At 44.7% G+C, this 287,188-nt stretch overlaps 1 protein-coding gene across 1 annotated transcript; it reads right to left on the bottom strand.

Annotated features, from left to right (window-relative positions):
- Positions 1 to 45,233: 45,233 nt before the first annotated feature.
- ARL13A (ADP ribosylation factor like GTPase 13A) lies at positions 45,234 to 232,784 on the bottom strand. The gene is made up of 9 exons (XM_044268697.1): positions 232,726 to 232,784; positions 200,240 to 200,310; positions 191,538 to 191,787; positions 188,410 to 188,515; positions 183,929 to 184,113; positions 180,005 to 180,119; positions 161,482 to 161,704; positions 119,451 to 119,549; positions 45,234 to 45,581 (listed from the first exon to the last, which is right to left on the bottom strand). The coding sequence occupies exons 1-9, from the start codon at positions 232,782 to 232,784 to the stop codon at positions 45,484 to 45,486; spliced, it is 1,206 nt and encodes a 401-aa protein (XP_044124632.1). The 3' UTR covers positions 45,234 to 45,483.
- Positions 232,785 to 287,188: the final 54,404 nt, after the last annotated feature.

The raw sequence follows: 287,188 nt of genomic DNA, 5'->3' as shown, positions 1-287,188 counted from the left end.
CCTGAGAACCTTAAAGCTCTACAACGGTTTTTGGGTTTCGCAAATTTCTATAGAAAGTTCATTAAAAATTATTCAGTGATCGTTAAACCCCTTACTGACATGACTAGGAAGGGGACTGATTTTTCTAAATGGTCTGACGCCGCTAAAATTGCATTTTCCTCTCTAAAAGAGAGATTTACCTCGGCACCTGTTCTAATTCAACCTGATGTCTCCCAGCCTTTTATTGTTGAAGTAGATGCGTCAGAGGTGGGAGTTGGGGCTGTATTGTCTCAGGGTCCGTCTCCTGGCAAATGGCGTCCTTGCGCTTTCTTTTCCAAAAAGTTATCTACAGCAGAAAAGAACTATGATATTGGAAATAGGGAACTGTTGGCGATTAAACTGGCGTTTGAAGAGTGGCGTCACTTCTTAGAGGGAGCAATCCACCCCGTCACGGTGATTACGGATCACAAAAACCTTCTGTACCTAGAATCGGCTAAGCGTCTCACCCCTAGACAAGCTAGGTGGTCGCTATTCTTTACCAGATTTAACTTTGTAATCACCTATCGTCCTGGGGCAAAAAATACCAAGGCAGACGCATTATCTCGTAGTTTCCCTGGAGGGGGTAATGTTAGTGATCCGGTACCTATTTTACAAAGAGGAGTGGTTGTCTCTGCTGTACACTCTGTTCTAGAGGGAAAGGTGTTAGAGGCCCAGGGGGACGCCCCGGCCTCTTGCCCCTCAGAGAAATTGTTTGTACCGTTAAACCTGCGTCTTGAACTATTAAAGGAACATCATAATTCGGCACTTGCTGGGCACCCGGGTAGTAAAGCAACCTTGGAGCTATTGTCTCGTCGTTTTTGGTAGCCAAGGTTGCGTCAGGATGTAATGGATTTCGTGTCTACTTGTTCTACTTGTGCACGCGCGAAAGTCTCTCATACACGTCCAGCAGGGTCTTTATTGCCACTTTTCATCCCCAATAGGCCATGGACACATCTATCAATGGATTTCATCACTGACTTACCTTTGTCTGCGGGTAAAACAGTTATCTTGGTAGTAGTAGTAGACAGGTTTAGCAAAATGGTACACTTTATTGCGCTACCCGCACTTCCTAATGCTAAGACTCTTGCTCAGGTGTTTATCAGTGAAATCGTGAAGCTTCACGGGGTCCCTTCCGATGTGGTTTCGGATCGGGGAACCCAGTTTATTTCCAAGTTTTGGAAAGCTTTTTGTTCCCGTTTGGGGGTACACTTGTCCTTTTCCTCAGCTTTCCATCCTCAGTCGAATGGACAGACTGAGCGTACCAACCAAATCCTAGAAACATATTTAAGGTGTTTTGTGTCTGAAAACCAAGAGGTGTGGTCATCATATTTACCGTTAGCCGAGTTTGCCATAAATAATCGCTGTCAGGAATCCACTGGCAAGTCACCATTTCTTGGTGCATACGGTTTTCATCCCCAATTTTGTACTTTCAAAGAGGGGGGGTCTTCTGGGGTTCCCGAAGAGGAACGGTTTTCTTCATCTCTTTCATCGGTATGGCAGAAGGTGCAAGCTAACTTGAAAAATATGAGTGGTAAATATAAATGCATGGCCGATAAGAAACGGTCGCCAGGTCCGGACCTAGGAGTGAATGACTATGTGTGGTTGTCTACTAGGAATATTAAGTTGAAGGTTCCCTCTTGGAAACTGGGTCCTAGGTTCATTGGTCCTTATAAAATAGTAGCCGTCATTAACCCTGTGGCTTTTCGCCTGGAGCTACCTCAGACTTTTAAGATCCATAACGTCTTCCATAAGTCGTTACTCAAGAAGTATGTTCCACCTCTAGAACCATCACCGCTCCACCTCCTCCTGTTATTGTGGATGGTAATCTGGAGTTTCAAATATCCAGAATTGTTGATTCTCGTCGGGTCCGCCGCTCTCTTCAGTATCTGGTGCATTGGAGGGGTTACGGTCCCGAGGAAAGAATGTGGGTTCCAGCGTCAGAGGTAAACGCCAACAGGTTAATTCAGGCTTTCCATGCCTCTCATCCTGAGAGACCTGGTCCTGAGTGTCCGGAGGCCCCTCGTGAAAGGGGGGGTACTGTCACGAGGGTGTCAAGAGCCACGTCTGACTCCGTTATACCCGGGGTCAGGAAGTCGCAGCGGGTGGCTGCGCGCTCTATGTCTAAAGATCACGTTGTTTCTTAGTGATTGTTTTCTGTGTTTGCCTTGCAATCCTTTTTGTCTCACTCAGGGATCCGTAGCTTCTCCTCCTCAGCTGTTTCTTGTCTGCCACTCCCAACCTCCTTATATTCTCCTCTCACACTTCTCTAGTTGCCAGTTATAGAGCTTCCTGCCTGGACATCTATACTGACCCACTGGAGCTGTGAATCCTGGTTGTTGTTCCTGAGTGCTACCCTTCGGATCCCTGTTGGGCTTTTTGTTGTCTCCTGTTGTCGCCCACCTGGGATTATATGTTTAGTCTGTATTGTCTGTCCTCCCCGATCGTGATAGTATCATGGCAAGAAAAAAGCAGCTAAGTAAAGAAAAACGAGTGGCCATCATTACTTTAAGAAATGAAGGTCAGTCAGTCCGAAAAATTGGGAAAACTTTGAAAGTAAGGGCTATTTGACCATGAAGGAGAGTGATGGGGTGCTGCGCCAGATGACCTAGCCTCCACAGTCACCGGACCTGAACCCAATCGAGATGGTTTGGGGTGAGCTGGACCGCAGAGTGAAGGCTAAGGGGCCAACAAGTGCTAAGCATCTCTGGGAACTACTTCAAGACTGTTGGAAGACAATTTCAGGTGACTACCTCTTGAAGCTCATCAAGAGAATTCCAAGTGTGCAAAGCAGTAATCAAAGCAAAAGGTGGCTACTTTGAAGAACATAGAATATGACATATTTTCAGTTGTTTCACACTTTTCTGTTATGTATATAATTCCACATGTGTTAATTCATAGTTTTGATGCCTTCATAGTCATGAAAATAAAGAAAACTATTTGAATGAGAAGGTGTGTCCAAACTTTTGGTCTGTACTGTATATATATATATATATATATATATATTAAAGCAGATTTTTTTTCCACATCACTAACACTTCTAAATTCCATGCTGCCATCTAGTGGTGAAGCGTGTATTTGCATTTACTTTTCAACTGCTCTGCCTTTCTATAAGGGACTGTCCTATAAGCATTGTCCTATAACACGCTCCACCATTGCCATAGTCTATAGAAATCCACTTTTATCTATACTTATGAACTCCTCCTCCGCAGGGGTCATGTAACTTCTGTTTTCTAAATCCTACCGCTATTTTATATAGCTACTTGATCCACAATTGTTAAAACAAAAGGGGATAAACATAGATACATCTTAGATACTTCAAAACCTAGTAAACAGAATGGAGAAATAGAGAAATTTTAAAAAAAATGTGTGGCAAACTTCTCTGGAAACAAGTATAAATTAACTGCAACCCAGCCTGATACTGCGCTGTTAGCTATTGAAGATCATGAGGATCGCAGTCACCGGAAAAATATCCATATCTGGGGTATCCCTGAGTAAACTTTAGATTTTTGCTATGTTACTGAGGGATGATGGAGTAAAGAAAGTGGTCATCAAATGTATAGATCGAGCTTTATGTCCTAAATAGGCTCCAGGATATTTTCTAAGGGATGTGATTTGCGGCCTTCTGCGCTATGTGGATACTGCAGCTATTCTCTCCAAAGCTAGAGACACCTCAGAGCTATATATATATACTCTATATAAAATATGCCTCATAAAACTGCTGTTAGACACCCTTGTAAACTTCCATTCCATTGGTTGTATCCTTTTGGTGCCGCCATCATGAAAAATGGTTGACAGCTAGTGATACGCTCACTGGATGATGTGTCAGCCTGGACAAAATTATAGATGGACCCCCTAGAGATTCCCTCTTAGATGTCCTTGATACCTTTCCTTCCCTTCCAGTCTTGGAAGAATGGCGATCTCCGGGAAAACCCAAATCTCCTGCACATTGGAGAAACGTGGATAAAGCCGCCATACCTTGAATTCTTTGCTTGTCTCCTTCAGTTCAGGTCACTTCTATTTGATTCACAAACATCAATAATAGCCTAATTTGGAGCACAAAGTCCTCAATACTTGACAGATGAAGTCTATTTAAATATTGATATTAAAATAGGCGCAGGAACTGTCCAGATCTCACCAAATCGGGTGCTGTAGTAATTTTTCCAGTAAGCCATGGACAGTCCAAGCAGCCAGCTATACAATACAGGATTGTTCCTCCATTATTCTTCAAATGCCCTTGAGAAAGCCGCAAGGCGAAACTGGTCAGGCACTATGGGGGACATTTATCAATAATGGCATAATGTGCTCCAAAAAATACTAACATTACAAATCAAAAGTAGTGATTTGTTTCACCTCATATATGAAAAGGCGGACGCCACTTGTAAAATGTGACTTTTTTAAACTTGATTAGTCGCCTACTTCTCTCAATTTGCAACATTTTAACACCAATAGAACTAAAATGCCACTTTTTTAAACTGAAATGCGCCATTTCAACCAACCCCTGCCAGACTGCACTTGCGAATTTTGAAACATATTTGCGACTTTTGAAGCATATGTGCGACATTTCCAGTGGCAAATTGCGACTTTTGTCTCAGACTCGGGACGTTTTTGTGGAATGACAATTTACTGACAGAACCCTGCTGTTTAGCTCATTTCCGTCATCCTGCTTTATTACTTACCTGTCACTTGTTCCCACTACAAATTGTTTTTTCTTTTTCATAAATGCGACCTTTTGACAAGAAGTCTCATCTTTCTGCCATGAATGCGACTTTTTACACCAGACAATACCACATAAGCTGCCATAATTGTCCGCAACAATTGGAGCCATTTCTGCTGATAACAGGATGATAAATGAGGCGTAATATGCACCGATTTTATAGCCCCGCCCACTTTGACATTTCTGACTCATTTCTGGCTTGATTATGGTGAAAATTCTGGAGAAAACAGTTGCTATATTTTGTGCAAATCAAAACACCATTCTTTTTGGTGCATTTTGCAACATAATTCTGGCGCAGCATGCTTCATAAATCTATGAGTTTTATATGCTGAATACCAAGTCTTAATCTTGTGAGTAATCGGATCCTACCCAGGGTGCGTGTCTTCTGCGTCCAGTCTATATACAGGGTTTTCCTGCTTCCCACAAAGGAACTGGTACAGTATCTGCGGTGGTGTTTCTTTGCAGCGCTTGCAACAAACCAGCCAGGAGGAATAATAGAGTAACCATCTGGTATTGTATAGCTGGCTGCTTGGACTGCGCGTGGCTTACAGGAAACGTACTACAGCACCCGATTTGGTGAGATCTTGACATTTCATACGCCTATTTTATTATCAATATTTAAATAGACTTCCCCTGTCAAGTAATCAGGACTTCTTGCTCCAAATCTGGCTATTATTGATACTTGTTGTTCTTTGGTCCATTTCACAAGGAATTACTGGGACTTGTTTAAGAGCGCCATTTATGATTCTATGCATATTATTTTTGCTCTTCTGAATTTATTTTGATTCATATGGTACTTCTCTTGGGTGCTGTCTCATTGAGGGGATCCGTGTTGGAGGTATTATCAGTGCTGTAGCAGAGTGACCACACATTGTGTAATATTGGACAAGCAGTAAATGGACAAGACAAATGACAACATGCAAAACAGCTGAGAGCTATGGACGATAATGGCCCTGCCGGACCCAGGGTCTGCACAATTACCCCTACAAATTCACTTTGTTTACATCTATGGGCAATAATACAGTGAGATATTTATCCAGATAAAAATTTCATTGAAGACTTCACTTGGCACTATGCCTTATAAGTATGACTATCATGGCCAGATCCCAACACATGGCTTAAATCTAGGGTAAAAACACCTTTTGCAAATAAGGCTACTTTTACACAGGCGTTTCTGGGTCCGCTTGTGAGATCCATTTCGGGAAACCCAAAACGGATCAGTTCAGCCCCAATGCATTCTAAATTGATAAGGATCTGTTCAGAATTCATCAATTTGACTGCGTTTGGCATCCGTTGCATTTTTTAGACTGTCACTAAAACGCAGCTTGCAGCGTTTTTGTGACCGTCTGACTATGCAAAGCCTAACGGATCCGTCTAGACTTAAGTCAATGGGAACGGATCAGTTTTTCACTGACACAATATGGTGCAATTGAAAACGGATCCGTCCCCCATTGACTTTCTACAAACCGGATTCCAAAAAAGTTGGGACACTAAACAAATTGTGAATAAAAACTGAATGCAATGATGTGGAGATGGCAAATGTCAATATTTTATTTGTAATAGAACATAGATGACAGATCAAACGTTTAATCCGAGTAAATGTATCATTTTAAAGGAAAAATACGTTGATTCAAATTTTCACGGTGTCAACAAATCCCAAAAAAGTTGGGATAAGTAGCAATAAGAGGCTGGAAAAAGTAAATTTGAGCATAACGAAGAGCTGGAAGACCAATTAACACTAATTAGGTCAATTGGCAACATGATTGGGTATAAAAAGAGCTTCTCAGAGTGGCAGTGTCTCTCAGAAGCCAAGATGGGTAGAGGATTACCAATTCCCACAATGTTGCGCAGAAAGATAGTGGAGCAATATCAGAAAGGTGTTACCCAGCGAAAAATTGCAAAGACTTTGCATCTATCATCATCAACTGTGCATAACATCATCCGAAGATTCAGAGAATCTGGAACAATCTCTGTGCGTAAGGGTCAAGGCCGTAAAACCATACTGGACGCCTGTGATCTCCGGGCCCTTAAACGACACTGCACCACAAACAGGAATGCTACTGTAAAGGAAATCACAGAATGGGCTCAGGAATACTTCCAGAAACCATTGTCAGTGAACACAATCCACCGTGCCATCCGCCGTTGCCAGCTGAAACTCTACAGTGCAAAGATGAAGCCATTTCTAAGCAAGATCCACAAGCTCAGGCGTTTTTACTGGGCCAGGGATCATTTAAAATGGAGTGTGGCAAAATGGAAGACTGTTCTGTGGTCACGATTTGAAGTTCTTTTTGGAAATCTGGGACGCCATGTCATCCGGACCAAAGAGGACAAGGACAACCCAAGTTGTTATCAATGCTCAGTTCAGAAGCCTGCATCTCTGATGGTATGGGGTTGCATGAGTGCGTGTGGCATGGGCAGCTTGCATGTCTGGAAAGGCACCATCAATGCAGAAAAATATATTCAAGTTCTAGAACAACATATGCTCCCATCCAGACGTCATCTCTTTCAAGACCCTGCATTTTTCAACAAGATAATGCCAGACTACATTCTGCATCAATCACAACATCATGGCTGCGTAGGAGAAGGATCCGGGGACTGAAATGGCCAGTCTGCAGTCCAGATCTTTCACCTATAGAGAACATTTGGCGCATCATAAAGAGGAAGGTGCAACAAAGAAGGCCCAAGACGATTGAACAGTTAGAGGCCTGTATTAGACAAGAATGGGAGAGCATTCCTATTTCTAAACTTGAGAAACTGGTCTCCTCGGTCCCCAGACGTCTGTGTGTTGTAAGAAGAAGGGGAGATGCCACACAGTGGTGAAAATGGCCTTGTCCCAACTTTTTGGGGATTTGTTGACACCATGAAATTCTGATTCAACATATTTTTCCCTTTAAAATGGTCCATTTTCTCAGTTTAAACTTTTGTTCCATGATTTATGTTCTATTCTGAATAAAATATTAGAAGTTGGCACCTCCACATCATTGCATTCAGTTTTTATTCACGATTTGTATAGTGTCCCAACTTTTTTGGAATCCGGTTTGTAAGTCAAGACGGATCAGTTTTGACTTAGACTTTTTTTATGAATAATGCAAACGGATCCGTTATTAACGGATACAAGTGTTTGCACTATTCGTGCGGATACGTCTGTGCAGATACAAGACGGAACCGTACAAAAAGCGAGTGTGAAAGTAGCCTAATTCAGCATCGAGATGTGACCAGGCAGAAACAAAAGAAATAAATAAACAAAGAATCAAAATAGTGCAAAGAGAGTCAGATACATAAGTAAAAACTGGACATATAGCATACAGACCCAGAGCCCGGGGGAGCCAAAAACCCTGACGTATGTTTAGCCTCGCTTCTTCCTGGAGGCGTGTTAAAGTGTAACAACCATTTCACTACCAAAAATGAAATTCCTAACATATGTGATGCTGAAGGGAAGATATTCATGAAGCTTTATTATTCAGTTAATTTTACCTTTCTGATGTCTGTATTCAGCCCTTAGCAACCCTATTTCTCTGTGCCTCTATTTTAGCATCTTCCTAAGATGGCCTCTGCTGCACTTCCTGTGGAGATCTTTGCCATGTCCTTAAGGTCATCCTGTATTTCCCTCACTTGCTTCTCTTCATATGTACTATGAGAACCCATCAGAATGCAGATAACTTCCACCACTACCCCAGATCAGTGTGTATCCACTCCCATATAGCTAACCAGAGACAGACAAGACCAATCAGAATGCAGATACCTTCCTCCACTACCCCAGAGCAGTGTGTATCCTCTCACATATAGCTAACTAAAGACAGACAAGACTAATCAGAATGCAGATAACTTCCCCCACTATCCCAGAGCAGTGTGTATCCTCTCACATACAGCTAACCAGAGACAGACAAGACCAATAAGAATGCAGATAACTTCCCCCACTACCCCAGAGTAGTGTGTATCCTCTCACATACAGCTAACCAGAGACAAGCTCTGCAATTACATGAAATCAGTAAGCATTTGTTTTAGCCTCTTAATAGTCACATTAATTTTTTTTTTTTTAGGAACCATTCTGGGACATATATAGTGTATTAAATAACTTTTCCTTTTATATTGTTAGGGGGGAAGATAAAAAAAACAAACTATTTTTACATTATTTTGTGGATTTTATTACGGTGTTCACTGTGTTGTAAAAATAATGTAATTTTATTATTTGGGTCGCTACACTGATGATAATGTCACATTTCTATATATTTTTCCTATTTTTTTTTCTCTGTCAGCTCTGCAGCTACAAACATCATTCTTCTCTACATTGACAGGGAGGGAGGGGAGAGGCTGCTTTAGCTGATTATATCTCAGGTTTGGTACGAGCTAGAGATATGGGCTTTATATTGTTTGAAATCTGACATTACCAGACAATATGTTCAGTACAAGGGAAGATATCACTGATAGAAATCGGGATGCTGTGAATGCAACTGAAAGCGAAAGTAAAAGAAGGTTGTACCGATTATTCCCGACTAAATGTCTAACAGTGATTTCTCCTCTGTTGCTTGGACTTTAGCTGTCATTCTGTTCTTGACAGCCTGAAATGTCAGCTTTCAAACAAGACCAGTTACATGTTCTTAGCTGCTACCATTCAGGAGAAAGTAGCATCTAAAGCAGCCCTCCCCTCTCCACTTTCTTGAGCACATGCACCCAGGTCTGTGCTCCTCCTCCCAGTGCTCTCCCATTCCTTGTTTATATCAGAGAGGAGATGGCCTGCACATGACAACATTGTGTGAAGAGGCCTGCTCAATGTGAAAGTGACACGCATTTCTGGGTGTTATTATGAGGTTAAACTGAAAAAGATTAAATTATAAAGCACAAAAGCATTTATACAGCATGGTGTACTATACCATTAGGGTATAAAAAAATGAAACGGCAGTTACACTTTAAAATAACACTACATAAAAAATAACAAATAATAATCTAGAATCAGGAGGGGGAGGTTCAAGTGGAGTTGAGGAGGCTTTGGATGTGAAAATGTAGGTGATAGAGGTGGAGGAGGTAGCCAACACAGTTTTTGTGTTTGTATTGTTTTTGATTTGTTTTTTCTTAAAGTTTTTTGTTGTTGCTATTTGTCTGTTAATTCTGTGTGTGACCTATAGCCATGTTTTTGGGTACAGACGGTATACTGTTCTACTCTTCCAATATAACAAATAATAATTAGTGTTGAGCGAGCATGCTCGGCCGAATACCTGTTTGGCTCGAGCATCGCTATGCTCCCCACATGGCGGTACTCGGCCGAGTACCGCATGTGCTCGAGCACCATGCTCGAGTCTCCTTACCGCACATTTTGCGGCCGCTAAGCAGCCAATAAATGTGCAGGTAAGTACTGCCCTCGCTGTAATGCCAGTAGCCATGTTGGCACCACAAACAGATAAGCGTATCCACCTGTCAACTGAAAATGCTGACAGGTTAAAAAAAATGAACAAAGCCTGGATTGACCAGGACTTCTTGACTAGACCAGCGGAATGCTGATGAACATAAAGGCACTTTACATGTGTTGTTTTTTAATGTAGTTAATAGACTGTATTCCCATGCACCCATTCCACCACAAACAAGGGTATATGGTTGAATCTTCCTTTTCTCATCCTCCTCATCCTCTTCCGTCATATCAACATGCATTGCTTATTCGTCACATATATAGCCTTCGAATATAATTTTTTTAGAGGGTCCGCTTACCAGCAGGCCCTCACATTAATTTTTTACAAGGTCCATGTCATGGAACCATGAACCAGACGTACAACAAGAGATAAGTGGAAAATAAGAAGGTTTTATTGAAGAGCAAGCCGTAAGCAAAGTCCGAACGGATGGCTAAACCGAAGCAGGGTCTTGCGGAGACAGAGGTCAGGAACCAGAAGGGTAGTCAGACAAAGCCAGGAACAGGAACCAACGGGGTAGTCAGACGAAGCCGGAATCAGGAACCAACGGGGTAGTCAGACGAAGCCGGAATCAGGAACCAACGGGATAGTCAGACGAGGCCAGGATCAGGAACCAGAAGCAGCAGCAGTCTTGGAAGCATGTGAACACAGGAGGACCAAGCAAGGAACTGAAGCCACAGACCTCCTATATATATGCGCTAGGCATCCAGCTCCTCCCAGTGGGAAGGAGGAGCCGCAGGGTGGGAGGCTACAAGAAAACCCAGAAACCAAGATGGCCGCCAGCACATGTCAAACGAAGGGAACAGCAAGGAGGTAAGACCATGACAGTACCTCCCCCTCAAGGGCCCCTCCTCCGCGGAGTAAGGAACGGTTTCTGAGGGAAGCGTGCGTGGAAGGCTCGGAGCAAGACAGGAGCATGGACATCTGCGGAGGGAACCCATAATTGGCCATGAAGGGAGACGTCCCAGAGGAAGAGTTTACCGCCGTGTTCCTGGCAAACTCAGCCCAAGGCAGGAGGTCAACCCAATTGTCTTGGTGATCGGAGACATAGCAACGAAGGAATTGCTCCAAGGCCTGATTGGATCGTTCTGCGGCCCCATTGGACTGAGGGTGGTAGGCCGAGGAGAAAGAGAGATGAATCCCCAACTGGGAGCAAAAGGCGCGCCAGAACCTGGACACAAACTGACTCCCCCGATCCGACACAATCTCCTTGGGCAAACCGTGCAACCGGAAGACCTCCCTGGCAAAAATCGAGGCCAACTCTTGTGCAGAGGGTAACTTCTTGAGAGGAACACAGTGGCACATTTTGGAAAACCGATCCACAATCATGAGAATGACCGTATGGCCTCGGGATGCAGGGAGGTCCACAATGAAATCCATCCCCAGGTGTGACCATGGACGCTCCCCGGTGGCTATGGGTTGCAAAAGGCCCAACGGAAGGTGCCGAGGGGACTTACTCTGGGCACAAACGGAGCATGCCGCTACATATGCGGCGATGTCGGAACGTAGAGAAGGCCACCAGAACAGACGTGAAACCGCCCAGGACAGCTGATTCTTTCCAGGGTGCCCCGCGGCCTTGGAGTTATGGTAGGTTCGCAACAACCGAGTGCGCAACTCCTCAGGCACAAAACATCTGCCGTTGGGTCTCCCAGAGGGAGCACCAGATTGAGCCGCCAAAATCTGCTCACCCAGAGGAGAAGTCAGGCTGGTGCGAATAGCGGCCAGGATCTGATTCGGGGGTATGACCGTAGTCGGAATCGACTCCTCCCCGGACAGCTCGGAGTACTGCCGTGATAAGGCATCCGCTCTGATGTTCTTGGAGCCGGGTAGGTAGGAGACCACGTAATTAAAACGTGACAAGAACAGAGCCCATCTGGCCTGACGTGGTGTCAATCTCTTGGCCTCAGAGAGGTAGGTCAGATTCTTGTGGTCCGTCAGGATGAGAACCGGAACCACCGAGCCCTCGAGCAAGTGCCTCCATTCTTTAAGGGCCTGCACGATGGCCAATAACTCCCTGTCACCAATCTGATAGTTGCACTCCGCGGAAGACAGTTTCCGGGAGTAAAACCCACAAGGAAGCAGAGGACCCTCTGGTGTTCTACGCTGAGACAGGAGGGCGCCTACTCCCGTCTCAGACGCGTCCACCTCGAGGACAAAAGGCAACCCAGGGTTGGGATGCGACAGAATCGGAGCCGACACAAAGGCGGACTTTAGAGCCTCAAAAGCTCGGATGGCCTCGAGCGGCCAGACCTGAGGATTACTGCCCTTCCTGGTCAGATCCGTGAGAGGCTTGGCTAGCATGGAAAAGTCCCTGATGAACTTCCGATAATAATTGGCGAAGCCCAAAAAGCGCTGCAGGGCACGAAGCCCACTGGGCTGGGGCCACTGTAAGACAGCCGAAACCTTCTCAGGATCCATGGAGAACCCCTCAGCGGAAATGATGTAACCTAAGAAGGTTACCTGGGATCGGTGAAATTCGCATTTCTCAAGCTTACCGAACAGCTTGTTCTCTCGTAAGCGTTGCAACACTCGTCTGACATCCAGAATGTGGGCCTCCATGGATGCAGAATATACCAAGATGTCATCCAAATAGACCACCACACACTGCTGTAACAGGTCACGGAAAACATCGTTGATGAATTCCTGGAAGACTGCGGGCGCATTGCACAACCCAAAGGGCATAACCAAGGATTCATAATGGCCGGTCCTGGTGTTAAACGCGGTCTTCCACTCATCGCCCGCCTTGATCCTTACCAGGTTATATGCCGCCCTCAGGTCGAGTTTGGTAAAGACCGTGGCCCCTTTGAGGCGATCGAACAGCTCGGAAATCAAGGGTATCGGGTAAGCGTTCTTGATCGTGATGCGATTGAGACCCCTGTAATCGATGCAAGGCCTCAACTCGCCGCCCTTCTTTTTCACAAAGAAAAATCCAGCCCCTGCCGGGGACGAGGATTTGCGAATGTGTCCGCGTGAAAGCGCCTCCCTCACGTACTCCTCCATGGCCTCATTCTCCGCTACCGACAGTGGATAGACTTTGCCACGAGGAGGAACGGCACCGGATTGTAACTCTATGGCACAATCGTATGGGCGGTGCGGAGGTAGGGCAACCGCGCGCACCTTATCGAATACATCCCGGTACTCTTCGTATTCAGGAGGCAACAGAGAGTCCGAGGAAGTACACAGCAACTTGACAGGCCCATGGATGCAACTAGCCCCACACTGCGGTGACCACGAGAGGATCTCGACCGATCTCCAATCGAAAGTCGGATTATGCTTCTGGAGCCAGGGGTACCCCAAGACCACCGAGTAGTGTGGAGACGAAATAACCTGGAGACAGACCGACTCTCTGTGAACGGCACCAATGGCTATCCCCACTGGAAGGGTCTCATGAGTCACGTGTGGCGGCAGAAGGGGTCTGCCGTCTATCGCCTCAAGAGCCAGTGGGGAACCTCGAGGCTGCAGAGGAATGGAATTGGCGGCAACGAACACTCTATCAATGAACAAACCACCAGCACCAGAGTCCACCAACGCCTGGGTCATCACCGAGCCCCCGACCCAGGAGAGGACAACCGTGATCAGTGGTTTGTCAACACGGGAAACCGGGGACGAGGAGACTCCACCCAAGATCTGCCCCCGACAGGACCTCAGGTGCGAGCGTTCTCCCGGACGGTTCGGACATGCCAACCGAAAATGCCCACCGAGACCACAGTACATGCATCGGCCCTCGCGTCTCCGGAGTACCCTCTCCCCCTCAGACAGGCGAGCAAACCCCCGCTGCATGGGTTCACCCCCAGACAAGTCATCCCCAGGAGGCGTGGGAGGAGAGGGAGGCACGGGTGGGACAGCAAACGTAGGCGCCAATCTGTTAGGAGACCTCCGCAGGCTCTCCTTAAAGGAAGGTCTCTCCCTGAGTCTGGTGTCAATCAAAATCAGGAAAGAAATAAGAGACTCGAGCTCCACTGGTAGGTCCTTAGCTGCAACCTCATCCTTCAAGGCATCCGAGAGACCATGAGAGAAAGCAGCGACCAGAGCCTCATTATTCCAGCCCACCTCTGCTGCCAGGGTACGAAACTCAATGGCGTATTCAGCTACGGATCGTGAACCCTGTCTGATGGACATAAGGAGCTTCGCAGCAGAGGCAGCACGAGCCGGCACATCGAATACCTTCCGAAGAGAAGCAACAAAACCGGAAAACTCGGCAACCACCGGATTGTTGTTCTCCCATAAAGGGCTGGCCCAGGCCAAGGCCTTGTCCGAGAGCAGCGAGATCAAGAAGCCCACCCTTGATCTCTCAGTAGGAAAGGCATGTGACAGCAACAGGTGTCAGGGTAGACTCTGGCGCAACAACCGGAGCGGCAGTAGGAGCGGGCCCAGGAGCGACAACCGACCCATCGGCAACGGAAGCTAAATGAGCCGTGCGTTCAAGCAGGGTTTGCAACGCCACAGCGAACCGACCCAACAGGTGATCCTGCTGATCAAGTCTGGCAACCAGCGTAGGTAGCGAGGGTGGCCCTGTACCGTCAGAATTCATGGCTTGGTCCTAATGTCATGGAACCATGAACCAGACGTACAACAAGAGATAAGTGGAAAATAAGAAGGTTTTATTGAAGAGCAAGCCGTAAGCAAAGTCCGAACGGATGGCTAAACCGAAGCAGGGTCTTGCGGAGACAGAGGTCAGGAACCAGAAGGGTAGTCAGACGAAGCCAGGAACAGGAACCAACGGGGTAGTCAGACGAAGCCGGAATCAGGAACCAACGGGGTAGTCAGACGAAGCCGGAATCAGGAACCAACGGGATAGTCAGACGAGGCCAGGATCAGGAACCAGAAGCAGCAGCAGTCTTGGAAGCATGTGAACACAGGAGGACCAAGCAAGGAACTGAAGCCACAGACCTCCTATATATATGAGCTAGGCATCCAGCTCCTCCCAGTGGGAAGGAGGAGCCGCAGGGTGGGAGGCTACAAGAAAACCCAGAAACCAAGATGGCCGCCAGCACATGTCAAACGAAGGGAACAGCAAGGAGGTAAGACCATGACAGTCCACTCACCAGCAGGCCTTTATATCTAATTTTTTATAGGGTCCGCTCACCAGCAGGCCCTCACATCAATTTTTTTTACAGGGTCCGCTCACCAGCAGGCCCTTTCATATAATTTTTTACAGGGTCAGCTCACCTGCAGGCCTGCAACTCAAATCTTTTACAGGGTCAGCTCAGCTGCAGGCCCGCAACTCAATGTGAATGAGGCCCTCCTTTATGTGATATACAGGTTGTATCGGAGTGCCTCTTCCTTGTAATCTTTGGCAGCACTTGCACTTAATATGTAAGTAAATATACTGGAAAGAATATTTCCAATTCATTTTTCCTATAAAATCAATGCAGCCATCAAAATCAAGTTGGGTTTGTCGGTTCCACCTTAGCTCACCAGCAGGCCCGAACCTAAAATCTTTTACTGGGTCAGCTCACCTGCAGGCCCGCAATTCAAATCTTTTACTGTGTCTGCTCACATGCAGGCCCTCGCATAGAATTTTTTAGAGGGTCAGCTGCATGACATTCCCTGTAATTTTTTATTACTCATTTCAATAACAGGGCATCTTAAGAGTCCTGTATTGTTATTTATCGTCACTACCTCTACGAGTCGGGAGTGAGTGATTTGCGCGACACCCGCTTGCCTTCCTTGGATGTGTTAGCAGTTTCTCAGGCTCCCTCTCCGGAATCAAACACTAATTCCCTGTTACCTGTAGTTTACAATGGTTTTGAGCTGACAATTACATCGAAAATTGATAGACCAGATATCCGAATGGATCGTCGCCGTCACAGGGACGTTCCATCGGCCCCAGGTTAACTAGATTCACCAAAGCGGCAGCAGGCCACCGCCCATAATGTTTTAGATGGACAGATCAGCAGGCCCTTGCTCCTAATGTTTTTGAGGGTCACCAGCAGGCCATCAATCATAATTTTTAAAGGGTGCGCATGATGCCCTCCTTTATGTGTAACTAAGGGTGTATTGGAGTTCCTCTTCCTTGTAATTTTTGGCAGCATTTACACTTTATATACAATTAAATATTCAGGAAAGAATGTTTTCTATACATTTTTCCTCTAAAATCGTTTTTTTCCCCTTGGTTTTGTGTGTATTATTGTCATTATGTAAAAGTGGCACACTATTTGGACAACATAGTTCCCAGCAGCGACCAGCGAGTCCAAGATGCATCCATACATCCTCCCCATGCTGTTACAGAACCATTTTGGTGGTGTTACTGCAGCGTCCCACTAGTGTACGTGGGCACTGCAAAAGTTTATTATGTCATATGTTGTATGTCATGCTGTATTTTATTCTTATGTGAAATCCCTGTTACCAGGCTGTCAGGTGCACTAAACACATTCCACCACTTGATGGTGCAGCACCACAGTACATATAGCACAGTTCAGGCCTAGTTATAGAGTGTGTGGGAGTTGAACCTCACATGTTCTACCCCTGTAGACCGTCACGTTGCATTACCAACAATTTCAGTTTTTTTTTATGAACCAGGCACCCTCCCCTCTTCAGAGCAGGGGGTACCTAGTTTAACCGCCTCCGGACCGCCTAACGCAAATCTGCGGTCCGGAGGCGGCAGCTCTGCGCAGAGTGACGCATATACGCGTCATCTAGCGAGAGCCGTGATTTTCTTGTGAACGCACGCACACAGGCACGCGCGTTCACAGGATCGGAAGGTAAGAGACAGGATGTGATTTTTTTAACCCCTAACAGGTATATTGCTGTTTTGATAACAGCGTCTAATATACCTGCTACCTGGTCCTCTGGTGGTCCCTTTTGCTTGGATCGACCACCAGAGGACACAGGTAGCTCAGTAAAGTACCACAAAACACCACTACACTACACTACACTACACTACACCCCCCCTGTCACTTATTAACCCCTTATGAACCCCTGATCACCTATGATCACCCCATATAGACTCCTTGATCACCCCCCTGTCATTGATCACCCCCCTGTCATTGATCACCCCCCTGTAAGGCTCCATTCAGACGTCCGTATGATTTTTATGGATCCACGGATACATGGATCGGATCTGCAAAACACATACGGACGTCTGAATGGAGCCTTACAGGGGGGTGATCAATGACAGGCGGGTGATCACCCATATAGATTCCCTGATCACCCCCCTGTCATTGATCACCCCCCTGTAAGGCTCCATTCAGACATCCGTATGATTTTTACGGATCCACGGATACAAGGATCGGATCCGCAAAACACATACGGACGTCTGAATGGAGCCTTACAGGGGGGTGATCAATGACAGGGGGGTGATCACCTCATATACACTCCCTGATCACCCCCTGTCATTGATCATCCCCATGTCATTGATCACCCCCCTGTAAGGCTCCATTCAGACGTCCGTATGATTTTTACGGATCCACGGATACATGGATCGGATCCGCAAAACACATACGGACGTCTGAATGGAGCCTTACAGGGGGGTGATCACCTCATATACACTCCCTGATCACCCCCTGTCATTGATCACCCCCTGTTATTAATCACCCCCCTGTAAGGCTCCATTCAGACGTCCGTATGATTTTTACGGATCCACGGATACATGGATCGGATCCGCAAAACACATACGGAAGTCTTAATGGAGCCTTACAGGGGGGTGATCAATGACAGGGGGATGATCACCTCATATACACTCCCTGATCACCCCCTGTCATTGATCACCCCCCTGTAATGCTCCATTCAGACGTCCGTATGTGTTTTGCGGATCCGATCCATGTATCCGTGGATCCGTAAAAATCTTACGGACGTCTGAATGGAGCCTTACAGGGGGTGATCAATGACAGGGGGGTGATCACCTCATATACACTCCCTGATCACCCCCTGTCATTGATCACCCCCCTGTAATGCTCCATTCAGACGTCCGTATGTGTTTTGTGGATCCGATCCTTGTATCCGTGGATCCGTAAAAATCATACGGACGTCTGAATGGAGCCTTACAGGGGGTGATCAATGACAGGGAGGTGATCAATAACAGGGGGGTGATCAGGGAGTCTATATAGGTGATCACCCCCCTGTCATTGATCACCCCCCTGTAGGGCTGCATTCAGACATTTTTTTTGCCCAAGTTAGCGGAAATAGTTTTTTTTTTTTCTTACAAAGTCTCATATTCCACTAACTTGTGTCAAAAAATAAAATCTCACATGAACTCACCATACCCCTCACGGAATCCAAATGCTTAAATTTTTTAGACATTTATATTCCAGACTTCTTCTCACAATTTAGGGCCCCTAAAATGCCAGGGCAGTATAAATACCCCACATGTGACCCCATTTCGGAAAGAAGACATTCCAAGGTATTCTGTGAGGGGCATATTGAGTCCATGAAAGATTGAATTTGTTGTCCCAAGTTAGCGGAAAGGGAGACTTTGTGAGAAAATACAAAAAAAAAATCAATTTCCGCTAACTTGTGCCAAAAAAAAAAAATCTATGAACTCGCCATGCCCCTCATTGAATACCTTGGGGTATCTTCTTTCCAAAATGGGGTCACATGTGGGGTATTTATACTGCCCAGGCATTTTAGGGGCCCGAAAGCGTGAGAAGAAGTCTGGGATCCAAATGTCTAAAAATATCCTCCTAAAAGGAATTTGGGCCGCTTTGCGCATCTAGGCTGCAAAAAAGTGTCACATATGTGGTATCGCCGTACTCAGGAGAAGTTGGGGAATGTGTTTTGGGGTGTCATTTTACATATACCCATGCTGGGTGAGATAAATATCTTGGTAAAATGCCAACTTTGTATAAAAAAATTGGAAAAGTTGTCTTTTGCCAAGATATTTCTCTCACCCAGTACGGCGATACCACATGTGTGACACTTTTTTGCCGCCTAGGTGGGCAAAGGGGCACACATTCCAAAGAGCACCTTTAGGATTTTACAGGTCATTTTTTACACATTTTGATTTCCAACTACTTCGCACACATTAGGGCCCCTAGAATGCCAGGGCAGTATAACTACCCCACAAGTGACCCCATGTTGGAAATAAGACACCCCAAGGTATTCCGTGAGGGGCATGGCGAGTTCCTAGAATTTTTTATTTTTTTGTCACAAGTTAGCGGAAAATTATGATTTTTTTTTATTTTATTTTTTTCTTACAAAGTCTCATATTCCACTAACTTGTGACAAAAAATAAAAAATTCTAGGAACTCGCCATGCCCCTCACGGAATACCCTGGGGTGTCTTCTTTCCAAAATGGGTTCACTTGTGGGGTAGTTATACTGCCCTGGCATTTTAGGGGCCCATATGCGTGAGAAGTAGTTTGTAATCAAAATCTGTAAAAAATGACCGGTGAAATCCGAAAGGTGCTCTTTGGAATGTGTGCCCCTTTGCCCACCTAGACTGCAAAAAAGTGTCACACATCTGGTATCACCGTACTCGGGAGAAGTTGGGGAATGTGTTTTGGGGTGTCATTTTACATATACCCATGCTGGGTGAGAGAAATATCTTGGCAAAAGACAACATTTCCCATTTTTTTATACAAAGTTGGCATTTGACCAAGATATTTCTCACCCAGCATGGGTATATGTAAAATTGATGACTTCCATTATATTCGGGTGCGAATATCCAGATGTGTTCGGCCCGTACCGCCTATCACCCGAGCACTACGGTGCTCGATCAATACTAATAATAATCTTTTTTCAATTTTTATTTGGGGAGATCCCAAAACATTGGGAAATGGCAAACAGAACAAATTGCGCTGGAGTGTAACAATGGCTGGGTGCAGCCGGTATACTTCTGTGCCAATATAACAAATAATAATCTTGAGCTAGGAGGTGGAGGTCTGAGTGGTGGAAGAGGCAGAGGAGGTAGCCAACACAGTTTTTGTGATTTTTTTCTTTCTTTTATTTATTTTTTTATTTGGGGAGGCCCGAAAACATTGGGAAATGGCAAACAGAACGCACAAACTGCACTGGAGTATAACAATGGCTGAGTGCGACAGGTATACTTCTCTACTCTGACCAAGGTACGGACAAGTCATGCTGGATCCATGCCTGTCTGTGTACAGGCAGATGTGCCTTTCCGTGATCACACCCCCTGCTGTGCTAAACATACATTCAGATAATACACTTACAGCAGGGCATGCCAGCACCTCCAAGACGTAAAGGGCAAGCTCAGGCCATGTATCCAATTTGGCAGACTTATCAGTCTGTATGTGCAGACGTGTGCACATGTACTCTTCCACCATATTGCTGAAATGCTGCCTCCTGCTAAGATGGTCCGTATCAGATGGTGGTGCTGGATATAATGGTGTGCTGACAAAGCTTTCCCACATTTCAGCCATGCTAACCATCCCTTCTGAGGTGGTGCTGGTGCCCAGCTATGTTGGCGACTTCCTACTCCTCCGCCTTGTGCTTCCTCTGAGCCCCCGCTGTCAGATGTGAACGCCATCAGTAGCACGTCTACCAGTATTTATGCACTTGTATTCATGCATCTTCCAATCATGCTCCAGTGACGGAACTAAGAACGGCATGTTGTCCTTGTAGCGGGCATCCAGCAGGGTGGCCACCCAGTAATGCACTGGTAACAATCAGGGCAACTTGGCAACCAGGCTGGACAATTATGTACCTGGCCGCTGTTGATGCAGGAACTCGCCCTCTGAGCCACGTGTGGACGACGGGCCTGATAACTGTGGGAATGATCCCTATTCCACCTGTACCACATCCTCATCCATCATCGCCTTAAGTGTTTTTTCAAGGAGGCAAAGAAATGGGATAGTAACGCTGATGACGGTGTCATCAGTGCTGGCCATGTTTGTGGAGTAGTCGAAATAGCACAACATGGCACACACTTCATGCCTGGATGCCCACTCGTTGGTGGTGAAGTGGTGCTGTTCCGCAGAGCTACTCACCCGTGCGTGCTGCAGCTGAAACTCCACTATTGGTTGCTGTTTCTCGGACAGACTCTCCAGCATGTGAAAGGTGGGTACATCGCATATGAGGCGGTGAGTGGGAAGGTTACGCACAGATGTCCCGCACTTTCTACAGCCGCTCTTAGATCTCGGGGTAATTTCTCAGGAACCTCTGCCCCACCAAATTCAGCAAATGCGCCAGGAAAGGGATGTCCATCAAACCGGCTAGGCAGTGGCATAGCTAGAAATGACTGGGCCCCACAGCAGATTTTTTCGCAACAACTTCCTTTCATGCCGCCCCCATTGCTGTGGCTAGTAAAGATCACTCTCTCAGACCAGGCCTGGCAGCTGTTCCATCCATCTATACTGCCACTGTATATATTTTAATTGTGTAATACTGTTGATGGGGCCCTGACAAAATCTTTTAGTCTTCCTCCTGGGCCCCAAAGCAGCCGCTTCCCCTGCTTCCCCTATAGCTACGCCCCTACGGCTAGGCCTAGAGCTGCTACAAGATTTCGGCCATTATCGCACACCAGGCCGGGCTTGAGGCTCAGCGGCACCAACCACTTATCGGTCTGCTTTTTTATACCCATTCACAGCTCCTGCGTGGAGTGGTGTTTTCCCTCCAAACAGTGTGTTTTCCCCCTAGCTGTGCTGAAATTGGTGGTGCAGGTGTTACGCTGACCAAATGAGGAGGCGGTCAAGTAAGAAGCAGACTAGGAGGCAACAAGAGGCACCATGAAACGTCCAGCAATCCTCGTGGTGGTAGGACATATGCCAAACCACTTTCCGCCTCAGGCCCAGCCGGCACTACATTTACCCAGTGGGAAGTGAGGGAGATATAATGTCCCTGCCTGTGCTTACTGATCTATAATCATGGTTATTTGGATCTTGCCACTGATAACGTTGCACAGCGCACACCTGTCTGCCACTTGTTCGGGTAGGGCAGGGATGATCCGCCTGGAAAAATAGTGGCGGCTGGGAACCACGTACTGTGGGACAGCCACCGTCATTAAGTTTTGGAAACTGTCCTTCTCCACCAGACAGAATGGCAGGATTTCAAAGGCCACGAATTTTGAAATGCTGGCATTCAGGACCAGGGCTCGCAGGGGGTAAGGGGATATTTCTGCTTTCTTTCCAGTGTTTGAGGGATGGACAGCAGAACGTTTCCAGTGTGGAGATGCTTGGTGACACTGCTGGTGGTGTTGCTGTCACATCTTCTCTTTGCGGGGTGCGAGGCGGCCTTTCATTCCAGAGGGGGAGGAAGAGGTTGAGACTGCAGCATAAGAGGGAGCAGGAGGCACCTCAGATCTTTTGTGGTTTCTAAAGTGTATACTCCATTGCAGCTCATGCTTTGTATTTAGATGCCTGGTCACGCAGGTGGTACTCAGGTTTAGAACATTTTATGCCTTGCTTCAGGCTCTGACTGCACAGCGTGCAAACCACCCGTGTCCTGCCGTCAGCACATTGCCTGAAGAACTGCCCCGCTGTAAGCCGTGTACCGGGGTGGGCTCCTCAGGATACAGCGAAGTCACAGATGAGAAAAGCGACACAAACACCAGCTTTTTATGCAAGAACAGAAACTTTACTTTAACAGTAGTAATAACACAACAGTATAAAGGCACCCAGAATATCTCGTATTCCAGACTCCCTCCCCCAGTCAGTGTTCCTCTCCTCTGGACAGGCCTAGACCGGTGGCGCACACAATAGAGCCTACAAGTCATGCTGTGCCGCAAAAGAGGACAAACCTAGCTGGTGGCGGACACAGCAGAGCCTGCAAGTTGTTACCGCGCCGCAGAACAATTCGGTGCAGTCTAGCAAAAATAGAACCCTATCTATCTAACTACTTGCAGGCCTAAACTTGGTTTCTGGTACTGGAGTCACTGATGCAACATAAAGCATAAACGGGTTCACTAACCTGAGTCCCTTCTGTATCAGAGGGTGGCTTTGACCGGGATGGCCACAAGTCCCTTTACACAAATGCGGCCTTGCCGAGGTGGATGAGGTTTCACTACACAGCTCACTGCAGCCTTCCTGAAAGCAATCCTTTCTCCAACAAGCAGGATCAAATAGAAAGCAGTGATCAGTCTCTCCTTTCCGCGACTACGATCACTTTCAGACTCTCTGCAGCCAGGATGTAACCGGATGGCCTACTTCACACACAATCCTATCAAGATGTCAGCACCTTCACTTCCTGGTTCTCCTCACTAAAAACATGCATGAGTCATCATCTATTTTACATATTCAAATCCCAGAGTGTACTGGTTGAAACTGAGAAACAGTGGCATCTAGTGGCAGAAATGCCAAAAAACAATTATATACAAACTTTGAACAAAGAGATGGCTCACAATCTCACATGAGGTTGTCGTACTTGGCAACTCCCTCCATACAAACCCATGCTGTGCATAGCGCTGTGGAGGCACACCAGCATTGGGCCTCGATGACCTTCTCAGATTATGGGGCTCAGAAATACTGGGGACGATACTGGCATATTTGACAAGGGAGGAGCTGTTGACTGCTCAGCATTGCACCTGGATGGAAAACCTGCCACGGCCGGAACCCCCCGTGGACACCTGGCAGGGACAACCCACCATTCCTCCTCTTTCTCATCTGAGGCACCTCCTCCACGCACACCGGCTCATCAAAATTGCAACGTCTCAACATATTACGGTGCAAGTTTCGTGAGGGTCCCCCTGTCCCTACTGGCTCTACCTCATAGACCGGAATAGCGGTGTCTACCCTTCTCTTCACCGTGTATGGAACTGCCTCCCACCGTCCATCTAACTTCCCAGACGGCCGTTTGGCTTTGACCATCACCCAATCACCAGGGGCATACCCATCTTTCTGCACTGGTGGTCTTGGGCTAAGGTGTACCACCTGTCCCAGGCGCTCCTCGACAACCTTGTGAACCGCTCTCAGCCGGCAGCGGTGCTCCTGCACCCAAGCGGTGGTACTTCTCGGTGTGGGCTCAATCAGGTTAGGCATGTGGAGATCTTCAATCTCCCGTCCGGCTCTTCCAAACATGAGCATATGTGGAGATTATCCGGTGGTACTGTGTACCCTGTTATAGGCCCACATCAATTCGGGTAGGTAACGTACCCTGAAAGCATGCTCCCTGGTCAGAATGTATTCTCCGTGGACACCCAAACTCCTGTATAAAGTGTTTACAGACAGCTTTGGCGGCCGACTCTGCGGTTTGGTCTCTGGTAGGCACGGCCACTGCATACTTGGTGAAGTGATCTGTCATGACCAGACAGTACGAGTGTCCCAAGGTAATGTATCTAATCTGTACATAATTGATTATCAGAAGTTCTAGGGGCGCTGAGGTGCGGATGGTCTGCACAGGAGCCCGCTGTTCAGTACTCTTACTCAACCCGCAGGATTGACACTTAAGACATGCCTCGGCCACCATGTCGGCCAAATCTGGAAAGTATACCAGCCGTTGGAGCCACTTGAACGTTTTGTCGCTCCCAAAATGAGCTCCCTGTTCATGAGTTTCCCTGGCAGGCTTCAGTCCCAAAGACATGGGGATGACAATCTGTTGCCGGTACTGCAGCTCTTACTGTAAGTATATGGTCCGGCACAGGAGACTCTGGGTAACTGTCAGTTTGTTCCACTGCCTTAACAACTTTTGGACCTCTGTTGTCAGATTGGCTCGTTCTTCTGGCCGAGGCCAGATCTTGCTCCGAACCCATTCTTTCACTGGGTTTCAGTGTCCTCTAACTCCTCATCGGTCCTCTGAGGCAACTGTCCTACTGGAACTCGGGAGAGTGCACCCTACCAGACCGGCACTTGATGCGATACTGGTACTTAGAGAGGCGGGCCAACCATCTCTGCTCGAGTGCACTGAGCTTGGCATTCTCCAGATGTGCCAATGGGTTGTTGTCCGTCATTACAGTCACTTCTGCACCAGTCAGGTATTCTGCAAACCAGTGCCAGTAGTTCCAGTTTGAAGGAGCTATAGTTATCAGGGTTGCGCTCTGACTCTCTAAGGGACTGGCTCCCATAGGCGATGACTCTCTCCCGTCCATCCTGTACTTGGGATAGTATGGCCCCCAGACCATGTAGGCTTCCGTCAGTGTACAGCAGGAATGGGGTGTTTAACCGCACGTAAGCCAGGAACGGGGCAGTGGTCAGCCCTTCCTTCACCGCTTCAAAGGCTTCTTGTTGCCGGGGTCCCCAGTCGACGGACATTTCTTCGGGCCCCTAGTCGTGCCCCTTAGTAATTCATTTAACGGGCCCACCAGCTGAGAAAATTTGGGTATAAACCTCCGGTAGTAACTGGCCAGTCCCACGAACGCCCGCACCTCTTGTAGTGTATTTGGCCGGGGTCACTTCTGAACGGCCTCCACCTTTCTGGGGGCCAGTTTTACCCCTTCCTAGGTGACCACATGTCCTAAGTACTCTATCTGCTGTCAGAACAGCTGGCACGTCTTGGGCTTAATCTTGAGTCCATGGTCTCGTAGCCGTCCCAGGACTTGTCGCAGCTACTGGAGGTGATCTTCAAAGGAGGCCCCAAACACTACTATGTCATCCAGGTATATCAATACTGACTCAAAGTTGAGATCCCCCAGACAGTGCTCCATCAATCTCTAGAATGTCCCTGGAGCATTGGAGAGGCTGAATGGCATCCAGTTGAACTCGTAGAGTCCCATAGGTAGAATGAAGGCCGTATTGGCTTTGTCCTTCTTGGCCACTGGCACCTGTCAGTACCCACTAGCCAGGCCAAGAGTCGAGAAGAACTTCGCTTGGCTTAGGGCGGACAATGACTCCTCAATCCGCGGAAAGTGGTAGGCATCCCGGACGATCTGAGCATTCAGCTTCCGATAATCCACGCAGAACCGGAGAATCCCATTTTTTTTCTGCACCAAGACTACCAGAGCAGCCCACGGACTTTGACTCTCCTGGATCACCCGGTTTTCCAACATGCTGGCCACCATAAATTTCACCTCCTGGTACATTTTAGCTGGGATTTGCCGGTAACGTTCCCTGATCGTTCCCTGATCGGGATTTCGTGTTCGATGGCAGCAGCACATCCAAAGTTTTCATCATGTCTCGAGAAGGCCTCCTGAAATCCTCAAAGGGTGTCTTCCAGCAACTTTTGTTCCCCCGGGGTCAGGGTTCTGCAGTCCACCCCCATCCGGGCCATGATCACTTGACCGTTGCACTCCGCTGCTGGGTTTCCCTCGGATGGATCTCCACGGCACCGGTCAAGGCTGATCTCCTATCAGGCTTTAGCGTGAAGTCCCTTTGTCGAACGATACCCCCTTCGGTCACATAAACTGTGGCCAGCAAGGTGTTTCCAGGGACGGTTAACTTGCAGTCCTCAACATTGCAGCAACGTACCAGCACACATCCATCCTTCACAATGGCGAGGGCCCGGGCTACTAGCGGACGAGCCTGTGTTTCTTCCTGATAAGTGGGCTTGATCAGGACCTCCAGTCCATTCAGTCATTGTCCAGCCCCACAGGCAGAATCAATATTCGCTCTTGTCTAGGTGGGATATTCACCGGGGTCCTCTGTGGCACCCTCACATCTCCAATGGGCCAACCGGACATGTTACTCTTTTGCAGGCTATAGCTGCTCACCATCTGTTGTAAAACCTTCTGGGTAGGCCGGTGTGTGGAGGCCGTAACTATACCACTTTGGCACCCCCCCTTGGGCTCTCTCTAGCAGGGAGAATATCTTCTCTAGGGTATCTCTCTCGGAGTCGGGCCTTACTATCACTGTCCGTCTGACGTCACCCTCTAGGGCTCCCAACGCAACCTTTGCCTGCAGTTCTGGGGTCAAGTTACACATTTTAACAGCACTTCACACCCTTTCAGTCCAGTCCTACAATGTCATGTTTCTACTGTCATATTTTGGCAGATGACACAGCAGTGCCCTTATGGGGATGTATCCTTATGTTGTTGGTCTTGCGCCTGTGCACCCTGGGCTGGGTCCTGATCCGGCACCATTGGTGCCAGGGGATGGTCTCCCGCCGCATTCCCGTCCATAACGGTCGCTGTATCCTGCCGACTACAACAAGATGTAAGCCGTGTACCAGGGTGGGCTCCCCAGGATACAGCAAAGTCACAGACGAGAAAAGCAACATTGACACCAGCTTTTTATGCAAGAACAGAAACTTTACTTTAACAGTAGTAATAACACAACAGTATAAAGGAACCCAGAACATCTCGTATTCCAGACTCCCTTCCCCAGTCAGTGTCCCTCTCCACTGGACAGGCCTAGACCGGTGGTGTGTCGCAAAAGAGGACAAACCTAGCCGGTGGCGGACACAGCAGAGACACCTGAAATTCGGTACCATGCCGCAGAAAAATTCGGTGCAGTCTAGCAAAAATAGAACCCTACAGTATCTAACTACTTGCAGGCCTAAACTTGGTTTCTGGTACTGGAGTCACTGATGCAACATAAAGCATAAACAGGTTCACTGACCTGAGTCCCTTCTGTATCAGAGGGTGGCTTTGACCAGGATGGCCACAAGTCCCTTTACACAAATGCTGCCTTGCCGAGGTAGATGATGTTTCACTACACAGCTCACAGCAGCCTTCCTGGAAGCAATCCTTTCTCCAACAAGCAGGATCAAATAGAAAGCAGTGATCAGTCTCTCCTTTCCGCGACTACGATCACTTTCAGACTCTCTGGAGCCAGGATGTAACCGGATGGCCTACTTCACACACAATTCTATCAAGATGTCAGCACCTTCACTTCCTGGTTCTCCTCACAGAAAACAGCCTGCATGAGTCATCATCTACTTTACATATTCAAATCCCAGAGTGTACTGGTTGTAACTGCGAAACAGTGGCATCTAGTGGCAGAAATGCCAAATAACAATTATATACAAACTTTGAACAAAGAGAGCTGGCTCACAATCTCACAACACCAGGGTACCCCTTTGAGCTGGTTTTGGTGTGCTCTGTCCCTCGGCACGGTGGACAGTAGCAGGTGTACTGGCTAGGGGCCGGCCGCTGTGGTTTTGCACCTTGCTCCCTCTTGTTCTGTGCGGCTGGCGCTGCGTGACCACCTCCTCTTCTTCTAAACTGCACACGTCACTCGAATTACTTTGATTCCAGGTGGGGTCTAGTACCTCATCATCCTCCACATCATCTTCCACCCACTCCTCACCCCTGCCCTTCTTGCCGGTCCACACACTGCATAAAGCAGCAGCAGTTGACATCTGTGTTTCGTCATCATCACCAGAGATGTGCTGTGGTGGTCCTCCCACGTCCTCATCCTCAAACATAAGTGGTTGGGCATCTGTGAGCTCAATCTCTTCCACTTCTGGGGCAGGACTAGGTAAAAGGTTCATGGAACCCCCAAGCAGAGTCATTGAAAAGCATAAGTGACTGGTGCATAGCTTGGGGCTTTGACTACTTGGCTGTTATCCAAGGGTTGAGGTGGAAGATAAATGCCCATGGGCAGCCGGTGCCAATTCTGCGCTTTCAGCAGGGGACCGGATGGAAGACAATGTGCAGGAAATTGAGGCACTGTCAGCCATCCAATCTAATACTGCCTCTAATTGTTCTGGCCTCACCACTCGTACAGCATATTCGGGACTACAAAATGACACAGAACGCCCTGTCGTCTGCATGAACCAGAGGAAGGTATTTAATTTAGGCACATGGTTGGCACAGAACGACAATGTCCTCTCCCTGCAGCAGGAACTCCAACACCATCAGCACCACGACCATGGCCTTATTTGAATGATTAACTGTACAATTATAGTGTGACAGATGCATAGGAGGTGTTTTTCACCCAAAAAAATGGGTTCATGTCACCCACAAAATTAACAGACTGATTAACTATTTTATTACAGTGTGATGAATTCAATGGAGGTGTTTTGCACCCCCAAAAATGGGTTTATCTAACCCACAAAATTAACAGACTGATTAACTATACTATTACAGTGTGACAGATGCAAAGGAGGTGTTTTGCATCCCAAAAAATGGGTTCAAGTCACCGACAGAATTGACAGGCTGATTAACTATTGTATTTCTGTGTCATGGATGCAAAGCATGTATTTTGCAACCCAAAAATGTGTTAATGTCAACCACAAAATTACCAGACTGATTATCTATACTATTACAGTGTGATGGATGCAAAGGAGGTGTTTTGCACGCCCAAAAATGGTTTTGTCACCCACAAAATTAACAGATTGATTAACTGTACTTTTACAGTCTGACGGATGCAAAGGGGGTATTTTGCCTCCCAAAAAATGGCTATAGGTCACCGACAGAATTAACAACCAGATTAAGTATTGTTTTTCTGTGTCACAGATGCAAATGAGGTGCACCCACCAAAAATGGCTACAGGTGACCGCCAGAATTAAAAGCCTGATAAAGTATTGTACTGTATTTCTGTGTAACTGAGGCAAAGGAGGTGCACCCACCAAAAAAAACAATAGGTCACCCACAGACTTCACAGCCACATTAAAAGTCTAACACTGTCCCTCACTGCAGTAGCGTCCTGCCTCTACATGAGTTAGAGCAGAATATGCATGCAGGGTCACATGCTGCACCGGCCAATCACAGCCATTCCAATGCTAGGCATAACTGTGATGGCTTCAAAGTGCCCACAGCTTAAAAGCTTGTTGATTTAGTATCTGAACACAGACTTTTGTGGCAAAGTCCATGTTTAGGTACCCGCACACCTTATTGTTCGAGACGAACCCGAACATTTTGGTCCGGGTTCGCTCATCCTTAGTCAGCCCTGCAGCATAATGCTAATTATACTGGGAATTAGCTGGCAATAAGCCTATGGAAACTTCAGGTTTGGAAAAAGCACAGCTGTCTTTTTGTTCAAATGAGAAAAAGAGAAATGTTCTTGCAGGTGGCTGCTTTTGAGGTTCTGCAGCAGATGTAACTGTAGCTCGAGGGCACTGCCTGTGCCAGGCACACCCAGCCTTGGCTCCGCACTACCTGAAATCTTTCTCAGCCCTTCTCTATTGTACATAATTATTCTTCTTTCTAGTCTTTCCCTTCACTGTCCCTGACACTAGAATAGAAGCTTGATTGTGACTGTACAGTCGGTAAGATCGATTTCTGCCAGAGACTGCTCCACCCATCCATCCTCATCAGCAGCTGAACACATAATGATGTTCTAGTCATTCTGCTAGGGTGCTTTCCTGCCTGCTGCCCCACTGATTGGCTGATCTAAGTCTGTCTGCCTGTTAGCCTGTGAGCCAATCTCTCTCAGGATCATGTGAGCATCCTTTTTAGTCCTCCCTTGTGGCGTTTCCCACTGATGTGCAGTAAAATGATGCACTCTGTTTTACTGGATTTATCTGAAGCGAACCTGAAGCTAAGGGCTCATCTTGTAAACAAATTTTTGGGACGTTCATAATTAATCCAGGTTATTGCGAACTGGTTTATCATTTCTAATATAAACCTGTCCCTGGCTATCCCTCTGAGTGTTAGTGACCCCACACCTATTCCTGGTTGTCTTTATGGCAATTGGAGAGAATAAAAACGTTTTTTAACTCGCAAAAAGGCGCCACTCTTTTCTTAAAAATCCCCACACATCAAAGATCACGAACTTCTTCATCCCAATAGGGACATCACGCAAAAGACTAAAAAACAAGTTAGAGGATGTAGAGGGGGAATACGGAGACACACCAAAAAACAAAAAAAATTAAACCCCATTCCAACCATCACTTTAACCAATAAACAAACAGGTAGTGAAGAGAATCCAATTACAACCCACACTAGGGAGGAAGAAGAAAAAAATGAAAGGAATCTTCAATTTATCTAGCTATAAACTTACCTCAGATGAGACCAATCTGTTGAGTAAAGGATTATCCTTTTGCCCCTCCAATAGCCCAGACCAATTCAAACTATTTGTAGATCTGAACCAGTTCATCAGAAGACTTACACTAAAAAGACATTTTACAATGAAACAACTACCACTTGGTAACCACCACCCAGTGGTTCCGATTGATGACAACAAAATTAATATTATGGAAACAGATACATCCATAGAAGGACAAGAACCCGAAATAACAAAGTCTATCCCTTCTGGACTAAAAATACGGTCTTCTTTTTACCCAATTGAAAGTAGAGGTCCACATCTGGAAAGTTATTTTAATATGGTTTTAGACGATCTTAAAAACTTGTCTAAAATAAAAAAAAATTAATAATCCACATAATTTAAATGTTTTAGAAAGGCTTTAAAAAATATTAAGAAACAATAAAAATATTGTTATTAAAAATGCGGATAAGGGAGGGGGGATAGTTATAATGGACCAGAAATATTACCTGAACGAATCACTTAAGATTTTGTCCAATCAAGAGTACTATAAAACTTTAGACAGTGACCCGACTTCTCTTTTTAAAAAATCCTTACAAAAATTAATAGATTTCGGTTCCCAAGCAGATATTTTAGATAAAAAAGAAAGACTCTTTTTGTTTAACAACCATCCCACCATAGCACGGTTTTACTTCTTACCAAAAATCCACAAAAATCTGACAAATCCGCCGGGGAGACCCATAATCTCCAGAATAGACTCACTTACATCTAACCTCTCTGCGTATGTTGATAGATTTCTTCTTATCTCCGTGATTCCTCGGATTTGATCAAATCTCTTAACACAGTTAGTTGGAAAGATGAATACTATTGGGTCACCCTAGACGTCACATCCCTATATAGTAATATCCGTCATGATTTAGGTTTAAATTCGGTACAATTCTATCTCACCAGAGACCCACTACTCCCTGCCACACAAAAATAATTTATGATAAAGTCTATTGATTTTATCCTTAATCATAATTTTTTTCTTTTTAACAACAAATTTTATATACAGACAAAATGTACCGCAATGGGCACAAAATTTGCCCCTGCGTACGCAAATTTATTTGTAGGACTATTCGAAACTCACCAGGGTCTTTTCTCCCATCCCAGAATCATTTTTTACCGCAGGTACATAGATGATAGTATCTTGATCTGGGATGGGGGAAATAATGAACTTTTAGAATTTATCAAAAATGTAAATCAAAATGATTGGGGCTAGAATTCAGTTTAGAATACGACCAGAAAAAAGCTGTTTTTCTGGACTTGGAATTAGAAATTGTGGTGAATACCATACACACAAGTACCCACTTCAAACAGGTTGATGCAAATAGTTACTTGGACTTCTCCAGTTGTCATCTTTCTAAATGGAAACATAATATTCCATTTAGCCAAATGAAAAGGGTAAGAAGAAACTGCTCAGACAATAAGGTCCTAGAGAAACAACTCAAAGTCCTTAAAGATCGGTTTACTGAAAAAGGATATCCTAAACACCTAATCAAATCATCCGTAAAAAGAACACTCAGTTTGGATCAAGAAGTAGCCCTCAAGCCAACCTCGAAAACAATAAATAGCGAACCTTACCAATATAATTTGATTACAAGATACAACACTCAGCATGGTGAAATCAGAAAGATTATGAACAAACACTGGGGGATCCTTTTTAAAGACCCTATTCTCAAAGACGTGCTACCGACAAACACATCCATCACTTTTAGGAGGGCACAAACTCTAAAAAACATATTAGCTCCTTCATGCCCCAAACTAACAACCAGTAATAAAAATTCTTTAAGTCTGAGGGACAAAGAAACCAGACAAGGGATATACAGATGCGGGATTACTACGTGTAAATGTTGTAATATGATGAACCATGGGATCACTGAACTAACAATCACACCAAATGACATATGGAGATTCAAACAAGAGATAAGCTGTAACACCAGAAATGTTGTCTATATGTTAACTTGTCCATGCAATATAAGATATGTAGGGAGAACTACCCAAGCAGTGAGGGATAGGATGACGGAACATCGGTCAAACATAAAGCGAGGAGTCATTACACATAGTGTATTTAGACATTTCCTGGAGAAACATAATAGTAACCCTGCCCTACTGAAAGTAACCCCGTTAGAACACATCACGCATTCCTATCAATCACTGTGCAGAAAAGAAATGCACTGGATTTTTCGCCTGAACACATTAGTTCCCCATGGGTTAAAAGAAACACAAAAAAAACATCGGGAGATACACTTCTATCCAGTACCTTAATAGATTGATGCATTTTTTCCAATAAAATATATACCCTCTAATTCCATAAAAATAAAATTATAGAAAGGGGATGGATCCATATAAATCACTATCAATGAGGGTCCATCTAATGGAGATAAGAGGAAGATACCCTTTTATAGGTCTACTATGTTAAACGGGGGTGAGGTCAAGCAGATTGCCTCACACCTAAACAGGACTTTTTGGTCAAATTATAAAACCATTTATTCACCATTTCAATTATTAATGTTTTTTAGATAAGAATTTGTTCATATAATTTTTTATACATGATGTTGTATTGTTCCCATATGCAGATATATATTCATTTGGGAGCAGGAGGGGAATTTATATGTTGTCTGGTATATGTTGTCCTGTACGATGGAATTTCATGTGATTGAAGTTCTTTTAATATATTGTTATATTAGATATCTTTCCTCAATTATAATATTCCAATATATTAAATGCCCCCCTTTTTTCTATTTATAACTTAACTTTTTAGATCCCCCTCCTGCCCCCTTGCCCATGCGCTCATCAATCTATACACAGAGTAGGTGTTCATAGCCCCGCCGCTTGTGTTCCATTGACCGGAAGTGGGCGGGGTCTTAGGTACGACACATCCTTCCTACGAGAAGAACGGATCACCTTCCATCGTGAAGATTAGGTATATCTACCCACAATGCATTCATTTCCTTCCTCTAGGGCCAGATTCTCTTTCAGATGGACTTTTTTGGTGCCGAGTTTGTGAACAGCAGAAACCGGAAGTGACGTCACTTCCGGTCACACACCCGGAGCCGGCAAGAAAGACTAAGGAAAGATTATAAACGATGGGACCTCTTCAAATTTCTATGATATGTATTAGTTTACTATCTGGCACCTCATCATAGCCTAATGAGGGCCAATGATTGTACCATTTACTTTGATTTGCATTTTTGCTCACCTTTCGGCCTTCACTTCCGGTTTGCGTTCCATGCTGGAGCGCATGGACACACGCGGACCGGAAGTGACGTCCCACTGTTTGTTCTTGGCGCCAAATTTAATTTAAATAAGCCAGCAATCCCCCAAATTGTTATGCTCCTGATGAAGGAGATTTATACATATCCCCGAAACGCGTTCGGCCTCCTCCTCACCCCACCCTGATTTATTTATTAAAGGAATTGACAAGAAGTTCCAGCTGTAGGACTGACGTTTTTTCCTGATACTCTAGAAGCGAACCAGGCGCAGGAGGAAGGGTTTGGGGGTGTCTTGAGTTTATCCCTCATCTCTCCTCCTGGGTGAAGTGAGTACAGACTTTGTTTCACTTTACAGATGTGGTTTTATATTACATTGGCTGAAAATTCACTATATAATCTACTTCCAGCTCGTCAGATATAGTGACTCTGGTAATATATACTTAAATATTATAAATATTATAACCCTGCAAATATTGCAAATATTATAAATATTTAAGAAAAGAGTGGCGCCTTTTTGTGAGTTAAAAAACGTTTTTATTCTCTCCAATTGTTTATCCTTGCCTAGGTATAATCCCTAGCCAAGTGTATCTCACTGGCAGCCTTCTGAAACATATTTATTTATTTATTCCATTTCTATCAAATAATCATAACAATTAACTATACATATTCTTTTTCTCATTGTCGGATCCACACTTTGGCGCCCTGCGAGTTAGGCCTCCTGACCTTCATTGCGATAGCCAGGTGACTAACCCCCTCCTTTTTTTTCTCTCTCGTGTCCCTGTCTTTATGGCAGGCAGCCTAAGTTGTAGACCAGGAATTGGAGCTTTAGAAAGGAGCCTAAGGAGGTAACCAGTGGAGTTCCCTTAACCCTTTCACTAATATCCACAAAAGATTGTATTGCACATAGTGTAAGTTTTTAGCTAAGGACAAGCCCTAAAAATGTGCAGCAAAATGTGAATGTTCTGCATCGGGTTTTGACATGTTTTCACCAAATGTGACCACATATTTAACAATTTGCTTTGCAAGAAATAAAATTAAACGCCAAATCTTAAAGAGTTTGTCTCATCCATCAGCTGCCATCATTGTAAGACCCAGTCCCTGTACACTAACTGCCTCTATGCTCTCCTACTGATAAACCCAGATTTTCTAGTAATTTAATATATCTAACCACATTTATAACTACACTGCCCTTGCAAGACAATAAGATGTCTGACTTGTGTATGTAGTTGTGTCTGTTACTTCATAGCTAGCGCAGAGCCTAATAAACTAGCCAATATCCTCCCTCCTGATTGGCTGTCAGGCTGTCTGCAAAGAATTGTGGGCAATCCCTCCAGCCAGGGTCCCACCTGGGGTTATGTGATCCTCCATCTTCATCCTGCCTCACCTTGCTAGTGTACTAAAAGGAAAGAGGTAGGCGCCGATTTGCGCAATTTGTATGAAGCTAAAACTTCAGAGTATTTTGGCAGAAGATTTTTCTGAAATTCATAACAGATCCATTTAGTTTTGATTTGATCATCTCTGTTACTGCATGTGCTGTTCCAGCATTTATTTCTTCCATTTAAGATTAATTGCTGTATTTGTGTTATCATTTCATTACCATGTTATGTAATGCTGCCACCCTGTGATCATTCTTGTAATAGGTTTCCTGAATATATTACTGTATGTAAATCCCATTTGCCTTTGCTCTCTGTCTGCTCCTTCCTAGGGATAGTAGTGAGTTCAGAAGTCTTCTATTGCTTGTACAGAGATTACCACTCACAACCACTCAGAGACTTCTCTAACGTACATCTGTGGCAGAATACTGCATAATAGTAAAGTGCATAATAAAAAGATGTAAGAGTAGCCATTGTCAATTCTTTATTAACACTAATAAAATATTTTTGTTGGGTATATAGAGCAACCCAGATTTTGTTTAAATATTTTAAAAAAAATTATCATAGTATTCCAGAAAATTATTTATGTGACACAAAATACAAATTGTGAAATTGGACTGGCAAGGAGAGTTGAGATTTTCAGGCCTTTTTCGGGGCAGTTTTGAAGTCGTTTTTGGACACGCTACCGGTATTTGTTTACAAATACTGATGTAAAATGCTGACCTGAATGTTGGGGTGTGAATGAGGCCTATGGTTTTTGTGATAAAACATTTGAATAGTGAAAAAATCTGCTTCAGTATGTCTGACTTAAAGGGGTTGTCCGGGTTCAGAGCTGAACCCGGACATACCCATATTTTCACCCAAGCACCCCCCTGATGTTAGCATCAGAGCATCTGATGCGCTCCCTTGCCCTTCGCTAGATCGCGCAGGGCACGGGCTGTTTTGTTTACAAAAACACACTGCCAGGTGGAGGCTTCCGCTGTCACCGGCTCTGATGGGCGTGCTTTAGCAATGTCCTAGCCATTTTACTGGCTAGGGCAGCGCTACAGTCTGCCCATCAGTGCCGTTGACATCACCGGGCTTCCTGGCAGCCCCATGGAGAGCCCGGTTCGTCACCGGAACTCCCGAAAGTGCCTTTGCCCTGCGCGATATATCGCAGGGCAAGGAGAGCATCGGAGCATGAACTGCTCCGATGCTCAAGTCAGGGGGGCTGAAAATGGTGGTATGTCCAGGTTCAACTCTGAACCCGGACAACCCCTTGAAGTATAACAGAAAAGGAGAAAATACTTTATGGCACTTGTTCACATTAAATACATGATAAATATAATCTTAGCAATTAAAGGGGTATATTCCATACAATATCTATTGTAGTGCCCTATAGCAAGGGTACTTTGGACTATGGACATTTAAGGACCTTTTGACCCTATTACTCTTGTGGAGAGCAATCAACTCACTGCTTGTTAACAGTGCACTGTGATTAATGCTGTTGTGTGCACTTATACTGATTCATATTCTTGAACTGCATATTATCTTATACTAGCAGAAGGACACGGCTTTGCACGGGTATATTTAATGTTTGTGTGTGTCGTTAAAAGATACACAGTATCCCCCATAACAGTGACCTATACAGCACCTCGTCCCCTTAACAGTGAACTCCACAGCCACCCACCCCTTAACACTGCCCCCCCCCCCCACAGTGCCCCACCTCTTAAAAATGGGACCTCCACAGCAGCCCATCCCCTTAACTTTGACCTTCACAGCAGCCCGGCCCTTTAACAGTGAGTTTCACAGCACCCCACTCCCTTGACAGGACACTGACCTCCATAGGGGACCGTCTCCTTATCTGTGATCTGCACTGTTCCCTGTCCTCTTAACAGTGACCTCCACAGCGGCCTGCTCCCTTAACAGTAACATTCTCACAGTGACCTCCACAGTGCCTGCCCCTTTAACAGTGAGCGCCACAGCAGCTGCCCTTTTAATAGTGGCCCCTGACCCCTTAACAGTGACCTCCACAGCGCCCTGCCCCTTTAAGGCTAGTGCTACACGACGACATATTTCGCACAAAATTTTGTTGCACCAATGTCGTGCAACAAGAGATATATAAAAATTAGTTTCTGTCTGTCTGCCTGCCTGTCTGTTCTTTATGCGCGACCAAACGACTAGACTGCTCTGCATCAAATTTGACACACAGGTACTTCAGGTGTCCTGGAAGGTTTGAGACCGGGTCTCAGCTCTCTAGGACGTACTGTTCCTGAGATATTCCCAAAAATGTACCTGCATTAGCCAATAGAAGCCTGCAAGTCTTTCACTCATATCTCAACTGCTATACACACGGTCACATGTCCCTTATCAGCCAATAGAAGCTTGCAGGCCCTTAGTCTCCACATACACCGTTTTACAACAGGTTTCCATAACAACGCTGCCATTTTTATTCACTGCTGTAGGTCAGCTTTAGGCTAGGGCTACACGACAACATGTGTCAAGCGACAATAATTCGCACGACACATAGGGCACAACTACACTGCTACATGTGTTGCGCGACATTGATATCGCACCAGTGTCGCACAACAATTTTTATAATGATAGTCTATGGTGTTGCACTGCGACATGCGACATGCTGTGACACGACAGTCGCAGAAAAATCCTGGATGGATTTTTTGTGACTGTCGCAGTCATATGTCGCAGTGCGACACCATAGGCTATCATTATAAAAATTGTTGAGACAAAATGTTCTGCGACATATGTCGTCGTGTAGCCCTAGCATTAAAGGGGCAGGGTGCTGTGGAGGTCACTGTAAAGGGGGCAGGGGCCACTATTAAAGGGGCAGATGCTGTGGAGGTCACAGTTAAAGGGGTAGGCCACTGTGGAGGTCACTGTTAAAGGGGCAGACACTGTGGAGGTCATTGTTAAGGGGGCAGTGGCCACTATTAATGGGGCAACTGCTGTGGAGGTCATTGTTAAGGCAGAAGGGTACTGTGGAGGTCACTGTTAAAGCAACGGGAGCTGTGGAGGTCTCTGTTAGGGGGGCAGGGAACAGTGGAGGTAACAAATAAGGGGACGGTCCCCTATGTTTCCCAGTGTTCCCTATAGGTCACCGTTAAGGGGGCGAGCCCCTGAGGAGGTCACTGTCAAGTGAGTGGGGTGCCGTGAAACTCACTGTTCAGGGGGGGGGGGGCTGCTGTGAAGGTCAAAGTTAAGGGGATTGGCTAATGTGAAGGTCCTATTTTAAGGTGGCGGGGCACTGTGGGGGGGGGGGGGGCGTGTACATGGATGAAATATACCCGTGCGAATCTGGGTCCTTCTGCTAATATATATATATATATATATGTCTACACACCCCTGTAAAAATGTCAGGTTTCTGTGATGTAAAAAAAATGAGACAAAGATAAGTCATTTCAGAACTTTTTCCATCTTTAATGTGACCTATAAAATGTATAACTCAATTGAAGAACAAACTGAAATCTATAAAAATAAAATAATATGGTTGCATAAGTGTGCACACCCTTAAACTAATACTTTGTTGATGCACCTTTTGATTTTATTACAGCACTCAGTCTTTTTGGGTATGAGTCTATCAGCATGGCACATTTTGACTTGGCAAGATTTGCCCACTCTTCTTTGCAAAAACACTCCAAATCTGTTAGGTTGCGAGGGCATCTCCTGTGAACACCCCTCTTCAGATCACCCCACAGATTTTCAATCTGATTCAGGTCTGGGCGATTCCAGAATGTTAATCTTCTTCTGGTGAAGCCATTCCTTTGTTGATTTGGATGTATGCTTTGGGTCGGTGTCATGCTGAAAGATGAAGTTCCCCTGTTCAGCTTTCTAGCAGAAGCCTGACTATTTTGTGCCAATATTGACTGGTATTTGGAACTGTTCATAATTCCCTCTAGCTTAACTAAGGCCCCAGTTCCAGCTGAAGAAAAACAGCCCCAAAGCATGATGCTGCCACCCCCATGCTTCACTGCAGTGTTGTTTTTGCGCCAAAAATATCTTTTGGAATTATGGCCAAAAAGTTCAACCTTGGTTTCATCAGATCATAACACCTTTTCCAACATGCTTTTGGGAGACTTCAGATGTGGTTTTGCTAAATGTAGCCTGGCTATGATCTTTTTCTTCAGAAGAAAAGGCTTCCGTCTTGCCACTCTACCCCATAGCCCAGACATATTAAGAACACGGGAGATTGTTGTCACATGTATCACACAGCCAGTACTTGCCAGATATTCCTGCAGCTCCTTTAATGTTGATGTAGGCCTCTTGGTAGCCTCCCAGACCAGTTTTCTTCTAGTCTTTTCATACATTTTGGAGGGACGTCCAGTTCATGGTAATGACACTGTTGTGCCATATTTTCTCCACTTGATGATAACTGTCTTCACTGTGTTCCATGGTATATCTAATGCCTTGGAAAAAAAATTGTACCCTTCTCCTTTTCATTTAACAATGAGATCCCTCTGATGCTTTGGAAGCTCTCTGTGGACCATGGCTTTTGCTGTGGGATGCGACTAAGAAATTTTAAGGAAAGACCAACTAGAGCTGCTGAACTTTATTTGGGGTTAATCAGATGCACTTTAAATGATGGCAGGTGTATGCTGACTCCTATTTAACATGATTTTCAATGTGATTGCTTTAATCTGAACACAGCTACATCCCCAGTTATAAGAGGGTGTGCACACTAATGCAACTACATTATTTTAGTTTTTTTGTTTTCTTCCCTCCACCTAAAAGATTTGTTTTTCAATTGAGTGGTGTGTAGACTTTTTATATTCACTGTGTGTGTGTGTGTGTGTGTGTATGTATATATATATATATATATATATATATATATATAAATATATATATATATATATATATATATATACAGTGGCAAGAAAAAGTATGTGAACCCTTTGGAATTATATGGATTTCTGCACAAATTGGTCATAAAATGTGATCTGATCTTCATCTAAGTCACAACAATAGACAATTACAGTCTGTGTAAACTAATAACACACAAAGAATTAAATGTTACCATGTTTTTATTGAACACACCATGTAAACATTCATAGTGCAGGTGGAAAAAGTATGTGAACCCTTGGAATTAATAACTGGCTGAACCTCCTTTGGCAGCAATAACTTCAACCAAATGTTTCCTGTAGTTGCAGATCAGACGTGCATGACGGTCAGGAGTAATTATTGACCATTCCTCTTTACAGAACTGTTTCAGTTCAGCAATATTCTTGGGATGTCTGGTGTGAATCGCTTTCTTGAGGTCATGCCACAGCATCTCAATCGGGTTGAGGTCAGGACTCTGACTGGGCCACTCCAGAATGCGTATTTCCTTCTGTTTAAGCCATTCTGTTGTTGATTTACTTCTATGCTTTGGGTCGTTGTCTTGTTGCAACACCCATCTTCTGTTAAGCTTCAGCTGGTGGACAGATGGCCTTAAGTTCTCCTGCAAAATGTCTTGATAAACTTGGGAATTCATTTTTCCTTCGATGATAGCAATCCGTCCAGGCCCTGATGCAGCAAAGCAGCCCCAAACCATGATGCCCCCACCACCATACTTAACAGTTGGTATGAGGTTTTGATGTTGGTGTGCTGTGCCTCTTTTTCTCCACAGTGTTGTGTGTTTCTTCCAAACAACTCAACTTTGGTTTCATCTGTCCACAGAATATTTTGTCAGTACTGCTGTGGAACATCCAGGTGCTCTTGTGCAAACTGTAAACGTGCAGCAATGTTTTTTTTTTTTTTGGACAGCAATGGCCTTCTCTGTGGTATCCTTCCATGAAATCCATTCTTGTTTAGTGTTTTACGTATCGTAGATTCGCTAACAGGGATGTTAGCATATGCCAGACTTGTAAGTCTTTAGCTGACACTCTAGGATTCTTCTTCACCTCATTGAGCAGTCTGCGCTGTGCTCTTGCAGTCATCTTTACAGGACGGCCACTCCTAGGGAGAGTAGCAGCAGTGCTGAACTTTCTCCATTTATAGACAATTTGTCTTACCGTGGACTGATGAACAGCAAGGCTTTTGGAGATACTTTTATAACCCTTTCCAGCTTTATGCAAGTCAACAATTCTTAATCGTAGGTCTTCTGAGAGCTCTTTTGTGCGAGGCATCATTCACATCAGGCAATGCTTCTTGTGAAAAGCAAACCCAGAACTGGTGTGTGTTTTTTATAGGGCAGGGCAGCTGTAACCAACACCTCCAATCTCATCTCATTGACTGGACTCCAGTTGGCTGACACCTCACTCCAATTAGCTCCTGGAGATGTCATTAGTCTAGGGGTTCACATACTTTTTCCACCTGCACTGTGAATGTTTACATGGTGTGTTCAATAAAAACATGGTAACATTAAATTCTTTGTGTGTTATTAGTTTAAGCAGACTGTGATTGTCTATTGTTGTGACTTAGATGAAGATCAGATCACATTTTATGACCAATTTGTGCAGAAATCCATATCATTCCAAAGGGTTCACATACTTTTTCTTGCCACTGTATATTGAACTGTACTGCACTATATCTACACTGCACTGTGGCACAGTTTAATGCACAGACCGCTGAGATTGAGAGACTTTATGGCTTTCTACGGTACATATGCAAAGTTTTGTAGATAAAACTTTATTGAAACTGTATGCAAATATATGACAGACAGAAATTGTAAAAATGTTTTTGTTTAGGTTGTACTTCTCCACTCCTCCCACTAGAAGGTTCTACTTCAGCTAGAAACTGTATATAAGGAGAGCAGGTCCTAGTTGTCTACAAATAGGGACCAGTGTTTAGTAGAGGAGACTTCATGAGTGAAGAGGATGCTAAGATAGAGATATTGAGCCACAGCCCCGGGATGACAAGCCTTTGACCAGGGAGCCAGCCACATGACTGAGCCACAAACCCTGGTCTACCACCTTGTGGCCAGGGTACCAGCCTTATGAGGTAGAGAGGGACAGCTAGCTTAGTGCCTTGCTTGTATTTTTTTCTGTTTACTGCAGATCCTGGCTCTCTGGACTTATTTCCCATTTGGGTGCACCACACCTTACCATCCCTTCTGGAGAATAGCGACATATGGTGAAACCTCAATGGTGTATGGGTGTGTTGTAAGAATAATAATTGGTTCTTTTACCTTTAATTATTATATTACTACATTACAAGGAATATCATTACAATAGGTGTGTTAAAGGGGTTCTCCGGGCTTTTAATATTGCAAAACCTACAGAAGAAACGAAGCTGACTGCGTACTATTATCAAATATCATAAATACTTTATTAATTACAAAACATTATATGTATCAAGTGGACAGAGAAAAACACCACCCCGATGGGACATAGGCTACATACAGTGTTGTCATAAATTAATATATATATTTAACAGTAAATCAATAAATATCACAAAGATAGGTCACATATAATTACATAATGTAATGTATACATGGGGAACAGCAGGTTAACAGAATAATAACCACTAGTCCAAAAGAACGTCAGAAATCACAACCAACTTCTACTCATATAGCCTAATGTCAATATAGAAATAGAGAGAGACCTACCAAGACAAGTGCCGTATGTCAGCAAACAGGATGGCGCTACCCCAACGCGCGTTTCGGCGTGCCTTCGCCAGGGGGTAAGGACAATTCGCAATACAAAGAGGTAAGCTCCTTTAGAAACATCCATGAGGAAGGATGTCAGGAGACTCCTTCTCTTCTACCATGACTAAGTGTCGGCTATGGGTCTGTGCAAATCTAGGACAGTCAACAAGAGTGTTGGCTATGATACTGCACCAGCCAGTCGACACATTTAATAAATATTTATCACAAATCACAATATTAATCACATTTAATAAATCTATTTATTCAGTTAATCTGTGTAAGTATATTTATTCTCGACTCTTTGAATTCACATGAAAACACCAGGGAACCCAGTGTAGCATTGGGGCTACCCCAAACCCAGCCACTGCATCGCAAACTCAGCCACTGCATTTATATGGTTCCGATCAGCAAAAAAGAGGATGGAATCCAGAGCTGCATTCTAAAGATAGGGATAGGTGCAGTTCATTAGATGTAGGACCCACATATATCCCACATTTATGGATATGTTATAAAAGTTTGAAATAGAAAAAAGCCTGTGTAGGCTTTTCTGAAGCTACAATATTGATGGTCTATCTTCAACTAATTGTGTAACAGACATAGCTCTGTACATTTTGTAGTGATGGTATTGTTGATCAGTGCCATTTACTTGAAAGGGACTGAGCTGTAGTACCAGGACCAGCCTTTGTGAATTATACGATATTTTGCCTGATAAACAGTTGAGGAAAGGCCATCAAGGACACACCATCTTCAGTCAGTTAACCGAAAGGGAAACAAGGAGTTACAGTCAGGTCCATAAATATACACCACCACAATGGATTTGAAAGGAAACAAACACGATGTGCTTTAACTGCAGACTGTCAGCTTTAATTTGAGGGTATTTACATCCAAATCAGGTGAACGGTGCAGGAATTACAACAGTTTGCATATGTGCCTCCCACTTGTTAAGGGACCAAAAGTAATGGGACAATGGCTTCTCAGCTGTTCCATGGCCAGGTGTTTGTTATTCCCTTATTATCCCAATTACAATGAGCAGATAAAAGGTCCAGAGTTAATTTCAAGTGTGCTATTTGCATTCGGAATCTGTTGCTGTCAACTCTCAAGATGAGATCCAAAGAGCTGTCACTATCAGTGAAGCAAGCCATCATTAGGCTGAAAAAAATATATACATCAGAGAGATAGCAAAAACATTAGGCGTGGCCAAAACAACTGTTTGGAACATTCTTAAAAAGAAGGAACTCACCGGTGAGCGCAGCAATACCAAAAGACCCAGAAGACCACGGAGAACAACTGTGGTGGATGACCGAAGAATTATTTCCCTGGTGAAGAAAACACCCTTCACAACAGTTGGCCAGATCAAGAACACTCTCCAGGAGGTAGGTGTATGTGTGTCAAAGTCAACAATCAAGAGAAGACTTCACCAGAGTGAATACAGAGGGTTCACCACAAGATGTAAACCATTGGTGAGCCTCAAAAACAGGAAGGCCCGATTAGAGTTTGCCAAACGACATCTAAAAAAGCCTTCACAGTTCTGGAACAACATCCTATGGACAGATGAGACCAAGATCAACTTGTACCAGAGTGATGGGAGGAGAAGAGTATGGAGAAGGAAAGGAACTGCTCATGATCCTAAGCATACCACCTTATCAGTGAAGCATGGTGGTGGTAGTGTTATGGCGTGGGCATGTATGGCTGCCAATGGAACTGGTTCTCTTGTATTTATTGATGATGTGACTGCTGACAAAAGCAGCAGGATGAATTCTGAAGTGTTTTGGACAATATTATCTGCTCATATTCAGCCAAATGCTTCAGAACTCATTGGATGGCGCTTCACAGTGCAGATGGACAATGACCCAAAGCATACTGCAAAAGCAACCAAATAGTTTTTTTAAGGGAAAGAAGTGGAATGTTATGCAATGGCCAAGTCAATCACCTGACCTGAATTTGATTGAGCATGCATTTCACTTGCTGAAGACAAAACCAAGAGTAAGCAAGCTGAAACCCAGCATCTGGTGATGTCTATGCGTTCCAGACTTCAGGCTCTAATTGACTGCAAAAAATTTGCAACCAAGTATTAAAAAGTGAAAGTTTGATTTATGATTATTATTCTGTCCCATTACTTTTTGTTCCTTAACAAGTGGGAGGCACATATGCAAACTGTTGTAATTCCGACACCGTTCACCTGATTTGGATATAAATACCCTCAAATTAAAGCTAACAGTCTGCAGTTAAAGCACATCTTGCTTGTTTCATTTGAAATTTATTGTGGTGGTATATAGAGCCCAAAATGTTAGAATTGTGTCGATTTCCCAATATTCATGGACCTGACTGTATATCCACACTGATCTGATATTTATTATCTATCCTAGGGATTGTCCACCAATAATATATTCCTAGAAAGTACCTTAATGGTCAGTTAATAACATGAGAATAGGTCATGATTTTCTGTGCAGATTATTTTCTTTTTTTCTTAAGGTTCTCAAGAAATGTAAAAAATATTCTGATTAACAGATATGCTTGCACCATGGAATGTTTCTCCTATTGAAGTGGAATAGCTTCTTGGTCTCCGCGAGATGGTCTGTTTCTCTGTTGTTCTTGTTTCAGCTTAAGAGCATGCATTGCTTTTCGATAAAGATCTGTCATACAAACAAAGTCAATATTGCAGGGTTAATAAATATATTTTTCATTGCAATGAAAGTTTACATGGTATACACTATATTATACTTTTCCTGTTATATGAGTTGGTACAAATGTAAAAAAATAAAAATGTGTGTGAAACTAAAAATATATATCATATATTTAAATAGGATCTATTAGCTTTTCTGAAATTCCATCAAAGAATTTCAGAGCATACCACATAGTTTGCAATTCTTAATTCAATGTTTTATTGAAGAGAAAAAATCCAAATGTTCATGTTAGTAGTGACTGTTTTGGTCCTGCTGAACCTTTGTCAATGGGATCTCTTTATGGTTAGAAGATGTATGAGTAACACAAGTATGTTCCTGTCTTTGAATTCTTGATGGACTGTTAAAAGGGTTGGCCACCTTATAATAAAATGGCCTAACATGCCCTAAACTGTTATGCACTGTCACATTAAAGTATTAACAGGCCTGTTGCTTATTCCAGTTCTTCACTTGAAGGACTGATGCTGATACACACTAGACAGCAGAGCAGTGGTCTACGCCTTCCATAGGGTCTAAGATGGTGACAATTATGTGACTTATACTTCTATACATGAGCTGGAAGCATTCCGCCATTTGTTCTGTTAACGCCTCCATGTACACTCAGCAGCACACCTGTCTACAGGTCATGTGATATTGCAGTTCAGCCCCATTCACTAAAGGTGGCCACACATTAGTCTAAAGTTGATGAAAACGGACAATTTCAACTGAAACGAGCATTCGGTAAAATTTAAGGGTAAGTTCACAAGATGGATTTTGAAAATCCATCTACAAAATTCAGCGCAGAATCGTGCAAGTATCTTTTTGTTTAATCAACGAAATTTTCAGCTCTTGGTTTTTGGCATGGATGTGCACCAAAAACCGCACAGAAATAGGAAAAATAAAAAAATAAAAAAAAAATCAGGGATTTCCCCCCTCTCCCTCCCCCCCCCCTCCTCTCTTTGTTCCTCCTGTAGCCCTGTCTTGTTTGTCTTGTTTGTCTGAATTTGTTGTGCGTCCTAGGTGGGAGCTCTCGATATTGCTTTCCCGCAACTGGGTCTTTGTGATGCTTTTACTCTGATGTTGGGATCCTATGTTATCTCTTTGCTCATATTCATGTTTACATGATATCTGCTTCCATTTATTGTGATCACCTACCTGTATGATGACATTTTGTGCGGTCCCGTTTTATGTTCGGGCTATTCTTAATGTGAAGTGTTTATTTTGGCTCTTGCTAATAAAAGTATTTGAACAACAGAAATAGGAAAAAAAAATGTGCGCAGACATGTACAGATTGTTGTATGGTATGCTTCCCATTCATTTCAATGGGAGATTTAGCGCAGATTCTGCCCAAGATAGGGTATGCTGCTTTTTTACCACACTTCCTCTTTTCACATGAAAAAAAGAATGAATTTAATAGGAGGCTGTTTTGGGGCATTGTTTGGAGCCAATTTCGAGCTGGAAACACGGAAAATCAGCACCAAAAAATGAGAGTGAAGCGACTCTAACAGCGAATTATCATTTTAGCTGACAGCTGATAGACCACAAACTTTTGAAAACAAGTTGGTCGTGTAACATCTTTTCCGAGAAAGATCTTTCTTCCACTGCCTGATTTCATTGAACATAAATGGCCAGTTTCAACAAATATATCAGTCAATATGGACTAAAATTTGTGTGGCTCTGTCTGCGAAATGAACATTCACCAAATGTTTGCTTGTTTAACTGGTGTTCAATGATCAACCAACTTCTGTCTAATGTGTATGGCCAGCTTTAGTCTGATTTCACACAAACATGTCCACTGCAAAAAAAAAAAAAAAAGGTTCAGTGCGGGGGCATGATGTCCTGTAATGGACACTGCTCCTTTGAAAGGACTGCACAGTATTAGGATTTATAATGCTATGTGTCACTGCATGACCTTGCATCTACTGAATTGTACTGACATAATGCCGTTGATATAATTCAGTAGATGCAAGGTTGGGTGGAGAGACACAGAATTATAAATCATTATAATGTCATGTGGTCCTGTCACAGATGGAGTGTCCATAACAGGGAATCATGATCTTAGAGGGGACGATGTATCAAACTGGTGTAAAGGAAAACTGGCTTAGTTGCACATATCAACTAGTGTTGATCGAACACCAAAGTGCTTAGGTGCTCTGGTGCCCAAGTAGAACACTTTGGGATGCTCGGGTGCTCTACAGAGCACCTTAGCACAATGGAAGTCAATGGGAGAACTAGAGTATTAATCCAGGCACCCCCTGCTCTGAAGAGGGTAGGGTGCCTGGTTCACAGGAAAAGCTCAGAAATTGATGGAAGCACCACCAAAATGGTTCTGGAAAAGCATAGGTAGGATGTCTGGATGCATCTTGGACTCTCAGGTCACTGCTGGGAACAATGTTGTCCGAGTAGTAAGCCACTTTTACAGACTGACAATAATATGCACAAAACCGAAGATAAAATCGATTTTATAGGAAAAAATTGTTAGGAAACATTCTTTCTTGTATATTTACTTGTATATAAAGTGCATGTGCTGCCAAAAATTACAATAAAGAGGCACTTCGATACAACCTGTATAAATAAGGGTCTCATTCACATTGTGGTACAATTGTTCAGGTAGTGGGACTCCTACACTCATAAGGCTACTTTCACACTGACGTTTTTGTTTCCGTTTGTGAGATCCGTTCAGGGCTCTCAGAAGCGGTTCAAAACGGATCAGTTTTGCCCATAATGCATTCTGAATGGATAAGGACCTGCTCAAAATCCATCAGTTTGGCTCCGTTCCGCCTCTATTCCGCTTTGAAGGCGGACACCAAAACGCTGCTTGCAGGGTTTGGCTCCTGTTGCAGGGAGAGGACGTGGTCGATCTTTGCCAGCTACACGCCCAAATGAAACACCTTCCTCAGGTGCACGTAGGCGACAGAGCCTTCAGCTTTGTTCTGGCCTCTACGAATGGTGAGGCCAGAACAAGTACAGGCTATAGTAGATTGGGTGGCTGACAGTGTCTCCAGTTCCTTCACATTGTATCCCACCCAGTCCCCTGCTGAAAGATCAGAGTTGGCACCTGCAGCCTATGGCCATCAGTCTTTAACCTCACCCCCTTGCAAATCAGCCAAGCAGTCTGAGCCCCAAGTCATGCAGCAGTCTCTTCTGCTTTTTGATGACTCTGCTAGCAGGGTTTCCCAAGGCCATCCACATAGCCCTGCCCCAGAAGTGGAAGAGATTGCCGATGGCCAACCACTTATGTTTCAGGATGAGTACATGGGAGGACCACGACAGCTCGTCTCGGATGGTGACGAAACACAGGTGCCAACTGCTGTGGCTTTCTGCAGTGTGCAGACCGACCAGGAGGACAGGGGTGAAGACTGGGTGGAAGATGATGTGGAGGATGATGAGGTCCTCGACCCTACTTGGAATCAAGGTCATGCACGCGACCTGTGTAGTTCGGAGGAAGAGGCAGTGGTCGCACAGAGCCACCAGCACAGCAAAAGAGGGAGCAGAGTGCAAAAGCGGAGTGGCCATCCCCTAGACAGTATGCCCCCTCCTCAGTATTATAATTAATGGTAACGCAGCAGCCTCCTCCCCGCCCCAGTATTAACTTCATTGGTGGAAGTGGCCACAGGGTCCCCTCCCCTCCTGGTGGCAGCTTCCAATGGCAACTTCCTATCGTAGCCCCAGCTCTGATCGGTTACCATGGCAGACATGTCGCTACTGAAGCCTTTCTTGGCTGCCATGGTAAGCTCCCTGCTGCTGTGTGCACTAGGCACAGTGCAGCAGGGACAGTGTAAAATCCTATTCACCTTAATAGAGCTCTATTAGGGTGAATAGGACAAGGGTTATATCACCCTAAAGTGGCTAAATAAAAAGTAATAAAATAAATAAAACATATATATTAGTTTAACAAGTGCAGTGAGGCTGTGGGTTAGATAACAGTTGCTGCGCCCCAGGAGCTGCTGCGCAGAGAGACCGGCGCTAAATAACAGTCGCTGTGCTCCAGGGGCTGCTGTGCGAAGAGGCTAGGGCTGAGATAACAGTCGCTGCGCTCCAGGGGCTGCTGCGGAGAGAGGCTGGGGCTGAGATAACAGTCGCTGCACTCCAGGGGCTGCTGCGCGGAGAGGCCGCGACTGAAGTATTATGGCTGCAGTGTATATGGACTCAGACCCAAAGGGGAAGCAATGGTCTTTAGTAAATGACCCTTAATGTTTCATTTGACTGAAAGGCATGTTTATGATGACAATGTGCACTTATGATGGGCACACTTCGAACAACCCACTTATCAGGGTTTTCCGCTAGAATGTCCCATTTTCTATGGGAGCGCCGAAGATACCCGATTGCTGCCATCTGAAACGCTCCCATAGAGAATAAATGGAGCAGCAGGGCAGCCGCTCCATCAGATGGGGGGGGGGGGGGGCAGTGAACCCATTCTTGGTGGGATATTACTATATGGGGGCAACAAGTAACCATGAATACTGTATTTTTTGCCCCATAAGAACACCTAAAATGGGGGGAAAACGCTAGTGCGTCTTATGGGATGAATATGCTTGGTACATCACAGGCTGCACTGCATAGGAACAGCAGCCTGCGATGTACTCAACATCCGTGTTACCTGAAGAGGGATAGCCCGTCGGCCGCAGTGCATGCTTATTGATGGAAACAGGCCGCGGCGTGTGCTGGGTGTTAGGGAAAGGTCTGCTGCAGCGGGCACTGCGTGGTAGGATCACATCTGCTGTGTCTGGTGCAGGGAGATAGAGACTTGCAGGCAGATTCTTAGGGAGAACAATGGTGGTAGTGTGGGAGCAGGCAGATGAGGGGCAGAGCAGGCTTTCCTGCCACACATGCCTGCTCCGCTTCAAAGTTTTCACACTGCCTGCTCCTGTGTACATAGCATGAGAGCTGATGAGAGTCTGGGGGCTGATGAGATGCTGGGGGCTTAGAAGAGGCATGGGGGCTGATAAGAGGCTAGGGCGCTGATGAGAGGCTAGGGGGCTGATGAGACGGATGGGGCTTAGAAGACACATGGGGCTTAGAAGAGACTAGGGGGCTGATAGGAGTCACGGGGCTGATGATAAGAGGCATGGGGGCTGATCTGAGGTCTGATTGGGGGTCATTCACATTGGGGCTGTCAGCTGAGGTCTGATTGCTGGTCTGACCAGAGGTCTAATGAAAAATATTGTTTTCTTATTGTCCTCCGCTAAAACTTAGGTGCGTGTTATGGGTCGGTGCGTCTTAGGGTGGGTTCACACTAGCGTTATGGAGTCTGTTATGGCTTTACTGTTAAAACAGGGTTATAACGGAACATAACGGAATACATAAGACGGTAGGACGGACAGACGCTTTTTAAAGGCATTCCGTTTGCTCTCTGTCCTAATAGAAGTCTATGGGAATCAAAACGGATCCGTCTGCTTCCCGTTATGCAAGACGGAAAACAGAGTCTTGTTGACAGAACTTAGTTTTTCCGTCTTGCATAACGGGACCCAGACGGATCATTTATGGTTTCCCATAGACTTCTATTAGGACGGAGCAAAACGGAATGCATCTTAAAGGCTTCCGTTTTGCATTCCATCCTATTGATTCCGTTATGTTCCGTTATAACCCTGTTATAACGGAAAGCCATAACGGACTCCATAACGCTAGTGTAAACCCACCCTTATAGGACGAAAAAAACTGTACGTGTTTTTTTCTTCTAAATGGGCATTTATCGGAATATATATCAATATCATGATAAATTTCTTAATATCGTTATCGTGGGAATATTTTTTATATCGCCCAATCCTAACAGGGATAACCCAGTGTGGTACTGTTTGTGGAAAAAAAACAGCCATCGTTTTCCAAACCTGGACAATCCAGTTAACCCCTTCCCGCCCAGGCCCATACATGTATGGCTCAACGAAATTCCATAGCTGCCAGCTGCCAAATATAAAACAAAATATAAAATGATAGCTCTGTGGTAACACAGCAGTATTGCATCTGTTGTTCACTAATTTAGCTACCGTATTTAAAATTAGTGTTTATCTTTTTTTTACTGTAGTAAATTTTTATACATGGAACCAAACAATACCTCAGACCATATAAAACAATATCCTAGGGCGTCTAGTCTGTAATACAAGAGCACCAATAGTCGAACCAACCAATAGCCCTATACAAATACTGTACACATGAGACATAATATATAAAATATAGTACAAAAGTTTATTAAACATATATGAATACATATTAAGGTGAAAATGAACAATGGGGGAAGATGACAAAACCCACCCAAACCCCTGTCTACAGAGACGGGCCGGAGGCTTCGTCGCCAGTGCGTTGAGGTAGCAGCAGTGTCGGGGCCTCGGCCTTTGTATCCACCATGGGTAATTGATTATGACTATTTGTCTCTTATTACTGCTATCCATCTGTGTGTCACTTGTTATCAGAGCTTTGCCCTGGCATACTGGCTCTATATTTTTTTTTTGCCAGTTTTGAATTGCACTATTTTTCCTTGAGGTTCTCAGGGTTTTGATGTTCCTCATTGGTTAGCAGCTAGACACCACTCTGTCTTTCCATCCCGACAGGATTGAATTCAAGCCTTTGGTGTATGTCATTTTTGTAATGATACTGTGATTTATATCTGGTGGGTACTTTTTTACTGGGTGCCTCTGGCCCGTCTCTGTAGACAGGGGTTTGGGTGGGTTTTGTCATCTTCCCCCATTGTTCGTTTTCACCCTAATATGTATTAATATATGTTTAATAAACTTTTGTACTATATTTTATATATTATGTCTCATGTGTATTTGTATGGGGCTATTGGTTGGTTCGACTATTGGTGCTCTCGTAAATTTTTATACTACAGTTTTTGCGTTCTGCATCTACTGAGCAACAATCCATTACTGATTGCATCAAATATATATCATATGTATCGCTTTTTAAGAAAAAATCTTGCTAAAAATGTGTCTGTGTCGTGTTGTTGCTACATGCTGGTGTACCATAGTAAGCATATTATTTAGTTTCACCTATCCTGCAATAAAAGTTGAATTTGGACCCTGCTCCTGAGTCAATGAATTGTTAGCAGGCTCGGACTGGCACACAGGGGTACAGGGGAATCCCCTGGTGGACCCCTGAGCAAGGTGGCCCCTAGTCTCCCACCCCCTGCACAAGTGGCACATGACACAGTAGACTTACTGCACTACATACATATATTCAATGTACAGCATTTCAACCAGCCTATGTTCATATAAAGAAACTTGTTAGATTATTTATTATATTTGAATGTATTCATACGGTGGGCCCCCAAAATACATTTTACTGGTGGGCTCTACTAAACCCCAGTCCGACGCTGATTGTTAGGATTGAGTTTAACTGCTTGTCAACTTATGTCCCTTTCACACATAAGGAGGACAAAATGGGGGGGTATGATCTGAGATATAATATAGGGGTCTGATTTTCCTCCTCTAAAAGCTAAGTGCATTTTATCATCAGGTGATGATAACTTGATGACTTCTTTATGACTTGAGTAATACATAAAATGAACAGAAAAAATGCATGACATTGTATTTGTGGATAAAGTATATTTTGTTATAATAGCCATTAGACATGAGCGAAGTTTTCAAAAATTAGATCCAGACGGTTCGTTGAATTTTTACCAAAAATTTTATTAGATCCAAATTCATTTGTCAGGAAGCGTGTTATAAATTACCTATTTCCCGGTCGGCAGGAGTAGTGTTTCTCAGTGTGTACATCCCTGTGCATCACAGAAACATGCATAGCTAGTCCGTTGTGATTGTGTCAGTATGACAGGCAGGTGACAGGCGTCACTCTTAGACTCAGTTCACACCTCACTTATTTGGTCAGTTACGGGTCAAAAACTGACCAAATAACTGAAGTGTGAACTTAGCCTTACAGGTCAATGTTAGCGTCAGGTATAATGTACTTAAGCGTGCAGTGGCCCAACATTCTACTACTGAGTGAAAGAGCGCTCTGCTGATTTCACATAGCTTGTAAGAGAACCTGTTGCATTACACGCTGATACAAGTAGTGACCCCATGACAGTGGAGTGGAGAGGGTGTAGGCAGTAAGTTTGTGTTAATATTACTAGTTAATTTTCCCTTCTCCAACCCCCCAAAAATGGATCCTGTCTTTTGAGCACCCGCCTTCTCATGGTCAGTATTTGGTCAGTAATTGATCAGTATCAGTAAGGCCAAAAAACTGGAGTGAGTCCAAAACAGAGATGACACGTGATGGGAATATATGCATGTCTTCTGTGTTTTCAACACAGTCCTGCTTTTGGCTTCCAAATCATGATCAAATCCTGATGCTAAATACTGACCGTATAATAGAGGCCTCATGCTCAATTTGTATGAGTTTTGGCCATTTGACTTTGAATTCATTTTTATTCAGATGAAAAAGAAGTCCTGCATGCAGGACTTTAGTGGCCTCTATCACATTATAGTATTACAGTATATTCACATACAGTATTTGGTACAGTATATTCACATTACAGTATTACAGTATATTCACATACAGTATTTGGTCAGTTTTTTGCATCAGTATTTGATCAGTTTTGGTAAGGCAAAAACACATGCCTTCTGTGTTTTGGACCCACTCCTGCTTATAGCGTCCAAATCATGATCAAATCCTAATGCAAAATACTGACTGTGTGATAGAGGCTGTATGGATGCTCCAAAGACAGGATCCATTCTACTTTAAACTTTTCGGTTCTTCTGACAGATCAGAAGAAGGATGTTGAGGGTGGCAGAAGCATCGGGAGTCAACATAGTGGCCCAGTCACAGAGTGGGGAGGGTGGCAACAGCATGAGGAGTCAAAATAGTGGCCTAGTCACAGAATGGTGAGCGTGGAAAAAGCATGAGGAGTCAACACAGTGGCCCAATCACATAGTGGGGAAGTGGCAACAGCATGAGGAGTCAATATAGTCTCTCAGAGTGGGGAGGTGGGGGGCAACAGCAATGATCGTAACAACACAAGATGGTGGGTGGCAGTGTAAGATGGCAGCACAGGCAGCAGTTGTATGGCATCAGGAATCATCAGAATAGTGGCTGAAGCACGTGGCCAGAAATTAAAGGCCATTTTTCACAATGTTCTGGTGTGTCAGCACACTGGAGTCAGAACATTACTGCCAGAGTACTCTAGTCTGATGCATCAGGCACCGGTGTTTGGCTGATCCTGGCTGATCCATGTCTGATTCATCTTTAGAAAGATTAATCTCTCAAAATTTTCTATACAGAATACTATATAAAACCTCCAATACTTTGCCTGGACTCGAAATGCTGCAGGTCCCAAAAAGTGACATGGGTCAAATTCACACAGTGGAATATACCACTTACCTAAGATTCATAAAAATGTAGTAAATCCGCCTGGGAGACCAATAGTTTCGAGTATAGATTCCCTAACATGCAGAGTATCGGAATACATTGATTTTCTTCTGCAAAAGTATGTCATCGAAATTCCCTCATATTTAAAAGACTCTGGGAGCATAATAGACTTAATAAAAAATTTGGGTAGGAGCAGTCCGAATACATGGATGGCAACCATAGATGTTACTTCCCTTTATACCTGTATCCCGAAACAACTAGGTCTTAGAGGGGTAGAAGAGGTGTTGAAAAAGGATCCCCTGATGATGAAGGACCAAAGTAAATTTATTCTGGGATTATTTTTTATTTGATAATACATATTATCTTCAGCACTCTGGCATGGCGATGGGATGATATTCGCCCACAGTTTTGCTAATCTTTTTATGTCATTGTGGGAGAGACAGAAAATCGATCCAGTCGTGAATGAATAAAAAGAGAATGGTAAGTTTGCAATATGGCGGCGTTATATTGACGACTGCCTAGTAATATGGGAAGGGGATAGAAAGGGACTGAAAGATTTTTTTGGAGCGCTCAACAAAAATTATTGGAATCTCAAATTCACAAGTACTATTAGCGCTACCTCTGTGTATTTTCTTGATTTGACGATTTTTATAGAAAATGAGTGTTTTAAAACGATATTTTTTTTCAAAACAACAGATGTGAATGCTTACATCAGTATAAATAGCTGCCATTATAAACCTTGGCTTAGTAATATCCCAAAGGGACAGTTTAAAAGAATACACCGCAATTGCATGGAATCTAAAGATTTTAAAGATCAAAGTCAGATAATTAAAGAGTTATGATGAAGGTGCATTAAACAGATGTAGAGATGAAATGGAAGAAAAAGGAAGAGGAGAAGGGGATGTTAAAAAAAATAAAAATTGATAGGGATTTAAGATTTATGTTTTTGACGCAATTTTCTACGAGGGACAATGCATTAAAGAACGCCATTAAGAAAAATTGGGGGATTTTAAAAAAATTATTATCCAGTCATAGGGAGTGAAATCCCGAATAGACCAGAAATAGTTTTTAAAAAAGCCTCAAGTTTACGTAATGTCTTGGAACACAGTGCGGAATCTAGGACCGCAGTTCATAAAAAAGAAAATAAGTTCCCATGGTGTGGGTTTTGCCCTCCCTGACTCAAGGGAATAGGATGAGGAGAGTAAAAGCAGTCTGTTCTAATAAGAAAAATCTAATGTGTAAAATTAAAGGAAACATCATGTGTGAAAACACTGGTGTGGTGTTTACAATCTGGAGTGCCCGTGTGGTCTCCAGTATGTAGGTAGAACAACCCAAAAGTTGAAAACAAGAGTGCAGGAGCATATACGTAATATTAAGAAAGGGTTAGAAACTCGTAGTGTGTCTCTGCACTTTAAGCAAGCTCATCAAAAAAAAACGAGAGGGTTACTCTTTATGGGAGTTGAAGTGGTGAAAGCAAACATACGAGGGGGAGACTCTGTCGCTAAGTTAAATAAACGAGAGGTGGAATGGATGTTCAAATTGGGCACCCTGCAACCACATGGGTTAAATATAGAGTGTGACACCAAGCCTTGTTTAATATGAAGAACTTCATGATGAACATAGTGCATGTAAGAACTTGCTCCTCATGCTCCTCCTATTCTTCTCCTGTCGCTTGGGCAGATAAACCATCAATTTCTTTATACATTTCCTGGGGAGTAGTGTTCAGCGCGAATATTCGAATAGCGAATTTTTATCTCGACTATCGCAACTTCGAGAATTCGTAAATATTTTGAATATAGTGCTATATATTCGTTATAGCGAATATTCGTCATTTTTTCCCATCTGAACACATGATTCCTTGCTGCTTCTTGCTTGTGGGCTAATGAGTCATTGGCCTACAAGCAACTTAAGCAGGGAGGAATCATGACTTTAGATGGGAAAAATGACGAATATTCAAAAAAACTAATATATAGCACTATATCGAATATATTAGTTTTTTAGAATATTCGTATTTTTTTTTTCAATCTGTACAGTTGTTCCACTTTTCATACTCCTCCCCGACAAGCGTCCCCGTCACCATGGGAACGCCTGGGGGTTAGAATATACCATCGGATCTGAGTTTTCACAATCTCAGTGAGATCGTGAAAACTCCGATCCGATGGAATATTCTAACCCCCTGGCGTTCCCATGGTGATGGGGACGCTTGCCTGGGGGTTAGAATATACCATTGGTATTTAAATTTGTTTTTTACCCAAATATTCACTGTATTGCTATATATTCTTGTTTTAGAATATTACAAATATTCTGAAAAACTAATATAGCACTATATTAGCTATAATGCTCTATATATTCATTTTTTAGAATATTCGTCATTTTTTTCCATCTGAAGTCATGATTCCTCCCTGCTTAAAGCAGGGAATCATGACTTCAGATGGAAAAAAATGACGAATATTCTAAAAAACTGATATATAGTACTATAATCTATAGTGCTATTTATTCGTTTTTGACCCACGACTGTATTGATAGTGTAACATTCGCATATTACGCGGTCATTACCTTACCTTTCAAGTAATTTTTTTTTTATATAACGAATATTCTACAAAATATTCGCAAAATATTGCGAATTAGAATATGACCCCTGCCACTCATCAAAATTGGAGAGGAGACAGCCAGGTTCTGATTTCTTGGTTGATGATGCCGAGCAGTTCCTCCCTGGTTTGACTCTATTCGCCCAGGCAGAACAGCGAGATAACACCGTGCTCTGCATATACAGGAGGACCACTCCAAACTGTGCCTACAGTGGAGTTTAAGGACAAGCTGGAGGAGGCAGAGGAGGACATTTGTGCCACAATCACAGCATGAGAACGCGGAGGCGGCATTGCCATCATCTGGCCAAGTTGCTGTTGTGCCTGGGCCGGAACCACATTTACCTAGTGGGCCGTAAAGGACAGATATTGTCCTTGACCATAGTTACAGCTCCAAATGTTGGCACTGCAGTGAACTGTACCAGATACCGACAGGTTCGAGGGTTGGCCCACCTTCTGATTTATGTATGTATCTCCTCCAAGTCCCGGAACAAGCCATCAGTTCTCTGATGCAGAGTCAACCACCAGTACTCTGGGCAGAGTCAACCACATGGAAAGGGACTGTAGTACCAGCAACTTGGCCAGGAGTAGGTTCACCTTCTGCCAACAGATTCAACATATGGCTACTCTGACGTCCTACTCCGGCTTCCTTTCACCTATTACACTGGCCAAGATCACAAATGCTGGAGTCTACCTGTCCGGAAACAACTAGCGGTGCACGAGTTCATAGGGGTTTCGACAGGCAGTCGCAAATGCTGGAGTCTACCTGTCCGGAAACAACTAGCGTGCACCGCTGGTTGTTTCCGGACAGGTAGACTCCAGCATTTGCGATCTTGGCCAGTGTGATAGGTGAAAGGAAGCTGGAGTGTTGTTTGGCTTTATTTTGTTATATGGACGCCATAGGGGAAGCGTTTCGGGTGTACGGCGGAACGGGTTGGCTGCGCTATGATGAACAGTTCAGACAAAGGATGGCGGTGCAGAGTAATATCCGGTGGGACCATAAGGACATTGGGCTGTGGATGCGGGTAATGGCACCTGTGCGCACGGCCCAGCCCTTTCGGGAAGAGGCAGGAGGGTCAGGGCAGTCAGCATTTGCAGTCGCTTCCGCAAAAGGATTATGTTTCCTTTTTAACGTTTTCAAATTTTATGTTTTCAAATTTGGGGCAAAATGTCGTTTCAAATATGACTGTTCGTCCTGCGGCGGAAACCACGGTCTCAACTGTTGCTTTAGGGCCAATAGACAGAGAAGGGGGAAGCGAGTGGAAAGGGGCCTGAAACCAGTTCAGGTGGAAAAGATGGCCCCTTTTCTAAGTAGATACCCGGATCATGGCATGGCAGAGTTTTTGAGGTTAGGGTTTACGGAAGGTTTTCATATTCCGTCGGCACCATTGCCGGTTGTTCTCGTTCGGAAAAATTTGCGTTCGGCATTACAGCACCCAGAAGTGGTAACTCAAAAGTTGGAAAGGGAGGTGGCCATAGGCCGTATGGCCGGCCCGTTTGAGGAACCGCCTTTTCCTAATTTGTGAATATCACCGTTAGGTTTAGTTCCCAAAAAAGAGCCAAACTCGTTTAGACTCATTCATCACCTATCCTACCCAAAAGGGGCGTCGGTCAATTACGATATTGATCCGGACTTATGTTTGGTGGTGTACACTTCTTTTGACGCGGCTGTGGCCTGGGTTCAGCGGTTTGGGGCGGGGGGCGTTGTTGGCAAAAACCGACATTGAGGCGGCGTTTCGCCTATTGCCCGTTAACCCAGATAGTTTGCACTTGTTGGGATGTTATTGGGGGGGGTGGATATTTTGTGGATAGGTGTTTACCAATGGGTTGTTCTGTGTCTTGTGCATATTTCGAGTCCTTCAGCTCTTTTTGGAATGGGTGATAGTGGACGTGTCAGGTTGTTCATCCCAGCAGGCTCCAGGGTGTGTTCGTTGTTATTAAACACGTTAAGGTCGGTTTTTCATTCATTTGGGGTACCATTAGCAGAGGAGAAAACAGTGAGCCCGACAACGGAATTTTGTTTTTTAGGTATTGTGATCAACACTGAGAGGCTAGAATGTTGTCTGCCGGACGATAAGTTGGTAGATTTGAGGTTGGCGGTGGATAGAGCTAGGCAGTCCCCCAAAATTAGACTAAAGGATTTACAGTCGCTGCTGGGAAAACTCAATTTCGCGTGTCGAATCATGCCCATGGGGAGGATATTTTGTCGGCGATTGGCGGGGGCTATGGCTGGTATAACGGCCCTGCATAATTTCATTCACCTAGGCAGGGAGATAAAAGGGGACTTAGCAGTATGGGCTGAATTTTTACAGCATTTTAACGGTAGGTCTTTAGTTCTGAGTGAAGTGGTAGATAACTTTGGTTATGGTCTTTGGTTTTCTGACGCGGCTGGGGGATCCGGTTTTGGGGTTTATTGTCATGGGCAGTGGTGTGCGGGTAGCTGGCCAGAGGCTTGGGTGGACCGAGGATGGGTTAGAAACCTGGTGGTCTTAGAATTATTCCCGATTGTGCTTGCGGTGGTGTTGTGGGGGGACCTCTTTAGGGATAAGAAACTGCATTTCCACTGTGACAATATGGGGGTTGTGGAGATCATCAATGGAATGACGGCATCCTCTCCGCCTGTTATTTGCTTGCTGCAGCATTTAGTGTTAATTTGTTTACGGTTGAATGCTTGGATAGTTGCGGTACATGTGCCAGGGGTCACTAACTGTATTGCGGATCCCCTTTCTTGTTCGCAGTGGGAGCGGTTTCGGCAGCTGGCGCCGGAGGCGGAGCTCGAGGGACTGCAATGTCCGGAGTCCATGTGGGAGCTGTTGGAGGGGCCATAGATAGGTTGCTGCAGTATTCCATGAGCGCCGGGACGTGGGTAGTATACAGTAAAGCGTGTCAGGAGTGGCAGTCGTGGTGTGCGGACTTGGGGGTCCCAGCGGACGAGGGGGAGGTCCCTCTATTACTGTTTTGGGGGCATGTCAAGGAGGCAGGCTGGTCGGTTGCGCGCCTGAACAAATGGATAGCGGGAGTGGCGTCTGGGTTTAAGTTATGACAGTGGCCAGATGTTACAAAGGCGTTTCTAGTCCGGCAGGTGTTAAAAGGTTGGAGGCGCGGGGCGCAGTCAGCTGATAGACATAGGCCGGTTTCCTTTCAGCTCCTGTTGCGAATTGGCTGGCAACTAGAGGTGGTTTGTCATTCACCTTGGGAAGTAAAGCTATTTCGTGTGGCATTTTCCCTAGCCTTCTTTGGGGCGTTTCGGCTGGGGGAACTGGTCTGCAATAGCGTGCAAGTTATAGGTGGGGGATTATTGAGAGAGGATGTTATCTTGTCCCATGACAGGGTGGTAATTCGTATTCGCCGGTCAAAAACTGACAGAGAAGGGAGAGGTAGTTACGTTAGGTTATTTGAAGTGCCAGGTTGTTTTCTGTGCCCGGTCAGAAGCTTGCGGGAGTATTGTGTGCTAGGCATGTCCGCGGTTGGCCCACTGTTGACCCATGAGGATGGATCCTATTTATCGCGGTACCAGTTTGTGGCAGTGTTTAAACGCTGCATACTCAAGTTGGGTATGGCAGCTGATGATTTTACGGGTCACTGGTTTCGCATTGGGGCGGCAACAGAAGCAGCAAGGACGGGCTTGAGTCATGAGATTATTAAAAAAATAGGGAGATGGGAATCGGTTTGTTTCCGTTCTTATGTGCGGTTGGGTTTCATTTAGGCCTTGCATGTATTGACTGTTGCAGTGTTGTTTCTTTGTTGTGTTTTTCAGGTTGCAATCCAACTTTGGTGTGGCTACTTGGCCACTCTTTCATTTTTTGGGGTGCTCTTCGGGCGCATGTGCACTCTGAGGGTCGGCAACTGGGCTTTCATAGGGACGTAGCTGAAGTCCGATGGATCGGGGTAAGAGGCATGTTGTGGGAAGGTGTGTTGAGAGAAGTCCACAGATATGTCCGGTTGACTAGGCCCCCAGATGTGCTGGTCCTGCATGTAGGCCGGTCCGGGAGTTAATACGGGACATCAAATTTGATTTGCTTCGGATATGGTCATTATTTCCAGGCACTATTACGGTGTGGTCTGATATTGTGCCACAGAAGGTGTGGCGTGGCGCCCAGTCGGTAGAGTGCCTTAATAAAGCGCGGATAAAAGTCAATAGGGTGATAGGTAAATTTATGGCCAGGAATGGGGCCGTAGCGGTTCGGCATTCTGCGTTGGACTGGGTGTGGGGGCTTTTTGGAGAGCAGATCGCATTCACTTCAATGCCTTTGGTAATGATCTTTGGTCATTGGGGTTACAGGAAGGCATTGAGCGAGCGCTAGGTTTGTGGAGAGACTTGCAAGCCTGAGGGTGGGGGTCAGGTTGCGCGTCATTGGCAGGGGGAGGTCCTCGAAGTTGGTGACACTGATGCTTATGGACGATGGGATTGCCATGGTTGGTGTAGTTGGCTCGTGGAGAAGGCGTCCGTGAGTTGTCTCCGAGCTGGCGTTTTACGGCTGGAGGCAGGATGGAGGCGCCAGTCTGGGCAAGTGTGTGTTAATAAAAGTTAGGGGGAAGACAATACTGTATTTAATGTTATTTAATGTTATTTAATTTTATTGATGAGTTATTGATGGTTATGTATCCAATATTAAATTAAATCCGAAATCGGTCTCTGTGTCTTTATTATGCATAAGGCAGTAAGTTGGAACGGGGGGAGGTCCGGGGCAGTAGGTATTAGATATGCCCCGAAAGAATAGACAATAACCTGGTCAAGGGAGGCCGTACTGGGCCACCAATTAGGGGAGGCTGACATGAGGGGTTTTGGCTACAGAAGGGGCAGATGGCAAGGTTAGGGTTAATAAATTTGAAAGTTAGTGCGGCACGAGGGGGGCAGAAAAAAGGCGGGCGATAATTTTATAAAAGAACGGGGCAGAGTGAGGTTACCTGGAATTTTGCCAGAGAACTCCTGCCCTCCCGCCCTATATATATATATATATATATATATATATATAGCAAAGAAAATATATATACTGGGGTGGGGGCACATGAAACTCTAAAAAATCTTTTAAATTAAAGGGAAAGGGGGTATGAAGGGGGAGAGAGTCGGAACGGAGACAGTACAGGTGTGTTTGCCCCATATCGGAGGCTGGACGAGAGGTGGTGTGTTCTATGTCGCGGCAGTCGGGGCGGGGGGAGGTCCTCGAAGTTGGTGACACTGATGCTTATAGAGGATGGAAGGGCCTCAATGGTGGGGGGCTGGACTCCCATGGTTGGTGTAGTTGGCTCGTGGAGAAGGCATCCGTGAGTTGGTCTCCAAGCTGGTGTTTTACGGCTGGAGGCAGGACGGAGGCGTCAGTCTGGGCAAGTGCGTGTTAATAGAGTTGGGGCTCCGAGGACCTTCCCCGTCAGGGCAGAAGAGAATACTGTATTTAATGTTATTTAATTTTATTGATGTGTTATTGATGGTTATGTATCCAATATTTGGGAATAAACGGCTGCTTTGGCCATTAAATCCGAAATCGGTCTCTGTGTCTTTATTATGCATAAGGCAGTAAGTTGGAACGGGGGGGAGGTCTGGGGCAGTAGGTAATAGATATATCCCGAAAGAATAGACAATAACCTGGTCATGAGTGGCAGACAGTCTACCCCGGGCACATTTGGTTCCAGATCTCACACTGCTTGCAACCTGCCAGCTCAGTGGAACTCTGCCACCCTGGCGCTGTCTCACGGACAAGCTGCCACCCTCGACTCCCTTGTGCGATTGGCTAAATCATCATCCACTACTGTCAGCTTGTCACTTATGTTACCCCCACTAGTCTCATGGCAGTGTCCCTGATCGCTCACAACACCTGCTCCCACGCGCCTCTAGTCACTACTTTCATGTGTACAGGATGGAGCAGCAGACCTCTCCTCCACATCTGCACTGGGCAGTAGCTGCTGACTATGCTCAACAATATCTTCCTTACTGAAAAGCAGAGCCTGAGACATATATCACTTGCCTGGCAGAAGGAGCAGAAAAGGAAAGAGGCAGGTTCAGGGCACGTAAGAGCACAGAGTTTGTTCCTGGGCCATGCCAACTAAGTATGGTGTCAAAGGAACCCACAGACTCCTAGCTGTGGGTGTCTGATGTCAGTTGAGATGATATTAAAGAGAGTCAACCATTCCAGGACAGCATGATTGGTAGTCAAAACATGACTGCTAGATGACTCTGCCAGCTCTGGTCTGTTAATGCGACTGCTGCTACCCTCCCACCTTTTTCTTCTGCTACTTCTGCTGGCTCCAGCAACATTTTTGCCATTGCCCATCTCTTTATTGGATTGGACATACTGTATGGTGACAAGAACTCTATATGTAAAATAAGTTATTCAATGTCAATGTGGACACCCCACTAATGGTTATACTACACAGGTTATTCACCCCAATATGAGAATTGAGGCCTAATGGAATTGCTTATCTATGAAATCAGGTGAACACCACACTAACTGTTATATTACACAGGTAATTACCCCAAGTTTGAGAATAAAGGCGTAATAGAATTATTTATCTATTAAATAAGTTGGGCACGGTTATATAAGACAGCTTTGTACCCTACACATGCGATTGATGCAAACTGCACTGTTTCCTAAGGATATCTTCAGCTGATAGAACTTGCACTGCGCTGCAGTCTTCCTTTGCCCTCCCTACAGTGTCTGAAAACTCTCCCTACACTGTCCCTATCCCAGATTATACTATTAAAAGCTTTGTAAAACACTTTCCCTAGCACTTGTCGCATCTGTTCCTATGCACAGCTCACATTAAAATGTAGGAGACCGAGCAGGACGAGGCTTTTTATTGGACTGTGACATCACAGGGGCTGGCTTTCAGATGATTGGCTGGCTGCACGGCATTATGGGTGATCTCTCATTCCCAGGCTTCTTACTTTCACTTGTAACATGTGCAGCAGCCATTTCAGAAAAAATATGATTGATGATTACCACAAAGGAGAAAATTTGGATTTGTGGCAAATCAAATTTTTTCCTCAAATTTGGATAGAATTCCACTTTGTTAACTTCGATTTGCTCAACACTAATAGCCATGTCACAATTATTCAACCCCTATATAACATTGTTTTTAAAGCTGTCTGGCAGTTTTTAGGGCCTAAAGTGGAGTCCAAACATAATGAAGCCTTTGGGAACTCTATAATGATCCTTCATTTGCTTCAACTGTGATGCATATATAAACCCCACCTGTGAAGGTATTCAAGGTCACTTGCAATCATGGAAAAGACAAAAGAGCTTCTACAAAAGCCGAGAGGGAAGATTATTTTATCACACATAAAGGGCCTTGGGTATAAAAAGATTTCCCTTAAAATTAACATTCCATGAGACATCATTGAGAGCATTATAATTAAGTTTAAAACTTATGCAACAGCTGCAAACCTGCCTGGCCATGAAAGAAAGCTCAACATTTCATCCTGAGCCCTTAGTAACTTAAGGCCCTATTATACCTGAAGATAATCATGAAGATTGTATGAAGGCTCGTTAGCAGTGATCTGGTAGTGTAATACTACCGCTGATTACCCGATGAACGAACAAGTGCTCATTCTTCGGGTAATTGGAATTTTTTAGCAGGTTTAAAAATCCTTGTTTATCGGCGGCAGATCGTACCATGTAATCACGATCTGCTGCTGGCAAACAGTGATTCTGTATGGGGACGAGCAATGGCATTAATGATTGCTTGACCCCATACTGAGGAGGAAATCTCTGCATGTAAAACAGATGTGTAACACCCCAGAGTTGGGTTACTAAACGCTTTTACCCCGCTACAATCTGCTAAGAGCATTAACATTGTCATTTGATGGGATTTCCCTCATGTCACTCACAACTGTGCAGATAAAAACATTTTAAATGTAATTTGTTCCTTGTAATGTTTCAGGTCTACCAGCAGGTGGCAGCATCATTGGTAGGAATAGTTTTAATGTTATGGCCGTTCAGAATGGAACGTTCCTGTTCTGTTCTGCTCCCCCTGCTTAAGGGAAGTGGAGTTTCCCACATCCTGTGGCAAGGGAGGAAAAAAACTGTTAGATCCAGTTCTAGCTCTCCCTCCATGGGGAAGGCAGCAAGGACCAAGTCTAGTCCTGAGATTTGATCAGATTCCCAGTCTGAGCTTTGCAGCTCAGCTGGACGAAACTAGCAGAAAGCTGCAGATCACTCCAGTTCCAGGAAGAACCATGCCCTGAGAAGATAACTGTGAGTAGAGACCAGAGACCCCAGGAGAAGCATTATTCCTCCTCAGCTAGTCAGCAGAAGATAGACAGTGCAGAAGCTAAATTCCTGACATATTACAGAGCAACAAGCAGACGTCCTTTTCCTGCAAAAGCTCCAGATACATGATAGAGCAGAAGATATATCCCTGCCAACCATTGCCACTACCTGCTGAGACCTAAGACAAAGCTGTATCTTGTCTGGATGAAAGATACTCTCAGTAAAAACAAGTTTGAACTTTACCCAAGGTCTGAATCTCAATTACTGCTGCAATTTCCTCGATTACTCCTACTAGCACAACACTCATTTTATTGCAAGTGAGCCAGAATCCAGGAGTCCAGCCGTACCCAGGTAGGAGACACCGTTGACACTATTCGATTACCACACAGAGACATTACACCACTCTGGCATTCCTAACGTGGTACGTGAGTTACAACACCTTAAAGGGCCCTGTGTTAGTACCCTGCGCACGCTGCAATTGACGTCACGAACAAACAATAGACTATTATACACATATCCTGACCCACTACATAATTTGGCGTCCGTGTAACCGTACCACGGTCCTGCTCGTTGCAGATGTAGCAGCGCTAGCTAATAGAGATGAGCGAATTAAAGTTGACAAAGTGGAATTCGATCTGAAGTTTAGGAAAAATTTGATTTGCAACGAAGCCAAATTTCCTCACGCTTTGTGGTAATGAATCACATTTTTTCCTAAAACGGCTGCTGCATGTGTTAGGACATGAAGCAAAGATGTCACAGCCCTATAAATAGCCTCCGCCATCTTGTATTCAGACATTTTCCAGTGTATTTAGTGCAGGGAGAGACGTCAGCAGGCTCTAGGGACAGTGCTAGGAAAGACTTTATTGTACAGAAAAATCGATTTAGAAGTTCATTGTACTACAGTTATTTACAGGGCGTTTTAATATAAAATATACCTCTGTCCTAGTAGCCGTTCTGCGGTGAATTTACATTGTTTTATATTTTTGGGGGGTGTAATAATGGGAAAGAAAAAGGAAAAAATATATGTCATAATTGCCGTTCAGCGGTGAAGTTACCGTATTTTTCGCCGTATAAGACGCACTTTTTCTTCCCCCAAAATGGGGGGAAAATGCCCCTGCGTCTTATACGGCGAATGCAGTCAGTTTTACATCGCTGGCAGCGATGTAAAGCGAGCGGGGACTCTAGGAGGGACTGGGAGGAGGAGCTGGGGCCGGCAATAGCGGCGGGGCGGTGCAGTCACTGTACTAAAGGCCCGCCCCGCCGCTCCGGTGTACTAATAAAATATGTCATATTCAATTAATGGTTAATAAATATGCCCCTTTATGTCTAATAGTACCTTAAATCCTAAGCGCATCCGTACAATGCAGGCCGGGCGGGCGGCAGCGTAACTCCCTGATGTCACGTGCCTGCGCCGCCTACTTTATGAATGAAGCAGGCGGCGCAGGCAAGTGACGTCAGTGAGTGACGCGCCGCGCCGGCTGCCCGGCCTGCCGGCATTGTACTGAAGCGCTTAGGATTTAAGGTACTATTAGGAATAAAGATGCATATTTAATAACCATTAATTAAATCAGACATATTATATTAGTATACTGGAGCGGCGGGGGATCTGTGGATGGCACAGTTATGGGCTGGGAGGGTCTGTGGATGACACATGTATAACAGTGCCATCCACAGATCCCCCCCCTGTAACAGTGCCATCCACAGATCCCCCCCCCTGTAACAGTGCCAGCCACAGATCCCCCCCATAACAGTGTCTGTCATCCACAGTTCCCCCATAACAGTGTCCGTCATCCACAGTTGCCCCCATAACAGTGTCCGTCATCCACAGATCCCCCCATAACAGTGTCCGTCATCCACAGATCCCCCCATAACAGTGTCCGTCATCCACAGATCCCCCCATAACAGTGTCCGTCATCCACAGATCCCCCCATAACAGTGTCCGTCATCCACAGATCCCCCCATAACAGTGTCCGTCATCCACAGATCCCCAGTAATAGTGCCATCCACAGACCACCTAGTTCCAAACCCACAGCACACCTTTTGGTTGAAAATATTTTTTTTCTTATTTTCCTCCCCAAAAACCTAGGTGCGTCTTATACGGCGAAAAATACGGTACATTGTACTACAACCATATATGGGGTGTAATAATAGGAAAGATACATACATCTTATTAGCTGTTCTGTGGTGAATTTTGATTGTAATACTTTTTTGGGTGGTTTATTAATAGTAAAAAGAATATGTCTTAATTGCCGTTCTGCAGTGAAGTTACATTGTACTACAGTTATTTACAGGTTGTCCTAATAGGAAATATATACGTATGTTCTATTAGCCATTCTACGGTGAATTGTGATTGTTAGATTTTTTTGGGGGTGTATTAATAGGAAAAAGAATATATCTTAATTGCCGTTCTGCGGTGAAGTTACATTGTACTACAGCCTTTTTTGGGGTGTACTATTTTAATTTTAATTTAATAATTTATTTTATTATACAGTATGTCAGACAGAAAGGTAACAGGCCCTTCAACGGTAACGAGCAGTGGCCAAAATGTTTCTGTTGCAAGCATAAGTAGCAGCAGAAGAAGGGGGGTGGGGGTGACAGCAGGAGTTGCCATGAGAGGCCTGAGCTCCCGGTGTCATCTAGCGGTCGTGTCTTGACCAACATCGCAGCGGTGCTTGAAAGGTTACTCGGTCTTCGACTTCATCGCAAGTGACATCAGACACCCCCAGCCAAGAGTCAGTGGGTTCCTCTGACACAACGCTTAGTTGGCATGGCCCTGGAGCAGGCCCTGTGCCCCCAACTGTCCTCAACCTGCCTCCGTCATTTTCTGTTTCCTTAGCGCAAGAAGTATTATATGCCTTAGCCTCAGCTCTACTTTTCAGCGAGGACGAGCTACTAGAGGACAGTCAGCAGATACTGCAAACCTTCTACAAAAAGCAAAAACAAACCCGCGGATGATTACCATGTAAATCTTTATTCAACAAATATGTATCACGATCGGCGTGACTATCACATACGTGACACAGAGGGAGGGAAAGAGGAAGGCCCTGCCCAAGTGAGAGGGAAGGTGGTGACCCCTCACTCACCTTGCGGCTGGCACCTGGCTGCCCTGACGTCCCTAGACGGGTTCCTCACCCGTACGCCGATCACGTGCCTAAAACCCTGGCTTTCCCTAAGATGAGCCCTAGATAGTGAACAGGGCGGTGGGAACACTAGTCCGCACCACTAGCTCTAAAGGAAAACACCAAGGGGAGGACAGACAATACAGACTAAACATATAATCCCAGGTGGGCGACAACAGGAGACAACAAAAAGCCCAACAGGGATCCGGAGGGAAGCACTCTGGAACAACAACCAGGATTCACAGCTCCAGTGGGTCAGTATAGATGTCCAGGCAGGAAGCTCTATAACTGGCAACTAGAGAAGTGTGAGAGGAGAATATAAGGAGGTTGGGAGTGGCAGACAAGAAACAGCTGAGGAGGAGAAGCTACGGATCCCTGAGTGAGACAAAAAGGATTGCAAGGCAAACACAGAAAACAATCACTAAGAAACAACGTGATCTTTAGACATAGAGCGCGCAGCCACCCGCTGCGACTTCCTGACCCCGGGTATAACGGAGTCAGACGTGGCTCTTGACACCCTCGTGACAATATGCTAACATACATAATATAATAAAACCCAATAAGGGAATACAGAAGAGTGTGGATAAAAAGGCCTCCAAACCAGTAAATGTAACAATAGTGATGATTACATAAAGTCACTGCTGTATGTGTGATACACCAAGGGATAACAAATTTATGAAAAAAGGTTAAACAATTAATGTGCTGGGTGTGGGTCTTATTTGCAAATACATAAATGCGCCCAAAGGCATATACAAAATAGAACCTATATAGAGTCAAGAGAACAGCCAGCATAGAAGTAAAGTACCGCTATAAATCCTGGTACAAACACATAAACAGCGGTGACAAGCATAAAAAATGACAAATAACAAACCTGGCTGGAGGAATGGCCCAACGGTTGTTTCGCTTAATAGCTTTTTCAAAGGGCACAAAGGTGCCCAGCCAAGATCTGGAGGAGACATCCGCCGCTTCCTCTGGTAGGCGGGCAAGTAGTGATGATTAGAGTCGTGTGGGAGCAGGTGTTGCGAGTGGTCAGGCTCCTGAACCTGAGACCGTTGAGGGGGTCATCAATGACGTGCAGACAGAAGCGGATGATGATGATGTAGCCGATCATACTTGGGAGCCAGGTGAAGAAGGGGTTTCATCATCATCATCAGGAGAAGAGGGTGTCAGCTTGCGTGTGAGGCAGCGGCTGAGCCAGCATGGTGATAGCATGGCCATGAGACAGTAGGGTGGCAGCAGTGGGAGTTCAGGAGCCAAACATGCCCGTGGTAGACCACCCTCTTTGCAGGAGCCTACCTGCCTGGAAAGTAGTGGTGCAGGGGTTCACGGTGGCAGCGGTAGCAGGCAGTCAGCGTGGAGTGTTGTGAGGAAAATACCATAATTGGGGGGTGTGGCAATTTTTTGTTAGGCCGCTGAAGGAGGTGACCATGGCTATTTGCTGAATTTGTGGCCAGTGTTGGCACAACGACCCTGCGTCAGCACATGCGAGAACCGTGGATCTGATGTGGTGGTCCAGCCTGCCGCAGCAAACACTGCATCAACCAGTGGCACACACCCAATTTCATGCAGTCAAGGCTCAGCCACCTGTCTGTCATTCCCATCATCTGCTGGTCCTGATGCTCCTGCTCCTCATCAGTCATTCTGTCAGCAATTGATCACTGAAGCGATTGCCAAAAGACAACAGTATGCGTGCACTCATCTAACGACGTAAAAGCTGAATGTGCTCCTGGCCAAGTTGCTGGCGCTGCAGTCCCTCTCTTTCCATGTAGTGGACTCTGCACCTTTCAGAAAACTGATGGCTTGCACTGAGCCGAGGTGGAGAGTCCCAAGCCGTCATTTTCTTTGCCAAAAAGGCAGTACTAGCCCTGCACACATATGTAGAACAGAAGGTGGGCCAGTCCTTGAGCCTGTCAGTGTCTGCCAAAGTGCACAGCAACGCTGATGTGTGGAGCTGTAACTACAGTCAAGGACAATATATGTCCTTTATGGCCCACTGGGTAAATGTGATTCCTGCCCAGCCATACCAGCAACTTGGTCAGGTGAGGACGCTTCCTCCTCCACGTTCTCACGCTGTTGGTCCTGCGAAATGTCCATCTCTGCCTCCTCATCCTCTACGAGTCCTCAGCCTCCACTGCAGGGACAATTCACAATGCTCCTCCAGCATACCACATGTGCAGGGCATAGCGGTATCATGCTGTTCTGCACCTCATTTGCCTGGGCGATCGGAGTCACACAGGGGAGGAACTGCTCCACGTCCTTCATCAAGAAATCAAATCCTGGCTTTCTCCTCGACAACTCAAAATCAGAACCATTGTGACCGACAACAGGAAGAACATGGTGTCGGCGCTGTGTCAAGGAGGACTGAGCCATGTACCCTGCAGGGCGCACGTGTTAAATCTGGTTCTAAAGCGGTTCTTGAAGTCTTTTCCCCATCTGCAAGACATTCTGAAAATGGGCAGGAAACTTTGCATGCACTTCAGCCACTTGTACTGTAGACCGCAAAGCAAACCCTCCTTGAGCTAGCGGCAGAACGGCGTACCACAACATAGACTGATATGCGACGTTTCCACCCTGGACCGATGATATGAACAGAGAAAGGCCATAAATGATTTCTTGATACAGGTGGACAGAGGGACTTCCCTGTGTAAGTTCTATGTTAGCCAGTGGCAGCTAATGCGTGACACCTCCCGTTTGCTCGGGCCCTTTGAGGAGGCCACTTTGTCAGTCACCATGACTATGGTATGAACGACGTCATTCCACTGATTCATGTCCTGGAACAGATGCTGCTAAATCTGGCTGGCCAGGGGACAGGAGACGTGGCGACTAAATCTCATGGCCACATGAGCCCTGTAGGGCTGAACTAGAGGAGGAGGAGGAGGACATTTGAGCACAAGCAATGCGTAAAGAAATGGCTGGTTTTTCTATACAGTTGACGAGAGGAGGAGCAGGAGCAGCAAGAGGAGCTACAGGGCAATGAGGAAGATGAGGTTGACCCAGATACATTGTGGCAGTATGCAGTGGAGATGGAGGAAGGGAGTCCCTCTGAGTCACTTGCGCAAATGGCCCGATGCATGCTCAGTTGCTTGCTTAGTGACAGCCGAATTGTCACCATTCGGCAGAGGGATGACTACTGGCTCTCCACCATGTTAGACCCTCGCTACCAGTCCAAAATGTGGGCCTTTTTTATACACCCACTAAGAGTATGGACAAACTGAACTATTAGAGAGACATCCTATGTAGTCAGTTGGCAACTGCCTATGTGCGCCATCGCCCATCCGCACACAGGTCTGACCAGGGAGACTGTCTGTGCTTACATTCCACTGCCATGGTTGCTGGGGGGGGGTTTCTTCACCCACCTACTGAAGAAATTACTCACCAGCAGCAGCAGCTAGACATAGAGCAGAACCTGAACCAGCAGATTGTGGCATACTTGGAGTGCACCCTGCCACCCCACATCGAAGATCCACTGGACTACTGGGCAGCTAAACTCAATTTCTGTCCGCAACTGGGCAAGATTTCCCTGGACAAGCTTTCCTTCCCAGGTGTTTAGTGCGGCGGGCACCATAGTTAACCCAAGGAGAACTCGCCTGTCCAAAATGTGGAGAAACTTTGTAAAGATGAATCAGGCATGGATCAGCCAGGATTTTTAAACACCGGTGTCTGATGCATTAGACTAGATCATCCATGGTGCCACACCTACACTTTGACAAAAGATACCTGTTTCTTCTGGCTACCGGCCTCAGCTACTATTCTGATGCTGGCACCCGCCTGATACCACACCTGCTGCCAGGTGCTCCTACTGCCACCCACCATCTTCAGCTGGTACTGGTATTGCCCCCCACCTCCTCACTCTCTCACTGGGCCACTCTGTGGTCTCCTTATACTGCTGCCACCTCACCACTATGTCACTGGGCCACTTTGTGGTCTCCTCATGCTGCTGCCACCTCACCACTATGTCACTGGGCCACTCTGTGGTCTCCTGATGCTGCTGCTACCTCACCACTATGTCACTGGGCCACTCTGTGAACTTCTCATGGAACCTCTCCACTCCATGACTGGGCCACTATTTTGCCTTTTTTGCCTGGTTGACATCATCATTTATTTGACCCTTCTTCTGATCTGTCAGAAGGAAGAAAAAAATGAGACGCACAACAGATCCTGTCTATGTAGCAGCTGTAAGGCCTGTATGACATGGTCCCTATTTTGCATCAGAATTGGCTTATGATTTGGTGGCCAAAAGCAGGAGTGGGTACAAAACACATCTCTGTTTTGGCTTTAGAAAAACTGATGGATTACTGACAAAATGCTGACCGAGTTAAGGCAGATGCTCAACAGACAGGATCTGTTTTTCGGGGGCTATTCTTCTGACGGATCAGAGGAAGGGCAAAATAATCAGTGACATCAACACAAACTTACTGCTGACACCCTCTCCACTCTGTCGGGGGGGGGGGGGGGGGGGTCTACTTGTATAAGCGTTTGATAGAATAGGTTCAGTAGAAATCTATGTGGAATCAGCTGACGACTGAAAACAGGGTTTCTCAACTCTGGTCCTCGGGACCCCCCTACCAGTCATGTTTTCAGGATTTCCTTAGTATTGAGCAGGTGATATAATTAGTGTCCATGCATTAGGACTTACCACAGGTATTTATTCTGTGAAATATTCTCAAATCCTGACCGGTAGCTGGGTCCCGAGGACCAGAGTTGAGAAACCCTGTTGTAAAAGGAGTGCACTCTTTCACGCTATAGTAGGATCTTGGGCCTCTGAACGGTTCTTTTTACCTGGCGCCAGGGGCGTAACTACTAGTGATAATCAAGCACCAAAGTATTCGGGTATTTGGGCTGAACACATTGCTATATTCGTGTGCTCGGCCGAGCACCCGAGTATAATGGAAGTCAATGGTATACAACCAGGCACCCCCTGCTCTGAAGAGGGAAGGGTGCCTGGTCCATTGGAAAAGGTCAGAAAGTGACAGAAACACCACCGAAATGGATCGGTAACACCATGGGGCCAATGTCTGGATGCATCTTGGACTCCCAGGTCGCTGCTGGGAACCATGTTGTCCCAGTTGTACGCCACTTTTACAGACTGACAAAAATACGCACAACATCCCCCCCCCCCCCCCCAACGCACATTGTGGTACAATTGTTCAGGTAGTGGGACTCCTACACTCATAAAGCCTATGCACTAAGTGAAAGGGCTGCCAAAAATTACATGGAACCAGCACTCCAAAATACGCTTTGTTACACATAAAGAGGGCATCATACACACCCTTGAAAAATTATGATTGATGGCCTGCTGGTGACCCTCAAAAACATTTCGAGCAAGCGCCTGCTGATCTGACCATCTAAAACCTTAGGGGCGAGGGCCTGCTGCTGCATTGGTGACTATAGATAACCTCTGCGCGATTGCACGTCCCTGTTACGGCGATGATCCATTTGGATGTCTGCCCTATCGACTTTCGTTGTTCTTTTCTTTTTTGAGAAAGGGATACCACATCCAAGGGAGGTGAATGGCTGAAATCTGATTGGGTGGAGAGGGTGGGTCAAGTTATTAAAGTTCAAGAATCGAAGGAAGGCAGCAGGCATGCGGCAATTACCCACTCCCGACTCGGGGAGGTAGTGACAATAAATAACAATACAGGACTCTTAAGATGCCCTATTATTGGAATGAGTAATAAAAAATTACAGGGAATGTCACTGCGGTATTTTAGATGAGGAAACGTTATACAGAAGATATCTGTAAAGAATAAATCAAGGCAACTAAACCTTACTGTAGATTTCTTGAAAACGTTTCACTCGTTCTTCCAACGAGCTTTCTCAATTCTGAGTGACTGTACAAAAATTCTCTGGGAATAAATATGTAACTGAATCAACATCTGGTAATTATACCTAGCATGGGGTCAGAGGTCATTATACCCAGCATGGGGTCAAAGGTGTTGATTCCATTATCCTAACACCTTTGACCCCATGCTGGGTATAATGACCTCTGACCCCATGCTGGGTATAATTACCAGATATTGATTCAGTTACATATTTATTCCCAGAGAATTCTTGTACAGTCACTCAGAATTGAGAAAGCTCATTGGAAGAACGAGTGAAACGTTTTCAAGAAATCTACAGTAAGGTTTAGTTGCCTTGATTTATTCTTTACAGATATACCATAACCTGGATAAATGAGAATCTTCACAGACGTTATACAGGAGAGGCCCTTCTGCCACTTTGTTGACTCTAGATAACTTCTGCCTGATCACACGTCCCCGTGACGTCCACTATACATTAGGATATCTTCCCTATCAACTTTCGATGTTCTTTTATGTGCCTAACATGGTGACCACCGGTAACGGGGAATTATTGTTCGATTTTGGAGAGAAAGCCTGATGAATGGCTACGGCTACTACTTCAAAGCAAGGCAGCATGAGTTGCGGGCCTGCATGTGAGCTGACCCTGTAAAATATTTAAGTCATGGGCCTGCACGTGAGCTGAACCACTAAAAGATTTTAGGTGCGGGCCTGCTGGTGAGCTGAGGTGGAACCGACAAACCCAACTTGATTTTGATGGCTGCATTAATCTGCAGGTGATGGTGATACAGCTCCACAGATTGTTTCCATCTGCATCTTTCAAAGCAATCTGTGGCCTTAGTCTTTTATGCAGACTCAGTCATTGTGCCACTATGTGGCCTCCTGATGCTGCCATCTCCACACCATGTCACCTTGCCACTAATTTTTATCACCATGTTGCTGCTGCTAATGCTGCTTAAAGGGCTTCTGTCACCCCACTAAACAGTTTTTTTTTTTTGTTGTGTAGTTATAATCCCTATACTGCGATTTATCCATACATAATGTGATTAATCATTTTGGTTCAGTAGATTTTGCTAAAAACGTACTTTTATAATATGTAAATTAGCAGCCGCATCCTCCTATCATAATGACGCCCCCTCCGCATGTTGATTGACAGGGCCAGGGAACGGGATTGTTCTCTGCTGGCCCTGTTTGCATTCAAAATCTGGCACCTGCGTCGTCCCTGTCTTAAATCGGCGCAGGCGCACTGAGAGGCAGACGCTCACTCGGCCGCTCCATCCTCAATGCACCTGCACCGATGACGTCACATCTACACCCGGGATTATAACTACACAAAAAAAAATTAAAAAAATGTTTAGTGGGGTGACAGAAGCCCTTTAAAAGGCCTTAAACTGATCACCAGGCCCACAATTTAATTGAGGTTTTGTAATCGATAAACCCAGCTTGCTTTTGTGGGCTGTATCAGTGGCGTAGCTAGAATTGACTGGGCCCCACAGCAAATTTTTTAATGGGGCTCCATACCACAGTAATTTTTTAGCGACCCCTTCTTTTCATGCCTCCCCATTCCTGTGGCTAGTAAAGACCGCTCTCTCAGACCAGAGCCAGCAGCTGTTCCATCAGTTTTATACACTGTCTATCCTGACACTGTATCTAATTTCATTGTGTAATACTGTCGAGGGAGCCCTGACCAAATCCTTTAGTCCTCCTCCTCCTGGATGGGCCCCTTCTGAGTCAGGGCCCCAAAGCTGCAGCTTCCCCTGCTTCCCCTATAGCTACGGCCATGGTCTGCATTAATCTGCAGGTAACCGTGATACAGCTCCACAGATTTCCATCTGCATCTTTCTAAACAATCTGTGGCCTCAGTCTTTTATCCAGACTCTGTCATTGTGCCACTATGTGGCCTCCTCATGCTACCATCTCCACATCATGTCAACTTGCCACAAATTTTTATCACAATGCTGCTGCAGCTTAAAAGGTCTTAAAGTGATCACCAGGCCCGCAATCTAATTAAGGTTTTACGCACAAAACCGAAGTAAAAAATCAATTTTATAGGAAAAAATTGATTGAAAACAATTCTTTCCTGTATATTTACTTGTAGAAAAAGTCCTGCCAAAAATCCTGCCAAAAATTACAATAAAGAGGCATTCTGATACAACCTGTATATCACATGAAGAAGGGCCTCATTCACATTGAGTTGCAGGCCTGCATATGAGCCGACCCTGTAAAAGATTTTAGGTTTGGGCCTGCAAGTGAGCTGACCCTGTAAAATTTTTGAGTTGCGGGCCTGCAGGTGAGCTGACCAAGTAAAAGATTTTAGGTGCGGGCCTTCTGGCTAGCTGACCCTGTAAAATATTATATGCGATGGCCTGCTGCTGATCTGACCCTCTAAAACATTAGTGGTGAGGGCCTGCTGCTGAACTGACCCTCTAAAACATTATGGGCGAGGGCCTGCTGGTAAGCTGATGCTCTAAAAAATTATATGCAAGGGCCTGCTGTGAGCTGACGCTCTGAAACATTGTATACAAGGGCTTGCTGCTGTGCTGACCCTAAAAAAAAAATATGAGTTGAGGGCCTGCAGTTGAGCTTACCCTATTAAAAAAATTTGAGTGGAGGAGGAGGAGTGGAGAGGAGGAGGAGAAAACAAGATTCAACCATATACTCTTTTCTTTGTGGTGGAAAAGGTGCAAGGGAACACAACAGTAGATTGAGTACATTATAAATGATAGATTGAAATTGTCTTTATGTTCATCATCAGCTCAGCTCTCCTCTGGTGGAGTTGAAGTCAGGGGCAATCCAGGCCTTGTTCATTTTTATCTGAGTCAACCTGTCAGTAGTGATGGACGAACATTGGCCGGGGCGGTTCGCGAACGCGATCGAATGTTCGCGAACCACAAGTTTGCAGCGGGCCCCATTCACTTTAATGGCAGGTGAACCTGAAAAACCTTCAGCTCATATTTGCAGCCAGCAAACACTTACTAGAAGTACACAAATAGTCCCACAACATGGACAGTGATATACCATAGGGGGGTCATTGGGAAAAATTCCCACCAAAAAAAATAAAAATGTATTTTAATCAGGGGCCATTTTTATGCGTCTTAAAGGGAAACTTTCAAAAATGTACCCTGCTGGAGCCTAGAATTTGTTTATTTCCTATCGGTTTGATGTATATAAGTGTGCAGCACTCCACGTTTTTGTATCCTGCAGAGTCTATTTAAAAAAATGCATACGTTAATGTAAAAAAAAATTCTACCATGGAACTGTATGGTGAACAGACGCCACTGTACGGCATTAGTCTGAGGCATCTGTTAACGCATACATTTTTGGTATGCATTAAATGAATGGCAAAAATAGGATGTGAACCCAGCCCTAGTGTCATCAGTCTGAGGCATCTGTTAACGCATACATTTTTTGGTATGCATTAAATGGATGGCAAAAATTGGATGTGAACCCAGCCCTAGTGTCAGAATAAGCACCAGTACACATCGGAGCAGCGTGGCGGAGAGGGGAAGCCACCATGTACTGACAGAGCGCTAACTGGTCCTGGTGGTCAGGGATGAAGACTGTGTTTCCCAAGGATCATTTTCTACTGGGAAATACAGGGCACAGTATAATACACTAGAATCTATATAAAATATAAAGATATTAGCCCTACCCCGAATGATAATACAATTAGGTCATCATTTATTATATAGAAATACGTCTATGTTAGGCGTATTTCTGACACAGATTGTAGCGCAAAGGTACTTAGCACCGCAATCTGCATATTTTTCCCGCTCATGCCAGGTCTAAAAAAGGATGACGTGGGCAGGGAAAGGGATACAGTTATGGCCATCCAGATATTGGATACCACCGCCATACATTAGCCGGATATCACCTCTGCACAGTGACCGGATAACACCGCCATACCGTGACCAGATAAAAGAGTATAAGAGGACACAGTAAAGGGAATGACTAGGGGCACTGCACAGGGTGTGGTAAGAGGGCACAATGCAGGGTATAAGGGGGCCAGGTACGGGGTGAGGGGCACAGTACAGGGTGGGAGGCACAGTCACATGACCCTGTGACATTAGAAGGTCCTTATGGTAAATGCAGTTCATCCGCCACCATAATGAGAGGCAGAGGAGTGAGACAAAGGTGTGATTATGTGGCTAGAGATAAATAATGTACAGGCCCCAAAAATTAGGCAATAGGCATTCACCTGACAGCACAGAACTTTGGATTCTGTGGCTGGAGGTACATTAGGCATTCACAGGATAAATATGAAACTGTCGGCCAGTGCAGGCCCTAAAAATTAATCAATAGGCATTCATCTGACAGCAAAGAACTTTGGATTCTGTGGCTGGAGGTACATTAGGCGGTCACAGGATAAAAATTTAACTGTTGGCCAGTACAGGCCACGTGTCTGGTCAGATGTATCTTGGCACCAACACTGTGTGCCAGAGATACATTCACTTGCCGCTGAACGTGGCCATATAGCTCTGGGATGCCCTTCTGGGAGAAACATTTCCTTCCGGGGACCTTCCATTATGGTGTTCCAATGGCCACACATCTAAAGGCCTCCAAATCCACCAGTTTATATCGCAGAAGTTGGCGGGCTAGCAGTTCTGACAAGCCAGCAGTCAGCCATTGGGCAAGAGGGTTATCCAGCGCCATCATCTTTTTTTGCTCTAAGATTTGGGGCAAGGAAGCCTGCCTTCTGCTAGATGAACGCAACGGGGGTACGGTGGAAGGTGGAGGACAACTGGGAGGAGAGAGGAGAAGGAGAAGAGGCAGGACGGGGAGCGCCGGGAGTGTGGCTTTGTGGGTTCTGACAGTGTTGCTCCCACTGGGCTCGGTGATGGGAGGCAAGCTGCCTTCTTAAGGCGGTCGTCCCTAGGTGAGTGTTGGGCTTACTGCGACTTATGCGTTGACAACACAGGCCGCAGATGGCAACACTATTGTCAGCAGCAGACACGTTAAAAAAAGCCCACACTGCGGAGCTATGTGCCGGTGCCCTGGGAGCGCCAGATGTGACCATGCATGGTGGATGGCTCGTTCCAGATACATTAGCAATCTGCTTTTTGCCTCCTGTGCACTGTAAATTCTGCCTGCTTCTTCTCCTTCTCCTCCCTGTCTGCTGTTCCATCTCTACCTTTGAACTCCCCTCCTCTACCTCTCTTGTGGGCACCAACGTGATGTCCATCGACACGTCATCATCGGATTCGTCACCTTCACCACCACTGACATTAGAGATCTCGGAGTAGACAGCAACAGCAGGGACCACCCTCCTTGGTTGATCTGGGTACTGTTGTCAGACTGCTGGGTGGCAACCGTTGATACCTCCTCTTCCTGATCCGATGCCAATAATGGCTGCGCATTGGTAAGGTCTTGTAATGGATGGGAAAATAATTCCTCTGGCTCGATCAGAGGGGATATGGTGGTGTCTTTGGGGTGCACACAGCAGAGAGTGAAGAGGGTGCAGATAGAGAGGATGAGGAGGGTGCAAAAGCGGAAGGCTAAGTGAGCCACTAAACCAAGTTTTTCACTCTGTGTAGATGCGCTAACACAGCAAAACCGCAAACAAATGCTGCACTACCTAAATGCACTATATAGAAAGTATATTATTGGTATATAACACCCCTGCTTTAATTAGTTTTTAGGGGGGGGCAACTGGTAAATCACACCAGTAGATATTATTTCTTCAAATAGTGTTTTTCACTCTGTGGAGATGCGGTAACACAGCAAAAACACAGACAAATGCTGCACTACCTAAATGCACTATATAGAAAGTATATTATTGGTATATAACACCACTGCTTCAATCAGTTTTTTGGGGGGGCAACTGATAAATCACGTAGTATATTGTTGTGTATTGCTGGCTGGCACTCAATATAGGGAGTCACACAGTTTTACTTTATACATCTAAAGTTTATTGATAGCTGCTTATTCGCTCATTAGAATTTGCTACACGACATTATACAGATAAACCATATCAGGGCTCCAGATGCCGACCAAAATGGTCGCCAATGCGACTCAGAATTTACAAATGGCGACAAGACTTTTTAGCTTTGTCGCCATTTGCGACTAGACCCGCCGCCGCAGCTCTGCCGTTGAACAGTGGCAGGGCACAGGAGATGATAGTTCTCTGCCCCGCCACCGATGTTCTTCTCAGCAGTGCAGTGGAGGAGTCTCTCCCTCCCCCCTGTGCTGCCTCCGCCGATAAGAAGAGACGGGAGGAGGGGCTGTGGCCACTGCGCCACCAATGAAGATAACTGACCTGTTAATACAAATACAGGAGGCGGGTGCCGGAATCAAATTGCCGGCACCCGACCTTTGTGACAGGGAGCTGCGAACAGCGGCAGTTGAGTTAACCCTTCAGGTGCAGTACCTGAGGGGTTAACTCCCGCTGATCGCAGCTCCTTGTCACAAAGGTCGGGTGCCGGCAATTTGATTCCGGCACCCGCCTCCTGTATTTGTATTAACAGGTCAGTTATCTTCATTGGTGGCGCAGTGGCCAAAACCCCTCCTCCCATCTCTTCTTATTGGCGGAGGCAGCAGCACAGGGGGGAGGGAGAGACTCCTCCCCCCCGTATAAGAAACATTGGTGGCACAGTGCGCCCCCCCCCCCAACACCCCAGTATAAGAAACATTGGCTGCTCAGTGGGAAGTGCCAATGAGGGTTAAAAAATGATTAAAAAAAAATAACTCACCTCCTCCAGTTGATCACGTAGCTGCCGGTCTCCTGTTCTTTCTTCAGGACCTGTGGTGACGTCACTGAGCTCATCACATGGTTCATTACCATGGTGATGGATCATGTGATGTATCATGTGATGAGCACAGTGATGTCACCACAGATCCTTTGACAGGTCCTGAAGAAAGAACAGGAGATGATGAATTTTTTTATTTTTTAACCCTCATTGGCACTGCCCACTGTGCCACCAATGTTTATTATATTGAGGGGGGGGCACACTGCACCACCAATGTTTATTATATTGGGGGAGGGGCGCACTGTGCCACCAATGTTTATTATATTGGGGGGGCGCACTGCGCCACCAATGTTTATTATATTGGGGGGCGCACTGCGCCACCAATGTTAATTATATTGGGGGAGGGGTGCACTGCGCCACATATGTTTATTATATTGGGGGGGCGCACTGCGCCACCAATGTTTATTATATTGGGGGCGCACTGCACCACCAATGTTTATTATATTTGGGGGGGTTGCACTGCGCCACCAATGTTTATTATATTGGGGGGGCGCACTGCGCCACCAATGTTTATTATATTGGGGGGGCGCACTGCACCACCAATGTTTATTATTCTGGGGTGTTGGGGGGGCACACTGCGCCACCAATGTTTATTATACTGGGGTGTTGGGGGGGCGCACTGCGCCACCAATGTTTATTATACTGGGGTGTTGGGGGGCGCACTGCGCCACCAATGTTTATTATATTGGGGGGGCACACTGCGCTACCAATGTTTATTATATTGACCTTCTACTGTGCATTCTGTATTAAAGAATGCTATTATTTTCACTTATAACCATGTTATAACGGAAAATAATACAGTGAATAGACTTTCCTCCTAGCAACCATGCGTGAAAATCGCACCGCATCCGCACTTGCTTGCGATTTTCACGCAGCCCCATCAACTTCTATGGGGCCTGCGTTGCGTGAAAAACGCACAACATAGAGCATGCTGTGATTTTCACGCAACGCATAAGTGATGTGTGAAAATCACCGCTCATGTGCACAGCCCCATAGAAGTGAATTGGTCCGGATTTAGTGCGGGTGCATTCCGGTATTTTGAATGCCGGATCTGGCACTAATACATTCCTATGGGGAAAAATGCTAGATCCGGCATTCAGGCAAATCTTCATTTTTTTCGCCAGAGATAAAACCGTAGCATGCTTCGCCAGAGATAAAACCGTAGCAAGCTTATCTTTTGCCTGATCAGTCAAAATGACTGAACTGAAGACATCCTGATGCATCCTGAACAGATTACTCTCCATTCAGAATGCATGGGGATATACCTGATCAGTTCTTTTCTGGTATAGAGCCCCTGGGACGGAACTCTATGCCGGAAAAGAAAAACGCTAGTGTGAAAGTACCCTAAAATATTAAGTTTAAATCCCCCCTTTCCCAATTTTACATATAAAATATATAAACAATAAATAAATAAACATATTACATAGCGCTGTCCAAACTATTAAATTATTAAAAAATATCTCCTATGCGGTGAGCATTCGCCATTTTTTAGTCACCTTGTCACCGCAAAAAATAGGATAGGACTGCTCTATTATGGGCCGAACGTTTCATAAAATGCAAAATGCACGTGGCTTTTTTTGTTGGTGTTTTTTTTTTTTTTTTTTGCGCGGTATTGAGTATCGCAATACTTTTTTATGGTGATGAAAACGAATCAAAATTTTGGTATCAAAACAACCTTACGCCGATCTGATTGGCGTAGTGTGGTTACGATACCAAAATTTTGATTCAGTTTCGATTTGGTGACTAAGTTTTTTCAGTTCAGGAGCCAATGGCTACTAGGTATTTTTTTTAGTCTGGAGCACTGCATATAAAAAATTTACATTTGGTATATATTAAAATGTAAATCCTTGTAATATAGTTTGACTTCTTGCCTCAGTCCATACTATGCATGCATGCTAGTAAAGGTTAAAACGGTTAAAAAGTTCTTACTCATTACACCTCTCTTGCACCAATATTTTTAAGCATTCCGGCTCATGGTTAATAACAGGTCTATGAAGTTGTAGGGTTAGTACATTAGTTTGTTAATCCAATGAGTAAGAACTTTTTAACCGTTTTAACCTTTACTAGCATGCATGCATAGTATGGACTGAGGCAAGAAGCCATATACGAAGTATAAGGATCCAAGGAATATTTGCAGCAAAGGAACATACATAGTAAACCTGTGTTATTATAGTGACCCCTAAAGGTGGCAACCTATATTACAAGGATTTTTATTTTATTTTATCTTACATTTTAATATATATGTACATTTTGTATATGGTTTATCTGTATAATGTCCTGTAGCTAATTCTAATGAGGGAATAGGCAGCTATCAATAAACTTTGGATGTATAAAGTAAAACCGTGTAACTCCCTATATTGAGTGCCAGCCAGCAATACACAACAATATACTACGAAGTTTAGACTAAGGGGTGAGTCTGCTGGAGTGTGCAACCCTGCCTGTAAGTGTGGTAGAGCCTCTGGAACACAGTTTTGTATCAACTGGTAAATCACACCAGTAGAAATGATTTGTTCCAATAGCGTTTGTCCCTCTATGTAGCTGCAGTATTGCAGCAGAACCGCATACAACTGCTGCACATCACAATTGCACTATAATATACTTTTGTTAGAAAGTATATTATAAGTATATTACACCCCTCAGTAAGTCACACCTATCGATAGCACACTTATACCAGTCCTTAAAAGGACTTTTGTCCTATTAGCTAGCGTTTGGTGTCCCTAACAGTCTGCCCCTGCTCCACACAGCAACCTCTCCCTACTCTGGCAAAAGACTGAATGTAAAATGGCGCCCAGATCAGGTTTATTTATAAGGTAGGGGGTATGTCCATGTGCTGAAACATCTCAATTGGCTGTCCTGTACCACCTGATGGATGTGTCATGGGTCAAAGTTCTTCACAATGTAAAAGAATAGGGTGGGCGTAAATATTGCCATATTTTCGCCTGTTCGGCGAACAGAGAACAAGCAAAGTTTGCCGTGAAACGACCACCGGGCGAACCGCAAGACCATCTCTAGTGTACAGCCTGGGTCATAGGAACGATTCTATTACACCTTACTGCACTAATTGGAGATCTAAACTGCTGTTATACAGGTGAAACTCGAAAAATTTGAATATCGTGCAAAGTTCATTTATTTTGGAAATGCAACTTAAAAGGTGAAACTAACATATGAGGTAGACTCATTACATACAAAGCAAGATATTTCAAGCCTTTATTTGTTATAATTTGGATAATTATGGCTTACAGCTTATGAAACCCCAAAGTCACAATTTTTCAGGTACCCTTTGGTCAGGGGGTATGGATTAATTAGCCGACTAGAGTGTGACACTTTGAGCCTAGAATATTGAACGTTTTCACAAAATTCTAATTTTAAGCTGCATTAATGCAATTCCTTTTAATTTGCATTACTGAAATAAATGGACTTTTGTAAGATATTCTAATTTTTCGAGTTTCACCAGTACTGCTGCTTTTAGGTTTGAACTATATAATGGCTCAGTAATTCCAGCAAGCCTTGCTTGTTACTGGGGTGCAAGTGCTGTGTGCTACAGCTATTTACAGTGTGTATTAATAGGAACTATATGTACATCTTATTAGCCGTTTTGCGGTAAACGTGCATTTCTTAATAGACATTTTTCTGGTGTATTAATAAGAAAAAAAAAGCATGTCTTATTAGTCATTCAATGGTGAACCATTGTTTTATAGACATTTTTGTGGTGTATTAAGAATAAATTAGCCTTTCAGCGGTGAACGTACATTGTTTTCTAGACATTTTTGTGGTGTATTAATAAGAAAAAAAAGGGCGTGTTATTAGCCATTTTAGTGGTAAACATACATTTTTAATGGACATTTTTGGGGTGTATTCATTTACTTTTAATTTAATTCTTTTATTTTACAGTCTTCTTGTGGTTGTGTCTTGACCAGCAACCCAATGGTGCTTGAAGGGTTGACTCGGTCGTCGACTTTGTCGCAAGTGATATCTGACACCTCCAGCCAAGAGTGGGTGGGTTCCTCTGACACAACACTTAGTTGGCATGGCGCAGGAGCAGGCCTTGTGCCCCCAACTGTCCTCAACCTGTCATTTTCTGTTCCCTCAGCGCAAGAAGTATTATATTCCGTAGGCTCGGCCCCACTTTTCAGCGAGGATGAGCTACTAGAGGACAGTCAGCAGCTACTGCCCAGCCAGGATCTGGAGGAGACATCTGCTGGTAGGCGGGCAAGTAGTGATGATGAGAGTTGCGTGGTAGCTGGTGTTGCGAGCGGTCAGGCTCCTGGCCCTGAGACCATTGAGGGGGAAATCAGTGACGTGCAGACAGCAGAAGATGATGATGATGTAGCTGATCGCACTTTTTGAGCTGGGTGAAGAAGGGGCTTCATCATCATCATCATCAGGAAAAGAGGGTGTCAGCTTGCGTGTGTCAGCGATTGAGCCAGCAAGGTGGTAGCGTGGCCATAAGTCAGCAGGGTGGCAGCAGTGGGAGGTCAGGAGCCAAACGTGCCCGGGGTAGACTGCTTGCTTTGCAGGAGCCTACCTTCCCAGAAAGTAGCGGTGCAGGGCTTCATGGAGGCAGTGGTAGCAGGCAGTCAGCGTGGAGTGTTGGGGGGAAAATGCCATAGTCGGCGGCGGCGGCGTTAACACAAGCAGAGTCACCATAAAGTGCCCTGGGAGAACAGTGGTGCTAATGTAGTGGTCCAGCCTGCTGCAGCAACCGTTGCATCACCTGGTGGCTTGCACCCCTTTTCTGCAATTCAAGGCTCCCCCACCTCAGCCGAAGGGAGCTGTCTGTCCCTTCCATCATCTACTGTTCCTGATGCTCCTGCTTCTCGTCCTCCTACTCCTCATCAACTGTTATTTTGTCAGCAATAGATCACCAAAGCGATTGCAAAGAGACAACAGTACGCGTGCAGAAACTGAACGTGCTCCTGGCTAAGTTGCTGGTGCTGCAGTCCCTCCCTTTCCAAGTGGTGGACTCTGCACTTTTCAGAGAACTGATGGCTTGTGCCGAGCCGAGGTGGAGAGTCCCAAGCAGTAATTTCTTTACTACCAGCCCTGCACACCTATGTTGAACAGAAAGTGGGCTAGTCCTTGAGCCTGTAAGTGTCCGACAAAGTGAACAGCAGCACCGACGTGTGGATCTGTAACTCCGGTCAAGGACAATATATGTCCTTTATGGCCCACTGGGTAAAAATGGTTCCTGCTCAGTCACACCAGTAACTTGGTCAGATGACCCCGCTGCCACCTCCACATTTTCACGCCGTTAGTCCTGCAACAATGTCCGCCTCTGCCTTCTCATCCTCCACCGTGTTCTCAGCCTCCACTGCAGGGACAATTCACAGTGCTCCAGATGTGCAGGGCATGGCGGTGCCACACTGTTCTGCACTTAGATTGCCTGGGCGAACGGAGTCACACAGCGGAAAAAATGCTCTGCGTCCTTCATCAAGAAATTGAATCCTGGCTTTCTACTCGACAACTTAAAATCGGAAGCATGGGCAACAACAACGGGAAGAACATGGTATCGGCGCTGAATCAAGGAGGTCTATCGGATATTAAAGAGGTTTCTGAAATCTTCCACTGATCTGCAAGACATCCTGAAAATGGCCAGGAATATATAAGCCAAAAAGGGCCCAGCATGCATGTGGAACCTACACCTTCTAAATTTCATGGTCACTGTCATGGCACACAACAGGTGAATTTAGTGTTAAAATCCCATCTAAATAGAGATCGACGTGCAGCAGACAGGCTCACATATATTTTTGTACAAAATGTATTTGCCAAGCATCTCTAATTTATTAGCATAGCATTCGCGATGTAATACGTTTTTGTACTTTATTTGGTTTGCAGAGTGTTTTAGTAACTTGGTCAGGTGACGTAAGTCCTGCAAAAATGTCCGTCTCTGCTTCCTCATTCTCCATGTCCTCAGCCTCCACTGCAGGGACAATTCACAGTGCTCTACATGTGCAGGGCATGGCGGTGCCACACTGTTCTGCACCAAGATTGCCTGGGCGAACTGAGTCACACAGCGGAGAAAATGCTCCGCATCCTTCAATCAAGAAATTGAATCCTGGACAACTCACCTCGACAACTCAAAATCCATGGTCAACAACAACAGGAAGAACATGGTATCAGTGCTGAATCAAGGAGGTCTGAGACATGCGCACTGCATGGCACAAGTTTTTAATCTGATTGTAAAGAGGTTTCTGAAATCTTCCACCCATCTGCAAGTCATCCGGAAAATGGCCAGGAAACTTTTCATGCATTTCAGCCACTCTTTCACTGCAAAGCACACCCTGCTTAAGCTGCAAAGGCAAAATAGCATTCCCCAACATCGGCCGATAAGCAACGTTTCCACCTGTTGCAACTCCACTCTCCATATTTTGGACTGACTATATGAACAGGGAAAGGCCATAAACGATTTCTTAATGATACAGGCGGACAGAGGTACTCCCCTGTGTAGCTTTGATGTTAGCTAGTGGCAGCTCATGTGTGACACCTGCCGTTTGCTCGGGCTGTTTGCACTGTTCATGTCCTGGAACAGATGCTGCTAAATCTGGTTGGCCAGGGGACAGGATATGTGGCGACTACAACTCACGGCCACATAAGCCCTGTGGGGGCTGAACTAGAGGAGGAGGACATTCGAGCACAAGCAATGCGTAGAGAAATTGGTGGGTTTTCTACACAGGTTACAGGAGAGGAGGAGCAGGAGCAGCTACAGGGCAATGACGAAGACGAGGCAGATGACCCAGACACACTGTGGCATTATGCATTTAAAATGGAGGCAGGGAGTCCCTCCGAGTCACTTGTGCAAATGACCTGATGTGCGCCATCGCCTCAGTTCTGACCGGGGGGTCCCTCTGTGCTCACGCTCCACTGCCATGGCTGCTGGGGGGTGGGGGAGCAGTACCAGCTCCATCAGCAGCAACTTAAGTCTAGAGTTGCTGATGAGCAGTAGTGTTAGCGAATATCGGCACTTCGCTAATTCGCGAATATTTCGAATATAGTGCTATAAATTCGATATTTTGAATATTCTTTTTTTTTATTGTTATATTTTTTTCTTTCCCACTTCCCTAAAGTAGTTCTTACCTGTCCTTAGGATTCCTGGCTTCCTGGCTGCTCCAGTCAGTGCCCGTTGCCGCTTCTGCCGACTTCTGTGCTCCATACTAGAATGTACTGTCGGATTTGAGAATTACATTGAAATCGCAATTCATTTAATTCAAGTTATAATAATCGAATTGCGATTTCAACTTCGACCTGGTTTACTATGGTTGGCTTGGTAGAATTAGCGAATATGGCAAATGTATTCGTCATATTCCTCAAAACAAAGAAAACAAAGTATTCTCCATCTTCGTTTTAGCTACCTATTCGTCAACTTCGCTAATTCTAGCAATTATATAGGAAAGTTTACTATAGAGACAGCTATGCGATAATATTACTTTTCTTTTTTTTTTATAAATAGAATAATTATAATACTTGATAATTATTATAATTATTCTATTTATTAAAAAAAAAGCAAAGTAATATTATCGCATAGCGAATTAAACTTAGCTGTCTCTATAGTCAACTTTCCTATTTGATAGCTAGAATTAGCGAAGTTGACGAATAGGTAGCTAAAACGAAGATGGAGAATACTTCGTTATCTTCGTTTTGAGGAATATGACGAATACATTCGTCATATTCGTCATCTTCGCTAATTCTAGATATCAAACCAATAGGAAAGTAGCCTTAAGTTACAATCGCAAAACGCAATTATTTAACCACTTCAGCCCCGCTAGCTGAAACCCCCTTCATGACCAGAGCACTTTTTACACTTCGGCACTACACTCCTTTCACCGTTTATCGCTCGGTCATGCAACTTACCACCCAAATGAATTTTACCTCCTTTTCTTCTCACTAATAGAGCTTTCATTTGGTGGTATTTTATTGCTGCTGACATTTTTACTTTTTTTGTTATTAATCAAAATGTAACGATTTTTGGGCAAAAAAATGACATTTTTCACTTTCAGCTGTAAAATTTTGCAAAAAAAACGACATCCATATATAAATTTTTCACCAAATTTATTGTTCTACATGTCTTTGATAAAAAAAAATGTTTGGGCAAAAAAAAAAATGGTTTGGGTAAAAGTTATAGCGTTTACAAACTATGGTACAAAAATGTGAATTTCCGCTTTTTGAAGCAGCTCTGACTTTCTGAGCACCTGTCATGATTCCTGAGGTTCTACAATGCCCAAACAGTAGAAAAAACCCCACAAATGACCCCATTTCGGAAAGTAGACACCCTAAGGTATTCGCTGATGGGCATAGTGAGTTCATAGAACTTTTTATTTTTTGTCACAAGTTAGCGGAAAATGATGATGATTTTTTATTTTTTCTTACAAAGTCTCATATTCCATTAACTTGCGACAAAAAATAAAAAATTCTAGGAACTCACCATGCCCCTCACAGAATACCTTGGGGTGTCTTCTTTCCAAAATGGGGTCACTTGTGGGGTAGTTATACTGCCCTGGCAATTTAGGGGCCCTAATGTGTGAGAAGAACTTTGCAATCAAAAACCGGAAAAAAATGACCGGTGAAATCCGAAAGGTGCACTTTGGAATATGTGCCCCTTTGCCCACCTTGGCATCAAAAAAGTGTCACACATCTGGTATCGCCGTACTCAGGAGAAGTTGGGGAATGTGTTTTGGGGTGTCATTTTACATATACCCATGCTGGGTGAGAGAAATATCTTGGCAAAAGACAACTTTTCCCATTTTTTTATACAAAGTTGGCATTTGACCAAGATATTTTTCTCACCCAGCATGGGTATATGTAAAATGACACCCCAAAACACATTCCCCAACTTCTCCTGAGTACGGCGATACCAGATATGTGACACCTTTTTGCAGCCAAGGTGGGCAAAGGGGCACATATTCCAAAGTGCACCTTTCGGATTTCGCAGGCCATTTTTTACACATTTTGATTGCAAAGTTCTTCTCACACATTTGGGCCCCTAAATTGCCAGGGCAGTATAACTACGGCACAAGTGACCCCATTTTGGAAAGAAGACACCCCAAGGTATTCCCGTGAGGGGCACTGCGAGTTCCTAGAATTTATTTATTTTTGTCACAAGTTAGCGGAAAATGATGATTTTTTTTTCTCTTTTTTCCTTACAAAGTCTCATATTCCACTAACTTGCGACAAAAAATAAAAAATTCTAGGAACTCGCCATGCCCCTCATGGAATACCTTGGGGTGTCTTCTTTCCAAAATGGGGTCACTTGTGGCGTAGTTATACTGCCCTGGCAATTTAGGGGCCCAAATGTGTGAGAAGTACTTTGCAATCAAAATGTGTAAAAAATGGCCTGCGAAATCCGAAAGGTGCACTTTGGAATATGTGCCCCTTTGCCCACCTTGGCATCAAAAAAGTGTCACACATCTGGTATCGCAGTACTCAGGAGAAGTTGGGGAATGTATTTTGGGGTGTCATTTTACATATACCCATGCTGGGTGAGAGAAATATCTTGGCAAAAGACAACTTTTCCCATTTTTTTATACAAAGTTGGCATTTGACCAAGATATTTTTCTCACCCAGCATGGGTATATGTAAAATGACACCCCAAAACACATTCCCCAACTTCTCCTGAGTACGGCGATACCAGATATGTGACACCTTTTTGCAGCCAAGGTGGGCAAAGGGGCACATATTCCAAAGTGCACCTTTCGGATTTCGCAGGCCATTTTTTACACATTTTGATTGCAAAGTTCTTCTCACACATTTGGGCCCCTAAATTGCCAGGGCAGTATAACTACGCCACAAGTGACCCCATTTTGGAAAGAAGACACCCCAAGGTATTCCGTGAGGGGCATGGCGAGTTCCTAAAAATTTTTATTTTTTATCGCAAGTTAGTGGAATATGAGACTTTGTAAGGAAAAAAGGAAAAAAAAGAAAAATCATCATATTCCGCTAACTTGTGACAAAAAATAAAAAATTCTAGGAACTCGCCGTGCCCCTCACGGAATACCTTGGGGTGTCTTCTTTCCAAAATGGGGTCACTTGTGGCGTAGTTATACTGCCCTGGCAATTTAGGGGCCCAAATGTGTGAGAAGTATCTTGCAATCAAAATGTGTAAAAAATGGCCTGCGAAATCCGAAAGGTGCACTTTGAAATGTGGGCCCCTTTGCCCACCTAGGCTGCAAAAAAGTGTCACACATCTGGTATCGCCGTACTCAGGAGAAGTTGGGGAATGTGTTTTGGGGTGTCATTTTACATATACCCATGCTGGGTGAGATAAATATCTTGGCAAAAGACAACTTTTCCCATTTTTTTATACAAAGTTGGCATTTGACCAAGATATTTTTCTCACCCAGCATGGGTATATGTAAAATGACACCCCAAAACACATTCCCCAACTTCTCCTGAGTACGGCGATACCAGATGTGTGACACTTTTTTGCAGCCTAGATGCGCAAAGGTGCCCAAATTCCTTTTAGGAGGGCATTTTTAGACATTTGGATCCCAGACTTCTTCTCACGCTTTAGGGCCCCTAAAAAGCCAGGGCAGTATAAATACCCCACATGTGATCCCACTTTGGAAAGAAGACACCCCGAGGTATTCAATGAGGGGCCTGGCGAGTTCATAGAATTGAAATTTTTTTGCATAAGTTAGCGGAAATTGATTTTTTTTTGTTTTTTTCTCACAAAGTCTCACTTTCCGCTAACTTAGGACAAAAATGTCAATCTTTCATGGACTCAATATGCCCCTCAGCGAATACCTTGGGGTGTCTTCTTTCCGAAATGGGGTCACATGTGGGGTATTTATACTGCCCTGGCTTTTTAGGGGCCCTAAAGCGTGAGAAGAGGTCTGGAATATAAATGTCTAAAAATGTTTACGCATTTGGATTCCGTGAGGGGTATGGTGAGTTCATGTGAGATTTTATTTTTTGACACAAGTTAGTGGAATATGAGACTTTGTAAGAAAAAACAAACAAAAAAAATATATATTTCCGCTAACTTGAGCCAAAAAAATGTCTGAATGGAGCCTTACAGGAGGGGTGATCAATGACAGGGGGTGATCAATGACAGGGGGGTGATCAATGACAGGGGGGTGATCAATGACAGGGGGGTGATCACCCATATAGACTCCCTGATCACCTCCATCATTGATCACCCCCCTGGTAAGGCTCCATTCAGACGTCCGTATGATTTTTACGGATCCATGGATACATGGATCGGATCCGCAAAACACATGCGGACGTCTGAATGGAGCCTTACAGGGGGTGATTAATGACAGGGGGTGATCAGGGAGTGTATATGGGTGATCACCCCCTGTCATTGATCACCCCCCTGGTAAGGCTCCATTCAGACGTCCGTATGATTTTTACGGATCCATGGATACATGGATCGGATCCGCAAAACACATGCGGACGTCTGAATGGAGCCTTACAGGGGGGTGATCAATTACAGGGGGTGATCAGGGAGTGTATATGGGTGATCACCCCCTGTCATTGATCACCCCCCTGGTAAGGCTCCATTGAGACGTCCGTATGATTTTTACGGATCCATGAATACATGGATCGGATCCGCAAAACACATGCGGACGTCTGAATGGAGCCTTACAGGGGGGTGATCAATGACAGGGGGTGATCAGGGAGTGTATATGGGTTATCCCCTTCTGTCATTGATTACCCCCCTGGTAAGGCTCCATTCAGACGTCCGTATGATTTTTACGGATCCATGGATCGGATCCGCAAAACACATGCGGACGTCTGAATGGAGCCTTACAGGGGGGTGATCAATTACAGGGGGTGATCAGGGAGTGTATATGGGTGATCACCCCCTGTCATTGATCACCCCCCTGGTAAGGCTCCATTCAGACGTCCGTATGATTTTTACGGATCCATGGATACATGGATCGGATCCGCAAAACACATGCGGACGTCTGAATGGAGCCTTACAGGGGGGTGATCAATGACAGGGGGTGATCAGGGAGTGTATATGGGTGATCACCCCCCTGTCATTGATCACCCCCCTGTAAGGCTCCATTCAGACGTCCGTATGATTTTTACGGATCCATGGATACATGGATCGGATCCGCAAAACACATGCGGACGTCTGAATGGAGCCTTACAGGGGGGTGATCAATGACAGGGGGTGATCAGGGAGTGTATATGGGATGATCACCCCACTGTAAGGCTCCATTCAGACGTCCGCATGTGTTTTGCGGATCCGATCCATGTATCCATGGATCCGTAAAAATCATACGGACGTCTGAATGGAGCCTTGCAGGGGGGTGATCAATGACAGGGGGTTGATCAATGACAGGGGGTGATCAGGGAATCTATATGGGTGATCACCCGCCTGTCATTGATCACCCCCCTGTAAGGCTCTATTCAGACGTCCGCATGTGTTTTGCAGATCGGATCCATGTATCCATGGATCCGTAAAAATCATACGGACGTCTGAATGGAGCCTTGCAGGGGGGTGATCAATGACAGGGGGGTGATCAATGACAGGGGGTGATCAGTGAATCTATATGGGTGATCACCCGCCTGTCATTGATTACCCCCCTGTAAGGCTCCATTCAGACGTCCGCATGTGTTTTGCGGATCCGATCCATGTATCCATGGATCCGTAAAAATCATACGGACGTCTGAATGGAGCCTTGCAGGGGGGTTATCAATGACAGGGGGGTGATCAATGACAGGGGGTGATCAGAGAATCTATATGGGTGATCACCCGCCTGTCATTGATCACCCCCCTGTAAGGCTCCATTCAGACGTCCGTATGTGTTTTGCGGATCCGATCCATGTATCTGTGGATCCGTAAAAATCATACGGACGTCTGAACGGAGCCTGACAGGGGGGTAATCAATGACAGGGGGGTGATCAATGACAGGGGGGGGTGATCAGGGAGTTTATATGGAGTGATCAGGGGTTTATAAGGGGTTAATAAGTGACGGGGGGGGTGTAGTGTAGTGTTTGGTGCGACTTTACTGACCTACCTGTGTCCTCTGGTGGTCGATCCTAACAAAAGGGACCACCAGAGGACCAGGTAGTAGGTATATTAGACGCTGTTATCAAAACAGCGTCTAATATACCTGTTAGGGGTTAAAAAAATCTGATCTCCAGCCTGCCAGCGAACAATCGCCGCTGGCAGGCTGGAGATCCACTCGCTTACAACTGTTCCTGTGAGCGCACGCGCCTGCGTGCGCGCGTTCACAGGAAATCTCGGGTATCGCGAGATGACGCGCCGATGCGTCCAGGAGGAACAAATCAACCACCTCCCGGACGCATCTGCGCGTTAGGCGGTCGGGAGGTGGTTAAATCGCATAATAATCGCGATAACTAGAAAAATGACGAATATTCGATTTCGACGAATATGAAACTAATATTCTAGCGAATATTAGCGAATTTCGTCTAAATCGAATATGGCACCTCCAGCTCATCACTAATGAGCAGTTTTATTCACCTGCCTAGTGAAGAAACTACTCACCAGCAGCAGCAGCTAGACATGGCCGAGTTTGCCCTGGACAAGCTTTCCTGCCCGGCCAGTAGTGTGGCATCAGAGTGGGTGTTTAGTGTGGCTGGGCCATAGTTACCCCAAGGAGAACTCGCCTGTCCACCCAAAATGAGGAGAAACTAACTTTTGTAAAGATGAATCAGGCGTAGATCAGCCAGGATTTCCACACACCAGTGCCTGATGCATCAGACTAGATCAGGCATGCTCAACCTGTGGCCCTCCAGCTGTTGTAAAACTACAACTCCCACAATGCCGTGCTATAGACTGATAGATGTAGGCAAGCTCGGAGTTGTAGTTTTGCAACAGCTGGAGGGCCGCAGGCTGAGCATGCCTGGACTAGATCATCCATGGTGCCACACCCAAACTTTGTCAAAACAGACTTGTTGTCAGCTACTATTCTGATGATGCCATCCACCTGATGCCACACACCTGCTGCCAGGTGCTCCTTCTGCCACCCACCATCTTCAGCTGGTACTGGTATTTCCCCCCACCTCCCCACTTTGTCACTGGGTCACGCTGTGGTCTCCTAATGCTGCTGCCACTGGGCCACTCTGTGGTCTCCTCATGCTGCTGCTACCTCACCACTCTGTGGTTTCCTCATGCTACTGCTACCTCACCACTCTGCTGACTCCTCATGCTGCTGTCACCTCACCACTCTGTGACTGGGCCACTGTGCTGACGACACATGCTGTTGCCACCTCACCACTCGGTCATGGTGGCACTTCTTGTTCCAGCATGTAACAGAATAGGTTCTGTGGAAATCATGTGGAATCAGCTGATGACAATGTTATTTGGTCAGTTTTGGCCCCGTAACTGACCAAATAAGTGAAATGTGAAGTGATTCTAACAGTAACGCCTATCATCTGCGTGTCATACTGACTCTTAGTATTGTTTCACTAGCACAGCGGGCTATCTATGCATGTTTCTGCAATGCACAGTGCTCTACACTACTATGCAGGCTATAAGCAGCCAGGAAATAGCTGTTTTTTAACATGATTCATCACAAATAAATTCGGATTGAATCGAATCTTTTTGGAAAATTCTACGAACCGACCGAATCAAATTTTTCAGACATTCGCTCATTTCTAGATACAACATCTCAGTTCTTGTGTAATTTTTTCAATGTACAGCTTTGGACAAGGGCAAGAGGCAATATAAATAACTCCTTTGGTTTTACAGGGAATCAAATGTCTGATTTTTGTACCTTTTTTTGTTCAGTAGCATAAATAAAGTTTTTAACCCTAGGAATGTATTTGTAGCAAGAACAATCTCCACAGGGTATAGAGAAAGACAAGGATTTACCCGGTCTTGTCTCCATCAAATGTTTTTCCTGGAGGAAACTATGCACCAATTGGTCCTTGAGATTTGGAACTCTTTAATAGGTAATACTTGGATGTTCTCCTAAGACTCACTATCTGGTCTTAGGATGTGCCAGTGTCTCTTTAAAATCCTGCCTGTCTCTTCAAAGTACCCTTCGTATGTTTGAATACATCAGGTTGTTTTCTTTTCTTTTTCTGAAATGGTATTTAACAGCTGTTCCCTTTTGGTTTTTTAGCTCTGTTGTAGGCTTTTCTTAGAGGGTGACAAGGGCAGTTACGACGTGCCCTTAAGTATTGGCCTATAGGTATTCCTTTGTATAAAGGTGTTGGGTGCCAGCTTGTCCAATACAGATAGCTATTTGTTTATGGTGGTTTCCAAGAGATCTCTGTCATCGGTCGACCATCCTCAGATGTTTTTAAAATCCCAAAACACCATCTCCTTATCATGCTTTTTTAAATATTATTTCATGCCAATGTTGTTATCGTTGAGGACAGGGACAAAGTTTGTTGCCACCCTATAATATGAGGATGTCATCAATATACTTGCCCCAATATAATATGAGACAGATATAGGATGACAACTTTCCGTGAACACCAGGTGATCCTCCCATCTCCCCAAATTAATAGAATAGCAAAAAAAAGTTAAGTTTTATATGCTAGGCCATAACAGGATTATTTGGCCAATGAATCTTTATAAAACTTGATGGTTAAGGCTACTTTCACACTAGCAGCACGAACCACCGGCAGGCTGTTCCGTCGGGTGAACTGCCTGTCGGATCTGTCCTGCCGCTAGTGACCATGTGCCCCCGGACTGCCGCTCCGCCCCTATTGACTATAATGGGGGCGGTGCGGAGCTCCAGCGGAGGCATTGCGAGAGACTGCCGGAATAAACGTCGAACATGTCGTAGTTTTATTCCAGCAGCCTCTCGTCGTGCGCTGCCGTGCCTCTGCCGGAACTCCGCCCCCAGCCCCATTATAGTTAATAGGGACGGAGTGGCAATCCGGGGTCACACGTTCACTAGCGGCAGGACGGATCAGACAGGCTGTTCACCCGACGGAACAGCCTGCCGGGGTTCCAGGTCGCTAGTGTGAAAATAGCCTAACGTGTAAACAATGGCAACAAAATGTTATTTGACCTTTTAAAATGATTTCAATGGCTTTTGTCATGAGATAACGTGTTATCAGAGTTAATTTTTAGCTTGGCTCTCTCTATATATATATATACATATATACTTACACACACATACATACTGGGACATAACTATAATGGGATCTGGCGGGGATCCAGTAGCATCAATGCTAGTTTTGGACCAAATACCAACACCTTGACAGGGGTTATAAAAAAAAAAAGTTTTCTCTCAAAAAAATAGTTGTTTTTGGCGCTGTAGAAAGAATCCAGCAGCAGGCTCAGGATAAAATACAATTTCTTTATTTCTTCATTATAAAATCCATAGGCTGACCAAAAAGGCAAGGTCTATGCGTTTCGACTGTACGTCTTAATCATGACCACTAGTGATGAGCGGCAGGGATCATATTCGAATTCGTGATATTTTGCTAATATTTTGTAGAATATTCGTTATATATTTGAGAATATTCGTTATATTCTACATTCTTTTTTTTGCGTGAAAATCGGCAAGGTAATGATCGTGTAATATGCGAATATTGCGCGCTCATTACAAGCGTGGGTCAAAAACTAATATATAGCACTATAGAATATAGTGCTATATATTAGTTTTTAGAATATTCGTCATTTGAACACATGATTCCTCCCTGCTTCTTTCTTGTGGGCCAATGAGTCATTAACAGCAACTTAAAGGGACACTGACAGGCCCAATAAGCATAATTATCTATATATATGCATGCACAGGTCTTCTATTGTGTATTAAAAACATATACAGGTCCTTCTAAAAAAATTAGCATATTGTGATAAAGTTCATTATTTTCTGTAATGTACTGATAAACATTAGACTTTCATATATTTTAGATTCATTACACACCAACTGAAGTAGTTCAAGCCTTTTATTGTTTTAATATTGATGATTTTGGCATACAGCTCATGAAAACCCAAAATTCCTATCTAAAAGAATTAGCATATCATGAAAAGGTTCTCTAAACGAGCTATTAACCTAATCATCTGAATCAACTAATTAACTCTAAACACCTGCAAAAGATTCCTGAGGCTTTTAAAAACTCCCAGCCTGGTTCATTACTCAAAACCGCAATCATGGGTAAGACTGCCGACTAGGGATGAGCGAACTCGAACTGTATAGTTCGGGTTCGTACCGAATTTTGGGGTGTCCGTGACACGGACCCGAACCCGGACATTTTCGTAAAAGTCCGGGTTCGGGTTCGGTGTTCGTCGCTTTCTTCGCGCTTTTGTGACGCTTTCTTGGCGCTTTTTGAAAGGCTGCAAAGCAGCCAATCAACAAGCGTCATACTACTTGCCCCAAGAGGCCATCACAGCCATGCCTACTATTGGCATGGCTGTGATTGGCCAGAGCACCATGTGACCCAGCCTCTATTTAAGCTGGAGTCACATAGCGCCGCCCGTCACTCTGCTCTGATTAGCGTAGGGAGAGGTTGCGGCTGCGACAGTAGGGCGAGATTAGGCAGATTAACTCCTCCAAAGGACTTGATTAACTGATCGATCTGCAGCTGTGGATCATTGAGCTGCTGATCCTCAATTGCTCACTGTTTTTAGGCTGCACAGACCGTTTGTCAGTCTCATTTTTCTGGGGTGATCGGCGGCCATTTTGTGTCTTGTGGTGCGCCAGCACAAGCTGCGACCAAGTGCATTTAACCCTCAATGGTGTGGTTGTTTTTTGGCTAAAGCCTACATCAGGGTGAAGCTGTGACACCAAGTGCATTTAACCAGCAATAGTCTGTTCATTTTTTGGCCATATACAAAATCAGGGGCAAGCTGCGCCTGTCACCAAGTGCATTTAACCCTCAATGGTGTGGTTGTTTTTTGGCTAAAGCCTACATCAGGGTGAAGCTGTCACACCAAGTGCATTTAACCAGCAATAGTCTGTTCATTTTTTGGCCATATACAAAATCAGGGGCAAGCTGCGCCTGTCACCAAGTGCATTTAACCCTCAATGGTGTGGTTGTTTTTTGGCTAAAGCCTACATCAGGGTGAAGCTGTCACACCAAGTGCATTTAACCAGCAATAGTCTGTTCATTTTTTGGCCATATACAAAATCAGGGGCAAGCTGCGCCTGTCACCAAGTGCATTTAACCCTCAATGGTGTGGTTGTTTTTTGGCTAAAGCCTACATCAGGGTGAAGCTGTCACACCAAGTGCATTTAACCAGCAATAGTCTGTTCATTTTTTGGCCATATCCCAGTCTAATTCTGTCACTAAATCCATACCGGTCACCCAGCGCCTAAATACTAGGCCTCAAATTTATATCCAGCTAAATCTGTCCCTAGTGCTGTAGCTGGGCGAGTTATTTAGTGTCCGTTCAAGCACATTTCTTGTTCTGGGTTGAAATACAATTCCCAATTTAGCAATTTCATAATTTAGTGGTTCCTGCTATATCAGAGCTCTTTGAAATCTATCCCAAAAAGGGTATATAATATTGAAGGTGCACATAGGGTCATTCAGAGTAACTTCACACACACCCGCTACTGTGTATTTCCAAGTCTAATTCTGTCACTAAATCCATACCGGTGACCCAGCGCCTAAATACTAGGCCTCAAATTTAATTCCCTCTAAATCTCTCGTTACCCACCGCTGTACTGTTGTTGCTGGGCAAGATATTTAGTGTCCGTCAAAGCACATTTTTTGTTCTGGGTTGAAGTACAATTCCCAATTTAGCAATTTCATAATTTAGTGGTTTCTGCTATATCAGAGCTATTTGAAATCTATCCCAAAAAGGGTATATAATATTGAAGGTGCACATAGGGTCATTCAGAATAACTTCACACACACCCGCTACTGTGTATTTCCAAGTCTAATTCTGTCACTAAACCCATACCTGTCACCCAGCGCCTAAATACTAGGCCTCAAATTTAAATCCCTCTAAATCTCTCGTTACCGTTGTCCTGTTGTAGCTGGGAAAGTTATTTAGTGCCCGTCAAAGCACATTTTTTGTTCTGGGTTGAAGTACAATTCCCAATTTAGCAATTTCATAATTTAGTGGTTCCTGCTATATCAGAGCTATTTGAAATCTATCCCAAAAAGGGTATATAATATTGAAGGTGCACATAGGGTCATTCAGAATAACTTCACACACACCCGCTACTGTGTATTTCCAAGTCTAATTCTGTCACTAAATCCATACCGGTGACCCAGCGCCTAAATACTAGGCCTCAAATTTAATTCCCTCTAAATCTCTCGTTACCCACCGGTGTACTGTTGTTGCTGGGCAAGATATTTAGTGTCCGTCAAAGCACATTTTTTGTTCTGGGTTGAAGTACAATTCCCAATTTAGCAATTTCATAATTTAGTGGTTTCTGCTATATCAGAGCTATTTGAAATCTATCCCAAAAAGGGTATATAATATTGAAGGTGCACATAGGGTCATTCAGAATAACTTCACACACACCCGCTACTGTGTATTTCCAAGTCTAATTCTGTCACTAAACCCATACCTGTCACCCAGCGCCTAAATACTAGGCCTCAAATTTAAATCCCTCTAAATCTCTCGTTACCGTTGTCCTGTTGTAGCTGGGAAAGTTATTTAGTGCCCGTCAAAGCACATTTTTTGTTCTGGGTTGAAGTACAATTCCCAATTTAGCAATTTCATAATTTAGTGGTTCCTGCTATATCAGAGCTATTTGAAATCTATCCCAAAAAGGGTATATAATATTGAAGGTGCACATAGGGTCATTCAGAATAACTTCACACACACCCGCTACTGTGTATTTCCAAGTCTAATTCTGTCACTAAATCCATACCGGTGACCCAGCGCCTAAATACTAGGCCTCAAATTTAATTCCCTCTAAATCTCTCGTTACCCACCGCTGTACTGTTGTTGCTGGGCAAGATATTTAGTGTCCGTCAAAGCACATTTTTTGTTCTGGGTTGAAGTACAATTCCCAATTTAGCAATTTCATAATTTAGTGGTTTCTGCTATATCAGAGCTATTTGAAATCTATCCCTAAAAGGGTATATAATATTGAAGGTGCACATAGGGTCATTCAGAATAACTTCACACACACCCGCTACTGTGTATTTCCAAGTCTAATTCTGTCACTAAACCCATACCTGTCACCCAGCGCCTAAATACTAGGCCTCAAATTTATATCCAGCTAAATCTGTCCCTAGTGCTGTAGCTGGGCGAGTTATTTAGTGTCCGTTCAAGCACATTTCTTGTTCTGGGTTGAAATACAATTCCCAATTTAGCAATTTCATAATTTAGTGGTTCCTGCTATATCAGAGCTCTTTGAAATCTATCCCAAAAAGGGTATATAATATTGAAGGTGCACATAGGGTCATTCAGAGTAACTTCACACACACCCGCTACTGTGTATTTCCAAGTCTAATTCTGTCACTAAATCCATACCGGTGACCCAGCGCCTAAATACTAGGCCTCAAATTTAATTCCCTCTAAATCTCTCGTTACCCACCGCTGTACTGTTGTTGCTGGGCAAGATATTTAGTGTCCGTCAAAGCACATTTTTTGTTCTGGGTTGAAGTACAATTCCCAATTTAGCAATTTCATAATTTAGTGGTTTCTGCTATATCAGAGCTATTTGAAATCTATCCCAAAAAGGGTATATAATATTGAAGGTGCACATAGGGTCATTCAGAATAACTTCACACACACCCGCTACTGTGTATTTCCAAGTCTAATTCTGTCACTAAACCCATACCTGTCACCCAGCGCCTAAATACTAGGCCTCAAATTTAAATCCCTCTAAATCTCTCGTTACCGTTGTCCTGTTGTAGCTGGGAAAGTTATTTAGTGCCCGTCAAAGCACATTTTTTGTTCTGGGTTGAAGTACAATTCCCAATTTAGCAATTTCATAATTTAGTGGTTCCTGCTATATCAGAGCTATTTGAAATCTATCCCAAAAAGGGTATATAATATTGAAGGTGCACATAGGGTCATTCAGAATAACTTCACACACACCCGCTACTGTGTATTTCCAAGTCTAATTCTGTCACTAAATCCATACCGGTGACCCAGCGCCTAAATACTAGGCCTCAAATTTAATTCCCTCTAAATCTCTCGTTACCCACCGTTGTACTGTTGTTGCTGGGCAAGATATTTAGTGTCCGTCAAAGCACATTTTTTGTTCTGGGTTGAAGTACAATTCCCAATTTAGCAATTTCATAATTTAGTGGTTTCTGCTATATCAGAGCTATTTGAAATCTATCCCTAAAAGGGTATATAATATTCAAGGTGCACATTGGGTCATTCAGAATAACTTCACACACACACGCTTCTGTGCATTTCCAAGTCTAATTCTGTCACTAAATCCATACCGGTCACCCAGCGCCTAAATACTAGGCCTCAAATTTATATCCCGCTGAATTTGAATACAATACATTGGGCCAAATAATATATTTGTTGTTGTGGTGAACCATAACAATGAGAAAAACATCTAGTAAGGGACGCGGACGTGGACATGGTCGTGGTGGTGTTAGTGGACCCTCTGGTGCTGGGAGAGGACGTGGCCGTTCTGCCACATCCACACGTCCTAGTGTACCAACTACTTCAGGTCCCAGTAGCCGCCAGAATTTACAGCGATATATGGTGGGGCCCAATGCCGTTCTAAGGATGGTAAGGCCTGAGCAGGTACAGGCATTAGTCAATTGGGTGGCCGACAGTGGATCCAGCACGTTCACATTATCTCCCACCCAGTCTTCTGCAGAAAGCGCACAGATGGCGCCTGAAAACCAACCCCATCAGTCTGTCACATCACCCCCATGCATACCAGGGAAACTGTCTCAGCCTCAAGTTATGCAGCAGTCTCTTATGCTGTTTGAAGACTCCGCTGGCAGGGTTTCCCAAGGGCATCCACCTAGCCCTTCCCCAGCGGTGAAAGACATAGAATGCACTGACGCACAACCACTTATGTTTCCTGATGATGAGGACATGGGAATACCACCTCAGCATGTCTCTGATGATGACGAAACACAGGTGCCAACTGCTGCGTCTTTCTGCAGTGTGCAGACTGAACAGGAGGTCAGGGATCAAGACTGGGTGGAAGACGATGCAGGGGACGATGAGGTCCTAGACCCCACATGGAATGAAGGTCGTGCCACTGACTTTCACAGTTCGGAGGAAGAGGCAGTGGTGAGACCGAGCCAACAGCGTAGCAAAAGAGGGAGCAGTGGGCAAAAGCAGAACACCCGCCGCCAAGAGACTCCGCCTGCTACTGACCGCCGCCATCTGGGACCGAGCACCCCAAAGGCAGCTTCAAGGAGTTCCCTGGCATGGCACTTCTTCAAACAATGTGCTGACGACAAGACCCGAGTGGTTTGCACGCTGTGCCATCAGAGCCTGAAGCGAGGCATTAACGTTCTGAACCTGAGCACAACCTGCATGACCAGGCACCTGCATGCAAAGCATGAACTGCAGTGGAGTAAACACCTTAAAACCAAGGAAGTCACTCAGGCTCCCCCTGCTACCTCTTCTGCTGCTGCCGCCTCGGCCTATTCTGCTGCTGCCGCCTCGGCCTCTTCCTCCGCCTCTGGAGGAACGTTGGCACCTGCCGCCCAGCAAACAGGGGATGTACCACCAACACCACCACCACCACCTCCGTCACCAAGCGTCTCAACCATGTCACACGCCAGCGTTCAGCTCTCCATCTCACAAACATTTGATAGAAAGCGTAAATTCCCACCTAGCCACCCTCGATCCCTGGCCCTGAATGCCAGCATTTCTAAACTACTGGCCTATGAAATGCTGTCATTTAGGCTGGTGGACACAGACAGCTTCAAACAGCTCATGTCGCTTGCTGTCCCACAGTATGTTGTTCCCAGCCGGCACTACTTCTCCAAGAGAGCCGTGCCTTCCCTGCACAACCAAGTATCCGATAAAATCAAGTGTGCACTGCGCAACGCCATCTGTAGCAAGGTCCACCTAACCACAGATACGTGGACCAGTAAGCACGGCCAGGGACGCTATATCTCCCTAACTGCACACTGGGTAAATGTAGTGGCAGCTGGGCCCCAGGCGGAGAGCTGTTTGGCGCACGTCCTTCCGCCGCCAAGGATCGCAGGGCAACATTCTTTGCCTCCTGTTGCCACCTCCTCCTTCTCGGCTTCCTCCTCCTCTTCTTCCACCTGCTCATCCAGTCAGCCACACACCTTCACCACCAACTTCAGCACAGCCCGGGGTAAACGTCAGCAGGCCATTCTGAAACTCATATGTTTGGGGGACAGGCCCCACACCGCACAGGAGTTGTGGCGGGGTATAGAACAACAGACCGACGAGTGGTTGCTGCCGGTGAGCCTCAAGCCCGGCCTGGTGGTGTGTGATAATGGGCGAAATCTCGTTGCAGCTCTGGGACTAGCCAATTTGACGCACATCCCTTGCTTGGCGCATGTGCTGAATTTGGTGGTGCAGAAGTTCATTCACAACTACCCCGACATGTCAGAGCTGCTGCATAAAGTGCGGGCCGTCTGTTCGCGCTTCCGGCGTTCACATCCTGCTGCTGCTCGCCTGTCTGCGCTACAGCGTAACTTCGGCCTTCCCGCTCACCGCCTCATATGCGACGTGCCCACCAGGTGGAACTCCACCTTGCACATGCTGGACAGACTGTGCGAGCAGCAGCAGGCCATAGTGGAGTTTCAGCTGCAGCACGCACGGGTCAGTCGCACTACAGAACAGCACCACTTCACCACCAATGACTGGGCCTCCATGCGAGACCTGTGTGCCCTGTTGCGCTGTTTCGAGTACTCCACCAACATGGCCAGTGGCGATGACACCGTTATCAGCGTTACAATACCACTTCTATGTCTCCTTGAGAAAACACTTAGGGCGATGATGGAACAGGAGGTGGCCCAGGAGGAGGAGGAGGAGGATGAGGAAGAGGGGTCATTTTTAGCACTTTCAGGCCAGTCTCTTCGAAGTGACTCAGAGGGAGGTTTTTTGCAACAGCAGAGGCCAGGTACAAATGTGGCCAGCCAGGGCCCACTACTGGAGGACGAGGAGGACGAGGATGAGGAGGAGGTGGAGGAGGATGAGGATGAAGCATGGTCACAGCGGGGTGGCACCCAACGCAGCTCGGGTCCATCACTGGTGCGTGGCTGGGGGGAAAGGCAGGACGATGACGATACGCCTCCCACAGAGGACAGCTTGTCCTTACCCCTGGGCAGCCTGGCACACATGAGCGACTACATGCTGCAGTGCCTGCGCAACGACAGCAGAGTTGCCCACATTTTAACCTGTGCGGACTACTGGGTTGCCACCCTGCTGGATCCACGCTACAAAGACAATGTGCCCACCTTACTTCCTGCACTGGAGCGTGATAGGAAGATGCGCGAGTACAAGCGCACGTTGGTAGACGCGCTACTGAGAGCATTCCCAAATGTCACAGGGGAACAAGTGGAAGCCCAAGGCCAAGGCAGAGGAGGAGCAAGAGGTCGCCAAGGCAGCTGTGTCACGGCCAGCTCCTCTGAGGGCAGGGTTAGCATGGCAGAGATGTGGAAAACTTTTGTCAACACGCCACAGCTAACTGCACCACCACCTGATACGCAACGTGTTAGCAGGAGGCAACATTTTACTAACATGGTGGAACAGTACGTGTGCACACCCCTCCACGTACTGACTGATGGTTCGGCCCCATTCAACTTCTGGGTCTCTAAATTGTCCACGTGGCCAGAGCTAGCCTTTTATGCCTTGGAGGTGCTGGCCTGCCCGGCAGCCAGCGTTTTGTCTGAACGTGTATTCAGCACGGCAGGGGGCGTCATTACAGACAAACGCAGCCGCCTGTCTACAGCCAATGTGGACAAGCTGACGTTCATAAAAATGAACCAGGCATGGATCCCACAGGACCTGTCCGTCCCTTGTCCAGATTAGACATTAACTACCTCCCCATAACCATATATTATTGGACTCCAGGGCACTTCCTCATTCAATCCTATTTTTATTTTCATTTTACCATTATATTGCGATGCTACCCAAAGTTGAATGAACCTCTCCTCTGCCTGTGTGCTAGGCCTAAATATATGCCAATGGACTGTTGCAGTGGTGGCTGACATGAAGCCTGATTCTCTGCTATGACATGCAGACTAATTCTCTGCTGACATGAAGCCAGATTGTCTGTTACGGGACCTCTCTCCTCTGCCTGGGTGCTGGGCCTAAATTTATGACAATGGACTGTTGCAGTGGTGGCTGACGTGAAGCCTGATTCTCTGCTATGACATGCAGACTGATTCTCTGCTGTCATGAAGCCAGATTGTCTGTTACGGGACCTTTCTCCTCTACCTGGGTTCTGGGCCTAAATTTATGAAAATTGACTCTTACAGTGGTGGGTGACGTGAAGCCTGATTCTCTGCTATGATATGAAGACTGATTCTCTGCTGACATGAAGCCAGATTGTCTGTTACGGGACCTTTCTCCTCTGCCTGGGTTCTGGGCCTAAATTTATGAAAATTGACTCTTACAGTGGTGGGTGACGTGAAGCCTGATTCTCTGCTATGATATGAAGACTGATTCTCTGCTGACATGAAGCCAGATTGTCTGTTACGGGACCTTTCTCCTCTGCCTGGGTTCTGGGCCTAAATTTATGAAAATTGACTCTTACAGTGGTGGGTGACGTGAAGCCTGATTCTCTGCTATGATATGAAGACTGATTCTCTGCTGACATGAAGCCAGATTGTCTGTTACGGGACCTTTCTCCTCTGCCTGGGTTCTGGGCCTAAATTTATGAAAATTGACTCTTACAGTGGTGGGTGACGTGAAGCCTGATTCTCTGCTATGATATGAAGACTGATTCTCTGCTGACATGAAGCCAGATTGTCTGTTACGGGACCTTTCTCCTCTGCCTGGGTTCTGGGCCTAAATTTATGAAAATTGACTCTTACAGTGGTGGGTGACGTGAAGCCTGATTCTCTGCTATGATATGAAGACTGATTCTCTGCTGACATGAAGCCAGATTGTCTGTTACGGGACCTTTCTCCTCTGCCTGGGTTCTGGGCCTAAATTTATGAAAATTGACTCTTACAGTGGTGGGTGACGTGAAGCCTGATTCTCTGCTATGATATGAAGACTGATTCTCTGCTGACATGAAGCCAGATTGTCTGTTACGGGACCTCTCTCCTCTGCCTGGGTGCTGGGCCTAAATATATGCCAATGGACTGTTGCAGTGGTGGCTGACGTGAAGCCTCATTCTCTGCTATGACATGCAGACTAATTCTCTGCTGACATGAAGACAGATTCTCTGTTACGGGACCTCTCTCCTCTGCCTGGGTGCCGGGGCCTAAATATCTGAGAATGGACTGTTCCAGTGGTGGCTGACGTGAAGCCTCATTCTCTGCTATGACATGCAGACTAATTCTCTGCTGACATGAAGACAGATTCTCTGTTACGGGACCTCCCTCCTCTGCCTGGGTGCTGGGCCTAAATATATGCCAATGGACTGTTGCAGTGGTGGCTGACGTGAAGCCTCATTCTCTGCTATGACATGCAGACTAATTCTCTGCTGACATGAAGACAGATTCTCTGTTACGGGACCTCCCTCCTCTGCCTGGGTGCTGGGCCTAAATATATGCCAATGGACTGTTGCAGTGGTGGCTGACGTGAAGCCTCATTCTCTGCTATGACATGCAGACTGATTCTCTGCTGACATGAAGCCAGATTCTCTGTTACGGGACCTCTCTCCTCTGCCTGTGTGTGTGCTGGGCCTAAATATATGCCAATGGACTGTTGCAGTGGTGGCTGACGTGAAGCCTCATTCTCTGCTATGACATGCAGACTGATTCTCTGCTGACATGAAGCCAGATTCTCTGTTACGGGACCTCTCTCCTCTGCCTGTGTGTGTGCTGGGCCTAAATATATGCCAATGGACTGTTGCAGTGGTGGCTGACGTGAAGCCTCATTCTCTGCTATGACATGCAGACTAATTCTCTGCTGACATGAAGACAGATTCTCTGTTACGGGACCTCCCTCCTCTGCCTGGGTGCTGGGCCTAAATATATGCCAATGGACTGTTGCAGTGGTGGCTGACGTGAAGCCTCATTCTCTGCTATGACATGCAGACTGATTCTCTGCTGACATGAAGCCAGATTCTCTGTTACGGGACCTCTCTCCTCTGCCTGTGTGTGTGCTGGGCCTAAATATATGCCAATGGACTGTTGCAGTGGTGGCTGACGTGAAGCCTCATTCTCTGCTATGACATGCAGACTGATTCTCTGCTGACATGAAGCCAGATTCTCTGTTACGGGACCTCTCTCCTCTGCCTGTGTGTGTGCTGGGCCTAAATATATGCCAATGGACTGTTGCAGTGGTGGCTGACGTGAAGCCTCATTCTCTGCTATGACATGCAGACTAATTCTCTGCTGACATGAAGACAGATTCTCTGTTACGGGACCTCCCTCCTCTGCCTGGGTGCTGGGCCTAAATATATGCCAATGGACTGTTGCAGTGGTGGCTGACGTGAAGCCTCATTCTCTGCTATGACATGCAGACTAATTCTCTGCTGACATGAAGACAGATTCTCTGTTACGGGACCTCTCTCCTCTGCCTGGGTGCCGGGGCCTAAATATCTGAGAATGGACTGTTCCAGTGGTGGGTGACGGGAAGCCAGATTCTCTGCTATGGAACCTCTCTCCAATTGATTTTGGTTAATTTTTATTTATTTAATTTTTATTTTAATTCATTTCCCTATCCACATTTGTTTGCAGGGGATTTACCTACATGTTGCTGCCTTTTGCAGCCCTCTAGCTCTTTCCTGGGCTGTTTTACAGCCTTTTTAGTGCCGAAAAGTTCGGGTCCCCATTGACTTCAATGGGGTTCGGGTTCGGGACGAAGTTCGGATCGGGTTCGGATCCCGAACCCGAACATTTCCGGGATGTTCGGCCGAACTTCTCGAACCCGAACATCCAGGTGTTCGCTCAACTCTACTGCCGACCTGACTGCTGTCCAGAAGGCCATCATTGACACCCTCAAGCAAGAGGGTAAGACACAGAAAGAAATTTCTGAACGAATAGGCTGTTCCCAGAGTGCTGTATCAAGGCACCTCAGTGGGAAGTCTGTGGGAAGGAAAAAGTGTGGCAGAAAACCACAGGAAGTGTGGCAGTGGACCCTCAGGAAGATTGTGGAGAAGGACCGATTCCAGACCTTGGGGGACCTGCGGAAGCAGTGGACTGAGTCTGGAGTAGAAACATCCAGAGCCACCGTGTACAGGCGTGTGCAGGAAATGGGCTACAGGTGCCGCATTCCCCAGGTCAAGCCACTTTTGAACCAGAAACAGCAGCAGAAGCGCCTGACCTGGGCTACAGAGAAGCAGCACTGGACTGTTGCATGTCATTCGGAAATCAAGGTGCCAGAGTCTGGAGGAAGACTGGGGAGAGGGAAATGCCAAAATGCCTGAAGTCCAGTGTCAAGTACCCACAGTCAGTGATGGTCTGGGGTGCCATGTCAGCTGCTGGTGTTGGCCCACTGTGTTTTATCAAGGGCAGGGTCAATGCAGCTAGCTATCAGGAGATTTTGGAGCACTTCATGCTTCCATCTGCTGAAAAGCTTTATGGAGATGAAGATTTCATTTTTCAGCACGACCTGGCACCTGCTCACAGTGCCAAAACCACTGGTAAATGGTTTACTGACCATGGTATTACTGTGCTCAATTGGCCTTCCAACTCTCCTGACCTGAACCCCATAGAGAATCTGTGGGATATTGGGAAGAGAAAGTTGAGAGACGCAAGACCCAACACTCTGGATGAGCTTAAGGCCGCTATCGAAGCATCCTGGGCCTCCATAACCCCCAGCAGTGCCACAGGCTGATTGCCTCCATGCCACGCCGCATTGAAGCAGTCATTTCTGCAAAAGGATTCCCGACCAAGTATTGAGTGCATAACTGAACATAATTATTTGAAGGTTGACTTTTTTTTGTATTAAAAACACTTTTATTTTATTGGTCGGATGAAATATGCTAATCTTTTGAGATAGGAAATTTGTGTTTTCATGAGCTGTATGCCAAAATCATCAATATTAAAACAATAAAAGACTTGAACTACTTCAGTTGGTGTGTAATGAATCTAAAATATATGAAAGTCTAATGTTTATCAGTACATTACAGAAAATAATGAACTTTATCACAATATGCTAATTTTTTTAGAAGGACCTGTAAGTCTAACTCCTGTCCACCTTATGAACAGTGCAAACTGATGTTTTATAACCTGATGTAATCGGTCTTCTTTCTGCCCAAAGGGCGGCGTTTCAGCTTCACTTCTGCCCAGCCAGCCGCTCCCCAACTGCCGTTTTGAAGCGCTGCCCAGCTCATCAATATTCACTTCGCTGGGCGGCTTCTGCGTCCCCTATTGAGGCCGATGACCGTAACTTTGTTTCGGGCATGCGCGGGATCTCCGAATGACAGGGACAGGAAAATACCGCCCAGCAAAGTGAATTCTAATGAGATGGGTGTGTCTAAGGATCCGGCAGTTGGGGCGCGGCTGGGCACAAATGTGGCGCAAAGAACGCCCCTTGGGCATAAAGGAGAGTTGATTGACAGGTGATTATAAAGATTATTTTTCACTGTTTACCATGCGCACAGGGATAATACTTACATGAATTGGAAACTTATTACAAGACCTAGGAGGGCATATAAAGATCTAATTATGCTCAGAAGGCCTGACAGTGTCCCTTTAAGCAGGGAGGAATCATAACTTCAGATGGAAAAAAATGATGAATATTCTAAAAAACTAAATATATTGCACTATATTCAATATAGTGCTATATATTCGTTTTTTTAGAATATTCGTCATTTTTTTTCCATCTTCGATCCTGTTGCCGAATATACCCCTGTGCGAATATATGTGTACACATTTTGTATAGCGTTGATGTGAATTATTCATACGAATATTGCATGTGAATTGTTAATGCAATTATTTTATGTGAATATTTTTAGCGGGTATTTGATGTGATTTATATAGTGTATTAAATAGGTTTATTGATACCCTGTCTAATGTTGTCAGGTAATTGAGTGCCCTCCAACAATTGTTTTATTTTGCAATTACATTATAGTCTCTGGACAGTGCTAATATTAAATGTGACTATAACCCCCCTCATCTTTAAGAATACACCAATGTACTGCAGTATATGGGTGTATTCTAAAAGATGAGGGAGGTTATAGTCACATAACAGTGCGTCATCCAAAGATCTCCCAAATATCCTCATAACAATGTGTCATCCGTAGATCCCCCATAACAGTGCAAACTATTATTGTTATTTTATTAAATATTTTTACTTTTTGTCCCTTAACAAGTGGGAGGCACATATGCAAACTGTTGTAATTCCTACACCGTTCACCTGATTTGGATGTAAATACCCTCAAATTAAAGATGACAGTCTGCAGTTAAAGGACATCTTGTTCATTTCATTTCAAATCCATTATGGTGGTGTATAGAGCCAAAAATTTTACAATTGTGTTGATGTCCCAATATTTATGGACCTGACTGTACCTGACCATTGATCAGAACCAGAACAAAAGTACAAAATTAGAAGAAAAAAAAACGTGGCACTCCAACTTCTCAATGTACTGTCTTTGTTTATTTCTCACCCAGCATGCAAACTACATTGAGAAGTTGGAGTGCCACTTTTTTTTCTTCTATTTTTGTGCTAAAAGCTGGGTGTTACCGCTTGTGTCTTTTCTATAATTCCTGCTAACCACCTTGCCCGTCTTATTCGATAGCTGAATGTCCAAAAAAGGAATGTCCTCTGAGGACAAATTATATGTAAATCTAAGATTCATATTGTTCTTATTCAAGTAGTCGATGTGCTAAAAACTCTGGTCTGTAGAGTTCCAGGTCATCACAATGTCATCCGAAACATGTAATAAAAGGAAATCCCTATGGTGAAACCATTAGAGTCCGCCGGACTGCTAAGAAGATTTAATGTTTAAGTTAATGTTTAATGTTTAATAGCTCTGTTCAGTGTCGGACTGGAGTACCTAGGGCCCACCAGTAAAATTTATTTTGGGGGCCCACTGTACAGATACATTCAAATATAATAAATAATCAAACACGTTTCTTATATGAACATAGGCTGGTTGAGGTGCTGTACATTGAATATATGTATGTAGTGCAGTAAGTACTGTGTTATGTGCCACTTGTGCAGGGGGTGGGAGACTAGGGGCCCACCTTGCTCAGGGGCCCACCGGGGGATTCCCCTGTACCCCTGTGGGCCAGTCCGAGCCTGGCTCTGTTTGAGAGAGTGATCGAATACAGTGATCAGATTTTGAAGCAGGCGGAAGAGAAAGTAAAACATGTGAATAGAGTCATTGATCACACACAGTACAGTGAGGAGGGTAGGTGAGGACAACAAACAACTGAGGGTTGTCACCTCCTATAGTCACGTTTCAGGAGATACAAAATATTATCCGGAAATATCTACCCATTTTATTTCAAGATGACAGCTTGTGCCAAATTTTTGAGCCAGACTTTCAAGTGGTAAGAAGACGAGCACCTACTTTGTATTCCACTTTGTCGCTTAGCTTGTTCATAGAAAAGTCAGATACTGGCAAACCCATGTGATCAGGGCCAGCGCTTCCATATAGGCAAGGGGGGCATATGCCCCCAGGCCCCTGAGTCCTTAGGGGCCCCCAAGCCCACCATCCGACACCGGCCGGTCCCGAGCCTTTATTTATATTTTTTTGTGAGGCCTCGCGCTGATGGGGACCTCGCTCTGGCTCCGGGAAAGGGGCGGCCCGGTTACTGGGAGATGAACGCTTCCATTGTGGAAGCGGTCCTCTCCATAGTCATCTGTATTGCCGTCCTCAGGACAGCGATACAGATGCCTGTACTGTGGAGCAGGAGAGAGAGAGGCGTCTCTCTTTCCTGTTCATCTGATAGGCTGCAGGCCTTGTGCCCGCAGCCTATCAGAGGCCGCTGCAGGAGGCGCAATTACGTAATTGCGCCGCCTGAGCCGTACAGCGCGGGACACAGGCCGGAAGAGGCCTGCATCGCATTGCTGTGTGATGGAGGTAAATATAAGTGTTTTTTATACCAGACTTTTACTGCCATATGGGGGAACGTGAGGCACTTGAAACTGGCACATGTGGGTGGGGGTGGGGTTTGGCACTTGATACTGGCACATGAGGGGAGCGGGAGGCACTTGATACTGGCACATGGGGGTGGGGGGTTTGGCACTTGATACTGGCACATGGGGGGAGCGGGAGGCATTTGATACTGACACATGGGGTGGGGGGGTTTGGTACTTGATACTGGCACATGGGGGAGGTTTGGCACTTGATACTGGCACATGGAGGGGGTTTGGCACTTAATACTGGCACATTGGAGGTTGGCACTTGGTACTGGCACATGGGGGTTGGCACATGGGGGGGTTGGAACATGATCCTGGAACATGGGAGGGTTTGGCACTTGATCCTGGCACATGGGGGGGTTTGACACATAATACTGGCACATGGGGGGAGGCACTTGATACTGGCCCATGGGGGGAAGAGAGGCACTTGTTACTGGCACATGGGGGTTTGGCACTTGTTACTGGCACATGGGGGGCATGGAGAGGCACTTATTACTAGCACATGGGGGGTGGAAGAGAGGCACTTGATACTGGCACATTATTATGGGGCACTATGAAGGCTTCTACTGAGGCCACAAAGAAGGGTTATTTTATATGGGGGCTCTGTGTGGTACTAGTATTATCAGGGGGAATTATCTGTTTCTGCAGTATAGTATTGGAGAGCACAGTGGCACTGTATTGGGGGTAGTAGGATGATTTGTCCAGAAGATGGGAGGATGATGGAAAAGTAGTAAACTAAGATTAATTTATTTTTGTCAAACTACAGAGACAGAAAATGGCGACAAAATGGTGGTCTGGTCTGAAGATCTGAAAGGAGAAGACGAGGACAGAGAACATCTACATCAAAGGAGATGTCACTGGATGTAAGAGGTATGGGGCGCTGTATTTCTGTAGTTAAGGGGGAAGGGACGTTAAAGTCAGCAAGTTATTGCCCCCTTATTATTTTTCGCCCCAGGGACCCATTTCACCTAGAACCAGCCCTGCATGTGATTGAATGCTGTGGGCAGTTACAAATGTGGCCATAGCATTTGTAAAACCTGTCAATATATTACAGTGGGTAAAACATTTGAATCCAGTGTAACCAAGAAGGTTTTTAAAATCAGATCGTATATCAACTGTCAGTGGCGTACCGAGAAAAGTAAGGGCCCCATAGCAAACCAGGCCCCCCTCACAGGACAGAAGGGTTTCTGCCTAAACCCTTTTCAGTGACCCTTGGGACATTTTTCTACTGCATTTGCAAAACGTTGTTCCTTTAGAGGGTAGAGTCCTGACCAAGTTTTCACTTCCAGTAGAAGAGGGGATGATCCCAACTAATACTGGGCCCCCTAGTTGCCTTGGGCCCTATAGCAGTCACATGTTCTGCCGCTATGGTAGTTATACCTCTGTCAACTGTAACCCGAATAATGTCATTTATTTGGCAACCTGCAAAGCCTGCAGCATTCAATACGTGGGATGCACCTCAAACAGCCTGAAAGAGAGAATAAGAAAGCACTTGACGGATGTCTCTAATCTCAAAGTGCTGAACGTCTCTGTTATCGAGGCATTTTAAAGATGTTGATCAGGATGAACTGACAAGCCTGAGTGTCATGGGTATAGAAAGGGTTTTTAAATCTGCACGTGGAGGAGACATAAACAGGCAATTTCTGAATAAAGAATCCTTTTGGATTTTTACACTGAACATGAGAAATCCGAGGGGTATGAATAATCTATATGACTTGATTTATGAGTACGTACTCGCTCCCGTTTTGTTTTTTGTTGTGTTATAATAGAGTAGCATTTTGCATGCATTAAAAAAAAAAACTTTGAGGCAGCACTAGCTTGGAGATAGACCACCCCAGGGTTGCTGCAGCATGCCCCCCCCACAACTTTTTTTGGGGCGCAAGCAGTTATTTTTATTTTTTGTATGCGTACGCTGACTGTGGCCGGCACTCTTAGCATCCAGCCACTGTTAGCGCATCACACACCCCACCGCTGATCAACTTCGGATGGTTGATCAGCAAGTTTGGATTTTTATTTTTCACATTTCTTGCCTTTTTTTTTTTTTGTCTGTTAGGTTTAGGGTAAGTTCGCGAACACCCGTGCCCCCATACAGACGCACACCCAATAAAGTTTATCACGCACACACACACTCCCCTATGGCCCGTCGGATGTTCTCGGCCGAGGAGGCATACGCCTAGCTTTCCTCCAAGACCGAGAGCCCCAGTGAGGACGAGGATGACCCCACTTTCCTTTTGTCATCCGTGTCCTCCTCATCATCTAGCGATGATGATGAGCCCCAAGGCGGCGGAGACGCCACCATGTTGAGCAAGGGGACCGCTATGCTAGGGACCCTGTGGAACACACTAGTACGAGAAGCTCTGGGGCTCGTACTAATTTTCCGGCCCACCAGTTAAGTCTGCCGGAGCCCCCTGCCGGTGAACTTGCATGGTATACCCCAGAGCGTTTTGAGCCCGTGATTCCTGATTTTGTAGGCCAACCAGGAATCCAGATTTCCACAGTGGGCTTCACTGAATACGACTACTTTAGTCTTTTTTTCAGTGACCACTATGTAAATCTAATGGTAGAGCAAACAAACCTGTACACCCAACAGTTTGTTGCTCAACACTCGGGCTCCTTTTTGGCTAGGCCAAGTGGCTGGACTACGGTCAGTGCAGCCGAGATGAGGACGTTTAGGGGCCTTGTGCTGCACATGGGCCTAGTCAAGAAACCTAGTGTCACGCATTACTGGAGTATGGACGTCCTCTACCAGACCCCACTTTACAGTACGGCCATGACACGCTCCCAGTTTAAGGCCATCCAGAAATGCCTGCATTATGCAGATAATGCATCATGTCCCCCCCATCGATCACTTTGGGGCCAGATTTGTGCAGGCCTATGTACCTGGAAGGGAGGTTGCGGTTGATGAGTCTCTCATTGCTTTCAAGGGGAGACTCCTTTTCCGCCAGTATGTTCCCTCAAAGCGGGCGAGGTATGGCGTGAAGCTGTACAAACTTTGTGAGAGTACCTCAGGGTACGCTTATAAGTTTCATGTGTACAAGGGGCGAGATTCCCGTATTCAACCCCCCAGAATGTCCCCCCACTCTGGGTGTTAGCGGAAAACTTGTGTGGGACCTTATGCACCCACTGCTAGATAAGGGTTGCCACCTGCACGTGGATAACTTTTATACTAGTATCCCCTTGTTCCAGTGCCTTGCTGCCAGATCTACGTCCGCTTGTAGGACCGTGCAGAAAAATAAACGCAGCCTCCCTACCCACCCCCTCCAGGTACCTATCCCCAGGGGTGAGACCCGAGACCTTGTACTGTCCACAATTCACGGTTAACGGCATCACCCCTGTCCCTGTGCGAGGTAACGCTGCAACAGTCCTCAAGCCCGATTGTATCGTCAACTACAATCGGTATATTGGAGGAGTTGATCTCTCTGATCAAGTCCTCAAGCCATATAATGCCATGCGCAAAACCCGGGTATGGTAAAAAAAAAGTTGTGGTCTGCTTGGTGCAGGTTGCCTTGTACAACTCTTTTGTGCTGTCCCAGAGCACTTGCATCAAAGGGACATTCCTTCAGTTCTATGAGGCAGTCCTCAAGGGCCTGATCTTTTCTGACCGGGAAAGAGCAGGCTGGAGTACCTCGGGAACTGGAGGCGCCCGGATCGTCCCTGGCCAACACTTTCCAGGTATGGTCCCCCATACTGGAAAGAAGAGATGGACCCAAGAAAGGTGCAGAGTGTGTCACAGGAGGGGGTTACGGAACGACACCACTACTCAGTGTGACACGTGCCCTGATCATCCGGGCCTCTGCATTATTGGTTACTTCAGGGAGTACCACACTTCCATAGAGTACTAAATTTATATTCCCCTTCCCCAATTTAGCCCAAAAAAACTACTGACTCTTAGACTATGGAGATACTAAAATGTTTTTTTTTTGTTTATAAAAAGATAATATAGTGTAAAAAATAAAAAAATAATATTAGGTATCTCCGCGTCCATAAGAATCTGCTCTATAAAAATACCCCATGACCTAGCCCCTCAGATGAACACGGTCAAAAAAATTAAATAAAAACTGTATTTTTTTTGTTGTCACCTTACATCACAAAAATTGCAATAGCAAGCGATCAAAAAGTCATATGCCCCCCAAAATAGTGCCAATAAAATCGTCTTTTTATCCCGGAAAAATCTACCTAAGATAATCGGCTAAAAGTAAAAAAGGACTCTATGGAGATACTAAAATGTTTTTTTTTATATATAAAAAGATAATATAGTGTAAAACAAATGAATGTAAAAAAATTAGGTATCGCCGCAGCCGTAAGAATCTGCTCTATAAAAATACCCTATGACCTAACCCCTCAGATGAACACGGTCAAAAAATATTAATAAAAACTGTGCCAAAAGAGCATTTTTGGGACAAATTTTCAATTTTAAACATTTTTTTTCCAGTAACAAAGCAAAGGTTAACAGCCAAACAAAACCTAATATTTATTACCCTGATTCTGCAGTTTACAGAAACACCCCATATGTGGTCATAAACTGCTGTATGACCAAACGGCAGGGCGCAGAAGGAAAGGAACGCCGTATGGTTTCTGGAAAGCAGATTTTGATGGCCTTTTTGTCCCATTTGGTAACGGTCACATATGGGGGGTTTCTGCAAATTACAGAATCGGGGCAATAAATGTAGCATTTTGTTTGGCTGTTAACCCTTGCTTTGTTACTGGAAAAAATGGATTCAAATGGAAAATTTGCCCCAAAATTGAAATTCTCAAATTTTATCTCCATTTGCCTTTAACTCTTGTGGAACACCTAAAGGGTTAACAATGTTTGTAAAATCAGTTTTGAATACATTGAGGGGTGTAGTTTCTAGAATGGGGTCATTTTTGGGTGGTTTCTATTATGTAAGCCTCGCAAAATAACTTCAGACCTGAACTGGTCCCTAAAAATTGGGTTTGCTTCTAAGACTTGTAACGTCCCAAAAACTAAAATGTCATTCCCCAAATGATCCAAACATGAAGTAGACATATGGGGAATGTAAAGTAATAACTATTTTTGGAGGTATTACTATGTATTATAGAAGTAGAGAAATTGAAACTTGGAAATTTTTTACAAAATTTGGGTAAATTTGGTATTTTTTCATAAATAAAAAAGATTTTTTTTAAATTCATTTTACCAGTGTCGTGAAGTACAATATGTGACGAAAAAACTATCTCAGAATACCCTGGATAAGTCAAAGCGTTTTAAAGTTATCACCACTTAAAGTGACTGTTCGGATTTGCAAAAAATTGCCTGGTCCTTAAGGTGAAATATGGCTGTGTCCTTAAGGAGTTAAATGATGGCAGGTGTATGCTGACTCCTATTTAACATGATTTTGAATGTGATTGCTTAATTCTGAACAAAGCTACATCCCCAGTTATAAGAGAGTGTGCACACTTATGCAACCAAATTATTTTTGTTTTCTTCCCTCCACCTAAAAGATTTCACTTTGTGTTTCAATTGAGTTGTACAGTTTATAGGTCACATTAAGGGTGGAAAAAGTTCTGAAATTATTTGTCTTTGTCTCAATTTTTTTACAGCGCAGAAACCTGACATTTTAACAGGGGTGTGTAGACTTTTTATATCCACTGTATAGAGATGAGCAAAGTTATAAAAAAATCTATTGGGCTGCTTTTCTGGAGTTTACAAATAAATTTTATTCAATATGAATTACTTTGTCACAAATCGCATTCCATTGTATGTAGCGGATGCAATGACGGGGAAATACGATTGCATCACAACATCATCATGCTGGCCAGCACTACGCCCAGCCAGCGTGATAACATCATACGTAACCGTGCGCATGATTTGGCGTGTTTTCTTTAAATCAACAAGGTTGTGATGGCCTCTCCGCATGCAAATGGATGAAAAATTGATTAGTAACCATGGAAAGTGAAAATTTGGCTTTGTGACAGATCAAATTTTTCCTGAAATTTGGATTAAAGTCTTCTTTGATTCGCTCAACACAAAAAATATTCATAGTTGTGTAGATCACAATCATTGCCTATACCTGTATGTGTGGTCACATATATCACCTTGCCCCAAACTTTACTGAATATTATGTAATACTCCCATATGTGTCCTATATTCTTTATTAGATGAACTCACCAAATGTGTTTTCCATATCCCCAGTATGGGCTCCAACTTCCATAGATTTTATTTGTTTTTTTGGAACAGGCTTCTTCTTTTTCCTTCTTCTTTTGGGACCTGTGAAAATAAGCATACTTTTATTTCTTCAATAGACTCGTCCTCCTTTTCTATTTAAATACTGTTCAGATTAGCTGCATATCAATTTTTTCATGGAAACCTTGTTACATTTGTTATCATGTGTTAAAATATAAAAAGCTGAGATGTCCTGTATATTTACAACTGCAGAGTCGAGAATATGTTCAATGAATATTATAGCAATAGGGGCATGGCCACCAGAAGCCTATGGATGTTCTTTTGAGCAGATACTCCCATAGCCCGACAGCCAAGGCCAAGATAGTGCTTGCCACCTATGCAACGCGTCTGACCACCAGAACTTTCCTCTTGCAAACCTTCTGTCTCACAGCCCAGGGATCAGTTTTCTCTGCCCCCAGTGCTTTTCAACACCTCCAGGGGGCGTTTCTGCCATGAGGCAAGATGAGAATCTCGCCTCAGGCAGCAGTTTTCACTCGCTTTCGACCTCTCAGCTCTCCGCGCTCCTCCCCTTCTTCAGGCCTGCAGCGCACAGAATGGAGACTTCTCCCTTCTCCACCATTCAGCCTGCAGGCACAGATCACACTGCCGGCCTGTGTGGGAGGACCCTGCAGCCCGCGCGCAATCTGTGTCTGCAGGGGGAGAGAGGACTGTGAGCTTCAGGAACGGACCAAGGTGAGTCAGTGTGTTGTTGTTTTTTTGCATTTTTTTTTTTAAACAGAGGGCATTGCTACTACAAAGGGGGCACAGAGGAGAGGACATTGCTACTATAAAGGGGGAACAGAAGAGAGGGCATTATTACTACAAAGGGGCACAGTGGGCATTACTACCATAAGGTGGGCACAGAGGGCATTACCAGTGGTGTAGCGTGGCGGGTCGGTTTCCTCTGTATGCGCGATTTTATCGGGCGTTTACATACGCGGGAGGTTCACAAGCAAACGCCCATTGTCGCGCATTCCCGGAAGTCTATGTGCGGGAATGCGTGACATTACGCCCCAAAGAAGCTCCTGTACTTCTTGGGGCGTAGGGCGTTTTACAGTACATTCGTACGTGCTGTAAAACACTCAGGTGAGAACCATGCCCATAGGGAATCATTGGTTCTTGCCTGTTGAGCGTTTTACAGCGCGTAGGAACGCGCTGTAAAACGCTCTGGTGTGAACCCAGCGACGCAGGAGGTCACGATTACATCACTGTGACCTCCTGCTTCGGGCCTCGTGAAATGAAGTGGCACGGGAAGGCACAGTGAGGCATTCGTGACTGCCTGCGCCGGGACGCCACAAGCTGTGATGGAGAGAGTTAAGTATTATTATTATTATTTTTTTTATGTATGTACCCTACCCTAATTGCGGAGGTACTGGGGGCACTATGGGGGTGGGGGAGGACCAAAGAGAGGAGGACCGAGGAGATTATACTAATGAGGGGGCCATTATATTAATTTCAAAGAGAGGGCCATTATGTTAATTACAAAGAGGGGGCCATTATATTAATAACAAAGAGGGGGCCATTATATTAATAACAAAGAGGGGGACATTATATATACTAAGAATACAGATGCTCCATTATAATAATAATAGAAGGGCTATTATAATAATACAGAGGGTCAATATAATAATAATAATAATAATACAGAGGAGCGATTATAATAATACAGAGGTGTCATTATAATAATAATACAGAGGGGCAATTATAATATTGATACGGGGGGGGGGTCATAATAATAATGATACAGAGTGGGCCATAATAATTAATAATAATAATAATAATAATAATACAGAGGGGGCCATTTATATTATTATTAACAATAATAATAATAGTTAATAATACTAATACAGAGGGGCCATTATAATAATACAGAGGGGGTCATTATAATATACAGGGGGAATAATATGGGGAATGGGGGACTATCTGTATGGGTCTAGCACAGTATTGGAGGGCAGCAGGATGACCGTGTTTAGGCACCAGGAGGGGGAGGATGATAGTAAAGGGACAAATCAAATTTTTTTTCTGTGAAACTCTGCAGACACAAGAAGCGGCATCATGACTGTCCTATCTTTGAATGAAGACGTTGAGGAAAGAGTCTACATCCTAGGAAACGTCACTGGATGTAACAGGTATGGTGCTGCATTCTCCTGTTTATTTAATAGCGATGTATGTAATGTCCATCCAAATATCTGTTTCATGGTAGGGTTGGGGGAGGAGATTGAGAATTTGGGCCACACTGCCATAGACCAGCCCCAGACTTTAGGTGACACTGTGTGTGTTCTGAATTCTGGGTCCTCACACCCATCTACCACATTATCTGTACTCTGAGTTATCACTGTGTTATATGTGGAGTTACGTAGGACTGCAAGTGATCTACTACATTATCTTCTAAAAAGGTGTGCCCACAGGCTTGGGGGGCGTAAGTTTTGGCTTGCCCTGGGTGCTAGAAACCACACTATGCCACTTGGCATTACTATTGTAAAAGGGGCACAGAGGCCATTACTATCAAAAAGGGTCACAGAGGGCATTGCTACTACAAAGTGGCCATTACTACTACAAAGGGGGACCAGAGGGCATTACTATTACAAAGAGGATACAGAGGTCATTACTACTATAAAAAGGCACAGAGGGCATTGCTACAATGAAGGGGGCACAGAGGGCATTAGTACTGTGAAGGGGGCACAATAAGCATTATTACTATAAAGAGGGCACAATGGGCATTACTACTGTGGAGGGGCAAAATGGGCATTACTACTGTGAAAGGGGCACAATGGGCATAACTACTGTGGAGGGGCACAATGGGCATTACTACTGTGAAGGGGGCACAATGAGCATTACTACTGTGAAGGCAGCACAATGGGCATTACTGTGAAGGTGGCACAATGGGCATTACTACTGTGAAGATGGCACAATGGGCATTACTGCTGTGAAGGGGGCAGAGAGAGAGCATAAATACTGTAAGGGGGCACAAAGAGGGTATTACCACTGTGAAGGGAGCACAGATGTGTCTGTCCCGATGTATGCCTGTCCTGTGTGTGTGTATGTGTGTTTGTGTGTGTGTAACATTACCATGCCCATTGTTCCTATGTCTTGACACAGCTGCATCAGGATGTTCTGTGCGGGGCAAGAAGACGAAGGAGGAGAAGGCAGAGCCACCAGCATGGAGTCCCATGGGAGAAGCATAGGGAGGCACACTAAGGACATAGGTAACACTACCACATTATCAGCACTAGTGTTATCTGTGGTTTTACATAGGACTGCAGGTAACACTACCACATTATCAGCACTAGTGTTATCTGTGCTGTTACATAGGGCTGCAGGTAACATCTACTATAGTATCTGTAATCAGAGATTTATCACTGTGTTACCTGTGGTGTTACATAGGACTGCAGGTGATAACAACAACATTATCTGTACTTGTACAGTACCAAATCTGGCAGGACAGTCTTGGAGTTCGGTGGCTAGATTGCTTTCATACTACGTATTTTTTATTGGGAGGGAGGGCACCATTAAAATTTTTGCCTCAGGCAGCAGAAGAGCTAGGATCGGCCCTGCTCCAGGAACACCTATTGTGCTGTTTGCCGATTCTCTAGACCATTGTAGGAGAGTCCCCGGAATAATAATGGACGGACGATACGTGCCACCAGAGGTCCTGGCCTCGGTGGAGTAAGAACCGGATCATTGCGGTTACAGCGGCGAATGCTGCTGGCGCAGCGTGTCCGGACCGGTTCTTACTGTTCCCCACGGCCAGCCCAGGTTTTTGGTGGAGCTGGGCCTTTAAAGAACCCAGCCTGCTGATGATGGGGGTGGGGTGTGTCTTGCTGTGCTGGAGATTTACACAGACAGAGTCAGTGCTGGTGAAGGAGAGTCTGGGCGCAGCACAAATTGAAGGACAGCCTGGGACCTGTGGTGCTACGAGCCGAAGGGGCTCTGGCCAAAGGGAGACAAAGGCAGGTAGCTTACAAGCCTGCAGAACTGCTGTGGTCTGTCCAAACCAAGGTGACTCAAACCTGCTGTTTATTTTCTATGGAAGGACTTTTGTTTTATGCACTATGTGAATACGCCCCTGTGTGGTCTGCACATTGCCTGTTATGCCTTTGGTGTGAATAAAGTCACAGTGTATCACAAAGACTGTCTGTGATTGCCTCAATACTGCCGCCGCTACCGTAGCCTACCACGAGCACATCCCCACAATTGGTGGATGATGCGGGTATTCCTGCAGTGAGGCAGGCCTGAGGCAAAAGTTGTGTTGGACTGCATGTCATATATCAGGCCTGCAAGTTTTATGGTTCCTGACAAGATGGAGGAGGCCATTAAGCACCTGATTCAGAGTAATGTACAGCAGCAACAGGCATTGCAGGCTCAGAGGGAAAGTAATGAGCTACAGCAAAAAAGACATGAGGAGGCTATGTGTGCACAGCAGCAAACAAACAATCTCCTAATGCAGCAGCTGGTAGCCATGCAAGAGTCGGTGCAAACATCCCTGCAAGGAGTTTCAACTGCGACAACCCCGACTGTGTCTACCGCCAGGGACAAAGTCCGATCCGCCCTGAGGAAAATGGGTCCGGGAGATGATATAGAGGCATTCCTGATGGTATTCAAAAGAACCGCGGAGCAAGAGAGGCTGCCGTTGGAGCAGTGGGCCGAGGTGGTGGCGCCTTTTCTGGTGGGGGACGCTCAAAAGGCCTATTTTGACCTCAGCTGCGATGAGGCCAAGGACTATGAGAGGCTAAAAGCTGAGGTGTTGGCCAGGTTGGGGGTAAACACCTATGTGCGAGCGCACAGGGTGTGTCAGTGGGTGTTTGCCGAGTCCCGACCCGCCCGGTCACAAGCCTATGACTTACTTCACCTAGTAAAAAAATGGCTTCAGCCTGAAATATTGAGCACTTCTCAGATGGTTGAAAGGGTCGTGGTCGACAGGTTTGTGCGTACCCTCCCGAGAGCCATACAGCGCTGGGTGGGACAAGGCGATCCAGGCAACCTGGAACAACTGGTTAGCCTGGTGGAGAGGTATATGGCCACTCAGGATTTGGTGCGGGACTCAGCGGTACTACCGAAGTCACGTCAGCCCCCGTTGCCGACCCGGGATCCTGAAAAAGGGATCCCACCACATAAGGAGGGGAGTGGATCTCCAGTCCGTGGGAGGAATACCCTGGGGAGGAGGGAGGCTGCGAGGATCAGATGTTGGCATTGTCAGGACTGGGGACATGTGGCATCCAACTGCCCTAGGGCATCCGAACCCATGGACTGCGGGTTCGCTCGCCGGTCCTCTTTTTATGCCCAACCGGTGTATATAGCTGACCCCCTGCTGGCGGCTGACAACCCTCCGGTGTGTGATGTCGTTGTTAATGGACACTCCGTGCAGGCCCTGCTGGACTCTGGGAGCCTGGTAACTCTGGTCCATGAGTCGCTGGTAACGGAAAAACTCCCAGAAAGGCGAACCCTTACCATTGTCTGTATACATGGGGATCGCAGGGAGTATCCCACCACTAAGGTTACCCTGGCAGTGTGTGGAAAGGAGGTACCACATGTCGTCGGGGTGGGGAGACGGCTCCCTTATGCCGCAATATTGGGGAGGGACTTTCCCCTGTTCTGGACTTTGTGGAGGAACGGGTTGCCTACCTATGGGGAATGAAAATGTCCAGGTCCCGAGCCCGAGGACCCCGAGGCAGGGGCCCCAGCTGTAGGGGTCACCGTAGAGGAGGTAGAGTGTAATCCTGACCGGTTTCCCCTAGAAGTATTGGCGGGTGAGACAGTAGAAAGTTCGTCCATCCTGGATCTGGAGGTGCCCCGAGAAACCTTCGGGACCGCACAGCTCCAGGATTCGACGTTATTGCGGGCTAGAGAAGGTGTGTCGGTGGTTAATGGTGTTGCCCAGCGTCCCGGCGCCGATACCGTATTTCCTCACCTGGCCTATAACCAGGACCTGTTATATAGGGTAGATAAGGTGAGGCAGGAGGTGGTGGAACAACTGGTGGTGCCCCAGCCTTACCGGCGAATGGTCTTGGATTTAGCGCATGCGCATGTGTTGGGTGGTCATCTGGGGGTTAAGAAAACGCTGGAGCGAATTCTTCAACGATTCTATTGGCCTGGGATATACAGACGTGGACAAAATTGTTGGTACCCTTTGGTCAATGAAAGAAAAAGTCACAATGGTCACAGAAATAACTTTAATCTGACAAAAGTAATAATAAATTAAAATTCTATAAATGTTAACCAATGAAAGTCAGACATTGTTTTTCAACCATGCTTCAACAGAATTATGTAAAAAAATAAACTCATGAAACAGGCATGGACAAAAATGATGGTACCCCTAGAAAACACAGAACATAATGTGACCAAAGGGACATGTTAATTCAAGGTGTGTCCACTAATTAGCATCACAGGTGTCTACAACCTTGTAATCAGCCATTGGGCCTATATATATGGCTCCAGGTAATCACTGTGTTGTTTGGTGATATGGTGTGTACCACACTCGACATGGACCAGAGGAAGCAAAGGAAAGAGCTGTCTCAAGAGATCAGAAAGAAAATTATAGACAAGCATGTTAAAGGTAAAGGCTATAAGACCATCTCCAAGCAACTAGATGTTCCTGTGAGTACAGTTGCACATATTATTCATAAGTTTAAGATCCATGGGACTGTAGCCAACCTCCCTGGACGTGGCCGCAGGAGGAAAATTGATGACAAATCTAAGAGACGGATAATCCGAATGGTAACAAAAGAGCCTAGAAAGACTTCTAAAGAGATTCAAGGTGAACTTCATGCTCAAGGAACATCAGTGTCAGATCGCACCATCCGTCGTTGTTTGAGCCAAAGTGGACTACATGGGAGACGACCAAGGAGGACACCATTGTTGAAAACGAATCATAAAAAAGCAAGACTGGAATATGCCAAACTACATGTTGACAAGCCACAAAGCTTCTGGGAGAATGTCCTGTGGACAGATGAGACAAAAATCGAAGTTTTTGCCAAGGCACATCAGCTGTATGTTCACAGACGAAAAAATGAAGCATATCAAGAAAAGAACACTGTCCCTACTGTGAAACATGGAGGAGGCTCTGTTATGTTCTGGGGCTGCTTTGCTGCGTCTGGCACAGGGTGTCTTGAATCTGTGCAGGGTACAATGAAATCTCAAGACTATCAAGGAATTCTAGAGAGAAATGTACTAGCCAGTGTCAGAAAGCTTGGTCTCAGTCGCAGGTCATGGGTCTTGCAACAGGACAATGACCCAAAACACACCGCTAAAAACACCCAAGAATGGCTAAGAGGAAAAAATTGGACTATTCTAAAGTGGCCTTCTATGAGCCCTGACCTCAATCCTATTGAGCATCTTTGGAAGGAGCTGAAACATGCAGTCTGGAAAAGGCACCCTTCAAACCGGACACAACTGGAGCAGTTTGCTCATGAGGAGTGGGCCAAAATACCTGCTGAGAGGTGCAGATGTCTCATTGACAGTTACAGGAAGCGTTTGATTGCAGTGATTGCCTCAAAAGGTTGCGCAACAAAATATTAAGTTAGGGGTACCATCATTTTTGTCCATGCCTGTTTCATGAGTTTATTTTTTTACATAATTCTGTTGAAGCATGGTTGAAAAACAATGTCTGACTTTCATTGGTTAACATTTATAGAATTTTAATTTATTATTACTTTTGTCAGATTAAAGTTATTTCTGTGACCATTGTGACTTTTTCTTTCATTGACCAAAGGGTACCAACAATTTTGTCCACGTCTGTATGAGGAAGTCCGGAGGTTCTGTCAGTCCTGTCCAGTGTGTCAGCTGACTAGCCCCCAACCTCAGTATCGCAGTCCACTGGTACCTATGTCCATTATAGAGGTGCCCTTCGAAAGGATCGCCATGGATCTGGTAGGCCCCATTATTAAGTCAGCCCGAGGTCACCAACACATCCTGGTAGTGTTAGACTATGCCACTCGCTATCCGGAGGCGGTCCCATTGCGCCATACGTCGGCCAAGGTAATAGCTAAAGAGCTCATGAGTATGTTTGCCCGGGTGGGGATACCAAATGAGATTCTGACGGACCAGGGGACACCCTTTATGTCCAAAATAACAAAGGAATTGTGTAAGCTATTAAATATTAAACACCTGCACACGTCCGTCTACCATCCCCAAACCGATGGGTTAGTAGAACGGTTTAATAAGACCCTGAAGTCCATGCTAAAAAGAGTTGTGGCTAAGGACGGGAGAGATTGGGACTTACTGTTGCCCTATGTTTTGTTTGCGGTACGGGAAGTGCCCCAGGCGTCCACGGGGTTCTCGCCCTTTGAGTTGTTATATGGGCGACATCCCCGTGGGCTACTGGATATCGCTAAGGAAGCATGGGAGCAACAGCCTACGCCTCATAAAAGTGTGATAGAGCACATAGGAAAAATGCAGGACCGAATAGGGGTCGTGTTGCCGATCGTCCGTGAGCACATGGAAGCGGCACAACTGGCCCAGAGTCGGGTATATAACCGAACCGCCCGGGTAAGGACATTTCACCCGGGGGACCGAGTTCTTGTACTCGTGCCCACGGTCGAGAGTAAATTCTTGGCCCGGTGGCAAGGACCCTATGAAGTTAAGGAGAAGGTGGGCCCAGTTGATTACAGGATATACCAGCCAGGGAGGCGGAAGCCCGAACAGGTATATCATGTGAATCTACTAAAACCTTGGAGAGACAGAGAGAATTTGTTTGCAGACAGCCCGCCCTCTGTCGGGACGTCAGGGAGTGACCCGGGGTCACCAGGTGTTCCGGAGAACGCCGCTGGGGTGACGATAGGGGACGGACTGTCGACCAAACAAGCACAAGAGGTGAAAGAATTTGTTAGTCGGAATAGGGACGTATTCTCTGACCTTCCTGGACGTACCACCTTGATCGAGCATGACATTGTCACCGAGCCCCGGGTGAAAGTCCGCCTAAGACCATACCGAGTACCGGAGGCTCGGCAACAGGCCATTTCGCAGGAGGTAAGATCGATGCTACGTCTAGGGGTCATAGAAGAGTCAAAGAGCGAGTGGGCTAGCCCGATTGTCCTTATTCCCAAACCGGATGGTTCATTATGGTTCTGTAATGATTTTAGGAAATTGAATGAGGTATCAAAATTTGACGCCTATCCCATGCCTCGGGTAGACGAGTTGATAGAGCGGCTGGGAAAAGCCCGGTATTTTTCGATCCTAGATCTCACGAAGGGCTACTGGCAGGTACCTCTGACGGAGGCGGCAAAGGAGAAGACGGCCTTTGTCACCCCGGAGGGGCTTTTTCAGTATAGGGTGTTGCCTTTTGGGTTGCATGGCGCTCCGGCTACGTTCCAGCATCTGATGGATGTCGTCCTCAAGCCCCATCACCAGTATACCTCCGCGTATCTGGATGATATAGTCGTGTTTAGCCCAGACTGGGAGGGTCATTTGTCAAAACTTCAGGCAGTGATAGATTCTCTAAGGAAGGCGGGGTTAACTGCCAACCCAAAAAAATGCTCGGTGGGACTAGAGGAAGCTCGCTATTTGGGGTATGTGATTGGATGCTGAGTCATTAGGCCCCAAGTGAATAAAGTTGAAGCAATCCGAAATTGGCCCAGGCCTCGTACGTCCAAGCAAGTACGGTCATTTTTGGGCCTGATTGGGTACTACATGAGGTTCATTCCCCATTTTGCCACCTTGGCAGCCCCGTTAACCGGCCTCTTGAAGGGTAGAAAGTCGGTGATGGTTCGCTGGGGGGAGAAGGAGGAGGAGGCGTTCTCCCGTTTGAAGTCGGCCCTATGTGAGTCCCCAGTTCTGGTGACGCCCGACTTCAAGCGGGAGTTTGTAGTTCAAACAGATGCCTCGGGAGTAGGACTAGGGGCTGTGCTTTCCCAAGAGCTCAACGGGGAAGAGCACCCCGTGGTTTTTCTAAGCCGCAAGCTTACCCCAGCAGAAACCCGGTATAGCATTGTGGAGAGAGAGTGCCTCGCCATCAAGTGGGCACTCGAGTCTCTCAGATATTACCTTCTGGGGAGAAGGTTCCGTCTGGTGACCGACCACTCCCCTCTCCAGTGGATGAGTCGGGCTAAGGAGGGGAGCGCTCGGGTTACCAGGTGGTTCTTGTCCCTCCAGAACTTTAAGTTCACTGTTGAGCACAGGGCCGGCCGCTTACAGGGGAACGCAGATGCCCTGTCCCGGGTACACTGCTGTGCGTGTGTTCACCCCCTCAGGCTTGAACGGTATGTTCAAGCCCTCAGGGGTGAACAAAGGGGGGGGATATGTAGGAGAGTCCCCGGAATAATAATGGACGGACGATACGTGCCACCAGAGGTCCTGGCCTCGGTGGAGTAAGAACCGGATCATTGCGGTTACAGCGGCGAATGCTGCTGGCGCAGCGTGTCCGGGCCGGTTCTTACTGTTCCCCACGGCCAGCCCAGGTTTTTGGTGGAGCTGGGCCTTTAAAGAACCCAGCCTGCTGATGATGGGGGTGGGGTGTGTCTTGCTGTGCTGGAGATTTACACAGACAGAGTCAGTGCTGGTGAAGGAGAGTCTGGGCGCAGCACAAATTGAAGGACAGCCTGGGACCTGTGGTGCTACGAGCCGAAGGGGCTCTGGCCAAAGGGAGACAAAGGCAGGTAGCTTACAAGCCTGCCGAACTGCTGTGGTCTGTCCAAACCAAGGTGACTCAAACCTGCTGTTTATTTTCTATGGAAGGACTTTTGTTTTATGCACTATGTGAATACGCCCCTGTGTGGTCTGCACATTGCCTGTTATGCCTTTGGTGTGAATAAAGTCACGGTGTATCACAAAGACTGTCTGTGATTGCCTCAATACTGCCGCCGCTACTGTAGCCTACCACGAGCACATCCCCACACCATGTACAAGCATTCAAGATGGCTGAGACATGTGGTCACAGCAAGACTTCCCCCTTGCTGTGCACAGCAAGTTGTGACTCCCCATAAATATGTCAATAGATGGCAGACAAGGGATCACCCATAATGCTGTGCAGCCAGCCAATCAGCAGATAGTGTTCTAATACTACTGATTTTAGGTTGTTCACATTATTTTATACATGATTAATTCCATTAATCCTTGATTCTGTTATTGGGGTAAAGTTGCAGCCTGATACTACTGTTTTGGGGTGTTCATAAATAAATCCATTCATCCTTTAATCTTGGGTGAAATTGCGGCCTGATATTATTGATTCTGGGGGGTTCACATTCTTTTTATATATAAATAAATCCTTTAATCTTTGATTCTGGGGTAAAATTGAGGCCTGATACTACAGATTGGGGGGTGGGGGGTCACATTATATGTTATTTTACATAAATAATTCCATGCATCCTTAACCGCCTCCGGACCGCCTAACGCAGGATCGCGGTCCGGAGGCGGCTGTCCCAGGCACAGTGACGCATATACGCGTCATCTCGCGAGACGCGAGATTTCCTGTGAACGCGTGCACACAGGCGCGCGCGTTCACAGGATCGGAAGGTAAGCGAGTGGATCTACAGCCTGCCAGCGGCGATCGTTCGCTGGCAGGCTATAGATGCGATTTTTTTTTAACCCCTAACAGGTATTTTAGACGCTGTTTTGATAACAGCGTCTAATATACCTGCTACCTGGTCCTCTGGTGGTCCCTTTTGCTTGGATCAACCACCAGAGGACACAGGCAGCTCAGTAAAGTAGCACCAAGCACCACACTACACTACACCCACCCCTGTCACTTATTAACCCCTTATTAACCCCCTGATCACCCCATATAGATTTCCTGATCACCCCCCTGTCATTGATCACCCCCCTGTTAGGCTCTATTCAGACGTCCGTATGTGTTTTACGGATCCACGCATCCATGGATCAGATCCGCAAAACACATATGGACGTCTGAATGGAGCCTTACAGGGGGGTGATCAATGACAGGGGGGTGATCACACCATATACACTCCCTGATCACCCCCCTGTCATTGATCACCCCCCTGTAAGGCTCCATTCAGACGTCCGTATGTGTTTTACGGATCCACGCATCCATGGATCGGATCCGCAAAACACATACGGACGTCTGAATGGAGCCTTACAGGGGGGTGATCAATGACAGGGGGGTGATCACCCCATATAGACTCCCTGATCTACTCAAACTACTTCTCACGCATTATGGCCCCTAAAAAGTCAGGGCAGTATAACACAAGTGACCCCATTTTGGAAAGAAGACACCCCAAGGTATTCCATGAGGGGCATGGCGAGTTCCTAGAATTTTTTATTTTTTGTCACAAGTTAGCGGAAAATTATGATTTTATATTTTTTTTTTTCTTACAAAGTCGTATATTCCACTAACTTTTGACAAAAAATAAAAAATTCGAGGAACTGGCCATGCCCCTCACAGAATACCTTGGGGTGTCTTCTTTCCAAAATGGGGTTACTTGTGGGGTAGTTATACTGCCCTGGCTTTTTAGGGGCCCTAATGCGTGAGAAGTAGTTTGAAATCAAAATGTGTAAAAAATGCCCTGTGAAATCCTAAAGGTGCTCTTTGGAATGTGGGCCCTTTTGCCCACCTTGGCTGCAAAAAAGTGTCACACATGTGGTATCGCCGTACTCAGGAGAAGGTGGGCAATGTGGTTTGGGGTGTCATTTTACATATACCCATGCTGGGTGAGAGAAATATCTCGGCAAAAGACAACTTTTCCAATTTTTTTATACAAAGTTGGCATTTGACCGAGATATTTATCTCACCCAGCATGGGTAAATGTAAAATGACACCCCAAAACACATTGCCCAACTTCTCCTGAGTACGGCGATACCACATGTGTGACACTTTTTTGCAGCCAAGGTGGGCAAAAGGGCCCACATTCCAAAGAGCACCTTTAGGATTTCACAGGGCATTTTTTACACATTTTGATTTCAAACTACTTCTCACGCATTAGGGCCCCTAAAAAGCCAGGGCAGTATAACTACCCCACAAGTGACCCCATTTTGGAAAGAAGACACCCCAAGATATTTTGTGATGGGCATAGTGAGTTCATGGAAGTTTTTATTTTGTCACAAGTTAGTGGAATATGAGACTTTGTAAGGAAAAAACAAAAATCATCATTTTCCGCTAACTTGTGACAAAAAATAAAAAGTTCTATGAACTCACTATTCACATTAGCGAATACCTTAGGGTGTCTACTTTCCGAAATGGGGTCATTTGTGGAGTTTTTCTACTGTCTGGGCATTGTAGAACCTCAGGAAACATGACAGGTGCTCAGAAAGTCAGAGCTGCTTCAAAAAGCAGAAATTCACATTTTTGTACCATAGTTTGTAAACGCTATAACTAGAGTTGAGCGGACACCTGGATGTTCGGGTTTGAGAAGTTCGGCCGAACTTCCCGAAAATGTTCGGGTTCGGGATCCGAACCCGATCCGAACTTCGTCCCGAACCCGAACCCCATTGAAGTCAATGGGGACCCGAACTTTTCGGCACTAAAAAGGCTGTAAAACAGCCCAGGAAAGGGCTAGAGGGCTGCAAAAGGCAGCAACATGTAGGTAAATCCCCTGCAAACAAATGTGGATAAGGAAATGAATTAAAATAAAAATTAAATAAATAAAAATTAACCAAAATCAATTGGAGAGAGGTCCCATAGCAGAGAATCTGGCTTCCCGTCACCCACCACTGGAACAGTCCATTCTCAGATATTTAGGCCCCGGAACCCAGGCAGAGGAGAGAGGTCCCGTAACAGAGAATCTGGCTTCATGTCAGCAGAGAATTAGTCTGCATGTCATAGCAGAGAATGAGGCTTCACGTCAGCCACCACTGCAACAGTCCATTGGCATATATTTAGGCCCAGCACACAGGCAGAGGAGAGAGGTCCCGTAACAGACAATCTGGCTTCATGTCAGCAGAGAATCAGTCTTCATGTCATAGCAGAGAATCTGGCTTCACGTCACCCACCACTGGAACAGTCCATTCTCAGATATTTAGGCCCCGGCACCCAGGCAGAGGAGAGAGGTCCCGTGACAGAGAATCTGGCTTCATGTCAGCAGAGAATCAGTCTTCATGTCATAGCAGAGAATCAGGCTTCACGTCAGCCACCAATGCAACAGTACATTTTCAGATATTTAGGCCCAGCACCCAGGCAGAGGAGAGAGGTCCCGTAACAGACAATCTGGCTTCATGTCAGCAGAGAATCAGTCTTCATATCATAGCAGAGAATCAGGCTTCACGTCAGCCACCAATGCAACAGTCCATTTTCATAAATTTAGGCCCAGCACCCAGGCAGAGGAGAGAGGTCCCGTAACAGACAATCTGGCTTCATGTCAGCAGAGAATCAGTCTTCATGTCATAGCAGAGAATCAGGCTTCACGTCACCCACCACTGCAACAGTCCATTTTCATAAATTTAGGCCCAGCACCCAGGCAGAGGAGAGAGGTCCCGTAACAGACAATCTGGCTTCATGTCAGCAGAGAATCAGTCTTCATATCATAGCAGAGAATCAGGCTTCACGTCAGCTACCAATGCAACAGTCCATTGTCAGATATTTAGGCCCAGCACCCAGGCAGAGGAGAGAGGTCCCGTAACAGACAATCTGGCTTCATGTCAGCAGAGAATCAGTCTTCATATCATAGCAGAGAATCAGGCTTTACGTCAGCCACCAATGCAACAGTCCATTTTCATAAATTTAGGCCCAGCACCCAGGCAGAGGAGAGAGGTCCCGTAACAGACAATCTGGCTTCATGTCAGCAGAGAATCAGTCTTCATATCATAGCAGAGAATCAGGCTTCACGTCAGCCACCAATGCAACAGTCCATTGGCATATATTTAGGCCCAGCACACAGGCAGAGGAGAGAGGTCCCGTAACAGAGAATCTGTCTTCATGTCAGCAGAGAATCAGTCTGCATGTCATAGCAGAGAATCAGGCTTCACGTCAGCCACCACTGCAACAGTCCATTGTCAGATATTTAGGCCCAGCACCCAGGCAGAGGAGAGAGGTCCCGTAACAGAGACTCTGGCTTCATGACAGCAGAGAATCAGTCTGCATGTCATAGCAGAGAATCAGGCTTCACGTCAGCCACCACTGCAACAGTCCATTGGCATATATTTAGGCCCAGCACCCAGGCAGAGGAGAGAGGTCCCGTAACAGAGACTCTGGCTTCATGTCAGCAGAGAATCAGTCTGCATGTCATAGCAGAGAATCAGGCTTCACGTCAGCCACCACTGCAACAGTCCATTGGCATATATTTAGGCCTAGCACCCAGCAGAGGAGAGAGGTCCCGTAACAGAGAATCTGGCTTCATGTCAGCAGAGAATCAGTCTGCATGTCATAGCAGAGAATCAGGCTTCACGTCAGCCACCACTGCAACAGTCCATTGGCATATATTTAGGCCCAGCACACAGGCAGAGGAGAGAGGTCCCGTTACAGAGAATCTGGCTTCATGTCAGCAGAGAATCAGTCTGCATGTCATAGCAGAGAATCAGGCTTCACGTCAGCCACCACTGCAACAGTCCATTGTCAGATATTTAGGCCCAGCACCCAGGCAGAGGAGAGAGGTCCCGTAACAGAGACTCTGGCTTCATGTCAGCAGAGAATCAGTCTGCATGTCATAGCAGAGAATCAGGCTTCACGTCAGCCACCACTGCATTAGTCCATTGGCATATATTTAGGCCCAGCACCCAGGCAGAGGAGAGAGGTCCCGTAACAGAGACTCTGGCTTCATGTCAGCAAAGAATCAGTCTGCATGTCATAGCAGAGAATCAGGCTTCACGTCAGCCACCACTGCAACAGTCCATTGTCAGATATTTAGGCCCAGCACCCAGGCAGAGGAGAGAGGTCCCGTAACAGAGGATCTGGCTTCATGTCAGCAGAGAATCAGTCTGCATGTCATAGCAGAAAATCAGGCTTCACGTCAGCCACCACTGCAACAGTCCATTGTCAGATATTTAGGCCCAGCACCCAGGCAGAGGAGAGAGGTCCCGTAACAGAGAATCTGGCTTCATGTCAGCAGAGAATTAGTCTGCATGTCATAGCAGAGAATCAGGCTTCACGTCACCCAACATTGGAACAGTCCATTGGCATATATTTAGGCCCCGGCACCCAGACAGAGGAGAGGTTCATTCAACTTTGGGTAGCCTCGCAATATAATGGTAAAATGAAAATAAAAATAGGATTGAATGAGGAAGTGCCCTGGAGTACAATAATATATGGTTAAGGGGAGGTAGTTAATGTCTACTCTGCACAAGGGATGGACAGGTCCTGTGGGATCCATGCCTGGTTCATTTTTATGAACGTCAGCTTGTCCACATTGGCTGTAGACAGGCGGCTGCGTTTGTCTGTAATGACGCCCCCTGCCGTGCTGAATACACGTTCAGACAAAACGCTGGCCGCCGGGCAGGCCAGCACCTCCAAGGCATAAAAGGCTAGCTCTGGCCACGTGGACAATTTAGAGACCCAGAAGTTGAATGGGGCCGAACCATCAGTCAGTACGTGGAGGGGTGTGCACACGTACTGTTCCACCATGTTAGTGAAATGTTGCCTCCTGCTAACACGTTGCGTATCAGGTGGTGGTGCAGTTAGCTGTGGCGTGTTGACAAAACTTTTCCACATCTCTGCCATGCAAACCCTGCCCTCAGAGGAGCTGGCCGTGACACAGCTGCCTTGGCCACCTCTTGCTCCTCCTCTGCCTTGGCCTTGGGCTTCCACTTGTTCCCCTGTGACATTTGGGAATGCTCTCAGTAGCGCGTCTACCAACGTGCGCTTGTACTCGCGCATCTTCCTATCACGCTCTAGTGCAGGAAGTAAGGTGGGCACATTGTCTTTGTACCGTGGATCCAGCAGGGTGGCAACCCAGTAGTCCGCACACGTTAAAATGTGGGCAACTCTGCTGTCGTTGCGCAGGCACTGCAGCATGTAGTCGCTCATGTGTGCCAGGCTGCCCAGGGGTAAGGACAAGCTGTCCTCTGTGAGAGGCGTATCGTCATCGTCCTGCCTTTCCCCCCAGCCACGCACCAGTGATGGGCCCGAGCTGCGTTGGGTGCCACCCCGCTGTGACCATGCTTCATCCTCATCCTCCTCCACCTCCTCCTCATCCTCGTCCTCCTCATCCTCCAGTAGTGGGCCCTGGCTGGCCACATTTGTACCTGGCCTCTGCTGTTGCAAAAAACCTCCCTCTGAGTCACTTCGAAGAGACTGGCCTGAAAGTGCTAAAAATGACCCCTCTTCCTCCTCCTCCTCCTCCTGGGCCACCTCCTCTTTCATCATCGCCCTAAGTGTTTTCTCAAGGAGACATAGAAGTGGTATTGTAACGCTGATAACGGCGTCATCGCCACTGGCCATGTTGGTGGAGTACTCGAAACAGCGCAACAGGGCACACAGGTCTCGCATGGAGGCCCAGTCATTGGTGGTGAAGTGGTGCTGTTCCGTAGTGCGACTGACCCGTGCGTGCTGCAGCTGAAACTCCACTATGGCCTGCTGCTGCTCGCACAGTCTGTCCAGCATGTGCAAGGTGGAGTTCCACCTGGTGGGCACGTCGCATATGAGGCGGTGAGCGGGAAGGCCGAAGTTACGCTGTAGCGCAGACAGGCGAGCAGCGGCAGGATGTGAACGCCGGAAGCGCGAACAGACGGCCCGCACTTTATGCAGCAGCTCTGACATGTCGGGGTAGTTGTGAATGAACTTCTGCACCACCAAATTCAGCACATGCGCCAAGCAAGGGATGTGCGTCAAACCGGCTAGTCCCAGAGCTGCAACGAGATTTCGCCCATTATCGCACACCACCAGGCCGGGCTTGAGGCTCACCGGCAGCAACCACTCGTCGGTCTGTTGTTCTATACCCCGCCACAACTCCTGTGCGGTGTGGGGCCTGTCCCCCAAACATATGAGTTTCAGAATGGCCTGCTGACGTTTACCCCGGGCTGTGCTGAAGTTGGTGGTGAAGGTGTGTGGCTGACTGGATGAGCAGGTGGAAGAAGAGGAGGAGGAAGCCGAGAAGGAGGAGGTGGCAACAGGAGGCAAAGAATGTTGCCCTGCGATCCTTGGAGGCGGAAGGACGTGCGCCAAACAGCTCTCCGCCTGGGGCCCAGCTGCCACTACATTTACCCAGTGTGCAGTTAGGGAGATATAGCGTCCCTGGCCGTGCTTACTGGTCCACGTATTTGTGGTTAGGTGGACCTTGCCACAGATGGCGTTGCGCAGTGCACACTTGATTTTATCGGATACTTGGTTGTGCAGGGAAGGCACGGCTCTCTTGGAGAAGTAGTGCCGGCTGGGAACAACATACTGTGGGACAGCAAGCGACATGAGCTGTTTGAAGCTGTCTGTGTCCACCAGCCTAAATGACAGCATTTCATAGGCCAGTAGTTTAGAAATGCTGGCATTCAGGGCCAGGGATCGAGGGTGGCTAGGTGGGAATTTACGCTTTCTCTCAAATGTTTGTGAGATGGAGAGCTGAACGCTGCCGTGTGACATGGTTGAGATGCTTGGTGACAGAGGTGGTGGTGGTGTTGGTGGTACATCCCCTGTTTGCTGGGCGGCAGGTGCCAACGTTCCTCCAGAGGCGGAGGAAGAGGCCGAGGCGGCAGCAGCAGAAGAGGCCGAGGCGGCAGCAGCAGAAGAGGCCGAGGCGGCAGCAGCAGAAGAGGTAGCAGGGGGAGCCTGAGTGACTTCCTTGTTTTTAAGGTGTTTACTCCACTGCAGTTCATGCTTTGCATGCAGGTGCCTGGTCATGCAGGTTGTGCTAAGGTTCAGAACGTTAATGCCTCGCTTCAGGCTCTGATGGCACAGCGTGCAAACCACTCGGGTCTTGTCGTCAGCACATTGTTTGAAGAAGTGCCATGCCAGGGAACTCCTTGAAGCTGCCTTTGGGGTGCTCGGTCCCAGATGGCGGCGGTCAGTAGCAGGCGGAGTCTCTTGGCGGCGGGTGTTCTGCTTTTGCCCACTGCTCCCTCTTTTGCTACGCTGTTGGCTCGGTCTCACCACTGCCTCTTCCTCCGAACTGTGAAAGTCAGTTGCACGACCTTCATTCCATGTGGGGTCTAGGACCTCATCGTCCCCTGCATCGTCTTCCACCCAGTCTTGATCCCTGACCTCCTGTTCAGTCTGCACACTGCAGAAAGACGCAGCAGTTGGCACCTGTGTTTCGTCATCATCAGAGACATGCTGAGGTGGTATTCCCATGTCCTCATCATCAGGAAACATAAGTGGTTGTGCGTCAGTGCATTCTATGTCTTTCACCGCTGGGGAAGGGCTAGGTGGATGCCCTTGGGAAACCCTGCCAGCGGAGTCTTCAAACAGCATAAGAGACTGCTGCATAACTTGAGGCTGAGACAGTTTCCCTGGTATGCATGGGGGTGATGTGACAGACTGATGGGGTTGGTTTTCAGGCGCCATCTGTGCGCTTTCTGCAGAAGACTGGGTGGGAGATAATGTGAACGTGCTGGATCCACTGTCGGCCACCCAATTGACTAATGCCTGTACCTGCTCAGGCCTTACCATCCTTAGAACGGCATTGGGCCCCACCATATATCGCTGTAAATTCTGGCGGCTACTGGGACCTGAGGTAGTTGGTACACTAGGACGTGTGGATGTGGCAGAATGGCCACGTCCTCTCCCAGCACCAGAGGGTCCACTAACACCACCACGACCATGTCCACGTCCGCGTCCCTTACTAGATGTTTTCCTTATTGTTATCGTTCACCACAACAACAAAAATATTATTTGGCCCAATGTATATTATTCAAATTCAGCTGAATATAAATTTGAGGCCTAGTATTTAGGCGCTGGGTGACAGGTATGGGTTTACTGACAGAATTAGACTTGGAAATGCACAGTAGCGTGTGTGTGAAGTTATTCAGAATGACCCTATGTGCACCTTGAATATTATATACCCTTTTAGGGATAGATTTAAAGTAGGCCTGATACAGCAGAAACCACTAAATTAGGAAATTGCTAAATTGGGAATTGTATTTCAACCCAGAACAAAAAATGTGCTTTGACGGACACTAAATAACTTGCCCAGCCAGAACAGTACACCAGTAACGACAGATTTAGCGGGATATAAATTTGAGGCCTAGTATTTAGGCGCTGGGTGACAGGTATAGATTTACTGACAGAATTAGACTGGGATATGGCCAAAAAATAACCACACTATTGCTGGTTAAATGCACTTGGTGTGACAGCTTGACCAACCACACTACTGAGGGTTAAATGCACTTGGTGACAGGCGCAGCTTGCCCCTGATGTAGTATATGGCCAAAAAATGAACAGACTATTGCTGGTTAAATGCACTTGGTGTGACAGCTTGACCAACCACACTACTGAGGGTTAAATGCACTTGGTGACGGGCGCAGCTTGCCCCTGATGTAGTATATGGCCAAAAAATAAACAGACTATTGCTGGTTAAATGCACTTGGTGTGACAGCTTCACCCTGATGTAGGCTTTAGCCAAAAAACAACCACACCATTGAGGGTTAAATGCACTTGGTGACAGGCGCAGCTTGCCCCTGATGTAGTATATGGCCAAAAAATAAACAGACTATTGCTGGTTAAATGTACTTGGTGTGACAGCTTTACCCTGATGTAGGCTTTAGCCAAAAAACAACCACACCATTGAGGGTTAAATGCACTTGGTGACAGGCGCAGCTTGCCCCTGATGTAGTATATGGCCAAAAAAATAAACAGACTATTGCTGGTTAAATGCACTTGGTGTGACAGCTTCACCCTGATGTAGGCTTTAGCCAAAAAACAACCACACCATTGAGGGTTAAATGCACTTGGTCGCAGCTTGTGCTGGCGCACCACAAGACACAAAATGGCCGCCGATCACCCCAGAAAAAAGTGACTGACAAACGGTCTGGGCAGCCTAAAAACAGTGAGCAATTGAGTATCAGCAGCTCAATGACCCACAGCTGCAGATCGATCAATAATCAAGTCCTTTGGAGGAGTTAATCTGCCTAATCTCGTCCTACTGTCGCAGCCGCAACCTCTCCCTACGCTAATCAGAGCAGAGTGACGGGCGGCGCTATGTGACTCCAGCTTACATAGAGGCTGGGTCACATGGTGCTCTGGCCAATCACAGCCATGCCAATAGTAGGCATGGCTGTGATAGCCTCTTGGGGCAAGTAGTATGACGCTTGTTGATTGGCTGCTTTGCAGCCTTTCAAAAAGCGCCAAGAAAGCGTCAAAAAGCGCCAAGAAAGCGACGAACACCGAACCCGAACCCGGACTTTTACGAAAATGTCCGGGTTCGGGTCCGTGTCACGGACACCCCAAAATTCGGTACGAACCCGAACTATACAGTTCGAGTTCAATCATCCCTAGCTATAACTTTTACCCAAACCCTTTTTTTTTTTTTTACCCAAACATCTTTTTTTAATCAAAGACATGTAGAACAATAAATTTAGAGAAAATTTTATATATAGAACTAAAAGTGAAAGTGAAAAATGTAATTTTTTTGCAAAAATTTCATTAAATTTCGATTAATAACAAAAAAAGTAAAAATGTCAGCAGCAATGAAATACCACCAAATGAAAGCTCTATTAGTGAGAAGAAAAGGAGGTAAAATTAATTTGGGTGGTAAGCTGCATGACCGAGCAATAAACGGTGAAAGTAGTGTAGTTCAGAATTGTAAAAAGTGGTCTGGTCATTAAGGGTGTTTAAGCTAGGGGGGCTGAGGTGGTTAATTGTGTAATTTGGTTGAAATTGCAGCCTAATACTACAGGGCCTTCTAAGGGAATGGACAGTGGCAAAAACGTTTCTGGAGCTGGCAGAAGTAGCAGAAGAAGGGGGGTGGTAGCAGCAGTCACAGCGACAGGCCAGAGCTGCCAGTGTCATCTAGCAGTCGTGTTTTGACCAGCAACTCAGCCGCCCGTGAATGGTTGACTCGGTCTTCAACATCATCTCAACTGACATCAGACACCCCCAGCCAGGATTCGGTGGGTTCCTGTGACACCACACTTAGTTGGCATAGCCCAGGAACAAGCTCTTTGCCCCCACTGGCCCAGAACCTGCCCTTTTAATTTTCTGTTCCTTCTGCTTGGGAAGTATTGTATACTGTTGGCTATACTCCGCTTTTCAGCAAGGACAAGCCTATTGTGGACAGTCAGCAGCTACTGCCCAGCCAAAATTTGGAGGAGAGATCTGCTGCTTCCTTCGGTGGCCGGGCAACTAGCAACGAGATTCACGTGGGAACAGGTGTTGCGAGCAGTCAGGCACGCGATCCTGAGACTGGTGAGGGTGACATCAATGACGTGCAGAAAGTAGATGATTATGATGTAGCCGATCCCACATGGGAGTCGGGTAAAGAGGGGGCTTCCTCATCATCATCAGGGTATGAGGGTGGCAGCTTGAGAGCACGTGAGACAGCGACTGAGCCAGCAGTGTGGCAATTGTGTGAGGTCTGGAGTCAAACGTGCCCGGGGTAGACTGCCTGCTACTCGCGAGCCTACCTGTCTGGGACTAGCGGTTCATAGAGGCAGTCAGCACACAGTGGGGGCTGGGGAAAATGCCATACACTCCTTTGAGGAATTTTTCATCAAGTCGATGGAGGACATCAGCGTGCCTGTGTGTAGAATCTGTGGGCAGAAGATGAAGCATGGCACCACGGACCTGCATCAACACATGCAGCATCACCATAAAGTGGCCTGGGAAAACCGTGGTGCTTATGTAGTAGTACAGCCTAATGCAACAACCGATGCATCTCCCAGTGGCCCGCACCCATTCTCCAACAGTCAAGGTTCCATCACCTTAGCAGAATGAAGCTGTGTTTTCTTCCCATCATCTACTGGTCCTGATGTTCCTCCTCCAACCACTCTTCATCACTCTTTTCGCCAGCAATCGATCACCAAGGTGATTGCAAAAAGACAACAGTATGTGCGCACTTATCCAACGACACAGAAGCTGAATGTGCTCCTGGCCAAGTTGCTAGCACTATAGTCCCTTCCTTTCCATATGGTTAACTCTGCACCTTTCAGAGAACTGATGGCTTGTGGAGAGTCCCAAGCCATTATTACTTCTCCAAAAAGGCTGTACCAGCCCTGCACATGAATGTTGAACAGAAGGTGAGCCAGTCCTCAAGTGGTGTGTGCTACAGTTCACGGCAGTACTGACGTGTGGAGCTGTAACTACAGTCAAGGACAATATATGTGCTTTATGGCCCACTGGGAAAATGTGGTTCTTGCCCAGCAACACCAGCAACTTGGTGACAGCACTGCCGCCTCTGCGTTCTCAGGCTCTGAGTCCTGCAATGTACTCCTCTGCCTCCTCATCCTCAACCTTGTCCTCAGCCTCCACTGCAGGCACAATCTGTAGTGCTTCTCCAGCATACCACCTATGCAGAGCATGACAGTGTCACACTGTTCTACACCTGGTTTGCCTGAGTGAACGGAGTTACACCAGGGAGGAACTGCTCTGCATCCTTCAAGAGCAAATTGAATCCTGGCTATTTTCTCACCAACTGAAGATCGGAACCATGGTCACCGATAATGGGAAGAACATTCATCAAGGAGAACTGACTCATGCGCCCCTCATGGCGCATGTCTTTAATCTTGTTGTAAAGTGGTTCCTGAAGTCTTCCAACCAACTGCAAGACATCTCGAAAATGGCCAGAAAACTGTGCATGCACTTCAGCCACTCTTACACTGCAAAACATGTTCTCCTTGAGCTGCAAAGGCAGAATAGTGTTCCCCAACATCGCTTCATATGCAATGTTTCCACGCTTCACATGTTGGAATAACTATATGAGCAGAGGAAGGCTGTGAACGATTTCTTAAAGATGCAGACAGGAGCACTCCCATGTGTAACTACGATGTTTGCCAGTGGCAGCTCATGCGTGACACCTGCTGTTTGCTCTGGCCATTTGAGGAGGCCAGTTTATTTGTTAGTTGCCAGGGACATGATGAAAGACATCATTCCAGTCCTTCACGTCCTGCAGCAGATGCTGATAAATCTGGCTGGCCAGGGGACAGGAGAAATGGCGTCTACATCTCACGGCCACCTAAGCTCTATGGGGGCTGAACTGGTGAAGGAGGACATTCACTCACAAGCAATGTATACAGAAATGATTGGTTTATTTGCACATGCGACAGTAGAGAAGCAGGAGGAGTTAGAGGGCAATGAGGAAGGCCAGGCAGAGGTCGCCAACACACCGTGGCAGTATGCAGTGGAGATAGAGGCAGGGATTCCCTCCGAGTCTCTTGTGCAAATGGCCAGATGCATGTTGAGTTGCTTGCGTAGTGTCACGCTTCGGTGTGGGAGTGAAACACCACACCGAGCATAGGAGGGAAGGGAGAACAGGGAATCAGGCCTGAGAACTTGGGAAGGAAGATGGACAGCTCCAAGAGAAAACCCTAACCAAAATCCTGACTGACTACCAGTATTAACAGACCCCAAAGGTAAGTGAGTTCATATGCAGGAATACCTAGAGTCCTATCTAGCCCTATAGGACCCTGGTACTAATGGCAGGGACGAGACTACCTGTTCTTCCAAAAAGAAGGACGAACAGGAGACTCCTTCAGACCTAATACAAACAATAGGAAAATGCAACACACAGAACCCAAACGTAATACAAATGGGAAAGGAAATACTTAACTTAAAAGGAGCTATGGAAGCACCAGGAACTCAGCCGAGATCCAACCACAATATGTCCAAACAGTACCTATAAACCGCACAGAATTGTGGGAGAAGCAACTATAAATTGAGAAGGTTAAATTACCCTAAAAGCCACAGCTGGGGAAAGAAGGCGTGGCAAGCACCAGAAACAATACAAATGTCATTTGATGCAAACGAAAAACATGTCAGATCAAACCACATGTTGCGAGTCTCACCGATCTCCTCCCACCTGTGGCAGGAATGTCCTTGACATGTAGTGACAGCCGTATTATCACCATTCGGCTGAGGTATGGCTACTGGCTCTCCATTATGTTAGACCCTCCCTACCACTCCAAAATGGGGACCTTTTTTTAATCTGCTGAGAAGGAGGATAAGCTAAACTACTATTGATACATCCTATGTAGTCAGTTGGCCGCTGCCTATGTGTGCCATTGACCATCCTCATGAAGCTCATGCTCCACTGCCATGACTGCTGCAGGGGGGAAGGGGGGGGCAGGAGCAGTACCAGCTCCATCAGCAGCAACTTAAGTCTGGAGTCCAGCACTACCCAGTAACAGCAGGACATGGAGCAGAACCTGAACCAGCAGGTGGTGGCATATTTGGACTGCACCCTCAAACCCCACATCCAAGATACCCTGGACTACTGAGCAGCCAAACTTAATTTGTGGCTGCAACAGTTTGCCCTGGGCAAGCTTTTCTGTCCAGAAAGTAATGTGACATCAGAGCAGGTGTTTAGTGCAGGGGTGTTGGGGGGGGGTTGGGGATAGTTACCCCAAGAGAACTCGCCTTTCCACAGAAAATGTGGAGAGACTAACCTTTATAAAGATGAATCAGGCATGGATCAGCCAGGATTTCCACATTTCAGTGCCTGATGCATGAGACTAGCTCATTCTGGGCGCCACGCCAAATCATTGTGAAAAAAGGCCCGTTTCTTCTGGCCATCTGCTTCAGTCACTCTTCTGATGCTGCCACCCGCCTGCTGCATCTGCTGACAACTTCTACTGTCACTTTCCTTTGCTGTTATTGCCACTTCTGTTGTCCTCAACCTCCCCACTCTGCGACTGGGCCACTATGTTGACTCGTCATGCCGTTGCCACTCTTACCACTCTGTGACGGGACCACTAGTGTCCCTGTTTGGCCCTGTTGACATCACCATTCATTTTACCCTTCTTCTGATATGTCAGAAGGATGGAAAAATGAAAAACATGGATCCTGTCTTTGGAGCATCTGTAAGACCTCTATCAACAATCCCTATTTTATATCAGGATTTGATCATGATTTGAAAGCCAAAAGCAGGAGTGGGTAGAAAACACAGAAGAAATACAAATATTCCAATCACGTGTCTGTTTTTTATTGGCCTTAGCAATACTGATAAATTACTGACCAAATGCTGTCTGTGAAAAGGCGGTTTCTCAAAAGACAGGATCCCTTCTTTTGGGATTTTTTCAACAAAAACTTACTGCTGACACCATCTCCACTGTCATGGGCCCACTACATTTTTCAGTGTGTAACAGAACAGGTAGTACAATCTTGGGCAATTGCAATGTTAAATCCTTTATACCCAACTCCAACATTGACCTGTTCATACTTCAGTTATTTGGTCAGTTACAGGGGCAAAACTGACCAAATAACTGAAGTGTGAACTGATTCTAAGAGTGACACCTGTCAAATGCCTGTCATACTGACGCTCAGTAACTGTTCCCCTACCACAGTGGACTAGCTATGCATGTTTCTGCAATGCACAGTAATGTACGACAACGTAAATGCTCACTGCAACTGGGAAATAGTTGCTTCGTCACAAATAAATTTGGATCAAATCTCATCTCTAATGTTCACCAGGTGGAATTTGGAGACACTCCGGCGGAGGCTCTGCTGAACTCAAGGAGTCTGGTGACCCTAGTAAAGGCTACCCTGGTGCGGTCCCCTGAGTATACTGGCTGGAAAGTCGGGGTGATGTGCATCCACGGAGACTTAAAAGACTACCCCACCGCGCTGGTGTCTGTAACAAATCTACATTATGATCTCATTATAACTCGTAATAGGGAGAGACTTCCCGGGCTTCCTGGCACTGTGGCCTGTTATGAGAGTGACTGATACCCATGAGACAGGTGTAGCCCTAGCTGAGTGGCCTGGCTCAGGGGGGAGACCATAACCATGGGAACCTGAGACCGAAGGACTAGCCGTAGGGGTGACCACAACTTTGGTGGAAGAGGGGGAGACAACTCCGCTAAGTGTGATGGTGGGAGACGTGGAGGACTTGCCGCCGGGTCCTGAATTGGAAGACCTCAATGTCTCCGGGGATAATTTTGGTACCACCCAATGTCGGGACCCAACCCTATCCTGTGCCTGGTGAACCACAACAACCTGCGACACAGTCAGTGTTTTCCCAATTTTCATCAGGATATGTTGTATCGGGTAAACCAACTACGGGGTGATCCTATTGAACAGTTGGTGGTCCCCAAGGCTTATTGCAAGCTTGTGTAAGATCTAGCCCACCAACACTTTCTTGGGGGTCAGCTGGGGCTGCAGAAAACTCAGGATCGTACTCTATAGCAGTTTTACTGGCCCAGCATATTCAAAAGAAGTGGAAGAGTTTTGTAAGTCTTGCCCGACCTGCCAAATAACTAGCCCCCAGCCACATTTCTGTAGTCCCCTAGTACCTCTCCTGATTATCAAAGTACCGTTTGACTGAATAGCTATGGACCTCATAGGACCAGTATGGAAGCCAGCCAGAGGGAATCAACACATCTTAGTCATTCTAGACTACGTCACTCGGTACTCGGAGGTGGTACCACTGCAACATACTTCATCCAAACTCATAGCTAAGGAATTAATGGAGATGCTTTCCCGAGTAGGACTACCTAAAGAGGTTCTGACCGACCAAGGGACCTCTTTTATGTCCAAGGTGATGAGGGAACTCTGTAAGTGGCTGCACATAAAACAGCTGCGGGCGTCCGTTTACGATCCGCAAACGGACAGTCTGGTAAAAAGGTTTAACCAAACATTAAAAAATATGTTAAAAACTGTGGTGGCGAAAGATGGGAAGAAATGGGACCTCCTTCTGCCCTATCTCATGCTTGCAGTGCGAGAGGTACCCCAGGCCTCTACTGGGTTATTGCCCTTTGAGCTGCTCTATGGCAGACACCCTCGAGGTCTCTTGGATGTGGCCAAAGAGGCGTGGTAACAACCACCCACTCCACATAAAGGTGTCATTGAGTACGTTACCAAGATGCATGATCGGATAACATAGTAACATAGTACATAAGGCCGAAAAAAGACATTTGTCCATCCAGTTCGGCCTGTCATCCTGCAAGTTGATTTAGAGGAAGGCAAAAAAAAACTGTGAGGTAGAAGCCAATTTTCCTCACTTTAGGGGAATAAAAATTCCTTCCCGACTCCAATCAGGCAATCAGAATAAATCCCTGGATCAACGATATCTCTCTAGTAGCTATATCCTGTAATATTATTACACTCCAGAAATACATCCAGGCCCCTCTTGAATTCCTTTATTGTACTCACCATCACCACCTCCTCAGGCAGAGAGTTCCATAGTCTCACTGCTCTTACCGTAAAGAATCCTCTTCTATGTTTGTGTACAAACCTTCTTTCCTCCAGACGCATAGGATGTCCCCTCGTCACAGTCACCGTCCTGGGAATAAATAGATGACGGGATAGATCTCTGTACTGACCCCTGATATATTTATACATATATCAGGGGTCAGTATAGAGATCTATCCCGTCATCTATTTATTCCCAGATGATAGAGACAGTGTTGCCTCTTGTTAGGGAGCATATGGAGGCAGCTCAGCAAGGCCAGAATCGGGTATATAATCGGCAGGTTCGTGTCCGGATCTTTAACCCAGTGATTGGGTTTTGGTTCTGGTGCAGACCGTGGACAGTAAGTTCCTGGCTTGGTGGCAGGGGCCCTACGAGGTACTCGAGAAAATTGGAGATGTAAACTACAAGGTACACCAGCCAGGGCGGCGAAAGCCAGAGCAGGTTTACCATGTGAATTTACTCAAACCGTGGAAAGATAGGGAAACCTGTACAGAAGACAGTCCGCGGCTAGGTTTTCTAGGAGAAGAGGTACTGTCCCCTCTGTTTGATGCAAGAGAGACGGATGCCACAGTAAAAATTGCTGACAGCCTCTCCTCTAAACAGATTCAGGAGGCCAGGGAGTTCGTTAGTCGGAAGATTGTTTTCAGACCTCCCTGGACGCACTTCCATAATCCAGCATGACATTGTCACTGAGCCTCAGGCAAAAGTCCGATTAAAACCATACCGGGTACCCGAGGCTCGGCGACAAGCCATATCGGAGGAGGTACGGCTAATGTTGCAGCTAGACGTCATGGAGGAGTCAAAAAATGAGTGGGCCAGTCCTATAGTATTAATACCTGTTACGCTGAGCGCTCCGGGTCCCCTGCTGGCCTCGGAGCGCTCACAGCGTATGCCCCCAGGCAGCACTCCAGCGTCTCGGCGTGTGCGTCCTCGCTCTCTAGGTCGCGCGCGCGCCGGGACTCTTAGATTCAAAGGGCCAGTGCACCAGTGATTGGTGCCTGGTCCAAAGGGGTTATTAAGGGTTAAGGTTTGTGAGAGGCAGTGCTGACTTAATTAGGCTGCACCTGTGCACTGCCCATTTATACCTTCTCCTCCCACAGCTTTCTGCCGGATCTTTGTGCCTTGTGCCTCAGAGAAAGCGTTCCCTACTGTGTTAGTTTGCCTTGCCTGTTGCCGAACCCGTTGCTACCGTCTACTCGCCTTTGAACCTTTGCCGCCTGCCCTGACCTCTGCTACGTCCGACTACGCTCTTGCCTTCTCCCTGTGTACCACGCCTTATCAGCTGCCAGAGAGGTCGAATTGTTACTAGGGGACACGACCTGGTAGTTACCGCCGCAGCAAATCCATCCCGCTTTGCGGCGGGCTCTGTTGAAGACCAGTAACTGCTTAGAACTGGTCCTTTAGTACAACCCGTGCCATCGCCTCTCTGGTCCAGAGGATCCACTACCTGTCCTGTCGGTACGTGACAATACCCAAGCCGGACGGGACGTTACGGTTTTGTAACGACTTTCGAAAACTTAACGAGGTTTTCAAATTCGATGCGTATCCCATTCCCCGGGTGGATGAGCTCATCGAGAGGTTAGGACAGTTCGATCAGAATTTATTTGCGGTGAATTTCATTAAAAACCGTCTATTTCCTGGCTGCAGAGAGCCTTCATAGTGATGTAGAACACTGTGCCTTGCAGTAACATGCATAGGGAGTCTGCTTTAGTAGTGAAATAATACTGATTCCATATGACAGGCAGATGACAGGCGTTGCACTTAGAATCATTGCACACTTCACTTATTTGGGCAGTCACAGGGCCAAAACTGACCAAATAACTCACGTATGAACTCAGCCTTACAGGTCAATGTTAGCGCCAAGAAGAAGCCTATTCATCAGCCTATTCCACATAGATGTCTACAGACCCTGTTCTATTAATCGCTTATACAAGTAGAGCCCCCCGACAGAGTGGAGAGGGTGTCAGCAGTAAGTATGTGTCGACATCACTGATTATTTTGCCCTTCCTCGGATCTGTAAGAACAATAACCCACAAAAAACAGATCCTGTCTGTGAAGCATCCGTCTTCACTCAGTCAGCATTTGGTCAGTAATCCGTCAGTATTGCTAATGCCCGAAAAAACAGGAGTGGATCCAAAACAGAGATGACATGTGAACGGAATAGTTGTATGTCTTCTATCTTTTGTACCCACTCCTGCTTTTGGCTACCAAATCAACAGCCAATTCTGAAGGGCCCATACAGGCCTTACAGCTGCTACACAGACAGGATCCGTTGTGCATCTCATTTTACCTTCCTTCTGACAGATCAAAAGAAGGGTCAAATAAATGATGATGTCAGCCAAGCCAAAAAGGCTAAATAGTTATCCAGTCATGAAGTGGGGAGGGTGGGAACTGTAGCTGGCCAGCTAAGACCTGTCCTAGATAGCTAACATAGCTTATATGTTTATACAGCTAGACCTGCCAATAACCTTTAATACAGTTCCTATGTTTGTGTATTAAAGATAAAAGCAGAGGTATTTACAGTGACTTCATGTTTGGATGTCATATAACTTATATATTGTGTTCACAGAAGCAAAAAAGATTGTATGCCTTTAAGATTCATTATATGGATGTGAGATAAGCTCAATGACACAGCAGAAACAACAGAAAGCATAGAGTTAAACTGTTGTTGCTGGGCAGGAGTCTAGACCAATCACAGCCAGCCTCACACACAGCTTGTGTGGGAAATTCACCAGAGAGAGACGCTGAACAGACATTCACTCCACTAGGAGCTGTGTTTTATGGAAGTAGAGAGGCCAAATTGTTAATATAGTGATTTGAACTGTATACTGAGCCAGTTATATGTGCGTTTACTTACAGTTCCACCAATTAAAAACTACAAATACCATACAAACAATTGCAACCATTCAAATTCCATATTTCAATGCAAATTGCATACAACGATACCAGATAATACTCAACCAATCTGCAAATAGTTACTGCTAACTGCATACTGCAAATTGCGACCAAATTCAGCAAGAAGAACTATTCGTTAGACCTCTGATATACCTCTCAGAGAGATCATAAAGTGTTTAAATAACTTAAAGTGAGAGTACAGATACTAAAGAGAAAAATATATCCACCATTTTATGTTGAATGACAAGATTGAACAGTTAAACCATCATCTTACCGCCATCTTGTGATATCTTTTCCACACGTGTTTTGTACCTGGACTATCTGCTGCGGAGGCGGCAGTGTTATATATGAAGAAGAGTTGAAATTAATAAAGAAGTTATTTCAAGCATTTGGTGTGTTCTTTAAACCTACTGCTTCCATAGAACGGCGCTAGAGGAATTACAGAGTAATAGACATTCTGGTTAGACTAAAAAGTCAGAGATTACAATATATTGATAGGCACTGCGGGAAATAGGGTGGCGGTGCGCTTGTTCCAGTGCAGGCGTCCCATGTAGATAAAAGGAAAGATGGACCGGTACTCGCTTTTAGTATATAATCTTGTTGTGATTTATTGTCACATTCCAGTGATGCGTTTCGGCATACAATCTGCCTTTATTAAACTGTGAACAATGAACCAGCACCAGTTTAAATAACCTGCAAAACCTCAGACCTGTGTGATGTAGTCATGGCAACAAAATGAGTAAACAGAAAAAAGCAAGAGGGGAGGGTGGTGAAGGGGAAGTCACTGAACACCAAGAGTCCATAACATAATGGAAGATGTGGTCAATAGAAGTCATTGTAATCCATAGAGGTCGATGTGTAATCATAAATTCATTTCACGTCCGCTGTACGAAATTATATATAAGTGTTTGGAGACGATGAATTCAGTAAGCCTCTCTTTTGAGCAGGAGTTTGTGCCTATTGCCACCACGCCGTGGTTGGGAGACAGTATCAATGATCTGGAAGCGTAATTGCGTAATTGTATGTCTATGTGAGTAAATGTGATGTGGAACCGGTGTCATCAGGTTTCCTTTACGTATGGTGGATTTGTGGCGGGTTATTTAAACTGGTTCTGGTTCATTGCTTGTTCACAGTTTGATAAAGGCAGATTGTATGCCGAAGCACGTCACTGGAATGTGACAATAAATCACTACAAGATTATATACTATCAGCGAGGGACGGTCCTTTTCTCTTAAAAAGTCAGAGATATCAAACTTCTTCTAATGCCACAGTGCAAAATGCACTTCATAGTGCTGCGCCTGCCACAGTGGAACTATTGCCCTCAGAGGGCGAAGCGATAGCGCTCCTCAACTTCCACAGTAAATTAGAGCAGCCAGCATATACCACCGCGTAGCAACTGTTCCCTGAGTGAGCAAGAAAAGAGACTTTAGCGGAGCCACATAACATAGAGGCCATAGAACGTGTGCAGCCGACTCTTGGCAGAACAGCAATGGCAAAAAAGTCTGAAAAAGAGCGCCAACCCTCCTGCGATCCCTAGAGAGAGAAAGAGACGCATGGTGGGAGGCCAAAGTCCAGAACTAGAGTGCCCGCACCGCTATCCACAAAAAGGCCACATACTGCAGCCAGATAGTTTCCCGCCACTAGGCCTAAAGCCTGCAAGCAGCGTATCTAAGCCAGCGTATCGCAAGTCATCACAGAGCATCAAAAGTCTGCACAGAACATCACAAGTCTGCACAGAGCATCACAAGTCTGCGCAGAGATTCCCAAGTCCTCAAGTACTTCAGCCAAAAAAAAGGAATTAGCTGCACAACTTGCTGTCAAGAGAGCAGAAATTGAGATGGAAGCTGCCATCGTGGCACAGCGCTGTCAAATGTAAGCTGAAATGGAAGCACAGCGCCATCAAACGGAAGCTGAAATGGAAGCACAGCGCCAACAGATGAAAAGTCTGGAAAGGCAGAAAGAAGTTAAGATCATAGAAGCCAGACTCAGAGTACATGAAATGGATATAAATCAGAGTAGTCTTAGGTTCAAATCTGTACTAAGTGAAGAAGCAGACTCCTATTTTCCTCCATACGCCCAGGAGAATGGAAGGAAATCTCCAGCATTTAGTGAGGAAATAAGCCATTATCCTTCCATCCCTGCTCACAGAAAGACAAAGAGAGACATAGTCCAGTGTTAGGAAAAAGGTGTGTGAATTTACCCTCTATCTCTACCAAAAAAGATGAAGAAAGGGACTCACCTACAGTAATTCAGAACTAAGTGAGAAAATAGAACTGGATGATTCAATTCCTAGATGCCATGGCAATGCTCAGCAGAATGTTACAACCAGTAGCCCAGCAAGACCACAGAAAACAGTCCTAGCTAGACTTCCCATTCCGGAACCTACTGTATTTTCAGGAGACGTACTGAATTTCATAGAGTGGAAGGCAAGTTTTGAAATGATCATTGAGCATCATTGCTTCAGTCCAGTCGACAAGTTATTCTACCTTCAAAGATATGTTGGTAGGCAAGCCAAGAAAGTTATTGAAGGTAACTTCTATAGAATAGACGAAGAAGCCTACAAGCAAGCTTGGGAAAAAGTAAATGCAAGATATGGTCATCCTTTCTTCGTACAAAGAGCTTTTAGATAGAAATTGAATAACTGGCCTACAATAGGTCCTAAAGAATACTTCAGACTCCAAGAGTATGGTGACTTCCTGCAAGCATGCAGCAATGCCATCCCACATGTTCAAGGTCTAGAAGTACTGAACGACTATCTAGAAAACCACAGAATGCTAGCCAAGCTACCTGAGGAAGTGGCTTCTAGATGGAATCACTATGTGACTGAACAGTTAGATCTAGGCAAGAACTTCCCAAGTTTTAAAAAGTTCTCTAAGTTCATTAATAAAGAAGCACGGATAGCATGTAATCCAGTAACATCATCTTACGTCTTAAAATCCTTAGAAGAAAGGCCTGCAAGAGAGATAAGACATGCAAGAGCAACTAGCTTTCCAACCTACGCAGCAGCTAAAGGTCCAGATACCTACGAGAGCAAGTTCAAAGTCAACACTGGGATCAGTAGAGAAACAGAACTGACAAATCTTCAGACAACCTTCAAGTGTATGTTTAGTAGAGAGAACTACTCCATACACAAGTGCCAACAATTAAAGGAGAAGTCCCCAGATGGAAAGAAAAGATTTGTACTCGAGAACCAACTGTGTTTCGGTCATGTTACTAAGGAGTGTAAGAAAAAGGCTGCATACAGCATTTGCAAAGAATGCCATTGTACACCAGTACAAGAAGAACATCCAAAGAAAGATAAATCCTCAATACCTAAATATACTGAGGAAGGAAGCAAAGTATTGGTATTCTCTTGCAGAGTGAGGGAAGGAAAAGGCAATGGTACAACAATGGTTGTACTAGTGTGCATTTCAAATCCTAAAAGGAGGAACAAGAAGGTATACGCCTATGCGCTACTGGATGCCCAGAGTAACATCACCTTCATTGATCAATAAATCTGCAAGAAATGACAAGTGGCTACAGAACCAGTGAAGCTCAAACTCGCCACAATGACGGGGAGAGACACATTAGTGAACAGTCAAAGGGTCAAAGGACTGAGAGTTAGAGGACTTCATTCAAACTTCACATTAGATCTACCTCTAGCTTATACAAAAGACAATATACCTCTAGATCGAGATCGCATACCTACCTCTGAAAGAGCCAATAAATGAGAGCACCAATCTGTCATATCTCATGTCCCTGCTGAAGGAGTATGGTGTTGGACTGTTGATAGGTTACGATTGCCCCGAAGCCTTGGTACCACGAAAGGTAATCACAGGAGGAAAGGGTGAACCCTATGCTGTTTCAAACTGATTTAGGATGGTGTGTTGTTAGAGTAAAACAGCAGATTGCAAACTCAAGACAGGTGACAGGATTGTGTCATCGAATATCTGTCCAAGAGTTACCAACTGTAGGTCCAGCAAAAGTATTCAAGATCCTTGAATCTGACTTTGCAGAAATAAGTTCTAAAGAAAACAGTGTATCCCAAGAGGACAAAGTTCATACACATTCTAGAAGAAAGTATTCAGCAGAATCAACAAGGTCATCTTGAAATGCCCTTACCTTTCAGAGAACGACATAGTCTGCCGAATAAAAGAAATCTTGCCTTAGCAAGATTGAAATGTTTGAAGAAAAAGGATGGGAAGAGATCTCAAACTCAAGAACGATTATTTGAAATTCAAAGAAGTACATGCAGAGAAAGTTAATGACCAACCTAAAGAAGAAGTGTGGTACATCCCACATCAAGGTGTTTACCACTCAAAGAAACCAGATAAGATTCGAGTAGTGTTTTATTGCTCAGTAAAGTACAATGGTGTTGCATTGAATAATCATCTACTAAAAGGACCAGATCTTACAAACACTCTGCCTGGAGTACTATGTAGATTCAGAAAATATCCCATAGCGGTCTTGTGTGATGTTGAAAAGATGTTCCACCAGTTTCATGTGAAGAATGAAGATAGAGGCATCCTGAGGTTTCTATGGTAGGTGGATAGAGATACAGATTCGGAGTTGGCAGAATTCAGAATAAAAGTGCACTTGTTTGAAACAGCATCATCTCCAGTTTGCGGCAATTATGGTATGAAGTACCTGGACAATCAGAATGAAAAGGATTGCTCGTCAGTAGCAAATTTTCAGAAGAAAAAATTCTATGTAGATGATGGTCTCTTAAGTCTAGAGTCCACAAAATCTGCAATCGAACTAGTGAAAGAAAGCCAAGAGTTATGCACAAGAGGAAACCTGTGCCTTCATAAACTATAATCCATCAGAGACTCTGAACGTGCATCAACAATGAAGAATGTAGATCTCAATTATGATCATCTTCCAGTTCAAAATGTACTTGGATTGGGATGGAATGTAGAGAATGACAAGTTCTTCTTTGAAGTATCTATTGAAGAGAAAGTTGCAACTAGACGTACCATTCTTTTCGCAGTGGCTTCTATATATGATCCATTAGGATTCTTGGCCCCAGTGATCCTCAAAGCAAGATAAATACTGCAAGAATTTTGCAGACAGAAGTTAGGATGGGATAAACCCATACCTGAAAGTTTGAGGCCAAGGTCTTTGGGAGAGACAAATAGGAGACTCAAAACTTGACAAAAGTCTCACTACTCCACTGAAGTTGGAAAGTCCTATACAGAAGTTAATTGTTCTACTTGAAAGTGATAAAAGACACTTGTAAGTTGAGAACATGATAGAAAATTCCTCAAATTCATGTTTAAGTCCTACTACTGAGAAAATAGAATTATAGGTAATTTTGGTGGGAGTGTAGCTGGCCAGCTAAGACCTGTCCTAGATTGCTAACATAGCTTATATGTTTATACAGCTCGACCTGCCAATAACCTTTAATACAGTTCCTATGTTTGTGTGTTAAAGACTAGTGATGAGCGGCAGGGATCATATTTGAATTTGCGATATTTCACGAATATTTTGTAGACTTTTCGTCGAATATTCACAAATTTGAATATTCTTTAGGAGTAGTGTTGATTGCGAATTTTCGGAATGCAAATTTTTGTAATGAGAATTTTCATAATGCAAATTTTCGGAATGAGAATCAATGAGATCATGAAAACTCAGATCTGATGGTATATTCTAACCCTCAGGCGTTCCCATGGTGACGGGGATGCTTGCCGGGGAGGAGTATGCCAAAGTGGAACAACTGAACAGATAAAAAAAAGACGAATATTGTAGAAAACGAATATATTAATTTTTTTGAATATTCGTAATATTCAAAAACAAGAATATATAGCAATATAGCAAATATTCGAGAGAAAAAAAACGAATATAGAGCAATTTAGATAATATAGTGCTATAATCTTCTTTGTCCAATAGTTGTAATTTTTTTCTCATCTGAAGTTCAGATTGGAAAAAATTTACAACCATAAAAAAAAGATCAAAGCACTATATTAGCTAAATTGTTCTACATTCTTCTTTTTTTTCCGAATATTCGCTATATTGCTATATATTTTTGTTTTAGAATATTAAGAATATTCTAAAAAACAAATATATTAGTTTTTTAGAATATTCGTCTTTTTTTTTTTCAATCTGTACAGTTGTTTCACTTTGGCATGCTCCTCCCCGACAAGCGTCCCCGTCACCATGGGAATGCCTGGGGGTTATAATATACCATCGGATCTGAGTTTTCACAATCTCATTGATTCGCATTACGAAAATTCGCATTACGAAAAATTCTCATTAGGAAAATTTTCATTACGAAAATTCGCAATCAACACTACTCCTAAAGTCAAAGATATTACAGTATTCTGATTGGCCCACAAGCTAAAAACAGGGAGGGATCATGTGTACTGATTAAAAAAATATCTCGAATATTCGAAATTACGAATATATATCGCTATATTCTAAATATTTGCGAATTCTCGAAGTGCCGATACTTGCGATAAAAATTTGCAATTTGAATATTCGTGATCAACACTATTAAAAGACAAAAGCAGAGTTATTTACAGTGACTTCATGTTTGGATGTCGTATAACTGTTATATATTGTGTTCACAGAAAAGATAGTATGCCTTTAAGATTCATTATATGGATTTGAGGTAAGCTCAATGACACAGCAGAAACAGAAAGCATAGAGTTAAACTGTTGTTGCTGGGCAGGAGTCTAGACCAATCACAGCCAGCCTCACACACAGCAGGAGTTTTGACAAATTACAGCCAGCCTCACACACAGCTTGTGTGGGAAATTCCCCTAGCAGGAGCTGCTGGAATTATTATTCACCAGAGAGAGAAGCTGAACAGACATTCGCTCCACTAGGAGCTGTGTTTTATGAAAGCAGAGAGGCTAAAATAGGTATTTAAAACAGTTATATAATATTCTGATTGTTAATATAGTGATTTGAACTGTATACTGAATCAGTTATACCGTATGTGTGCTTATTTACAGTTCCACCAATTGCAAACTACAAATACCATACAAACAATTGCAACCATTCAAATTCCATATTGCAATCCAAATTGCATACAACCATACCAGATCATACTCAACCAATCTGCAAATAGTTTTGTACGTGGACTATCTGCTGCAGGGGCGGCAGTGTTATATATGAAGAAAAGTTTAACTTAATAAAGAAGTTATTTCAAGCATTTGGTGTGCTCTTTAAACCTAATGCTTCCATAGAATGGCGCTAGAGGAATTACAGAGTAATAGATAGTCTGGTTATTCTAAAAAGTCAGAGATATCAAAATTCTTCTAATGCCACAGCACAAAAGGCACTTCATAGTGCTGCGCCTGCCACAGGAACAGCATGAGAAGTCCACAGAGTGGCCCTATGACATAGTGGTGAGGTGGAAGCAGCAAAAGGAGACCACAGAGTGGCAAAATGACAGAGTCTGGAGGTGTCGGTAGCATAAGGAGACCACAGAGTGGCACAATAACAGAGTCTGGAGGTGGCAGAAGCATCAGGAGGCCACAGAGTGGCACGGTGACATAGGGGGGAGGTGGGTGGCAATACCAGTACCCGATGAAGATGGTGGGTGAAAGAAGGAGCACTTGGCATGAGATGTGTGTCATCAGATGGGTGGCAGCATCAGAATAGTAGCTGAGGCAGGTAGCCAGAAGAAATCGGTCTCTTATGTCGAAGTGTTGGTGTGGCACCATGGATGATCTAGTCTGATGCATCAGGCATTGGTGGGTGGAAAAAAACTACTCACCGGTGGGCCATAAAGCACATGTACTGTCCCTGACCGTAGTTACAGCTCCACACGTCGGCGCTGCCGTACACTTTGGCAGACACCGACAGACTCAAAGACTTGCCCACCTTATGTTCTATATTTTTGTGCAGGGATGGTACTGCCTTTTTGGCAAAGAAATAATGGCTTGGGACTCTCCACCTCAGCTCGGCACAAGCCATCAGTTCTCTGAAAGGTGTAGAGTCCACCACTTGGAAAGAGAGGGTGTCACAGCCTATGGTGTACGCTGTGACACTGTTGCCACACTTGCGGTTGCCCGCGGCAACGTGTTGCTGTAAGAGCAAGCTCGACCTTCTGGGTGATTGCCGTGACATGGTTGCCACGCATGCTGTTGCCGGTGGTTACGTGTTTGGTATGCTTGTGTGTGCACTTCCCCTTTAGGTTGTAGCCTCCCTCTGTCTGGTGCTGTAAGGGTTAACTCCATGACTGGGTGTGGTCACTTGGCTTATATCTTCTGTGGTTTCCTGGCTGGAGTCAGTTGTACTTCAGCTGTGGTTGGTGCTGGAGCTCTGCTCCAGTCCAGGGTGTTCCATCTGTCCAGTGAGGGCCACCCTTGTGGTCATCAAGGTCATCTGCGATGTCATCCGATGTCAAACTTGGATGGCCCTCTGATCTTATCCATGCAAGGCAGACAAACCAAACTGATCTCAGTCTCCAAGCCAAAGTATATAAAGAGACCTGAGACCACACCCAGCGCAAGGTAGTTAACCCTTACTGCACCAGACAGGGGAATGCTACAACTTAAAGGGGAAGTGCACACTCCAGTCACAACATTGCCCCCGGCAACAGCATGCGTGGCAACCATGTCAAGGCGCACACAGCCAAAGCCGAGACACTGACACCACATGCCATAACAGCAACACGTTGCCACCGGCAGCAGCAAGCATGGCACCAGTGTCACAGCGCACACAGAAAAGGCCGTGACAGAGGGACTGCAGCACCAGCAACTTGGACAGGAGCACATTCAGCTTCTGCGCCATTGAATGAGTGCACGCATACCGTTGTCTCTTGGCAATCGCTTTGGTGACGATTGCTGATGGAATGAGTGACGAGGAGGAGCAGGAGCATCGGGACCAGCAGATGATGGGAATGACAAACAGCTCCCTGCAGCAGGCTGGACCACCACATTGGAGAAATTGTTTTCCCAGGCCATTGTATGGCAACGCTGCATATGTTGACGCAGGGCCATAGTGCCAACATTGGCACCCTGGCCACGCTTCACCTTCTGCCCACAGATTCTACATATGGCCACGTTCACCTCCTCCGGCGGCTTAAGAAAAAACTGCCACAGGTGATTTTACCACCAACACTACGCACTGACTGAATGCTACAGCCGCTGCCTCCTTGAACCCCTGCACCGCTACTTCCCGGGCAGGTAGGCTCTCGCAAAGCGAGTGGTCTACCCGTGGCACATTTGGCTCCCGACCTCCCACTGCTGCCACCCTGCTGACTCTTGGCCATGCTAGCGACTTGCTGGCTCCGCTGCTGGCTCACGGGCAAGCTGCCACCCTCTTCTCCCGATGATTATGAAGCTCCTTCGTCACCTGGTTCCCAAATGCAATCAGTTACATTATCATCATCATCATCGAGTACTGTCTGAACGTCACTGATGTCTTCATCAACAGTCTCTGGGACAAGAGCCTGACCGCTCGCAACACCAGCTCCCACACCACTCTCCTCATCACTATTGCCCGCCTAGCGGAGGAAGTGACGGATATCTCCTCCAGATCTTGGCTGGGCAGAAGCTGCTGACTGCCCTCTAGTACTTGGTCTTTGCTGTATGTTAGAGCTGAGCCCACAGCATACAATACTTCTGTGGCTCTGGGAACAGAAAAGGACAGAGGCAGGTTGAGGACAGGTGAGGGCGCAGGTCCTGCTCCAGGGCCATGCCAACTAAGGGTTGTGTCTGACAAACCCACTGACTCTTGGCTGGGGGTGTCTGATGTCACTTGCAACAAAGTCATAGATCGAGTCAACCACCCAAGAACCGCTGGGTTGCTGGTCACGACTGTTAGCTGAGACTGGGAGATCAGGTCTCTCGAAGTGACCTCTGCTTCCACGGCCCTCTACTCTGCTGCGACCTCTGCATGCGCCAGAAACATTTAGGCCTCTGACACTGTCCTGTGCAGGGCCTGGCACTTCTCTGCCTGACATACTGTTAGATCAAATAAATAAAAAGGAAATTAATACACCCCACAAAAGCCTTTACTACAGATAACTGCATTGCTGAGTGGCAAATGTTTTTTTCATTTTACGCTAATACATGTCACAAAAGGCTTTACAAGAAATAACTACACTGCTGAGAGGCAAATGTATTTTTCTATTTCCGCTAAAACACCCCACAAAAGCCTTTATTACAGATAAGTGCACCGCACAAGGGCAAATAAGACATAGAAATATTTCCCTCTAATAACCCCTGTTAATGCCTGTATCAAACTTGCACCCTAATAAGAACGGTTTGCTGGAATTACAGAGCTGTATAATGGCAATTCAGTGCCCAGTCAGTGCTGCGAGGTCTAATAGGAATGTTCCTATTACCCAGGCTGTCACCTCCCCGACTAAACCCTGTTCAACAGAAATGCAGGGGAATGATTCCTCCCTATCCTTTCCCTACACCTTGAATAATCTTTCCCTGCACTTGCAAATCTTTTTTTTTTTTTAGCACAATGACGATTTTTCGATCACTGTCCCTAGTGACTGCAGACACTTCTCTCCCTGCACTAAGTATGCTGGTGAATGGCAGAATCTAAGATGGCTGCCATATTTATATGGCTGTGACATCACAGGGCTGGCTGGCTGCTGATTGGCTGCATGCATGTCAGTATGAGTGATCCTGCCTTCCCAGACTTCCTTTCTCCATGTCCTCACACGTGCAGCAGACATTTTAGGAAAAATGGCATTCGTTACTACGAATAGAATTTTTCCTGAAATTCGTAACAAATTCCACTTTATCAGCTTCGATTTGCTCATCTCTAGTTACTAGGGATCTGAAATTAACACTACAGCCGGGAGCTACATAACACTACTATAACAGAGTGTTATACCTAACCATACATTAAAAAGTATAAAACTGGCAAACTCTCTATTAGCAGCGGCCACTGGGTCACTGCAAAAGGGTTGGGTTATCAGCAGTTTCAACCAATTGCAGAATTTATAAGTGTAAAAAGTTACAACTTCCGAAACATGCTTTAAATGTGGCTTATGTAACATTGCATAATACTGTAGAAATACATTTATCTTTTTTATATGCATTATTTTACCTTCACCAGCTGCTTGTCGATTATCCTGTGTATCTGGCATGATTACAGCTCTGTGTCCCAAACTATGGCAAAATTGAGCCCCACTGGATGGTGATGCTTTAGCTTCAGATTTTAGTTCACCTTCCATATTATGATTTACCTTCAAAACCTGAGATTGTGCAATTTCTGTAATTTTCACCTTTCTTTTTCTTTTTTTGTTCATTCTGTGCAGACTGTGTCCAGTCTATTAAAATGGAAAAAAATTAGGGAAGAGGCCAAGAGAGCAAGTAGAGAGAATCAGATAGAGCACTGAAAAACATCAAAGCATAAATTAGATAACCATTTGCTAGAAGCCTCTTTTACAAAGGTAGTTTAAAGGGCCCAGGTTTACTAATGTGGGTGCACCAACAATCTGTCTAAAAAGTGGTGCAAATTGGTGCAATTTGGTGCAGCTAGGGTTTCAACATTTTGTCCCCCAACATGCTCGACAAGAGAGCGTGGCTTAGTGGGAGGTGGAGCTTCACAGAAAAGTGGTAGGGCAGTTTTGTGCCAATATTGTGCCACAACTCTGGCAGAAAAATCTGTCTCAAAGTAAGCCAACCAATGGTTGGTATAAAGTCAGAGAAAAGTGTCTCTCTCTTCACCATATTTATCATTTAGCCTAAGCCACTGTGATAAATCTGGTGCAGGTCTAGACTACCTGTCTAAGATTATGCCATAATTAGGATAAGTAGATCTGGTCCTAAAAAAGAATTTTTTTTAAAAAGTAATTTCCACTTGGTGGCACTATATCCCTATTTAATACATTTCATTTCTACACAGCAACCAGTTATATCTCTAGAATATCACATCCAACAATTCCAACTTTCTGCCATAAAGTCCAGCATTCTGAAATCAGTAATTGGTAAAAACATGCTAAAATGCCTTATGTGGGTGTGAAGATGAAACTCCCAATACCTGCCTGCTCAACTAGAAATTATATGATATTTTTTACTGTTTTGCAGTACAAAATACATGGTCTTTTAATAGTGCCAAAATGGTAATATTAAAGTGTATTAGAGTCAAATTCCTATGGAATCGGTGCCTATGTAATATAGCTTGCAATATAAATGCCCATACGTCCCTAATAGGCAAAAAAAAGTAATTGTGGGAAATTATTCTCATGTCAACATATTATAATATCTATATTATATCAGTATTAAAATATCAAAATACTCCTGATAAACCATATATTAATTGAAATTCAAAATCAAGACATTGTATTTGACCCCTTAAGGACCGGGCTAATTTTCACCTTAAGCATCAGGAAATTTTTTGCAAATCTGACCAGTGTCACTTTATGTGTGAATAACTTCAAAATGCTTTTACTTATCCAGGCCATTCTGAGATTGTTTTTTTGTCACATATTGTACTTCATGACAAAATGTAGTAAAAAAATAATAATTTTTATTTATAAAAAAATACCAAATTTACCAAAAATTTGGAAAAATTTGCAAATTTCAAGTTTCAATTTCTCTACTTCTATAATACATAGTAATACCTCCAAAAATTGTTAATAATTTACATTCACCATATGTCTACTTCATGTTTGGATCATTTTGGGAATGCCATTTTAATTTTGGGAGACATTACAAGGCTTAAAAGTTTAGAAGCAAATCTTGAAATTTTTCAGACATTTTCCAAAACCCACTTTTTAAGGACCAGTTCAGGTCTGAAGTCACTTTGTGAGGCTTACATAATAGAAACCACCCAAAAAAGACCCCATTTTGGAAACAACACCCCTCAAGGTATTCAAAACTTATTTTACAAACTTTGCTAACCCTTTAGGTGTTCCACAAGAATTAATGGAAAATGGAGATGAAATTTCAGAATTTCACTTTTTTGGCAGATTTTCCATTTTAATAATATTTTTTTCCGCTAACAAAGCCAGGATTAACAGCCAAGTTAAACGATATTTATTGCAGTGAATCTGGTTTACAGAAACAACACATATGTGGTCAAAAACTGCTGTATGGGCGTATGGCAGGGCGCAGAAGGAAAGGAACGCCATATGGTTTTTAGAAGGCAGATTTTGATAGACCTAGAGTAGAAACTCCCCCCAAAAAAGTGACCGAATTTTAGAAACTACACCCCTCAAGGTATTCAAAACTGATTTTACAAACTTTGCTAACTCTTTAGGTGTTCCACAAGAGTTATTGGCAAATCGAGATGAAATTTCAGAATTTCAATTTTTGGGAAAATTTTCCATCTTAATCCAATTTTTACAGTAACAAAGCAAGGGTTAACAGTCAAACATAACTCTATATTTATTGCCCCGATTCTGTAGTTTATAGAAACACCCCATATGTGGTCGTAAACTACTGTACGGGCACACGGCAGGGCGCAGAAGGAAAGGAACACCATATGGTTTCTGGAAGGCACATTTTAATAGACTGGTTCATTTACACCATGTCGCATTTGAAGCCCCCCTGATGCACCCCTAGAGTAGAAACTTCATAAAAGTGACCCCATTTTGGAAACTACGGGATAAGGTTTTGGCAGTTTTTTGGGGACTTTTTTTAGGGTACATATGATTTTTAGTTGCTCTATATTATATATATATTTTTTTTTTATCATATGTCTTTTTATTGAAGATATTTCCAAGAATAAACATGTACATACAAATAGCTATTTCTTTGGTGTACATTATTCATGTTACAGAGATATAACCAAGGGCATTGAGCAAAAGATAGCATACATCACATCTTTATGCAAATAAGTCATTACAATGAATACATTTGAGAAAATACGGATATAATAGTCATGAAAAAACAGTACTGTAGTAAGAGTCTACAGATTACTAAAATAACAGTGTCTATTTTCGTGTGAACTGTAGAGAGTCATACAAAAATTACTGTAAGAGAGATTCAGACATACAAAGGGGAGTGACAAGACATGATACAGTAGGGTTAGGATGGGTGGGGTAAGGCGGAGACTCAATCAGTCCGAAGCATCAAACACCATGTCCCATTGCTTCCAAACTCGGTCAAATTTATCTACCGAGACAAGCAATGTAGCCGACATATGTTCAAGGCGTCTGACTTCTAATATACTATTGATGAGTTCAGCCCGTGACGGGCAATCTGTCCTTTTCCAAAATCTGGCCAATAAACGTCTAGCCGCAGTCAAAACATATAACATTAACTTCAAAAAGTGTTTCTTCAGAGGTATATGTGGGATATTCAGCAAATATGTGTAAGGGTCTAGGGGGAACCGTACTTCAAACAGGCTGTATAGAACTTCTAGTACCGTGGCCCAAAAAGGAATTATAATCCGGCATTCCCAGAAAATATGAATATGTGAACCTTCCTCCGTGCTACATCTCCAACAGCGATCCAAAATATTAGGATTAAACTTATGCAATAATCGTGGAGTGTGGTACCAGAACATCATTATTTTGTAAGTGTTCTCTCTGTGCGTAACACATGTTGATATCATCGCAGCTCTCTGCCAAATTGTTTTCCATTCGTCCACTGAAATAGAACGGTGCAGGAGCGAGTAGTAAACAAATGCTGAATTTGTAGGTAATGGTACCTAGTAGCTTCCGGAAGCGACCTAGAGCTCCTAAGTTCGTCAAATTAAAGTAGTTGTAGTGTTCTGTAATCAATCAGATCTGCAAACCTAAATATTTTCCTGGAAAACCATGGTTTAAAAAAGGAAGCTTGTGACCCAGCACTGAAGAGCGGTGTAAACAGAAAGGATGTCATGGAGGACTTCTCGGAAGTTAGAGAGAAACGGTGTTTACAATACTGCCATATTTTGTATGTATGTAGCATTGGTCCTAACAATTCTGGTAGTTGGACTTGGGGAATTGGGGACCACAACAATGAGTTAGGATGTATTGGGGCGATCCACAATTTTTCAATTTCCATCCATCTGGAGTAAGCATAGATTCTAGACCACGCTGGTAACCGTCTAAGATGGGTGGCCCAATAATATTTGGCGACGTCTGGGACGGCCAATCCCCCCTTTGACATAAGGGTACTACTAGCTATCCTATGCCTCTTCCCATTGCATATGAATTTAAATATACCGGCCTGAAATGCCCGTAGCTCCGTCCTTGGTACATGTACCGGGAGGGTCTCAAATAAGTAGAGCAATTTCAGCAAAATTGACATTTTAACTGCCGCTATGCGGCCAAACATGGATGTGGGAAGAGACATCCACCTAGTCATCTGATGCTTAAGTTCTTGAAATAAGGCGGGAAAATTATGGGAATATATGGAAGAATATGATGCCGTCAGGTTCACTCCCAAATAGCGCAAGGCAGTATCTTGCCAGCGAAAATGATAGTTAGACCGAAGCAGGGTTAGAACGTCTGTTGGCAAATTCAAGGGAAGGGCTTCTGTTTTCGTGGAGTTAACTGACTATATAGTGCTAACAAACCAAATAAGTTAGGTAAAGTAATATGCAGGTCAGATAAAGTAAGTAGAACATCATCCGCGAATAATGATATTTTATATTCAACTTGGTTAACCATGATTCCATGAATGTCCAGGTGGGACCTAATTGCTGCAGCTAAGGGCTCAATGCAAAGCACAAACAAAAGAGGGGAGAGCGGACACCCCTGTCTGGTGCCATTTTTAATCGAGAAGGGGGCTGAGTTAGCATATGGTAGTTTAATTGTCGCTGTAGGATGGTTATATAATCAATGGAGGGCTGAGAGGAAGGGACCAGAGAATCCGAAAGCCTGCAGGGTGGAAAACATGAACGGTCAACTTAAGCGATCAAACGCTTTTTCAGCGTCCAGACTCAATAGTAATGCCTGCTGATGTTGCCTATTGGCAACATCTATCAGGTCGATAAGCCTCCTCGTGTTATCTCCACCCTGACGGCCTCTCACAAAGCCAACCTAATCTGAGTGTACCAATTGCAGGAGCCAATACGCCAACCGGTCTGCCAACAGTTTGGTGAATATTTTTAGATCAGAGTTTAGGAGAACAATAGGGCGGTAATTAGTGCAATCTAGGGGGTCTCTTCCCGGTTTTGGAATAAGAGTAATATGGGAATGAAGCATGGTTTCCGGTATGGCTGTACCTTGTAAGAATGAGTTAAAAAGGGTACACAAGTGGGGTACGAGAAGAGATGAGAATGTCTTGTAGTAAGAATAAGGTAACCCATCCGGCCCAGGTGATTTGCCATTAGGTAACTGGGAGATCACTCCCTGAATTTCCTCAGCCGTTATCTGAGCGTTAAGCGCAGACCCTGCTTCCGGCGACAGCTTAGGCAGATTACCCTGAGCCCAAAAAGAGTCAAACAGTGCTTGGCAGTCCACTGGGTCGGAGGGTGTCTGTGGTGTGAGGGAGTATAAAGAAGCATAGTATTTCTGAAATTGATCAAGTGTCATTTTGGGGTCGTACACCATGCCTCCACTGCTCGTTCTCAGGGCCATTGGGGTGGTAGTCGCGGTTGACTCTCGCAATTGGCAGGCCAAAATAGTGTGTGATTTATTCCCCCACATATAAAACCGTTGTCACGAATACAATAGGAGTTTACAGTTTTTTTCGAATGCCATTTCACGTAACCGGACATGGAGGAGCACTATACGCCGTAATAAGTGACAGGAACGATGAGACCCCAAACGAGCTTCTAACTGTTTTAACTGGGCAAGGGTGTTATTATAACGTAATTTATAGTCCCTTTTCAATCTAGTGCTTACGCTAATACACTTGCCTCTGAAAACGGCTTTATGTGCTTCCCACAGCACAGCTACAGATGGGGCTGAGGGTTGATTGAAGGCAAAATATTCCTCCAAGGAACTACCCAATTCCTGTCTAGTCAGTAGTTTAGTTAGTAGAGATTCATTAAGCCACCAGTGGCATACCCGAGGTCGAGTACCCCCTGGATCAAACGTGACAGAGATTGGCGCGTGGTCTGACCACGTGATATTTCCTAACTCAGCATCTGTCAACATCCTGAGGGCGGGCGTATTCCCAAAGAAGTAGTCTATACGGGTATGAGTCCTGTGGGGGTGGGAATAAAATGAATATGTTCTACCCGAAGAGTTATTAACCCTCCACAGGTCATACAGGGTATACTGTCTAATGAGCTTTCTAAAGAGGCGTGACAATTCCTGTTGGGCTCTAGTCGGTGTGTTTCCGGGGGGTCAGTCTATCCCAGTGCTCTGAAAACGCGGCATTAAAATCTCCGCCCACAATAAGTGCTGCTGGCAGATACTCTTCTAGTTCCCGAAAAACCTTTTTCAGGAATGGGACCTGATTCGAGTTTGGGGCATAAACATTACATAAAATGAGTGGGGTACCGTGAAGGGAGGTCTGAAGTATTATATATCTACCGTGGTCATCAATCCGGCTGGATTCATTTTGGATAGGGAAGGTAGCAGATAGAAGAATAGCAACCCCAGCCGTTTTTGTGCCAGCGCTAGCTGTATACACTCGCGGATAGGATCGGGCCGCAAACTTAAAGGAGCCCTCTCTCTCAAAATGTGTTTCTTGCATGAAAACAACATCCGCTTTCTGAGATTTACATTCAGTAAGAGCCAACCGCCGTTTTGCGTTAGAGTTAAGACCTTTAACGTTCAGAGAAATACACTTAATCATGAGTGTACGTGGTATGAAAATACTTGCCAATGACCAGAGAAGGGGTCCTTCAGTGGGCTCCCTCCTCCATATATTGAAACTCGACTCAATGTAGCATCATTTAGGGACCTAGGGGGAAGACACATAAGGAGAAAAGGGGAGACAAGGGACAACATATACGACAAAGAACATGGTATAGAATTCTGAACAATGGGTGTGATCACCCAGTCAAGACTCAATATAATGTGAGCAAAAATGAAAAATAAAGCCCACGTCTGTCCCGCCTCAAAATCTAGAGTGAGGGACAGAGAGAGGGCAACAAATAGAGTCCCGTCGGTAGGGACCTGACTGGACTCCATGACAGGCGAGGCAAGAATGATAGCTCAGGGAACACCTGAGACAAAACAGGTCAGAAAGAGAAATAAACAATGCAATAAAAACAATTGCACTAACTCTAAGAGCTGCTACTCAGAACAGTCATCTGAAGGCCTCAGAGGGGATCAATCCCTCAAAAAAAAAACTTTCAAGGAGGCGCGTCACGAAGGGGAGATCCAGATGCTCCCGCTTGGGATGGGGGTCGGTTTCTTTTCCGCTGGACTGTGTGCCATAATAGAGCAGGAGCTGGAGGAGGGTCCGGGGTCTCCCAATTATCAAGGACTGGAGTGTTAAGGCCCAAAGAGGAGCAAAAACTGGATAAGTCCGCGTGCGTACGCAGAACTGAGGACTTGCCATTCTTTGTAGCAATTAAAGCAAAGGGAAAGCCCCAACGGTACGGGATTTTAAGATCTTTCAGGCAGGCTAAAAGAGGTTGAAGGTTTCTCCTTTTCTGTAAGGTCAGCCAAGATAAGTCCTGGTATAGGTGAGCACTTGAGCCTTTAAAAGATATTGTACGTAAGGCGCGAGCCTTGGCCATAATAGATTCTTTCAGGCGGAAGTCATGCAGGCAACAGATCACATCTCGCGGTTGTGAAGTAGTGTTTTTCGGCCGAAGTGCCCTGTGAGCACGGTCAAGTTTAATGACCAGCGGTGTTTGGGGGGCCAGAATTAAATTAAACAGCTTGTTCAATATAATGTCCAGGTCTTCATCAGATTCGGATTCCAGCAAACCCCTGACCCGTATATTATTACGCGCCCCCTGTTATCCAGGTCTTCCAGATGATTAGTATTCTCTGTAATAGCTTGAGACTGAGTGGCTATAATAGACTGTAGCTGAGACACATACCGTCTGGTGTCATCATGCGCCGTTTCAATTTGATCTTTGCGGGCGGACACTTGTTGGAAGTCCAATCGTAAAGAAGAAATTTCTGCCTTAAAGGCATCATGCACCCCGGCCACCATCACTTTAAAATCCTCCCTTGTGGACAGCTGCCGTAATGTCTGCTGCAGAGATCTTGTGGATTGGGAGGTACAAAGGGGGTCATCTTCATTCTCATCCCCAGAGGCTGGACGCTGGTCCCAGACAGTTACGTCCTCAGGGGGGTGTAGATGGGTTGAAGCAGCGTCCACCTCCGTATCAGGGTGATCTCCCCACTCTCGGCGGCGTGATGGCGTAGCTGCAGGCTGTTTGGCCTGTTTGGAAGCTGTCTTGGGCGGCATAATGGAGGCTGCAAGCTGGGAGCCCTGTAAGCAGCCAGGAGACTCCAGGCTCAGGCCAGGGGTAGCGGTGGGCCAAACCGGCACAAAGTCTATGGCTAGGGGGCAAAGAGAAGATTCCCCTGCGATTACGCCGCTGCGCTCACCTGCCGCGATGGAGAAGGCGGGAGCTGCCGGCACTGCAATGGCGCCTGTGAAGGACTGCTGGAGGAGGCCAATCTGAGAGGACAGGAGCTGGGAGCCACGGGTAAGGTAAGCATCCAGGGTTCGTTTCCCTCCGGGGGACGGGCAAGTAGTGGGCTTCTTTAGGGGTAACTTTTTCCCCATGTGACGCGCGGTGTCAGCGAATTCGCCCTGAGTTAGGAGCAGGAGCAGCGGAGCTCAGGGATCACGCCGCCATCTCTGTAGACGTCCAGGCAAAGTTACAAAAAAAATTAAATTCTGAAATGTCATCTCCATTTGCCAATAGCTCTTGTGGAATACCTAAAGGGTTAACAAAGTTTATAAAATCAGTTTTTAATTCCTTGAGGGGTGTAGTTTCCAAAATGGGGTAACTTTTTTGAGTTTCTACTCTAGGGGTGCATCAGGGGGGCTTCAAATGGGACATGGTGTTAAATAAACCAGTCCAGCAAAATGTGCCTTCCAGAAACCACATGGTGTTCCTTTCCTTCTGCGCCATGCTGTGTGCCCATACAGTAGTTTACGACCACATGTTTCTATAAACTACAGAATCAGGGCAATAAATATAGAGTTTTTATTTGGCTGTTAACCCTTGTTTTCTTACTGGAACAAATGGGTAAAAATTGAAAATGTGCCCAAAAAAATTAAATTCTGAAATTTCATCTCCATTTGGTAATAACTCTTATGGAACACCTAAACGGTTAACAAAGTTAGTAAAATCAGTTTTGAATACCTTAAGGGGTGTAGTTTCTTAGATGGGGTCACTTTTATGGAGTTTATACTCTAGGGATGCATCAGGGGGGGTTCAAATGGGACATGGTGTCAAAAAACCAGTCCAGCAAAATCTGCCTTCCAATAACCATATGGCACTCCTTTCCTTGTGCGCCCTGCCGTTTGGCCATACAGCATTTTATGACCACATATGGGGCGTTTCTGTAAACTACAGAATCAGGGCAATAAATATAGACTGTTAGGCCCCTTTCACAGATTTCCGCACGGGTGCAATGGGTGAGGTGAACGCATTGCACCCGCACTGAATCCGGACCCATTCATTTCTATGGGGCTGTGCACATGAGCGGTGATTTTCACCCATCACTTGTGCATTGCGTGAAAATCGTAGCATGTTCTATATTGTGCATTTTTTCACGCAACTCAAGCCCCATAGAAGTGAATAGGGCTGCGTGAAAATCGCAAGCATCCGCAAGCAAGTGCGGATGCGGTGCGATTTTCACGCACGGTTGCTAGGAGACGATCGGGATGGGGACCCGATCATTATTATTTTCCCTTATAACATGGTTATAAGGGAAAATAATAGCATTCTTAATACAGAATGCATAGTACAATAGGGCTGGAGGGGTTAGAAAATAAAGAAATAAAAAATTCAACTCACCTTAATCCACTTATTCGCGCAGTCGGCATCTCTTCTGTCTTCATCTTTGCTATGCACAGGAAAAGGACTTGTGGTGACGTCACTACGCTCATCACATGATCCATCACCATGGTAAAAGATCATGTGATGGACCATGTGATGCGCGCAGTGACGTCATCAAAGGTCCTACTCCTCAAAGAAGAAGACAGAAGAGAAGCCGGGCTGCGCGAGCAAGTGGAAGTTTTTTTTAACCCCTCCAGCCCTATTATACTATGCATTCTGTATTAAGAATGCTATTATTTTCCCTTATAACCATGCTAAGGTGAAAATCTACACAGAACCGATCCAAAACCGAACTTCTGTAAAGAAGTTCGGGTTTGGATACCAAACATGCCGATTTTTCACACGCGTGTGCAAAACACATACAATGTGTTGCACTCGTGCGGAAAAATCGTGCATTTTCCTGCAACGTATCCGGACCTTATCCGGACACGCTCGTCTGCAAGGGGCCTTAACCCTTGCTTTGTTAACAAAAAATGGATTAAAATGGAAAATAGTTTTGGCACTGTTTTTATTTTATTTTTTTGACTGTGTTCACTTGAGGAGTTAGGTCATGTGTTATTTTTATAGAGCAGATTCTTACGGACGCGGCAATACCTAATATGTCTACTTTTTTAAATTTATTTAGGTTTTACACTATAATATCCTTTTTTTAAACCCCAACATTTTTTGGTATCTCCATAGTCAGTTATTTTTTATTTTTTTTAGCCGATTGTCTTAGGTAGCAGCTAATTTTTTTGCGGGATGAGAGGACGGTTTTATTGGCACTATTTAGGGGTGCATATGACTTTTTGAAGGTGTAAATTACTGACTTTGTAAAGTGACCAAAAAGTCTAAATTACTCTTACCGGTAATTGGATTTTCCAATAACCTCCACAACAGCACTGACAGGAGGGTGTCCCCGCCCCCAGGACATCTAGTTTATAGTGATTGTAGAAAGTGACAGGACTTGCCCAGGTGGCCGCTTTACAAATCTGGTCTAAAGAGACCGAGGCTGATTCTGCCCAGGAGGATGAAACTGCCCTAGTGGAGTGGGCTCTTATTCCTACAGGAGGTAAAAGATGTAAGCAGTGGAGATGACATACCGAATCCATCTGGCTAAGGAAGACTTGCTGGCGGCTTTTCCTTTATTGGCCCCCTGATGTTGAAGGAAAAGTTGGTCCGATCGTCTAAAAGCCTCCGTGGCTTTTAGATAGGCTAAGACAGATCTTCTTACATCCAGGTTATGAAATTTCTTCTCTTTTTCAGAGGAAGGATGTGGGCAAAAGGATGGCAGCGAGATTTCTTGGCCACAATGGAAGGAGATCACTTTAGGAAGAAATGAGGGACAGTGCCTTAGAATTATACGATCGTCTAGTACAGACAAATAGGGTGTCTTACAGGAGAAGGCCTGTATCTCTCCAATTCTTCTGGCGGTGGTTATTGCCTCTAAAAATACTGTCTTGTAAGTTAAAAGTTTTAGAGAGATTTCATCCACAGGTTCAAATGGAGGTTAGAGGACTTAACATTGTCGTATTTGTTTCCCAGGATTTTTTTAAACATGCTCTCTGATTTCTTATCCATGGGATCCCTCAAAAGTCCCATGTCCTCAAACGGGAGGGAAGATTTTTTTAAAAATACGGGCAACTGGAGCATGCACCTTAGGTGTTTTGTCCCATAAATTTGTTTCTGATTCTTCAAAGGGATATTTCTTTTTGAAGGAGTTGGGGACCGTGGTTCTTTTTTCAGGGACTTTTCATTCTCTCGACATTAAAGCTTTATTATTATGGATCGGGAAGACCCTTCTACGTTTTGCTCCCAGCCCCTGAAACATGTGATCCTGTATGGAGTGGACCTCTTTAATATCCTCAATATGCATGGTCGCACGCATAGATTTCAATAGACCATAAGTCTCTTCTGGAAGAAATAGGGGTCTGCCAGAGCCATTATCCGAAGAGGCTGATTCAGAGTCAGAAACTAATTCTCCCTCATCAAATTCAAGGGGAACATCAGAGGTGTGGGATATCTGTGAGGTAGATGGCCGTGGTGACTGAGAAGCCATTTTTAAGTCAACAGCGGAATTAACTTCCTCCTTTATAATTTCTCTAATAGACTCCAGGAGAGATGGTGATTCCTATCTTTTCTGTTCACTTTTAAAATAAAGCTTTCTTGCTCTTTGAAGCAAAGGACTTTTTAAAAATGGCGCTGGCTGGCTTGTGAGTCATGGTCTCAGTGCCCTAAAAGGGAGACATAGGGGTAATAAGACCATAAGACACCATAATAAAACCAGGGCCACCACCTCACCAGATGTGAACAAAAGTACCCGATATAAGGTGATTGTTCATAAAACATCTGTGCACAAATAATACATTTTATCTCCCTTGGGGGAGGAGGCTTACCGGGCTATGGGCAGAGGCAGGATCACCAGGCTTCCTGGCGGTATCTTCTCCTGAGGCCGGCATGCTTGAACCCCAGGTGAGCGTGAGCTGGTTGGCAGGCTGCGGTCACAAAACGCCAGCATCTCAGCTCCTCACCTTTAACCCAGAAGTGACGGGCCCGAAATCTCACGAGATTCTCTTGCCCAAGGAGAATCTCGCCTGGTAACCTGAAATACCGTGCGATTTTCATATGCGCACGGGACTTGTGAAGCCCGGGGATGCCTGCAAGCAGGGCTTACTCCAGAGACGGGAAAGGGCGGCGGGCGTGACCCCGGAGAACCCGTCTCCTGCACCAGCCCTCCCAACATGTGGGGAATAGATCCAGGCTGGACGAAATCGATCTTCCTGGCACTGCAGGAGCGCTCCTACGACCCGAGGACAGGAAACAACGACTGGTGAGGTAAGGGGGAGGAGGCCTTTTTGAATAGTTGCTCCTACGTTGTTTCCTGTCCTGGGGGCAGGGACACCCTCCTGTCAGTGCTGTTGCTTTAAGCCTCATGCACACATCCGTGAAACACGGACAGTGTGATACCGGCCTGGATTTCTTCTGAGTGCAGGAGCGCACGGCTTCATTGGTTGCTATTACGCAGTGCGCTTCCTGCTGCCACTGCAGTACAGTAATACACTGGTATGATCTATACCAGTGTATTACTGTACTGCGGCGGCAGCAGGAAGCGCACGTTGTCATAGCAACCAATGACGCCGTGCGCTCCTGCACTCAGAAGTAATCCAGGCCAGTATCACACTGTTCGTGTTTCACGGACGTGTGCATGAGGCTTAAAGCAACAGTCAATGCAGAGGCCCGGATGATCGGGGCATGTGTCACACTGAGTTGTGGTGTCCTTCCGTATCCCCCTCCTGTGACATACTCTGCACTTTTTTGGGGACCGTCCCTTCTTTCCAGTATGGGGGAACACACCTTGAAAGCGTTGGCCAGGGACGATCCGGGCGCCTCCAGTTACCGAAGTACTCCGGCCTGCTCTTTCCCGGTCGGAAAAGATCAGGGCCTTGAGGACTGCCTCATAGAACTGCAGGAATTTCCCTGTGTTTCCAGCGCTCTGGGACAGCACAAAAGAGTTGTACAAGGCAACCTGTACCAAGTAGACAGCAACTTTTTTGTACCAGGGCTTTGCGCATGGCGTTATATGGCTTGATCAGAGAGATCAACTCCTCCCATATACCGATAGTAGTCCACAATACAATCAGGGGTGATGCCGTTACCGTGAATTGTGGACAGTACAAGGACATCCCTCTTGTCCTTATATCTGACCAGCAACAGATTTCCACTGGTAAGGGCATGGGTAGGTAGGCTTCGTTGATTTTTCCCGCACACTCCCACAAGCGGATGTGGATCTGACGACGAGGGACTGGAACAAGGGGATACTAGTATAAAAGTTATCCACATACAGGTGGTAACCCTTATCTAGCAGTGGTTGCATAAGGTCCCACACAAGTTTCCCGCTAACACCCAGAGTGGGGGGACATTCTGGGGGTTCAATACGGGAATCTCACCCATCGTACACACAAAACTTGTAAGGGTACCCTGAGGTACTCTCACAAAGTACAGCTTCACGCCATACCTCTCCCACTTAGAGGGAACATACTGGTGGAAAATGAGTCTTCCCTTGAAAGCAATGAGACTCATCAACAGTGACCTCCCTTCCAGGTACATAGGCCTCCAAAAATCTGGCCCCGAAAGTGATTGATGACCGGCCAGATTTTGTACAGGCGGTCATAGGCAGAATCACCTGGGGGGGGGGGACATGCTGAATTATCTGTATAATGCCGGCATTTCCGAATGGCCTCAAAACAGGAAAGTGTCATGGCCATACAGTAGAGTGGGGTCTGGTAGAGGACGTCCCCACTCCAGTACTGCCTGACACTAGGTTTTTTGACTAGGCCCATGCGCAGCATGAGACCCCAAAACATCCTCATCTCGGCTGCACTGACCAGAGTCCACCTAGCCAAAATGGAGCCCAGGTGTTGAGCAATGAACTGTTGGGCGAACAAGTTTGTTTGCTCCACCATCAGATTCACAAAGTGGTCACAAAAAATAATAATTCAGTGAAGCCCACTGTGGGAATCTGGATTCCTGGTTGGCCAACAAAGTCAGAAATCACGGGCTCAAAATCCTCTGGGGTACTTATACTTGTGTGGGCCACAGGGTCCCTGGCATGGGGGTCACTGTTGCCTTGGGGGCTCATCATCACTAGATGAGGACGCAGATGACAAGAGGAAAGTGGGGTCATCCTCTTCCTCACTGGGGCTCTTGGAGTCAGAGACAAGCAGGGCGTATGCCTCCTTGGCCGAAAACGTCCGGCGGGCCATAGGGGAGTGTGTGTGTGTGCAAAACTTTATTTAGTGTGCGTTTGTGGGGGGGGGGGAACGGGTGTTCACGTTCACTTATACCCTACCCTAACAGAAAAAAAAACTTTAAAAAAATGAAAGCCCCATAAATTTAAAAAACATTCAAACTCAATGATCAGCGGTCCGAAGCTGATCAGCGTTGGGGTGGGTGATGCGCTAACAGTGGCGGACGCTAAGAGTGAAGGCCACTGTCAGCGCACGCACACAAAAAAATAATAAAGCGCTTGCGCCCCATAAATGTGTGTTTGTATGTGGGAGGGCAGGGGTGCAAGCTGCAGCAACCCCCGGGGGGTCTAGGGTCACACAGTTGAGTGTATTGTGGACTCCGGACATCCGATCAGGGTGAAGCACAAAAATAAATAAAAAAATTTCCCTGAACTATCCCTCAGTCTCCCTGCCTAATCTAACCTTTCCCTAAGCCTGTCCCTGATAACTTTTGAGTGCCAGATGGCACTATGGTGGCTCATGTGGGGGTGCTGGGCTCAGAGGTGGTCGGGCTCCACTCTCCTGGCTCCACGGAAGCCGTGTGGAGGAGGAGAGCAGAGCTGGGGGAAGTTAACCCCCGCCTGTCCAGCCAATAGGATGCAATCCTGAGAGGTGATGTCACCGCCACCTCTCAGGATCTAAGGATGGTGATTGATGGTGTATTATCACACCACCGATCATCATCCTCTTCCGGGTTATCGGGTGACCGGAGACCCTAATGACCAGGAAACGCAGCAAACCGCAGGTCTGAATTGACCTGCAGTTTGCTGCGATCGCCGATACATGGGGTGTCACAGGACCCAACTCGGCATTGTCACAGAGTGCCTGCTGAATGATTTCAGCAGGCACTCTGTTCCGATCACCGCCCGCCGCGCGGCAGTGATCGGAAATACACAGGGCGTACATGTATGCCCTGTGTCCTTAAGGACTCGGACATCAGGGCGTACCTGTACGCCCTGTGTCCGTAAGAGGTTAAAGGGGGTGTTTGAGATTTTCAGTGGGAGTCCCACACCTATAGGGGATGGGTGGCCAAGGTACAATGCTGCTACCAATCAGTGATGGGTGGCCACAGGACAATGCTGCTGCCAGTGGGGGAGGGGTGGTTAGTGGACAATGATTTTGGATATTTTGTGCTGTACTTTGTTATTTATTTGGTGCTGTTGGGAAGATATTTTGTGCTGCATGGTAATTTCAGATGCTTTTGGAGAGATATTTTTAGCTTTATCATAGTAAGTGTTGCTGTTGGGAAGGTGATGTGGATCTCTAACTAAAAGATTAGATATTTCTATGTTACAATTTTGTTTCTTTTTATATTAACGGTTTACATAGGGGCATGACCAAGTAAAGCTAAATTTGCCACAGTGTGCTATTTTAAAGTAGAACTCCCGCAAAAAAGTTTTTTTTTTTTACCTACTAGAAAGGTGCATGATGTAATCTGCAGTGAATGTAATCTTCTCATCAGTGACAGTATCTGTGAGCTATCCCCTCTCCTTATTGTAGCTGTGTCATGTGACCAACTCTCTGATCTCCAACTGACACATGATAAGAAGTCAGTTTACTTCTCTATTCATTCCTATGAGACTGACCTTGAGGCTCCCATATGAATACATAGAGAAACTGACTTCCAGTCCACACATAAGATGCTGTGTTATTTGGAGAGTCTGATCGCTGGTCACATGACACAGGTGAGACGCATAAGGATACTTTCACACTAGCGTTTACATTTTCCGGCAGAGGATCTCAAAACCGGAGAAAAACGCTTTTGTTTTGTCTCCGTTCATTGCCAGTGGGGACAAAATGTAAATGAACAGAACGGAATGCTCCAAAATGCGTACTGTTCCATTCGGTTGCATTCCCATACTGGAGAGCAAACCACAGCATGCTGCAGTTTTCTTTCCATCATGGGATACGGAGCAAAGCGGATCTGGCATGACCCATAATGCAAGTCAATGGGGATGGATCCATTTTCTCTGACACAATAGAAAACTGATCCATCTCCATTGACTTTCAATAGAGTTCATGACAGATCCGTCTTAGCTATGTTAAAGATAATACAACCGGATCTATTCATAGCAGATGCAGATGGTTGTATTATCAGTAACAGAAGTGTTTTTGTGTGAAAGTAGCCTAAGGGAGGTATAACAAATACAGACACTGGTATAAAGATTGCATTCACTACAGATTACATCATGTACCTTTCTAGCATGTCAGAATAAAACATTTTGTAGGCATTTTTTTTAAATCAAATAGTTTTTATTACTTTTGCATATAAACATAGCATACATAGTCAATAACATCGAATCCCCCCCCCCCCCCTTTCCCCAGTACAAGAGTGTTTCAAAATATTCATCAGTGATGATATCCCGGCATCTTCCCTACTATACCCCAAAATATGCATGCATCTTTCCCCCTTACAATGCACATATATCAGAAAAAGTCATTAAAACCATACCTATTTTACATAAATATGTTACATGAAGACACACTAAGAAGAAGGCCATCAGCTATCTACCGGCGCCCCTTTACCTCCATCAGTCGCGTGTTAGTATTAGTGGCGCCATTCCAAGTGTATCCAGCCACGCACTCCAAATATCCTAAATTTTTTGGGCACATCCTCTGTTAGAGTACACAAACGTCATCAGCAAATTTACTCTAGAGATCAGCTCAGGATCTCTAGAGTTAATCCAGTGGTATGCAATCAACTTGCGAGCTTGGTATAGGATACGAAGGATAGACAACCGATGGCCTCCAGTCACAGGTAAGTCAGCAACATATCTAAATAAATTGCCCAGAAGGGTTAGAGAATCATTACAGATCACGTCTGCCTCAGTCTTGGTATTTTTTGAAGTGTTTAGGGTGGTTATAGCACATCTAGCGGTGTTAAGTTGTATTACACTTTGTTTTTCCTGTTACAATACTACTGCATTGTGGGTGGAGCACTGCATTGTGGGAGTGCAAAGCATTCTAGGAGAGAGAAGTCTCCAGGACACAGTTCAGAGCTGTCCTATGCATGTCTCCTTCTCAAACTCCACCATCCTTGTAAAAGCATATCCGGTGAGAGATCTACCTTTGTTTCAGGGATATTGTGCGATGCAGAGTTGTTCAGTCAGTTGTAATTGTTATTCAGGGAGTTATAACTGTTAGATGTTAGACATGTATACCTATGTATAGGCAGCCATTTTACCATGTGCTTTCACTGTCAATGCAAATGTTATAGTACATGCTATCCATGCTTAATACTTATACATGTTATTTGCATTCTTGTAGTATTTCTGAACAATCCTGTTTTATCAATCAATCTTATATAATCCAATCAATCGTATAAGATCAATCAAGCACATATGAACGACCTGTTGACCAATAAACAAGTTAGACTACAAAGAACAGTCCTCTTATTTGGAAGACAGGAATGGTTTATGCTGAATGTCAGACTGCACACTGTGTGAACATGTATGAAGACCGAACATAAACATATAACTGGATTTCTATTTTTGATATGGGTACCTCTTGATTCTGTATCTGAATAGCATGCCTCAGATAGATTTGTGCAACCCATACTCTGTATACATACAATTTGGCCATATTAGTGTATAATCCAAGTAGCCCATAGTACCCAAGATTGGCCTTGTCTTCACCAAAATGTTCTGAACAGTTAGCAAAGTGTTCCCCATGGATGCAAACATTCCAGCCTCTTGTGCTGATAATAATTATTCTGCCTTTACCAGAAACTTCACTATCTTCCCTGCTGTAGACCCCGGGAGTTCTTCTATAATGGAATCATATGTGGGCTGCTGGGGTTTGTGTGCAAGGCCTGCTTTGTAATCCCAATCTGCCCGGACATCAACAGTGTTATCAACATACACTGTACAGTACTGACTCACCTATTAGTTTATTAAATTCACCAAACCTCAATCCGTCCTATTGGCCACTTACTTTGAACATATACAATTTTGCTATGTAAGTATACTATATGTACACTTCTCATACAGAAGTACCTGTGTCAAGATGTTTTGAATAGGTTTTAGAGGCCTTTTCTTGACACCTGGAAATGATTTGTATTCCACAAGCTCTGTGACACTATCATGAGGCATGTCCCATCCCAACAGATCTCTGAAAAGCAAATAAAAAATCTATAAACAGACTTATGCCATATTCAGTGAATTTCTATATTTTTTTCTTGTATACCTTCAGAAAACTTTGAACAAGCTTACTTTAAAATAAAATGTTAAGGCAGAGATAAATAAGACAAGGTAGTAAATACAGTACCTGAGGTACAAATGTAATCAGAGAATCTAGGAAAATGTATTTTTATTAAAGATGATATATTTTATTAAAGATTGTACATCTGCCAGAAAGATAATCATGATGCAGTATTCTGAACATATGCTTCCATGAGAGAATAATACTGTAATATAGTACAGTGTATGGAGCACGACATGACAGCACACCAATGGCATTACAGGGGCTTCATGTGTATCCATACAGCCTCTTGTTTACAGCTCTGCCCTATGCATGCGATTTCAATGTGTCATAAAGTAATCTGCTACTCAACTGCCACCAAAGATAAAATAGTAGATTGTAAATGTACAAAACATGTAGGTGAGTATAAGCAATAATAAATGTAATGGACCATTTACATGGACCAATGTTACTGGAAATTATTGGGAACAAACCATTTGTAATGACCCAGATTGGGCAGTACCACCTCCTTTGTTCCTCCACTATCTTGGTTGGTGCATTTTGCGTCATTTATGATATTTAATGTCATTTCCTGCGGTGTATATTCATATTTCCTTTTAAACTACTGTTTATATGTAGTGTGCCTGGTTTACCAGCAGGTGGCGGGAATCTGTGCAGAACTATGTTAGGTAGAATAGAACCCTTCTTCCATCCTATTCCCCTCTCTAGAGAGGGAGGGGTTAGTTAGTTAGTTAGTGTGCAGTCTAGGCTACCCTTCTCAGGGAGAGGTTATGCGTCAGCCAGCAGAGCTCTGCCTGCTCTGCTGTGCCAAGAGGCCCTGCCTCTAAAGTCTTCATGGTTGCGTGTCTCTTCCTGGGCTTGCATTGCCTTCATCCAAGCTGAACCTAGAGCTTGAGGTACTCAAAGCCAGGACAAGAAGTTCCTAGGATTAAAGTAAGGCCTCCTGCACACGACCGTGTTTTTTTTTTATGTTTACTGGCCATTTTTTGCGTTCCGTATACGGAACCATTCATTTCAATGGTTCCGCAAAAAAAAAACTGAATATACTCCATATGCATTCCGTTTCCGTATTTCCATTTTTCCGTTCCGTTGAAAGATAGAACATGTCCTATTATTACCCGCAAATCACGTTCCGTGGCTCCATTCATGTCAATGTGTCCGCAAAAAACGGAACACATACGGAAATGCATCCGTATGTCTTACATATCCGTTCCGTTTTTGCAGAACCATCTATTGAAAATGTTATGCCCAGCCCAATTTTTTCTATGTAATTACTGTATATTGTATATGCCATATGGAAAAACAGAACGGAAACACAACGGAAACAAAAAATAGAACAACGGATCCGTGAAAAATGGACCGCAAAATACTGTTGTGTGCAGGAGGCCTAAGAGACAGACTACAGCTAACCTAAGTTCCAGCATAAGAGGAGAAGTTCCTAGTTACTCCAGCTAGCCTAGCAGAGCTGAGATTGTTTCAGAGAAGGGTTTGCCTGCCATTTAAGCCAATACCTGCTGATGACCATGATAAAGTTTGGGAACTGTTTGGATTACCGTTTTATGCCAAGTAAAGCTGTGTTCAACGTTACTACAAGTCTGGACTCAAATATTCCTTCATTATCCAAGTTCAAATACTCATTTTGCACTGCTTTGGACCACTTCACGTCTGGGATCCAAGGATATCCAGGTAGGCGCACCGTGACACGTGTATACAACATTTACAGAGACATTGTAGGCCACTCTACACCACTCTGGCAATCCTACCCTGGGTACCAATACTATCATCTACAAAGGGGACTCCATGTCCTCTTTGCTTAACTGCAACTGGTGTCACATTTACTTGCTCTATAAGAGGGACATATTTCATAGAAACCTCCAAAGGGGCAAGGAATACCCCAGACACCCTGATAGTGGGCCCGTTGCACATTCATTCCCCATAATCGTCTGATCAGCCAGGAGGTAAAAGCTATATATAAGTGGTTCTCAACCTAGGGATCGCGACCCCTTTGGGGGTCGATCGGCCCTTTCCGGGGGGTCGCATGAGGCTTCCTATTGTGGGTCGCCCGCACAACGGCAGCGGACCCTTATCCTCGCGCACAGGAAGTGATGTCCTATCACTGCCTGTGCTTGAAGGAGCCTGACGTCTGGACGGGTAAGTCAGGCCGCCTGTCTGCTGAGGTCCGAGTTTTTTCGTTAATGACACCGCCGCTGAGTACCACTGCCACCAATGATTTAATTGAGCCTGGCTGAGCCTGGCTAATTTTATTTTAATTATTTGGCTGAGCAAGGCTTAATTTATTTGGGGGGACATGAAGCACCGCTGATTTATTTATTTGATGGACCCTGAGCACTTCTGATTTATTTATTTAAGGCTTAAATAAATAAATCAGAAGTGCTCAGGGTCCCCCAAATAAATAAATCAGCGGTGCTTCATGTCCCCCCAAATAACAAATAAATAAATCAGAAGTGCTCAGGGTCCCCCAAATAAATAAATCAGCGGTGCTTCAGGTCTGCTTAAATTTTAAGCAGACCTGAAGCACCGCTGATTTATTTATTTGGGGGACCTGAAGCACCGCTGATTTATTTATTTGGGGGACCCTGAGCACCATTGATTTATTTATTTGGGGAAAACCTGATGCACCACTGATTTATTTATTTGGGGGTACCCTGAGCACCGCTGATTTATTTATTTGGGGAGACCTGAAGCACCACTGATTTATTTATTTAGGGGAGACCTGAAGCCCCGCTGATTTATTTATTTGGGGGACCCTGAGCACTTCTGATTTATTTATTTATTTGGGGGGGACTTAAAGCACCACTGATTTATTTATTTGAGGGGTACCCAACATTTTGTCTTTGTGATTAATTACTCTGCTTTAATTATGTTCAATTTGCAGCAATAAAAATACATCCTGCATATCAGATATTCACATTACAATTCATAACAGTAGCAAAATTAGTTATGACGTAGCAAGGAAAACAATGTAATGGTTGGGGGTCACCACAACATGAGGAACTGTATTAAGGGGTCACGGCTTTAGAAAGGTTGAGAACCACTGCTATATATGCATTGTAGGGGGGTCAGCATTCTCACAGATATCTTCAGGACACCAAGTTTAAGGTCCAAACACTGTGCTTTATTTCGGCACATCCGCGTAAACATAAACAATAATACAAAATAACAAACACTCTCCCGGCTGGGCTCTAACTAAACAAACAGATCCCTGACTCTCCCTGTTCACACCCTGTGAACACATGCGTTTTTCTGAGCCAATGTCCCACAGCCTCCTGGTTGTACAGAGCACAGTACACCCACTGTCTCCAGTCCAGTGTCTCTTGGGGAATCGTGGTCTTTCAGCCCTCCTGGCTAGGACCACACAGAGCCTCCAGGCCTCTGTCCACAGGTAACACACACCCCCCTTTCTGACACCTTGGGAGGTGCTTTGTGCTAGGCTGATTACCTCCAGCTTCTCTCACCTGTGGTGGAATAGGGGTGTGGACCGCATTATCCACCCCTTCCTTGCTTCTACCCTGCGTGAGACCTGTCACTGTCTCACAGCACCCAGCAATGATCTATTCTGTATGGGGACTAGCCAACACTACACTTGTGGATAGGGGACAATGCCTTTAACATAAGAAAACAGTTTTCTCTCGGTCATGTATTCTACAGCTTTGTTGTTATCCTATGGTTAGGACTATGAAATGATTGTTTTGTATTACCTGTGATTTTGTATCCTCATAGATGTTCTGTGGTGAATACTTTCTTTCTGCTCTGCACTGTCTTGCAATATACGAGCACTCAATGTAGAATAACTGACAGACACAGATCTCAAAATCCAACGAAGACTTTTAATAATGGCCCAGTCATGACTGGAATGAAAGTCTGTGCTTGCTGAACATGGCTCCTACATAAATTTAAAATGGACAAAAATATTGTAAAACATTGATTACATCATTTAGTTATCGTTACCTGACTTTTCAAAAAATATTTTTCCAAGTACACTTTAGTATCTCAGTTTCTTAACCTTTCAGCCCCAAAGACTTTTCTGTTTTGCATTTCCCGATTCCAGAACTTTTGTATTTTTATGTCCACATAAGGGCTATTTTTTATTTTTTTTTGCAGGACAAGTTTAATATTACATAAAATGTTGTAGGGGAAAAAAGCTGGGTGCAATGTAAAAAACAAAAAATAATTCTGCCACTTTCTGAGCAATAAACCTGACCTGTTACCTTCATTCTACAGGTCAATACGATTACAATGATACCATATTTATGTAGCTTTTCTTTTACTTTAATACTTAAAAAAAATAATCTTTGGAAAAAAAAAAAAATTTCTTTTCATCACTATATTCTGATCACCAAAAGTTATGTCTACAGAGCTGTGTGAGGCCTCATTTTCTGCAGAAAGATCTGTACTTTTTATTGATGCCATTTTAAATTTTGCACGACTTTTGATCAGTTTTTATTTTGTTTTTGGGGAGTTGAAGCAACTAAAAAATATATGGCGAATCAAACATTTAGATTTTTTTATGCTTATGGGATAAATATATTATAATAGGTCAGACATTTAGGGACAAGGCGATGCCTATGCTGTTTATTTTTTTTTTATTGTTTATTTCTATTTTAATTATGGGAAAAGGGAAGTGATTTGAATTTGTATATTCTTTTAAAAAAAATTGACATTTGAAAACTTTTTTCATGCCTTAGGTGACTATAAGAAGCAATGATTAGATTGCTTCTCCCCTACATTGCAATGAATTGACTTTGTAATTCATTGCAGATTTGCTATATTCCTGCAGGGCTCCACAGGAACTACAACTGCAATAGCATGGATTTCTTCAGAGAGACCCAAGCTATTGCAGACAGTGAACAGCTCCCCCAATCGCCGCATGAGAGAAACGTGCTGCTCACATTTGACCACAGCATTTGAGGGGTTAAACGTCTGCTATCAGCATTGATTGCAGACATTAGCCCTGGGTGTCTACTGTTTGAAACAGCAAAAACTTGGCAGCTATTGTGCCTGCTGATCTTGGGAGCGAGTGCTATCTTTAAAGACCTGACTTTAACCCCTTTTAACCGAAGGGGTTCAAATTTCTTTAGTATGTAGTATCAGTATTTAAGACTTTTTTAATTATTCAACATCCAAGTCACCAATTTTAAAGTCAGGAAAGGCATGAGCTACATGTCATGTCTCTGACATTTCTATATATTACACAGTACCATGCCAAGGCCTGCTGGGACCAAGAGAAAGACTGAATGTAATAAAAGCCTGAATATTGTCTGGAATCAAGTTTACCCAAGTTATTCTTCATCCCCTAACTCAACATTTCCCCTTTATTTGCTTTGGAGCCTAAGCCTGGGGGTCCCACTGTATTCAGGTAGGAGCAACGTGACACATATAGGCTGCACCACTCAGCATTCCAACTAAAACCGGGAAGCGATAGGCCCCTGGGGGGTGGTGCGTTGCAACTGCACAGCGTGCAAACCACCTATGTCTTGTCATCAGCACACTGCCTGAAGAACTGTAATGCCAGCGAACTGCTTTGTGCTGGCTTTGGTGTGCTATATCTCTTGACGCTTTGGGCAGTAGCAGGCGGGCGTACTGGCTGCGGGACATCCGCTCTGCTTTTGTACCCAATTACAGTTTCTTTAAACACAAAAAATAGGTAGGTCTCACCAACCCAATTTACAGGTTGATTAACTATTATATTTCCCCGCCACTGGTGCTAAGAAGCAGGATTGCACTGAACAGAAATGCCAACAGGTCACCCTCAGACTGAACAGCACGATTAAGTATGGTATTTCTGTCTCTCTGGTGCAAAGGAGATGTATTGCTCCAATCAATAATGACTACAGCAGCATCCTGTCCCTACACTAATTAGAGAAGAATAGCGCACCATTTGATCCAGCATTTATGAATGCGTAGTCACACAGTGCGCTGGCCAATCACAGCCAAACCAATACTAGGAATGACTGTGATGGCTTCCAAGTGTCCACAGCTTAAAAGCTTGTTGATTGGCTGCGCTGCTGCAGCTTTTTAACAAGCTTTATTTAATCTACGAACAATGAACGTGGACACTGACTTTGTCATCAAAATCAGTTTTCGGCTTCGGTACCCGGACACCAAAATGTCCGATAGGGTCCCAGATGTGGTGGTCCGGGTTCACTCATCACTACAAATGACTTAACAGAAAAAAATCAAAATGGCCAATTCGCTGTTTGTCGCTTTACCTCCCACAAAAACTTTGAATAAATAGTAATCAAAAGTACAGATATTCCCGGAAAAAAATTATCCCCGACACAGCTCCATAGCCATAATTGTAAAAAAAAAACTTAATAGGAAAAAAGTTATGGGCGTCAGAATATGGCAATGCAAATAAAATATTTTTTTAATTATTTTGTATTATTTATATTATTATCATTATTATTTATTTTAAAGCACTAATTCCATCGCACTGTACATCAAGGGAAAGTTACACATACATAAAGAAAAAAAATACAAATACAATACCCATGAAACTATTAAACTGGTACAGAAGGAGAGAAGACATTTATATAATTTATATCAATATATGGGTTTCGTTTTAATCGTACAGACCCAGAGAATGAAGGGAACAGGTCAGTTTTACCACGTAAGGAACCCAGAATTTCTTTTTTTTTTTCCCCAATTACACCCAATTACATTAGATTTTTTTTCTAGCCTCACACTACATTGTATGCAATATCACATGGTGCCATTACAAAGTACTGATTATCTAGCAAAAAACAAGTCCTTGTGCAGCTATGCAAGAGGAAAAAAACAAAACAAAAAAAACAACAATTTGTAGCTCAGGAAATCAGGGAGTGAAAATGAAAACACAAAAATGGAAAAAATTGCTCAGTAATGGAATGTTTAACATTGTCAAACATATGTTTACCCATGGCTATATATGTCAGTGTCACTCATTTACCCAAAGCTATAAGGAGGGGGGGAGCAAAAATGTGTAAACAATTTTAAAAATTAGATAATGAAAAGGTATAAGAAAATCCTAGCAGACCTCAGAATGTTATATACCAATTTCCATGACAATTGGAGCATATTTGATTCATGTAGAATCAATTTGGGCACAATTCAAATTTTTTTAACTATTTTACAAATCGGACCTGAAATAAATTTCAAGAAACCAGACCAGAGAATCTTTTTTCTCACAGTCTTAGAGACTTTGTGCTTTTTGCAAACTTTCATATGTATTTTACTGAGCAGATTGGTGGAGTGCTGCAGTGATGGTTGACCTTGTGAAAGTTACTCCCATCTAAACACAGGTTTTTTGGAGCTCAGCCAGAGTGACCATTAGGTTCTTGATCATCTCTCTTATTAAGACCCTTCTCCCCCGATTATTTGGTTTGGTATGGTGGCCAGCTCTCAGAAAATGCTGATTGTACACTTATTGACTGTAGATTTTTTGGGGTGAAAGAAAGATGCAATTGTACAGTGTCCAGTGCAACTACTGTATGATGCTTAAAATATCATCAGCCAGTAGATTGTTTTTGTTATATTAATTGAGCTGCTAGATAGCTCCTGTACATAAAAACAGTACTGCCTCTTTAAAATTGGTTGGGCAGTACAACAGAGTCTGTATTTGTGTGAACAGCTCAAGCCCTGTAACACACGCAGTAAACTTGCCCTATCCTTTCCCTAGTGCTAAAACCTTTCCATCAAGTAATTCAATCTACCTAACTGAATATATCTTCCAAATCCCTAACACTGTCATTGTAAGACCCTAAAATGGATGTCTCGAGTGTCTAATTCACACATCAGTGGCGGAGCTCCGAATGGTGTCTCTGATTGGAGATGCCATAGAGCCTAATAGACAAATAATAATAATAATAACAACAACAACCCCCCCGATTGGCTGTGAGGCGGAATGCAATAGATCATGTGCAAGCCTGCCAGCTAAAGCTCTGCAAATGGTCACATGATCCTCCATCTTCATCTTCCCTGACCTGTTTCACTTACCGATATACTGAATCTGATATGTAAAATAGCCGTTGCCATTTGGCGCAATTTATCCAAATTGAATTGCAAAAACTTCAGCATCGTTTGGAAGTAGAAGTTTTGGGAAATTCATAACAATTTTGATTTGTTTAGTACGTAATCATTGAACTCTGCTAATACATGATTTAATGTATTATGTCCATAAATGAAAGGTAAAATAACTTACAATTCTGCAAAGAGTCTTATTTTCATTCACTAGTTTTTCTAATGACAGCAGCTCAATTATCTCACTAGGTAAGAGTGCAGAGGCTCGGTCCTGTTTGTTTGCCAATCTGAAAAACAAAAGAAACATCTAGAATGCGTATTTCATATGTTGTATTTTTATTAAAGGAAAAATAACTTAGTAACATAGTAAGAGTTTGTTAGGCCAAAAAAAAAGACTTGTCCATCCAGTTCAGCCTGTTAAATAAGACCTGTTTTTACGTTCAGAATATCAATGTATACCTTGGCTAAATATTGTCAGGACTCCTAACCCCTCAAACTTTCTGGTCACTGTTGATCAATGTGTTTGTAAAAGGACTATATGGCACTTATTTATATAGCCTGTGTTGTCCACACAGAGGTCTTGTCCATAAAATGTTTGCTGATGGAGGGTCGTGTGACCAGGCAAATCACTCAGTCTCCTCTGTTCAGATACACTGCAATCTGCACTTGTCCTGTTGAGAGTTTAGCAAAGGTGCTGTGTGTTTGAATGATGGGGACATGACCTGGAGATGATTTTCATGGTCACATCTTTTTCCACAAAACTATATGCTCACTCTTTTCCCACAAATTACATATGTAGCGACCCAGAGAGAAGGGAAGGATCGGTGGAGCGGCAGTGGCTAGGATGGTATTAGTAGTGCTCATAGTTCATGGTGGAAGTACTCTCCCTTGGCCATTCAGTAAATGGAGGGTACACACTTTCTTCCGTTGGGCACTCCCTTTCTTGGGTTCCTGCCTGGTGGAAGTTGGGGTGTTTTTGACTGTTGTTTGGCAGGGTGCAAGGCAGGAGGTCACGTAGAGTGAGGACTAGCAAATGTTGGAGTCAAAGACCAGGTCCAGATGGTCAATGCATTATAGAAGAGTGGTGGGCACCAAAGCAATATACCCTCTCCATAGGCAGTAAAGTCCATAGCCATAAGCAAGCATTACATCTGCTGTCACACACAGTCCCTTGTGATCCTAAAGAGTCTATACTATATAGACTCTTTGCTTCCTTCTCTCAGAGGTCTGGCACTTGTCCTTAGCATATAGGGATTGGGAATTTTTTGCATTAGAACTCACACTGCACAGGCACATTGGGCTTTTCATGCTCTGGCTGCTTAGTTCAGACATTCAGACTACACCAGCTGTCCAACAGAGGCAGAAGGTCCAGCCTTCCTTCTGCTGAGTAGGGAACAATAACTAAGTTGCACCACCTATATACAGCTCTTGGGAGCATAGAGAGAACATTAAACCTAAATGGCAGATATTAACCCTTTTAGCAGTGAATAAATGTGCCTCTGCCAGCATGATCAATTCTGTCAAAATAGGTATATTGCCTGGAAGGGTTGATCACGTTGATTAAAACAATTTCTTTATAACTTGCATGGCTTCTGAGAGATTATTACTTTTATCTTTATGCAAATTAGGCAGACAGCTACTGTTAAGCCCCTTGGTTCTCAGTACACTCCTGCCTCCCCTTGATTGACATAGCCCTGTCTAATGGTGCCTGTGCTGTGATTTATTAATAATTATTGATGGTCCAGTTACATCCAGTCATTGGAGTCAGTGGGTTTTATCAAAATGATGCATTGCACTAGAAATGTGTGTGCTGTGGCTTATATGTCAGTCATTGGTGCCAGTGGAGCCACTGCAGAGGGAAGTGAGCATTGTGTGGGTAGGAGAGAATACTTACCTTTTTCTCCTCCACTGTGTTTGAAGCCACCGGCTCCTCCGCTCTCGGGTGGACTGACACAACTGGGGCTTCAGACATAGTGGAGGGGTTCCAAAAGTCCTAATGGCCATTATTAGGACTTTGGAAAGGCAACTGCTATAGGTCAAGTCATGTTCTGCAGTTTTGCAAACAACCAACACGTTACATTCCCTGAACCAGTAAACAACCCTGTACTTCAAATGGACCCTTTAAAGGGTGTCTGTCACCAGCATTTCACTTTTGTAACCCTTCCCACAGCTCCCTAGCATGCTTACAGTTAATAAAAACGTTACCTCTGGCATCAATATTGGACTTATAGAACCATCAAAAACGATCTTTATAAGATATGCAAATGAGGGCTCGCAAGTGCCCAGGGGCGGCGTTACTCTCTTAGGTGCCCTGCTTGCTCAGCCTTTTCATTGCGTCCCCCTGCCCCTTCCTACCCTCCGCCCGCCCATCCTTTCCCTCTGACCGCCTTTCTACCAACTTGTTATTCTGCCGATATCCCGCGGCTACGCAATCATTCCTTTGGCCGGCGCATGCGCACTGCGATGCCCATTCCCTTGTACGGCATCACAGTAACTATTGCGCATGCGCCGGCTAACGACACGAAAGGAGGCGGTCCATCGGCGCATGCGCAATAGTTACTGTGATGCCGTACAAGGGAATGGGCATCGCAGTGCGCATGCGCCGGCCAAAGGAATAAGTGCACAGGCGCGGGATATCGGCAGAATAACAAGTTGGTAGAAAGGCGGTCAGAGGGAAAGGATGGGCGGGCGGAGGGAAGGAAGGGGCGGGGGGACGCAATGCAAAGGCTGAGCAAGCAGGGCACCTAAGAGAGTAACGCCGCCCCTGGGCACTTGCGAGCCCTCATTTGCATATCTTATAAAGATTGTTTTTGATGGTTCTATAAGTCCAGGATTGATGCCAGAGGTAACGTTTTTATTAACTGTAAGCATGCTAGGGAGCTGTGGGAAGGGTTAAAAAAGTGAAATGCTGGTGACAGACTCCCTTTAAAATCCACAAGATATTTTTCATTTTGTTCCTCCAGGCTATTAGTGATAGCTGTTCTTTTACGCTGCTTATTGTTTACCTTAAATGATACAATAACTTTATTGCTGAATATGTTTCAAGCATTTGGATATGAAATACATACATGTTTACTACTTTTAGAGAAAAAAACATTTTACATTTTTTTCAATTATTTCCTTTTAACAATCTTGTTTCCCCTCAAACACAGGAGCATAAAAGAGACTGAATAGAGCCACGTAAAACCATATTTTTGGCATAGCATTTGGAACTTGGGGTTCCTCCATTCCCTTAACCTAAAATAAAAAAATACAACATTGGTTACCTTATTGTACAAAATAAGATTAAAGAATGGAACAAGTACTCACATTAAAAGTGGTTTCCCAGCCACTCTAGAGTGTTTTAGGACACTAGAAAGGACACCTGCAGCCTCCTGTATGCGCCCATGGTCACTAGCATCCAGTACAAAGACAAGAGCGTGTGCATGAGTATAGTACAGCCTCCAATTTGCCCTCATCTTTTGTCCACTGGGAAGCTCAAGAAGAGTGAGCTCAAACTGGTCAAAACGAAGCTCAGTTCTGAATGGATCACTGGCTAAAGACATGTGAGATGGAGGACCTAATAAGAGTATAAATGAAACATATATATGCTACATTATAACGTATGTAACAAGGTCAATCATTTTTTAAGTCTCAAAACATCCTCTTAATGGTTCCTACATTCAAAATGAATGCTTTGCTTTATGGTTTAGATGGGTCATATTTTAGCTATGGCACAAGACTACATCTCACTGTATTGTTAATGAGATTTATAGATAGTTGATAAAAAATGTAATTCCTCAGTGGTTGATACTTTTTAATGGCTAAATAAAAGGATGACAATGGCAAGCTTACGGGAAAACTCATTAGCTTGTTAGCGATTGTCTGCCGATGTAAAGGTGCTGCCGATTACCCAATGAATGAGCAAAATGCTCATTAGTCTAGTAATTGTATTTTTCATGCAGTCATCTAAACCAGTGTTTGCCAGCAGAAGATCGTGCCATCTAAACAGCCTCTGCTGCCGGCAAATAATGATTCTGTATGAGGAGAAGCGAGGACATTAGCAATCACTGCTCCCCATACTGTGGAGGAGATTGCTGCATGTAAATGCAGAAGTCTCCTTACTGACGAGCTGGCAATTGCCGGGAAGGAATGCTTCCTTCCCAGCAACTGCTAAATCTATCAGTGTAAAAGTTAAGGCCTCTTCCTCAGGCTTAATATCACAGTCTGAAGAAACAGCAATATTTATATACAAAAAACAGAGGCATGGTGTGATGGATGGACATTTGAAAAACAGAATTTAAAAAAAGGTTGAGAATGAATCCTTAAATATCTTACAGTCTTGTCATATTATCTTAAGTCACATTGCTGCTAAACAATCAATGACTGCCCCTTCTTGCTCGGTTTCTGCAGAAACCCTTTCTTTCAAATTAAGCCAATATGAACAGATAACTTAAGAGACACAGATATTCACTTAATACTCTAACTGATCCTGACACTGGACAATCTTAGGCCAGTTTCACAATGGTGTTCACCTTTTCCAGGAGCTTGTTTTTTGTGGAACAACCTGTACTTTCATTGGAACTGTGTTGGAGTACATATGACTCTTTGATAACTTTTTTTTGGTAGGAGTGATGAACAATAGCAATTCTATTATTTTTATTATTTATTTTTACAGAGTTCACCATGACACTTGACATTTTAACTTTATTGTCCAGTTGTTGCTGTTTGTTCCATAACACATTTTCTTTTAGTGTTATAAATGCCACTTTTTTTTTTTTAGTTGTTTTCCACTTAGTCCCACAAGGGGACTTGTACCTATAATCCTTGGGTCACATATGTTACACTGCATTACTTATGTGGTGCGGAGCATTATGTCTGCCTGTCAATATTTTATGGACAGGAAGCTTATTAGAGCCTGCCACATGGAGTGCATCAAGAAAACACTGCCATGTGTAATAAAGAGCATTGTTATATTAGCAGATATTAAGATATTACTATAGAAGAAGCTATATGCAAAACATGCATTGGGTGGCAGGGTCTCCAATTGCCTGTATTCATATATTATGCACAGATGAACACAGAGAAGGCAGCGCTCCTAAAAGAATCAAAGTTTTATTCGCCTAATGTCAGCAACATATTTTCTGCTCAATGCAGCCATTTTCAAGCATACACACATGGTTGATAATCAAGTATACATATAGGTGAAATACAATTAACATTAGTTAATGTAATCAGTATAAAATACATAAAATTACATAATCAATTATCAATCGAATACATAATATAATAGTGTGGATCAGTATAATCACTGTGTCACAATTAGTGGAAAAACCATAAAGTTCTAATAGTGCATAAATAAACATGATTGTCCTAATAAGAATTAAAAACAGCTGATGAGGCGCTCACCATTCATGAATATTCAGGGTATAAAAAAGGTGGCAAAGGTGCGATAATGATAATAAATGTATGCTTCAGAGGGGCAGGTGCCCCTACTAGTGTCAATAAGGGCCACTGCACCCCCACATGGTTGTAATAAAGAACCCCGCGGAGCCACAGCAGAAGTCCGGCCACAGTCATTAGTCAGGAGTCCACATATTTAGTAAACACACCTATAACCAAAAATATATATAAAATATAATAAAATAATCTCCACAATATAGATGTCACGGCCATGGCTATGACCGTGACTCTCTAACCGCATGCGGTTGCCTGCGGTTTCGTGTAGGTTTAAACCACAGGTGAGGGCCGCTGGCGTGTGGCCTAACTTGTGGTTGCCGCGGGCAACCGGTAGTCTCATGTGTATGTGTCAGCAGCAGCCTGAGCGTGGCTAGGCAGCTCGCTGCAGTTGCATGCGGTTGCATCTAACTATCTTCATGTTAGGTGTCTGTGTGTTGTGTGCACTGTGTTATGTCTGTGTGCACTCTGTGTTGTATGTCTGGTGTGCACTGTAGTTTATGTTTGGTGCGCACGGACATCGTCCTTTCACTGTGGCTGCCCGTGGCAACGTTTGGTATTATGTACATGTGGTGGCAGTGTCTCGGCCTTCGGGCTGTCTCCCGGGACGGCTGCCACCCATGTCGTTGTCAGCGGCAACAGCCACAGGGTGATCTTAGTTTGGTCACTTCCCCTGTATGTTTGGTGTTTTCCTTTCCTGTGGTGCTGGAAGGGTTAACCCTCTTCCCAGTGTGTGTGATGTCACTGGGTGTGTTTGTCCGGTGGGTGTGGCCATTTACCCCTATAAAGCCTGTGTCTGGAGCACTGCTCAGTAGGTTGCTTCAGTCATGCTTGGCTGAAGCAGCCTCCTGTGGATTCCATCCTTCTTGTAAGGGCCACCCTTCCGGTCATAAGATTCCTTTCCCTGATGTATGGTTGATGTCTTATCTCTTTGGTTTCTGTGCAGCTTATGGATCTGGATCCCTGTGTCCACAGGGATCCAGTCAGCAAGGCTGTGGCAGGTAGGTGGAACTAGTTAGTTCCCCTGCCATATCCATAAGACTGTTGGTGTTCCCCCTTTTCCTGGCTACTCGGCCCGTAAGACCCCTGTTCCTCCGTGTCCAGTAGGAACAGGCCGTCTTACCCTGACTCCTAGCTAGGGACCGGACGGAGGGTAAGTCGGGGCTCCTAGGTTCCGGCGCATGGGTCCTCCTACCTTTTAAGGTCGGCCCATGTAGATAGGAGTTAGGGTCAGATTAGGGACGCAATAGGAGGTGACCAGCTCCCTAATTCTGTTGCCCTGGCCGAGCAGCAACCGGATATCAGCTGGCATCGCACGGCTGAGGATTTTCCCCATCCTCAGCCGTGACAGTATGACCGGAATGGCTCCTTACTTGGAGTTTCCCTCGAAAGAGGGTAAAGCATGCACCGCCGTCTGCGGATGGGGTGCATGCGCGCTCTTCGGAGGGAGAGCGTTCTGGGGGTTTCGCCTTTGACGGCGCGGTGAGTGGCGTTCCCCGCCTTCCCTTCACCGTTGCCTCGTTTGGCGTCCCCCTGATTTCTTGCACGTGGTTTTTCTTTGGTGTGCGGTTTGCACACCTTCAGAAGAGGGTGCAGCATGCAGTGCCATCCCCTTGTGGCCTGCATGCGCGTTCTCCGGAGGGAGAACGTCCCGGGGGGATCACCGTTAACGGCACGGATGGTGGCTTATTCCCCGCCACCGTACCTTCCGTGTCCGTGTTGGTGATCCCTTGTCCCTCTCCATGTTCCCATCTCTGGTCGTTTGCTGGCAGCACTCCCTAAGTGGTCCGGCTTTGTGCTGGTTAGGAGTGTCTGCTGGCAGCGACTGGAGTGGGGACGTTAGTGGAGAGTCCCCTCGTCCACTCTCAGTGGTTCCATTCCCCCGTGTCGCTGGTGCGGGCTGCAGGCCTCGTCGGACTGGCTAGTTGAGCTGGGAGAGGATGCAGCTGACAGTGACCTCCCGAGAACCATTTCCTGAGAGTGGACGTCTCCTTCTCCCATCCCCTTGTGTGAGTTCCTCACCAGTTTCCTTTTTTTTTTTCGGTGGGGGGGCTTTGAGGGGTGGGAGTGTCACGGCCATGGCTATGACCGTGACTCTCTAACCGCATGCGGTTGCCTGCGGTTTCGTGTAGGTTTAAACCACAGGTGAGGGCCGCTGGCGTGTGGCCTAACTTGTGGTTGCCGCGGGCAACCGGTAGTCTCATGTGTATGTGTCAGCAGCAGCCGGAGCGTGGCTAGGCAGCTCACTGCAGTTGCATGCGGTTGCATCTAACTATCTTTATGTTAGGTGTCTGTGTGTTGTGTGCACTGTGTTATGTCTGTGTGCACTCTGTGTTGTATGTCTGGTGTGCACTGTAGTTTATGTTTGGTGCGCACGGACATCGTCCTTTCACTGTGGCTGCCCGTGGCAACGTTTGGTATTATGTACATGTGGTGGCAGTGTCTCGGCCTTCGGGCTGTCTCCCGGGACGGCTGCCACCCATGTCGTTGTCAGTGGCAACAGCCACAGGGTGATCTTAGTTTGGTCACTTCCCCTGTATGTTTGGTGTTTTCCTTTCCTGTGGTGCTGGAAGGGTTAACCCTCTTCCCAGTGTGTGTGATGTCACTGGGTGTGTCTGTCCGGTGGGTGTGGCCATTTACCCCTATAAAGCCTGTGTCTGGAGCACTGCTCAGTAGGTTGCTTCAGTCATGCTTGGCTGAAGCAGCCTCCTGTGGATTCCATCCTTCTTGTAAGGGCCACCCTTCCGGTCATAAGATTCCTTTCCCTGATGTATGGTTGATGTCTTATCTCTTTGGTTTCTGTGCAGCTTATGGATCTGGATCCCTGTGGACACAGGGATCCAGTCAGCAAGGCTGTGGCAGGTAGGTGGAACTAGTTAGTTCACCTGCCAAATCCATAAGACTGTTGGTGTTCCCCCTTTCCTGGCTACTCGGCCCGTAAGACCCCTGTTCCTCCGTGTCCAGTAGGAACAGGCCGTCTTACCCTGACTCCTAGCTAGGGACCGGACAGAGGGTAAGTCAGGGCTCCTAGTTTCCGGCGCATGGGTCCTCCTACCTTTAAGGTCGGCCCATGTAGATAGGAGTTAGGGTCAGATTAGGGACGCTATAGGAGGTGGCCAGCTCCCTAATTCTGTTGCCCTGGCCGAGCAGCAACCGGACATCAGCTGGCATCGCACGGCTGAGGATTTTCCCCATCCTCAGCCGTGACAATAGATTGATAATAAACATCAGGATCTTCCACAACTGGAGGGGGCAAGTCCACACTATCCAATCAATGGGAAGGTGCCTCAATCAGATAAAAAATTGTGTCTAGAGAAATAAAAATAAATGAATGATTTAAATTCAATCATAATTCTAAAAAACACATATCTATACTGCTGAAATCAATATGACAAGAGAGAGGGACCATAGATATTTAACAAAATGTTTTCAATGAATAATCAATATTAAGACCCCTAGGATGCAAGGCCTCCAACCCACTAACTCAGCTTCACGTCTCTTTAACCTTAATTCTCTGTCACCACCACGACGTAATGGGGGGGCGGGACATGGTCCAAGACTGATTGACCCTGTGTTCTGCTTCTTTAAAGTTTCTAGCGACTGGGAGGTCCATTTCTTTTTAACGTATAGTAGATTTATGGTGGTTCAAACGTAATCTCAATTCAGTAGTCATCTCACCGACATAAATTCAATTACAAGGACAGACCAGAACATAAATCACATACTCTGATCTGCAGGTCAAGAAATGTTTAATAGAATATTTTTTCTGATTACCTGGATGGAGGAATGTGTCACCCTTCAACATCTGTGTACTATTCTCACAACTTAAACAAGGGTAACAGCCTTTCTTATTGATGATAACTGACAGGCAGTTACATAATGGGCCGATGTCTGCATTTACTAGTTTATCACATATTACGGGATTGTCTATGAAAACAGTGGTGGAAGTGAAAATTCTGTGATGTTATGGAAAAAAATAACCCAAAATATACCAGTGCTTTCGAATTATTGACAATATCTGTCCACCCCTCTACCAAAAGTGTATTAACCATTGTAGGAGGGATTGGATGATGGATTTTGGGTGACAACTCTGATAGTGTAAAAGGTTGTTCCTATCAGTAAACTCCCCAAAAAGATCTGTTTTCAATCTATTTTCCTTATACACTAAAGTATCCAAAAATTGGATGGATGTATCAGAACATGTCATAGTAAATTTTATGTCATCATCGATCTGATTAAGAAATGCAGAAAACTCCTGTAACTCCAGATGAGGAAATCTATGAATTTTCACCACCCCAAAATAAAAGAGAAGTGGTGGGACACATAGATGACAGTCTCCTCCATCTGGGCCATGAAAATGTTAACATAAGTTGGCGCAACATTTGAGCCCATATCGATTCTCCGTATTTGGATCCAAAAGTCGTCGCCAAACAAAAAATAATTGCAAGTCAAAATGATCTCAAGTAAATCAACAATAAATTCTCTATAGGCATTGGAAAAAGATGAAAACTCCAAAGCCTGTTTCACACTTAAGATGCCACATCCATGATTGCCTGAAGTGTACAAATATACAACATCAAATGAAACTAAAATAGCTGCATCAGGAATAAAGACATCCCTGATCAGAGGTGTCTCTAATGTATGATCTAGCCATTAACCGCAAATTGTCTCAAAATTCGGTCCAATACAATTGTTGCTGGGCTCAGAATGGAATCAGTCCCTGCAACAATTGGACGGCCCGGTGGAGACTCCAGATTCTTGTGAATCTTAGGAAGACAATATAGTACAGGGGTCATTGAATGTTTTGGTAATAAAAATGTATGCATATATCTCTGTCAATAAGATCAATAGCAAAGGCGTAATCAACTAATGTTTTTAAACGTTTTTCAATCATGAACTTGGGCTACCCTTCTATAAATTTGAACATCAGCTAGCTGAGAGTTGATCTCATGCAGATACATCTGTCGGTCCATGACGACAATAGCACCGCCTTTGTCAGTGGGCTTGATGATAATATTGTCGTCATGGGCCAACTCACATTTCTTATTTTTCAATATATAATAGTTTTCCCCTTTTTTTGCCATCTGCTAAAATGGCTGCATCCATGTCAATATGGGATGCGCATGTGTGGTCCAGAGAGTGGCGGATGCAGACACTGGAGATCAGGTAGGGCGCTTGCTGTGACGTCACTCGCAGCTGAGTAACCACGTGATGTGTCTCGCATGATTTGCGCCGGCGTGCACAAACTCTGGACATGGGCGATAATACAGGGACACTGTTATGGATTCCACTCATGGATTTTTTCACATCATGTGGACTAACACACGGAATGGGGCGGTACATATATTTTTTTATACCTTGAAAAAATTCATCAATGGTGAGCACCTCATCAGTTGTTTTAAATTCTTGTTATTTGGACAATCATGTTTATTTATGCACTATTAGCACTTAGTTTTTTTCCACTAATTATGACACAGTGATTATACGGATCCACACTATTATATTATGTATTTGATATATATACTTTATTATGAACCATGTTTGTATGCTTGAAAATGGCTGCATTGAGCAGCTGAAACGTTTCTGACATTGGGTGAATAAAACTTAGATTCTTTTTGGAGAGCTGCCTGATCTGTGTTCATCTGTGGTTTGGTGAGGACTTGGATTATGCCTTTTTGAAGGCATGCATTTTTCTTTTTCTTTTTGTTTTTCTGTTATTGCGTTGCTGCCTTGTTTCTTTATTTTGTGCCACTCTAATTGTGTGTTTTCGAATGTTATACATACTGTATATGCTAATGCTGTTATCTCTATGGGAGTTAATGCTTGTATGGTAATCCTTCCACCTATATTCCAGATTGGTTACTTTTATCCCATTAAAATGTTTTATATACTAGTTGGATTCATGTTTACTGCACTTTAATTGAATTTTGCTACCCCCTATTCTGTGTATGCCAGCCTTTGCCATATTCAGTATATTTTACTATATCATTATGTATAGTATAGGTTGAAGTTGAGTCATAATGGTTGACAGTAGTTACTGCAGAATATAGTCAAATATGAAATGGTTTATTACTGTAGTTAAAAAAACTGAAATGTATTTTACCAAATAAGAAACATTGTATTATTCTTACGTCACTACCTAATGATCACAGACCCTGCAGTTATCAGAGGGTCAAGATATATACTTCTGCCTTTGACACATGCTACTGTATAGGTATGCAAATGGCAGACAACACTTTCCTATACTGTGAAAAAATTTAATAATGCCAATGAATACCAGCCGAGGAAAACGGGTGCAGATAGACACTAGACATGGTGGGAGGTATATGTTGGGGGATAACCCAGAAGTACAAGTCTCACATACCCAAAAACAAGATGTACTGTATATTTATTGAACTCTGACAATTACATTGTATTAAAATTTAAAATTAGCTTGCTGATCATGTCACTGCATTCACTGAATAATATCATTAGTTTACTACATCAGACCAGAATGTCTAGATTGATGGATGATGCCAGTGAACTGTATTTTATTTCCCAGCATGATATAGTTAGGCAATGTGCCTTACATTTACCTTTTTTTATAACTTTGATTATTGAACTTTTTCCTGCACTTTCCAGTCCCAAGAAAAGAATAGTCACACTCCTGCATAAAAGAAACACACAAGTGTAAGAAATTATATATATAATTCACCCTCTTACTGGCTCTGAGTCGAACGTCTGATGCAATAAATGGTATACAGAGTGAGCGTATAAAAAAAGTGTATCGTACATTGTGGAGAATTGACTTTTACAGTTATTGTTGGCAACTATATGGAGATATAATATGGAACATGAAATAAAGAAATATTACATACAGAGAGAATTGTAACGAACAATAGTTACAATTACTTAACAACCAAGATGGCGCTATAATTTTGTACAGACATCTTGTTAAACCTTAATTACCACACATAGGCTTTTTTAGGGCTCTCCACCAGTCTCTCCTCTGGCCCCTCCAGCTTCCACGTTCCTTCCAGCTCCCCTCTATATGCCCAGTGCATAGGTCTTTTATCCCTGGATAACCCTTCTTTGTCATTGCCCCATGTCTGTTATCTAAGTATATGTTGGCCTTCCTACCTCATACAATATCTTATTAAACAACTGATTATTTACCATTTTATGCCAGTTTTGATGTTGTGCCCCTTTTTTTGCTCCCTATCAGCATATGTAAGAGATACTGGATACTCCAAGACCTTTATCTGTGAGAATCAGAATAGGACAAGGGAGCTAGGTATGTAGTGCCCTGAAGCAGGGTACTGTGAAGTCTGGACATTTGCCCCTGTTTTCCCTATGCAAAGTTATAAACGACATACTTTATTTCACTTGAAAGGGTTAACTTGCATTGACTTCTATTGTTTAATACAATGTAACTGCATTTTATATGTATGGTGTGATATATATCCTCTTCATTTGGACTGTATTTGCAAGGCTTTGTGGAAATGGTTAATGAATGCTGAGATACTTTTGGGACTTTGAATGAGAGGCTGGTAATTTTCCATAGCTGCCATAGGGTTTAAAGAATAGCATGTTTTGGAGGGAAAAAGCCAGACTTGTTTACCACAGAAACCAGACAAAATGACCATTTGAATGTCTGGTTTTAGTTACATTATGTCTGGAAACTTGTTTTTGTCTGGACAAACTGCTATGTAATTGCCATTATCATTGAAGCTCTAATGTAAGTCTATGACAGATGGAAGTGGTAATCCAGTCTAGGTAAAAACGCTATATAAAGGAGGGCAGTCCGAGCCCCTAGTGTTCTGAAGTTATGGAACAGTGCTTGGAAGAAGAAACTCTGCCAGACTACTGAGTGACCAAAAAAAGACACTGAGACGGGGATACTCTGCCACACACCGTTGTTCACTAGCCTTTGACCAGGGTACTAGCCTTCTGAAGAGAGAGGGTCATCTAGCTCAGGCATTTCCTCAGCATCAAACCCTTCTTCTGCCAGGCAGGAGATTGGAGAAGCCAGTCCTATGACTTGCCTATATTGTTTTGAACCTGAATTCCTCCAGTAAAGAAGCACACTAGTTTACTGCAGACCCTGACTCTGGACTTATTTCCCATCACTTCTGGAGAGCAGCAATATGTGGTGACACCTTTGCGGTGTCCGTAGGACACAGCGCAGCATCGGGGACATCCCACTGCAGGTAACATAGTAGCATAGTTTATAAGGCTGAAAAAAGACATTTGTCCATCCAGCTCAGCCTGTTATCCTACAAGTCGATCCAGAAGAATGAAGTCCATACAATTCGGACATACACCCACATCCCAGTCTCTCAAGCTCTGATTCGAACAAATAAATCCCTAATATATACAATATAATTCACTATAACAAATATACTGTATAATTTCTAAAATCTAAATTTCTTATACAAGTTATAAAACACACAAGGGCACATTTATGATTATTGTACAAAAGTTAGACAGAAACAACAAATAGATCGGGTCCACTGTTGGAAAAAATTCAAAGAAGGTGTATAGCCTATATTAAGAACACCAAAATAAATGAAAACACATCTTGTTCAAATTAATATGAATACATACTTCATTAACCTCCTAACATTCATGTTAAAATTGGAAAAACCCTCCCAAAAATGTCACCTTTTTTTTGTAGACTTTTAATGTGTGTCTTCAGTAAATCTTGTTGGCACACAACTCAGGAGACACTATTGCATTTTTAACCCCTTAGTTACATCATTAATTTTAGCCTTGAGGACCAATTATATTTTCCCCCTTGTGATCTAGCAGTCATGACTTTTTAATTTTTTCTTCTGAATTCTTATTTATTTTGCGGTATTAGTTGTAGGTGTTTAGGAACCATTTTGGGCAGTATATAGTGTATTAAATAACTTATTTTATTTTTAGGGGAAACACTAAAAAAAACAGCAATTTTTACATTATTTTGTGGAATGTTTTACAGCTTTTACTGTGTGGTAAAAATATAATTTTATTATCTGGGTCCGTACATTGATGATAATATCAGATTTCTATATCTTTATAGTATTTTTCTCTCCTCCTGCTCCCTGTCAGCTCTGCAGATGCTCCCTCATTCTTCTCCACACTGACAGGGAGCTGCTTTATCTGCTCATATCTCTGGTGTGGTACAAGCTAGAGATATGGGCTTTGTATTGTTGGAAAGCTGACATTCCAAACCTCCAGACAATACCATAATGGAAGCAATATGTTCAGTATAAGGGAAGATGTCACTGATAGAAATCAGGAATCGGGATGCTGTGAATGCAGCTGAAAGTGAAAGAAAAAGCAGGTTTCAACCATGATTATTCCTGACTCGATTTCGAACAGTGATTTCTCCTTTGTTGCTTGGACTTTAGCTGTCATTTTTCTTTAGCTTTCAAACAAAACCAGTTGCATGTTTCTAGCTGCTAAAATTTGGGAGATAGCAGCATCTAAAGCAGCCCTCCCCCCTCCACTTTCTGCCCAAGCCCAGCTCGGGCAGAACAGTTAGCTACTTGTCCCCCTGCCCAAGCTGGACTTGGGAAAAACTGTTAGGTGGTTAATTAATCTTGAAAATACATAAAGTCATCAAGAGGGAAGATATGTGGCTACAGACATTCACCCAGGAGTACACAAGATGGCGCCGTAACATAAGGTCATGGTAAGTAAACACAGTTCATGAACTAGATAAATGGGATATAAAGCTAATAATAATGCCACTCCTATAAGGATCAGTAAGAGGACTGAACAAACAACCAGTATCAATAAAATAGAAATCACATGCAAATAGTATTAATATGGGCCAAATGTCTATAGACACCTGTGACGTTGAATCTCTCTATACAAGCATATGGCACAAAGATGGAATCAAAGCGATACAATTCTTCCTTATGATGTCAGAAGTGAACCAAGCAATGAGTGAGTTCATCATAAAATTAATTGAATTTGTGCTAACCCACAATTATTTTCTGTTCTATAAGTTGTTTTACCTACAGCTCCAGGGAACGACAATGGGGGCTGCCTGTGCGCCGTCCTTCGCTAATCTTTCCCTGGGGCTGTGCGAAAGAATAATCTTCTTGACAGAACCGGTTCCACTCATTGGCGAGATCCAGCTATGGGCACGCTATATAGATGACATTCTCATTACATGTCAGGGCTCACGAGCTAGATTCTGCCAAATTGTGGATACCCTTAACAACAATAACCTTAATATCAAATTGACCTAAAGGGTTGAGCATATGGGAATATTTTTTCAACATCAAGATTCCGGTGGATGATGAAGGCAAAATAACAACAGATCTCTACAGGAAAGAGACTTCTATAAATGCTCTACTCCATGCCGACTCCTCCCATCCCAAAAAAATAGATTTACAATAGGGTTAAGCGAACTGTACCGAACTTTAGGAATTTTCGACCCCGGACCCCAACCCGAACTTTTCAGTAAAAGTTTGGGTTCGGTGTTCGGCGAGTTAATGGCGCTTTTAGAAAGGCTGCAGAGAGATGATAGATTGTTGTTACATTTTCCCCTTGTGTAGGTCTATTTCTCTCAATCTTGCAAATGGATCCCCCCTGGTGCTAAAAATGGGGACAGAGCTGACCCTGCTTCCTCTTGGGAACTTGTAATACTGGGGGCCTGTACACAATATACTAATCCAGAAACTGAGGATGAAGGTAAGTATCCATCCATTGTTATTTGTGGAATACCTACATCAGGGGGTTGTACTGCAGTTACAATAGTTTGTTTCTCCATGTTTTATTTACTGTTGCTGAGTAGGGTTGAGCGAACCCGAACTGTAGAATTTGGGTTTGTACCGAACTTTAGGATTTTTGGACCCGAACCCGAACTTTTCAGTGAAAGTTCGGGCTCGGTGTTTGGCCATTTAATAGCACTTTTTGAAAGGCTGCAGAGCAGCCAATCAACAAGCGTTTAACTTGTGTGCCCTTAGAAGCCGTCACAGCCATGCCTACTAATGGCATGGCTGTGATTGGCCAGTGCAGCATGTGACCCAGCCTCTATATAAGCTGGAGTCACGTAACGCTGCACATCATTCTGCTCTGATTAGTGTAGGGATAGGATGCTGCTGCTGTGAGGGAGAGAATAGGAAACAATCTTTAATCTGAAGTGCTTGTTATCTCAGCGATCTGCCTAGATTTAGTTTTGTGGATGCAGTGTACAATCTTTTTACCCTGCCCTGAGCCCAGTGACACAAAAAAATAACTTTTATCCGTCTATTAGTTAGGGTACTTTCACACTTGCGGCAGGACAGATCGGACAGGGTGAACAGCCTGTCGGATCCGTCCTGCCGCAAGTGTGAAAGTAGCCTTAGGTGGGTGGCGGCCATTTTATGCAAGTTCAGTGCACCAGCACAGCATATGTGCATTTGTGACAATCAAATAGAAGCTTGAAATACTGCAATTATATTCTGGGGTTAAATAAGCACCCCTTTTTGGCAATACCCTGCATCTGGGGCTTATGCAGCATTTGTTAGTGTGAAATTTAAGCTTGAAATACTGCAATAATTTTCTGGGTTTTAAAAAAACAACCATTTTGGGCAAAATACTAAATTTTACAGCCCTTGCTGCATCTGTCAGTGTGAAATACAAGCGTTAGATACTACTGTCATATTCTGTTATAAAAAAAACACCCATGTGGCTCCGGTCATGGTGCTACTGGTGGAGCTCCTGTTGCAGGGAGAGGACGTGGTCGATCTGTGCCAGCTAAACGCACAGGTGAAACCCCTTCCTCAGGTTCGAGTAGGCGACAGAACCTTCAGCGTTATTTGGTCGAGCCTAATGCCGCTCTACGAATGGTGAGGCCTGAACAATTACAGGCGATAGTAGATTGGGTTGCTGACAGTGGATCCAGTTCCTTCACATTGTCTCCCACCCAGTCTCCTGCTGAAAGACCACAGTTGGCACCTGCAGCCGATGTCAATCAGTCTTTCACCTCACCCCCTTGCAAATCAGCCAAGCAGTCTCTTCTGCTTTTTGATGACTCTGCTAGCAGGGTTTCCCAGGGCGTATGTCTATGTTTGGTAGCGCTGATGCATAAATGTGACGTACTGACACCTACGTGGATGAATAAAGTAACACTTGGACTTTTTTTGGTGAGTGCTGTCTCTTTTCTCTGTACTCAATGAATACCTCCAGTGCCAGAATCTACTTTCTGGTTCAAATACTAATACTTGCAGTTCCATGCGCCATCTGGTGTTCACATACCAAAATTATACCCTGAATTTTTCTTAATAGTCTATTTATGCACTTCGGGTTTACTAATGAAATTGGATATCGCTCTGTGCACACGCGATTCTGATGTAAGCGCTAGCGATGCTACATTTGTACGAGCTGGTGAGAAGATTATATCACTGCATTTTTTGCTATTTTCATGAAATGTTATTTTGTTTGTTGAAGCAAGCCTGTATAGTTTGCTGTGTATGCCCAATAAAATCTGGGAAAAAGACTGTCTGAATGGTCCTGTACACACATACATATATACACACACAAATATACGGCAAAACAAGACTTCCCTCGTCATAAGGCTACATGCACACGACCGTATGTGTTTTGCGGGATCCGCAAAAAAAAAAAAAAAAGACATCCGTATGACAGCCATTTTTTTTTTGGGCAGATCCATTGCAACAATGCCTAAAACAGACAAGAATAGGATATGTTCTATTTTTTTGCGGGGCTACAGAACTGTCCACATCCTATTCGCAAAAAGAAAAAACAACTAAAAACGGACACGGAAACAATCAACGTTTGTGTGCATGTAGCCTAATAGAAATATCACTTTTATATATATAATTTTTTGGGATCTTAACCACACATAGCCTAACCTATCCTTATGATAACTAACTAATCCACCACCCAGGGCTGACCTCCACCTCATGTCTATTTCATGTCCACAAGCGGCGAGGGTCTGGATGTGGGTTAAGTAAGGGGTGGCCTCAGACTATGTCCTCCCATGTCTGCATAGTCCAGGACTGGATGCAGGCCTCCCACACTCAGAAAAACTAACCCCAACTTAACCCTACAACTTAATAACATAACACTACAATATCATAACATACCTACATCAAATACCATCATTTCAACATAACCTTATTTTCCCAAAGGCCCAAGTTTAGTGTTTGTAAGCCTTTTTTCAAAACCTCATCCTCAAAACAAAAATCTAAGGCGATAGCCTTAGCCCACCACCAGGATAGGCACGACTAGGCTAAGGCACACTAAAAGCAAAACCTCTCCATAGGAGAGAGGTCTTATTGGTACCCAGCCTCTCGTACTCTAGAGAACGAACCTTCACCAGGTCACCCAGGATGTTCCTACAAACCTCGTCCACTGGGAGGACTTTCTGCTGTGTAGAGACTAGGCACTGTCCATTCCAAGTGTAAAATATAACCATTATACTAACTAGAAAAGCTGTGCACCGGTCCCTTGTACCCAAGCCTTTGAACACCCCATAGGCAGGGCCAGGGGCTTTTGAAAGTGTGTCAGCAAGATCCTATTGTCAAGGAACCTCCACAGAGTCTTGATCTCCCTCACCTCCAAACCCCACAATTCCGTCACACCTCCCCACGACTTGCTACAGCAGGATTCGTACCACTGCCACCCACAGAAGAGTGGGTCACTGCATCAGTCCCGTTGGATTGGCCACCGGCTGGCAAACCTCCTGTCACATTCGACCAGCTGTTCCCTCTCGCCCTCCTGGCTACTGCAAGCGAGAACAGCATCCCGTGCCATCTTTACTTTACTTATTTCCTCGCTCCTACACTGCGGTTCCACAGCAGAGACCGGGCTAGAGAGGGTGGTGGGGTCTGCGCTCTGAACTGACTTTGCAGCCAGTCCAGAGCACAGCTGGTGAGCTACGTAAACCAAATTCGCCTTGGTCACTGCAGCAGATTTTTTTGTCTCTTTTTTTTTTTCTTCTTCCTTAAAAGGGTTGTCCGAGTAATTTTTTTGTTCTTTCTTTGTTCCTAACTAGGCAAATGTAACAGCTTTCCAATTAACTCACTTTATCTCCAGTGGCTGGTTTCTCAGATTTCACTGAGGGTCACATAACCTGTGATGTCAGCTTCTCTCCCTGCTCGGATAAAATTCGTTTACAAGCCTGTAAACGAGACATCACTGTGCTGGCCACGCCTCCCCCCCCCCCCCCTATACTGCAGTCTGCTCTCTCCTAGGATTCTTAACCCCTTCAGCTGCACATACTGGGTAGCTGCAGCAGTGACAATTCTGGGCACAGGAGCTGACAGACTACAGATAGCATTGCACAAGAAGGTAGGGGGGAGATGCTGTGTGTATTAGCAGTGTCCTTATACAGGTGGGACTTGTTCTACACTTACAAGTTGCTGTTGATTCTCCCAGCACTCAGGGCAGCTCTTGTATCCACTCCCTTAGAAGTGTTATTATACAGCTGGGACTTGTAGTTCTACACATACAACATGCTGCTAAGTCTCCCAGCAGTCAGACATGTCACTCAGGGCAGCACTTGTATTCACTCCCTTAGCAGTGTCATTATACAGCTGGGACTTGTAGTTCTACACATACAACATGCTGCTGAGTCTCCCAGCAAGCAGACATGTCCCTCAGGGCAGCTCTTGTATTCACTCCCTTAGCAGTGTCATTATACAGCTGGGACTTGTAGTTCTACACATACAACATGCTGCTGAGTCTCCCAGCAAGCAGACATGTCCCTCAGGGCAGCTCTTGTATTCACTCCCTTAGAAGTGTCATTATACAGCTGGGACTTGTAGTTCTACACATACAACATGCTGCTAAGTCTCCCAGCAGTCAGACATGTCACTCAGGGCAGCACTTGTATTCACTCCCTTAGCAGTGTCATTATACAGCTGGGACTTGTAGTTCTACACATACAACATGCTGCTGAGTCTCCCAGCAAGCAGACATGTCCCTCAGGGCAGCTCTTGTATTCACTCCCTTAGCAGTGCAGGGGGAGGGGCAGTGGTTGTTGTATTTTGCATGCAAACAAAGGGCCAGAAAAGAACCAGGGAAATGAGGAAATATATATTTTTTGCATAAAACTTGCTTAGCTTAGTTATATATTGCTGCCCATCAGATTTTCAGTGCTATATATTCTTTTTTTCATAACTCGGACAACCCCTTTAAAGGTTCCTCGTCTGACATCTGTTTACTTCTTCAAAAATCATTATTTGCAGTCTCCATGTCCTAGAAAAGTCAGCAAGATACAGAGAGGGGAGGAGCTGGATATTCCTGATGACAAAGTCTTATTGATATTAGATGATGTGGAAAAGGAGGAAACACAGATTGCAAAAGAAGGGTCTTCCACCTGTAGGGCAAGAGAGCGCTGGGGTAGGAGAAGTTCCAATGTATATAATGGTCAACTATTGGCTTATACAAAAATATTCATACAAAAAGGGGCATTTTCAGGAGATTGCAGGACACAAGCAATAATTTGCATATTGTGCCACACACCTAACCAGCCAAACCCCACACCAGCAACAGCACCCATTAGCTAGCATATTATATGGCAGCTACTAGTTTTCAGGCTCCATCCCTTAGGGCTCATGCACAAGACCGTGTGCTGGCCGGGCCCATGCTGCGGACCACAAATTGCAGTTCGTAATGCACGGGCACCGACCTTGAATGGGGTCCGCAATCCGCATCTGACGGTCCACACTGCAAAAAAGTAGTGCATGCACTACTACTCCGTAGTGCTTAAGTTGGCTTCCGATCTGTGCATCCGTTCCGCAATCCGTGGTGGCGGGTGCACACAGCCGATGCCCGTGTATTGTGGACCCCCTGTATGCGGCCCACAATAAGGCCACGGCCGGGCAACGGCCGTGTGCATGAGCCCTTATGGCAATAATCCTGTAGCCACGATTTGATCCTTCCACCATGTTCGGCATCTGGTTTTAACCCCAATAAATTTTTTTAATAAATTACCATTCGGTTGATAGTATATATTTTTGTAGTTTTTTCGATTTTACACTTGTAATATACACTCACCTAAATAATTATTAAGAACACCATACTAATACAGTGTTGGACCCCCTTTTGCCTTCAGAACTGCCTTAACCACCTCCGGACCGCCTAACGCACGGATGCGTCCGGAAGGTGGTTGATTTACTCCTCCTGGACGCATCCGTGCGCCATCTCGCGAGACGCGAGATTTCAGTCACAGCCGGCCCGCGCATGCGCATCGCGGGCTGGCAAAAGTTAAAGGAGTATTTCGTCAGCAACCTGCCAGCCAATGATCGCGGCTGGCAGGTTGCTGATTTTTTTAAAATCCAATCAGAAGCCACATAGCAGATCATATTAGTAAGTATGATCTGTTATATGGCCGCCCTGCTCCTCTACTGGTCCTTTTCGTCGGTTGGATCCAGCAGAGGAGCAGGCTTCACAGTGAGTACACCAAACACCACACACTAGCCCCAGATCACCCCCCTGCACCCCAATTAACCCTTTGATCACCCCTTTGATCGCCCCTGTCAATCACTAGTGAAAGGAAAAAAGTGATCAGTGCAAACTGTCACATTTTTTTTTCACTGGTATTGACTGTTAGGTTTTAGGATAGTTTAGGCCCCTTGGTTAGGTAGTTTAGGGATCAGTTAGCGCCCAGCCCACCGCACCGCAGTCCCTTATTCGCTGATTAGCGTATCGCTAATCAGCATTTGTACTTTTATAGTATCTGGAAGTGATCAAAACTGATCACGGTCAGATCTATAATAGTATTAGTGTCACTTTAGTTCGCCCTCCACCCAAAACGCAGTGTTTGCCCGATCAGGCCTGATCGGTCGCCCACACGTGCGTTCACCCACGCCCGCCCCACCGCAGTGACAAAAATTTTTTTTTTTTGATCACTGCACATTCACTTTACACGCGCTGCGGCGATAAAAAAATCAGTTTTGATATTTTTTATCAGCCGCAGCGGCCTCCGGTACTTCGCTAGCCTCCCATTTGTAAGACAGGCTTGCTTTTTTTCTTGGGTAGTCTCAGGGAATACCCCTAAATTTAGTTGCCCAAATGTCAAACAGGGGGTATTCTTCTGAAGAGGCCTACAGGCTTCTGACCCAGTCGGATGAGGAATGGGAACCCTCATCTGATGAATCTAGCGGGTCAGAATATGAACCTGTAGAAAGCAGTGGCTCTCTGACCCAAAGTTCAGACGAGGAGGCTGAGGTCCCTGATAGCACCAGGCGTACCCGGCCCCGTGTCGCTAGACCGCAGGTTGCGCAGGATCCGCTTCAAGAGCAGCAGAGTGGGGCTGGTGCTGTCGGATTACGTGGTGAGGCATACACCAGCAGCCCAGCCCTTCCTGGACCTAGTACCAGCACTGCCGTAGAACATGGTGAAGTAGCGAGCACCAGAAGGGCAGTTGAAGATGGTACAGTGGCACGTGCAATAGTTACCCCGTCGCAGCCACCGCAAAGACGTGCCCGTAGAGCCCCTAGAATCCCTGAGGTGCTGGCAAACCCTGATTGGCAGTCCCCAACTTCAGCCGCACCTGTAGTTCCCCCTTTCACCGCCCAGTCTGGAGTTCGGGTTGAGAGAGCTCAGATCGGTTCGGCCCTGGGATTTTTTGAGCTGTTCTTGACTGCGGAGCTCTTAGACTTAGTTGTGGCAGAAACAAATCAGTATGCCACACAATTTATAACCGCCAACCCAGGAAGCTTTTATGCCCAGCCTTTCCGGTGGAAACCAGTCCAAGTTTCCGAAATTAAATTTTTTTTGGGCCTTCTCCTCAACATGGGTCTAACTAAAAAGCATGAATTGCGGTCATATTGGTCCACGAACCCAATTCATCACATGCCCATGTTCTCTGCTGCTATGTCCAGGACACGATTTGAGACCATCCTGCGTTTCCTGCACTTTAGCGACAACACCACCTCCCGTCCCAGAGGCCACCCAGCTTTTGACCGGCTCCACAAAATTCGGCCCCTCATAGACCATTTCAACCAGAAATTTGCAGATTTGTATACCCCAGAGCAAAACATCTGCGTAGACGAGTCCCTAATACATTTTACCGGGCGCCTTGGCTTCAAACAATACATCCCAAGCAAGAGCGCCCGGTATGGGGTCAAATTGTATAAGCTCTGTGAAAGGGCCACAGGCTATACCCACAAATTTCGTGTCTATGAGGGAAAAGATCAGACCCTGGAGCCGGTCGGTTGCCCTGACTACCTGGGGAGCAGTGGGAAGACAGTCTGGGACTTGGTGTCACCCTTATTCGGCAAGGGGTACCATCTTTATGTGGACAATTTCTACACAAGTGTGGCCCTCTTTAGGCATTTGTTTCTAGAACGGATTGGCGCCTGTGGCACCGCGCGAACTAGTCGCGTGGGCTTCCCCCAACGGCTCGTTAGCACCCGTCTTGCAAGGGGGCAGAGGGCTGCCTTGTGTAATGAAGAACTGCTCGCGGTGAAATGGAGAGACAAGCGTGACGTTTACATGCTCTCCTCCATTCACGCAGACACGACAATCCAAATTGAGCGAGCAACCCGTATCATTGAAAAGCCCCTCTCAGTCCACGACTATAACCTTCACATGGGAGGGGTGGACTTCAATGACCAGATGTTGTCTCCGTATTTAGTTTCCCGCAGAACCAGACGCTGGTATAAGAAGGTGTCTGTATTATATGGCTCTGTATAATAGTTTTGTTCTCTACAGTAAGGCTGGGAGAACACGATCCTTCCTCAAATTTCAGGAAGAGATCATCGAGAGCCTCCTGTACCCAGGAGGTTCCGTGGCCCCATCCACCAGTGTAGTTAGCCGTCTACACGAGCGACATTTCCCCAATGTCGTTGCTGGTACCTCAACCCAACCGTCACCCCGAAAAAGATGTCGTGTCTGTAGCAGGAGTGGAATAAGGCGTGACACCCGCTATTTCTGTCCTGACTGTCCTGACCACCCTGCCCTATGCTTAGGGGAGTGTTTCCGGAAGTACCACACACAGGTACACCTAGCATAGGGATCACATCTCACCAGGACAGGCACACAGGGCTATTAGGGCCCATTCACTCACAGCTGCTGCAAACGTCTCCTTTCACCTGGGACAAAGTGCATAACGCACTTCGCCACATCTTTGGGCGATTTGCGCTTTGCACATTGACCCATGGGGAAGGAGAGGTTTGTTCTATAAAAGGTAAAAAAAAAAAAAAACACCAGTAATAAAAAGGTTAATGTTTAGTTCAAAAAGTTAAAGTTTATATGTTCTGTTCCAAAGTTAATAAAATTATTGCGTTGCGGCCTGGTCTTTTTTTTTTATTTATTTTTTTACCTTCCAGGTGGACCAACCGATCGACTAGCTGCAGCACTGAGGTGCATTCTGACAGAAGCATTGCGCTGCTGTCAGATTACACGCAAGTCGGTGTATGCGGCGCTGCAAGACGAGATTTCTACTCTGCAGTAAAAGATACGTTTGCCAAGGCATACGAGCTGAGGAGGAGGCGGCGTTCCTATGCTTTGGCAAACACTTTGTATATAAGAAAAAAAAATAAAAAATTCCCGGCAATGATTTATTCATCCACATCGGTTGATGTGAATGGAGAAATCTGGTTTGCCAGGGCATACGAGCTAAGTGGGTATGGATGTTGGGCGGAGCTCCTATGTCCTGGCAGACGCCTTTCCCCTCCTTTTTTTTTTTTTGGCAGAGATTTTTTCATCCACATTGATCGATGCGAATGAAGAAATCTGTGCCGTTCATTTTTTTCTTTCAGCCCAGAGACTGAACGGAAAAAAAAATCTCATTACCTGTATGCTCAATATAAGGAGAATAGCAGAAACTCCTAATGCTGGCCATACATGTAATGATTGCGGAGACCCTCAAATGCCAGGGCAGTACAAACACCCCACAACTGACCCCATTTTGGAAAGAAGACACCCCAAGGTATTCGCTGAGAGGCATATTGAGTCCATGAAAGATAAAAAAAATTGTCCCAAGTTAGCGGAAAGTGAGACTTTGTGAGAAAAAAATAAATAAAATCAATTTCCGCTAACTTATGCCCAAAAAAAATAATTCTATGAACTCGCCAGGCCCCTCATTGAATACCTTGGGGTGTCTTCTTTCCAAAGTGGGGTCACATGTGGGGTATTTATACTGCCCTGGCTTTTTAGGGGCCCTAAAGCTTGAGAAGAAGTCTGGGATCCAAATGTCTAAAAATGCCCTCCTAAAAGGAATTTGGGCACCTTTGCGCATCTAGACTGCAAAAAAGTGTCACACATGTGGTATCGCCGTACTCAGGAGAAGTTGGGGAATGTGTTTTGGGGTGTCATTTTACATATACCCATGCTGGGTGAGAGAAATATCTTGGTCAAATGCCAACTTTGTATAAAAAAAGGGAAAAGTTGTCTTTTGCCAAGATATTTCTCTCACCCAGCATGGGTATATGTAAAATGACACCCCAAAACACATTCCCCAACTTCTCCTGAGTACGGCGATACCAGATGTGTGACACTTTATTGCAGCCTAGGTGGGCAAAGGGGCACATATTCCAAAGTGCACCTTTCGGATTTCGCAGGCCATTTTTTACACATTTTGATTGCAAAGTACTTCTCACACATTTGGGCCCCTAAATTGCCAGGGCAGTATAACTACGCCACAAGTGACCCCATTTTGGAAAGAAGACACCCCAAGGTATTCCGTGAGGGGCACGGCGAGTTCTTAGATTTTTTTATTTTTTGTCACAAGTTAGCGGAAAATGATGATTTTTTTTTTTTTTCCCTTACAAAGTCTCATATTCCACTAACTTGCGACAAAAAATAAAAAATTCTAGGAACTCGCCATGCCACTCACGGAATACCTTGGGGTGTCTTCTTTCCAAAATGGGGTCACTTGTGGCGTAGTTATACTGCCCTGGCAATTTAGGGGCCCATATGTGTAAGAAGTACTTTGCAATCAAAATGTGTAAAAAATGGCCTGCGAAATCCGAAAGGTGCACTTTGGAATATGTGCCCCTTTGCCCACCTTGCCTGCAAAAAAGTGTCACACATCTGGTATCACCGTACTCAGGAGAAGTTGGGGAATGTGTTTTGGGGTGTCATTTTACATATAACCATGCTGGGTGAGAGAAATATCTTTGTCAAATGCCAACTTTGTATAAAAAAATTGGAAAAGTTGTCTTTTGCCAAGATATTTCTCTCACCCAGCATGGTTATATGTAAAATGACACCCCAAAACACATTCCCCAACTTCTCCTGAGTACGGCGATACCAGATGTGTGACAATTTTTTGCAGCCAAGGTGGGCAAAGGGGCACATATTCCAAAGTGCACCTTTCGGATTTCGCAAGCCATTTTTTACACATTTTGATTGCAAACTACTTCTCACACATATGGGCCCCTAAATTGCCAGGGCAGTATAACTACGCCACAAGTGACCCCATTTTGGAAAGAAGACACCCCAAGGTATTCCGTGAGGGGCATGGCGAGTTCCTAGAATTATTATTTTTTTGTCGCAAGTTAGTGGAATATGAGACTTTGTAAGAAAAAAATAAAAATCATCATTTTCCGCTAACTTGTGACAAAAAATAAAAAGTTCTATGAACTCACTATGCCCATCAGCGAATACCTTAGGGTGTCTACTTCCCGAAATGGGGTCATTTGTGGGGGTTTTCTACTGTCTGGGCATTGTAGAACCTCAGGAAACATGACAGGTGCTCAGAAAGTCAGAGCTGCTTCAAAAAGCGGAAATTCACATTTTTGTACCATAGTTTGTAAACGCTATAACTTTTACCCAAACCACTTTTCTTTTTTTGCCCAAACATTTTTTTTTTTATCAAAGACATGTAGAACAATAAATTTAGCGAAAAATTTATATATGGATGTCGTTTTTTTTGCAAAATTTTACAGCTGAAAGTGAAAAATGTCATTTTTTTGCAAAAAATCGTTAAATTTCGATTAATAACAAAAAAAGTAAAAATGTCAGCAGCAATGAAATACCACCAAATGAAAGCTCTATTAGTGATCAGAAAAGGAGGTAAAATTCATTTGGGTGGTAAGTTGCATGACCGAGCAATAAACGGTGAAAATAGTGTAGTGCAGAAGTGTAAAAAGTGATCTGGTCATTAAGAGGGTTTCAGCTAGCGGGGTTAAAGTGGTTAATTCTACGTGGCATTGATTGAACAAGGTGCTGATAGCATTCTTTAGAAATGTTGGCCCATATTGATAGGATAGCATCTTGTAGTCGATGGAGATTTGAGGGATGCACATCCAGGGCACGAAGCTCCCATTCCACCACATCCCAAAGATGCTCTATTGGGTTGAGATCTGGTGACTGTGGGGGCCATTTTAGTACAGTGAACTCATTGTCATGTTCAAGAAACCAATTTGAAATGATTTGAGCTTTGTGACATGGTGCATTATCCTGCTGGAAGTAGCCATCAGAGGATGGGTACATGGTGGTCATAAAGGGATGGACATGGTCAGTAACAATGCTCAGGTAGCCCGTGGCATTTAAACGATGGCCAATTGGCACTAAAGGGCCTAAAGTGTGCCCAGAAAACATCCCCCACACCATTACACCACCACCACCAGCCTGCACAGTGGTAACAAGGCATGATGGATACATGTTCTCATTCTGTTTACGCCAAATTCGGACTCTACCATTTGAATGTAGTAAGAAAAGGTTCTGATCAGGCGCAAATTCACAGGTTCCAATACGTCTCTATAGGTGAATCTTCTTTATTTTCATAAAAGGTAAAATGGTGTATAAGTTCTATACACCATTTTACCTTTTATGAAAATAAAGAAGATTCACCTATAGAGACGTATTGGAACCTGTGAATTTGTGCCTGATCAGAACCTTTTCTTACTACAAGCATCCTTTGGGGGATTGGTCACCCAATTCCAAAGACACTCCTTCTGTGGCTGCATCCACGGATCCAAAAGGTCTTGATATACCTACAATAGAGTTGTGTCTATTATTGCACAACCTCAAAAGGTGAGCACCTTCATACTTCAAACAATTCAGTTTGTATTTGAACATACTACCCTATTGTGCCCCCCCCCCTCTTTTCTTTTGTCTCTACGTTCCCCTCCTGACCGAGGGTAATTTAGATTCGCCCGTGATTATCAAGTCTACCATTTGAATGTCTCAACAGAAATCGAGACTCATCAGACCAGGCAACATTTTTCCAGTCTTCAACAGTCCAATTTTGGTGAGCTCATGCAAATTGTAGCCTCTTTTTCCTATTTGTAGTGGAGATGAGTGGTACCCAGGTGGGTCTTCTGCTGTTGTAGCCCATCCGCCTCAAGGTTGTGCGTGTTGTGGCTTCACAAATGCTTTGCTGCATACCTCGGTTGTAACGAGTGGTTATTTCAGTCAACGTTGCTCTTCTATCAGCTTGAATCAGTCGGCCCATTCTCCTTTGACCTCTAGCATCAACAAGGCATTTTCGCCCACAGGACTGCCGCATACTGGATGTGTTTCCCTTTTCACACCATTCTTTGTAAACCCTAGAAATGGTTGTGCGTGAAAATCCCAGTAACTGAGCAGATTGTGAAATACTCAGACCGGCCCATCTGGCACCAACAACCATGCCACACTCAAAATTGCTTAAATCACCTTTCTTTCCCATTCTGACATTCAGTTTGGAGTTCAGGAGATTGTCTTGACCAGGACCACAACCCTACATGCATTGAAGAAACTGCCATGTGATTGGTTGACTAGATAATCGCATTAATGAGAAATAGAACAGGTGTTCCTAATAATTCTTTAGGTGAGTGCAGAAATCACTTTTTTTTGCTTAAAAGGGATTCATGACTACAGTGTTAAAAAGTGATTCCTATTCTTTCAGTAGTTTTCCATTTGACAAAACAGAGCCATTTACAATTTTAATGTGTAAATTTTATATTTTCAGTCTGTTTTTTTAACCACTTCACATCTGGGCCATTTGCCCCCTTCCTGACAGAGCCTAATTTTGCAAATCTGACATATCTCACTTTATGTCAGGTAATAACTTTGGAATTCTTTTAGTTATCCAAGCCATTCAGAGACAGTTTTCTCGTGACACATTGTACTTCATGCTAGTCATAAATTTGAGTCAATATATTTCACTTTTATTTATGAAAAAATCCCAAATTTACCAAAAATGTTGAAAAATTTGCAATTTTCAAAGTTTCAATTTCTCTGCTTTTAAAACAGAAAGTGATACCTCATAAAATATTTATTACTTAACATTCCCCATATGTCTACTTTATGTTGGCATCATTTTGGAAATGTCATTTTATTTTTTTAGGACGTTAGAAGGCATAGAAGTTTAGAAGCAATTCTTAAGATTTTTAAGAAAATTGCCAAAACCTACTTTTTAAGGACCAGTTCAGGTCTGAAGTCACTTCGTGGGGCCTACATAGTGGATACCCCCGTAAATGATCCCATTGTAAAAACTACACCCCTCAAGTTACTTAAAACCGATTTTACAAACTTTGTTAACCCTTTAGGCGTTCCACAAGAATTAAAGGAAAATGCAGATCAAATTTTTAAATTTCACTTTTTAGGCAGATTTTCCATTTTAATCCAATCGATGGCTAACAGCCAAAGAAAACTCAATATTTATTACCCAGATTCTGCGGTTTACAGAAACACCCCACATGTGGTCATAAACTGCTGTATGGGCACACGGCAGGGCGCAGAAGAAAAGTAGCGCCACATGTTTTTTAGATGCCCTGTCCCATTTGAAGCCCCCCTGATGCACCCTTACAGTAGAAACTCCCAAGAAGTGACCCCATTTTGGAAACTAGGGGATAAGGTGCCAGTTTTATTGGTACTATTTTTGGGTACATATGATTTTTTGATCATTCATTAAAACACTTTATGGGGCAAGGTGACCCAAAAATTGGTTGTTTTAGCACAGTTTTTAATTATTTTTACAGCGTTCACCTGAGGGGTTCAGGCAAGTGACATTTTTATAGAGCAGATCGTTATGGACGTGTTGATACCTAATATGTATACTTTTTCTTATTTATTTAAAGAGGACCCTTCATCGGTCCAAACATTGTGAACTAAGTATGATGTATGATATATACAGCGGCGCCCAGGGATCTCACTGCACTTACTATTATCCCTAGGCGCCGCTCCGTTCTCCTGCTATGCCCTCCGGTATTTTCGGGGACTTGGTTATAGTAGGAGGAGACTTCCCTTGTTCTCCCGGGCATCTCCTTCTCCTAGGCTGTAGCGCTGGCCAATGGCAGCTCACAACCTGGGAGAAAAAATCCTCCCAGGCTGTAAGCTCTGCGCTGTGATTTGCCAGCGCTACAGCCTGGGAGAAGACGACGCCCAGGAAAACAAGGGCAGTCTCCTCCTACTATAACCAAGTCCCCTAAGTCTCCACCTACTATAACCAAGTGACCGAAGATACTGGAGGGCATAGCGGGAGAACGGAGCGGCGCCCAGGGATAATAATAAGTGCAGTGAGATCCCTGGGCGTTGCTGTATATGTCATGATACTTAATTCACAATGTTTGGACCGATGAAAGGTCCTCTTTAAGTTTTACACAATAATAGCATTTTTGAAACAAAAAATGATGTTTTAGTTTCTCCATGTTCTGAGAGCTATAGTTTTTTTTTAGCTATTTTCTTATGTAGGGGCTCATTTTTTGCGGAATGAGGTGACGGTTTTGTTGGTACCATTTTATGGGACATACTCCTTTTTGATCACTTGGTGTTAGACTTTTTGTGATGTATGGTGACCCAAAAAAAATTTATGCTGTTTATCGGACTCAGTCGATCATGTAATATATTTATAGAGCTGACCGTCGTGGCAATACCAAATATGTCTATTTTATTTATTTATTTAATTTTTTTTTTTTTTATAATTCCTTACTTGGGGATTTTTTTTTTTACATGTGAAACCTTTTTTTTAACACTTTATTTTTAACACTTTATTAAGGTCATACAATACTTCTGGGGGACATTTAACTTCACTTATTTTTTTTTATTTTTTTCACTGTTGATTTCTCCTGTAACTGGGGCTGACATAGTAGCCCCAGTTACAGGAGAAATATACCCCTGAGAGAGGCTGTACAGAGCAATACAGAGCTGTACAGCCTCAGTGCAGGGCTGATCGAGGTCTGTGAAAGACCTCACAGCTCTTGCACTCACCCGGCTCCGGCGATCACATGACCGCCGGGACGGAACAGAAAGCCCATAGCTGTGTATACAGCGCAGAGCTGTGTATACAGTGATCTAGAAGGTAGGGACACCTGGGCACTGTCCCTGCCTTCTCTAAGGGTTGCTCTGCTATCACTGACAGCGGGCAACCCGATCTGCAGCTGCACGATTAGCGTGCAGCTGCAGTTTCTAAATAGACGTTCAGGAATGTCCATTCAGAAATATAGAACCACCTCCCGGACGTTTTTAGTCTATGGGCGGACAGGAGGTGGTTAAGTTCTTCATTGTTTGAATTGTTTATAGTACGGGGCCCATTTTTTATTTAACATTTTCATTTTTTCCTCCCAAAACTTTCTCAACTTCCCATTCATATCGCCATATGAGGGCTTATTTTGGGGGAATAATACTGTTTAGGGGCACCATTCAACTTACCATGTCTGATTGGAAAAAAATAATATATATATTAAAATCTATATATTTTTTTTTTGGGGGGGAAGTTGACATCGATGTGTTTACTGCGTAGGAAAGCGCAAGGGAAGGTATGTGTCACCCAGATTCCTGGCCTCGGTGAGGTAAGAGCCGGTAATTTGAATTGTCAGCGGCAGTTAGTGCTGACTGACACTATTTGTTATTTAGTATGGCTGTAGAGCCGATCTGGGCCGGCTCTTACTGGGAGCAGCCAAAGTGCAGGGTAGTTGGCTGCTCCCCACGTTCCAGGCCGGGTTTTGGTTTGGGATATAAAAAAACAGCCAGCAGTCTCAGCTGTGTGGATTATCCTCCACTTCACAGTGAAGCTGTGGAGACGCTGTGGTTTTGGGATCCGCATTAGGTGTGTAAAGGGCTGAGAGACGCATTGCTGGAAAACAGGCCCCCTAAAGCCTGCAGTGGATGGCTGATGAAAAACTGCTAACCAGGTGAACGTTTGTGTTCTGTGGACTTTCCATGGTGTGAACATACACCAATACTGCGAACTGTTATTTTGTTTTGCCTTTTGTGTGAATAAACACTGAACTGTTTAAGTTAAAGACTTTGTGATTGCCTCTATACTGCGTCCGCTAAGCTGTCTACCAGAGCAAATCCCCACATTATATATTTACTAGCTGATGACCCGGAGTTGCTCAAGTATTTATTTATTGCAATTTTATATTAAATAACCGCCCCTTTAACAGAGACCTTCATAGTGGCCGCCCCTTTAACAGTGACCTCCACAGTGCCCATCCTTTTAATAGTGGCCCCTGCCCCCTATGCATGTAGCAGTGTACTTGTGCCGTCATATGACTGAATATTTCAGGACCTGTGAACTGCTAAAACCTGTGATCAGTTGTTATGGCAACCTGTAGTAGGACCGGCGAGCTTCTATTGGCTGATAAGGGACATGTGACCGTGTGTATGGCAGTTAGGATTTAAGTGAAAGCCTGGCAGGCTTGTATTGGCTAATGCGGGTAATTTTGGGGGAATATCTCGGGAACGGTACGACCTAGAGAGCTGAGACCCTTGCAAGATTTCTTTCCAGTTAGCAAGGGATGTGTATACCAAGTTTCGTTGAAATGGATGGTTATATATACGATATATTACTACTTAAAAAATTAATTGAATCAATTTTCTTTGCATCACCATTTTCTGATACTCATCATAACTTTTTTTATATTTTAGTCTACAGAACTATATTGGGGCTTGTTTTTTAAAGGAATAAAATTCAGATTTTATTGGTAGTGATGGACGAACATCGGGCGGGACAATTCGCGAACGCGATCAAATGTTCGCGAACTGAAAGTTTGCGGCGGGCTCCATTTACTTTAATGGCAGGCGAAACTGAAAAACCTCCAGCTCATATTTGCAGCCACCAAATACTTAGTAGAAGTGCACAAATAGTCCCAGAACATGGACAGTGACATACTAGAGGGGGATCAATGACAAAAATTCCAACAAAAAATATGTGTCTTAATCAGGGGACATTTTTATGCATCTTAAAGGGAGATTCTCTTAAATGTGCCCTGTTGCGCTACATAAATGCACTATATAAAAAGTATATTATTGGTATATACCACCCCTGCTTCAATTACTTTTTGGGGGGGCAACTGGTATATCTCACCAGTAGAAATTATTTGTTCCAATAACGCTTGTCCCTCTATATACCTGCGGTATCGCATCAGAACCGCACACAACTGCCGCACAATAAATGCACTATAATATACCGTACATTCTATGTTAGAAAGTATATTATAACATTGTACAAGGAAGGCAATCCAATAGAATATAATAAAGATAAAATGTAACCTTTAATAATGTTACTATTAAGGGCTCATTCAGACGGCCGTATGCTATCCGCAAAAATGCAGATTATTTTTTTTTGTGGATTAGTGCTGACCCATTCACTTCTATGGGGCCCTTTTCTAATCCACGGTTCCGCAAAACAAATGAAACATGTCCTATACTTGTCCGTGAAAATCAGGACATGGCCCTATTAAAGTCTATGGGTCCGCAAAAATACTGAATGCTATCCATTTTTTTGCGGACATGATGTACTGTCCGCAAAAAAATGGATCCGCATTTTTGCGGATAGCATACGGCCGTCTGAATGAGGCCTATGAGTCTATTCACACGTCCGTAAGTGTTCTGCGGATCCACAAATAACAAATCCGCAAAACGCAGACACTGGCAATGTGCATTCCGCAATTTGCGGACCGCACATCGCCGGCACTATAATAGAAAATGCCTAATCTTGTCCGCAATTGCGAACAAGAATAGGACATGTTCTATTTTTTTGCTGAAACGGAAGCACGGATGCGAAAGTGTGGATCCGCAAATGCGGATTAGAACAGCACATTCCGGCCCCATTGAAAATGAATGGGTCTGCAAAATTGCCAAACGGATGAGGACCCATTTTGCGGACGTGTGAATGGACCCTAAAAGATATCCCTCAAAATGAAAATGAAATGATTAAAGTGAAGCTAAAAGCATAGATGTGGTCGGCAATAACAAGTGCTCGGCGGCACCAAATCAGAAACCATATGTCCTACCACAATTCGGGGGGTTCCAGTGCACATAGATGAATCCCGGAGGGAAAGCAAAAAACATCAATCCCTGGGCTTGATGATGATGTGGTATTGAAGGACAGGGTGGGCAAAGAACTGTCCCTGATATTGCCCTACAGGGGGTGCTATTCTGGCCCTGATAGCCTAACCACAGAGCACCTGCTCTGATAAGAGCGAACCTGTCCAGAACCTTATCCTATATAAAAATGGCCCTAGTAAGCCCCTAGCCCCTGACTTCTAGGTGATCACTACATAGATCTATGTGTTTTTGACTCATTATAACACATTACATCTGTGTATCACACTTATCAATAGTACACCTATACCAGTCCTTAAAAGGACTTTTGCAGGCCTATTAGCTAGCGTTTGGTGTCCCTAACAGTCTGTCCTTGCTCCACACAGAAACCTCTCCCTACACTGGCAAAAGACTGAATGTAAAATGGCGGCCAGATCAGGTTTATTTATAAGGTAAGGGGTATGCCCATGTGGTGAAACGTCACAATTGGCTGTCCTGTACCACCTGATGGATGTGTCATGAGTCAAAGTTCTACACAATGTAAAAGAATATGGCGGGCGCGAATATCGCCATATGTTTGTATGTTCGGCGAATCGCGAACACGCAAAGTTCGCCGCAAAACGACCGCTGGGCAAACCGCAAGGCCATCTCTATTTATTGGTACCATTTTTGTGTTACGTACGACTTTATGATCATAGTCTATTCTGTTGTTTTTTTTTTTGTGGACTTTGTGGAACCATTCATTTCAATAGGCCAAAAAAAAATATATATTTTTTTATATAGAACATGTCCTATTATTGTCCATATTAAGGACAAGGATAGGACTGTTCTATTAGGGGCCAGCTGTTCCTTTCCACAAAATACAGAATGCGTATTGACGTAATCTGTATTTTTTGTGAATTCGTGTTTTGTGGACCGCAACAGCGAGGTCTGTTTTATTTCTTTTTTTTCCATAAAGCCAATCAGCGCCGAATAAATTTGTTACAAATATTTTAATAGTTCAGACATTTCCGGATACAATATATTTTTTGATATATTTGTATGTGTAAAATTGGGAAAGAGGGCAATATAGTAACCGATCAGAGCCCCACAATTTAAATGCAGGGGCCCCGATCGGAAGGCAGCAATGCTGCATTCATTGGTACGTCACAGTGGTTGAAGGGGTTAGATACTCGCAGTTACTGTTAATGCTGCTGCTGACATCGCTATCCCTGATTTACATCGATTAGTGACAAATTAATTCATTATGAATCAAATTTCTTGTATAACTTCAGAGAATCGACTAAATTATATTTTATCAAAACTTCACTCATCTTCATCACCTCCTTCTCCTGCTAAGACTCCTCCTTTTCTCAAAACATCTATAATGGAATGTTTGGCCATGAGAAGAAAAAAAAACTTCACCAGCAATTAGCTTGTCTACAAGTTGAACTGCCACCTGGCCATGTTGCTGGCGTTTGCACTCGCGTATTGTAAAAAGTGTCTTGTACTCTCACGTGGTGGAAAACACGGCCCACTCCTTGTGATTCTGTGTGGCAAGCTGCACTACATGGTGGACACCTGAAGCAGTTGTTACAGACAAGGACAGTTCATGTCCTTCATATCACACTCAATGTTTTTTTCTGCAGTGGAAAGGCAGCACCCCAGCAAGTCCCTTTGACACCCCAATCCCCCTCAAGATTGTATTAGCCTGGCACCCACAGCAAGCACTTAATCGCCTTCTCCATGGACACGGTTCCATCCCCAGCAGCAGGGAACAGTGTTGCTCACACTACCCCTCTTTCCTATCATGTGTGTCAAGTCAAGCGATGCCACGCCGAGTTGGATCTTATTGACCTGGGCGGAAGTAGCCATTCCAGTGAGCAGTTGCTAAAGTACATCAAGCAGCAAACATCCCACTCGCTGTCACCCCATCGACTAACTGGCAAGGGTCAGCGACAATAGGCACAACATCCTGGCTGCCCTGAACCTAGGGGAAATAGCACATGCTTCATGCATGGCCTTTTTAGAAAATGCAATGGTTTGCGCAAAGTACTGACAATGACCAGGAGACTATTCCTCTTTTTATCCAGTCTTATGTGGTGAGGAACGCATGCCTGGACTTGCAGCATCAGAATGGTCTGCAGCTACATGGCTTAATCTGCAATGTTCCAACTTGCCGAAATTCAACATTGGACATGCTTGAGCGCCTCTATGAGCAGCTCATGCACCAGACTGCCTCAGCAGGGATTGTGTGTGTTTTTAGGTCAGGCAGTGGCAGCTCATGCCGTTCATACTGTTGTCCCTCATCCCCCTCATATGTACTTTTGAACAGACGCATGTAATAGGTGGCAACGAAGGAGGATGAAGAACATCTAACGCATCTCGCTTTCTGCCCTGTAGCTGTTGGGGACCCACTATGAGAAGCTCCCCTGGAGAGGAGGAGGAGTTGTTCTTCCAAGAGGATGTTGACACCGGACATGACACCCAATCGTCTCAGTGGGGGAGGGGGTGGAAGGAACTGTCTCCTCAGGCATGCTGGCCAGAATGGCAACCTGTATGCTCGCTTATGCGGTGACAAGAGGATCAGTGACATCAAGCAGTCTGGTGATTACTAGATACCCATGCTTTTAAACCCTCACTATCCAGGCAAAATGGGGGAATGTTTTCTTCCCTCTTAAAGGGCAGACAAGTTAAGTTATAACCAGGAAACACTGTGTACTCAGTTTGCCACAGCTTACAACGAGCAGATGCCTACCACCACTGTGTCTGAAACACAGCGGGGTAACAGTGACCTCCACAGTACCCAGTCCCCTTAATAGTGATTTCCACAATAACCCAACCCTTAACAGTGACCTCTACAGTGCCCCATTCTTTTAACATTGACCTCCATAGCAGACAGTCCCCTTAACCTTGACCTCCACAGCGCTCCACTCCCTTAATGGTGTTCTCCACAGCGCCCTGCCCCTTTAGAGGTGACCTATAGCAGTGAAGAAAAATGGCTGGGTTGTTGGGGAAACCTAGTGTAAAACTGTGTCGAGACTAAACGACCTGCGAGCTTCTATTGGCTGATAAGGGTCATGTGAACGTGTGTATGGCAGTTAGAAATGTGAGTGATGCTGCGAGCTCCTATTGGCTAATATATTTATTGGGAATCTCAGGAACAGTATGTCCTAGAGAGCTGAGACCTGGTCTAAAACCTTCCTGGACACCTGATGTAACTATGTGCCAAATTTAGTGCAGATCGGTCCAGTCATAAATAAATAATTAATAATAAATAAAATAAATAATATTAATAATTATAATACACAGTGCCCCCTTTACACTGACCTACACAGTGGCCCGCCTCTTAACAGTGACCTCTTCAGTGACCTGCCCCCTTAAGTCACCTCACAATGCCCTGCCCCCTTAAAGTAACATCTACAGGACCCCATTGTTTAACTGACCTGCACAGCAGCCTGCCCCCTTATCAGTGACCTCTACAGCACCTCGCCACCTTAACATTGATGTCCACAGTGGCCCGCAGCCTTTACAGTGACCCTTCACAGCAATCTAATCCTTAACAGTGACCTTGACAGAGCCCTGCCCCCTTAAAAGTGGACCCCCCACAGCAGCCCTCCCCCTTAACATTCACCTGTAAAGTGCCCCTCCCTTTTAACAGTGACCCCCCCCCCCCACTGCACCACGCCCCCTTAATATAAGAGCTCCACAGCATCCTGCCCCCTTAAAATGTGACATCCATAGGAACTCCCCCCTTAACAGTGACCTCTAACAGTGAAGAAAAATGGTTGAGTTGTTATGGAAACCTGGTGTAACTATGTCCAGACTGAAGGACCTGCGAGTATCTATTGGCTGATAAGGGTCATGTGAACGTGTGTATGGCAGTTAAAATGAGTGAAGCTGCGAGCTCCTATTGGCTAAAACAGTATTTGGGATTATTTTAGGAACGGTACGTCCTAGAGAGCTGAGACCCGATCTAAAACCTTCCCGGGCAGCTGATGTACCCATGTGCCAAATATGGTGCAGATCGGTGCAGTTGTTCGGCCGTGCATAAAGAACAGGCATACAACAGAAATATTTAAAAAAAATTCTAACGCAACACTTTCGGTTTTGCTCCCATTTTGCATGAGCTGGACTCAAAGATCTGAAACATTTTCTACATACATAAAAGACCCATTACTCTCAAATATTGTTCACAATTCTGTGTTAGTGAGCACTTCTCCTTTGCCGAAATAATCCATCCCACCTCACAGGTGTGGCATATCAAGGTGCTGATTAGACAGCACAAATATTTCACAGGTATGCCTTAGACTGCCCACAATAAAAGGCCATTTTGAAATGTGCTATTTGATCAAACTGCACAATGCCACAGATGTCGCAATGTTTGAGGGAGCGTGCAATTGGCATGCTGACTGCAGGAATGTTGCCCATACAATGAATGTTAATTTGTCTACCATAAGCCGTCTCCAAAGGCGTTTCAGAGAATTTGGCAGTACATCCAACCGGCCTCACAACCACTGACCACGTGTAACCACACTAGCCCAGGAACTCAACATCCAGCATGTTCACCTCCATGATCGTCCGAGACCAGCCACACGGACATCTGCAGCAACAATCGGTTTGCATAACCAAAGAATTTCTGCACAAACTGTCAGAAACTGTCTCAGGGAAGTTCATCCGCATGCTCGTCATCCTCATCGTGGTCTGGACCTGACTGCAGTTCGTCATCGAAACCGACTTGAGTGGGCAAATGCTCACATTCGATGGTGTCTGTTACATTGGAGAGGCGTTCTGTTCACGGATGAGTCCCGGTTTTCACTGTTCAGGGCAGATGGCAGACAGCGTGTGTGGCGTCATGTGGGTGAGCGGTTTGCTGACGTCAACGTTGTGGATCGAGTGGCCCATGGTGGCAGTGGGTTTATGGTATTGGCAGGTGTATGTTATGGACAATGAACACAGGTGCATTTTATGATGGCATTTTGAATGCACAGAGATACCGTGCCGAGATCCTGAGGCCCATTGTTGTTCCATTAATCCACGACCATCACCTCATGTTGCAGCATGATAATGCACGGCCCCATATTGCAAGGATCTGTACACAATTCCTCGAAGCTGAAAACATCCCACTTCTTGCATGGCCAGCATACTCACCAGACATGTCACCCATTGAGCATGTTTGGGATGCTCTGAATCGGCATATACGACAGCGTGTGCCAGTTCCTGCCAATATTCTGCAACTTCACACAGCTATTGAAGAGGAGTGGACCAACATTCCACAGGCCACAATCAACAACCTGATCAAATCTATGCGACGGAGATGTGTTGCACTGCGTGAGGCAAACGGTGGCCACACCAGATACTGACTGGTTTTCTGATGTCCCCCCCCCCCCCTCTCTTCCCCCTCAGTAAGGCAAAACTGTACACATTTCAGAGTGGTCTTTTATTGTGGGCAGTCTAAGGCACACCTGTGCAATATTCATGCTGTCTAATCTGCACCTTGATATGCCACACCTGTAGGGTGGGATGGATTATCTCGGCAAAGGAGAAGTGCTCACCAACACAGATTTAGACAGATTTGTGAACAATATTTGAGAGGAATGGGTCTTTTGTGTATGTAGAAAATCATACAAACACACACACCATTCCTTGATCCCTTAACAGAGACCTCCACAGTACCCCGCTCCATTAATAGCGACCTCACAGTACCCTTCTGTCTTAAGATTGACCTTCACAACAGCCGTCCCTTTATTAGTGACCTCCACAGTACCACATCTTCTTAACAGTGATTTCCACAATAACCCAGCCCCTTAACAGTGACCTCCACAGCAGCTGTCTCTTTAACAGTAACTGCTACAGTACCCCGCTCCCTTAACAGTGACATCTACAGCACTAATATAAGATAGATAGAGATTATATATATCTAATATATAAAGCTGAGTGTATGTATGTCCGCTAAAGAAATCCACACCGTCGCATTTACAATCACAACATTTTGCACAGCCGCCTCCTGTGACTCGGGGAACGTCATTCATGAACGTCATTCATGTTTTGAATGGAAATTTTCATCCCGCGCTTTCCAATTATTTGGACAAAAATACGCTTAGTAACCTAACTGCCAAACTACAGGAGCCATTGTCTGTTGTGGCAGTTAACCTGGATATTCATCAGGTTTCATATAGCAACCAATCACAGCTCAGCTTCTATTTTGCTACAGGTTATTAATATGAGCTCTGATTGGTTGCCATAGGCAAACGAAGGGCATTCTAAGTATGTGACCGCTTGTGTGAGAGTTAATATGATTTCTATTGCAACGCTTAGCCAACGTTGTTGTAGAGGCTGATGTAACTCACATGCCTTTAAGTGTATACTAATTCTGTGGGGTTTTATATACTGTCAATTAAAGACAATGATGCCCCATAAGAAAAGGAATTTGATTGGACGATTGTTCTTAGATGCTAAGAGAAAAGTCGTATAAAGGGGGTAGGTTATTATGGAAATTGTTTAACGAGACGGGGTAATATGCAGGTCACTAATAGAGGGGTGGCCGCTGTGGAGGTCTCTGTTAAGGGGGCAGGGAACGGTGGAGGTCACAGTTAAGGGGGTGGGGTGCTGTAGAGGTCACTGTTAAAGGGGCAAGCCATTGTGGAGGTCACTGTCAAGGAGGTTGGATACTGTGGAACTAACTCTTAAAGGGACGGGATGCTGTAAGGGTCCCATTTTAAGGAGGCGGGGCACTGTGGGGTAGGTCAGGGTTAAGGGATGAGGGGGGAGGCTGCAGAGTTCACCGTTAAAGGGGTGGGGGGCTTTGAAGCTCACTCTTATGGGGGATACTGTCTATCTTTTAACGACACACAGAAACATTTAATGAAATAGATTAAATATACCCGAGCAAAGCCGGGTCCTTCTACTAATTATATATATTATGTCTATCTATGATAAGAGATATACTAGCAGGATGACATGGCTTTGCACAGGTATATTTCCACTATTTTATTTGTTTGTGTTGTTAAAAGATACAGTATCCCCCATAACCGTGACCTTTACAGCACCCCACCCCTTAACAGTGACCTCCACAGCATCCCATCTCTTTACACTGACCCCCACAGTGCCCCGCCCCCTTAAGGTGTGACCTCCACAGCGCCGCCCCTTTAACAGTCACCTTCACAGTACCCCACCCCCTTAAGTTACCTCAACAGTACCCAGCTGTCTTAAAGGGTTTCTACCATCAGAATTTGTGTTATGTAGCTGACTGACATTAGTGATGTGCTTATGTCAGCACTACCTAACAGTGTGTCTTTTACATTTGTTCCTGCAGCCGTTCTGCTAAGACTGCAGACAACTGGCACACCACATCCAACACCTGTCACCTGGCTTACCAATAAAACACCAAACCAAGGGTCGGTCACCGCTTTATTTCAAATCTCTCTTTTTTTTTCCTTTCTTTTAAATTTATAAACACCAACCATTGTTCCGTACGGCCACAGGCCGCTCCCCGGAGTGTGAGAAGCGATATGCCCCACTGAACCCCCAGTGGGCAAGTCCGCCTTCTCCTCCGTTATCCCTAACATTAATTTTCGACCTCCAGCTGTGACTTATGCATAAAGTAAAACAGGGAACCTGAAGCGAACAGTTCACGAACAACAATAAAACGGGAGGAAGGGTGGGAGGGAAAAGCTCCCTGATGAGTGGTCCAGGATCAAAGAGACCAAGCCAGGGGGGACCCTCCTTTTTATTAACTCTGAGGGGAGGGGAAATACCTACCAACTGAGCTCTAAGGAAAGGGGGGGGGGCAGCTAACTACACTAGAACTCTCAGCTACTGACACCCCTATGTCCACTATAATAAGGTAGCTGCAGGCGACAGGGGATTTAACTCCCAAGCGCCCAGGTCAGCGTCTGCAGTCCAAAACGCCTACACGACCTGTTGTGGCTTTAAGTAAATACACACTTTTACAATATGCTAATGAGCCTCTAGGTGCTATGTGGGCGTAGATTCAGCACCTACAGGCTCGGTCCTCTCACCCTTTATCCCGCCCAGGTCCTCCGTTCTGCCCGCACTGCTCCTCTTGATTGATGCCCAAGTTCCATGCATCGTTGAGGAAATCCCGCGCCTGCAACGTTCATCTCTGTATTCGGCGCAGGCGCAGTGAGTGAAGGCCGCGCGCCTGGTGCCGGCTTCCTCATTGTAGATAGTGAGTTGTTGGATCACACTCTGGGTGGGGAATTATTTGTGTGGTGTCAGGAGACGGTTCCCAGGCAATATAGAGAAAAACTCCTGAAAAACGTTTTTCGGCATATAGCCTTCCTCAAAAGGCTGGAATAGTTATACAAAACAAAGCAAACTCCTACTTAAAGACACGAGCCACATTTCCCAACATGGCGCCAAAATACAGGGCAGCAGCCTACATCCCACAAGAGCACCCCCAAACATCGGACTTTAGTCCATATTACTATACCAGCACAAGCGGCTCATCCAGGTAAGGATACCTACATCTCCATAAACATGTCTATCTCCCTGTTTACTTTGAAGCCACCAATATCTGCATGCTCAAGTTTTAAATGTCCTCACAACTGCCTGTACCTCGTGCTCAACCTTGTTCTCTGTACATACTCTATGCTCCATGTCTGCATGAACACCTATTACTGCATGTAATATCCTGCTGTTTCCAATAAGATAGCCTTATGTGTTTACCATGATAGTCTGCTCCTACCAAGATATAAGAATGCCTCTTCCCTTAACAAACGTTATCTATGTACTTCGGCAAATGAATACCATTCGGATATATCATGGATATCCTCTAAAGCATACGGACAATCTGTGTAGGTGGCCGTCACGCCTAGCACATGACCGCCCGGGGTTCTTCACCTGAATAGGATGATCACCCGCCAATTCAAGTCTTATTCTAAGATTCACATCACTATGTATACTGATAATATTGCACTGTCACTAATTTATTGCTTTGTTTTGTATAACTATTCCAGTGTTCTGAGGAAGGCTATATGCCGAAAAACGTTTTGTGAACTGGAAAACAGCCTATGCAATAAAGTACTGCACTTAAAGTATACAAGTGGTTTTCAGGAGGCTTCCTCACTGTGACGTAGTCGCGGCCTTCACTCACTGCGCCTGCGCCGAATACAGAGGTGAACGGCGCAGGTGCGGGATTTCCTCAATGGTGCATGGAACTTGGGCATCAGTCAAGAGGAGCGGGGCGGGCAGAACGGAGGACCTGGGCAGGATAAAGGGTGAGTGGACCGAGCCTGTAGGTGCTGAATCTACGCCCACATAGCACCTAGAGTCTCATTAGCATATTATAAAAGTGCTTATTTTATCAGAACGGCTGCAGGGACAGATGTAAAAAACACACTGTTATGTAGTGCTGACATTAGCATATGAATACTATAAGTAGGTGGGCTATATAATGATTTGTATTTTCAGGAGTGTGCATTCCGCTATGGACGTCATTTTTGCTGGGCTGATCATTTTGGGTACCGATGTCGTTATTTCAGGCGGGTAACGCTGCGTTCCACTGTGGAGGGCATTTTCGGATATTTTCCTGCTTGTTTAGGTGTTGCTTTGAATACTGGGCTCCCATATCATTTCTGGCTTTTGTATAAATATCTGTAACATCCGCAATCTCTAATGATTTGTATCTTTCTATATATAAGTGTTCTTTACATGTGTGCCCAAGATTGCCCGATCGTTCCTCCCTTGCATGCTGAGATGGGTGATCAGGTTCAGGTTTAGTACTGTGGAACTTGTGTCACCATGAATATGGGGGCTCGTTTGGTATTCTCTAAAGCTGTTCAAAATAAGATTTTAGCAAAACGGTTGCAACAATTAAAGAAAGTGACCCAGCATTCCGCTAAGGGGCTCTGTCACAACTGTATGGTGCCTTTAATTAGGACACCATAAAACTGCTGACAGACTCCCTTTCACAGCAATTTCTTACCTGATTGGTTCTTGCTTTATCTGGACCCAACGCCAACAGTGAGAAAACAAGTGGAACATTGTCCAATGCCTGTCAAAAGAGGGACAATCTGTAGTCAATAAACAGTTGTTTGAAAGTAATTTAACCCGTAGGACACCAGCACCATTACTTGAGTTTTAGCGCCATACAGGTACGGCAGGCTGATTGGGTGAGTGCAGGAGCTGCACCCGCCTGATCAGGGGCACGAGCCCAGCCGTCACTCATAGCTCAATGCAGTACAACACAGCATGTACAGTATGTATTATTTATTTTATTTATGCATGTATGCACTTAAGACATTTTTCTACTGGCTAACACAGTACAACTTTTCTAACTAAATGGAGGATACCAGAATGTATCGTACATAGCAATACAAAGATCTTCTGAAGAAACTGGCACAACCGGACAGCATGCTACATTTTCTTTTAACTAGATGCAAGAATGAACATTTATTCCCCAAGGGACTTTGCCTATTGAATGCTATGCTTCACACTCCTTATGCAAGTTTTGAATGGTCATCTGAAGTGTGTCTGCAGTGTCCACATGCCTCCTAAAATACAGAAGCTGGGTTATCCAGTGAGGCTTATCATCTCAGGCATGGGAACCCTCACTCAGAATCGATAGAGGTTGTCCTCAAACCATTGGTGAGGAGAATAGCCACCTTTCTTTCGGAGACCTCTGACTTAGGCTACATGCACATGACTGTATGCGTTTTGCGGTCCGCAAAAAAAGGCCTCCTGCACACGGCCATTGGCCGGCTGTTCTGTGCATTGTGGACCACATTTTACGGTCCCCAATGCACGGGCACCATCTGTGCAGCTGCCGCAACAGATCCAGACCCATTCAACTTGAATGGGTCCGTGATCCGTCTGCAGTGATCCGTCTGCACTGCAAAAAATAGAACAAGTTCTATTTTTTTGCGGTGCAGAGGCACAGAGAGGAACCCCACAGAAGCACATCATGGGTATCACCATGTGCGAAAACACCCATACTATTAAGATATAAAAATATTTTTCCCATATGGCAAAAAAGAAAAAAGGCAAAATGGCCAATTTGCTGTTTTTTGGTCGCTTAATTTCATTTCCCACAAGAAATTAAAGAGTGATCAAAAAGTCTTACGCACCCCAGAATGTTATCAATGAAAAGTACAGATCGCCCCGTAAAAAATGAATCAATAAATCATTAAAAATGTCACATGATCTACCACCTCAGGTGAACGCCGTCAAAAATAAAAACTGTGCAAAAATATCACCTTACATCAGAAAAAGTGTATACTGTATACCCCAAACTAGTACCAAGCAAATTGTCATCTCTTCCCACAAAAAATGAGCTCCTGCACAAGACCTAAAAATTTTTAAAAATGGCTTTAAGAAATTGGAGATGCAAAAAATTTTTTTTATATATATATATATATATATATATATACTTTTATTGTGTAAAACTGAAATACGGAACATTAAAAAAATTGGACATATTAGGCATCACCGCTTCTGTACCAACCTGCTCTATAAAAATATCACATGATCTACCCCCTAAGGTGAATTCCATAAAAAATATAAAAACTGTGCCAGAACAATCAATTTGCCCCATAAAGTGTATAGCCTCATGCACACGGCCGTGTTCTGCGGCCGAGAGCGGTCCGTGGTAACATGGCCTGGATTCCTGTTGAGAGCAGGAGCGCACAGCGTCATTGGTTGCTATGACGCCGTGCGCTTCATGCCGCCGCTGCACTACAGTAATACACTATACGACTAATATTGTTAAAAAAAAAATCATATGTACCCAAAAATGGTACCTATAAAAACGTCAACTCTTCCTGCAAAAAATTAGCCCCTACACAAGACCAGCAGAAAAATGTAAAAAAATATAGCTTTCAGAAAATGATGACACAAAAAACATGATTTGTTTCACAAACGCTTTTATTTTATAAAACTGAAATACAAATTAAAAAAATAGACATATTAGGTATTGCTACGTCCATAATGACCTACTCTATAAAAACATCACATGAACTAACTCCTCAGTGGAATGCTGTTAAAAAATAAATAAAAACTATGCCAAAATAACCATTTTTGGTCACCTTGCCCCAAAAAAGTGTCATATTGAATAATCAAAAAAATCATATGTACTAAAAAATGGTACCAATACAAATGTCAGCTCTTCCTGCAAAAAAAATAGCAAGACAATCGGCAGAAAAATAAAAGAAATGTAGCTTTCAGAAAATAGCTACATCTGCTCTCCAAAATCCATATGGTGCTCCTTTCCTTCTGCGCCCTGCCTTGCGCCCATACAGCAGATTGCGACCACATATGTGGTGTTTATGTAAACGTCAGAATCAGGGTAATAAGTATTGAGTTTTGTTTGGCTGTTAACCCTTGCTGTGTTACAGGAAAATAGATTAAAATGGAAAATCTGCAAAAAAATTAATAACATTTTTGCTTCTAAAATTCTAAGCCTTCTAAAGTTCTAAAAAATAGCATTTTCAAAATGATGCCAACATAAAGTAGACCTCTGGGGGATATACAGTAACAACTATTTTATGAGATATCACTATCTGCTTTGAAAGCAGAGACATTCCAATTTTTTTAAATAAAGAGGAAACATATTGACTCAAATTTACCACTAACATGTATGTCATGAGAAAACAACCTCAGAATGGCAGAATATCTCAGCAGTCCAGAGATATTACCACATATTACCACATAAAGTGAAACGTCAGATTTGCAAAATGTGGCTTGGTCCTTATGGCAAAAACTGGCTTGGTCTTGAAGGGGTTAAAGGATCATTTGGTGGTTACAATGGAGAAATGTGAGCTTATCAACATGCTCAGAACTTTGATGCTATGTTTTCTGCTGCACATTGATGGTGTGGATGTTGCCAGAATACGTATGTTGCCAGAATACACAGCAAGGAGTTTGCCAGCTTTGCCAGTGCTGGATAGTGTGTTGTATTTGTTTTCCACCATAAGAGTGGATTCTCCTTCTTGGATGCGGGATGTTTCCAAAATACATCAAGACCTCATTTGGCACAGATTGATTTAACTGATGCTCCTTATCCTCTTCAACACTGGAGGACGAGTCTGATGATCCCAGTATGTTCTAGAGGAATGATGCTGCATCCTTGGCATGCTTCACTGGGTTTTCTTGCACTGTTCTAGAAGCTCCATTTTCACTTATTTTGGTGATGTCTCATTTCTTTTTTGGCAGCAAGTGCCATAGTTTGTACTATGCTTTGGACCTTGAATGTTTCTTGAGCAGACAAGAACTTACCGTATTTTTGGTAGGTTTGGAACTAATGGTGGTCTGTGGATGGCACTATTACTGGGGATCTGTGGATGGCATTATTATGGGGGATCTGTGAAGGACACTGTTATGGGGGATCTGGGGATGGCACTGTTATGGGGGATCTGTGGATGACGCACTGTTATGGGGGGATCTGTGGATGGCGCACTGGTATAGGGGGATCTATGACAGACACTGTTATGGGGGGGATCTGTGATGGACACTATTACAGGGGGGATCTGTGGCTGACACTGTTACAGGGGGGATCTGTGGCTGACACTGTTACAGGGGGGATCTATGGATGGCACTGTTACAGGGGGGATCTGTGGATGTCACTGTTATGGGGGATCTGTGCATGTCACTGTTATGGGGGATCTGTGGATGTCACTGTTATGGGGGATCTGTGGATGGCACTGTTATGGGGGATCTGTGGATGGCACTGTTATGGGGAATCTGTGGATGACACTGTTATAGGGGGATCTGTGGATGACACTGTTACAGGGGGGATCTGTGGATGTCACTGTTATGGGGGATCTGTGGATGGCACTGTTATAGGGGGATCTGTGGATGGCACTGTTACAGGGTGATCTGTGGATGGCACTGTTACAGGGGGGATCTGTGGATGGCACTGTTACAGGGGGGATCTGTGGATGGCACTGTTACAGGGGGGGTCTGTGGATGGCACTGTTACAGGGGGGGTCTGTGGATGGCACTGTTACAGGGGGGGTCTGTGGATGGCACTGTTACAGGGGGGATCTGTGGATGGCACTGTTACAGGGGGGGATCTGTGGATGGCACTGTTACAGGGGGGGATCTGTGGATGGCACTGTTACAGGGGGGATCTGTGGATGGCACTGTTACAGGGGGGATCTGTGGATGGCACTGTTACAGGGGGGATCTGTGGATGGCACTGTTACAGGGGGGATCTGTGGATGGCACTGTTACAGGGGGGATCTGTGGATAGCACTGTTACAGGGGGATCTGTGGATAGCACTGTTACAGGGGGGATCTGTGAATGGCACTGTTACAGAGGGGATCTGTGGGTTGCACTGTTATGGGGGATCTGTGGGTGGCACTGTTATGGGGGATCTGTGGGTGGCACTGTTATGGGGGATCTGTGGGTGGCACTGTTATATATGTGCCATCCACAGAGCCCCCACCCCATAACAGTGCCATCCACAGAGCCCCCACCCCATAACAGTGCCATCCACAGACCCCCCCAGCCTATAACAGTGCCATCCACAGACCCCCCCCCACCCCTTAACAGTGCCATCCACAGATGTTCCCCATTAAACTGTCATCCACAGATTCCCTGCCGCTCCAGTGCTGCAGTATACAAATATAAAATGTATAAAAGAAAGGATAATAGGTACGCTAGACGTAAAATCACTGTATACGGTAATTGAAAATGATAAAGGCTGCAAAGCTGCACAATATTTTTTGCACCAAAAAGGAGAGCTGCCCAATATGCAGATAGAATTTATTGTGGAGTGTATTTCATTTATTTTGGAAAAATCTTTTTTTAGATATAAAGATGATATTTAGTTGCAGACGTGGGGGACCGCTATGGGGACGAGGTTCGCACCGGGGTTCGCTAATTTATAGTTATGTTGGTAGGTGGGAGTTGGAAGCCATACACCACAACAACGAGCTCCGGGCGGGCCTCATCCTCTGGCGGCGTTTTATAGACGACGTCATTTTTATTTGGGATGGGGGAGAAACTGGTCTTAAGAAGTTTTTAACCGAAATTAATAAAAATTTATTTTATTTAGATTTTACTCCTACATACAGTTTTAGGGAAATACATTTTTTAGATCTAACTATTTATGTGAGGGGGGGGGGGGGAATATGCACAAAAACTTATGAAAAACCGACTGATTCCAATAGTAACATTTCAAGGAGTAGCTGTCATTTACCTCGCTGGCTTGATAATATACCCAGGAGTCAATTTATGCATATTAAGAGGAATTGCACAGAGATGATAGAGTATGATAGTGAAGCAGAGAAATTACAAAATAAATTTGCGTCAAAAGGATACAATATGAATAAGCTTTTAGAACAGAAAGATTAAATTAAATCTATGGAGAGGGAAAACCTTCTAAAAAATATAACAGTGGAAAAACGTCATGGATACAACAGGAGAAAGAAATAGAAAAAAATCCCACCTATCATCATCCCGTACAACACACAAACAAGAACCTTTAGGAATATCGTAAAACGCCACTGGGATATTCTAAAAGAGGATAAGATAATAGGAAACATATTTACTAAAGATCCAGTGTTCGTATATAAAAAAGCGGCCAAAATTGGGAATATAATCGCACCCACGAAAAAATGTGCTGCTATAATGAACAGCAGTAAAGAAAATGACAAGCATATGTTAAAAGGATTTTTTCCATGCAGAAAATGCATGGTGTGCAAAAAATTGCAGAAAAATACCATTAAAATGAATCGAATAACAAACGAGGACGGCACTTACGAATATAAAATTCGGGACTTTATAACATGTAGCACTAAAGGGGTCATTTGTGCAATAAAGTGCGAAAAATTGTACATTGGACGTACAAAGAGACAATTAAAAAAACAAGTGAGTGAGCATATATACAATATAAATAAAAAATCTGAAGGGCATCCTCTTTCGAGACACTATAAAGTAAAGCATAATGGGAAATTCGAGGGATCCTCCTTTTTTGGAATAGAAACAGTTAAGATGGATATACAAGGAGGAGATTATATTAAAAATATGTAGAAAAAAGAAACCCAATGGATTTTCAACATGAACACATTGGCCCCGAATGGTTTAAACGCGGAAATCGAGTTATTTGGTTTTCGATTAAATATTATCAAATGTACTTAAAATCGTTGAATTTCTGAAGCCGGAGCCAATTAAGATCATGAGCAGGTAGAATAAAAGGAAGCCACTGAGGGCACTCGAATGATTCCCTGACGAAGAGCATCGCATTGCTCGAAACGCGTTGGAAAGTTTCTTGGTGCTTACAGCAGCCCGTAGCTCAACAGGTGACGTCACCAGCTTCCTTTGTGAGCGCGAGCGCAGGTACAAGCAGAGTTTCACTACCGGCCGGGGCGAACTCCACACAGCCTGTTCTACCTGCTATTGCCTCTGTGCAGAAGAATTTGTGCATATGGGAATGCCGGAGAAGGTGGGCCCCTTCTCTACATATCAGAACCAAGGTAATCTTGATATTTGAAACTGAGGTAGACAGGTTTTACACAGTCAGAACCAGAGGTTAATAAGGCTCAGGATTACTAGGCTGAGCGCGGTGTCTCCTTTCTTTTATACAAGTAATTTGTTTAACCCCTTATAACAGTTATTGCGGAGCTGTTTTGACACTGCTGCTTATCCACTATAATTAGCGCCGGTGGCGTATTCTTTTTATTCTAAATATAAAAGTGATTAAACATGCCCCCTCAGTCCTAATATTACTGTACATCCTAACAGCTTCTGTACAATGCAGGCAAGCCGGGCGGACGGCGGTCACTCACTGACGTCACGTGCCTGCGCCGCCTGCTTCATTCATAAAGTAGGCGGCACAGGCACATGACATCAGGGAGTTACCTGCCTGCCTGCATTCTACAGAAGCTGTTAGGGTGTACGGTAATATAAAAAGTGGGGGGGCATGTTTAATCACTTTTAATTAAATTAGACATTTTATATTTGTATACTGCAGCACTGGAGCGGCGGGGCCGGGGTACAGTGACTGCACCGCCCCTGCCGCAATTGCCGACCCCCAGCTTCTCCTCCCAGTCCCTCCCTGCTCGCTCATACATCGCAGCCTGCGATGTAAAAATGTCAGCATTCGCTCCATAAGACACAGGGGAATTTACCCTCCATTTGGGGAAGGGGGGAAGTGCGTCTTATGGGGCGAAAAATACGGTACGTTTTTTAAAATCTGGGATCCAGAGCAGCTGCAATTGGGGAGGTGTTTAGAGAATCAGGTTGAACCACAGACAGTTCTTGCCACCTGGCTGTGATCTGTTCTGCCACATGAGCCTGGTATGATCTTAATGGTGCAGTTTCAAAAGCTAAATCCTGTATGGACTTCTTTAGGTTTTGCACTTGCTGTGGAAGTGCAGAGAGGGTAAAATATTTCTGCCCACTCAGAATCAGGGCCTGACTCAGCTCCTCAATCAGGTCCCACTGTTTAGGCTTCAGATCAAGGTAGTGGTGTTTTCCTCTCAAAGTCACTTCGGGGTCTGAGAGAGCAGCAGTCACTGGCCATCTTTGGGCAGCCCTTGGTCGGCAGGGTGTATGGTGGTTCTCACCTCCCTATGACGCAGTGCTTCCACCCAAATCTTGCTTAGAACTCTATAAGATAGCAAGAGGGTCTTCTGCCAGGGGCCAACTTGGGAAACCCCTGCCCAGCTCAGTACACACTCACCCCAGGAAGGAGTTAACTGATCAACAGATCGTGAAGAACATAAAAATAATGCAATAAAAGGAACAAAGCACAGATTACAATTCTGTCTAAGAAAAACCCCTGGTGAAGGGGTTGGGCTATCTGTAACAGTAAGCAGTGATAGTGGTCACAAAAACTCTCTTTTTTAGAAGATGCACTTTCTAGCTATCTACTCCTAGCACTCAGCTTACTATACCTTACTGTCTAGCAATTAACCTAGTCCAAACGTTGGGGCCTGGTTTCAGAAAATGTGGGCGCGCTAATGTTGGTTCACTTACGATTACCCTGCCCAGGAACCAGCTGGGGGCTGCAGCATTCAGAAGCTTAGATGGCAGTGGAGTCAGGGCAAGATCCTCCTGGGATGCAGGCTTGGCTGTAGGGGTAATGCAGCAGCTGAGCTTTCCCTTCTTACACCGGAAACACAGGAATAGAAATGGCCTTGCGGTTTACCCGGCTGTCGTTTCGCAGCGAACTTGGCTCGTTCGCGATTCGCTGAACATGCGAACATATGGCGATATTCGCACGCTCCATATTTTCTTGCATAGTGCCGAACTTTTACCCATGACACATCCATCAGGTGGTACAGGACAGCCAATTGAGACGTTTCAGCACATGGAGACACCCCCTACCCTATAAATAAACCCTATCTGGCAGCCATTTTACATTCAGTTTTTTACCAGTGTAGGCAGAGGTTGCTGTGTGGAGCGGGGACAGACTGTTAGTGAAACCGAATGCTTCCGAATGTGGTTCTGCTGCGATACTGGAGCCAGATAGAGGGACAACTGCTATTGGAATAACTAATTGCAACTGGTGTGATATACCTGTTGCCCCCCCCCCCCCCTCCCCCCAAAAAAAACTGATTGAGGGATGTGATATACCTATAATATACCTTCTAACATAGAAAGAATATTATAGTGCATTTGTATTGTGCAGCAGTTGTGAGCGGTTCTGCTGAGATACCGCAGCTATATAGAGGGACAAACGCTATTGGATTAACTAATTGCAACTGGTGTTATATACCTGTTTGACCCCCAAAAAATCTTATTGAGGGGTGTAATATACCTATAATATACCTTCTAACATTGAAAGCACATTATAGTGCATTTCTATTGTGCAGTAGTTGTGTGCAGTGCTGCTGAGATACTGCAGCCAGATAGAGGGGCAAACACTATTGAAATAAGTTATTGCAACTGGTGTGATATACCTGTTGCCCCCTAAAAAAAACTGATTGAGGGGTGTGATATACCTATAATATACCTTCTAACATAGAAAGTATATTATAGTAAATTTGTATTGTGCAGCAGTTGTGTGCGGTTCTGCTGAAATACCACTGCTATATAGAGGGACAAACACTATTCGAATAACTAATTGCAACTGGTGTGATATACCTGTTGCCCCCAAAAAACTGATTAAGGGGTGTACTACACAGGCTTTTAGAAAATATTGATTGAGGGGTGGCACACTGCAATGGAATGTCCCCAGAAAGAAATTTTTCTCCCTGAAGGGCATCCCAGAGCTATATGGCCATGTTCAGCTGCAAGTGAATGTATCTCTGGCACACAGTGTCAGTGCCAAGATATATCTGACCACAGACACGTGGTCTAGCAAACACGGGCAGGGAAGGTACATAACTTTTACTGACCACTGGGTGAACATTCTGACAGCTGTCAAGAATGCAACCCGTGGCACCCGTGTGGATTTGGTGTTACCGCCATGGATTGCATGCAGGCCTGCCTCTTCCTCTCCTCCTCCTACTCCATCCTCCGTCTCCTCCTCGGCTGACTCCTCCTTTTCCACTGCTACTGCCTCTTCCGCTGCACCCCCCCCCCCCCCTCATCTCCCCAGAACCTAATCAACGTGCCAGGTGAGAAGTTGCCATGCTGTGCTGCGGCTGTTGTGCCTGGAAGCCAAGAGCCACACCGGTCCTGCACTGCTTTCAGTTCTGCAGTCACAGGCCAATCAGTGGCTAACCCCGCTCAATTTGACAGTTGGTAAAGTGGTGTGCAACAATGGTGTCAATCTGCTGAGCGCGCTGAGACAGGGCAAAATGACACATGTGCCGTGCATGGCATACGTCCTGAACTTAGTCGTGCAGTGATTCGTTGCCTAATACCCCAGGGTCCAGGACGTCTTGCGGCAGGCCAGGAAAATCTCTGTAACCTGACCTCTCCTCCTGTCTTCACTCTGCTGCTTCACTGCCTGATGCTTCCAGCATCATTACATCAGCAGAGCTCCGTTAGAGAGAGGGGCCCAGCAACTTCAGCAGAGCTTCACTTCTCTGACCTCCCGACCACCAACCTGCAGAGGTAGGGATTAACTCTTCCAGCTATCTACACTACAATGTTCATGGCTGACTGCTGTATGTGTCTGCTGGCTGAGGCTAGGTGTAGGTGTGTAATATATATATATATATATACACAAGCATGCTTACTGACTACACAGCAGCCTCCATATGCTTCCTACCACTCAGACACATGCTTGAAATTCAGGGAATTCAGTCCTTGCCCCTCATTGCCCTATTACGAATAGCGCATTTCTAATAGGGCAATAAGACACAGGGACTGAACCCTATATATATATATATATATATATAGAGAGAGAGAGAGAGAAAGAGAATGAGTTATCTCTCTCTCTCTCTCTCTCTCTCTCATATATATATAGATTTATCAAACTAGTGTAAAGTAGAACTGGTTTAGTCGCCCCATAGCAACCAGATTCCACCTTTTATTTTTCACAGCTACTTTGGAAAATGAAAGGTGGAATCTGATTGTTTACTATGTGCAATTAAGCCAGTTCTACTTTATACCATTTTTTTTAACCGCTTCCTGCTCTGCTATGTAGATGTGGAGCACAGTGATCACCTTTTGGTGTCAGCTATATAGCTGATACATTGCTGAAACTGACAGGACTGGAACTAGCTCCAGTTCTGCCATTTTAACCCTTAAAGGGGTTGTCTCATCATGGACAATGGGGGCATATCGCTAGGATATGCCCCCATTGTCTTATAGGTATGGGTCCCACTACTAGGACCCGCACCTATATAAAAAAAACGGAGCCCCACAAGTGAAGGAAGGCGCACTGCGCATGCGCAGCTGCCCTCCATTCATTTTCTATGGGGCCGGTACGCTCCCATTTACTTCTATGGGGAGCCGGCTTGGTGGCGGCCTTGCTGGGCTCCGTTCTCGATATAGGTGTGGGTCCCAGCGGTGGGACCTGCACCTATAAGATATATCCTATGCCCCCATTGTCTATGATGAGACAACCCCTTTAAGATGCTGCGTGTGAACATTACAGACAATGCATGTTATACTATTCTTATTAGGTTAATGCAATTATTTGGGGGCGGTTTGCTATGGGGCCCCATCATTTCTATGTACGCCCCTGGTCACTGCCCAAGTGCGCCATCGCCCATCCTCACGAAGGTCTGACTGGGGGGACCCTCAGCGCTCACTCTCTACTGCCATGACTGCTAGAGAGGGGGCAGGAGCAGTACCAGCTCTGTCACCAGTAATCTCCAGAGTCTGATGAGCATGCTTCTTCACCCGCCTACTGAAGAAACCAGCCAGCAGCAGCAGAACGTGGAGGAAAACCTAAACCAGCAGGTGGTGCAAACTTGAACTGCACCCTGTCACCCCAGATCCAATCCCCTGGACTACTGGGCAACCAAATGTGAATTGTGGCCACAACTTGCCGAGTTTGGCCTGGATAAGCTTTCCTGTCCAGCCAGCAGTGTGACATTAGAGTGGGTGTTTAGTGCAGCAGGGGGCATAGTTACCCCAAAGAGAACTTGTAGTGTCCTACTAGGTAAATGTGGGCCCTACACAAGGGTCAATTGGGCCACGTTGTTCCCCACCTTTTGTGGAACAGGGTCATTGTATTTTATATAATGTTTTTATGTGTATTTTCCCTGTTATCTCTTGTACCAGGCCTGTTAGGGGTGTAGTTCCTCCTCCTAGGCAGTAGAGGGAGCTAGGGAACCCCCTAGTATATATAGTCAGGGCCAGGTCAGGGGAAGGGGGTGTGTAGTCAGAAGTCAGTGTGGACTTTAGCCAGAGGAGAGCTGAAGTGCAGCTTCTGACATGCAGCTAGATAGCCCAGGCTCCTAGCTTGCCACCAGGAGAAGAGTTTGCCTCCTGAGAAACCTAGTTCCTTAAAGGTGCAGTGCAGAGACAAGTTTATTCCAGCCAAACAGAAAGCTGAAGGGCAGAAGGATATTTCTACAGCAAGGAGACATATACCAGTGGAATGTTTCCCTACCCAAGGATAAAGCCAGCAATAGGTCATACGGGCCTTGGAGTAAGCCAGACAGGATCTGAGGAAAAGTGCAGCCTGATCTGTAAGTGTTTATGCCCTCTGAGTATCTTGCAAAGACTTTGCCTGACGTTTTATATAAAGCCTGCATGTATTCAACCGTTTTACATGTGGAACTAACCAAAGACTGTAAATAGTTGAACCGTTTCAGTAAAAGGAAGTTCTGTGTTTCTCAATTATTCCTACAATAAATCGGTGTGCCACCGTTACCGGCACTGGCATCACAAACTTAAAGGGATCTTGCCACCGGCACATTAAACCTGCAACACCCAGGGCACCTCACCTACCACCCGGTCTGGTCCCTATACACAGAGAGTGCCCCAGAGGATCTATGTGCCAGCCTCTCCATCACTGCTGTACGCCTGCCCAGGGTATATAAAAACTGTGAGTACCAAGAAATCCCTCAGTCTGCTAACTGCCCCTGTGACCTCACCATCGCTCACCCTGCAGGGCTGCGTACTGCAAACTCGCCTTTCAACAGGAAATGTTGACAGATTAACCTTTATAAAAATAAATCAGGCGTGGATCAGCCAGGATTTCCACACACCGATGCCTGATGTATAAGACTAGATCATTCTGGCAGTAATGCTCTGCTGCCACACTAGAATATTGTGAAAAATGACCCATTACTTCTGGCCACGTGCTTCAGCAACTATTCTGATGCTGCCACCCTCCTGATGCCACACATCTACTGCCTCTGCTGCCATCTTCTCCTACTGCCACCATCTTGTGCTGTTACTGCCACTGCTGTTGCCCCCCACCTCATCATTCTGTGACTGGGTCATTGTGTTGTTTTCTCATGCTGTTGCAACCCTCACCACTCTGTGACTGGGCCACTGTGTTGACTTCTCATGTTGTTACCACCCTCACCAGTCTGTTCTGGGGACACTCTTGTCCTTGTTTGACTTGTTGACATCACAGTGTATTTTATCCATCAGAAGAACTGAAAAATGAAAAACACAACATATCCTGTCTTTGGAGCATCTATAAGGTCCCTATTACACGGTCACTATTTTGCATCAGGATTTGATCATGATTTGGAAGCCAAAAGCAGGAGTGGGTCCAAAACACAGAAGACATGCAAATATTTCCTTCACATGTCATCTCTGTTTTGGACCTACTCCTGCCTTAACAATACTGATCAAATACTGATGCAAAAAACTAATACTGACCATGTCATAGAGGATATTAAAGTCCTGCATGCTGGACTTCTTTTCCATCTGAGTAAAACTGATGTCAGATGCAAATTTAGCATTAGGCCTCTATCACACAGTCAGTATTTTGCATCAGGATTTGATAACCAAAAGCAGTCCAAAACACAGAAGACCTCCAAATATTTCTCTTCACGTGTCATCTCTGTTTTGAACCGACTCATTTTTGAACTGAACTGACCAAATACTGACCGTGTGAAGACAGATACTCAAAAGACAAGATAAGTTTTTTTGGGGGGTTGTTCTTCTGGCGGATCAGATGAAGGGAAAAATAAACATTGATGGCCACTACTTGTATCAGTAGGTAACAGAACAGGTTCTCTAGCAATCTATATGGATGTTAGGCCTGGGCCTTCTGCCATAACTCCCTCTGTCTCACCTGTGATATCTCCAGCATATCCTGCCTCGCTGCCTGCTACTGTCTCCACCAGATGTGGCAGGTGCATGCCTGCCAGACATGTCCTCCAACCATGCTGTCTCTGTGCTCTATCCCATGCTGGCGTCCCATAGGGGCACGCACCTGTTGCTTCCTGTCAATTCTACTTCCAGGGGTGCGTTACAAGTTTAAATAACAGCTTCATCTTCTAGGAAGTTGCATGAGCATTTAGTTACTATAATAATAGCAAAGGTGTTCTGTTCTGATCTCCTGTGTTAGACCAAGCCTGTTTGACCACTGTCTTTGCCTGTCACCTACTACTGGACCTGTCTGACCTTGAGCCTGTCTGATCCTCTGTACCACGTTACTATCTGATACCGGCTTCTGACCTTCTGATCATCATCATCATCTGCTGTCTTGACTCTAGTTTTCTGTGCAATATCACTTCACACCACCATGTCTGCTATTAGACTAACTTCAGTTCTAACCGCCACTTGAGCTAATGGAGCGTTACCTGTTGTCTGACTCAGTGAGTCAGCTGTCAACCATATTCACTAATCCTATAGGTAGTGGTTCTGTTTCTCTGTTGTTGTGCTTAGTCCTGTCTCCTGTGAGAGTGCTGAATAATACCCTAGGGGTTAGTAGCTGCCATCCCTAGGCTGACACAGAGAATCCACACGCTCTCTGGTTTGACCAGCGGGTCCCACTCACTGTTTGTAGCAGTCGAAACAGCAGACGGTGTAAAATAAGTCCGCTCTTTCACTCTATAGTAGAATGTTGGGCCACTGCACAGTTAAGTACATTATACCTGACATAAATATTGACCTGTAAGGCTGAGTTCACACTGAAATCCCTTAGGTTAGGAGACCGGGACAAGAGACAACCAGGTTCATCCAAGAAACAAATGAACCAGTGTCTCCACAGGCCTAGCTGCAGGGAAAAGTGGACGACTGAATACAGCAACAGAGTCGGCAGGTAAGAACGCCAGAAAGACACTTTCCTGCAGCAGCCACCACGACTGTAACCAGGTGCCCACACACCAAATAGGACACCGTACAAACAACACCACACACAGGTAATCAAGCACACCTGATACTGCCTGGGCCCCATACAGCAAGGTGCATGGCAGCCCCAGGCAGCACTTCATCCAGACTTATAGTTCACGCCTCCGGGAAACCAGCCCCCTTCCGGAGGTATCAACATACCGGGTGACGAATAGTATACATGCGGGGACCAACACCAACAACAGCCAAGACATGTAGCAACCAACAAGACGCTTCACACACCCAGAACATAAACCCACACCACACTTACAAAAAGTGAGGGTAAAGGTACATGGAGGGTACATAAGGGAGGACAATTTATGTTCCATAAGGTGGCCCTCAAGGACTGGGCAGAAACACCCAGGCAAGGAGCAAAGCTCCAACACCAAGCAAGGCTGTAGAACAACTGCACCCAGCCAGCAAGCCACAGGTAAATATCAAGCCCGATGCCACACCCAGGAAACACCTTAATCCCCACTAGCATGAATATTAACCCCTTGCTCACCAAACAGCAGGGAGGCAAACCTTAAAGGGGAAGTGCACATGCAAACTGCAAACAACATGTTGCCACCGGTAACCAGACTGCATGGCAACCGTGCCACGGTGAAACACCAATATGACCGTGACAGTGATTTTGTAGTAAAAAGATCACAGAGAGGCACGGAGCATTATCAATCATGTTAATGCTCCGTGTGTCTGCTGTTCGAAATGGGGTTTGGCATTCTTTCACACAGCGGAGTCCACGCACAGCATCCGCTCATGTGAAAGAGCCCTTACACGGCCTGAATATAAGGCAGATTATCAGGAATGAACCTTCCATGTGAACACTCATTCCTGACAATCTGCCTGTGTAAAGGTGCTGCCAATTACCCGATGAACGAGCAAAATGTTCATCGGGTGATCCCGTAGTTAATGCAGGCACATTAATTATCATTTCTGGGCAGCAGATCGTGCTGTCTAAACAGAGATCTGCTGCCCAGAAACAGTGCAGCTGCATGAGGATGAGCGATCGCAATAGTTGTGAAGGAGATCACTGCATGTAAACACAGCGGTCTCCTTCACTGAACAAGCAACTGACTGTTGGGAAGAAATGCTTGCTTCCTGACAATCGGCTGTACATTGCAGCATGTAAACCCGCCTTAAGGATAGGTCAACAGATGTTCAGTCTCAGAGAGCTCCTTCAGCCGGTCTGTGCTGCAGATACTAGACATCTGGCATGTAAAATCAAGACTGGAAAAAATGGACAGATTGTGCCGTTTATAAAAGACCAAACCACAAATTTTACCACCATTAAATATGGTAGTTCTCAATAGTCTAGTGCAGGGGTGCACAACCTTTTTTGGTCTGGGGGCCGCATTGTCACATCGCTCTATTTCAAGGGGCCGCAAATAAAAAAATGTTGATCGGCGCTTATCCAACACAAGCCAGTGCAAAGTGACTGGGGAGAAGTGATCGCTGCCACAGTCGTGCTGCAGATAATCAGACATCTTTCATCCTGATAAAATATGCAAATCAGCCGACAAATGAGCAATTCCTTGTTTATCGACTGATCAGCTGCACAATTATACCGGCCAGATATAAGATATGGGCGCTCCTATGAACACTTGTTCCCAGTAATTGTCCCAAATATCGTGCTGTAGCATAACCCCTGAAACTGAAGAGTTATACTTACTTGCTCCCCGCCTCTCTGGTTCTTCGAATTGCCTCCGCTGTTTACAACTGGCAGTGTATGGACATGGTCATACACCACTCCAGACAATGACTGGCTTAGGCGGTGATGTGGCCACAAGCAGCGTGTCACTGCTGAAGCCAGTCATTGACTGGAGCCATGCAAGTGACCATGGCCATGCACTGACAGGTGTAAACAGAGCAGGAACCGGAAGATGGAGGCAGCGCAGAGGACCAGAGCGGAGTGGAGCAGGTAATTATTAATTTTCTATTTTAGAGGCCATGCTCCAGGCCTCATTTTTACCAGAAAAGTGGCGACATTTCCTATTTATAAATCAGCGGTTTCCTTCACTGCAGAGGACGGAGCTAACTGGTTATTACCATCTCCTGCCAATCCAGTTATAGGCGTCCTGCAGTAACCAGTAAGCACATTACCTTGCTAGTGGGGAAGGCGCCTATTGGTTAACGCTTGAATGACCAGGCCCGAAAAGGCCTTAATGACCAGACACTTTTTTGTGATTTAGCGCGCGTGGTGGTTCAAATGGTTGTAACTATCTTATTTGTTGGACTACCAAGATAATTTTTGCAACAATTTTTATTTAGGGGAAACTGTACAAAACGTTTTTAAAAAGTATATATTTTTTCAAACTATGGCTCCTTATTCTTTAATCATGCAAACTGACACCAAAATAAATTATTATAATTAGATCTCTATTTTGTGTATTTTGCTATATAATATGAAACGTTTCACGTGAATGGGACGGTAATGGTGACAGTTTTGATTGGTGTGGGTGTCTTTTCTTTTATGTATGATTTTTTTTTTACTTAATATATTTCTGCTACATAATATGTCCCCCAAGAGTTCATAAAAAGACCTTGGGGGACACTGTCACTTTTTTAAATTTTGCACTTTTTCATAAAAAGAGGGTGGTGGGACAGTGAACACTCTTTTATTAAGCACTTTTTCCTTTTTATTTTATTTTATTTTTTTATTTATTTAGTTTTCACATTTTAATTATTTTTTTTTAACTTTCTTTAAAATATATTTTTACCACATAATTTGTCTCCAAGAGGTCACTGGAAGACCTTTGGGAGACAATAAGTGACTTTTTTTTGTACTATTTCCACTGTAACTGGATCATCCAAAGGAGCCCCAGTTAAAGGCAAACCAGCCTGCTGCGGAGGCTTTGTACCAGGGCAGCGCTCCTCTGTTCCCGAGACACCCAGAGATCACGTGATCGCTGGGTCTACACTGCAGAGTGCTCATAGAGGAGAAGGCAGAAGCGCTAATAAAGCGCTTCTGTCTTCTCCTCGGCTTCCCCGCTCTCACTAATAGCCGGGGACCCTTTCTGATCCTGCTACAGTGCAGGAGCAAAACCTGTGATCCATCTGCTGTGCGGCACTCTGTGCAGAAACACAGCTGATTGCAGGATCAGCTGTGTTTCTGCCCAGCAGGGCGGGGGCCGCAAACCATGGCTCTGGGGGCCGCAGGTTGTGCACCCCTGGTCTAGTGGATATAAAGGTTACCGTTAAGAAAATACATGCTGGGCCAATCCAAGCATTTTTTCTAATTGTTGACGTTATCCAAAAAGTGGTTAGCCACCTGCTATCTCATGTACATGGCTAGTTTTAGTCCTCGGTGCTGGTTCATTTGTCAATATGTAAATTTCCAATGCTGTTTGAAGCCTTTGTATTTTTTACTTTGTATCCTCCAGTTCCTGACCGAATAACCTGTGGTTTAGATTATGGTATTTGACTCCGATTTTTCCAAGTTTTTCTGGCTACAATTGGTTGTTTATGACTCCTGGCTATCTATCTGTTGGGCATATCCTGGAGACCACAACCTGGGAATTCTGGCAGAAAAGTACGTATCTCTCTCAGAAGTTTACAGGTAAATACCAGGACTTTGTAGACACTGTACCCTAAATTCACCTGAGCAAACCCAATAATACAATTATCAAAAAATATATATATACAAAGTACTTGTAAGGGAGTCTGCGGTTTCTGTTCCCTTGCGGGCAGATACGGTGGATCGTCCCCATGGGCGCCGGATGGGATCTCGAAGGCAGACTTGCCGGGCTGATGGCAATACGTCGCGGCCGGTCCTGCCTCCGGTGTCTCCTGCGGGTTCCATTCCGGGGTCCATGCTGGCGCAATCCCGTGCCCAGGCCGAGTCTGTTGGGTGTCCGCATGCACGCCCGAGGGGTGATTCACAAAGGAATGCGCGGCCGAGTGTGCGTGCATCTTATGCGCTACGTCGGCCACTGGCAGGTAAAGCATCTGTATACAAATTCAAAGTTGATTAGGGATTTGCTGCACAGGTGCTAATGAGTAGGATCATCGCATGAGGTTCTGACAAGCAGCCCTCTGTGATTGCCCAGCAGGTGTTTAAAAGGTGATCTCCCCTGGCTGGTCAGTGCTCACTGTTGTCTCTACAACCTGGGAGTATGCTGGTTCAGAGTCACTAAGTTTGTTCCATGCATGAACTCTGTGTGTCTTCATCTAGTGAATGCCCCTGGAAACCTCGTCTCTGCTCTACATTTGCACCGTGTGTGGCCTCGGATTGGACCTTGAATACTTCAGTGTCTCATTCTTAGGTATTTGGTTTCACAGACTCTTCTGTATAAACTTTAGCCTGGTCTGGCTTTTCTCTGACTTTTTCCCACAGAGGTTATTATTTGGACTATGTTATTTCTGTATGATTTCTGGCTTGGACTTTACTGCTGTGTTTTCAATAAGTTCAGATCTTTGCCTGGTTGCTTGGGGTTCTGCAGCATTACAGTATTGCTCATCATGATCAAGAAACTGTCCATAATTAAGAAAAAACACTGCTCCACCTAGCAAGTAATAAATTACAACCACAACAGAGAGCTACTGAGATCCATTTTACACAACATAAAATGCAAATAAAGTGGTAAATATGCATCAGAGAAGCAAATAATAGTACTTAAATGAATGAAATATACTAATTCATGCAAAAATATCATTAGTTTAAAAACAAATTCAAAATAATCCACCAACAACAAGGAGCAGATGCTGGATTTACTACAAAGCCGGTGACTACCACCGATCTCCAGAAGGCAGATAGTGTAACAGCATAAAATCATGCTAATGGGAAACAATACTACACCAACAATACAATTCACCAAATATGGCTACTTTACCTCCCTGGTTTTATTAAAAAAACGTATAATGATAATGATTCTTGTATGCTTGGCTAAAGAACCAGATCATATCATATCTGTAATCGGTTATTGATTGATGAGCTACTGTCTACACACAGGAAACAGCTTTGTAAAAGATGATAAAGTATACATGGTAAAAAAAAAAAATCCACGATGTTCTTATGAGTAAGGTTGAATAAAATTAAACTTACTGCAAATTTGATCTGGATGTCCACACTGCTCCCTCCATCGCACCTTAATACTAATCTATAATCCTGATTAATTGCTTTAGAGTGCAGCTAATCTTAAGGAGGAGAACAGAGAACTCTGGGAAATGGACTTGGGTTTCCATACAGGCAAAGGAGTTACTGAAGCAGTGACCTAATTAGCTAGCCACAAAATCCTGAAACTAAACAAACACTGTGATTATCCTCCTATTGCAGGACTGCAGTATATTCCTTCAGTGTAAAGCCTCATGCAGACGTTAGTGGAACACGGTCCGTGAGATACCAGACTGGCATTGCAGGAGCGCACAGCGTCATAGCAACCAATGACGCCATGCGTTCCTGCAATGCCAATCCAGTATCTCACGGACCGCGTTCCACGGACGTCTGCATGAGGCTTAAATCTGTGGTTTTATCTAGCAAAGCTTGCACACCTCTCATCTTTCTGGAGACCAAACTATAGATCCCAATTGAATAGTTCTGCTGTTCCAATTAGTGTCTGTGTGTTGTTGTTTTTTGTAACAATGAATTGTAAATAGGGATGAGCGAACCCGAACTGTATAGACCCGAACCTGAACATTTTTGTAAAAGTCCGGGTTCGGTGTTCGTTGCTTTCTTGGCGCTTTTTGAAAGGCTGCAAAGCAGCCAATCAACAAGCGTCAAACTACTTGCCCCAAGAGGCCGTCACAGCCATGCCTACTATTGGCATGGCTGTGATTGGCCAGTGCAGCATGTGACCCAGTCTCTATTTAAGCTGGAGTCACGTAGCGCCGCCCGTCACTCTGCTCTGATCAGTGTAGGGAGAGGTTGCAGCTGCGACGTTAGGGCGAGATTAGGCAGTGATTAACTCCTCCAAAAGACTTCATTCAGTGATCGATCTGCAGCTGTGGATCATTGAACTGCTGCTATTCAATTGCTCACTGTTTTTAGGCTGCCCAGAGCGTTTTTTATTCACTTTTTTCTGGGGTGATCGGCGGCCATTTTGTCTCTTGTGGTGCGCCAGCACAAGATGCCACCAAGTACATTTAACCCTCAATAGTGTGATTATTTTTTGGCTATATCCTACATCAGGGTGAAGCTGTCACACCAAGTGCATTTAACCATCAATAGTGTGGTTATTTTTTGGCCATATACTACATCAGGGGCAAGCTGAGCCTGTCACCAAATGCGTTTAACCCTCAATAGTGTGGTTGTTTTTTGGCCATATCCCAGTCTAATTCTGTCTGTAAACATATACCTGTCACCCAGCGCCTAAATAATAGGCCTCAAATTTATAGTCAGCTAAATCTGTGGTTATTGCTGTGGCTGGGCAAGTTATTTAGTGTCCTTCAAAGCACAGTTTTTGTTCTGGGTTGAAATACAATTCCCAATTTAGCAATTCTCTAAATTAGTGGTTTCTGCTGTATCAGGCCTACTTTAAATTTATCCCTAAAAGGGTATATTAGATTCAAGGTGCAGATAGGGTCATTCTCAATAAATTCACACACACGCTACTGAGCATTTCCCAGTCTAATTCTGCCAGTAAACCTATACCTGTCACCCAGCGCCTAAATAATAGGCCTCAAATTTATAGTCAGCTAAATCTGTGGTTACTGCTGTGCCTGTATTAGTGTAATACGGTACCTAAATAGATAGCCAGATAGTGTTAGGTGTCTGTAAAAAAAGGCCTGAATTTGAATTCAATACATTGGGCCAAATAATATTTTTGTTGTTGTGGTGAACGATAACAATGAGGAAAACATCTAGTAAAGGACGCGGACATGGTCGTGGTGGTGTTAGTGGACCCTTTGGTGCTGGGAGAGGACGTGGCCGTTCTGCCACAGCCACACGTCCTAGTGTACCAACTACCTCAGGTCCCAGTAGCCGCCATAATTTACAGCGATATTTGGTGGGGCCCAATGCCGTTCTAAGGATGGTAAGGCCTGAGCAGGTACAGGCATTAGTCAATTGGGTGGCCGACAGTGGATCCAGCACGTTCACATTATCTCCCACCCAGTCTTCTGCAGAAAGCGCACAGATGGCGCCTGAAAACCAAGCCCATCAGTCTGTCACATCACCCCCATGCATACCAGGGAAACTGTCTGAGCCTCAAGTTATGCAGCAGTCTTTTATGCTGTTTGAAGACTCCGCTGGCAGGGTTTCCCAGGGGCATCCACCTAGCCCTTTCCCAGCGGTGGAAGACATAGAATGCACTGACGCACAACCACTTATGTTTCCTGATGATGAGGACATGGGAATACCACCTCAGCACGTCTCTGATGATGACGGAACACAGGTGCCAACTGCTGCGTCTTTCTGCAGTGTGCAGACTGAACAGGAGGTCAGGGATCAAGACTGGGTGGAAGACGATGCAGGGGACGATGAGGTCCTAGACCCCACATGGAATGAAGGTCGTGCCACTGACTTTCACAGTTCAGAGGAAGAGGCAGTGGTGAGACCGAGCCAACAGCGTAGCAAAAGGGGGAGCAGTGGGCAAAAGCAGAACACCCGCCGCCAAGAGACTCCGTCTGCTACTGACCGCTGCCATCTGGGACCGAGCACCGCAAAGGCAGCTTCAAGGAGTTCCCTATGTAATGTAACAGGCTAGTTCAAATCTGTAAAAAGAACACAGATGGGCGCACCATAGGGTGATTCTGTGAGTGTATAATAATATACGGAAAGAAGTGGTAAGGCTCACCTTGTATGGTTGTGCAAAGGTAGGCACAACACTATTGTAGGTATTTTTGTCAAACAAGCCTGGACGTCTGGATAAGGCGGTCTGCAGCCACGGGACCACAAAGAATCTTCAAACGGAGAAGCCTGGAGCCCCCAAGAAGATAGTGGTATAGGAGAACAAAAACACGTCCCACGGCGCAAATTACCGTCAGCCAGTCACCAGGATCAGGAAGGAATCTTTTATTGCAGCGATACAACGCGTTTCGGGGAATCGCTCCCCTTCATCAGGTACAAACAGCTGCACAAGGGTAACAGCACAAAGCTACACATATTTATACTTACAAACATACCGCCCTAAGGAGGTCACAAGGTCAAAAGGGGAGGAAATTTGGGTGTTGCTTAAATGAATAGTAGCAAATATAATGTGCATATCAGCAGGCTCTCATGATGGGCCGCCGATGTGCACATTCTAAACACATTTATATTATATGAAGCAGAAAAAGCACACTGGAAAACGTCCGCTTTATAAAAGATCTCAAAAAAGTACGCCCATATGGGGGCCGACCTTATAAAGTGTGCAATAACAAGCACATCACAGGTTTCCAATCACGCAAGATGATGATTAAATCCTATCAGGAGTCTAGGACCTGTGTCACATGAGCGGATCCTAGTCACGTGAGAACCGTTGCTTAGCTACAGAGTAGTATCGATAGTGAAAGGGCCGTCCTCTGTAAGGAAGTTGGCTCACGTCACTCGGCCTGACGTCACGTGGCCCGCATCACATGGGTAGATCCGATCATGTGAGAGCCGTTGCCTAGTTGCAAGTACGCTTGAATGGTGAGAGAGCCATCTGACTTGCGCTTTTGCGACCTGACATCGCATAATCGGGTAGGATCTTATAAAAATCAGTTTTATATATATATCATTTTTATATAGCAGAGGGCGCTCTGCTATATAAAAATGATATATATATAAAACTGATTTTTATAAGATCCTACCCGATTATGCGATGTCAGGTCGCAAAAGCGCAAGTCAGATGGCTCTCTCACCATTCAAGCGTACTTGCAACTAGGCAACGGCTCTCACATGATCGGATCTACCCATGTGATGCGGGCCACGTGACGTCAGGCCGAGTGACGTGAGCCAACTTCCTTACAGAGGACGGCCCTTTCACTATCGATACTACTCTGTAGCTAAGCAACGGTTCTCACGTGACTAGGATCCGCTCATGTGACACAGGTCCTAGACTCCTGATAGGATTTAATCATCATCTTGCGTGATTGGAAACCTGTGATGTGCTTGTTATTGCACACTTTATAAGGTCGGCCCCCATATGGGCGTACTTTTTTGAGATCTTTTATAAAGCGGACGTTTTCCAGTGTGCTTTTTCTGCTTCATATAATATAAATGTGTTTAGAATGTGCACATCGGCGGCCCATCATGAGAGCCTGCTGATATGCACATTATATTTGCTACTATTCATTTAAGCAACACCCAAATTTCCTCCCCTTTTGACCTTGTGACCTCCTTAGGGCGGTATGTTTGTAAGTATAAATATGTGTAGCTTTGTGCTGTTACCCTTGTGCAGCTGTTTGTACCTGATGAAGGGGAGTGATTCCCCGAAACGCGTTGTATCGCTGCAATAAAAGATTCCTTCCTGATCCTGGTGACTGGCTGACGGTAATTTGCGCCGTGGGACGTGTTTTTGTTCTCCTATTCAAGGAGTTCCCTGGCATGGCACTTCTTCAAACAATGTGTTGACGACAAGACCCGAGTGGTTTGCACGCTGTGCCATCAGAGCCTGAAGCGAGGCATTAACGCTCTGAACCTTAGCACAACCTGCATGACCAGGCACCTGCATGCAAAGCATGAACTGCAGTGGAGTAAACACCTTAAAACCAAGGAAGTCACTCAGGCTCCCCCTGCTACCTCTTCTGCTGCTGCCGCCTCGGCCTCTGCGCTGCTGCCGCCTCGGCCTCTTCCTCCGCCTCTGGAGGAACGTTGGCACCTGCCGCCCAGCAAACAGGGGATGTACCACCAACACCACCACCTCCGTCACCAAGCATCTCAACCATGTCACACGCCGAGCGTTCAGCTCTCCATCTCACAAACATTTGAGAGAAAGCGTAAATTCCCACCTAGCCACCCTCGATCCCTGGCCCTGAATGCCAGCATTTCTAAACTACTGGCCTATGAAATGCTGTCATTCAGGCTGGTGGACACAGACAGCTTCAAACAGCTCATGTCGCTTGCTGTCCCACAGTATGTTGTTCCCAGCCGGCACTACTTCTCCAAGAGAGCTGTGCCTTCCCTGCACAACCAAGTATCCGATAAAATCAAGTGTGCACTGAGCAACGCCATCTGTGGCAAGGTCCACCTAACCACAGATACGTGGACCAGTAAGCACGGCCAGGGACGCTATATCTCCCTAACTGCACACTGGGTAAATGTAGTGGCAGCTGGGCCCCAGGCGGAGAGCTGTTTGGCGCACGTCCTTCCGCCGCCAAGGATCGCAGGGCAACATTCTTTGCCTCCTGTTGCCACCTCCTCCTACTCAGCTTCCACCTCCTCTTCTTCCACCTGCTCATCCAGTCAGCCACACACCTTCACCACCAACTTCAGCACAGCCCGGGGTAAACGTCAGCAGGCCATTCTGAAACTCATATGTTTGGGGGACAGGCCCCACACCGCACAGGAGTTGTGGCAGGGTATAGAACAACAGACCGACGAGTGGTTGCTGCCGGTGAGCCTCAAGCTTGGCCTGGTGGTGTGTGATAATGGGCGAAATCTCGTTGCAGCTCTGGGACTAGCCAGTTTGACGCACATCCCTTGCTTGGTGCATGTGCTGAATTTGGTGGTGCAGAAGTTTATTCACAACTACCCCGACATGTCAGAGCTGCTGCATAAAGTGCGGGCCGTCTGTTCGCGCTTCCGGCGTTCACATCCTGCCGCTGCTCGCCTATCTGCGCTACAGCGTAACTTCGGCCTTCCCGCTCACCGCCTCATATGCGACGTGCCCACCAGGTGGAACTCCACCTTGCACATGCTGGACAGACTGTGCGAGCAGCAGCAGGCCATAGTGGAGTTTCAGCTGCAGCATGCACGGGTCAGTCGCACTGCGGAACAGCACCACTTCACCACCAATGACTGGGCCTCCATGCGAGACCTGTGTGCCCTGTTGCGCTGTTTCGAGTACTCCACCAACATGGCCAGTGGCGATGACGCAGTTATCAGCGTTACAATACCACTTCTATGTCTCCTTGAGAAAACACTTAGGGCGATGATGGAAGAGGAGGTGGCCCAGGAGGAGGAGGAGGAAGAGGGGTCATTTTTAGCACTTTCAGGCCAGTCTCTTAGAAGTGACTCAGAGGGAGGTTTTTTGCAACAGCAGAGGCCAGGTACAAATGTGGCCAGCCAGGGCTCACTACTGGAGGACGAGGACGAGGAGGAGGTGGAGGAGGATGAGGATGAAGCATGGTCACAGCGGGGTGGCACCCAACGCAGCTCGGGCCCATCACTGGTGCGTGGCTGGGGTGAAAGGCAGGACGATGATGATACGCCTCCCACAGAGGACAGCTTGTCCTTACCTCTTGTTAGCCTGGCACACATGAGCGACTACATGCTGCAGTGCCTGCGCAACGACAGCAGAGTTGCCCACATTTTAACGTGTGCGGACTACTGGGTTGCCACCCTGCTGGATCCACGGTACAAAGACAATGTGCCCACCTTACTTCCTGCACTGGAGCGTGATAGGAAGATGCGCGAGTACAAGCGCACGTTGGCAGACGCGCTACTGAGAGCATTCCCAAATGTCACAGGGGAACAAGTGGAAGCCCAAGGCCAAGGCAGAGGAGGAGCAAGAGGTCGCCAAGGCAGCTGTGTCACGGCCAGCTCCTCTGAGGGCAGGGTTAGCATGGCAGAGATGTGGAAAAGTTTTGTCAACACGCCACAGCTAACTGCACCACCACCTGATACGCAACGTGTTAGCATGAGGCAACATTTCACTAACATGGTGGAACAGTATGTGTGCACACCCCTCCACGTACTGACTGATGGTTCGGCCCCATTCAACTTCTGGGTCTTTAAATTGTCCACGTGGCCAGAGCTAGTCTTTTATGCCTTGGAGGTGCTGGCCTGCCCGGTGGCCAGCGTTTTGTCTGAACGTGTATTTAGCACGGCAGGGGGTGTCATTACAGACAAACGCAGCCGCCTGTCTACAGCCAATGTGGACAAGCTGACGTTCATAAAAATGAACCAGGCATGGATCCCACAGGACCTGTCCATCCCTTGTGCAGATTAGACATTAACTACCTCCCCTTAACCATATATTATTGTACTCCAGGGCACTTCCTCATTCAATCCTATTTTTATTTTCATTTTACCATTATATTGCAGGGCAACCCAAAGTTGAATGAACCTCTCCTCTGTCTGGGTGTCGGGGCCTAAATATCTGACAATGGACTGTTACAGTGGTGGCTGACGTGAAGCCTGATTCTCTGCTATGACATGAAGACTGATTCTCTGCTGACATGAAGCCAGATTCTGTTACGGGACCTCTCTCCTCTGCCTGGGTGCCGGGGCCTAAATATCTGACAATGGACTGTACCAGTGTTGGGTGACGTGAAGCCTGATTCTCTGCTATGACATGCAGACTGATTTTCTGCTGACATGAAGCCAGATTCTCTGTTACGGGACCTCTCTCCTCTGCCTGGGTGCCGGGGCCTAAATTTATGACAATGGACTGTTACAGTGGTGGCTGACGTGTAGCCTGATTCTCTGCTATGACATGCAGACTGATTCTCTGCTGACATGAAGCCAGATTCTCTGTTACGGGACTTCTCTCCTCTGCCTGGGTGCCGGGGCCTAAATATATGACAATGGACTGTTACAGTGGTGGGTGACGTGAAGCCAGATTCTCTGCTATGGGACCTCTCTCCAATTGATATTGGTTAATTTTTATTTATTTTATTTATTTCCCTATCCACATTTGTTTGCAGGGGATTTACCTACATGTTGCTGCCTTTTGCAGCCTTCTAGCCCTTTCCTGGGCTGTTTTACAGCCTTTTTAGTGCCTAAAAGTTCGGGACCCCATTGACTTCAATGGGGTTCGGGTTCGGGACGAAGTTCGGGTCGGGTTCGGATCCCGAACCCGAACATTTCCGGGAAGTTCGGCCGAACTTCTCGAACATCCAGGTGTTCGCTCAACTCTAGTCGTAAACTGATGTAAGGGCACATGGCAGGGCGCAGAAGAAAAGGAGCGCCACATAGTTTTTGGAAGGCAGATTTTGCTGAACTGGCTTTTAAATGCCATGTCCCATTTGAAGCACCCCTGATGCACTCTTACAGTAGAAACTCCCAAAAAGTGGAAACTAGGGGATAAGGTGCCAGTTTAATTGGTACTATTTTGGAGTACCTTGATATAGTGCACATATACATATAAGCGTTGATGGAGGAGGGGGCAGTGACATAACATATACAGTACTGTAATATCCCCACTAGTTTTATTAGTCTACACATAACATATAATATCGCCACTAGGAAGTCTACTACATAACATAACAATAATATAAATAAATAAATACAATACATATATAATATATATAAATACAATAAATAAATCTGCATATACCGCTCTATTATATATTTGTGTAAATCTGTGTTTTGACACTTTTTGCATAGTACACATATTTAAACACATTCCTTTTTTGTCATTGGATTTAGTTTCAGACAATTTTATTTTTAATTTAATGTAATTTAATTTTATGTTTAATATGGAGTTTTAAATAAATAGTTGAATATAGACGAGAGCTGGCCATTGATTATTTATTTTGAAAACACTATAGCTACAGTAGTAGGTCGCAGCAGGCTACACTCAGTCTTGGTGAGCCCTTCTCATTTGCAATATTGTTTCTTTTTTAAGTTGACCCTGGGTGTCCTGCTCTAGGCTCCCTCCCTGAAAGAGTAGGGAAATTATATTTTTATTTTTTATTTATTTTTTTTCCACTTTTTTTTTACTTTTTTTTTTACCCAGATCCAATGGGTTCTTGAAGATCCAGTGGGTCTGATACCTCCAGAATACACCACAGTACACTATATAGTGTACTGCAGTGTATTGTGTAGTGACTTGTGACACTTTGTCATGGTATAGCTAGCCTGACTTGGCTATCTGGAAGCCTGTGAAGGCACCTGGTTGCCATGGTAACCATCAGGACGCCCGATGGGGAAGGGAGGGAGCTCCCTCCCTGTTAACCGTTTCCATACAGAGGTCCCTATGGACCTCGGCATGGAAGGAGTAAATGGCTGACATTAGTGCCAGCACGATGCCCGCCGTTTCAAGCAAAGTGTCAGCTGTATGCTGACACTCTGCTAACCACTCCGATCATCCTGAAAATGGGGGAAGGGGTAAAGGGAGGGAGGGGGAGCGTTGGATCGCGCGTCGGCTCGGCCATCCTGAAATGGGGCATTATAGAGACCGGCGAAGTATTTAGTATATATCTATGTTATACTGTAGCTCTTAGATATTTTATTTATTGCCACTGAATAATGCCATATTTTTATTTTTTATTTTAATTTATAATTTTATATTTCTTTTTTTATTTTAATTTATAATTTTTTTTATGGCTCCTTATAAATATTTCTATTTTTCATTTGTATGTTGATCAGCTACGGTTCTGATAGGGAAGTCACAGGGGCCATTGATTCATTATTTCATTACATGCAAATACTACCATATGAAACTGCAGTTCCATGCGCCATCTGCTGGTTAAAAACCCAAATTGCACCCTGAATTTTCTTACTATTCTTTATACGCGCTTCGTATCTAATAAACCAGGATATTGCTTTGCACTCACGCAATTCCACTGTGATCGCTAGTGCGGCTCCATCTGTATGTATTGCATACTGTGGGGTACTATATACGGTGGGGCATTGTATACTGTGGGGTGCCATACTATATATTGCATACTGTGTGGTGCGGTATACTATAGGGTGCTATACTGCATACTGTAGGGTGCTGTATACTATAGGGTACTATACTGTATACTGTGGGGTGCTGTATACTATAGGGTGCTATACTGCATACTGTGGGGTGCTGGGGTGCACTGCAATGCTAGGGTGAGCCAAGCCCCGGTCTCCTTCCTGAAGTGCAGAGCGGTGCCCACCTCCAGCCCCGAGCCCATTTTTTACCTTGATGGTCCTGATGGTTTCCAGTGTTACTGGCATGACAAGCAGATCCCACCTGAGATGTTTTCAACGTGCCACAGTGGAGGGGGCACCATAATGGTCTGGGGTGCTTTTTCCTTCAGTGGAACAATGGAGCTTCAGTAAGTGCAAGGGCGTCAAACGGCCGCTGGCTATGTCCAGATGTTGCAGATAGCATTCCTCATGACTGAGGGCCCTCGTCTGTGTGGTAACGACTGGGTTTTTCAACAGGACAACGCTACAGTACACAATGCCCGCAGGACAAGGGACTTCTTCCAGGAGAATAACATCACTCTTTTGGCCCATCCTGTGTGTTCCTCTGATCTAAATCCAATTGAGAACCTTTGGGGATGGATGGCAAGGGAAGTTTACAAAAATGGACAACAGTTCCAGACAGTAGATGGCCTTCGTGCGGCCGTCTTCACCACTTGAAAACGCTTGCATCAAGCATGCCAAAACGAATTTTGGAAGTGATAAACAATAACTGCGGAGCTACTCGTAACTGAGTTCATGTTTAGAAGTTGGATTTCTGTTTTGGGGGGGTTTAGTTTTTTTTGTTTCAGTTTATTCGTGGTTTTCATTAAATTGAATGCGCAAATTTTTTTTGTCTCACTCCCATTTCTTCCTGTTGCATGTTGAAGCTCTACTTGGAACCTTGTTAAGATCCAGCCATGCTAAATATGATTTTGTGCCATTTTTCAAGTGGTCTTAAACTTTTGATCAGGACTGTATTATGAATTCACATGAAGTTATCAATCTCTTCACAGTATGTATACTTATGTCAATTTTTTTAAACTGGATTTTTTTTATTTTTAGACACAATACTAATCGAACACATTAATTGCAATTAAAATATTAATAGTTTTCATTAAATAATCACCTGAGTTTGTATTTGTATTTATACTTGGCACCATTCAATTTGGACACTGTTCGAGAAAGGTCCAATTGTGTGGACCGAAATGTTGCATTGGGGTAAATAAATGCACATTTTCAGGAGGCTGTGCCGTGGCATGTGTGTGTGTGTGTGTGTGTGTGTATATGTATATATATATCAGTACAGACCAAAAGTTTGGACACACCTTCTTACTCAAAGAGTTTTCTTTATTTTCATGTCTATGAAAATTGTAGATTCACACTGAAGGCATCAAAAATATAAATTAACACATGTGGAATTATATACGTAACAAAAAAGTGTGAAACAACTGAAAATATGTCATATTCTAGGTTCTTCAAAGTAGCCACCTTTTGCTTTGATTACTGCTTTGCACACTCTTGGCATTCTCTTGATGAGCTTCAAGAGGTAGTCACCTGAAATGGTTTTCACTTCACAGGTGTGCCCTGTCAGGTTTAAAAAGTGGGATTTCTTGCCTTATAAATGGGGTTGGGACCATCAGTTGCGTTGTGGAGAAGTCAGGTGGATACACAGCTGATAGTCCTACTGAATAGACTGTTAGCTGCTTTTTTCTTGCCATAATACAAACTCTAAGTAAAGAAAAACGAGTGGCCATCATTACTTTAAGAAATGAAGGTCAGTCAGTCCGAAAAATTGGGAAAACTTTGAAAGTGTCCCCAAGTGCAGTCACAAAAACCATCAAGAGCTACAAAGAAACTGGCTCACATGCGGACCGCCCCAGGAAAGGAAGACCAAGAGTCACCTCTGCTGCGGAGAATAAGTTCATCCGAGTCACCAGCCTCAGAAATCCAGGTTAACAGCAGCTCAGATTAGATACCAGGTCAATGCCACACAGAGTTCTAGCAGCAGACACATCTCTAGAACAACTGTTAAGAAGAGACTGTGTGAATCAGGCCTTCATGGTAGAATATCTGCTAGGAAACCACTGCTAAGGACAGGCAACAAGCAGAAGAGACTTGTTTGGGAACACAAGGAATGGACATTAGACCAGTGGAAATCTGTGCTTTGGTCTGATGAGTCCAAATTTGAGATCTTTGGTTCCAACCACCATGTCTTTGTGCGACGCAGAAAAGGTGAATGGATGGACTCTACATGCCTGGTTCCCACCGTGAAGCATGGAGAAGAAGGTGTGATGGTGTGGGGGTGCTTTGCTGGTGACACTGTTGGGGATTTATTCAAAATTGAAGGCATACTGAACCAGCATGGCTACCACAGCATCTTGCAGCGGCATGCTATTCCATCCGGTTTGCGTATAGTTGGACCATCATTTATTTTTCAACAGGACAATGACCCCAAACACACCTACAGGCTGTGTAAGGGCTATTTGACCATGAGGGAGAGTGATGGGGTGCTGCCCCAGATGACCCGGCCTCCACAGTCACCGGACCTGAACCCAATCGAGATGGTTTGGGGCGAGCTGGACCGCAGAGTGAAGGCAAAAGGGCCAACAAGTGCTAAGCGTCTCTGGGAACTCCTTCAAGACTATTGGAAGACTATTTCAAATGAGTACCTCTTGAAGCTCATCAAGAGAATGCCAAGAGTGTGCAAAGCAGTAATCAAAGCAAAAGGTGGCTACTTTGAAGAACCTAGAATATGAGATATTTTCAGTTGCTTCACACTTTTTTGTTATGTATATAATTCCACATGTGTTAATTCATAGTTTTTGTGCCTTCAGTGTAAATCTACAATTTTCATAGTCGTGAAAATAAAGAAAACTCTTTGAATGAGAAGGTGTGTCCAAACTTTTGGTCTGTACTGTGTGTGTGTGTGTGTGTGTGTGTGTATATGTGTATATATATATATATATATATATATATATATTTATAAGTTTTTTTATTTAATTGTGGGCTTTACAATCTTAAATTCTTTGAAATAAAAAATGTCAAAGGAATATATTGCATGAGAACACATTCCTGCTGTAGACAAAGAACCTGCTGCTGTCTGAGGTGTATAAGTTTAATTTTGGTGTTGCCCCAGTCTGGCGGGGGCGCATTCCTGTGAATATATTCCTGCTACAAACAAATAACCGACTCCTGTCTGTTATGACTGAGTTTGGCCCAGCTATGTGTAGGCATTATACTACCCTATTACCATTTACATGCTGCTGCTGTCTGTCCTGATGCTTCAGACTGAGCAATCTGTAGGCATTATACTACCCCTTTACCATTTACATGCTGCTGCTGCTGTCTGTCCTGATGATTTTTAACAAGCTATGTGTAGGCCTTATACTACACCATTTGACCCTGGACTAAAGGGATCTTACTGCAACCTTATCATTCAAAATTACGGGAAAACAAAACAATATAAAAAAAAAGGAAGCACATGTTACAACAGAAAAAAAAACTTTTTTTTACAAACATGCCTCTATGGCAAATTTTTCAGTTGATCATGAAGTTCCCACCTCTCCTTCATCGGTTTGAGGTGCAGTGCCTACTTTTTTTTTTAATTAATCAGTACTGTTAGGATAAAAAAATAAAAAAATGAAAATTACTTGCTATTCAGATTAAGTGGCATGGATACAGAATTATATTACTATTTGCACATATTTACCCTCCTGGCGGGGGATGGTGACAACCTTCTCCTCATCGTCATCAGGACCTGGGGGGGAATCTGGCTGCTGGGAGGGTCCAGCCTCTTCCACCTCTTCATCCACATCAGGTGGGGGTGTCCCTTCATGGTGTTGCTGCTGGGAGGGTCCACCCTGCTCTCCCTCCTCTCCCTCCGTCTTGAGAGACAACACCACCACCTCCAGATCCTCTGTCGAAGGCCTGCAGTGGACAGAGGGAACGGGAACCCCTGTAATCACACAATGTATAGAATTTAGACAAAAGACTCAGAACTCATAACAAATGCAAATTAAGTGTGGGATTTATGTAATGATGGATGTGGCCTTTTACTGGAATACAGAATGATGATTGCAGTTTATGTATTTATATATACACACATATATATATATATATATATATATATATTTATGTGTGTGTAAAATGCACAAAATCAGCCAGTTACATCATATATCTGCACCTCGCTGTGTGTATAAATATATATATACTAATGGCGAGGTAGAGATGTATGATGTAACCTGCTGATTTGCTAAATGTCACACCAGGTGCTAAGTAATCATTTGTAAAGGGATGAAATACTTATTTTCATAACTGTATATATACATTACAGTGTCTAGTGAAGTGACGGTACAGTATGGGGTGTAAAACTGGTTTGCCTCCCCGTGGTGCACCCTGGGTAACTCTAAATGAACCAGCAAATACTGGCGGTAAGACAAAGAGAGCTTCTCCTGAGTCCTGCCCAACAGGACACAAACTCTAATCTATAGACTGTGTTTGTGTGTGTGTGGGGTGTGTCGGGTATATAGTGTGCGGCAGGAAAATGGATTTGCAATGTGCATGTGAGAGATATTTCTATGCTGTCCATACATACATGCTACAGACGTAGTGCTGTGATGTCACAACAATACTTAGTGCACCAATCAATAATATCTACTTAGACCTGATAAAATGTGAAGTTGTCTGTATTGCGAAAAAACATTTGCATCATAAGTGGCAAATATTTTATAACACTCTATCTGCAAATAAACCGATTGTTCTGACATGTATGTGAAATGTAATTAAATACACTGATGTAATGTCAAATTACTTACAGTGATCAGAAGTTCTTCCTCACTGTCGCAAAAATTGCTTCCAACCATCTTTTCCAATCTACTCAAACTTCCGGTAGTTTGAAAACAGTTGCTAAACTAGGCATGCGCAGTAAGCAAATTTGACATAGCGATTTTTGCATTGAAATAAATTACAGAATGAAGATCGCGAATATGACGATTATTCGCCCATATATTCACGAAATATCGCAAAATCGAATATTGCACCTGCCGCTCATCACTAGCGATATCAAATATGTCTATTTTAATTTTTTAAATAACTGATTTGGGGGGAAATTTATTTTTTAATGTGAAACTTTATTTTTATTTTTTCAAAACATACAAGACCTCTGGGGGACATGAACGCATAGCACCCGCATTGAATCCTGACCAATTCATTTCAATGTGTCTGTGTACATGAGCATTTTTTTTCACGCATTAGTTCTGCGTTGCGTGAAAAACCCCAGCATGTTTTATATTCTGCTTTTTTCACGCAGCCCATGCCCCAATTGCTCTGGAGTATAACAATGGCTGGGTGAGGCCGATATACTGTACATGTCTATTCTGCACAAGGTACAGACAAGTCCTGAGGGATCCATGCCTGGTTCATTTTAATGAACGAGAGCTTGTCCACATTGGCTGTAGACAGGCGGCTGCGCTTGTCTGTGATAACGCCCCCTGCCGTGCTAAACACACGTTTAGACAATACACTGGCTGCAGGGCAGGCCAGCACCTCCAAGGCATGAAGGGCAAGCTCAGGCCATGTGCCCATTTTGGAGACCCAGAAGTTGAAGGGGGCAGACCCGTCATTCAGGATGTGTAGGTGTGTGCACACATACTGCTCCACCATGTTGCTGAAATGCTGCCTTCAGCTAAGACGTTCCATATCAGCTGGTGGTGCTGGTTGTTGTGGCGTGCTGACAAAGCTTTTCCACATTTTGGCCATGCTAACCCTGCCTTCTGAGGTGCTGGCGGTGCCCAAGCTGCGTTGGTGACCTCTTCCTCCTCCTCTGCCTTCGCCTTGTGCTTCCACTGTGCCCCAGCTGTCAGGTGGGAATGCCACCAGCAGCGCGTCTACCAGCGTGCGCTTGTACTCGCGCATCTTATGATCATGCTCCAGTGATGGAATTAAGGACGGTAGGTTGTCCTTGTAACGGGGATCCAGCAGCGTGACCATCCAGTAATCAGCACAAGTTAGAATGTGGGCAACTCAGCGGTCGTTGTGGAGACACTGCAGCATGTAATCGCTCATGTGTGCCAGGCTGCCCAGAGACAACGACAAGCTGACCTCTGTGGGAGGTGTATCGTCTGTGTCCTCAGTATCCCCCCAGCCATGCACCAGTGATGGCCATGAGCTGGTTTGGGTGCCACCCTGCTGTGAAAACTGTTCCTCCTCCTCCTCCATCTCCTCCTCATCCTCCAGAACTGTGCAATTGCTGGACAATTGTGTACCTGGCATTTGTGGGTGCAGGAACCCAACCTCGGAGCCACTTGTGAATGACTGGCCTGAAACCCTTGGAAATTATCCCTCTTCCTTCTCCTGTGCCACATCCTCTTCCATCATCGCCCGAAACGTTTTTTCAAAGAGGCATAGAAGTGGGATAGTAACGCTGAGAACGGAGTCATCGGCACTGGCCATGTTGGTGGAGTACTCGAAACAAGGCACACAGGTCTCGCATAGAGGCCCACTCATTGGTGTCGAAGTGGTGCTGCTCTGCAGAGCTACTCACCCGTGCGTTCTGCAGCTGAAACTCTACTATCGCCTGCTGCTGCTCGCACAGTCTGGCCAGCATGTGCAAGGTGGAGTTCCACCTTGTCGGCACGTCGCATATGAGGCAGTGAGCGGGAACGCTGAAGTTACGCTGCAGCACTGACAGGCGAGCAGCAGCAGGGTGAGAACGCCGAAAGCACACACAGACGCCCAGCACTTTATGCAGCAGCTCTGACATTTCGGGGTGATTATTAAGGAACCTCTGCACCACCAAATTCAGCACATGCGCCAGGCAAGGCCCAGAGCTGCTACGAGATTTCGCCCATTATCGCACACCACCAGGCCGGGCTTGAGGTTCACTGTCACCAACCACTTATCGGTCTGTTGCATAAGACCCGTCCACAGCTCCTGCGCGGTGTGGGGTTTGTCCCCCAAACAAATAAGTTTTAAAACTGCTTGCTGTCGTTTACTCCTGGCTGTGCTGAAGTTGGTGGTGAAGGTGTTACACTGAGCGGATGAGGAGCCGGTAGAGGATGAGGAAGCGGAGTAAGAGGAGGAAGCAACAGGAGGCAAAGAGAAGAACCCTGCAATCCTCAGTGGTGGAAGCACATGTGCCAAACTGCTATCCGCCTCAGGCCCAGCCGCCACTGCATTTACCCAGCGTGCTGTTAGGGAGATATAACGTCCCTGACCGTGCTTACTGGTCCACGTATCAGTCTTCACCCCTGCCCTACTTGTCAATCTGCAGAAAGCCAAAACAGCTGGCACCTGTGTTTCGTCATCATCCAAGACCTGCTGCGGTGGTCCTCCCATTCATCCTGAAACATAAGTGGTTGGGCATCGGTGCACTCAATCTCTTCCACTTCTGGGACAGGGCTAAGTGGATGGCCCTGGGAAACCCTGCTAGTAGAGTCATCAAAATAGATCTATATGTGAGGGGGCACACTCAAAGGGACTACCAGACGGATGGTACAATTATAATGATTATTTAATACTTTAAAAACATACCCCTAAAATTGGTAAAAAATGCATACATAAAAATACATCACATGTGGAACATCGCATAACACTCCTAATAGATGGTTGCTAATCATAGGTCCATGTCATAGTAATGTCCCAATTAGAATGATTGTAGTGAATGCTAAAGATGTTGCATTAATGTCCCGATCAGAATGGAGTCATATAGGTATGACCAAAACAATTAATTGTATAGCCTTTAGATGGTACTGTGACCAATTCTGATAGAGCAATTCTATTATTGCAATGGCGTAATGGCCAAATCTTAGTAAAGTGATGGTGGTACGGTATGCCCAATATTAATGTCCGGTGGTCTGATTATGCAGAATAGGTCGCTGATTTGAAATTTCCTGATTGGACTATCAGTCCGATTACTCACTGTTTCTTGTCGCTTGTGGTATGTGTCCAGTCTTTGGCTGCTTCTCCGCAGCAGCGATACTCCAAGCGGCCGTACACTTGCAGCGTCTCGCGTAGTGTATCCGGCCTAACGTGGCGTCCCACGTGGTCCGGTTGCCTAGGTTGCTGGTTAGACGCTGGACTGACGTCACTATTATGCGACTTGTGTTTCCGTTCTATACCGGCACACGAAACTTAAATCTTTAGACCCTTTGGGTATTCAGCTTTCTTGTGTATCCTAAGAATCCACGCTCACTCTGCTTATGCCAGACGCGTTTCAGGGTCATACACCCCTTCCTCAGTGGCCAACCAAGTGAGTGGATTCTCACTCTTTTTAAATCAAATCCATTACCCACAATCCCGCTTTTTTTACTCCTCCTATTGTGGGATAGGCTGAATTGCTCTTTGAATCACCTGTTGCATTCACAATGAACTCTTGTAGCAGTTAAAATATACTTTAATAACACTTAAAATAATAAATAGCAAATAACATTCCCCATTTATGCTTAAAACAATAAATATTATATAATATTATAATATTATTATATAATTATTTATTATTTTAAGTGTTATTAAAGTATATTTTAACTGCTACAAGAGTTCATTGTGAATGCAACAGGTGATTCAAAGAGCAATTCAGCCTATCCCACAATAGGAGGAGTAAAAAAAGCGGGATTGTGGGTAATGGATTTGATTTAAAAAGAGTGAGAATCCACTCACTTGGTTGGCCACTGAGGAAGGGGTGTATGACCCTGAAACGCGTCTGGCATAAGCAGAGTGAGCGTGGATTCTTAGGATACACAAGAAAGCTGAATACCCAAAGGGTCTAAAGATTTAAGTTTCGTGTGCCGGTATAGAACGGAAACACAAGTCGCATAATAGTGACGTCAGTCCAGCGTCTAACCAGCAACCTAGGCAACCGGACCACGTGGGACGCCACGTTAGGCCGGATACACTACGCGAGACGCTGCAAGTGTACGGCCGCTTGGAGTATCGCTGCTGCGGAGAAGCAGCCAAAGACTGGACACATACCACAAGCGACAAGAAACAGTGAGTAATCGGACTGATAGTCCAATCAGGAAATTTCAAATCAGCGACCTATTCTGCATAATCAGACCACCGGACATTAATATTGGGCATACCGTACCACCATCACTTTACTAAGATTTGGCCATTACGCCATTGCAATAATAGAATTGCTCTATCAGAATTGGTCACAGTACCATCTAAAGGCTATACAATTAATTGTTTTGGTCATACCTATATGACTCCATTCTGATCGGGACATTAATGCAACATCTTTAGCATTCACTACAATCATTCTAATTGGGACATTACTATGACATGGACCTATGATTAGCAACCATCTATTAGGAGTGTTATGCGATGTTCCACATGTGATGTATTTTTATGTATGCATTTTTTACCAATTTTAGGGGTATGTTTTTAAAGTATTAAATAATCATTATAATTGTACCATCCGTCTGGTAGTCCCTTTGAGTGTGCCCCCTCACATATAGATCTATTTCAGTTCCACATTTTAGGTCTTGAGGGTAAGACCCAGAGGGTGAGCACCTTTCCATACGAAGCAGGGGTGAGCCGCTGTATTTTTCTCTATTTTGCAGAGTCATCAAAAAGCAGAAGAAACTGCTGCATGACTTGGGGCTCAGACTTCTTGGCTGATTTGCAAGGGGGTGAGGTGAAAAACTGATGGCCACGGGCTGCAGGTGCCAACTCTGATCTTTCAGCAGGAGACTGGGTGGGAGACAATGTGATGGAACTGGAGGCACTGTCAGCCACCCAATCTACTATCGCCTGTACTTGTTCTGGCCTCGCCATTCGTAGAGCCACATTTGGCCCTAGCAAATAACGATGAAGGTTCTGTCGCCTACTCGCACCTTAGGAAGGTGTTTCACTTGTGCGTGTAAATGCCACAGATTGACCACATCCTCTCGTTGCAACAGGAGCTCCACCAGCAGCACCACGACCGGGGCCACGTCTCTTATTTGACGCTCTCCTAATTCTTTGTGTTCACAAACCAAACTAACAGATGGTTTATGTCAGGCGACATTGTAACCGCCAATAGTCAACAATTAAATTCACTGAGAGTAAGGCAGTGCTGGTGTCAAAAAGAGGAAAACATTTCTTCAGGTCACACAACAGTGTGACAGGCGAATTTTATCCAATTACTTCACGGTCACAAAAATTTTGAATTCGTCAACCAACAATATAACTGCAGTATTGACTGGTTGTATTTGACTGTGACAAATGTAGCAAAGGCCCCAAATGTAGGGTCTTGCACAAAATAGGTGTTTTTTTTAAACCAGAATATAACAGCAGTATATAACGCTTGTATTTGATCGTGACAAATGCAGCAAAGGCCCCAGATGTAGGGTCTTGCACAAAATGGGTGTTTTTTTGAACCCATGATATAATTGAAGTATTTAAAGCTTGTATTTGACTGTGACCAATGCAGCAAAAGCCCCAGATGTAGGGTCTTGCACAAAATGGGTGTTGTTTTTTTTAAATCCAGAATATAATTTCAGTATTTAGGGTTTGTATTGGACTGTCACAAATGCAGCAAAGGCCCCAGATGTAGGGTCTTGCACAAAATGGGTGTATTTTTAAACCCAGAATATAATTTCAGTATTTAACCTGTTGGGGACACATGACGTACCGGTACTTCATGATGCCCTGGTACTTAAGGACATGACTGGCGCACATGACCGGCGCGCGGTGATCGGAACAGAGTGCCTGCTGAAATCATTCAACAGGCACTCTGTCACAATGCCGAGGGGGGTCCTGTGACCCCCCCATATAGGCGATCGCGGCAAACTGCAGGTCAATTTAGACCTGCGGTTTGCTGCGTTTCCGGGTTATTCCGGTCTCTGATGACCCGATAACCCGGAATAGGATGATGATCAGTGGTGTGATAATACACCGCCAATCACCATCCTGTGATCCTGAGAGGTGATGGTGACATCACCTCTCAGGATCGCTTCTGATTGGCTGCAGGGCAGGCAGGAGGTTTAAATTACTGCAGCTCTCATCTCCTCCTCCTTTCTGTGTCCGGGAGCGAGGAGCCTGCATCCGATCTGTGCCCAGCAACCCCCATCTCTGCCCAGCAACCCTCTTCTGACAGTTCACAGTGCCATCTGGCACTAAAAGGTACATAGGGACAGGTTAGGGAAAGGTTAGGTTAGGCAAGTATATTCAGGGAAAGATTAGGGGGGAAGAAAAAGTTACTGTTGCATCACCCTGATCGGGTGTCTGGGGTCCACTGTTAGCGCATCGCCCACCCCACCGCTGATCAGCTTCGGCTGGCTGATCAGCGAGTTTGAATCTTTTTTGATTTTTTTTTGCCACACTAAATAAAGTTTTCCACGCACACACACACTCCTCTGTGGCCTGCCAGATGTTCTCGGCCAAGGAGGCATACGCCCAGCTTGCCTCCGAGAGCCCTAGTGAGGACGAGGATGACCCCACTTTTCTCTTGTCATCCGCGTCCTCCTCATCATCTAGCAATGATGATGAGCACCTAAGGGGACGGAGACGCCGCCAGGCAGAGCAAGGGGACCGCCATGCCAGGGACACTGTGGCCCACGCTAGTACGAGCAGCTCTGGGGTTCGTACTAGTTTTCCGGTCCACCAGATAAGTCCACCTGAGCCCCCTACCGGTGAACTTGCATGGTGTACCCCAGAGGATTTTAAGCCTGTGATTCCTGATTTTGTTGGCCAACCAGGAATCCAGATTCCCACAGTGGGCTTCGCTCAATATTACTATTTTAGTCTTTTTTTCAGTGATCATTTTGTGAATCTGATGGTGGAGCAAATGAACTTGTACGACCAACAGTTCAGTGCTCAACACCCAGGCTCCTGTTTGGCTAGGGACGGTGGCTGGACTCCGGGCAGTGCAGCCGAGATGAGGACATTTTGGGGCCTCGTGCTGCACATGGGCCTGGTAAAAAAAAAAAACAGTGTCAGGCTGTACTGGAGTGGGGACGTCCTCTACCAGACCCCACTTTACAGTACGGCCATGACACGCTCCCGTTTTGAGGCCATTCGAAAATGCCTGCATTATGCAGATAATGCAGCATGTCCCCCCCCCCCCCAGGGTGATCCTCCCTTTGACCGCCTGTACAAAATCAGGCTGGTCATCGATCACTTTGGGGCCAAATTTTTGGAGGCCTATGTACCTGAAAGGGAGGTCGCGGTTGAGAAGTCTCTCATTGCTTTCAAGGAGAGACTCATTTTCTGCCAGTATGTTCCCTTCTAAGCGGGCGAGGTATGGCGCGAAGCTGTACAAGCTTTGTGAGAGTACCTCTGGGTACACTTACAAGTTTTGTGTGTACGAGGGGCAAAATTCCCGTATTGAACCCCCAGAATGTCCCCCCACTCTGGGTGTTAGCGGGAAACTTGTGTGGGACCTTATGCACCCACTGCTAGATAAGGGTTACCACTTGTACGTGGATAACTTTTATACTAGTATCCCATTGTTCCAGTCCCTCGCCACCAGATCCAGGTCCGCTTGTGGGGCCATGCGGAAAAATCAACACGGCCTCCCTACCCACCCCCTCAAGGTACCTATCCCCAGGGGTGAGACCCGTGCGCTTACCAGTGGAAACCTGTTGCTGGTCAGATATAAGGACAAGAGCGATGTCCTTGTACTGTCCACAATTCACGGTAAAGGCATCACCCCTTTCCCTGTGCGAGGTAACGCAGCAACGGTCCTCAAGCCCGAATATATCGTTGACTACAATCGGTATATTGGAGGAGTTGATCTCTCTGATAAAGTTCTCAAGCCATATAATGCCAAGCGCAAAACCCAGGCATGGTACAAAAAAGTTGCGGTCTACTTGGTACAGGTTGTCTTGTACAACTCTTTTGTGCTGTCCCAGAGTACTGGCAGCACAGGGAAATTCCTCCAGTTCTATGATGCAGTCCTTAAGGCCCTGATTTTTTCTGACCGGGAAAGAGCAGGCCGGAGTACCTCGGGAACTGGAGGCACCTGGATCGTCCATGGCCAACACTTTCCAGTTGTGGTCCCCCATACTGGAAAGAAGTAACGGTCCCAAAAAAAGTGCAGAGTGTGTCACAGGAGGGGGATACGGAAGGACACCACCACTCAGTGTGACACGTGCCCCGATCATCCGGGCCTCTGCATTGACGGTTTAGGGAGTACAACAAATCCATGGAGTACTAAATTTATAATCCCCTTCCCCAATTTTAATTCCATTTTTCCACTGACAATAAAAAACTATGGTTCTCATTCAAAAATGATATAAAAAAAAAAAGTTAACATATTAGGCATTGCCACGTCTGTAAGAATCTGCTTTCTAAAAATACCCCATGACCTAACCCCTCAGATGAACACGGTCAAAAAAATAAAATAAAAACAGTGCAAAAAAAGGTATTTTTTTGTCACCTTACATCACAAAAAGTGTAATAGCAAGCGATCAAAAAGTCATATGCCCCCTAAAATAGTGCCAATAAAACCATCCTCTCATCCCGCAAAAAATGAGCCCATACCTAAGACAATCGTCAAAAAAAAAAAAATGACTCTTAGAATATGGAGATATAAAAATGTTTTTTTTTGTTTAAAAAAGGATAATATAGTATAAAACCTTGTATCGCCGCGTCTGTAACAATCTTCTCTATAAAAATACCCCATAACCTAACCCCTCAGATGAACACGGTCAAAAAAATATAAAAAATTATATTTTTGGTCAAATTTTCAGTTTTAATCCATTTTTGCCAGTAACAAAGCAAGGGTCAACAGCCAAACAAAACTTAATATTTATTACCCTGATTCTGCAGTTTACAGAAACACTCCATATGTGGTCGTAAACTGCTGTATGACCAAACGGCAGGGCGCAGAAGGAAAGAAATGCCATATGGTTTCTGGAAGACAGATTTTGATGGCCTTTTTTTGGGGCACCATGTCCCATTTGAAGAATCCCTGATGCACCCCTAGAGTAGAAACTCCATAAAAGTGACCCCATCTAAGAGGGTGTAGTTTCAAGGTATTCAAAACTGATTTTACAAACTTTATTAACCCTTTAGGTGTTCCTCAACAGTTTAAGGCAAATGGAGATGAAATTTCAGAATTTCTATGTTTGGTAACCTTGCCTCACAAAAATGTAATATAGAGCAACCAAAAATCATTTTTACTCTAAAAATAGTCCCAATAAAACTGCCACCTTATCCCGTAGTTTTTAAAATGGGGTCACTTTAATGGAGTTTCTACTCTAGGGGTGCATCAGGGGGGCTTCAAATGGGACATGGTGTAAATAAACCAGTCCAGCAAAATCTGCCTTCCAAAAACCGTATGGCGCTCCTTTCCCTCTTGCTTTGTTACTGGAAAAAATGGATTAAAATGGAAAATTTGCCATAAAAAATTGAAATTCTGAAATGTTATCTCCATTTGCCATTAACTCTTGTGGAACACCTAAAGGGTTAACGACGTTTGTAAAATCAGTTTTGAATACCTTGAGGGGTATAGTTTCTAGACAGGGGTCACTTCTGGGTGGTTTCTATTATGTAAGCCTCACAAAGTGACTTCAGACCTGAACTGGTCCTTAAAAAGTGAGTTTTAGATTTTAAATTTCAGAAAGATTTCAAGATTTGCTAAACTTCTAAGCCTTGTAATATCCCCCAAAAATAAAATTGCATTCCCAAAATGAACCAAACATGAAGTAGACATATGGGGAATATAAAGTAATAAATCTTTTTTGAGGTATTACTATGTATTATAGAAGTAGAGCAATTGAAACTTGGAAATTAACAAATTTTTCAAAATTTTTGGAAAATTTGGTATTTTTTTATAAATAAAAAATGTTTTGACTCCATTTTACCAGTGTCATGAAGTATAATATGTGATGAAAAAACAATCTCAGAATGACCTGGATAAGTAAAAGTGTTTAAAAGTCATTCACACATAAAGTGACACCGGTCAGATTTGCAAAAAATGGCCTGGTCCTTAAGGTGAAATATGTCCGTGTCCTTAAGGGGTTAAAAAAAAATGTTTTGGAAATTGCTGAAAATGTTAAGATTTGCTTCTAAACTTCTAAGCCTTCTAACGTCCCAAAAAAAGAAAATGTAATTTACAAAACTATCCAAACATGAAGTAGACATATGGGAAATGTAAAGTACCGGTAATAACTATTTTTTAGGAGGTATAACTATCTTTTTTCAAAGGTATAGAAATTGAAATTTGGAAAGTTGCAAATGTTTCAAAATTTGGGGTACATTTGGTATTTTTTTTATAAATAAAAATGAAATATTTGACTCAAATTTACCATTCGTGAAGAACATGACCGGCACTCGCACCGATGAATAATCTTGCAAATTTTAATTCGCAAGATTATTTATCAGTGCGAGTGCCGGTCTTGTTCTTCACGAATTGTCTATTGGGATCCCTATTCGAGCAGTGCCGACCTCTTTTGGACATACGCTCAAATTTACCACTGTCATGAAGTACATACAATATGTGACGAGAAAACAATCTCAGAATGGCTTGTATAAGTAAAAGCATTTGACAGTTATCACCACATAAAGTGACACATGTCAGATTTGCATAAAATGGCCTGGTCCTTAAGGTGAAAAACGGCAGGGTCCTGAAAGGGGTTAAAAATAAAAAATCCCTCATAGAAATGAAAGGCGTTATTCTGCAATTAATACAGCACCAGCTGCTTAACGTACAGACTCCAGGTGTACTATATATTTTTGGAGTCGATTGGATGGTTGTTTTTAACCCCTTCAAGACCAAGCTAGTTTTCACCATAAGGACCAAGCCACATTTAGAAAATCTGACATGTTTCACTTTATGTGGTAATAACTCTGGAACGCTTTAACTTATATAAGCGATTCTGAGAATGTTTTCTCGTGACATATTGTACTTCATGTTAGTGGTAAATTTGAGTCAATATGTTTTACCTTTATTTATAAAAAATGCCAAAATTTACAGAAAATTTTGAAAAATTCGCAATTTCTAAATTTGAATTTCTCTGACAGACAGTGGTAACTTACAAAATAGTTATTACTCTACTTTTACCATATGTCTACTTCATGTTTGCATCATTTTGTAAATGTAATTTTATTTTTTGGGGATGTTAGAATGCTTAGAAGTTTAGAAGCAAATTTGCAAATTTTTCACAACATTTCCAAAACCCACTTTTTAAGGACCAGTTAATGTCTGAAGTCACTTTGTGAGACTTATATAATAGAAACCACCCAAAATGACCCCATTTTAGAAACTACACCCCTCAAGGTATTCAAAACTAATTTTACAAACGTTGTTAACCCTTTAAGTGTTCCACCAGAATTAATGGAAAATGGAGGTGAATTTTTAAAATGTCACTTTTTTTGCAGATTTTTCACTTTAGATCCATTTCTCCTGCAATTCAGCATGGGTTAACAGCAAAATAAACCTTAATATTTGTTAGCCAAGTTTACAGAAACACCCCATATGTAGTTGTAAAGTGCTGTATGAGCACACAGCGGGGCTCAGAATGGGAGGAACACCGTATGGCTTTAGGAAGGCAGATTTTGTTGGAATAATTTTCAGGCACCGTGTTGCATTTGAAGACACCCTGAGGCACCCCAACTATGAAAGAACCCCCAAAGTGACCCCATTATGGAAAATACACCCCCTAAGGAATTTTTCAAGGGGTGCACTGAGCACTTTGGCCCAATAGCCGTTTCATGGAATGAACAAAGACTTGGCATTGAAAATGAAAAATTTCATATTTTACAAGATTATCTTGCTTTAGGCCCAAATTTTTCATTTTAACAAGCATTATCAGGAGAAAATGCACCTCATAATCTGTTACCCATTTTCTCCTGAATAAGTCAACACCCCATATGTGGTTGTGAAGTGCTGTATGAGCACACAGCGGGGCTCAGAATGGGAGGAACACCGTATGGCTTTTGGAAAGCAGATTTCGCTGGAATAATTTTCAAGCACCATGTCGCATTTGAAAACACCCTGAGGCACCCCAACAATGAAAAGAACCCTCAAAGTGACCCCATTATGGGAAAATACACCCCCCAAGGAATTTTTCAAGGGGTGCACTGAGCACTTTGGCCCAATAGCCGTTTCATGGAATTTAGAAAGACTTGGCAGTGAAAATGAAAAATTTCATATTTTACAAGATTGTCTCGCTTTAGGCCCAAATTTGTCATTTTAACAAGGGGTATCAGGAGTAAATAATAAAATAATAAAAAATACGTCAACACCCTATATGTGGTTGTAAAGTGCTGTATGAGCACACAGCGGGGCTCAGAATGGGAGGAACACTGTGTGGCTTTTGGAAGGCAGATTTTGCTGGAATCATTTTCAGGCACCATGTCGTATTTGAAGACACTCACCCCAACAGTGAAAACCGCAAAATCGAGGCTCTAGGGGTGCCAGAACATAAAAGGAAATTGAAGAATTGCCTCATTTAACAAAATGACACCTTTCAATGTATTCATCTAGGGGTATAATGGGAATTTTTAAGGTTTTTATTTTATTTTTTGGGGGGAGCTATTATTGGATTGCCAAATGGAAAAATGCTCAACTGAAAATGTCTTGCCATGGATTATATAAGAAATTAGTGAAATGGACTTAATGGATATCAGTTGCGGTGTGATAAACTTGAAAGCACTGGTTTAGAGGGGCAGGTCTGACAGTAGTGAGTGGTGTCTTTCCTAATCCCTTTAACCAAGCAAACTCGACACCTTTTTTGGGGTCGCCTTTTTTTTCTGTGGGGGGGGGGGGGGAAGTACTCCAGGGAAATGCTGCCCACGTATTATTCTTGATACCCCATAAGCACTGCTGGATGAAAAACTGGCCTCTCCTTCCTGAACGCCAAAAATCTATTTTTTTATAATTTTTTTCCTGAAATTCAAAGAAGGTCCCCCCATGACCAGCTGTTCTGTGGATGACAAAGGCATTATATAGTGACACTTGGGTTAGGTACACAGCTAATTTTTTGTACCACACCTTAGATTTTCTTAAGGCACTGTAGGGCTGTAGTACCTGGTCTGAAAGATCCACTCCACCCATGAACTTGTTGTAATCCTGGATACACACAGGCTTGATGTTCTGCTCTGTGGTTCCTCGGACTGGGACTGGGGTGGACTGATCTGCATGGAGGGTAGTCAACACAAGAACATCCCGTTTGTCCTTGTATTTTACCAGTATCAAATTTTCTGAGCAAACAGCCCTGCTTTCCCCACGACGCACTGTCTGATCTATAAAGGATTTAGGGAGCCCTTTTTGATTTCTTCTAATTGTGCCACATGTGCCTATGCCTCTGGCAGCAAGGCACTTCAGGAGAGGGACACTATTGTAAAAGTTGTCCAAATACAGATGGTATCAGTGGTCCAGCAGGGGGTGGACTAAATCCCATACTATCTTCCCACTTATGTTGTAAATTAAGTATGGATGGGCACTCATATAAGGAGGTATAGGACACACTTTAATATTAAAATAATTGATAATAAAAAATACAATTCATACATAAAAATATTCTGTTGAATACTCCACAGTCCTGGCTTTAAACTGAAGCTAGCAGTCCAAACAGCCAAATTGTGTAACTAATGGCTACTCCTGGTTGTAGGAAAAACCAAAGGCTGTTCGGACGGCAGGTTCCTGCCAAGTCAGGCAAAATGATTATATAAAATACATATAAAAGATGCTTAACATATTTAGCTAAACAAAATAAAAGTTCATTCAGTATGGTCCTATATGGGGGGAAGCAAAAATAAATGCTTAATTGACACTGAGTAACTTCTCAATAGGTTTTCAACCTGCGTCCTGAGATGTTATTTGACGTATGTAGCAATCTCTATAGGAAAGATGGGCTTCCTTCTTTAACTGTTGCTATATTTGTATCAAAGTTCTGTCTTTAAATGTAGATGGTGTTTTTCCTCTTATCGCTTGAATATGGTAGTTTAACAAGCTTGACCCACTGTGTGGGCTTACCTTCACCTGCGTGCCTCTGTTCGTTTGGTGGGTTTGCGGTCCACAGTATATGCCGGCGTCCCGGCTCTGAAGTTCACCGCGTCCCACGTGTCTCTCAGCTGGCTTGCAGGGTTTGAGTCAGTAGGAGGATCACCCGACGCAGGTTAGTGACGTCTCAGGGTTTCTGTCCTTACGGAATAAGACCGTTCTTTTTTCTTTGTTCTTTGTAGTGCACTCTTTATTCGTAGGTCATCTGTGATTCAGGGTATTCCGCCAGACGCGTTTCGAGGAGACGCTGTCCTCTTCCTCAGTGGCATACCCCAAATCTTACAACGGTCTCTATTTATAATGACTTTCGGTCTATTTCAAAACCCGATCTGGATTCTAATTGTGTCCCAAAGGAAACCCCGGTCTGGATCTATTATCTTGTTCCATATCTTATTTGCGTTTTTATTGCGGTTCTTTTCATCAAGTTGCTTTCTTAGTCTTTCTTATATATTTAAATAGTAGGCTATTAAGCATCATCTCAGCATAATTTCTCATACATTTTTTCATAAATTTTTTCCTTCCTATTTGCCCATATACAGGTTTTTCTTTTCTTCACATAAAATTGTCAGCATTTACTAAAAATCATTATTTAAACAAATAAAAATAAATAAATATATGCGAATTTTACAGCCTTGATATTTCCTCTTTGTTAGCAAATACAGATACATTTATAAGAAAAAACGCATATGCGATTTTATTGCGTTTTTTTGCGTTTTTTTGCGTTTTTTTTGGGAGACTGCCCATATTTCAGTGCCTATGTTAATCTTGGGATTCCCAGATTGTTCAAATTCATAAGGAGCCAATTCAAATATTTCATACCTTAATTTTCTTAGATGTCTTTCATTCTCTCTCTTAAATATAGATATAGAAGGGGAAGGGTGGCCTATGTGGGGTGGAGGGGGAGTTGCAGTGCTGGAAAACAGCCAAACTTGCAACTCTCCATCAACACCCACACAGAACACCCATATCTATAGAAAGCCGAATATTTCTAATTCGGCATTTAAGCCTCTTGGTAACATGCTACCGAATTCATAAATTTTTCTCGATTCTGCCCGTGATAGTCTTTCAATTTGGTTGCCTCCCCGCCAATGTTTCTCAACCTTCTCCAGTGCCGTAAAGGAGAGACCCCTAGGGTCTTGGTTGTGTGCATCCTTGAAGTGTCTGGACAGCGAATGTTTGTCATAGCCTTTACTGATATTATTCAGGTGTTCTGCTATCCTGACCTTCAAGGTGCGTTTGGTTCTCCCTATGTATTGTTTTTGACAAGGGCACTGGACTAGGTATATAACATTACTAGAATTACAGGTGAGAAAATGTTTAATTGTCATTGAGTGGGAGTTCTGTGTGGAGACAACTGATGTAGTTTTTCTCGGGAATTTAGTTTTTTTACATCCCAGGCACTTTCCACATCGGAAAAAGCCTTTAAGTTGCAACCAGTTGGTAACCATACTTTTTTTACGTCTATCTTTCACTGAAGGGGCTACTTGAATCCCTAAATTTGGGGCCCTTGAGTAAATTATTTTCGGTGTTAAAGGCAAAAGCATCCCTATTGTTTTGTCATTATATAAATGGTGCCAATGTGCCTTTATGATATGTTCAACCTGTCTTGCCTGAATATTGTATGGCAGAATAATCCGAAAGCTTAAATCTTCCTCCTGTTTTGTTTTTTGGGTTGGCTGAAAAAAGGTGTTCCTATCCAAATTTTTTACTCTCTCAAGGGCATCATTTATAATGGATTCTGGGTATTCCTTTTCTTTGAATTGGTCCCTCATGACACTTGCTTCCTCTACAAACGTATCATCTTCCGTACAATTCCGTTTCAGCCTTCGGAATTGGCCGAAAGGGACATTTGTAAGCCATCTTGGTAGGTGGCAACTTGTAAAGGGAATATACCCATTTTTTGCTGTAGGCTTGTGGAATGTATTGCATCTATATTTATTTTCTTTACATGTGATCGCAATATCCAAAAACTCTATTTTTTCACTTCCAAAATTGGAGGTGAATTTTAGATTATTATCGTTAACATTAATCTTTTTGATAAAGTTTTCAAGGTCTTCTCTTGTTCCTTATTTTTGCTTCCCCCCATATAGGACCATACTGAATGAACTTTTATTTTGTTTAGCTAAATATGTTAAGCATCTTTTATATGTATTTTATATAATCATTTTGCCTGACTTGGCAGGAACCTGCCGTCCGAACAGCCTTTGGTTTTTCCTACAACCAGGAGTAGCCATTAGTTACACAATTTGGCTGTTTGGACTGCTAGCTTCAGTTTAAAGCCAGGACTGTGGAGTATTCAACAGAATATTTTTATGTATGAATTGTATTTTTTATTATCAATTATTTTAATATTAAAGTGTGTCCTATACCTCCTTATATGAGTGCCCATCCATACTTAATTTACAATTTAACTACTTTTTTGAGGGGTGATCTCAAATTTTGTTTGGTGCACCTACCCTGAGGGCTACAGAGGTGAGCGGATCTCTCAAACCGTATTTAATTTATCTTCCCACTTATACCCAGAACCAGGGGACAATCGGGTGGCTCAATTTTGGAATCTTTTCCCTCGTAAATACGAAAGCGCAGTGTATACCCAGATACACTTTCACAGGCCTTATACAACTTCACACCATACCTAGCCCTTTTATTGGGCAAGTACTGGCGGAAATGTAATCGACCATTGAAGTGGACCAATGATTCATCCACTGAGAGACATTTTTTGGGGGTATATACTTGACCAAATTTGGAATTGTAGTGGTCAACCACTGGCCTAATTTTAAAGAGTCTGTCATAACTGGGGTCGCTTGGGGGTTGGCATTCATTATTATTGCTGAAGTGTAGGAATCTTAGAAGAGCTTTGAAACGGGCCCGGGGCATGGCAAGACTGTGAAGAGGGGTGTGATATAAAATATCTTTGTTCCAATACGAACGTATTGTTGGCTATTTTATAATGCCCATGCTAAGGAGAAGTCCCCAAAACCTTTGCATTTCAGTCGTGTTAGTAGGGGTCCATTTGTGGGGCCTTGAGAGATAACTGTCTGGATGGGAGGCAATAAATTGCTCTGCATATATATTTGTTTGTTCCACCATCAAGTTAATTAGGTCATCAGTGAAGAATAATTGGAAAAAATTAATTTCACTGAAACCTGTGGTATCTACATTGATGCCTGGAGTGGCTGTAAATTCAGGCACCTGGGGCACATAGTTATCTGCGGGGATCCGTGAAGAGTCACTTGTACAGGGCTGCGACTGCGCACTACCCCTAGGACGCCTACGAGGGGGTTCATCATTAGATGAATCATCTGAGGAAGATGAAACTCAAAATGTCACTTCATCTCCACTCTTGGAGTCAGTGTCCTCAAAAAGTACGGCATATGCCTCTTCGGCAGTGAAAAGCCGTTTAGTCATTTTAAACTGTAAACTAACGTAGATTTTTTTTGTCTTTTTTTTTTATATATATTTAAAAAAAAATAATAGAACAGCAGACTAAAATACTGTAAAAACTCCCCGTCACTTGGAAATTATTGACAGGTGTCACAGGTAGCACAGATGGCTGGCGATGAGCCAGGGGTCTAGTATGGGGCACAGAGTAGTGCCAATATCCTTACTGGGGCAGAAAAGGGGTTAATTAATGTATTTTACAGTATTAGGTGGCACAAAGCCACATGGGGCATAATGGTGCCACTCAAGCACAGGACACGAGTATATACACACACAGGAGGATGGCACACCTATTGACGGTTAATTTATTTTTATTTTTTATGTAACTTGGGAGTGTGTGACAGGTGACCTGACGGACAGACAGGCTAGTGTGACAGGTGTCTTTATTGAACGGACAAACTGGAGTCACAGGTGTCTTGATGGGCGGACAGACTGGACTGACAGGTGTCTTGATGGGCGGACAGGCTGGAGTAATAGGTGTCTTTATTGAACAGACAAACTGGAGTCACATGTGTCGGACGAACAGGCTGGACTGACAGGTGTCTTGATGGAGGGACAGGCTGGAGTGACAGGTGTCTTGACGGGCAGACAGTTGTCTTAACGGACGGACAGTAGTGACAGGTGTCTGGATGAGGTGATGAGGAGATGACTGGACAGGACTAATCTCACTGACTGGGGCAAATCGGTACTGAAGGGGTTAATTAGGGGTTAATTATGTACGAAGCAGGGGATGAGGCTCAGAACTGACTACAGATGACAGATGAAAGGCTGTTGATGAGGCACAGAACTGATCTGTGTCACTGACTGGGGCACAGAAGCAGCTTTATGGCACTAAAGGGGTTAATTTGATCTGGTAGGTATTAATCTACAGCAGCTTTTTACACTCTCTCCTTCTCTGATCGCTTCCCTGACAGGAATTGGGACGATCAGAGAAGGAGAAGCACATAGTCCCTCCCTAACCCCCCTTTACCTGCCCCGATGTCCTGCGATTGGTCCCTCTGCAGTATTGGACCAATCACAGCGATCGTGGGCGGGTCAGAGCTCCGATGCTGTTCCCGCCGACTTCTCTGGTTGCCTAGCAACCCCAGCACGCCGGCTTCACTGAACCTTCAGTGCTTCGCTCCCTGCGCTGACAGAGAAAGCCGATCACGTACATGCACGTGGGGATGCGGTGAGGCACCACATTCCCCCACGTACATGTACGTGATGTTGCGTGAAGGGGTTAAAAATTTACTCTGATAGCACAGTCTAACTACCACCCAATTGTCATGAAAGGGTAGGGAAAAGTGCAGCCCTGCGCTCTACCCGCACCACTGTCCCTACCTACGATACTTGCATGATCCATCCTAAGTGGCGGCCCACAGCTGGGCAACAATCCCTTCTTAGCTAAGTGCAGGATCCTAAACCAAAATGGGAAAGAGTAGACAAACAGAGAGGAGAAAAACAGACAAGCAAAACCAGGACTGGATCAGAATAAAAAATTGGATATAAGTTCAAAGAGAATATAGATCCGATAAACAACAACACACATGTACGTAAATCACAAAATATTTTATTAATTCATCACATAAAAGACAAAACCATAGACATAAATGAGTGTATGAACAGCAGCAGTAATGGGGCAGCACTGCGAATCAGCGCCCCACCAAGGTTACACAATATGGATCTATCCCCCAAGCGCACATCACCTACTAGTCTGAGTGAGCCACATGGCTGAAGCGAGAAAGGTTATCTCATACACAGGCCAGATGGAAACGTGGGCTTTCAGTGACAATGCAATGGTTACCATGCTAGCTGTATTATGGAGTGTGGATGGATGCAGTGTGCGGATAATTATCCCCAACAGCGGCTAAATAGCATGCAACATGCATCCAACACATAAAAATCACAACCAGCATGGGAAACACATATAAGAACAAGTAGAGGGGAACCAACCTTGGGACCTTGGTGAGCGCACCCCTGACGCGTGTTTCGCTCAGCTTCTTCAGAAGGGGCGTGTCTATTCAGCCAAACTACTCCACTTTTAAATCCAACCACAGCTGAGAGATTGCACTAAACACCTATCACACTACACCTAGCTAATTTGCATGTTAAATCACCTCCACCCGTCCATGACTCAGGCTGTCAGAACCCTGGCATCACCACCACTCCGTCCATTCAACGCTAGCACCGCTCCGTCACATCCGCCCAAAACTGTCTTAAGATTACACATACCATTACGTGTACAACTATTGGTGTTGTCTACTGGGCTATTTTCCCTTGTAATCTCATTTACATGGGATTGACGTCCCGGCAGTTAAGAAGAAGGGTGAGGGAACATGTCCTTTCCATTGAGGCAGCAAGAGAAGAACAAGACTTCACACAATTGAAGACCTTACCGAGACATTTTAAAGAGAAACATAACTCGGATTTCTTTGATGGAGCAATCTGGTTGATATTGATTCCTCCCTTCTCCTGGGCCTCTGGTCATTCCCCGTCATCCCCCAACTCCTTTCCCCTCCCTCCCCCCCCCCCTTCTCCCTGGTTCCTTTTTCTTCTTTGCCCCCCTTTTTCTTCTCCCCCCCCCCCTTCTAGCCATGCCTTGATGGTGCATTCCTCTGTGCTCTCAGCTCAGATTAGCAGGCCTCCTGTTCCATCTGCTCTTGGTCTGGGTCCAATGCCCAGGACTTATTATTGTTTTTAACTGATATTATTAATGGTTTTACTTTTGTTTTTTAACAGGTCTTGATTTATTTTGTGTTCTATTCTGGATATACTCCCGTGATTCT

The sequence above is a fragment of the Bufo gargarizans genome, chromosome 9, assembly GCF_014858855.1.
Source record: "Bufo gargarizans isolate SCDJY-AF-19 chromosome 9, ASM1485885v1, whole genome shotgun sequence".
Classification (NCBI taxonomy): domain Eukaryota; kingdom Metazoa; phylum Chordata; class Amphibia; order Anura; family Bufonidae; genus Bufo; species Bufo gargarizans.
Note: the sequence above shows the minus strand (reverse complement) of the source record. Positions and strands in the feature narration are given on the sequence as shown.

What these genes read in the sequence shown, in the direction of transcription:
- ARL13A (XM_044268697.1), bottom strand. Translation starts at nt 232,784, where the DNA reads ATGTTCCACTTGTTTTCTCACTGTTGGCGTTGGGTCCAGATAAAGCAA. An exon ending in GCTGGGAAACCACTTTTAAT is followed by an intron (nt 188,516 to 191,537) that starts GTGAGTACTTGT and finishes TTTGTTTTTCAG; the next exon opens with ATTGGCAAACAAACAGGACC. An exon ending in ATAAGACTCTTTGCAGAATT is followed by an intron (nt 184,114 to 188,409) that starts GTAAGTTATTTT and finishes AAATTTATGTAG; the next exon opens with GAGCCATGTTCAGCAAGCAC.